At 39.9% G+C, this 288,358-nt stretch overlaps 3 protein-coding genes and 1 pseudogene across 6 annotated transcripts; all 4 read right to left on the bottom strand.

Moving 5' to 3' along the window:
- Nucleotides 1-18,958: 18,958 nt before the first annotated feature.
- LOC138378670 (zinc finger protein 131-like) lies at nt 18,959-21,346 on the bottom strand (annotated as a pseudogene).
- A 45,219-nt stretch (nt 21,347-66,565) lies between these two features.
- On the bottom strand, nt 66,566-158,786 carry PHF8 (PHD finger protein 8). 3 transcript variants are annotated; one of them, XM_069463203.1, is made up of 22 exons: nt 158,771-158,786; nt 156,877-157,066; nt 138,668-138,753; nt 137,866-137,974; nt 134,632-134,792; nt 133,887-134,028; nt 132,255-132,441; nt 129,861-130,023; nt 122,648-122,735; nt 122,185-122,291; nt 120,533-120,624; nt 116,594-116,683; nt 114,436-114,738; nt 113,574-113,677; nt 107,781-107,956; nt 107,400-107,485; nt 106,750-106,883; nt 105,878-106,188; nt 90,327-90,422; nt 73,740-73,849; nt 69,686-70,022; nt 66,566-68,770 (listed from the first exon to the last, which is right to left on the bottom strand). In XM_069463203.1, exons 1-22 carry the CDS (start codon nt 158,784-158,786, stop codon nt 68,682-68,684), a joined length of 3,177 nt encoding a protein of 1,058 aa, XP_069319304.1. In that variant the 3' UTR covers nt 66,566-68,681. The 3 variants fall into 3 exon arrangements, with proteins under 3 accessions (XP_069319304.1, XP_069319305.1, XP_069319306.1); XM_069463204.1 differs by lacking the exon at nt 158,771-158,786 and adding an exon at nt 157,969-158,432; XM_069463205.1 differs by lacking the exons at nt 114,436-114,738; nt 158,771-158,786 and adding an exon at nt 157,969-158,432.
- Nucleotides 158,787-178,199: 19,413 nt separating this feature from the next.
- Nucleotides 178,200-180,175, bottom strand: LOC138378995 (N-myc proto-oncogene protein-like). The gene is made up of 4 exons (XM_069464278.1): nt 179,689-180,175; nt 179,362-179,526; nt 178,456-179,187; nt 178,200-178,348 (listed from the first exon to the last, which is right to left on the bottom strand). Exons 1-4 carry the CDS (start codon nt 180,173-180,175, stop codon nt 178,200-178,202), a joined length of 1,533 nt encoding a protein of 510 aa, XP_069320379.1.
- Nucleotides 180,176-185,551: 5,376 nt separating this feature from the next.
- FAM120C (family with sequence similarity 120 member C) lies at nt 185,552-275,634 on the bottom strand. 2 transcript variants are annotated; one of them, XM_069462945.1, is made up of 16 exons: nt 274,831-275,634; nt 252,223-252,469; nt 250,856-250,938; nt 246,441-246,569; nt 230,203-230,302; nt 229,548-229,624; nt 228,822-229,102; nt 227,746-228,019; nt 226,292-226,463; nt 214,843-215,092; nt 196,177-196,291; nt 193,679-193,888; nt 192,262-192,463; nt 190,230-190,368; nt 189,783-189,840; nt 185,552-186,387 (listed from the first exon to the last, which is right to left on the bottom strand). In XM_069462945.1, the coding sequence occupies exons 1-16, from the start codon at nt 275,527-275,529 to the stop codon at nt 186,133-186,135; spliced, it is 3,291 nt and encodes a 1,096-aa protein (XP_069319046.1). In that variant the 5' UTR covers nt 275,530-275,634; the 3' UTR covers nt 185,552-186,132. The 2 variants fall into 2 exon arrangements, with proteins under 2 accessions (XP_069319046.1, XP_069319047.1); XM_069462946.1 differs by lacking the exons at nt 185,552-186,387; nt 189,783-189,840; nt 190,230-190,368; ... (10 more) ...; nt 250,856-250,938; nt 252,223-252,469 and adding an exon at nt 266,280-266,622.
- Nucleotides 275,635-288,358: the final 12,724 nt, after the last annotated feature.

The following is a 288,358-nucleotide window of genomic DNA, read 5'->3' as shown; positions in this document are numbered from 1 at the left end:
AACCCTCAACCGGTTCATGACAGAAGGATAAATAGAATAGGATAAATGTGATAACATGTTATAAATGTGATAAAATATTGACATTTGCGGGATCTGGGTGAAGAGTATACAGGAGTTCTTTGTGCTATTCTTGGAACTTTTGAGTAGGCCTGGCATTTTCAAAATAAAAATATAAAAAGAAATATGAGGAAGTGATAACAGTGGTGATCCCCAGTGGAGAACTGGGGAACTGAAGGTGAAGGGTGAGAAAGAAATTTAGTTTTCACTGCATACTTTCTTATGTCATTTCAAGGTTTTATCTTATGTATGTATTACATACTCCAAAGTTCCCCTCAAATATTATTGCTTCCCAAAAGGCTACCTATTTTTCCTAACCTCTTTCAAACAACAATCTTTCTTTACATTGTCTCCCAAAATAAGACACAGAGAAAATCAAACCTAAAACATGGTCAAATAAATTTAAAGAAAAAAAGAAAAGAAAAGCCAAAAACCACACAGAAAGGAATTCCATAAGCATATCTATTCAATGGAATATTTTCCAGCCATTTAGATGTTTGTAAAATTTTAATGGAAAAATGTTTACGTGAAAATTGCAGCATATAATTGACCATACAGCATGATCCCAATTATGTTCTGTTTATTTTTTATGGCCTAAAATACAGACTAAATACACGAGATGCTAACACTGGTTGTGTCTGAGTGGTAGGTAGGATGCGAGTTATTTTTGCCAAATTTTCTTTTTCTTAAAATTTTAAGTCAGCTAATTCATTCAGTCATTTATCCATTCTTTTTTTTTTCTTTTTGAGACAGAGTCTTGCTCTCTCACCTGGGCTCGAGTGCAGTGGTGTCAGCCTAGCTCACAGCAACCTCAAACTCCTGGGCTCAAGTGATCCTCCTGCCTCAGCCTCCAGAGTAGCTGGGACTACAGGCATGTACCACCATGCCCAGCTAATTTTTTCTGTATATATTTTTAGTTGGCCAGATAATTTCTTTTTATTTTTAGTAGAGACAGGATCTTGCTCTTGCTCAGGCTGGTCTCGAACTCCTGACCTTGAGCCATCTTCCCACCTCGGCCTCCTGAAGTGCTAGGATTACAGGCGTGAGCCACCGCGCCATCCCTCATTGTGGTTTTGATTTGCAGTTCCCTGATTATTAGTGATGTTAAGCTTTTTTTCATATATCTGTTGGCTATTTGTATGTCTTCTTTTGATAAATGTATATTCAGATCCTTTGCCCATTTTTAAAATTTGGCTTCTTTCTTTTTTCTTTTTTATTTGCTATTGAGTTGTAGGAGTTCCTTATATTGTATGAATATTAAACTTTTATTAGATACATGGTTTCCATTCAAAACTCTGGGAGAATCAAGATGGCAGATGAGAAAAACCGCCAGCCAGAGTGTCTCTGCAAGAAAGACAGATTTTAGAAGAAAGTGAAAAAAAAATAATCAGGCAGATGAATGTAGATCAGACGAGGGTCAGAAGGAAGAGTGCCTGAAACTACAGGAGACTCCACATGAAGAAGCTGCGGAGGAGAACTGGAAGGAGAAAGGCCTCCAAGAGGCTTGGAGACCAGCAACAAGAGTAGGTGGAGCAGCTACATTTCCCCTCCCTTGCGTTGTGGACTGTGGGTGGGCTCCTGAGCCCAGAGACCTGCCCACACCAGTGTGATGAGGCGCAGTAATCACTATAGCTTTATGAGCCTGAGTGAAGCCATCTTGTGTACAGGCTAGTGAAGCCATCTTGTGTACAGGCTAGTGAAGCCATCTTGTGCACAGGCTAGTGAAGCCATCTTGTGCACAGGCTAGTGAAGCCATCTTGTGTATAGGCTAGTGAAGCCATCTTGTGTACAGACTCACTGCTGTGTGATTCATAAGCCCGTGACCTATGAGCTGAGGGAAAAATACATGCAGAACAGGAAAAAATAAAGTGATTAACTTGTAATTGATTGTTTAAAATCATTGGGTGTGTATAGTTAAATTTTACTATGCTTGAGAAATGTTCCTTGACTTAACTGATGCTATCTGCTTCTGTAAGGTCACTTGCTTATAGACTGTAATCATAACAGGCGGTCTGAGGCAGGTCCCAGATCCCCAGGTGATGGGAAAATTATTGCAACATATTCTGAGCTGTATGCATAGTGTCACACATGTAGTGAAGGTATATAACCCCTGCACACTTTAAGATCGGGGCCATTCTCTGTGTCTGGACTTTCCCAGAACAGGGGTGGTCGCTTGCCAGCTAATAAAGACTCACTAATTTGATAAGCAAAGCAATTATTCACATATGAAGGAGAGATAAGGTCTTTCCCAACCAAAAGCTAAAAGAATTCACCAACACAAGACCTGTCTTACAAGAAATGCTAGAGAGAGTTCTTCAATCTTAAAGAAAAAAACCCCACTAATATTTAGAAAGAAACCATTTGAAGATATAAAACCCACTGGTAAAATTAAGTACAAAGACAAACTCAGAATATTGCAATATTGTAATTGTGGTGTGCAATCCACTCATAACTCTAGTATGAAGCACAAAAGATAAATCTATCAAAAACAATAATAACTACAGTAACCTGTTAAGAGATAGCCAATATAAAAATATGTAAATTGAGACAAATGAAAGGCAAAATGTGCAGGACATAGAGTCAAAGTGTAGAGTTTTTCTTAGTTTTCTCTTTGTTTTTATTCGTTATTGTGACTTCAGATAAGTTGTTATCTCTTTAAAATAACTTGTTATATCTATAAGATTATTTTTGTAAGTCACATGGTAACCACAATGCAAAAGCCTATAATAGATACACTAAAAATAAAAAGCAACTAATTAAATTATACTACTTAACTGCAAAGGATGACAGTAAGAAAGGAAGAAAGAAAGAGAGGTGTCATAAAACAATCAGAACAAAAGTAACAAAATGGCAGTAAAACTTATCAAAAGTAACACGGAGTGTAAATGGACTCAATTCTCCAATTAATAGACCTAGAGTGGCTGAATGGATAAAGAAATAAGAACCAACTATATGCTCCCTAGAGGAAACCCACTTTTTCTACAAAGACACATGTAGACTGAAAGTGAAGGGATGGAAAAAGATATTCCACGCAAGTGGAAACCAAAAAAGAGCAGGATTACCTATACATAGATCAGATAAAATAGGCTATAAGTCAAAGACTGTAAAAAGAGACAAAGAAGGTCATTATATAATTATAAAGGGGTCAATTCAGCAAGAGGATATAGCAATTATAAATATCTATGTACCCAACACCAGAGCTCCCAAGTATATAAAACAAACAGTAATAGATCTAAATGGAGAGAGAGATTGCAACACCACACTCTCAGTAAAGGACAGATCATCCAGACAGAAAATCAACAAGAAACATCAAAGTTAAACTATACACTAGACCAAGTAATCTTAACAGACATTTACAGAACATTTTATCCAACTGCTGAAGAATACAGATTCTTTTCATCAGCCTATGGAACATGCTCCAGAATAGACCATATTTTAGGTCACAAAACAAGTCTCAACAAATTCCTTCTTTTCCCATTTTTTGAAAATTTCAGAATATTATGGAGGTACAAACACTTTGGTAATATAAATTGCCTTTGAACCACCCAAATCAGAGCTACAAGCATGCCCATCCCCCAGACAGTGTGTACCACATCTGTTAGGTGTGAATTAACCCATCCCCTCCCCCCACCTCCCACCTGCACGACACCCTATAAATATTATTTCCCATATGTGCACATTAGTGCTGATCAATTAGTACCAATTTAATGGTGAATACATGTGGTGCTTGTTTTTACATTCTTGTGATACTTAGAAGAATGAGCTCCAGCTCCATTCAGGATAATACAATAGGTACTTCATCGTATCTTTTATGGCTGAATAGTACTCCATGGTATACATATACCACATTTTATTAATCCACTCGTGTATTGATGAACACTTGGGTTTTTTCCACATCTTTGCAATTGTGAACTGTGCTGGTATCAACATTTGAGTGCAGATGTCCTTTTTCCCTTTGGGTAGATACCAAGCAGTGGGATTGTTGGAGCAAATGGTAATTCTACTTTTAGTTTTTTGCAGTATCACCATACTACTTTTCATAGAGGTTGTGCTAGTTTGCAGTCCCACCAGCAGTGTATAGATGTTCATATCTCACCACATCCATGCCAACATTTGTTCCTTTGGGACTTTTTGATAAAAGCCATTCTCACTAGAGTTAAGTGATATCTCATTGTGGTATTGATTTGCATTTCCCTGATGATTAGAGATGTTGAGCAATTTTTCATATGTTTGTTGGTCATAAGTCTATCTTCTTTTGAAGTTTCTGTTCATGTCCCTTGCTTACTTTTTAATGGGGTTGTTTGATTTTTTCTTGCTGACTTTCCTGAGTTCTATATAGATGCTAGCTATTAGCCCTTTATAAGATGTATAGCATGCAAATATTTTCTCCCATTCTGTAGGTTGTCTTTTTACTCTAATGGTAGTTTTCCTGGCGGTATAGAAGCTTTTTAATTTGCTCAGCTCTCATACTTATTTTTGTTGTTACTGTGATTGCTTTTGGGGTCCTCTTCATAAATTCTTTACCTAGGCCAATGTCTATAAGAGTTTTTCCGTTTTCCTCTAGAATTCTTATAGTTTCATACCTTAGGTTTAAGTCTGTTATCCATCGTGAGTTGATTTTTGTGAAAGGTGATAGTCACAAATCCTGTTTCAGTCTTCTACATGTGGCTATCCAGTTTTCCCAACTGTTTATTGTATAGAGATTCTTTTCCCCAGTATTTGTTTTTGTCTGCTTTGTCAAAGATCAGATGGCTATATGAGGATGATTTTATATCTGGGTTCTCAATCCTGTTCCATTGGTCTATGTCTCTGTTCTTGTGCCAGTACCATGATGTATTGGTTACTATAGCCTTGCAGTATAGCTTAAGTCTGGTAAATGGATGCCTTCCAATTTGTTCTTTTTGCTTAAGATTGCTTCTGCTATACAGGGTCTTCTCTGGTTCCATAAAAAGCATAGAGTTATTTTTTCTAGATCTGTGAAAAATGATCTTGGTGTTTTAATAGGGATTGCTTTAAACTTGTAGATCACTTTGGGTAATATAGGCATTTTAACAATGTTGATTCTGCCGATCCATGAGCATGGTGTGGTTTTCCATCTGTTTATGTCCTCTGCTATTTCCTTCTTCAGTGTTTCATAGTTCTACCTGGAGAGGTCTTTCACCTCCTTACTTAAATATATTCATAGGTATTTTATTTTCTTTGTTGCTATTGAGAAAGGTATTGAGTCTTTGATTTGGTTTTCAGTTTGACTGTTGTTGGCGTATATGAATGCTACTAATTTGTGTACATTGATTTTGTCACCTGAGATTGCTGAATTAACTTATCAACTCCAGGAGTCTCTAGGCAGAATCTTTGGGGTTTTCTAGATATAAGATCATATCATCAGAAAAGAGCAATAATTTGGCCTCTTCTTCCCGCACTTGGATGTCCTTGATTTCTTTCTCTTGTCTGATTGCTCTGGCTAGGACTTCCAGCAGTATGTTGAATAGAAGTGGTAATAGAGGGCAACCTTGTCTGGTTCCAGTTCTAAGCAGGAATGCTTTCAATTTTTTTCCCATTCACTATGATGTAGGCTGTGGGTTTGTTATATATGGCATTTATCATTGTGAGGTAAGTCTCATCTATGCATATTGTGTTAAGCATTCATATCATAAAAGATGTTGAATTTTGCCGAATGCTTTTTCTGTGTCTATTGAGAAGATCATATGGTCTTTGTTTTTACTTCTATTTATGTGGTGAATTACATTTATAGATTTACGTATATTGAACCATCCCTGCATCTCTGGAATGAAGCGTACTTGGTGTGATGGATTATTTTTTTGATGACCAGCTAAATTTGATTTGCTATGATTGTATTGAGAATTTTTACATCTATATTCATAAAGGATATTGGTCTGTAGTTTTCTTTTTTTGTTGAGTCCTTTCCTGGCTTTGGTATCAGGGTGATGTTGGCTTCATAAAATGTCTTGGAGAGGATTCCTTCCTTCTCAATGTTGCAGAATAATTTCTGCAGGATAGGCATTAGTTCTTTTTAGGTCTCATAAAATTCAGGTGTGAATATGTCTGGTTGGAACTTTTTTTTAGGAAGGTTTTTTTTTTTTATTGCTGCTTCAATTTTGGTACTTGATATTGGTTTGTTCAGGAATTATATTTATTCCTGATTATGCCTAGGGAGGCTGTGTGTTTCTAAGAATTTGTCTATTTCCTCCACATTTTCAAATTTATGTGCACAGTGATTTTTTATAGTATTCAGAGATGATATTTTGTATTTCCCTGGTATCAGTTGTAATTTATCCTTTTTCATTCCTGAATGAGCTTATTAGAGTCCTTTCTTTTCTGCTTCTGGTTAATCTAGTGAGAGATGTGTCAATTTTGTTTATCTTTTTGAAAAAACAACTTTTTCCTTTATTCATTTTGTTATCATTTTCATTTAGTTCTGCTCTGATCGTGGGTATTTCTTTACTGCTGCTGGGTTTGGGATTGGTTTGCTCATGCTTTTCCAGTTCTTTGTGATGATTCATTAGATTGTTGATTTGTGATCTTTATTTCTTTTGGATTTAGGCATTTATGGCTGCAAATTTTCCTCTCAGGACTTCTTTTGCTGTGTTCCACTGATTTTGATAACTTGTGTCCCCTTTATCATTCAAACAATCTTTTGATTTCCATCTTTATTTCCTCTTTGACCTGAATCTAATTCAGCAGTAGGTTGTTTGGTTTCTATGACTTTTGTGGAGATGATTGTTTCTGTTGGAGTTGATTTGTAATTTTATTCCACTGTGGTCTGAGAAGATGAGTGCTATAATTTCTATTTTTTAAAATTTGTTAGAGACATAGTTTGTGGCCTAGGATGTGATCAATCTTAGAGAATATCCCATGAGCTGAGGAGAAGAATGCATATTCAGTGGTTTTGGGGTAGAATGTTCTGTAAATATCTGTTAGGCCCATTTGTTCTAGAGTTCTGTTTAAGTCCATTGTTTCTTTGTATATTTTCTGTATAGAGGATCTGTCCATTTCTGTCAGAGGGGTTTTGAAGTCCATGGCTATTACAGTGTTGCTATCTATCATTTTGTTTAGATTAAGTAGGATCTGCTTTATGAATGTGGGCACACCTGTGTTCGGTGCGTAAATATTTAAGATTGTTATGTCTTCTTGTTGAATTGTTCCCTTCACCATTATATAATGACCATTTTTGTCTTTTGTTACTTTTGTTGATTTGAAGACTAAGTTATCTGATATGAGAACTGCTATACCAGCTTTCTTTGTTTTCCATTTGTGTGGAATATTGTTTTCCCTCCTTTCACCTTGAGTCTGAAATGAGTCCTTGTGTGTTAGATGTGTTTCCTGAGGACAGAAGATATTTGGCTTATGTATATAGTTATCCATTCAGCCAGCCTATGTCTCTTCAGTGGGCAGTTCAAGCCATTCACATTTATTGAAAGAATTGATAAGTGGGGTAGATTTCTGTTCATCCTATTAAGTAGAACTTTGTTGCTTTATTTTAGCTCTTGAGCCATTTTGGTATCTGGCCTTTGACCTTTAGCTTTTAGGTGATTTTATACTGGTGAGTGTCCATTGTGCTAATTCATGAATAATGCAGTTCTGAGTACTTCCTGCAGGGCAGTTCTTGTCTTGGCGAATTCCCTCAGTGTTTGCTTGTCTGAGAAAGATTTTATTTCCCTCTCATAAATGAAACTTAGTTTTGCAGGATACCAAATTCTAGGCTGGGGATGATTCTGTTTGTGAAGACAGAATGGGCCCCAACCCCTTCTGGCTTATAAGGTCTCAGTTGAGAATTCTGCAGTTAGTCAGATGGTTTTTCCTTTGTAAATTACGTGCTGCTTTCACTTTATAGCTCTTAGGAGTGCCTCTTTCATGTTATTTTGGCCAGTCTGATGACTATGGGTCATGGTGTATTCCTCTTTGTGATGACTCTCCCAGGAATCCTATGAGCTTCTTGTACCTGGATATCTAGCAAGGCCAGGGAAATTTTCCTCAATTATTCCCTCAAATAAATTATCCAACCCTTGTGTATTTTCTTCTTCACCCTCAGGGTTGCCTATGATTCTTATGTTACGCCTCTTTACATAATCTGATATTTCTTGTAGGCTTTGCTCATTTCTATTATTTCTCTGCTCTATCTCTATGACTGACTTTTTAAATTGAAAGGTGTTGTCTTCAAGCTCTGAGATTCTGTCTTCTGACTGATCTAACCTGTTCTTAAGGCTTTCCACTGTGTTTTGTAATTCTTGAATGAATTTTCACTTCTAGAAGTTTTGTTTGATTTTTCTCTAATAATTCGATTTCTTTAGTGAATTTTTCATTCATTTCCTGCATTGTTTTTGTGGTTTTATTGTGTTTGATTTCCATTTTATCTTGCATTTCATTGAGCTTCCTTACAATCCATGCTTGACATTCTTCATTTGTCATTTCAATATTCTGATTTTGGTTAGTATCCATTGCTGGAGAGCTGGCTCTCCCTTTTGGGGGTATCCTTTTGCTTTGATTCTTCATACTTCCAGAGTTCTTTCACTGATTTCTTCTCATCTGGAGCAGCTGTTGTTTCTTACCTTTGGATTTTCTTTTGTTTAGATAATGACATGCCCAGTTTAGTCTCTGAGCCAGTAGGTGGTGCTTGTGGATGAGAATTAACCATACCCTGTATGATTAGTCAGTAAATGCTGTAATGGGCATGCAAATTGACCTCCCTGTCAGTAGGTGTCACTTGCCAGAAGGAACAAGCTGCCGTTTTGGTTTTTGGTCCTGTCACCAGCTCTAGTTCCTCAGGAGAAGCACTCTAATGCCTCAGGTATTGAGTGGGGCCCTGGGACTTCTAGGAGTGTCCTTATTCTCCACTTCAGCAGGGGCAGGTTGTGGAGACAGGCTGGGCAGGGCTGGGTTGGGTGAGCCTGCCCTCAAGCTCCACAAATGCTTTTATCAGGGGTCAAAGGTCTGTTCCCCACCTCTGGGAAAAGTTTCCAGGGAGAGGCTAAAGTGGCCCCACTCAACCAGAAAGTCTGTGTGTGGAGGTGGGGCTGTGTGAGACCCTCAATCAGGCAGTCTGGAGCCGGCCTTGCTCCTTTTCACCCTCCCCTATTTTGCAGTTTCTCCCAGGCTTCTGCCGACAGGCAGGACCTCAAGCCAGCCGAGCTTCCTCATGACTGTAATGTGGGCTGGGATGTTCCCTGCCCAGGATCCTGGCCTGAGCTGGGAGCACAGCCCTCCTGTGGGTGGAGGGGTGCCCCAAGAGTGCACTATAGCTAGGACCTGCACAGTGCTCTCCCCCTGATCTGCCACGGCAGGCACCCACACCTTGCAAAACTAATTCACAAATATCCCCTGTGTGCCCCCCAGGCAATATGATTGAGACCTAGTTGTATGGGGTCTCACCTGTAGGCCTATCCTCCAGGCTCTGGAGATCAACACCTGACCATGCCAGGGAGAAGGATGCTGATCCGAATTCACCCACAGGGTGCCCAAGCTTGTTCAATGTCCCTCCACCTCGGGGTTTGCTCCACTCTGCTGGAGTTGCTGGACAAGCAGCACCAGGAGGGCCGGTGGGCAGGAAGTTCACAGTCCAAGCACCCCTAGTCTGCTGCAAGACTCTAAAAGGAAAAGTCTGAGCCCTATTCCCTGTGGAAGCCTCTATGTTGTGGCTCAATTGTCTCTCTTGGCAGCCATAGGTGGGGAAAGGGAAGGGGAGAATAAGAGTCTAGGTGGAGGAAAGTCTGCACAGTGGTCATCTCTGACCTTCTCTCCAGGAGGCAGTCTACCCAGAATAATCAGGTTCTGGAGTCATGCAGATAACCCAGGACCCACTGGACCCCTGTGGCTCCTGCAGTCTGTGGAGAGTTGGGAAATGTCTGTGTGGGGCTGAGCAAGACAGAACGAGGGGTTGAGTCCCCCTGGGGAGGACAAAGGTGCCCAGTGAGTAGAGAAGCAATATGGCACCTGCTGTCTGGCTTCGGTCTGTGGGAGGAGGTTCCCCAGGAGGGGAGCTGGGAGCTTGATGCCCTGTCTGCAAGAAGCTCTCTGCCTGTTGGCAGAAGGTCTCTCCAGCAGCTTGGGAGCCCTCCAACAGTCTGAGATGTGAGGGAGGGGGATGTCAACTGCTTCACCTACCCTTCTTGCTGGTCTCCAAGGCTCTCAGGGCTTAATCCCTGCTGATGCCTTTCTCTATCCAGTTCTGCTCTGTGATCTCTTCCTGTGGAGTCTCCTGTTGGTTCAGGCACCCTTCTTTCATACCCTCATCTGATCTATGTTTGTCTCTCTGTTTTTTCTCTTTCATCTAAAACTTCTCCTTCTTATAGAGACACTCTGGCTGGTGGTGTCTGTGTTCCACCATCTTGCTCTGGATCTGAACAAATTTCAAAAAAGTAGAAATCATATCAAGTATCTTTTCTGGCCACAAAAGAATAAAACTAGAAATGAATAAGTGGAACCTCAGAAATGATACAAGCACATGAACATTAAACAACATGCTCCTGAAATGACCAATGTGTCAATGAATGAATTAAGAAAGAAATTTAAAAGTTTCTTTACAAATGAAAATAGAAACATAACATACCAAAACCAATGGGTTACAGAAAAAGCAGTACTAAGAGGGAAGTTTGTAGCAGTAACTGCCTGCATGAAAAGGTAGAAAGCCTTCAAATAACCTAATGATGCATCTCAAGGAATTAGAAAAGGAAGAAAAAAACAGATCCAAAATTAGTAGAAGGAAAGAAATAAAGATAGAACAGAAATAAATGAAATTGAGACCAAAAAAATACAGAAGGCCAATGAAGCAAAAACGTGGTTTTTGAAAAGATGAACAAAATGGGCAAACCTTTAGCTAGGCTAAGAAAAAAAGAGATCCAAATAAATAAAATTAGAAACAAAAAAGGAGATATGAACTGAGACCACAGAAATACAAAGACTCATCAGAGACTACTATGAACAACTATATGCCAACAAATTGGAAAACCTCGAATAAATGATAAGTTCCTAGACACATACAACCTACCAAGATTGAACCATGAAGAAATAGAAAACTTCAACAAACCAATCATGAATGACAAGATTGAAACTGTTATAAGAAGTATCCTATCAACAAAGAAACAAACAAACAAACATAAAAACCCAGGCCCTGATGGCTACATTGTTGAATTCTACCAAACATTTAAAGAAGAATTAATGCCAATTTCACTCAAACTCTTCAAAAAAATTGAAGAGGAGGTAATACTTCCACATTCATGCTATGATCCCAGCATTACCCTGATACCAAAACCAGATAAGGACACAACAATAAAAGAAATCTACAAGCCAGTATCACTGATGAATGTAGATGCAAAAATCCTCGACAAAATACTAGCAAACCAAAATCAACAACACATTAAAAAGATCATTCACCAGGATCAAGTGGGATTCATCCCAAGGACGCAAGAATGGTTCACCATATTTAGATCAATAAACATGATACAACACATTGACAGTACCAATAATAGAAACCATATGATGATTTCACTAGATGATGAGAAAGCATTTTATAAAACTCAACATCCCTTTATGATAAAAACCCTCAACAAACTGGATATAGAAGGAACATATTTGAAAACGGTAAAGGCCATATATGACAAACCCACAGCCAACATCATACTGAGCAGGGAAATACCGAAAGCCTTTTCTCCAAGAAATGGAACAAGACAAGGATGCCTACTTTACCCACTTTTATTCAACATAATACTGGAGGTCCTGGCCAGAGCAATAAGGCAAGAGAAAAAGTAAAAGATATTCAAATTGGAAAGGAAGAAGTCAAATTAGTCTCTTTTTTTGTCAAATTAGTCTTGTTCACAGATGACATGATCTTATATTTAGATAAACCTAAAGACTCCATCAAAAGAAATGTAAGAACTGATAAACGAATTCAGGAAAGTTGCAGGATTCAAAATCAACATACAGGCTGGGTATGGTGGCTCATGCCTGTAATCCTAGCACTCTGGGAGGCCAAGGGGGAGCCTCACTTGAGCTCAGGAGTTTGAGACCAGCCTGAGCAAGAGTGAGACCCCATCTCTACTAAAAATAGAAAAATTAGCTGGGTGTTGTGGCGTGTGCCTGTAGTCCCAGCTACTTAGGAGGCTGAGGCAGGAGGATCCCTTGAGCACAGGAGTTTGAGGTTGCTGTGAGCTAGGCTGATGCCATGGCACTCTACTCAGGGCAACAGGTGAGACTATGTCGCAAAAAAACAAAAAACAAAACAAAACAAAACCCCAAAATTAACATACAAAAATCAGTAGCATTAATATATGCCAATATCAAATGATCTGAAGAAGAAATCAAGAAAACAATCCCATTTACAATAGCTAAAAATAATATACAATACCTAGGTATCAATTTAAGCAAAGATATGAAAGACTTATACAAGGAAAACTATAAAACACTGATGAACGAAATTGAAGAGGACACAAAAAATAGAAGGATATTCCCTGCTCCTGGATTGGAAGAATTAAAATTGTTAAAAAAAAAAAAATACTAGCCAAAGGTATTTATAGATTCAATGCAGTCCCTATCAAAATACCAATGACATTCATCACAGAAATAGAAAAAATAATCCTAAAATTTATAAGGAACCACACAGAACCCTAAATAGCCAAAGCAATCTTCAGCAAAGAGAACAAAGCTAGAGGCATCACACTACCTGACTTTGAAATATACTACAAAGCTCTAGTGACCAAATCAGCATGGCACTGGTATAAAAACAGACACATAGACCAGTGGAAAAATAGATGACCCAGATATAACACATTTATAGCCAACTCATTTTTCGACAAAGGCACCACAAATTTGCAATGGGGTAAAGACAGTTTCTTCAATAAATCATGCTGGGGAAACTGGTTAACCATATGCAGAAGAATGAAACTAGACCGCTATCTCTAACCATATATAGAAATAAAACCAAAATGTATTAAAACTTAAATTCCAGACCTGAAACTATGAAACTACTAGATGAAAACATTAGGGAAATGCTCCAGGACATTGTTCGAGGCAAAGATTTTTTGTGTGAGACCTCCAATGTGCCAGCAACAAAAGTAAAAATAGACAAATGGGGTTACGTCAAGCCAGAAAGCTTTTGCACAGCGAAAGAAACAATCAACAAAGTGAAGAGATAACCCCCAAAATGGGATAAAATATTTGCAAACTATTTGAAGGAATTAGTAACAAGAATATATAAAATCAAGTAACTCAATAGGATTAAAACAAATAATCTGATTTAAAAACAGGCAAAAGAATGGAATAGATAGTTCTCAAAAGGAGCTGCACAGATGGCCAACAGGTATATAAAGAAAAATGCTCAACATTACTGGTCATCACAGAAATGCAAAATCAAAACCACAATGAGATATCTCACCCCCGCTAGAATGGCTTTTATGAAAAAGACAGGGAATAATGGATGCTGGCTAGAATGCAGAGGAAGGAGATCACTCATACACTACTGGTAGGAATGTAAATTAGTACAGCCAGTTTGGAAAACATTATGGATGTTCCTCAAAAAGCTAAAAATAGAACTACCATATGATCCAGCAATTCCACTACTGGGCATATATTGAAAAGAAAGGAAATATATATATTGAAGTGATATCTGCACTCCCATGTTTATCACAGCACTATTCCTAATAGCTAAAATATGGAATCAACGTAAGTATCCACCAAAGGATGAATAGATTAAAAAAAAAGTGGTATATATACACAATGGGATATTATTCAGCCATAAAAAGAATGAAATCCTGTCATCTTCTGCAACATGGACAGAACTGGAGGTCATTATATTAAGTGAAATAACCAAAACACAGAAAGACAAATATTGGATGTTCTCACTCATATGTGGAAGCCAGAAAGGTGGATCTCATGATGATAAAGAGTAGATTGGTGGTTACCAGAGGCTGGGAAGGGGGAGAGATGAAGGAAGATCGATTAACAGGTACAAATATACACTTAGATAGGAGAATTAAGACCAGGTGTTTGATAGATCAGTAGGGTGACTATAGTTAATTTAATCAATTGTACATTTCAAAATAGCTAGGAGAGAATAATTCAAATGTTTCTAGAATAAATACGAGATAATTATTTAAGGCATTGGATATCCCAATTACCCTGATTTGAAAAACAGGTAAAATCAGGCAAAAATATGAACAGATATTATGTATCAACAAAAAAAGGTGAAACCTTCAGGGAGTGATTAAGTTATAAAAGTCATAAGGGCAGAGCCCTGGTGAATGGGATTAAGGCCTTTATAAAAGAGGCTTTACACAACCTTCAGTACTTTTTTGTACCTCCACCCTCTTCCATGTGAGGATGCCACTGATGGAGCAGGTCCTCACCAGATACTTTTGCTTGGGGCCTGGATCTTGGAATTCCCAGCCTCCAGAACTATTAGAAAATACATTTTTGTTCTTTATAAATTACCCATTCTCTGATATTTTGTTACAGCAGCTCAAAAGGACTAAGATAATGTCTAAGGGAGAAAACCCTATGATAAAATAATTTTGAGTTATTAATAATATTTTTAAATAAAGACACAGTGAACATTTGGTCTGTGGCTGAAAACAAGTACTACGTTTGTTGATTCTCATGAGTTTTGGCATGGTGTGTTTCCATTTTCATTTGTCTAAATATTTCAAAAAATTTTTCTTTTGAATTCTTCTTTGACATTTTGCTTGTTAAGGAGTATGTTGTTTAATTTCCACCTATTTTTTAACGTTTTGAAATTTCCTCTCTTGTTGATTTCTAGTTTCTTACCATTGTGGTTGGAAAAGATGCTTTATATAATTTCAATATTATTAAATTTGTTAAGCCTTGTTTTGGGGCCTAACTTGGGATCTATTCTGGAGGATGTTCCATGTGTGCTTCATAAGAATGTGTATTCTGGGGCCAGGCATGGTGGCTCATGCCTGTAATCCTAGCACTCTGAGAGGCCGAGGCGGGTGGATCGCTTTGAGGCCAGGAGTTCGAGACCAGCCTGAGCAAGAGCAAGACCCTGTCTCTACTAAAAATAGAAAGAAATGATCTGGCCAACTAAAAATATATATAGAAAAAATTAGCCGGGCATGGTGGCACATGCCTGTAGTCCCAGCTACTTGGGAGGCTGAGGCAGTAGGATTGCTTAAGCCCAGGAGTTTGAGGTTGCTGTGAGCTAGGCTGACGCCACGGCACTCACTCTATCCCAGTCAATAGAACAAAACTCTGTCTCAAAAAAAAAATAAATAAAAAATAAGAATGTGTATTCTGCTACTGTTGGATGGAATATTTTGTGTATGTCTGTTAGTCCATTTGTTCTAAAATATAATCTTAGTTCAATGTTTCCTCATTGATTTTCTGTTTGAATGATCTGTTTGTTGTTGAAAGCAAGATATTAAAGTTCTCTGGTATTTTAGTATTGGTATCTATTTTTCCCCTTAAATATGCTAATATTTGTTTTATGTGTTTAGGTGCTTTATGTGTTGAGTGAATATGTTTACTTACAATTATTATATCCTCCTGCTGAATTGATCCTGTTATCATTATATAATGACTTTGTCTCTTTGTATAGTTTTTGACCATTAAGTCTATTTGTCTGCTGTAAGTATGGCTATTCCTGCTCTCTTTTGGTTTTCATTTGCATGGAATATCTTTTTTCCATTCTTTCACTTTGAGTCTATGTATGTCCTAAAGGTTGAAGTGAGTCTATTGTAGACAGTATATAATTGGGTTATGTTTTTTATCCATTTAGCCACTGTATGTCTTTTGATTGGAGAACTTAATCCATTTACATTCAAGGTAATTATTGATAAGTAAGTAAGTACTTACTACTGCCATTTTGTTACCTGTTTTCTGGTTGTTTTGTAGATCCTTCATTCCTTTTTCCTTCTCTTGCTGTCTTTCTTTGTGATTAGATGATTTTTCGTAGTGGTATGCTTTGTAGTGGTATACTTTTCACCTTTTTTGTATCTACTATAGGTTTTTCCTTTGTCATTACTACAAGACTTACATAAAATACCATTATAACAAGGCAGTTTAATCTGGTAACGACTTAACTTTTTTGACATTTTTTTATTTCAGCATATTATGGAAGTGCAAATGTTTAGGTTACATATATTGCCCTTGTCCCCTTTCCCCCCCGAGTCAGAGCTTCAAGCGTGTCCATCCCCCAGATGGTGCACATCTCACTCGTCATGTATGTATATACCCATCCTCTCCTCACCACTCCCATCGGCCTGATGCCCGACAAATATTATCCCTATATGTGCACTTAGGTGTTGATCTGTGAAACCAATTTGTTGGTGAGTACATGTGGTGCTTATTTTTCCATTCTTGGGATACTTCACTTAGTAGAATGGGCTCCAGCTCTATCCAGGATAACACAAGAGGTGCTATATCACCATTGTTTCTTATAGCTGAATAGTACTCCATGGTATCCATATACCATATTTTATTAATCCATTCATGTATTGATGGGCACTTGGGTTGTTTCCACATCTTTGCAATTGTGAATTGTGCTGCTATAAACATTCAAGTGCAGATGGGTTTTTTTATAGAATGTCTTTTGTTCTTTTGGGTAGATGCCCAGTAATGGGATCGCTGGATCAAATGGTAGGTCTACTTGTATCTCTTTAAGGTGTCTCCATATTGCTTTCCACAGAGGTTGCACTAGTTTGCAGTCCCACCAGCAGTGTATGAGTGAGTGTTCCTATCTCTCCACATCAACACCAACATTTATTGTTTTGAGACTTTTTGATAAAGGCCATTCTCACTGGAGATGAGTGATTTCTCATTGTGGTATTGATTTACATTTCCCTGATGATTAGAGATGTTGTGCATTTTTTCGTGTTTGTTAGCCATTGTTCTGTCTTCTTTTGAAAGGTTTCTGTTCATGTCCTTTGCCCACTTTTTGGTAGGGTTGTTTGATTTTTTCTTGGTCATCTTCCTGAGTTCTAAATAGATTCTGGTTATCAGCCCTTTATCGATGTGTAGCATGCTAATATTTTCTCCCATTCTGTAGATTGTTTGCTCTCATGATAGTTTCTTTGGCTGTGCAGAAGCTTTTTAATTTGATCAGGTCCCATTTATTTATTTTTGTTATTGCTGTGATTGCCTTTGGGGTCTTCTTCATAAATTCTTTGCCCAGGCCAATGTCTAGAAGAGTATTTCCAACATTTTCCTCTAGAATTCTTATAGTTTCATGTTTTAGGTTTAAGTCTGTTATCCACTGTGAGTTGATTTTTGTGAGAGGTGAAAGGTGCACATCCTGTTTCAGTCTTCTACATGTGGCTATCCAGTTTTCCCAGTACCGTTTATTGAATAAGGATTTTTTCCCCAGTGTATGTTTTTGTCTGCTTTGTCAAAGATTAGATGGCTATATAAGGCTGATTTTATATCTGGGTTCTCATGTCCCTGTTCTTGTGCCAGTACCATACTCTTTTAATTACTATAGCCTTGTAGCATAGTTTGAAGTCTGGTAAATTGATGCCTCCCAGTTTATTCTTTTTGCCTAGGGTTGCTTTTGCTATAAAGGGTCTTCTCTGGTTCCATACGAAGCATAAAATTATTTTTTTCTATATCTGTGGAAAACGAGGTTGGTATTTTAATATGGATTGCATTGAACCTGTAGATCACTTTGGGTAGTATAGACATTTTAACAATGTTGATTCTGCTGACCCATGAGCATGGTATGGTTTTCCACCTGTTTACATCCTCTGCTATTTCATTCCTCAGTGTTTTATAGTTCTCCCTATAGAGGTCTTTTACCTCCTTAGATAAATATATTCCTAGGTACTTTATTTTCTTTGTTGGTGTTGTGAAGGGTATCGAGTCTTTGATTTGGTTCTCAGTTTGACTGTTATTGGCATATATGAATGCCTCTAATTTGTGTGTATTGATTTTGTGTCCTGAGACTTTACTGAATTCATTTATCAATTCCAGGAATGTCTTGGTTGAATCCTTAGGGTTTTCTAGATATAATATCATATCATCAGCAAAGAGTGAGAATTTGATCTCTTCTTCACCCACTTGGACGCCCTTAATTCCCCTCTGTTGTCTAATTGCTCTAGCAAGGACTTCCAGCCCTATGTTGAATAGAAATGGAGATGGCAACCTTGTCTGGTTCCAGTTCTAAGTGGGAATGCTTTCAATTTTTCCCCATTCAGTATGATAACAACTTAACTTTGATTGCATAAAACTATACTTTTACTCCATCCTTTCCCCCACATCACCTACATTTCTCCTTACAACACAACTTTGAAAAAACCAGAAATGCTTTACAGAATTTTAGTTGGCTTTGATAGGGTACATGGGTATAGATTTTTTGGTTTTTATACTCTAGAAATTTTTCCACCACTACTCTTTCTGTTGCAGAGATGGCATCTGTGACTACTGGGATAGGCAAGAATATTAATTCAAACAAATAAATCCAGAAGCCAAAATTTAACTGCACAGTAACAATGCACTTTTATTCAGGTAGCTTGTATTTCCTATATGTTCAATTTTCTAACATGCATGAAAACACATAAACTTGTATTCTAATGATTTTATGTTTGATTTTAAATATGGAAAAAAATTGAGGAAAGGCATAACCTGAATGAGAGAAAAGGAGAACCTTTACCACAATGAAAATAAATAAATTTATACCCAATTATATAATAGGAATGTAATCCATTTAAGTTTGCAGAAATATACTTTTCTAAGATCCCCTTCATTTATGGGAAAGATCCCTCCTCTATGGCATTAAGTGGGGGAATGAAATCAGTTTATTTCAATAGAAACAGTTCAGCACAACAGGAAAACAGGAAATAGTTTAATGTTGGTCCACTTGTCTGTTAGCTTAAGGACAGTCTCACTACCCATAATCAGTTCAAAAACACATGTAAATTTAAAAATATATTCATTTGCTATTTTATTTTAAAACTGGCATAGCTGTTCTATCCTCATTCCCTGTCTTTTCAGCTTGGGAATCCTATGTTGGTTTGGTCTGTAAACCCTCATCATCTTTGTGATCTTCCCTGGCATCTTCCCGAGTGGCATCTGTTTTGCTAGGTTCTCAATCCTCTTGGTTCACGATTTCAGGGGTCACATGATCCAAGTCTCCTTCTAGAAGCTCAGTTTGTACTTCTATTGGCATCTGATTTACCCACACAACATGCACCTCCTCTTACATGCAATTCAGTACCATCTTCAGTCTGAATTTGATCCACTTCTAGATAACTCACCTGGACCTCCTCTGGAAGTGTACTCATGTAAATTGTGCTCTTGGCTATCCTAGAGCAGATCTGGATGGACTTGTTCCACAGTCACTTGTGCTGAATGCACCTAGCCCCAAAGCAATGGTAGCATGTGCACCTTCCCAACTTGTTTTATAATAGGCATTGATGTCACAGGTTCAGTTTGCACATGTTTCTGCTGAAAGAAATTCTTTGGTCACTAGATGCCCTGAAATATTGTGACTATCACAGAGATGCTTCCTTAATTCATTTCCTTGCATAAACCACAAGTCACATAAAGTACAATGATTGAGTTTATCTCCAGTGTGTATTACCAAGTGATATTTAAACTGATGTCAGTTGTTAAACTCACCATTACAGACCTGGCATTCATAAAGTTTCTTTTGTCCCTTTTTTGCCCTCACTCTAGTTTGGCATGCAGTGAGGTGACATTTGAGAGTGATGTTTCTAGAAAATTGTTCATGACAATTTGGTCATCCAAAAAGTTTTTTACCTGTTATGTTTTCTAAGATGCTCCATAAAATGTCCAAAATGGGTCAAACTGTTTCTCATAGTATTGACATGTATAAATTTTTTTCCCCAGTTCTTTGCTTCCTACTGACTCCACGTTCTTTGAGATGGTAACATTTTGGTGCTGTTTCCATGACATGAAACCCTCAGTATAGTGTGATTTCATATGTTTCTTAAAATGGTAAAATAATTTAAATGAATAATTGCATTTCTCACAATGGAGTAAGACCTTCACACGTAATAGCTGAAGTTCCACAATTTCAATAACTTCCACCTGCTTGCTTGTAGGTTCAGATGCACAGCCATCTTCTTCTTTAATTTACCCTTTTCTGTCACCTTGATGATACCTGCTGTAATATCCACCAACAGTGCTTGAGTGGAATTATCAGAGGAACCTGTGCCCTGTATGTATTGGACTGTTTGGCAGAAGCCACTTCATCTTCTACTTTGTGCCTTCAGCAATCTCCACCTCAATTTCAACAGGTTCTGACTGTGCAAATGGCATTGATTTGGTGATAACATTTGAAGTTTCTGCAGTCTTCCTTTTTTGCCTCACTTTTTACTGTGGTATTTTCTTCTAATGGAGTTGAGTTTTTTTTTTTTTATTTCATCTTATTGTTATGGGGGATACAGAATTGCAGGTTACATACGTTGCCCATGTACCGCCTTTCCCCCCAAGTCAGAGCTCCAGGCGTGTCTGTTCCCCAGGTAGTGCGTGTTGCACCCATCATGTAGGTATATGTCCCTCCCCCTCCACCCCCCCTTCCCGAGTCCGCACCTTCAAGTGTTACCATTCCCCAAACGGTGTGCAATGCACTCATTGTGTAGGCATACCCCCATCCCCTCCCCCACCCCCCACCTCAGTCTGATATCCGATTGGTGTCGTTCCTAGATGTGTATTTAGGTGATGTTCAGGGAAACCAATTTTCTGGTGAGTACATGTGATGCTTGTTTTTCCATTCTTGGGATACTTCACTTAATATAATGGGTTCCAACTCTCTCCAGGAGAACCATAGAGATGTCGTATCTTCATTATTCCTTATAGCTGAGTAATATTCCATGGTATACATATACCACAGCTTACTAATCCAATCATGTATTGATGGGCATTTGGGTTGTTTCCACATCTTTGCGATTGTGAATTGTGCTGCTATAAACATTCGGGTATGGAGTTGAGTTTTCTTTTTTCCTGACTTCAAGGATTTTCATATCTTTTAGCATTTGTACAACCTCTGCTGCTTTACATATATCATTGGCTGCTTCTCCTTGTATCATTAATTTTGCTGTGTATGTAAGTGCAATTAAATGACAAAAAGTCATTTTACTAACACCTTTGATTTCCACAAAAGGTTCCAGAGTAAACTTCTAAAAGAATTAGTAGAAGAACTTACGGTAGGTAGCTAAAACAGCCTCATAGGCCTTAAAATGGTGTTCTTCAACAATTAGGATGATGTCAGTAAGCAGGTCTTGCTCTCACTGTTCAATTGGTCTAGGGTCATCTTATTAAGTTCAGAGAACTCCTGAAGGCATTCCATTGTTTCTTCAGCTTCCATGGCCATCGGGTTGCTTCAGGGAAGTAGGAGCAGCCCCTACATCTTTCAATATTGTATATCCCTTAACAAATTATTGTAACTTTTATTATTTTAGTAGTTTTGTCTTTTAACCTTTCTGCTAAAGATATAAGTGATTTACATAACCCCTTTACAGTATTTGAGTATTCTGAATTTGACTATATACTTACTTTTCCATAGTGCCTTATACTTTCATATGCTCATGTTACTATTTAGCATCATTTTCTCTCAGCTTGAAGAACTCCCTTTAACATTTCCTGTAAGGCAGTCTGGTGGTGGTGAACTCCCTCATCTTTTGTTGTCTAGGAAAGTCTTTATCTCTCATTCATTTTGAATTACAGATTTGCCAGATAAAGTATTCTTAGTTGGCATATTTTTTGTCCCTTCAGCACTTTGAATATATGACCCTACTCTCTCCTGGCCCATAAGGTTTCTTCTGAGAAACTCGCTGATAGGCTTATGAAGCTTCCCTTTTATGTAACAAGCCTGTTTTTTTTTCCTGCTTTAAAAAGTTTCTCTTTATGATTTTTAATATTTTGTTTATAATGTGTCTTGGTGTAGTCTTCTTTGAACTGTAATTGGGGATATTTGAACTTCATGTACCTAGATATCCATATCTCTCCTTAGGTTTGGGAAGTTTTTCAGCCATTATTTCTTTAAGTATGCTTTCTGCTCCTTTTTTCTCTCTTCTACTTCTTGAACTTCCATAATGCAGATATTAGCTCTTTTAATTTTAATTATTTTTTTTGAGACAGAGTCTCACTCTGTTGCCCAGGCTAGAGTGCTGTGGTGTCAGCCTAGGTCACAGCAACCTCGAACTCCTGGCTCAAGCAATCCTCCTGCCTCAGCCTCCCAAGTAGCTGGGACTATAGGCATGCACCACCATGCCTAGCTAATGTTTTCTATATATATATGTTTAGTTGTCCAGCTGATTTCTTTCTATTTTTAGTAGAGACAGGGTATTGCTCTTGCTCAGGCTGGTCTCGAACTCCTGAGCTCAAACAATCCACCCACCTCGGCCTCCCAGAGTGCTAGGATTATAGGCGTGAGCCACTGCACCCAGCCTTAGCTCTCTTTTTGGTGTCCCATAACTTTTGTAGGCTTCCTTCATTCCTTTTCATTCTTTTTTCCCCTTTGACATGATAATTTCAAATGACTTATTTTGAGTTCACAGATTCATGCTTCTGCTTGGTTATGTCTGCTGCCAAAACTCTATATTGCATTTTTCATTTCATTTATTGTATTATTCAGCTCCAGAATCTCTGTTTGGTTCTTTTTATGATTTCTATCACTTTAGTGAACTTCCTGTCTTGTTCAGGCATTGTTTTGTGCTATTGTTGAATTGTCTGTTTGTGTTCTCCTGTAGTAGAATTCTTGAAATAATTATTTTGAATTATTTTTTGGGCAATTCATAGATCTCCATTTCTTTGGGGTTGGTTACTGGAATACTATTGTGCTCCTTTAGTTGTGTAATATTTCCTTGATTCCCCTCCCCTCATTCTTTGAAGCCTTGCATTGCTGTATTCACAGTCTCTAGACTTTACTGACTGGCTTTGGGAAGGAAATGCCTTCATTAGTCCATCTGGCTAGGAATTCTTAAGCTCTCTCAGGTCTTTGCTTTGGATGTGCCTGCTCCACACTTCTTGTTCCCTCTTGGGGGGTAATTCTTAAGATATGCCTTCACTGGATCCTGAAACATGGCCAAGTGCTGAGAGTCTCCTCTTTATTTTCCCTAGCATGGTGCCCTGAAATGCTCAAGTTTACATGTCTTCCCTCAATCCTGCAGAGTCCAGTTGTCTGTCCGTGTGAGACACTTGCACTTGCCATCCATGGGATAGTGCTTGGAGAGCTGACTTTGGAGGGGGAGGTGATGCACATGGATCATTTGGGATTCTCATGGCCAGTTTGGGGTGTCTGCAAGTGAGGTGTCCCAAGAGGCTCATGGTTGTGCTTCCTGATGAAGTCCAAGGAGTTGTTAGTAAGGTCAGTGGCCTCTCTTCTCTCCTCATAACCTCTCCCAAGCATTCATCTCTATGATCACCTTAGTAATGTGGGTAAGATGAGAAAGAAGTGGGACTCTTGATCAGCATCCTGCGCAGCTGGGAGAGCCAGACAATCTCATCCACTGTGTTCTTACTTCCCCTGATGGGAGAGATTATAGACCAAGAGGGTCACTCTTGCACTGAGTTTTGCTACCTTAGGAAAAGGGTGACATGGATAAAGTGATATTGTTCTTCTTACTCTCTTCAATGCATCTATTCTTAGATCTTTTGCTCCAGTTGGGTGCTGGAACTTCTCCACTATACTCCTGGATTCCCACAAAGGTATTCTCATCTGTAGGTAGTTGTCAAAATCAATGCTTCTGTGGAAGGATGATGGTAGAAAGCTCCTATTCTGCCATCTTACTGACATCACTCCTCTTTCCCAAATATTCATCAACCAACATGCATTACTTTTGGGATCAAGGGGGCATTTATTTTGTCATTTGGGCACTTCTGGGCAGAGGGTGAGGTTACTCATGCTCCTTAGATTAGGCGTATAATAATCATTAGTTTATTGAAAACTCTTCTCTTGATTTCTGTATTTCTTCATTTTATTTATTAATATTTATTCTCCATAATTGCCATACCCTACTCCCATTCCCCCTCCCTCCAAAGATAAACATTTTAATATACTTAATGAGTCATACTATTAGCATCAGAAGTTTTTGTCTATATATAGACAAAATATTATTATTATTATTATTTTCAGTAGAAAGTGCCTTCTCTGGGCTTGGACTTCTAGCTCTGGGCCATCCACCGCCAAACTATATCCTTTCTTTCCAAACAAAGCCTCCACTGGTCCCTCCTGTCAGCCTCGCCACTTTTGACTTGGCCACTCTTGTCCCAACTCCTTGCAGAAGCCATGTTCCCATTTTCTTCTGAGTTTTTTATCTTCCCCTTCCAGTGTGGAGCCTGATATACCTATTAAAGTCTTACCCTTCCTGCTTATTGGGTGCCTAAACTTATAACTTATAAACTTCCTCTCTATTAGCCTCAATTTTTTCAGAGGTGAAATGGGATATTAATAATTTCCACATAAAAGGGCTGCTCTGAGTGTTAGGAGGTCATGTAGAGGGAAAACTAAGCAGGTAATAGAAGCTCAAAAATGTTCAACATTCATCTCTGCCCCCCCATTCCTCTTGGTACCCCACAGCACAAGGTCACAATAGGTGATGGGAATATGATTTTTTCTCTCTCTTCTACCTTCATAATTATTTCTCTAAGACTTGGGTTGGAGACACAACTCTAATTAACTATTGAAATTCTATTGTTCAAAGGGAATGTTGTGAGAGGCCAGGAATATGTAGAAAGTGACTTGGAGTTGATCAGAGTTGGAGTTCAACCACACCCATACCTAGCTGTGTGGCTTTGGCTTAAGTCTCCAGAGTTTCCCTGGGCCTCAGTTTCCTTACCTATAAGGGGGAGGGGAAATAATAGCACCTACCTCAGAAGGCCCCTCAATTTCCATCCTGCTTACCTTTTGGTCCACCACACCTCATTGCTCAAGATCTGGTTGATTTGGACTGCGGGTCACATCACCCTGCATCAGCTGACCCAAGCCACTCTCTCTCCTAGAGAATTCACATCCTGTGACAGAAGGGAGACTGTCACGCAACAAATGATATCACATAGGCCCTCTTAAGCAAGACTGCACAATCACAGAGCTGAATCCCAATTTCATTCATCATTCAACCATTTATACACCTGAATTCATGTGATGAGTGGCTACTCTGGAAGCAGGCGGGTAGTGAGTAAACTTGAGGTTGTTTGTGTCAGGGATGTTGAGACTGGAGCAAGTTAGTGGCAGAGCATGAGGAAAGAAGGTAGATTTGACAGACAGAAAGAAGAAAATCAACTGAACTTGGTGAGGGATCAGCTATGAGGAGACAGGAGAAGTTTAGGCTGCACGTAGGGGCAGAGAACAGAGAGGAAACATATTGCACGCATTTAAAGGGGTCATTAAGACAAAGATAAGTGCTGGAAGAACTTTGAGGGCTGCGAAATCAGTGTGTGATAGAATGGGCAGAACCATCTTTCTGGCGGAGAAGGGATTCAGGTTGACTCACTATGTGACTTTGGGTCAGTCACATCTTTGGCCCTCTAGGTTTCCACCTAAACTGGGAGACAGAGAATAATAATTGGGAGGATTGAATTACATAAGAGAATGTTAAAGAAGTGCCTACCCCTGTGGGTGATAGGGATGGGGAGGCATGTGGCAGGTGTGTTTGGTCCAGGGTGGGGGTGGGGCCTAGCTGCCATTTGTGCAACAGCGATGTGGCAGGCAGGAGGACACACATACATACATATAAAGTGGGGTATGGGAGGAGGGGAAATGCGACCTGAACACATACATGTTGGATTCAAGGGCTCAAAGGCCAAGACAGTCAAATCAATCTTATGCTGGGAAACCCTCCTATCTTGGCAGTCAGCAGAAAGGGGCTTCTCTGAACTGTGAATCCTAGACTGCCACTTCCTCAGGAAGTACCCAGGCCTGGGAGGCCCAAGGCATCTGGGTTCTGATCTCCAGTCAGCACCGTAATTTCTTTGTGACCCTGAGTTAATTCTAAAGCACTCTGGGTCCCAGGTTTCTCATATGAATAAGAACAACAAGAAGGGCATATGTGCATTGATGGGGAGGTGTATGAAGTATTTCCCAAGGTTATCTCCAGGTTTATTTATGCTTCAATTCCGTGACCCTGAGTCGTTTTTATTTTTAAAAAGTCTGATCCTGTCTCTGTCCCTGATTTTCTGTGTGGCCTTGAGCCGAGGTCCCTCTCTCGGCTTATTTTCACATCTTAAGTATCTCTAATCTCCTGATTGGACAAAAGAGTCTCCAACGTCCAATAATTCTCCCTGAAGGACTCTCACCCTCGTCTCAAGCTAAAAGCTTCAGACAAATCAAAAAAGTGAGATGCTGGTCACAGATGACCCCCCCCCTCCAAATTTTCCATCTTCTCTCACTGCCCTCCACTCCACACTGTCAGGAGCTTTCAACACTGGCTCGATTGCCAAACTTGTTGCTATGACAACGGTTACAAATAACTCAGATGCAGACAAAGATTTTAACCCAAGAGCTGCTGGTCCAAGGGCTTCTTGCTCCCTTCCCAGACCAGACTGAGGGAACAAGCCAACAAATTATTTGGGATCACATTACTCTCTGGCTCAGAAGCCTGTCAAGTCTCCTAAATGTCAACAAGAATAAATTCTGGCATTCAAGCTCCCCCCCAAAACCTGACTTGAATCTTTCCAATCACATTTCCCACTTGCTCCTATTAAAAAGTGTTCACTACTAGGGATTAGGGGGTTGGGGGTCGGTAAACTCACAACTAATGGATGCAATGAGCATTGTAGGGGGGAAAAGGTCCACCCCAAATCATGGTTTGGCTGTTGCAAAGTCATAACATGTATCCAAAATGTTGGTACCCCCATAATATCCTGAAATAAATAAATCAAAAACCAAATGGTAACCCAACCACAGCGAGTCCACTTGCTCAAGGTTTCTTAGCATGGCTCGGGGTCATGGTCCTCAAATTTGGCTCAGAATAAATCTCTTTAAAATTAAAAAAAATAAAAATAAATAAATAAAAAGTGTTCACTACTATTTTTTGAAACCTACTGTATGCCAAGCCTTGTGTTGGATGCTTTATCTATAGTATCAAGGAAAATTTTCCCACAACTCTGTCAAGTAGACATTATTATTCCCACTTCACAAAGGAGAAGATTGAGGCTTATGGATATAAGCGAGTTGAGTAAGGATGTCAGAGAGTCAGAATTCAAACTCAAGCCTGTAAGATTCCCAAACCCAGTGGTTCACAGATGTTGTTCTGCCTACTTGGCATATCCAGATAATCTCTGGCAGATTTGGATTTCCATTCAAGAATATTGAATACATTTGTCTCCTCTGAGTCCTAAGACCCTAAGAAACAAGAGTAAAGGAATCAAGCATAGAAACTCACAACTCCAAATAAAACTGGTGGAGTTTCCATCAATGGGAGAGATTTCAACATCTTTCTGGCAAGCAGAAAGGGGCTGGAGGTGTGGTAACAGAGAAAGCAGGGAAAGGTATGGGCATAGTGCATACATGGGAAGGGATCCACCAGGAAAGAGCTAATCTACCTTGCAAACTCTGAAGAGGTGCAGAAAAGGTATCCTAACAGTGGGACTGAGGTGTAGAGTCTCAAACAGGAAATAATTGGAAGTGTGTGTTGGAACAGTTTATCTCCCCCTACTTGCCCTTTACCTGCCCCATGCTTGTGGGTAGAAATCACAAGAGCCAAGCATCTATACTCCAGCAAAGTACCAGAGGGTTCTCCAAAGAAATCAAATAGTCCCAGAGCAAAGGCCTCTACTTTTTGAACTTAGAAGTCCTTGCAGATTGTGCAGGTCCCCACCCAATCACTTCAAGGGGAAGTCTAATAGTGGACTTGACCAACCCCTGCCCCTTACACAGAGCTTCCCAGTCAACTTTATATTGTGTTCTTCTTAAATCAATAGCTCACAGGTTAATTTTTAGGGATGAGGTCTCACTCTTTGGCACAACTGGAGTGCAGTGGTGTGATCATAGCTCACTAAAGCCTCAAACTCCTGGACTCATAGTATCCACTATGAATAAAATGTTAAATGTTTTGTGTATTGACATAATCCGCATGTACTTTAATAGTATTATTATGCTTCCGTTGACTTAATTTTTTATACAAACATGGATTTGGAATGCACTGTCACTGAAAATTATTATTTGTCCTTGAGAAATGTGTGCTCATATTTTTCCAAAGCTTTTGCTCACAAAATATTGTTGGGACCACATCAGGAGACATGAAGGTTTAAATTACTGTTGACTCCTCTTGGAGGAAATGCTGTAAAAATGGATGAGACTGAATTGCTGGTCCCACTACAAATATTGTTATTTAACTTGAAAAACAATACATTCTGTGAAATATACTTCTGACTATTGTGATGGCCTTGTGTGGGCCATGGAGACCAGGTCACCATTTTGAGGCAGGTGTTAGAATGTCCCAGAATGAAAATGGGTATGGGGAGTGTTATGCTGTAGCAGGAAATACAGTTGGCCTAGGACTAGGGAACAGAGTAATGACTTCCTTTCTCTGATGCCAAGGTGAGAGCTGGAGATCTGGACTGCAAGTAGGAAGTACATGGCCAAAACCATACAGTGGATAGTAGATAATCTTGCCCACACATGATGTCAGGCTGGAGGATAAGGAGAGAAACATTGAGTAGGCATCCTACTTAATGGTGACATTCTATAGAAGAGGTACTATATGTTATTCACTTAAAATTTTCCTTTCTGGCCTGGTAAATTATCTTTTGTTATCTCTAAAACTCCAGTAAAATTCTCTTACACACAGAAGGAAGATATTGCACCCATATAAGAAACAAAGAAAAGGATGCTATGAAAAAGGCACCTTTCAAAGAGAGTGACATCAGCAAGATGGTGGAGTAGGAAGCCCTGGACCCTCCATTTACTATACAAACACACCAATTAAGCAACAATTCATGGGAAAATTCCCTTTGTAAGCAATCCATATACTAATTGAAGGCTCTTGTATCCTGAGTGAATGTGAAACCAGAAGCTTTTTAATTTGATCAGGTCCCATTTATTTATTTTTGTTGTTGCTGTGATTGCCTTTGGGGTCTTCTTCATAAATTCTTTGCCTAGGCCAATGTCTATAAGAGTTTTTCCCACATTTTCTTCTAGAGTTCTAATATTTTCACACCTTAAGTTTAAGTCTGTTATCCACCGTGAGTTGATTTTTGTGAGAGATGAAAGGTGCAGATCCTGTTTTAGTCTTCTACATGTGGCTATCCAATTTTCCCAGTGGCATTTATTGAATAAGGATTCTTTTCCCCAGGGTGTGTTTTTGTCTGCTTTGTCAAAGATTAGGTGGCTATATGAGGATGGTTTTATATCTCAGTTCTCAGTTCTGTTCCATTGGTCTATAGATCTCTGTTCCTGTGCCAGTACCATGCTATTTTAGTTACTGTAGCCTTGTAGTATAGCTTGAAGTCTGGTAAATTGATACCTCCCAATTTGTTCTTTTTGCTTAAGATTGCTTTTGCTATACAGGGTCTTCTCTGGTTCCATACAAAGCATAAAATTATTTTTTTTAGATCTGCAAGAAATGATGTTGGTATTTTAATAGGGATTGCATCGAATCTGTAGATCACTTTGGGTAGTATAGACATTTTAACAATGTTGATTCTGCCGAACCATGAGCATGGTATGGTTTTCCACCTGTTTATGTCCTCTGCTATTTCCTTCCTCAGTGTTTCATAGTTCTCCCTGTAGAGGTCTTTTACCTCCTTAGTTAAATATATTCCTAAGTATTTTATTTTCTTTGTTGCTATTGTGAAGGGTATTTAGTCTTTGATTTGGTTCTTAGTTTGACTGTTGTTGGCATATAGGAATGCTACTGAGTTCTGCACATTGATTTTGTAACCTGAGACTTTGCTGAATTTGTTTATCAATCCCAGTAATCTCATGGCAGAATCTTTGGGGTTTTCTAGCAGATATACATCTATACATTTAAAACCAACTCATTTTTGACAAGGGCACTAAGAATATACAATAGAAAGGACAGTCTCTTCAGCAAATGATTTTGGGAAAACTGGATATCCATATGCAGATGAATGAAACTAGACCCGTATCTCTCATCATGTATAAAAATCAAACTAAAATGTATTAAATAATTAAATCTAAGACTTGAAACTATGAAACTACTGGAAGAAAACATTGGGGAAATGTTCTGGAACATTGGTCTAGGCAAAGAATTTTTGTGTGAGACCTCAAAAGTGCCAGTGACAAAAGCAAAAATAGATAATTGGGATTACATCAAGCTAAAAAGCTTCTGCACAGCAAAGGTAAAAATCAACAAAGTGAAGAGACAACCCACAAAATAGGAGAAAAAATTGCAAACTATCCATCTGCCAAGGATTAATAACCAGAATATATGAGGAAATCAAACAACTTTTTAGAAAATAACCAAATAACCCAATTTAAAAATGGTTAAAAGAGTAAAATAGACATTTCTCAAAAGAAGACATACAAATGGCCAACAGGTATGTGAAAAATGGTCAACATCACTGGTCATCAGAGGAATGAAAATCAAAACCACAATGAGATATCATCTCACCCCAGTTAAAATGGCTTTTATCAAAAAGACAGGAAATAATGAATGCTGGTGAGGATGTGGAGAAAGGGGAACCCTAGTACACTGTTGGTGGGACTGTAAATTAGTATAACCACCATGGAAAATTGTATGGAGTTTCCTCTAAAACACTAAAAATAGAACTACCATATAATCCAGCAATTCAACTACTCGGTATATATGTAAAAGAAAGATAAACAATCTATCCAAGAGATATCTGCACTTCCATGTTTATTAAAGCACTATGCACAGGAGCCCAGATACGGAATCAACCTAAATGTCCATCAGTGAATGAATAAAGAAAATGTGGTATATGTATACACAGTGGAATATTATTCAGCCACAAAAAAGAATGAAATTCTGTCATTTGCAGCAGCATCATGAATGGAACTGGAGGTCATTATGTTAAATGAAATTAGCCAAACACAGAAAGACAAATATTGCATGTTCTCCCTCATATGTGGGAGCTAAAAAAGCAGGTCTCATGAAGATACAGAATGGATTGGTGGTTACTAGAGGCTGGGAAGAGTAGTGGGAACAGGGGGATGAAAAGAAGTTGATTAATGGGTACAAATATACGGCTAGATAGAAGAAATACGGCCTAGTGTCTGATAGATCAGTAGGGTGACTATAGTTTACAAGAATCTATCGTACACTTCGAAATAGCTAGAAAAGAATAATTTGAACATTTCTAGCATAAAGAAAAGACAAATATTGAAGGTGATAGATATCTCAATTACCCTGATTTGATCTTTACACATTATATAAGTGTATTAAATTGTCACATTTGCCCCTAAAATATATATGTCTATTATGTATCAATTTTAAACGTTTTAAAAATTAGTCAGTGCAATCCAGCATATCAATGGGATAAAGAAGGATAGTTATCCTATTGATATGCTAGATTAGCACATCAATTGACACAGAAAAAGGATTTGACAAAATTCAACATCCTTTCATTATTACAAGAAGAAAAAACTCTCACAACACTAGGAATAGATGGTAACTTCTTCAATTTGAAATGAATATCTTCAAAGAAAAAACCTACAGGTAACACCATACTTGATGGTATAAGATTGAATGCTCTCCCACTAAGATAGAGAGCAAGGCAAGTATATCCACTCTCATCATAGTACTGGGAGATTTAACTACTGCAACAAGGCAAGATAAAGAAAGAAAAGTCATATGAATTAGAAAGGAAGAAATAAAACTCTGTATTTATAGACAGCATCATTGTCTATGTAGAAAAGGAATTTACAAAGAAACCTCTAGACTAATAAGTGAGTCACATAATACGAGATCAACACATAAAAATCACTTGCATTTCTATACATTGACTATGAACAAATGGAAAATAAAATTTTAAAAGGTAATACTATTAACAATCGCTCCATAGGAAATAAAATACTTATGTATAAATCTAACAAAAAGTGTACAGGATTTGTACGATGACAATTATACATTGCTGATGAAAAAAAATCAAAGAAGACCTAAATATCAAGGCCAGTAGTCCAGGCCAACTATCTCACTAACATTCAACTAACAGGAAGGAGTAAGGCTCAAACCCATGTAGCCCCTCTCCTACATATTAAAAGAGCACACTATGTACTAGACAATATCGACCCAGAGAGACCAACATCAAGACATATTCTAGCAAAATTACTGGACCTTTTTTTTAAGGGAAAATACTTGGGGCATTTAGGGAAAAAAGAATTTGTGGTTTACAAGGGTAAAAAATTTAGATTACCCTTAGACTTTTCAACAAAAACATTTTATACCAGAAGAAAACAAGGTCACATATTTAATACAGTTAAAGAAAGAAAGTGTGAGCTTAGGATTTTATATCTAGAAAAACTGACTTTCAAGTATAAATGACACAGAAAAACTCATCAATATGCAAAAACTCAGAGAATATTGTTCCCACGGGCCCTTCCTGAAGAATCTATCAGAGAACCAGGCCCAGATAACCTGCTAAAGATAACCAGATGTGTATCTATAATCAGCATAGGACTTGTTGTCAGCATTAAATGTATGATTATTGTAGAACTAAGAATCAACATGGGTTAAGAGGGAGACAGTATATTATGTAAGCTATGTGCTCTGACAGTATAAGTATTGTATGATTATTTTTAACAATTGGTAGTGAAGAAGAATGGAGAATGGGAAGATCATATGTCAAAAAATGTTTTAATGTCCCCAGTAACTATACTGGTAGTATTATTAGTATAAATTATAAATGGTCAAAAAGTAAAAAAGATGAAGGCAGAATCTATAGATTTGTGGGCAATATTCAACTATCGTGTCGAGGGTTTCACACTGGGGTAATAAAACTACAAAAAATTACAAGGAATTAATTAGCATAAAAGTCAGGATAGTAGTTACTTATTAGAGGCAGGGGAATCTGTGATTGGGATGTGGCACATAGAAGGAGCTTCCTGGGTGACCGGCAAAGTTTTATTTCATACTCTCGTTTTCACATTTTAATAATTCCTTGAGGCCGAGCGCGGTGGCTCACGCCTGTAATCCTAGCACTCTGGGAGGCCAAGGCAGGAGGATCACTTGAGGTCAGGAATTCTAGACCAGCCTGAGCAAGAGAGAGACCCCATCTCTACTAAAAATAGAAAGAAATTATCTGCCAACTAAAAATATATATAGAAAAAATTAGCCGGGCATGGTGGCACATGCCTGTAGTCTCAGCTACTTGGGAGGCTGAGGCAGGAGGATTGCTTGAGCCCAGGAGTTTGAGGTTGCTGTGAGCTAGGCTGACGCCATGGCACTCTAGCCTGGGCAACAGAGTGAGACTCTGTCTGAAAAAAAAAATTTTTTTCTTGAGCCACACATTTGATCCATGTGGTTTTCTGTATCTATGTTTTATTTTATAATAAAAAGATTGTTTTTAAAAAGAGAGTTTCAGAAATAGATGTAGCTGTCCTCTTCCTTCTGTAACTACAGAGAGTTACCATTCTTCTTCTCAAACTATTTAAAAGAATCTGATTTGTTAAAGTGTTAGGTTGAAAACATTCACAGAAGATATAAATTTTTTTCCTCTGTGCAAAATAGACTTCTGTGTATTGAGTAGTTGTTATCAGTTGTTACATTCTTTCTTCATATAAATCTAGCCTTGGGAATATCATTTGCACAACAGGATCTTGTAAGATTCCAAAAACTAGAGAAATTGTTGCCATGTCCTGTGAAAGTAGCCTCCAAAAGAAACCTAAAATACTGATTGGCTGTCTTATTTGATAAATGTTTGCCCTGGTAATAATGTTGCAATTGCTATCTCCATGTTACTAAAGAATTTAAATAATTACTTGTAAGGTTGCTCTATCAAATCAAAACTCAATGGTTGCCAGTTCTTCCATATCAATGACTTTTAAAAGCCGTTACTTGGAAAAATGTCTCTTTTTAACTACAATAAAAAAATGCATTACGAGAGGGAAAACTCCATAGCAATGACAATAAATCAACTACTGTAGACACAACTGGGATAAATTTCACAACATAAAATTAAAAACAGGCAAAATTCATTAAAAATGTTTAAAGTCTAAAGCTGAGCACAGTGGCACATGCCTGTAGTCCCAGCTACTTGAGAGGCTGAAGCAGGAGGATCGCTTGAGCCCAGGAGTTTGAATCTAGCCTGGGCAACACAGCAAGACATCATCTCTTAAAAAGAAAGGAAGGCCGGCGCGGTGGCTCACGCCTGTAATCCTAGCACTCTGGGAGGCCGAGGTGGGCGGATCGTTTGAGCTCAGGAGTTCGAGACCAGCCTGAGCAAGAGCGAGACCCCATCTCTACTAAAAAAAATAGAAAGAAATTATATGGACAGCTAAAATATATATATATATATATATATATAGAAAAAATTAGCCGGGCATGGTGGTGCATGCCTGTAGTCCCAGCAACTCGGGAGGCTGAGGCAAGAGGATTGCTTGAGCTCAGGAGTTTGAGGTTGCTGTGAGCTAGGCTGATGCTATGGCACTCACTCTAGCCTGGGCAACAGAGTGAGACTCTGTCTCAAAAAAAAAAAATAAGTAAAAATAAAAAAAAAAAAAAAAAGGAAGATGAAGAAAGAAGAAAGCAAAGAAGGAGGAGGAGAAGGAGAGAGAGAGAGAGAGGAAAAGGGGGGATGGGGGAAAGGAGGAGAGAGGGAAGGGAAGAGGGGAAGGGAAAGAAAAGAAGGAAGGGAGGGAAGAGAAGGAAGGGAGAAGAAAGAAAGAAGAAAGAAAGAGAGAGAGAAAGAAAGAAGGAAGGAAGGAAAGAGAGAGAAAGAAAGAGAAAGAAAGAAAAGTCTAGGATACTGGCCAACATTTGGGGAGACTTAGTGTTAGTGGCCAGGAGGAAGCCTGAGAGGTGGCTTTAAAAGGAGAAATAACTATGAAATACTGCAAGGTAGGACTGAGATCCTGCCATCACAGGAGTAGATGCTATCAAGCCAGCAGGCATTTGGAATTGTATCTTATTTTTCACTTATCATTTCCCCTGCATGTATCTCTTCATTTAGAACCTTATAGGGAGTGGTGACAGTGCACTGGGGAAAGATGCCAGTATCCTTGGGTCCTCTGATAATCATGCCATTTTAATACCGTAAAAATTATACCAAAATAAACCAGATTCCTGGGAGATAAACTCAGAAGATTGATCCATCAAAATGGTAGAAGAAAAACAATGCAACCACAACAAAACTTCAATTTTAAAAAAGGAAGGAAGCAAGGGAGGGAGGGAGGGGGAGAGAGAGAGAAAGAGAGAGGAAGGAAGGAAGGAAGGGAGGGAGGGAGGAAGGCAGGCAGGCTGCCTTTAGTTCAGTATCACCTGGTCAGTGTATATATTGTATCTTGCAGGACACATAAGTGACAAGCCAGTGAATCAAATGGTCATCATTTGCTGGATTACATCCTTGGGAGAAAAACAAGTCTCTTGTTAGCAAACAAACACCAGGCTGGGCACATAACCCAGGACCAAGAGAATTAGTTTTTGGTTATAGAGATCAGCAAGCATACATGACCTAGGATGACTCAGCCAGACTGAAGAGAATTGGCGTTTGTTTGATGGCTGCTGAGAGAGGTGTCCACATTCTCTCTTCTGGGTTGCTTGAGGAAGCACATAGCTCTTGTGGCTACCGGCAGTCACCTTACACCCACAAGGGAATCCTGAAATTAAAAGCAGGTAAAAGGGGACTTGAGCTTTGAGGAACTATGCTTGCAGGTCATTCTACTGCTGAACTTTCTAATAAGTTGAGCCAATTAATTCCCATGATTTCTTGAGGCAACTTGAGTTGGGGTTTCTGTTGCTTGAATCTGAAGGCAGTTTAGCTGATACAGGAGCGGTTTGACATAGATGAAAGGAAGGACTTTCAATAAGGTCTTTTCCTTGAGGAGACAGAAGGAGCCAAAGGATTCATGGGGGGGCACTAGTATGAGTCACTATTAACATGAGGGAAAAAGGAAAGATCCATGTAATTCCAAGGAATCTTACATTATCTACACAGATGTTCTACATTGTAGATATTATTATATCCTTCACCATGAGACAATGCAAAGTTGTCAAATAACTTGCAGTATAATGTAGTGAAAAAGCACAGACCTCAGAATTAAAGGGGAATGGATTTCAGAGTGATGACAGAAAGATGGCAGAATAAAAGTTTCCAACCCTCAAATGCCCAGAAAAACACCAATTTTAACAACCCCTCACAAATGAGAATACCTTTACAGAAGCTGAGAAGTCCAGGTGAGTGGTCCCAGCACCCTGGTGGAGCAAAAAAATATCTGACAATAGACACATTGAAGAAGGTAAGAAGAACAGTCTCACTTTACCTACCTCATCCCTTCCCCAAGGTGGCACAGCTCAGTGCCAAGAGAGACCCTCTTGGCCCATGATTTCTCCAATGGGATAAAGTGAGAGCCAAGTGAGTGCCCAGCTTTCCCAGCCTTGCAGGATGCTACCCAAGAAGCCCACTTCTGTCTTGCTTTGCTTGTATTCAGCAATACAAAAATAGTGGTAGATTCTAATACTCCACTTGTGATAATGAATAGATCATCCAGACAGAAAATCAATATGGAAACATTGGACCTGAACAACATTTTAGACCAGATGGACCTAACAGACATATGCAGAAATTTCTACCTAACAGCAGCACAATACACATACTTCACAAGAGCACATGGAACATTCTCCAGGGTAGATCACATGTAGGTCCTAAAATAAGTCTTAACAAATATCAAGCACCTTTTCAACCAAAATGGTATAAAACTAGAATTCAGTAACAGGAGGAAAACTCAGAAATATGTGGAAATTAAACAACACGCTCCTGAACAACCAATGGATCAAAGAAGAAATCAAAAGGGAAGTCAAAAGCTATCTAGAGACAAACAAAAATGGACAAACAAAACATACAGAGACTTACGGGATGCAGCAAAAGCAGTACTAAGAGGAAAGTTTATAGCAATAAACGCCTACATTAAGAAAAAATAAAGATGTCAAACAAACAACCTACCATTACACCTCAAAGAACTAGACAAATAAGCATGAACTAAGCCTGGAATTAGCAGAAGGAAGGAAATAACAAAGATCAAAGCAGAAATAAATGAAATAGAGACTAGAAAAACAACAGAGAAAGTCAACAAAATTAACAATTGTTTTTTTGAAAAGATAAAACAATTTTGACAAACCCTAAGTAAGCTAGAATAACTAGGGGAAAAAAGACTCAAATAAATAGAATCAGAAATGAAAGAGGAGGCATTACAGCCAGTACCACAGAAATACAAAGGATCATAAGCAACTGCTATGAACAATTATAAGCCAACAAATTGGATACCTAGAAGAAATGCACAAATTTCTAGAAACATACAACCTACTAAGACTGAATCATGAAGAAATATAAAGCCTGAACAGAACAACATTATGAGTTAGGAAGAAAAAATTTCCCAAAATAGAAAAGCCCAGGACCAGATGACTTCACTGGTAAATTCTACCAAACATTTAAAGAACTAACACCAATCCTTCTCAAGTCCTTTAAAAAAAAATTGAAGAGGAAGGAATACTACCAAACTCATTATACGAGGCCAGCATTACCCTTATGCCAAGGCCAGACAAGGGTGCTACAAGAAAAGGAAACTACAGGCCAATATTCCTGATGAACATAAAGGCAAAATTCCTCAACAAACTACCAGCAAACTGAATTCAACAGCACGTTAAAAGGATCATGCACCATCATCAAGTGGAATCTGTCCCTGGGAAACAAGGATGCTTCAGTGTGTGCAAATCAATCAATGTGATACACCACATTAATAAAATGACAGATAAAAAAATCATTTGATCATCTCAATAGATGCAGAAAAAGCATTTGACAAAACTCAACATCAGTTCAACAAATTATGTATAATAAGAATGGACCTCAACATAATAAATGTCATATATGAATATGACAAGCCCACAGCAAACATCATACTCAACGGTGCAAAGCTGAAAGCTTTTCCTCTAAGATCAGGAGCAAGACAAGGATGCCCAATCTTATCACTTCTATTCAACACAGTACTGGAAGTCCTAGCCAGAATAATTATGCAAGAAAAAGAAATAAAAGGCAACCTAATTGGGAAGGAAGAAGTAAAATTGTCTCTATTTGCAGACAACATGATCTTGGATATAGAAAACTCTAAAGACTCTACAAAAAAAAAACCTGTTAGAACTAATAAATAAATATCATAAAGTTGCAGGATACAAAGTCAACATACAAAAGTCAGTTACATTTTTATACAAGGACAGTGTGAACAATCTGAAAAAAAAAAAAAGATCAAGAAAGCAATCGCGTTTACAATAGCACCAAAAAAAGAAAAAGAAAAGAAAATCTTAGGAATGAAATTGAACAAAGCAGGCAACAAAATCAAAGGTAAACAAGCAGGATCACATCATATAAAAAGCTTCTGCACAGCAAAGGAAACAATCAACAACAGCAAAAACGGCAACCCACAGAATAGGAGAAAATATTTGCAAACTATATATCTGACAAGGAACAGGAGAAAATATTTGCAAACTATATATCTGACAAGGGGGTAAGACCCAAAATACATAAAAAAACTCAATAGGAAAAAAAGAAGTAACCCAAATAAAAAATGAGAAAAGGACCAGAAAACACATTTCTCAAAAGAAGATATACAAATGGCTAACAGTTATGGAAAAGGTGCTCAACATCACTAATCATAAGGAAATGCAAATCAAAACCACAGTGGGATATCACCTCATACCTGTCAGAATGACTATTACTGAAAAAGCAAAAGATAATAAGTGTTGGCAAGGATGTGGTGAAAAGGGAACCCTGGTGCACTGGTGGTGGGAATGTAAGTTGGTGCAGGCGTTATGGAAAACAGTATGCAGGTTACTCAAAAAATTAAAAATAGAACTACCATAGGATCCAGCAACCTCACTTCTGGGCATGTATCCAAAGGGATTGAATCGGGATTACAAAGAGATACCTGCACTCTTCGTGTTCATTGCAGCATGATTCACAATAACCAAAATATGAAAACAGCCTAAATGTCCATTGACAGATGAATGGATAAAGAAAATGTGGTATATATTAATACACACTATGGAATATTATTCAACCTTAAAAGTGAAGGAAATCCTGCCATTTGCGACACCATGGATGGACCTAGAAGGCATTATGCTAAGTGAAATGAGCCAGACACAGAAAGAAAAATACTATGTGATCGTGCTTATAAGTGGAATCCAAAATAGTCAAATCCATAGAAGTGTGTGCAATGGTGGTCGCCAAGAGCTTGGTGGCGGGAAGGGTAGATGAGAAGATGAAGGTCAAAGGGTACAAAGTTTCAGTTATGCAAGGCAAATAAGTTCTGGAGCTCTACTATACAGCATAGTGCCTATAGCTAACAATACTGTATTGTATACTTAAAATTTGCTAAGAGGATAGTTCTTATGTTAAATGTTCTCACCACAAGAAACAATTATAATAATGAAGGGGGCAGGGAGGTGATGAATATGTCTATGGCCTTGATGGTGGGGATGGTTTCATGGGTGTATACTTATCCCTAATCTCATCGAGTTGTATATATTAAATATGTACAGCTTTTTACATGTCAGTCATACCTCAATAAAGTGGTGAAGAAAGAAAGAAGGAAAGAAGGAAGGAAGACAGAAAAGAAAGAAAAAGGATGGATTTGAGTCCCAGCTGTGATACTTAATGCTTGACTTTGGGATAATTAATTTACCTTTCTGGGCATTACTTGTCTCATCATAAAAAGAGACAACAATACTACCCTTACATCACTGTTCTTTTCCTAAATTCAGAAGGGGTGTGTGAGTGTGTGTGTGTAATATGTTTTTCCTACTGTTGTCTGGAAATTTTTACTAAAGGCTCAAAGGTGAAACAAGTGTCTGACAAGAAGTTCCACATTCTAAAGAGGAGCTGCCAGACACACCCTTGCTCATATTTTAGTAGTGGATGGAGACAACAAACCAAATAAATGTTAAAAATATGTTGAAGAGTCAATGATGGTCAGTGCTGTAGAAAAAAATAAAGCAGGGAAGCTTCAATCAGGAGTGCTGGTGTGGGTGGGTTGCAGTGTTAAATATAGGATGGTGAGGGCATGCCTCACTGAGAAGGTGACATTTGAATAAAGGGAAGGAGCTGAGGGAATGAGTCAGGCAGGTAAGAGGGGAAAGAGCTTTCTGGGCATAGGGAAGCATGGATGCAAAGGGTCTGAGGCAGGAGCATGCCTGTCCTGTTCAAGGCCCAGCAATTGGCCAGTGTAGCAGGAGCAGAGAGTGTGTGGAGCAGAGACCGTGAGGAGGGAGGCCAGAGGGATCAGTGTATGTAAGAGAAAACTGCGGATTCCTTGAAAGAAAATTATATGAAGGGAATTTGTAGGCATAGTGAGCAATTTGCCCCCATCCCACCTTAAACCTAGCGTGGGCTGCCCCAGGAGAAACACTCACAGATTGGAGTTTTCGGTCAGAAGGAATGACGGGCAGTGCTCTCCCCGAGCTGCAGAAACATGGAGGCCTGTGGCATGTTTCTTCCAAAGCCAAAGATGAGAGAATTCTTGACACGTGATCTCAGGATTTGGGGGTGTACGTAAAGAAAGGGACTGGGACCTTCGTGAAGAATTGCCTGGGAAACATGGCAGTCCAGGAGGTAGCTGAACATGGAGCCCTTTGGAAAGGACCTCACCCAAGAGGGCAGCCTGCCAGGGTGATGGGGAACCAGAAGAAAAAGGCAGTGTGAATTGTAAGGAGAGAAGGAACCAGAAGGTGGGTGGGGTGAGGAGACAACAGTTGGAGAGGCTATCACTTGCTTCAGGGAATGGATGGAGCTAGTGCAGAAGTTGACTCTGAGGAACCCTAAAATGCAGCATGAAGAATGAGCTAGCATCTGGACTCCTGTGCAGCCCAGGGTGCTAATGATCAGGATAAACAGAGATAGTAAGACTTTGTCCTTTTTCCACTAATAACTCCCCCCGACCCCTACCTCTGGAAGAGACAGTGGGGTTTGAGGGGAGAGAGTGGAGATGTTAAACGACAGACCACACCTTCTGCAAGGCCTGGAGCTAGGGACCTGGAGGCTGAACTGACTGGCAGAAAAGAAGAGACGCTTTAAATTGATGAGAATTTGAAGCCGTTACTTAGAATGGAAGAAGCTTCTAAAGAAATTCTGAGTAGTTTGTGTGGATTTTTCAAATACTGTATCTGAAAATGAGACCGTTCTTTTTTATGGAAGTGATAGGAAACTGTGGGATCAGCATGAGATGCTGCCAAGGGGTGGAGACGGTATATATTGTAGAATGTGTTTAAAGGCAAAAGCAGGGAAAATGTAAAAGCATTTTTCACTATGCCCCCACTGAATTCATCCATTCAATAAACTAATTACATGTGTAACGTACCTGGAATCTAGGTAGTATTTGCTATTATTTCGTCAAAGCACTAATAGCCAGAGGCTGGATCTGTGAGCTACAGTATTCTTGCAATAAATTCCTTTCGTGTTCTAATTAGCTAGCATCGGGTCTTGTTGCTTGGCACCAAGAAGCCTGAGTCCTCACAGCATTTTAATCCCTGGCTCTATTGTTCTTGAGACCCCCGAAAGCATCTCTGCATTTTCTGTAATTTGATTGTTCGCAGATTTCGCTGAGCCAATAAATCTTTTTTTTTTTTCCTTAAGCAAGTTCAAGCTGGTTTTCTGTCACTTTGCAACTAAAGAATCCAGTCTAATCATCTTGATGAGAGAAGGTGAAGGTCCAGCTCCAGGCAGGCCGGTGGAAAAGAGGAGAAAGCACGAGGTTTCCAGCTAATCATCTGAAACCATGGCCTACAGGTGCCTTCTGGCCCCTGGTCCCACCTGACATATCCAATATCTGTTGCCCCAATTCCCCAGGAACTTCCCACACTCCGTTTCCACACTATACCCAGCCCTCAACTGATCCATTTCCTTTCTGCCTCTGAATTTTTAGTCTGGTACCCCGCCCCCAACTCCCTTCAACTTTCTTTTGACTGTTAGTAACAAAAGCAACTCAAGATAATTTAAGGACAAAGGGAAATGTATTGAGAAGATCGGGAGACTTACAAAAGATTCCAAAGGAGAGTTAAGCAACCAGATTCCAGGAAAGGCAAGGACCAGGTAAATGCTAAGCAGCTCAACAGGGAAAATCTGTGGACGTTTTCTTCAGAACTCCACTAGTAATATGACTTACCTTTCAACTGTCAAGTCTCATCTCTCCAGTACAAAATTCTAAGCTCTGAAGAAGAGAGAATCTGATTTTCTCAAGTTGAGCTGCGAATCCAACCCTGGACCAATTACTTGGGTGCAGCGGGCAGTGTCACCCAACAGGTGTACCCCTGCTGTTGTACCCTCTCTACTGTGGGTAAATAGGGAGCCATTCTTGGAGAAGAGCAGCTAGCTGTCCCCCTAACTTCTACTCCTTTGTTGCCCAGGACACGCCCTTCACACCATTCTTCCAGTATATTAGAAGACGCTCCAGCCTGTAATGCATCCAACTGAAAATACACACTAGTTTTTTCAACAGGAGACAAACCAAACTCGGGTTCAGGTACCTCATCCAGAGTCACCCAGAAGCAGGTTGCTACTTCCTCACATCCACAATCTCAGAAACATCCATTCTTCTCACTGAGCTTGATTCCAGTCCTGACATTACATTTTGCAAATAATAAATTTAGACAACACCAACAATAGTGGGAAAATGGAAGAGTAAAGAATAAAAAAATAGGCCAGGCGTGGTGGCTCACGCCTGTAATCCTAGCACTCTGGGAGGTCGAGGCGGGTGGATAGCTCGAGGTCAGGAGTTCGAGACCAGCCTGAGCAAGAGCGAGACCCCGTCTCTACTAAAAAAAAATAGAAAGAAATTATCTGGCCAACTAAAATATATAGAAAAAATTAGCCGGGCGTGGTGGCGCATGCCTGTAGTCCCAGCTACCGGGAGGCTGAGGCAGTAGGATCGCTTAAGCCCAGGAGTTTGAGGTTGCTGTGAGCTAGGCTGACTCCACGGCACTCACTCTAGCCTGGGCAACAGAGCGAGACTCTGTATCAAAAAAAAAAAAAAAAGAAAGAAAGAAAGAATAAAAAAATCACGGTAACTCCTCTTTTTTATTTTCATTTTTTTGAGGTTTTCAGCAATATTTTAATGACACCAAATCCTTAGCACATTTCTGTGCCTCAGTTTTCTCATGTGTAAAATGGGGGTGACACCAATGCTGCAGTTGTTGTGAGGATTACAGACGATGTCTGTAAGGTATATGGCCTGGCTCAATAAACAGCAGTTATTATTATACAATTGGTTCCAATACTTTGGTGATTAAAAATAAATGTTTTGGATCAGAATTGTAATTCGTAGTCTAATGGCTAAGGCATATAGAAGAGGTTGTTACCATCATCACCAGACAACTCCTATTTTTAAAAGGGGAAAGAAGAAAGGGGAAATAGTGAATAATTATTCAAAGTTAGACTCTTCAGCAGAAAACGTGAAAATACACATGTAGACTAAGTCATGGTGTGGGCAAGCAGCTGGCAGAATGTAGCCGGAATTTATGGATTCTCCCTTCCATTGTCCATTCTACGTTTACCTTTCCTCCCACCAGCGTATCAGCTGGTCAGGGTCTGTTATCTGATATATCAGTTAGGATCAGGTTCAGATGCATAACACACACACACACACACACACACACACACACATTTTAGAAAACAGAAGCTGACTTCTATCTCATGTAAAAGAAATCTGGAGGTGGCCGAGCGCGGTGGCTCACGCCTGTAATCCTAGCACTCTGGGAGGCCGAGGCGGGTGGATCGTTTGAGCTCAGGAGTTCGAGACCAGCCTGAGCAAGAGCGAGACCCCGTCTCTACTAAAACTAGAAAGAAATTATATGGACAACTAAAAATATATACAGAAAAAAATAGCCGGGCATGGTGGCGCATGCCTGTAGTCCCAGCTACTCGGGAGGCTGAGGCAGGAGGATCGCTTGAGCCCAGGAGTTTGAGGTTGCTGTGAGCGAGGCTGATGCCACGGCACTCTAGCCTGGGCAACAGAGTGAGACGCTGTCTCAAAAAAAAGAAAAAAAAAAAAAAAGAAATCTGGAGGTGACCAGTCCAGGATGGTGTTGAGGCTCCGTGAACTCATCAGTGACCAGCTCCCCTCTGGCTCTTGGCTCTGTCATCCCCACAGTGTGGCTCTCTTCCTCATGCTCAACATGGCACCCGGAGCTCACCATCTCACCAACATTCAACTAGCAGGAATGAGGAAGGTAGAACTGTGTGGTCCCTCCCTTTAAAATCCCTTCCTAGACGTGTTACATCCTTCTTGAGCTCATGTGTCAGAACTTAGTCACATGTATACAATGTGCTGTGACAGAAGTTGAAGTATGTAGGTACTCTGTGACATTTTCCACATGGACGTTTGTAGAAGGACCCCTTGAGATTTTAGTACCCCAGCATTTTTAGTGACTGACATGATGTAAATTCTGACTAGGCCCTTGCTTGCTTGCACATGAAAACCGCTCGCTTCCTGCCAAACACCCCTTGTTCTCACAGTGATTATTAAATGCTAGTGTACTGTTGTTTTGGCAAGCAGGAGGAGACAACTTCAAGGTCGCAAGAAAATTTTATGAGTTTGTTTTACATAAGGAGGGAATGCCCTTAAAGAAAGTTGTGACCAGCTGCTGACACACAGAAGTATGGTTGCTCAAGATGTTATCTGGGGCCAGGTGCGGTGGTTCACGCCTGTAATCCTAGCACTCTGGGAGGCCGAGGTGGGCAGATCGTTTGAGCTCAAGAGTTCGAGACCAGCCTGAGCAAGAGCGAGACCCCATCTCTACTAAAAATAGAAAGAAATTATATGGACAGCTAAAAATATATATATAAAAAATTAGCCGGGCATGGTGGTGCATGCCTGTAGTCCCAACTACTCGGGAGGCTGAGACAGGAGGATCCCTTGAGCTCAGGAGTTTGAGGTTGCTGTGAGCTAGGCTGACGCCATGGCACTCACTCTAGCCTGGGCAACAAAGTGAGACTCTGTCTCAAAAAAAAAAAAAAAAAGATGTTATCTGGGACTGAAGCAACACAGACTTCTCCCCTAAGTTCCCCGAAACTCCCCCTCCCTTACTCCCCAGCCACACAACGACTCCCTACTTCATCTCTTTGTTAAGATGGATCGATTTGAGAGATCTTGCTCTTCCGTCTTCTCACTTTGGCCAAATCAAATCAACCTTCCTTTCTCTATCACCAAGCACTGGTGTCACAGTGTTTGGCTTCAGCTGCATGTTGGTACATGAGCCTGGATTTGGGGGTTCAACAACACTTTCACATACCTCTTGCCCAGATCTCCTTGTCTTAACTCTTTTTCCTTCCATGTCCTTGACAAACTGACCAAACCATCAGTGGCTACTTACTTACTTACTTAATGCAGATCTCACCTTCAGTTATCTCACCTTCTAGGAAAAATAGACAATCAGATATAACAGTCAAAAGTTTTGCCCCTTGAGAGGAATTTCTCTCTCAAGTGTCTTTCAGAACCACCCCTAAGTGGGACTATTATACTGCGGTCACCTGCTTCCTGCTGGTCAAATCACATGCTCAATCCCAGGTCTATAGACCAGCAAGTGAAGTTATGAGAAAAGGAAAGATTGAAGAGTCATCAACACCAAAAGCAGTGTGTTCACTGGACTCTTCCTGAAATTACAAAGTCAGTGCTTCCCTCTCTCCTTGTTTCACTTAATTTCTTCCCATTCTCAAGCCTTGTCCACTCTTTTCTTGTTGATTCCTTGAGATGCACCAGCACTGCCCCCCAAGACTGCTACCACATACTAATACTTTCAATAAACTGCCTTTCACTTGAGTTGGGCAGACTCAGTTTGTGTCGATTGTATTCAACAACCCTGGATGACACAAGAAATGGTATCAGGAAGTAGGATTGAGATGATGACTCCCCAGGAAATTCTGGATATCTTATCTGGTTGAGATGGGACAGGGGACAGTGAAGCTCTTACTCGTATTTCTGGATAGGAGTATAGTGGGGAAATAGTTAAGTTATTGCTTCTGAGCACCTAGAATAAAGTGTCCACTGGAAACAACCTTTGACTGACCACATAACTTCTGCCAGACAATGTGAAGAAGGTATGAGGAATTCAAGTACCATAGGTCATGGTGGTTGCATCTGACCTCACTAATTAACTTCAGGAAAGAAAGTGATGAACTCCCTCAATCATCCTCACAAAATATGGATTAAAATTCAAGTACTTTCTGTGATTATGCTAAAGGATCTCACATTGCTTGGTTCCCGGGGCTAACTGTACCAAACCTAATTGTACAGTTTGACTGAGTATACCGGTTGAATTCACAGGCTCCCGGGGGGTCTTATGTGAAAATCAGAGCGTTAATTGGGAAATAGTGAAACCTTGGCAATTGGAATGGGCATCTCTTGGGGGATTTGTGGAGAACCCTAAACCACTCGGGGACAAAAGTAGAGAGAAAAGTGAAAAGAAGGCCAACACAATCTGAAGAGCATTTATAGGAATGAGTTTTGAGAGTACTAGACTAGGTAGGGGAACACGACTTTAGTTTGAGCCGAATTGTCAATGTGGATGCACTTCACAGAATTTGAACTGTGTGAGATCCCTTGGCATGTTGTAGAGAAAGTAATTTAAAACTGTGGGGAAAGCTGGAGGGGAACTATCATGTATGCCCCCCTATCCCCTGACTATGTCACCTGGGTGGGACTGTAGAGTCTCTCTCCACAATTTTGAGACTACGCTGGTGAAGAAAATGCCAGTATATTTTACGAATTCTTCATCAGCTGTTCCCAAGGCCATGAAATGCTGGTGGGGAACACTGCAGCCAAATTGGAACCCCTGATTTTGGTGAGGATGTGTATCCTAAGTGGCAGGGGCCAGGCAATTGCACTCAGCCATCACAGGGAATATGGGTGTGGTGACCATAATGGGCAGCGAGGTCAGGGTGACAGTCAGAGTCGCCTGATGTTAGAGATCACTCATTGTAGTCAATTAATCATGCAGTCTGCAGGAATGAAATTGATGGACAACTCACTAGGGTCCCACGGGGTTTGGGAAATTCTTTGAGATGGTCACATCCCCTGGAAGCAGAACAAGGTTGACGTGGTGAGATGGAGTGAGGCAGATAGCTTGGAGTGCTGATCCTGGCCCATTTCTACATTCTCAAAGCTGCAGTGGCTGAGGGAAAGTTCATTAATTCAAAAATATTTATTTTATTGATCAACAAGTACGTGCTAGGTGCCATGGAGACACAGAGGAAGCAGTCACGAGCCAAGATACCTGCTGCCACAGGCTGAAAGGAAGGTAGATATGTTGATAGGAAATAGTTTAATAGTGCCCTAGTGGGAGAAATACAGGGGCTACAGGAGCACAGACGTGGCAGGGATGGTCAAAAAACTTTATGGAGGAACTGACTGCTGAACTTAAATCTGAAGCATGAGAAGGAGTTACCCAGGCAAAGAGGGGAAAGGTATGTTCCTCCTCGAGGAAATAGCAAGTCTGCAGGAGAGAGAGAGAGAGAGAGAGAGAGAGAGCGCGAGAGAGCATGTTCAAGTAATTTAAAGAATGATTGTGTCTAGAAACATAGAAGACTATATATCCTGATTTACCATCTCCTCCTCTCCCATGTACTACAAAACTCTTAGACATGTTAGATAAAATGGAACAACAATTCTTTTAAATGTATGGCCTAAGTCACCAAAAGGTTAAAGGAAATGCACAGGGGCCAAGAATGAAGAGGAAGCCGAAACACGATGCTGTAAGTACATAAGCTGATACCATGTCTTCTCTGAGGTAGGTTACTGGCCTTGGTAACATGGCATTTGGGTTTTAATGACCATGTGAGGATGCGAGACAAGGCCTTAGAGCCATTGTTGGCAGGGAGTTGGAAACGAAGATTAACCTGTATCTCATAAGATTTTTTGTTAGAATTTATACTATCTTCACAGTCCAGGACCCTTCAGCCTGATAAATTAACATTAAATGTGCTCCCAGGCTGGTGAGGCCTTGCGCTGTCTGCCTGGCAGAAGCAAACACAGCATTTCTCTGGAGGGACACTCTCCACAGGACTCCCACAATGCCATGCCAAACCGGAGCTCAAATTCCAAAATCACAAAACACAGGAAGAAACAATCTCCCATGAGCAAGAGTCAGCAGAAACAACAAACAGCATAATTACACCCCTAGAAATTTCAGTTAATAGAATTATCATATAGAGACTAAGAGGTAGTATGTTTAAGAAAGAGACATGAAAGAAGATATGCAAAAATAAGAAGAAGAGCAAGATAGTATTTTTCAAAGTTGGACATGAAAAGAGTCAAAGAAAGCTTCCAGAATTGAAAAATGTAGTCATTGAAGACAAACACCTAATATACAGGTTCAACAGAACATTAACCTGAAGAGAGGCATAATGATACAGAAGACAGAGCTGATGTGATTATCCATAATGCAGCACCAAGCGATATAAAGATGGAAACTATGAAAGAGAGCTTAAGAGGCATGGAGGAGAGACCCAAAAGGACCAGCATATGTCTAACATATGCTACAGGAGGAGAGTCTAAAGAGAATATTTTTAAATTTAATGGCTGAGATTATTTCAGAATTGCTGAAAGACGTGAATACTCAGATTCAGAAAGAACAAGTCCTGGGCAGGATAAAAAAATGAAAAAGAAATCTATAACTAGGCACATCATAGTAAAACTACAGAACACCAAATAAAAATCAGGCAGAGAAATAATGCAGATTACCACCATTGAATGGAAATTAAACTGACTGAAGACTTCACAAGGAATAAAAGAAGTCGGAAAACAGTCTGGAATTACATACCCAGCTACCCTATCATGCAAGAGCCATATAAAAATAATTTTCAGACAAACATGAGCTGAAAGAACTTTTTTTTTTTTATTTCATCTTGTTATGGGGGATACAGAATTGCAGGTTACATACGTTGCTCCTGTACCGCCTTTCCCCCCAAGTCAGAGCTCCAGGCGTGTCTGTTCCCCAGGTCGTGCACATTGCACCCATCATGAGGTATATATGAAAGAACTTTTTTTTTTTTTTTTTTTTTTTTGAGACAGAGTCTCACTCTGTTGCCCAGGCTAGAGTGAGTGCCGTGGCGTCAGCCTAGCTCACAGCAACCTCAAACTCCTGAGCTCAAGTGATCCTCCTGTCTCAGCCTCCCGAGTAGCTGGGACTACAGGCATGCACCACCATGCCCGGCTAATTTTTTATATATATATTTTTAGCTGTCCATATAATTTCTTTCTATTTTTAGTAGAGATGGGGTCTCGCTCTTGCTCAGGCTGGTCTCGAACTCCTGAGCTCAAACGATCCGCCCACCTCGGCCTCCCAGAGTGCTAGGATTACAGGCGTGAGCCACCGCGCCCGGCCTGAAAGAACTTTTAAACAGGCATCTCAAGAGGAAGAAAATTGGGCCCAGAAGAGCTGAGATGCAGGAACAAATGGTAATCAAAGAAACTGACTGAAATAAAACTCATTGCGAACCGGTATATTTTATTGTTGTAAATACAACAATTTCAAAAACCCTGGAGGTCTGTTGACAGAAGAGTCATTTGAACCACCATCCACTGAATTTCAGTCCCTGACTTGAATCAATTCATAGACCCAGAGCCCCTTAAGTGAAGAGAAAGTCAGGGAACAAACATAAATTTATAATGTGAACCTTCATTCTACTATTTCTTCAAGGAACTTGTGGCCAGTTGGTTAAGTATATCTGCACTGCAGAAAGGGAAACACCCAAACCTTTGGCGGTTATTGGCGATTGACTCTAATGCCTTGGAATGCAGAATGCCACCATGGCCCATCAGTCAGAGGGAGGCTTATCAGGGTCAGATGATGGATGAAATTTTGAAGAAAGTTCATCTCATGGTTGTTTCTCTAGTTCCTGAAGATATTTGTGGACTACAAACACACACATGCGCACGCATGCACACGCGCACAACACTTATTCAGAAACTGGAAGAATCTCCATGTTGCCTTGCTAACCCATGGAGTAAGAGCTATTGTGCTAAGGAGGGCTAAGAAGTGGCTAGATGTTCTTCTCCTTCCTTCCTACCAAGATACTAAACCTATTGTGATAGCAATATCACACGCCTGTGGAAATGTCAGAAATTTCACGCCACCACCAAAATACTAAAAGATGCAGAGGTAGTAATGCATATCTCTTCCCCATCCCAATTTTAGCCAGTGCAAGAGATGAATGGACCTCAGAACATGAATGTGGATTATCATAAATACAACCAGGTGCTGGAGGATCACTGGAGCTCAGGAGTTTGAGGTTGCAGTGAGCTTATATCATGCCATTGCACTCTAGCCTGGGTGACAGAGCAAGACCTTTATATTATGTTTAAAATAGGCAAATGTGAGTTCTCCAATTTAGATTATTTCAAGATTGATTTGGCCATTTGGGGTGTCTTGCAATTTCATATGAATTTTAGGATGAGCTTTTCTATTTCTGCACCAGAAAAAAAAAAAAAGGCCATTGGGATACTTCAGGTACTTCTGACAATGTAAAACAGGGCTAACAGTATTAATAGAAGGATTGCACAAAAGCCTGTTTAAGAAGCACTTAGATTTCCAGATCCCCTTCTCACTCTGTTAACTGGATGATTTATCTCCTGTGACCTGGAAGAAGACTCAAGAATTATTCTTAGGAGAGAGTAAAATAGAGGGTCTCTAGAATGAGGTACTCAAGACACAACTGAGTTTAGGAATCCCATATTGCAACAGGGGGTTAAGTGAACATATTCAAACAGATTATCAGACATTTGAGGAAAGTCTCTAACATGAAAGATAGAGAAGGATAGGAAGAAACTTGAAAGAAACCGTGCAGCAAAAGGAAATCTTTTTTATAAAGCTATTAACCATTCCTTAAAGGTAAGAGAAAATAATATAACCATGAAACAAGAACAGGATACTTTTTTAAAAGAGACAGGGTCTCACTGTATTGCCTAGGCTGGAGTGCAGTGGTTATTCACAGGCACAATCATAGCACACTACAGCCTTGAACTTCTGGTCTCAAGTAATCAGCCTGCTTCAGCTTCCCAAGTAGCTGGGACTATAGGCACAGGCCACTGCACCTGGCTTAGGATACTATTTTTTTTTTTTTTTTGAGACAGAGTCTCACTCTGTTGCATGGGCTAGAGTGCCATGGCATCAGCCTAGCTCACAGCAACCTCCAACTCCTGGGCTCAAGCGATCCTTCTGCCTCAGCCTCCCGAGTAGCTGGGACTACAGCCATGTGCCACCATGCCCGGCTAAATTTTTCTATATATATTTTTAGCTGTCCATATAATTTTTTTCTATTTTTAGTAGAGACAGGGTCTCGCTCTTGCTCAGGCTGGTCTCGAACTCCTGAGCTCAAACGATCCGCCCGCCTCGGCCTCCCAGAGTGCTAGGATTACAGGCGTGAGCCACCGAGCCTGGCCTAGGATACTATTTTTAAAACAAAAAAGTGTGCACTTGGAAATTAAAAATGTATTATCAGAAATGAAAAACTTGTTTAGAAGAGTTGGATGATACTCATATGTTTGAAGAAATCTTTCAGAGAGTAAAGCTAAATAACTAATAAGTAGAGATAGATAGATATAAAATAGGAGAGAAAAGAGAAATAAGATGTCTAGACCAGAAGATCTAACTTCCAAATAGTAGGGTTCCAAAAAGAATAAGAGAAAACAGATAGAAAAAAACAATCAACAATTCAAGAAAAATCTCCAAAACTGAGTGTCATAAATGTCCAGCTAGAGCAAGAGCCTAAGGCAGGAGAATCCCTGGTACTTCCAAGGAACAGCAAGGAGGCCAATGTGACTAGAATAGAGTGAGTGAAGGGGAGAGTGGAAGAAAGGGAGATCAGAAAGTTGGCAGGGCTGACAGGTAAGTCCCGACAAAATAAGGCTTCTGGGCTTTTACTATGAGGAGAGTGAGGAATCCTTGCAGTTATTTTGAGTGAAGGAGTGATATAATTTGACTTATATTTTTAAACTTTTAATTTTGAAATTATACATTCACAGGAAGTTTCAAAGAGAGTTCAGAGAGGTCCCATGTTCACCCATTTTTTCCTAATGGATGATTTTACATAATTATATCACAATATAAAATGAAGAATTTTACATTTTTACAGTCATGTATTATTCTATGTCATTTTATCATATATGTAAATTTATGTAACTACCACAATCAAGATAAACCATTCCATCACCACAAATATCTTCTTTGTACTTCCCCTTTATAGTTACACACTCCACTTCCCCCACAACCATCTCTAACTCCTGCCAACCAATAATCTTTTTCGCATCTCTATAATTTTGTCATTTCCAGAATATTGTATAAATGGAATTATACACTGTATCATATTTTGAGATTGGCTCTTCTTTTCATTCAGCATTATGACCCTGAGACCCATCAATAGAATCAAACTCTTGACACCCATGTACTGATAGTTTACTCTTTTTGGTTACTAACTAGTATTTAAGGATATGGAAATACGGCTAAAAGTGGTCTTTGTTGCAGGCAGCTTGATGGATGTTCATGGGACAGAAGAGTATATCTGAAGGATATATGATGGCAAACAAGCACATGAAAAGATGTTCAATGTCATCATCCATTAGGAAAATCAAATTGTGACTATGATGAGATATCTCTATACACCTATTAGAACAGCTAAAATTAAAAATAATGACAATATCAAATGCTGCCAATACTAAGGAGAAACTGGATCTGTTGTACATTACTGGTAGGAACATAAAATAGTACACCCACCCTGGAAAACAGTTTCCTAAAAAACCAAACATGTATTTACTATATGACCCAGCAATCCCACTCCTGAGCATTAACCCTAAAGAAATGAAAATACATGTCTTCACAAAAGCCTGTAACACAAATGTTCACAGCAGTTTTATTCATAGTAGTTAAAAACTGAAAATAACCAAAAATTGTGAAGACGTATACGGTATGAGGTCTAGGTCAAGGTTCAGTTTTTACCTATAGATATCCAATTACTCCAGAACCTTTTCTCTGAAAAGACCATCCTTCTTCCATTAAATTGCTTTTGCAACTTTGTCAAAAATAGGTTGGCTGGGTTCTCTATCTGTTCCATTGATCTATGCGTCTGTCTCTTCCCTAATACCACAAAGTCTTGATCACTGTGGCCCCAGGTGTTCCTTGCCCTGTGGCTGCATAACTTCAATATCTGCCTCCATCTTCACATGGCCTTTTCCTTTGTATCTGTGTCTTCTCTGCTTCTGTCTCTTATAAGGCCAATTTGTCATTGGATTTAGAGCTCACTCAGATAATCGAAGATGATCTCATCTCAAGATCCTTAACTTAATCACATTTGCAAAGATAATTTTACTGAATAAAGTCCCATTCAAAGGTTTCAGGGGTTTGGATGTGGACATACTTTTCTGGGGCCCAATTTTCAACCCACTACAGCTATTCTAGTCCCTGTGCCTTTCCATATAAACATTAGAATAATCATATATATATGTGTGTGTGTGTCTGTGTGTGGTCTATGTATATACATATATGTGTGTGTGTATATATATATATATATATATATATATACACACATATATATAAAAGGTAGGGAGTTTTGACACTTCTCAGCCTCCAGTACTGTGAAAAACAAATGTCTATTGTTTAAGCCACTCAGTCTATAGTATTTTATTATAGAAGCTTGACCTAAGACAGTTCTCCTCTATTCGTAGTTTTTTGAGTTTTTATCAGGAATAGGTGTTGAATTTTATCAAATGCTATTTTCTGCATCAATTTACATGATAATGCAATTTTTCATTTTCACCTGATTTTATGGTGGATTACATTGGTTGATTTTCAATTATTGAACCAATCTTGCATCCTTGGAATAAACCCCACTTGGGCATGATATGTTATTCTTTCAATATATCACTGAATTCTATTTGCTAATATTTTGCAAAGAATTTTTGGATCTATATTCATGAGGGCTATTGGCTTCCTTGCACTGTCTGATTTTGGTATCAGTGTAATACTGGCGGCACAGAATGAGTTGAAAGAGATTGTGTAGAATTGTTACTTCTTGAAATCTTTGTTAGAATTATCTAGTGAAACCATCTGTGCCTGAAGATTTTGGGGAGTTTTAAATAAGATTCAATTTCCCTAATAGTTATAGGGCTATTAATGATAGCAAGAGAACTAGAATTATCTATTTCATGTTGGGTGAATAGTGGTAGTTTATATTTTTTGAGGAATTGGTCCATTGTTCTAAGTTGTTGATGAGTGTAAAGTTGTTTGTAGTACAGGCATATTTCATTTTATTGTGCTTCACTTTATTGCGCTTTGCAGATATTGTATTTTTTTTTTTTTTTTTTTACAAATTCAAGGTTTGTAGCAACCCTGCATTGAGCAAGTCTATTGGCATCATTTTTTTTACAGCATGTGCTCATTTCATGTCTCTGTGTCACATTTTGGTAATTCACACAATATTTCAAACTTTTTCATTATTATATTTGCTGTGGTTATCTGTGATCAGTGATCTCTGATGTTACTATTGTAATTTTGTGTGTGTGTGTGGGGGGGGGCCAGGAACCACGCCCGTATAAGATGGTGAATTTAATCAATAAGCATTGTGTATGTTCTTACTGCCCCACCAAAGGAAGGACATAATATAGCAAAATGCAAATGAAAGTTGAGAAACTTGATTTTTTCTGATCTGAAATATAAAATGAAGTTTCTTCAGAAAAAAAAGGTTTATATAAAATTTGCCTTACTTTATGGCTTATGCTATAAGAGTAAATTTTATAAAAATCAGTAACCAGGCTTTTTTATATTTAAGTTGAAATAGACATGATAAATATAAATGAATAAATTTCATTTATGTAGTAGCAAAAAGAGTTAATAATTCTTTTAAGAAAGAAACTATTTCATTTCACCCCTTAGATTCATCATAAATGCAATCCATAAATGATATTAGAACCTGTAGGGTCTCCCAATTATTTCTTTCTGTGTCCTGACTGAAAATCCAAGTCCTTTGAGCCCTCTGTGGACCCAACCAGCGGCAGGTTTTTCCCAGTAGGCTTGAACCCAAACTGAGGCTTTGAATATTCCCAGGCACTAATAAAGGAATCTAGGTTGTTGCCTGAAAACACTGAAAGAAACTGGCCTCAGCCCTAAATTTTCCATTTAGTTCTTCTTTATTTCTTCTGTTGCTTTGCTGAGACTTTTAATTCTTTCATTTGTTTCAAGTGGGTTTATAATTGCTTCTTGAGACATTTTTATACAGCTCCTTTACACTTCTCACATGATTCTATCATCTGTGTACAGTTGACCCTTGAACAATGCAGGGGTTAGGGGCACCAACCCCCTGTGCAGTGGAAAATTCTCGTATAACTTTTGACTCCCCCAAAATGTAACTACCAATAGCCTACTGTTGACTGCAAGCTTGACTGATAACATAAACAGTCAATTAACACATATTTTGTATGCTATATGTATATATACTGTTATTATACACTGTATTCTTACAATAAAGTAAGCAAGAGAAAATATTAAGAAAATCATAAGGAAGAGAAAATATATATACTATTCATTAAGTGGAAGTGGATCATCGTAGAGGTCTTCATCCTTGTCATCTTCACATTGAGTAGGCTGAGGAGGAGGAGAAAGAGGAGGGGTTGGTCTTGCTGTCTCATAGGTGGCAGAGGTGGAAGAAAAACCACATATAAATGGACTTGCACAGTTCAAACCCATGTCGTTCAAGGGTCAACTGTATCTTGGTGTTTGCGTTTGTTGATTGTCTTTTCTTGTTCAGTTTGAGATATTCCTGGTTTTTAAAAAATTTTTTTATTTCAGCATATTACAGGGGTACAAATGTTTAGGTTACATATATTGCCCTTGCCCCACCTGAGTCAGAGCTTCAAGCGTGTCCATCCCCCCAACTGTGTGCACTGCACCCATTAGGTGTGTATATACCCATCCCCACCTTCCCACTCCCATCTGCCCGACACCCAATGAATGTTATTACTATATGTGCACTTAAGTGTTGATCAGTTAATACCAATTTGATGGTGAGTACATGTGGTGCTTGTTTTTCCATTCTTGTGGTACTTCACTTAGTAGAATGGGTTTCTGATCAAATTAAAAAGCTTCTGCACAGCCAAGGATCTTCCTGGTTCTTGATATGAGTAATTTTTTATTGAAACCTGGATACTTTGGGTATTATGCTATGAGACTCTGGAGCTCTGTTAAATCTTCTAAGTTGGCCTCAGAGAAGACTCTGACAAGGGAAGGTGTGGTGCCAGATGGAGGTGGAAGTTTCTTCCTGTTCTCTCCTTCCTGTACTTGGCTTTCTTTGACACCACCCCAGTGGTGAGTGGAGGGAGGTTAAAGTACTTCATCACAGCCTGGGAAGAGTCTAAGCTTTTCACTCAGTGAGGGTGGGGTGGAGCCAGAGTTTTTCTGCTGTGTTTGGCTAGAGTAGAATGGTCATTATCTAAATTTTCTGTGTTGCTAGTCTGCCCCTTTCTTGGGTCTTTAGCTACAGAAAGGCTTTTCTTGGGGAGGGGGCTTTTCTTGTCTGCACCTGTGGTGTCTGTGGGTTGCCAGTTTCTCCAGTATCCAATCTAGGATGTGTGAGGCAAAAAGAAAACCAAGGAACTCATCACTGCGTTGTTCCTCAGGTCCAGATGAGCCTAATCTGCCTTCTCGCCACCTTTTAAAGTCTTACATTTGCTTTATATATAATAACTAGGGATTTTTGTTTTACTTAGTGGGCAGAATAGGGAAAAATATGTCTACTCCATCCATCTTTTCACAAGTGGAAGTTTCTAACTTATGTTTTTAGAAAGATCTCTCTTGATATTGTGTTGAGATTAGACTGTAGGGAAGCAATGGAGGAAACAGCAAGACAGGAGGTTATAGTAATTTTTTAAGTGAGAGATGACAGTTCTGGCCAAGGTAGTAGCAGTGGAGATGGTGAAAAGTGGTCAGATTCTGAAAATATTTTTAAGGAAGTCCAACAGAATTTGCTTATAGCTTGGATATGGGGTGTGAGAAAAAGAGATGAATCAAGGACTATCCAAGGTTTTTGGCTTGAGTGACTGGAAGGATGAAGTTGCCACCTACTAATATGAGGGAAGCTGGGAGAGAAGCAGGTTTGGAGAGAGATGACCAGGAGTTAAGTTTTGGATATACTTCCAAGTGAAAATGTTGGGTAGGCAGTTGTATATTACTTCTCCCACCTTTTCCTCTATTTATGCCTTCAGCTACTCCAATTACTCGTTTGTGAACCCTTCTCATTCTATCCTCCACAAGTCCTAGCTGCCTATCATTTCTCTTTAATTCTCTCTGTGCTATTTGCTGAGTAATTTCCTAAGATCTATCTTCCAGTTAAATGATCTCTTCAATAGCATCTAATTTCTGTTTAACTTACTGTGTTTTTCATTTTAATTACTGTGTTTTTCATTTCTAGAAGTCTGCTTTGGTTCTTTTTTCAAATCTGCCTGTCATTTTTATTTTCAATAGTGTTTTCTTCTTTTTTGATTTTCTTATGTACTTAATCATTTTTAACATACTTCCTTTATTATCTCTATTAGCTACTTCTGTTTTATGAAGTTCACGGAAGTTAAATCCTACTGTTTGTTGTGTTTCCTGACTCTTGCTTACTGTGGATTATTTCATTCATGTTCAACTGGGGTTTATCTATTAGACTCCTGTTCAGCCTAGTTTGCAGGCATGTCCATACTGAGAAGTTTTGTATTTGCTTTTGCCAGGTGCCCCAGAGATATCAATTTATCTGTAAATTTCACAGGTTATAGGTTCTGGGACCATATATGTAGGTTAGATTTCAAGCAAAAACCCATCTGAAGCTCAGTTCCACGGTTAAGAATTCATAGAGGGCTGGGTGTGGTGGCTCACACCTGTAATCTTAGCACTCTGGGAGGCCAAGGCGGGAGGATCACTTGAGGTCAGGAGTTTGAGACCAGCCTGAGCAAGAGTGAGACCCTGTCTCTACTAAAAAAGATAGAAAGAAATTAGCCAGGCAACTAAAAATAGAAAAAATTAGCCTGGCATGGTGATGTAAGCCTGTAGTCCCAGCTACTCGGGAGGCTGAGGCAGGAGGATTGCTTGAGTTGAGGAGTTTGAGGTTGCTGTGAGCTGGGCTGATGCCACGGCACTCTAGCCTGGGCAACAGAGTGAGACTCTGTCTCAAAAAAAAAAAAAAAAAGAGAGGCCGGGCGGGGTGGCTCACGCCTGTAATCCTAGCACTCTGGGAGGCCGAGGCGGGTGGATCGCTGGAGGTCAGGAGTTCGAGACCAGCCTGAGCAAGAGCGAGACCCCATCTCTACTAAAAATAGAAAGAAATTATATGGACAACTAAAATATATATATACAAAAAATTAGCCGGGCATGGTGGCGCATGCCTGTAGTCCCAGCTACTCGGGAGGCTGAAGCAGTAGGATCGCTTAAGCCCAGGAGTTTGAGGTTGCTGTGAGCTAGGCTGACGCCACGGCACTCACTCTAGCCCGGGCAACAGAGTGAGACTCTGTCTCAAAAAAAAAAAAAAAAAAAAAGAGAGAGAATTCATAGAGAAGGAAAAAATTTCCCCCATCCAAAGCCCAGGCCAAGACAGACAAACTACCTTCTTGTGTCCCTATGCCAGTAGGAAGGCTATTTTCTAGTCTCTTTCCTTAAGGGTAAAACTCTTTTGAGGGCCTCCTCATCTCAAGTGGGTCCAAGAGCTCTCTCCTATTCCTTTGGTGGTAAGACTAATTCCCCTAGGTGCTACTTATATTTCTTAATCTGGGTGATGATTATAAAGATGCATTTACTTTGTGACAATTCATCAATCTGTACATTTAGAGCTTGTGCCCTTCTCCATATGTTGATTATACTTCAATTAAAAAGTATATAAAATCAAAAAATATTTTAAACCCTCCACAGCATGTCTATTATATCTAAATTGATCTATAGGTTTAATACAATTCCTTACAAAATACCAGCAAAATATGTATAGTACAGAAAAGCTTATTCTAAAATTTGTATGAAAAGGCACAGGCCCTAGAATAACCAAACAATCTTAAAAAAGCAGAAGAAGAAAGTGGGAAGAATAACTGTACCTGATATTAAGGATTACTGTATAGCTACAGTAAGAAAAACAGTGTGGTATTGATGGAGAGATACAAAGAACAATGGAATAGAATGAAGATTGTAGAAATAGATCCATGCAATTATGGCTGCCTGATTTTTGGCAAAGGCAATTCTATAGAAAAGGATAGATTTTTTCAACAAATGGTGTTGGTACAATTGGACATTTCATAGGCCAAAAAAAAAAAAAAAAAAAGAACCTTGACCTAAACCTCTTATGATATACTAAAATTGTCTCAAAATGGATTATAAACCTAAATGTAAAAGATAAAACTATTAAACTTTTAGAAAATAACATAGGAGAAAATTTTCATGACCTAAGGTTAGGCAAAGAATACTTAAGCAGGGCAATCTATAAAATAAATGAAATCAATAAATTAGTATTTATCAAAATTTAAAACTTTTGTTCTGTCAAAAACACTGATAAGAGAATGAAAAGACAAGCTACAGACTGGGAAAAGATATTTGCAAATCACTTACCTAACAAAGGATTTGTATCCTAAATAAATAAAAAGCTCTCAAAACTTAAGTGTAAGAAAACCACCCAATTAAAAATATGAAAAGATTTGAACAGGCACTCCACCAAAGAAGATATATATAGAAGGCAAATAAGCACAAGTGGAAGCATTGTATGGAAGTCATGTGGTTTATGTGGGATGACTTCACTCCCAGCTCCAGGGGGACCTTTTCTCACAATGATTTCACCACATAATCCATCGGCCAGTCAATGTATGGCATTCCTGGGCCACAGGGATTGAGTCAGGGATAGTTCAACTGGCACAAAACTCAGGCCTTTCGAAAAATGATTGTGGGAGGTGACTATATCCCTATTTGTTGCAGGCAGCCATCTTGTGACCATGAAGTATCCTGAAAACAAAGCTAACTCACACAAAAGAGGGCAGCACTGAAATCATCAGAACCAAAGCTCTGATCAAACTGTGCCTAAAACTCACATACCTCTAGACTTTTCAGTTACATGAGCCAATGTCCTACGCTTGACTTGCATTTTATGTTATCTGCAACTGACACATCCTTATGTCTACCACACTTATTACCAAAGTATACATCCTTCAAGACTTAACTCCTCTCACTTCCAGGAAATTTTTCATGGCTGCTAATTGTTCTTCTCCCATTTCCTCTGAGCTCCCACAGTCCTAAGAGTCTGGGACATCCACCTTATCACTTCTCTCTCTCTCTCTCTCAGACATACACATACACTCTGAAGCCCTGTGGCACTTTTGTCTTGCTTTATCTTACTTTCCATCCTTCTCTTGGTTACAGCACTGACCCTGGTACAATATAACATTCAACATTTGTTTTTTGGGCCGGGCGCGGTGGCTCACGCCTGTAATCCTAGCACTCTGGGAGGCCGAGGTGGGCGGATCGTTTGAGCTCAGGAGTTCGAGACCAGCCTGAGCAAGAGCGAGACCCCATCTCTACTAAAAATAGAAAGAAATTATATGGACAGCTAAAAACATATATAGAAAAAATTAGCCGGGCATGGTGGTGCATGCCTGTAGTCCCAGCTACTCGGGAGGCTGAGACAGGAGGATCCTTTGAGCTCAGGAGTTTGAGGTTGCTGTGAGCTAGGCTGACGCCACGGCACTCACTCTAGCCTGGGCAACAGAGTGAGACTCTGTCTCAAAAAAAAAAAAAAATTTGTTTTTTGTTTTTTTTGAGACAGAGTCTTGCTCTGTTGCCCAGGCTAGAGTGCTGTGGCATCAGCCTAGCTCACAGCAACCTCAAACTCCTGGGCTCAAGCAATCCTCCTGCCTCAGCCTCCCGAGTAGCTGGGACTATAGGCATGTGCCACCACGCCCGGCTAATGTTTTCTACATATATTTTTAGTTGGCCAGATAATTTCTTTCTATTTTTAGTAGAGATGGTGTCTCACTCTTGCTCAGGCTGGTCTCAAACTCCTGAGCTCAAACGATCCACCTGCCTTGGCCTCCCAGAGTGCTAGGATTACAGGCGTGAGCCACCGTGCCCGGCCTCAACATTTGTTATGCTGAATTGTGACTGTGTTTCTCTCTACCCCAAGACTGTTAGCTCCTAAGGGCCTGACAATCCCTTGACTCAACTCCTCACTGCTTTACCGTTTCATGCTTTGACCTGTAAATTTGGGTGGGAAGCTAAAGGGCATCCACCCAACCTATACTAATGTTTGTGTATTCCTCCCTAGTTAACTGCCTGCATGCCTTTGCTGAAGAGGGAGCCACCTAAGTTCCCTCTTCCTGGAATGTCTATTTCAAAATTCCAAATCCTACCCTTTCCAACTCAAGGCCTACTGTAGAAAGAGGAAGGGCTGTGACTGACTAGGAAAAGGCATGTGGGAACCTTCTGGGTTGGTAATAATGTTCTGTATCTTTATAGGGGTGTGGATTACGCAGATATATACATTTGTTAAAACATGAAGGCAGGCGCAGTGGCTCATGCCTGTAATCCTAGCAGTCTGGGAGGCTGAGGCGGATCACTTGTGCTCAGGAGTTCGAGACCAGCCTGAGCAAGAGTGAGACTCTGTCTCTACTAAAAGTAGAAAAAAATTAGCCTGGTGTGGTGGCGCATGCCTGTAGTCCCAGCTACTCGGGAGGCTGAGGCAGGAGGATCACCTGAGCCCAGGCGTCTGAGGTTGCTGTGAGCTAGGCTGATGCCATGGCACTCTAGCCTGGGCAACAGAGCAAGAAAATAAATAAATAAATAAATAATCAATCAATCAATCACATGTAATTATGCTCCTAAGGTATGCATTTTCATTGTATGGATATTTTGCCTTAAAAAGAATCACAATATCGAACTCTAGTAAATGGCATGCATGATGAAGTGTTTAAGGGGATGTATACACATGTCCATAAATTTGAAATGGATTTTAAAAAGATGGGTTGATACATGGATAGATATATGTGATAAAGCCAAGTGTAGTAAAATGCTAATTGTAGAATCTGGGTGGTTGACATATGGGTGTTCACAGTATAATTACCTTAACTTTCTGAATATTTGAAAATGTTCATGGTAAAATATTAGGGGAAAAAAATAAGGGGTGTGTGTTAACATTTCTGGTATCTTCACAGCCACTGCCCTGGTTTAGACCCCACTGCATCTTAACTGGAATCTTGTAACCACCTTGACACTGGCCTCCATGCCAGCCCACTTCAGTCTCTCCCCACCCCAACAATCACCAGAGAGAACATTCTGAAACATGAATCAGACCTCCGTGATCCCATCCCTGTCAACCTCCTCAGCTTCATCCCTGACACCTGACACCCTACTGCAGCCTGTACTCCAGCTCAACTCAAGGGCTTGTAGTTCCACTCATACACCAGGCTACCTTAGGACTTTCTACTTTTGCTTATGCTGTCCCCTTTGCTTGGAATGCTCTATTCCAATCATCCTTCTGCCTTCCCTTGCCTGATTTATCAAAACTCAATCAGGCATCACTTCTTCCCAGAAGCCTTTCCTGCTTCTCAGACTGGGTTGGGTCTTCTTTTCATGTAACATACTTCTTTTCATGTACTTATTTGTAACATAGTAGTTATTCTAGTACGCTATACGTGGATTTACATGTCTGTATACTAAACTACCTCTTCGTTGAAGATCAAGCCCTCCAATAGCATGCACAGGGCCTGACCCAAAAGAGGTTTTGATAAACTACTGTAGAACTTAACAACTTAACAATTGATATTGAACTGGTATGGATGACACATTGGCACCTTCCAACAACTTTGTGTCATAGACTTGGTTATATTTCCTCTATGAGAGTTTAAAGTCTACCACCCCTATTGACTCAGCCATCTCCCTGTGGCCTTCAAACACCACAATCCTCAGGAAGCCAATTCAGTTTCCTGCCCCAGTTTGAAATAATCTCTCCATTCCTTTAAAGGCTTACTTTCTCTGTATTTCTTTTTATGAGATTATAGGCCTTGTTGGGCGAATTTTGACTGGGAAAAATTAAACTACATTCACTAATCACCTGAGTGCCAGACATTGAATTAAATCTTTAAAGACACTAGCTACCAGAATTCCTCCTGACAACTCTGTGGGGTAAGGATTGTATCTTCATTTTACAGATGGCAAAACTGAGGCAAGGAAATATGAAACAACCAGTTTAAGATTACATAGATGACGGAGCCAGATTGAATCACTGGTCATCTTAACTCCCAGGCACATCTTCTTTCCACCACAGCCCATTGTCTCCAGCTTGGGCCAGGTTGTGGAAAGCCTTGAGAACCAGAGGGTATAAAAAACAGTGTGAAGTCATGGAATGTTCTTAAGCAGGAGGGGATGATGAAAATATTATAGAACTTTGGGGAGATACTCCTGAAAGGTTGTATATGACAGAGTGGAATGGAATGTGGGGAAGGCTGCTGGACTCCTGACAAGGAAAATGCAAAATGAGTGTTGTATCTTTATCACATTCATTAGTGAGTGCTGACCTTATGATGTGGTCCCATGGAAAAGGAGATGACCTGAGAAGGTAAACTTATTTTATAAGAGTTAAAAAGCTGAAAGGGGGATAGAGGAGTCCATCTTCTGTCTCTTGGGTTGTGTGAGTGGCTGACCCCATGGTCGTTCTCCTGGGAAGTCCTGGGATTTCCACCCTTCATGGGATGTAGAAGTCTAGGAAAATGTCAGAGTTGACTGCACAGCTGCATGAAGGCTTCCTTAGAGAAGTGGCATTTGATGGGACATTAGATGAGATAGTGCCTTCCCCTTCTCTCCTGTAGTAACTTCCTCATGGGCCTCCCTGGCTTCAGTCTCTCTCCCCTCCTAAGCCACCCCCAAAGGGATTCTTTCTAAAAGCAACTTGGACCATGCCATTTTATGCTTAAAACCCTTTAATAGTTCTCTGTCACTCATGGAATAAGGTCACATCTTTTGACAACCATCAGAATTACATTATCTTCCATATCAGGGGTTTTAAAATAAATATTATGCCTAAAAACTAATCAATTATGATGAAATACCTCCTCAAACTATACATTCCCTCTTGGAGATTCTGCCTATGTCCTCCCAGGTGAAAGTCACAGCTGCAGTTACACTAAGTTGCTTGCCCTTAACGATACACAGGTTTTTCCTCCCCCATCTGTTTTTATTCATGCTATTGCCTTGGCTTGGAATACTCTTCCCACTGTTCTCTGCCTGACTGGTTAATTACTTTCCATCCTTCAGCTCAGGCATCACTGGACAGGAAGGCTTTCCCTGAACTCCCTGCTTCCCTAGGATGGAGTGCCTGCTCAATATCCCCTGCTCATCTGTCAATACACTGTACTATATGATGCTCTTCTTCTCCATTTAACTTATTGGAGGGCAAGTGCCATTTCAGTCAATCTGGTGTGAATAGAGTCCTGGTGGAGAGGGCTGTGTAAGTTGAGGTAGCGGACACAACATGAGCAAGCAGAAATGGAGATCTGTATTCTGTACAATGCTAGAGGTTCAGTTGGGGAATCAAAAGCATCCAGAAAGTTTAGGGACACTTCTAGACGGCTTCATAGTTGAGATAATTCCACCCGGCAAATGTAGAAACTGAGACCCAGACAAGAAATTTTCCCAAAATTACTTGGTTAGTCATTGAGAAGGAGGGCTCTTAGTGACAAGTCCCGTGCACTTTTCCACTCCATACTGGAAAAAGGGAAGACTGAAGTTGGGTGCCTTATTTTCCTCCCAGTTTTAAGAGAGGAGCCTCTGATCTGCTGGCACCTCCTGCCTGAAATGAGGAGTAAGAAGACGAAGACTCTAGGTTATCCTGTAACCTGAGGCTGGTGACAGTGCTTTGTCCCTTCGCTGAGGAAGATGGGGTGGGAATTGGTGACAAAAAGAACCCAGCCTGCACTCCTGTAAAGGCTCAGAAATCCCTCCTCTTTCCTGTTTCCTTTCTACAATTCCCCATGCCCCAGACATAAGCTTTCTCTTTCCAAACCCCGCCTAATACTGAGACGCAGATTGTGAAAACTGGAGATCATTTAGCCAGCAGGTGCCAAACCCAGACAGCCTCACCCCTGACCCACAGCAGAATCTCCAGGAGATCTTGATTGGGTTCAAAATCCTTTTACAGGTGACCCACAGAGAATAAGCAGCCCTGGGTCACAGAGTCAGGGTGGTTGTGAATTTGGAACTGAGGTTCCTAACATCACTCTGGAGGCTCTCCTCAGGACACAACTCTCAATGCTGCATCTTACACACAACAGGTAATAAAGACCTGTTAAGTGATTGAGCCTGCAAGGATTTTCTAATATGAAGGGGAAAGAACATGAGTTTTGGAATCAGGCAGATCCTGCTGTGGAAGACCACTGGCAAGTTTCAGTCTCTTTAACTATAAAATTCAGCTAATTACTTCATAGGGTTGTCAGTGGGGATTAGATAAGATATCCTAAGTAAACTCTCTAGCCCAATGCCTAGCACCCAAAAGGCACTTAATAAATGGTAGTGGTTATCAGTGAGAGGTGGTAGAACAGACTGACTAGGTTGGTCCCAGAACGTACTGTATGTGTGATAGAAGGTTACACTGTTTCCTCATCAGTAGGATGAGGATGTTGGTGAGAACAAACCAAGTCAATATATATAAAGCACTAACAGCAGTGCCTGGCACAAGGAAACAAGCGAGATGTATTAGCTTTGATAATTATATTCTATCCCTTGCACTGGCTCTAAGCACAGTAATCAAGTCCAGAATGTACCACAAGTGTCTGGAGATGTTAGAGAAAGGGAAAAATATCCCACATTCACAGGGAGGACACAAGTGTAGCTAGTAAAAACAGCACGTGGAAGCTCTGGAAAGCCTTCCCATCGAACTTGTCAGGCCCCTTTGAATTGCTGCACCCTTTCTTTTATGTTCACTCTACTTATGATTGTCTGCTTCAGATGTGTGAAGTGTATCCCTCCTGAGAGCAGGGAGCCTTGTCCCCTTCCCACCTCAGGTGTAAGGCTGGGCACCAGGGGAAGTGCCCACTGACAACTTGCTGAGGGAGAGACAAAGAGTACAAAGACAAGGCAGCACTCCTGGACCCCATACCACACCACCACCGCCACCATCACCACCACAAAAAGAACGCCAAGCAAAGCAATTGCCAAGATAAATCACTTTTATCTCTATAGGAAAGGGAGGATCTAAAAAAAATATAAATTACATTAGTAACACAACATAAGAAAAAACAAAAGGGGAAAAAAAAACCAACAGAGAAGTCTGGATGATGCTACTCTAACCTATTTATAAAAAGGCCCTGCATCAGAAATTCACAATCCTACCCACTTCTAAAAATATATTTAGACATGTACAGAAGCAGTGGGCTTGTTTTTAAATTGTTTGTTTTTTTGTAAAAATATATTAAAGGTGAATAGAAATCCTCTCTCCCTGCCCCCTATCCAAACCCACAGCTCTCTGCTGGGGATTGGAGATCAGAGGTAACTATCTCACCACGTTCTAAACCTTGGTTACTACCACTCCCAACCCCTCCCCAACTCACTTCACTTAAACCTGAAACATTAAGAAAACAAAAACATTAGCCTCTTTGGAAAAGCATTAACTCCAAGGGTAAACTTGCTTTTCATTGGAAACAACACAAAACAAACAGGAGGCTCCAAGAATCCAACAAAACTAAATGAAACCCAGTCAAATGGAGGCTGGGTTTTAGTTCCACAGAAACTTCTAACAAAGAAACAGAGGCGAAAGAGGCCGGGAATCAGGGGGATTTGCTAGCAATTAGCTGCCTTTGAAAGATCAAGAGGGGCTGTTAATGGACAAAAGGGCTGGGGACCTGGTCTTGGTTACAGCAGTCAGCGCCTAGTCAGGCAATTGCCTACACAGGGACAGAGGCTTCTCCTGCTCTCTCCTCACTACCCTCTGCTGCCTTGAAATCCCCAAAATAAGCAAAGCTGGGTAGAAACAGAGAGGAGAGGAGTAGGGACCTCATGTGCTAGGAGGGAGGTAGCCAGGCTTTTTGCCTTTGGTGTGACTAGATGGAGAACTGCTTGGCCCCTGGGGTCCCCAAAGTAGAAAAAGCAAATAGGCTACAGGAACCCCTGATTCCAAGGAAGGGGTACAGGCGGGGCTATGAAGAAAAGAAAAACAAACTGCAGACACAGAGATGACAAAGGAAGCCTCACAAATTCCCTGTGGCCTGCATGGTAGCTGTGGAATTCCCCAGAAGCACTGGGCAAGCTGGGGTGAGGTTGGAGTGGGTGGTAGAGGGCAAAGAAACACTCTACTTGGGCAGTGCCAAATGGAGGAGGGCCATTCTCCATCAAGTCCAGATTGCCAGTGAGGCAAGACAGGTGGGGGCACTATCTGGACAGTGGAGACGATCCACAAAGGAAAAAGAGGGGGAGGGAGGATCAGATTTCTGCTCCTTCACAGATGGGCATCTCTTCTCCTAGGCTTGGGCTCTGAGTGACCTGTCATCTGGAAGTGCAAAGGCCAAGACCTCAGTGGAGAAAGAAGCATAGAGATTCCCAATGGAGGACCCAGGGATAGGCTGTCCTGCCGCACCCCCTCCAGAAGGTCCAGGCTGTGCTCTGTGGTATAGGTACAGGAAGCAGGCTGTTGAACCAGGGTTATCTGCTTCAGTGGCAGGTACTCTCAGATTTCTGGGAGATGTTTTTCACCTGTTGGAGCCCAGCCACAGCCAGGTGGATAATGTTCTGTAGGACCTCAAAATCCAGACAAATCCCTGGAGCTCACCCTGGGACAAGGGACTTAATGTGTAGCCAGCCAAAACTAGCCTCCTCCAATGGGCTACAAAATCATGGTCAAAGGCTTGGGTGTCTGTCCTCTCTCCATCTTGAAAAGTGACAGGAATCTCTTTTCTTCTCAAGGAGAAGTTTGGTCAGCCTTTCTAGGCCACCTCCGGAAATGGCCCACAGTGGGGCAGTAAGGAGACACTGGGCCCTCCTCTTTATTTCCATGAAGCATTTGGCAAGAGGGGGCGGGGACCACAGCTTTCTCCCAGGAATGAGCCTGGAGGTGGGGCACATCCACTGGACTGGGGGGACGTAGGGGAAGGACGAAGGTGGGAAGGCTCCTGGAGACAGGGCTGGAGTTGCAGAGTGTCAAGCCTTGGGCTTCCCACTTTGTGGCCAGAGAAATATCAAAGTGCTCAGGCTCTCCTCATCCTGCCTTCCAGCTCTAGGGAGGGACAGGAATAAAGGACAGACAAGGCAGGTGAAAGGGAAATGGGCTGGAAGAGTAAAAAAAAGAGGGTACTAGTCAGCTGGAAACCTCTCCATTTACCTGCTATTCAGAGGAATGGAGACAGAAGGCAGGATGCTCAAACGAAATTGGGGAAGGAGTTGGGGGAGTTGGCGGAGGGGTCCATGGGGGAGTCCGTGCCTTTGGTCAGTCCCAAGAAAGCAGGACAAAGTGCCTCAGTATCTCGTCTGGGGCAGATAGGATCCAGGAGCGCCCCGAGAGTTGACAACAGAGAAGGCAATGGGGGTGAAGGGGTGGGGAGTGGGACACAAGAGGGCTCACAGAAGTAGTTTGCCATTTCTGTGGATTTTCAGGATGCGGCCGAGTCTCTGCTTTGCTGTGGCCAGGCCCTTTTTGGGACGCTTTCCTGTGGGGAAAGGGAAAAGTAAGCAAGGGCTATGGCAAAAGCTTCAGAAGTAACTCTGGCACCAACTGCCCTCAGGCCATCTCTCCTCCTCTATTTCTCTGCCCACAAAGCTTCCCCATCCTCAGGCCATATCGGGCGAGAAGCCCTCCTTAACTACTTTCGTTCAACACCACCTTGACTCTTCCTCCTACAACCTCCTGCAGCAGCTACAGAATCTCTTGGTTACAGTTTGTCTGGTTCTTTTTCCCCAACGAATTCTTTGATCCCAATCATTTTCCTTCCAAAATTCTGAAGGGAGGTGAATATGCTTCCACACCCTCTCATCCTGCCTACCACGATTGGACAAGTGGCTGGTTAGTGATTATAGCTCAGTGTCCCTGCAAATGCCACTCCCAGAGCCTTTTTTCAGTAGAAACTTCTACCCTCATCAACCTTCAATGTCACACCAACCTTAGCACCCTTGAGCTACATACTCTAGGGACTGGACTTTAAGGGCTTAAGTGAGGGAAAGGCGGGCTTGAGTCTCCTAACTCTCTCTTACCTCTTTCTCTCTCCCCACATCAAATCACCTCGCACATCCTACTTGACTGCCTTCATATTTAATCAATTTACCCCTTCCCTCTCCATTCCCGCTGTCAGAGCCTTAGCCTCTTTTTATTCCTGCCTGAACTTACACATGTATCTTCTTTCTAGAGTTCTCACTCTGGCCACCAGAAGGATCTTTCTAAACTCAAACCTAATTCTTGTCTCTACTTAAAATCAGACAACGTCTCTTCACGGCCCATAAGATCAAGTCCAAGTACCTTAGTTTGGCCTTCAGTGTCCCTTCCTAGTATTCTCATCTACTGGAGCACTTAGAATGTGGACCAGGTGGCCCTAAGATCCCCCAGTTCTACAACCATATGGCTATTGTACCTTGTCCTGCCTGATTGCTCTGGGAGCCAACTGAAGGGCGCCTCTGGGTCAAGAAGACACCAGGGGCCATAGGTGTGGTGCTCCGGTTTGCCTGGGCCATGCCAAAGGCATTGGGACGAGCAGTATATTCGTGGTCAGCAAGACTTCCTGACAGGGCCTCTTGTTTAGGCTCAGGAGGAGGAAGGGGTGAGGAGGAGGTGAGAAGCTGTGGTGTAGTGGCCAGAGTTGGGGCTGGTACTGTCACACTGAAATTGGAGTCTTGAGGGCGAGGCTGTTCCACCTCCTTCAGTAAAGGCTTCTTCTTGATATATTTCTTCTTTTGGGCCTTCTGAAGCTCCTAAAACACAAACCAAGTGGAAGGAGAGATTCAGGAGTAGAGAAAAGAAGAAAATCTCCCAAAAAAGGAACTAGACAATGGTCACTATGGTTCTACAACCCACCAACCCCTCTCTACCCCCACCAAGTCTAGCCTGGATATACACACAACACATAGCCTTCCAATACCTGAGGTCATTTCTCTGGTACCATCCATCCTTAAGCCATCACTGCCACTTGTTAGTGCAATGGCAGGAGAACTGTAAATGAGTTTGGAGACCAGGGTTTTGGCCTAGCATTGCCACTAATGAGGTGGACCATGGACACCTCTAATAATAATAACTAAATTTACAATAGCAGTAAAGGCACTTTATATACTTTATCTCATTTAATCCTCATAACAGCCCTAAGAAGGAAAAACCCTTATTTTACAGATGAGAAAACTGAGATGCAGGGATATTAAGCAACTTGAACCCAAAGCCTCACAGCTGAAAAGTAGTTAAGTCTAGTATTTAACCAGGTGTATCTGAAGACACACTCTGCAAACTTCTCAAAACAGAACATCTTAGAATAGAAAGATTATTAGCTTTGGAGTGAAATACCAGGGTTCAAATTCAGGCTTGTGCTCTCTAAATTGAATGATTTTAGTCACAGTTACTAACCTTTCTCAATCTCATCTGCCTCATCTATAAAATGGATTTTTAAAAAGTCTGCTTTCAGGGTTGTTGGAAAGATTAAATAAAATAATGATGTAAAAATAGCACATAGTAGGTACTCAGCAAGTGGTAAATTATTATTCTATCTTCATCTCTTATAATGGCTTCTCTTCTTCTTGCTGGTCTTTTTCTTTCAGCAGAGGACGTAACAATCCTCTAGGTCCCACCAGGTCTAAAAACTTTAATTTTGGATGGGACAGACAAGTAAGGAGTTGGGTCACTTCTAACAATACCTTGAATTTCAGTCATCCATTGCTCTACAGATCTACTATCCACTGCATAGTGGGTACCTGTATGGTGGGCATCTGGAGCCCTGAGAACCTGGAAAGGTGGAACTGAGAGCATGTGAACAACTTCACCTTCTGAAATGCTACACAGCCACACAGACCAACTCAGTGATTACATTTCTTTGCCTTCTCTTGTAACACAGGCCTACTCTTGCCTTCGGAAGAGATCTGACAGGCTGTGGCTACCATAGGAATTTCTGGTGGATAAGAATAATAGTATTAGTAATACATGCCAGGTACTCTTCTATGGTTACTCATTTAATACTAATAAGAACCTAAGTAAGAATTATAATCCCATTTTGAGGATGAAGAAACTGTGGCACAGAGAGGGTAAGTCATTTTTCCTAAAGTTACAGGATCAATAAGTGGCCAAGCTGGGATTCAGATCCAAGTCATTTGGCTTCAGAATCTCTTCCCTCAGCCACACTGCTACTCCACCCATATCAACAACTACATTTCTATCCCCTATTTCTCTCATCTGACTCCACAAATTACCTCTTTATATCTAGGATCACTTAGCCTAAATTTTCCTACCTTTGTCGCCAATCTCTTTCACATATAATTTATCCAGACACCCCCATAGATGACTAGACTGTCTTAAGACAGGACCACTTTCACCTTGCCAATTCCCTTCTCTAAAATCTGTTAGCAGGTCCCCACTCACATTCAAATTCCCTGGCCTGACATTCATGGTCTTCCACAATCTGGCTGCTTACACCCAGCCAACCCATAATGATAATAATGAAAAGCTAACATGCCTATATTACTTACTCTGCACCAAGTGCCATTCTAAGAGCTTATACATATATTACCTCATTTAATCCTAAGGCAAAGTCTATGAGGAAACTACGGCAAAGAGAAATTAAGTAACTTGCCCAAGTGGTAGAGCTAGGATTCAAACCTAGGCAGGCTGGCTCCAGAATCCATTCTTTTAACCAATATTTATTTTACCCTACCCTCCAGCATGAATTCTCCATTCCAGAAAGATCTGTTCATTCATTCATATACTCACTCACCCCAACACTGACTGAACATGTATGTTTACCATAGTGGGGATTTCAACTTAAATATAGCCCCACTCTTGAAGCATTCATAGTTTAATAAGGGACAAAGAAAAATACACTTATGATTGTAAGTACCATGAGAAAATGCTATGGAAGCAAAGAAGGCAGCCACTGAAATAAAGTGTTGGTAGGTGGTGTAAAGGGCTGTTAAGTAAGGCATCTGAGAGGGTATGATTCCCAATGGGCAGAAGGAACAGCTTATGCAAAGGCACAAAGGCATGAGACAATCTGATAACACTGTGTGAACTATGAGTACTGTAGTACAGTGTGGCTGGTATAAGAGTATGCATGAAGGGCTGGCAGGAGGTTAGGGAGGAGAGGTGACTAGAGACCAGATCAAGAGGGCCTCGTATACCGTACCAAGGAGTTCCCTTCTGGAATGCCTCCGTCTCCATCCAAAAGTTTAGCCTATAAAACCCCTCCCCAATTTCAAAACCTCTTCTTTGAGGTTACCCCTGATAAACCCAAACAGAATCGATCTCCTTAAAAGGTACTAAGAGTAGTTTTCACACTTTTAAGTAATTTATCCATTTATTTAAAGGAGTAGAACCCCTTTTTATTAAAGTACATCTTACATGGCACTGGGATATACATAACAGAGAAGTTCTGGCCAAAGAAGGACCACCTGGCCTACTTGGTCTGTTGGCTCCCAACAACAGCCTCCAAGACATTTCTAAGCAACTCCAGAGCTCCATAGAACATCATATAAAAAACATCATTCTATTAAATTTTATTTAAATAGGATTTAATTACTTAATTATATAAACATTTAACTATTTCACTTTATTTAAATAGCAAATAACATAAAATTTGAAGTTAAAAGATATGAGTTTGAATCTTGTCTCCTCCATTTATTGGCTGTATTATCCTGGACTAGTCACTTAAAGAGAGCCTCATTTTCTTCACCTGTAAAATGATGAAAATATCACCTATTGAACAGAGCTACTGGGAAGATTACATGAGACATTGTACATGGAAGTACCTACCATAAAGCAGATGCTCAGTATTACTCTAAGCTGTAGGATGTGGCATGAGGAACTAAGGAGATGTTGATAAGGAGAGAACCAGAAGATTCACCTCCAAATGCTCCTGGAGTTGCTTACCACAATACACACATTAAAGAATTTTATAAACTGTAATGCTAGGAGGTGAACTTGATTTTAGTGAAGATGACCCTTTAGTACAAAAAATAGTGGGTGAAGTTTTCTTGAAAAGCAAGGGATGAAGATCAAGATAATAGTATTTGGTAAAGAAGATAAGAAAAACCTCTAATAGAGCAAATTCCAATACTGCTGGGTGGCTGAAAACTTGAGTGTACCCAGCTAAATTGCTTCCTCAGGACTTTATCTGAGGGGAAAGGATGGACCTGATTCTTCCCATCTGAAAGGTTTTTATACACCAAGAAAGGCAAGTGGTATCTGCAAGGGTTTTTCTCTAGCCTCATATTTTCTTTCATCCCAAATCTTGTGAATTGTGTGATGTGTAGCTTGTCACTGAGTTGGGATGTAGATATAGATGGGAGGCTGGGATACTGTCAAGGATAAAGATTAAAGGTCACCCAATCCCCACTAAGACAATGGTGGGATCCTACCAGCCTGAAGGTCAGAGTTTTGAGGCTCTAAGTCAAACTGCAATCAGTTGCAGGACCATTGCCTAGGGTGCCAACACCCACCTGCTGGGCCAGTTTTGCAGCTGCTGCAGCCAAGCCTGTCTCAATGGAAGCTACCCGGGTCCCCTCACGTACAGGACGATCCTGCTTCGGTAGAGTTGGGATCACACGGGCTGCGGGGGAAACAGAATGAGAAAGTGTCACTCTCTTAAGACATTTATCGGAGTGCCAACCATATTCCCCCTCTCCAAGCTCCCCAAAGGTGGTCTCATTAGTCTTCCTGCTTCTAGCTTTTTATAAAGCCAGATTTTGCTTCCTATCAGGTAAGAAGCTAATTCACAAATGCCCAAAGGACACACTGATTAAAGGATAAAAATTTAACCTCCCTGAATTGGCATTTAAGGTTGTCCACGTTCTGCTCCTGGCCTACCTACCTCCCTAACCTTATTTCCACATCCATATTCTCAGCTTCTCCAAATGGCTTCTTCTTATACCTCCAGAACATGTACAACTCATCTTCTCTCCCTGTGCCTTCATTCTCACTATCTACACAGTCTAGAGTACCCTCTTCCTTTTTGTCTGCCTATTTAAAACCTGCCCATCAAATCAACCTCCTAGGCAAAACCTCTAGGACCTCTATGGTCCCATTGAACTCTCTTTCCTCTGAACTTATGATCCATACAAATTACTTGATACATAGCACATACTACCTTGTCTCATTCTCTAATTTTGATGTGTGTTAGTTTGTCTACCAAACAGGCTATGAGTTCCCAAAGAAGACCATCTTCTTGCATAACTCTTATAGTGCCTTACCAACCTTGAATCAAAAAATACTCATCCCACCTTTCAAAAGAAGTGTATTTCAGGATAACCAAACAGCCCCAGATGGTGAAAAGATAGATCTTCTTTACAGAAAATGCCAGCTAATAAATGTGGAAGGAATGACAGAATTAGAAAATCACAAGTGTGCAAGTCCTAATGAAACAACTAATTCTAGGGAATTGGATATTCACACAGTACCAATGTATTACCTCACAGATTACTTGCTAGTACCAAGAAGAAAAACCTTAAAATAATGAGATCAAGAGATCACTACCATAGCTAAGTATTAACTTTAGTGTCATTAAAGACAGCACAACTTCAAGCACCTTCTGATACAACACAATAGGAAATACACAGCATCACCTGAGAAGTAGGTTTATTAAAGAGCTAAAAAAAAATCAAGCAAGCCATTCATATTACTCCCAGCGTTTAGGAAACACAGGGATAGAAAAACAAGTTAAATGACACCATTAGAAAACAAGCAGACATTCTACAAAGTAACTGGCTTAGTCTCTTAAAAAAGACAATGTCACAAGGAGGCAAGCAGACAAGTCTAGAAGGTGGGACACACTACAGGGCAATGATAACAGTTTCTACAACAAATCAATAGCATAAAGCAAAGAGGGGACTGCTCTAGATTGAGAGACATAAAAGACATGACAGTCAAATGCCATGTGGACCCTGTTTGGATCCTGATTTAAACAAATCCATTTTATTTTATTTTTGAGACAGAGTGTCATTCTGCTGCCTGGGCTAGAGTGTCGTGTCATCAGCCTCGCTCACAGCAACCTCAAACTCCTGGGCTCAAGCGATCCTTCTGCCTCAGCTTCCCGAGTAGCTGGGACTACAGGCATGCACCACCATGCCCGGCTAAGTTTTCTATATATATTTTTAGCTATCCATATAATTTCTTTCTATTTTTAGTAGAGACAGCGTCTCGCTCTTGCTCAGGCTGGTCTCGAACTCCTGAGCTCAAACGATCCGCCCGCCTCCGCCTCCCAGAGTGCTAGGATTACAGGCGTGAGCCACGGCGCCCAGCCAACAAATCCATTTTAAAAATACCTTTTGTGGTTAGACAATTTAGGAACTTTGGTTAAGGACTTGGAATTAGGTAACATCAAATAATTATTGAATTATCATTAATTTTGTTATGTATAACAGGATTGTGGTTATGTGAAAAATGTCCATATTTTTTAGAAATACACACTGAAATACATCAGGGTAATGACATAATATCTGGGGTTTGCTTTAAAGCAAAAAAAATTTAAAGAAAAAAGAAGTGATAGATGAAGCAAATATAGAAAAATCTTGATAATTGTTCATTCTCACTGGTGGATATATGGGATTTCACTATACTATTCTATTTTAAAGAAAAAAGCTAATGTCACAGAAAAAAAGGTGCGGTGGTAGTGCTGACCTAGATTTAAAAACTCGGTTAGCTATTGTATTATAAAGGAAAATTTCTGGATAAGCAGTACGCAGAGTCTAGAATAGGCAACTCAGGAGGCTGAAGTTCTTTCTTCAAAAGTAAAATTTTATTTTTTTAAAATATGATCCAAAGTAAATCTAACAAAGTGTCTGTGCATAATTTTGGGTCATGGATACTTGGATATCTTTTATACTGTTCTCTATAGTTTTATATGTGCGGTGGTTTTAAAACATGGCCCCAAATTCTTTGACATCTTTCCTACTGATGGGTGGGGTCTGTGCCCCCTTCTTGAATCGAAGGTATAAGTGATACTGTGTGACTTCTGAGGCTAGGTCAGGAAAGGCAATTTCAGTTCCCACTTGCTGGAATACTCACGCTTGGAGACCCAAGCCACCATGTAAAATGTTTTATTGCCTTGACTGCCTCACTAGGCAGTGAGGAAGCTAGTTACACGGAGAGGCCACATGTTGGCACTTTTAGTCTTTGAGTCCTCCCAGGCCAGGCACCAGACATGTAAGTGAATGAGACTTCAGATGACTCAAACTCTTGGCAACCAAGTCACCCCTCACCTTCATAGTTTTCCAGCTGAGACCCCAGACATCATGGAGTCGAGACAAGTTGTCCCCATTGTGCCTTTTCCAAATTCCTGGCCCAGGGAATAAACGAATGTGAGAAAGTGGTGGTTGTTTAAAGCTGGAGGGAGGGAGGACCCTCCTTGGGTTTATTTTTTGTGGAGGGGGAGCTATAAAAAAATATTTTTAGGGAATAGTTGGGGAAATTTGGTTATGGACTGGGTATTAGAAGATCTTAGGGAATTATTAACTTTGTTAAGCATAAAAAACATAGTGTGGTTAAACAGGAGGAGGGTGTCATTCTTAGGAGATGTTGAAGTACTACAGGGTAAAATATGTTATGATGGCTGCACATTACTTTGAAGTGGCTCAGCAAAAACTACAGACAGATAGATAAATGAAGGAACTACAACAAAATATTACAATTATAGAACCTAGCTACTGAGAATATAGGTGTTCATGTATTATCCTACTTTTATGTATGTTTGAAATTTATCATAATAAATTTTAAATGAACAAGACTAAGAGATCATAATAAAAAAATGTAATATGTAGTCATTGAATGGATCTTAGTTTGAAAAAGCTAATTATAAAAGATACTTTTGGTAAAACTGGGGGAAATTTGAATTATTTGGCATTCAAATTGAAGTATTTGATATCAGATGATATTAAGAAATAAATGTTACTTTGCTTAGGTGTCATATAATAGTACTGTAGTTATGGAAGAAAATGTCATTTTTAAAATAGATGCATACTGCAATATTTAGGATGAGATGTCATGATGGGTGACATCAATAAAAATGGCTACATAAGGACTTCCAAAAACTCAATCCTCAATAAAAACAAAGAAAAACTAGCAAAAATTGTCAGAATAATTTTTTTCAATAACTCTGGAAATTAACCAAGGGCTTGTAGCAACTTGAATCTCAGTAAGAATAATGAGCTTTGTGGCATTTTAACTTGCCCTACACACATCCACCTTTCCTCAGCTCAGTGGTAGTCTTGAAAAATATCAGACCACATTCCAAGTAATATACTAAGCAGAAAGGAGCTGGGACTTTCTTTCAAAGCATAGTGCTAAAAGCTTCTCACTCCCTGGGAGGGAATTTATAAAAAATGTTGAAAGGCAAGTGTTTATGTCACAGATGCTTAAGATGAGGGATAACAGTTGTAGCCAACAATTTATTAACCCAAATGCTTAAAACAAAGCTGAAGAATAACATGTCCATAGAGTATTCAAAAAGCTCCCACACATTTCTGGGAATCTAGAAAGCCACATGCAGTGTAGAGGCTATAAAACTTGAGAAGGCCCCAGGCACTCACCTCTGCCTGACTTTGAGAAGTCAAAGTCTGCAGAAGCAGGAAGTGAAAGCTAAGGCAGAGCTGTAAATTGCCTAGCTGAGTGTTAAAGGCATGTCCCAATACGCACATAGAGCTACTTAGCATGTACTAGATTCATTGGTTCCAGACATTTAAGGAAATCTCTGTTCAGTCATTAGATGTCTACTAAGCTAAATAAGTAGAGACACCAGTGGCCAGAAACAAAAGGTATACAGACTTTACAGAATTAGTTCAGAAAAATCACTTAAGAAACAACAACTACAATACACAGCAACAACAATGAACCCTGAGGAGTGGAGTGGGGAAAATCTGATTTCCGGACTTGCTACCATATTTAAAATGTTCAGTTTTCATCAAAAAAAAAAAATCATAAGACATACAAAGAAATAAAGCATAGCCATACACAAGAAAAAAGCAATCAGCAGAAACTGTCCTTGACTTCCTAAAGTTGGACTTACCAGACAAGGACTTTAAATCAGCTATTTTAAATGCTTTCAAAGGCTAAAAGAGACCATGTCTAAAGAACTATAGGAAAGTATGAGAATGAGGTCTTACCAAATAGAGAATACCAATAGAGACAGAAATTATAAAAAGAAACCAAATAGTTAAAAAAATAAAATAACGTGCACACTGACAAAGAACCATGAAATAAAAGTAAAATAACTGAAATGAAAACTTTACTACAGGGCTTCAACAGAAGATTTGAGCAGGTAGAAGGAAGAATTAGTGACCTTGAAAAGATATGTCAACTGAGATTATTCAGTCTGTGAGCAGAAAGAAAAAAAGAACGAAGAAACATGAACAGAGCCAAAAGGACCTGAAGAACATCATCACATTTATCAACATATGCATATGGTGGTCCCAGAAGAACAGAGAAAAGGGGGCAGAAAGACTATTTGAAGAAATAATGGCTAAAACCTTTCCAAATTTGAAAAAAAAAAAAAAAACAATCTATACATTCAAGGGCTCAACAAGCTCCAAGCTGTACAAACTCAAAGAGGTTACACGTCATAAACAAAACCAAAGACAAAGACAGAATCTTCAAAGCAGCAAGACAGAAGCAACTCATAGGCCGGGTGCAGTGGCTCACGCCTGTAATCGTAGCACTCTGGGAGGCCAAGACGGGAGGATCGCTTGAGGTCAGGAGTTCGAGATTAGCCTGAGCAAGAGCAAGACCCCGTCTCTACTAAACAATAGAAAGAAATTAACCAGACAACTAAAAATACATAGAAAAAATTAGCCGGGCATGGTGGCACATGCCTGTAGTCCCAGCTACTCGGGAGGCTGAGATAGTAGGATCACTTGAGTCCAGGTGTTTGCGGTTGCTGTGAGCTAGGCTGATGCCACAGCACTCTAGCCCAGGGAACAGAGTGAGACTCTGTCTCAAAAAAAAAAAAAAAAAAAAAGGCAGCAGCAGCAGCGACTCATAACATAAAAGGGATTCTCAATAGAACTCACAGTTTATTTATCATCAAAAACCATGGAGGCTACAAGGCATGGAGGCTACAAGGCAGTGAGATGACATATTCAAAGTGCTAAAAGAAAAACACTATCAACCAAGAATACTAAATCCAGAAAAACTATCCTTCAAAGAAAGAAATCAAGACATTCCTAGATGAGCAAAATCAAAGAGTGTGTTGCTAGTAGATCTGCCCTATAAGAAATGCCAAAGGGCAACCTTCAGGATGCAATGAAAAGACACAATACAGTAAACTGAATCCACATGAAGAAATAAAGAACACTGGTAAAGGTAACAAGACAGGTAAAATTAAAAGTATGAATGTATTTTTGTTTGTAACCTTTTTTCTATCTGGCCTAACAGACAACTGCATAAAGTAATAATTATAATTCTATGTTCATGAACACAATGTATAAAGATGTAATTTGTGACAGTAAAAACATAAAGAAGAAGAATAATGGAGCTATATAGGATCAAAGTTTTTGTTTAGTATTGAAATTAAATTGATATTAATGTGAATTAGAATGGTATAAATTAACATGTTATTCACCAGGACAACCAATAGGAAAATAATTCAAATATATATAGAAATTGGCTGGGCATGGTGGCTCACTCTTGTAATCCTAGCACTCTGGAAGGCCGAGACCAAATGATTGCTTGAGCTCAGGAGTTTGAGACCAGCCTGAGCAAGAGTAAGACCACATCTCTACTAAAAATGGAAAAATTAGCCAGGCGTGGTGGTGTGCACCTGTAGTCCCAGCCTCTTGGGAGACTGATGCAGGAGGATCGCTTGAGCCCTGGAGTTTGAGGTTGCAGTGAGCTACGATGACGCCACTGCACTCTAGCTGGGCAACAGAGCAAGACTCTGTTTCAAATAGACAAATATACATAGAAAAAAGAGACTTAAAATGGGATACTCTATGGAAAACAGTATCAAGACTTCTCAAAGAACTAAAAGTAGACCTACCATTCCATCTAGTAATCTCACTACTGGATATCTTCCCAAAGGAAAAGAAGTCGTTTTACGAAAAAGACACCTGCACTCGAATGGTTTTTGCAGCACAAGTCACACTTGCAAAGACGTGGAATCAACCTAAGTGTCCAACAATTCATGAGTGGATAAGGGAAATGTGGTATGTATGTATATGTATACACACACACACACACACACACACACACCATGGAGTACTACTCAGCCATAAAAAGAAATGAATTAATGTCTTCTGCAGCAATCTGGATGGAACTGGAGACCATTATTCTAAGAGACGTACCTCAAGAATAGAAGAACACCACATGTACTCTCTAATAATCTGGAACTAACTGATGGGCACACATGGGCACAGAAAGAAGTAAAAATTGTTGGAAATCAAGAAGTGGGGAGAGGGGAGGAAGGGAAGAGTTAAAACTTATCTAACAAGTACAATGAACACTATTTGGGTGATGGGCACGCTTGTAGCCCTGAGAAAAGTATTATAAAAGCTATCCATGTAACAAAAAACTTTGTACCCCCTTAATATAAAAAAATTTAATACATAAAGTGAGACACTATAAAATAGCTACTAAACACAAAAGAAGGCAGTCATAGAGGAACTGATGAACAAAAAAGGAATAAGACACACAGAGAACAAACAGCAAAATAGACAATGTAAATCCTACTTCATCAGTTATTAATAGACTGAACTCTCCAAGTGAAAGGCAGATATTGGGAGACTATATAAAACAAACATGATCCTACTATATGCTATCTATCAGACCCACAACTTTAGACTGGCAGACATAAAGAAACTGAAGATGAAAATATGGAAAAAGAGACAACCACGAAAATTGTACCCCAATAAAAACTGGAATGGCTATAGTAATATCAGACAAAACACTCCTTTAAGACAAAAATTGTTACCAGAGACAAAGAAGGGCATTTTATAATGATAAAAGGGCCAATCCATCAAGAAGGTGCAACAATTACAAATATATATGTACCTAACAACAAAACTGACTGAAGTGAAGGGAGAAATATATAATCCAACAATAATATCTTTGGATCCTTCAATACCTCATCTTTAGTAATGGATGAAACAATCAGAAGATCATCCAGGAACTAGAGATGCCATGATGTCTGAAATTTTGCTTAAAATGCTTCAAAAAAAAAAAAAAAGAAAGAAAGAAAGAAAGAATAAAGCAAATACAGCAAAATGGTCATTATTAATTCTGGGTGACATTTATATAGGTGTTCACGGTACTACCATGTCTAATTATCTCTATGTTTGAAAATTTTCATAAGAAAAATTTTTTAAGAAAGGAAAATTAGACTGGGCATGGTGGCTCACACCTGTAATTCTAGCATTCTGGGAGGCCAAGGCAGGAGGATCCCTTGAGCTCAGGAATTTAAGACCAGCCTGAGTAATAACAAGATCCTGTCTCTATGAAATATAGAAAAATCAGCCAGGCATTGTGGCGTGCCCCTGTAGTCATAGCTACTTTGGATGCTGAGGCAGGAGGATCGTGTAAGTCCAGGAATTTGAGGTTGCAGCGAGCTATGATGACACCACAGCACTGTAGCCCGGGTGACAGAGCAAGACCCTTTCTCAAAAACAACAACAAAAATAAAGGAAAAATATTTACTGATTATTCTTGTGATTGTGATTATTGTAGCATATAGTATATTTAAATATCTAAAAAGGTTAATTTCTTTTTTATTTACTTTTCCTACCCAATATGCTTTAAGCTAATCATATCTATTTACTTCTTAAATTATTTTTAGAATGAGTTCCCCATGAAACTCCTTTTTTTTTTTTTTTTGGTTTAGGTTTTGATTTAGGATACTGTTAAATGTATAAATTAATATGGAAAGAAATGACCCTTTAAAACACTTAGTCTTTATAACCAGGCACATGGTACACCTCTATTTATTCAGGTTTTATGTTCTTCAGTAAAGTTTTGAAGTTTTCTTAACTAAGGAGGTAAAGGACCTCTACAGGGAGAACTATGAAACACTAAGAAAGGAAACAGAAAAGGATGTAAACAGATGGAAAACCATACCATGCTCATGGATTGGCAGAATCAACATTGTTAAAATGTCTATACTATCCAAAGTGATCTACAGATTCCATGCAATCTCTATTAAAATAGCAACGTCATTTTTTACAGATCTAGAAAAAATAATTCTATGCTTCATATAGAACCAGAGAACACCCAGTATAGCTAAAGCAACCTTCAGCAAAAAGAACAAATTGGGAGGCATTAATTTACCAGACTTCAAGCTACACTACAAGGCTATAATAACCAAAATGGCATGGCACTGGCACAAGAGCAGAGATACAGACCAATGGAACAGGACTGAGAACTCAGATATAAAACCATCCTCATATAGCCATCTGATCTTTGACAAAGCAGACAAAAACATACACTGGGGAAAAGAATCCCTATACAATAAATGGTGCTGGGAAAACTGGATAGCCACATGTAGAGACTCAAACAGGATTTGTACCTCTCATCTTTCACAAAAATCAACTCACAAGGGATAACAGACTTAAACCTAAGGTATGAAACCATAAGAATTCTAGAAGAAAATGTTAGAAAAACTCTTATAGACATCAGCCTAGGCAAAGAATTTAAGACCCCAAAAGCAATCACAGTATCAACAAAAATAAGTGGGACCTGATCAAATTAAAAAGCTCTGCACAGCCAAAAAAACTATCACTAGAGCAAACAACCTACAGAATGGGAGAAAATATTTGCATGCCACATCCAATAAAGGGCTAATAACTAGAATCTGTATAGAACTGAGACAAATCAGTGAGAAAAAAATCAAACAACCCCATTAAAAAGTGGGCAAATGACATGAACAGAAACTTTTCAAAAGAAGATAGACTAATGGCCAAGAAACATATGAAAAAATGCTCAACATCTAATCATCAGGGAAATGCAAATAAAAACCACAATGAGATATCACTTAACTCCAATGAGAACGGCTTTATCAAAAAGTCTCAAAACAACAAATGTTGACATGGATGTGGAGAGACAAGAACACTCACACACTGCTGGTGGGACTACAAACTAGTACAACCTCTATGGAAAGTAGTATGGAGATACCTCAAAAAACTAAAAGTAGAACTACCATTTGATCCACCAATCCCACTACTGGGTATTTACCCAAAAGAAAAAAAAGACGTTCTATTAAAAAAAGACATCTGTATTCAAAAGTTTAGAGCAGCACAATTCACAGCTGCAAAGATGTGGAAACAATCCAGTGCCCATCAATACATGAGTAGATTAATGAAATGTGGTATACGTATACCATGGAGTACTACTCAGCCATAAAAACAAAATGATGAACCACCTATTATATTATCCTGGATAGATCTGGAACCCATTCTTCTAAGTGAAGTATCACAAGAATGGAAAAACAAACACCACATGTACTCACCATTAAATTGGTACTAATTGATCAACACAAATGTGCACATATGGAAAGTAACATTCATAGGGTGTCAGGCAGGTAGGAGGGGTAAATCCACATCTAACAGATGCAGTGCATGCTGTCTGAGATATGGACATACTTGTCGGGTGGTGCAAAGGCAATTTATGTAACCAAAGCGTTTGTATCCCTGTAATACTCTGAAATAAAAATAATTTTTTTTTTTTAAGACAGAGTCTCACTTTGTTGCCCAGGCTAGAGTGAGTGCCGTGGCGTCAGCTTAGCTCACAGCAACCTCAGACTCCTCGGCTTAGGCGATCCTACTGTCTCAGCCTCCCGAGTAGCTGGGACTACAGGCATGCACCACTATGCCGGCTAATTTTTTCTATATAGATTTTTAGTTGTCCATATAATTTCTTTCTATTTTTAGTAGAGACTGGGTCTCGCTCTTGCTCAGGCTGGTCTCGAACTCCTGACCTCGAGCGATCCACCCGCCTCGGCCTCCCAGAGTGCTAGGATTACAGGCGTGAGCCACCGCACCCGGCCAAAAATAATTTTTTTAAAAAAGTTTTCTTCATGTAGGTTCTACACATACCCTCTTAAGATTATTCCTGTATATTTCATATATTAATATTTATTGCTATCATCAATATGATTTTTTTCCTCAGTATACTATGTTTATTACTGAATATGGCAACTTTTGATATTTGGATATCTGGTTTATACACAGTGATTACCCAATTTATTGAATTCTCTTATTAGTTCTAATAGTTTTGAGTTGATTCTCTTGCATTTGCTAATATATTACATAATTATATCATATCATAGTTTTCTATATTTATTATAAAATCATCTTTTCTTTCACATATCAAGATTACTTATTAAATATCTCTAACATGCCAGGCATGATGCATGGTGCTACAAATACAATGATGGCTAAAAATGAACAGGATTCCCACCCTGACAGCTAAAATTATGATGACTTGGTCTCTTAATTTCTCATAGTTACAGTTCTTATTTCTGCTTCATTTCTAATGACACTGGCTAGAACTTTTCTAGAATACTAAAAAATAGCGGTGTTAGTGGGCACATTTTTCTTATTACTGATTTTAATGGGAATACCTTTAGTAGAATGTCTCAATCTTTTTTTGGTTAAGAATTCACTTTGAAAATGTGATAAAAGTTATTAAAGAAATATACATACATATACATACATTTACATAAAATTTGAATACAATTTTAGGAGATTCAAAATTCTAAAGGTCCATGAACACCAACTAAAGTAGCTCTGCTCTATAGTTTCATCCTATTGGTTTAAGCTAGATATTCTTCTTCATATTAAGGGAGTACCTTTTCATTGTTAGTTAATGAATGAAAAGTCCCCCTTTTTTTTTTCTTTGAGACAAGGTCTTACTCTGTTGCCCAGGCTGTAGTACAGTAGTGTCATCATAGCTCACTGCAGCCTTGAACTCCTGGGTTCAAGTGATCCTCCTGCCTCAGCCTCCCAAGTACCTAGGATTAGAGGCACGTACCACTATGCTGGCTAATTTTTAAATTTTTTGTAGAGACGAGATCTTGCTATGTTGCCTAGGCTGGTCTCAAACTCCTGGCTGCAAATGATCCTCTCATCTCGGCTTCCCAGAGTGCTAGGATTACACATGTCAACCACTGTGCCTGGCCTAAGTCACTTTTTTGAAGTTTGGGGATTTTTAAGAGAACAAACAGGCACTGAATAAGTGAGATACCAGCACAAGAACAGACAGAAGATTGATGGTACAAAACAGATGTTTCTCAAACAGCCTATGATATGTATGAGTCAGTAGACCCGGCAAAGAAAGCAATTAAGCTATGTGGGAATATGATTCTAGCATCAATAGTTACCTATCGGGGGAGAAACCAATTTAGATTCTCTGACAACACCATATGCTAAATAATTCTAGATAGATTAAAACATAAGATGTTTAAAAAGAATCATGCTTAAAAAATACAGGGGTGTTAATTATCTATTCTCTGAATAAGGAAACAATAGAAAAGATCAACGTTTGATATAGAAATATTCAGATTTTTCAGGTAGAATGAGGAAAAAGTACCATGAGCAAATTATATTAATATAACATATATTATATATATGTCTGTATATGAAACAAAAGATGACTATTCCCTCACTACATAAAAAGGGCAATTTGAAAAGCTTGAAGACCCATATGGATAAACGGACAAAAGAAAAAAAATATACAAAAGAAAAAATTCTAATGCTAATATAAATATATTAAAAATGCTTAATCAAAGAAATGCAAATGAAATCACTGACATGCTGTTGTTTGCCTGTGAATTACCAAGATCAAAAACTTATGGTAGATATGCATGTATTGAGGTAAAAAAAAAAAAAAACCCACAACAAAAAAACAAAACTAAACTTATGGTAGAGACTTCCCATTCTCAAACACGTATCTATTCTCCCTTTCCCGCTCGCATACTAACAAAATCCCTGATTTTGTGGGACAGCAATATACCTAGCTAAAAACTACACATCCTGGCCTCTCTGACCTATAGTCTTGGCCATGTGACACAACTGTAACCAAAGAGATGTTTTTAAAAAATGGAACTTAAAACTCCTGGGGAGAGAGGGTACTCAGAAGGCCTGTTCATTTTTCCTTTTGCTTTTCCCTTCTTCCTGACTGCAACCCAGACTCCCAATGCTGGAGGTGAAGTAGCCATCTTGTGACCCTGAGGAAATAAGCGCTCACTAAGGATGCTTGAGAGGTTCCTATTACTCACAGGCAAACACTATTCCTAACTGATATGTTCAATACCTCAAGGATTTCATAAACAAGCACTCACACATGGCTGGAGGAAGTGTAAATTGGTACCTTTCTGGAAAACACTTTGGCAATACGTATCAAGAGCTTTTAAAACATTCATATTAACAAAGCGTGTTGGCAATGGTGTAGGAAACAAGCAATCTTATGCACTGCTTGTGGGCATGTAAACAATCTCCAAGATGCATTATTAAGAAAAGCAGGCTGGGGGAGGTGGCTCACGCCTATAATCCTAGCACTCTGGGAGGTCGAGGCAGGAGGATGGCTCGAGGTCAGGAATTCGAGACGAGCCTGAGCAAGAGCGAGACCCTGTCTCTACTAAAAATAGAAAGAAATGATCTCGACAGCTAAAATTATATATATAGAAAAAAAATTAGCCGGGCATGGTGGCGCATGCTTGTAGTCCCAGCTACTTGGGAGGCTGAGGCAGGAGGATCGCCTGAGCCCAAGAGTTTGAGGTTGTTGTGAGCGAGGCTGACACCACGGCACTCTAGCCCAGGCAACAGAGCGAGACTCTGTCTCAAAAAAAAAAAAAAAAAGAAAGAAAGAAAAATAAAGCACATAAAGGTGTATAAAGTATGTTTCCAATTGAGTAAAAAAAAAAATGGAGTGAAGGATAATACATACATATATTTGCTTGTATATGCATAAACTATCTCTGAAATGATAAATAAGAAAGTGATAACACTGGTTGACTCCAGGTGGGGAATTAGAAGACTGTGGAACAGGGGTGGGAGGGAGACTTTTCACTGTATATACTTTGGCCCTTCTGAGGTTTTTGTGGGGAATCCATCCTAAGCAAATAATCAGAATACAAACATTTACATATAAAGATGTTCATCCCAAATGTTATCACTAACTGTGAAAACTTGGCAATAGCCTGTCTCATATTAAAAGAGAAGTTAGATAAATTAGTTATATCTATGGAATAGATATTTTGTAGCCATTAAAAAAAATAAACAGGCCGGGCGCGGTGGTTCACGCCTGTAATCCTAGCACTCTGGGAAGCCGAGGTGGACGGATCATTTGAGCTCAGGAGTTCGAGACCAGCCTGAGCAAGAGCGAGACCCCATCTCTACTAAAAATAGAAAGAAATTATATGGACAGCTAAAAAATATATATAGAAAAAATTAGCCGGGCATGGTGGTGCATGCCTGTAGTCCCAGCTACTCGGGAGGCTGAGACAGGAGGATCCCTTGAGCTCAGGAGTTTGAGGTTGCTGTGAGCTAGGCTGACGCCACGGCACTCACTCTAGCCTGGGCAACAGAGTGAGACTCTGTCTCAAAAAATTAAAAAAATAGGCCGGGCGTGGTGGCTCACGCCTGTAATCCTAGCACTCTGGGAGGCCGAGGTGGGCGGATCCTTTGAGCTCAGGAGTTCGAGACCAGCCTGAGCAAGAGCGAGACCCCATCTCTACTAAAAATAGAAAGAAATTATATGGACAGCTAAAAATATATATAGAAAAAATTAGCCGGGCATAGTGGCGCATGCCTATAGTCCCAGCTACTCGGGAGGCTGAGACAGGAGGATCGCTTGAGCTCAGGAGTTTGAGGTTGCTGTGAGCTAGGCTGATGCCACGGCACTCACTCTAGCCTGGGCAACAGAGAGAGACTCTGTCTCAAAAAAAAAAAAAACAAAAAAACAAAAAAACACAAAATAAATAAATAAATAAATAAACAAACAACAGCATAGGATCATGCTTACGAGATAATATTAAGGCAAAACGGCCAAATGTATTTATTGGTTTCAATTCTTACAGTCAATTTCTAGTCAAGGTAGAGTATTAATCACAAGACAATGTATATGTTAACATCCTTAATAGCATAAACAAAAAAGTATGGTTCAAAGAAGGATGAAGGAGGGAAGAAAAAGTAGGGGCACTAATATCACATCTTACAAAGTCAGTAATCAAGAGATTTTGACAGAAGTTGATGAAAGGAGAAATAGAGTTGATAAATCAAGAAATAGTGGTATAAACTCTATTATCTTGAGTTTTGGAGGTATCTACCAGGAAATGAAAACTATGAGGCTGCCTCTCAGGCAAGGGATCAAAGGTGGGGAAAGTAGGGGCATAACAACATTGCTTTTCATCCTAAATTCCTCCATACTATTTGATTTGCTACATATACTACTTTGATTAAAAGGCAAAAAAAAAAATTTAAAGTAGGGTATATGATTTTATACAGTGTGATTTCAACCATAAAAAGAAAAAGCAGCATAGAAAAAAAAACTAGAAGGAAATATGACAAAATGTTAACAGTGGTTGCTTCTGGGTGGCAGAATCATGGGTGCTTTCTTCTTTATAATTCCCTCTATTTTCAATACTTTCCAAATTTTCTATTATGTTAATCAGAAAACTTCGACAGGAGAAAATAATAGAAACTATAGGATAAAATAAAACCACACAATAGGCCTGAATTTTTTTTAAATTCAAACATTTGTTGATTGACTCACTAAGAGAATCTTGGGAATGCCCTGCTCCCCCACTCTCCCAACCTCAAGCAAACACCAGAAAGGCTAAATAGGGCTGGGTGGGAACAGCAGGCCCTTTATCTCCTGGTGAACCACACTTACTGAGACCCCAGTGCCCTCTATGGCAGACTGTTGCAGTAATGGCCCTCAGTTTGCTCATACCTCCTTGTATGCATGACCTTTGCAATGTGACCTTGCAGCTCTCCTCTCAAGAGGTACAATCTATGTTTCCACCTATGGCTGTGGTCCCCAACCCCTGGACAGGTTAGGAACCAGGCCACACAGCAGGAGGTGAGCAGCAGGTGCACAAGCAAAGCTTCATCTGTATTTACAACTGCTCCCTATCACTCTTCATCCTCTCCACACCCCCACCAGCCCATGGAAAAATAGTCTTTCATTAAACTGTTTCCTGGTGCCAAAAAGGTTGGGAGCCGTGGACTACAGAATCAAGGCTTGGCCATGTAATTTGCTTTGATATAGCAAAAATGACACAAGCAAAGGCTTGAAAAGTACTTGCACATTGAGGCTTATCCTCTCTTGCTGCTAGAAACCTGTCTCCCACCTTGTAAAAAAGCCTGGGCTGCTCTTCAGGTGGAAGAAAGACCATGTGGAGAGAAGCCCTAGTGATCTAAGTTAAGTCCTAGATCTTTTAAGACCATCCAGCCCTTGTCAAGCTGGCCCAGACTAGAAGAATAGCTCAGCCAATCTACAGAATCATGAGAAATGATTAATTGTTGTTTTAAGCCACTAAGTTTTGGGCAGTTTGTTAAGCAGCAAAAGCTAACTTGATGCGCCCTCAATGTGAAAACCATCCAGCCAAGGAAATGAAGAAAATTCTTTTATCATCCTCTAAATTCCATGTTCACTCAATGGCCATTCTTCCTTCCTTCCTCAGAGACGGCCTCTCAGTTGAGTCTTAGGCCTTGTAGAGCTAAACATAGTCAGCAGAATGTCCCTTCTTGACAACGTAATTACCAGAGGGCTGGGATGATGCCATCAGAATGTTCCCAGAAGCCTTAGAATGCTTGCTGACATCTGTTCAAGGTCTTCTTCCTTTCACCTCAAGCCATATAACACCAAAAGCAACACACTCCATTGCCTCTAGCTTTGCTGGACTAATTACATAAATTGTGTCTTATCCATCATTTTGGCTCCAGCACCTAACATGGTGCATGACACACAGCAAACACTCAACAAATATTTGCTGAATAACAAATAAATGACTAAGTCAGGTCTTCTGATATTAAATATCCCTCCTATCCCCAGCCTATTTTTTCCTCTGACCACCTTTACAAAGTTTAAGGAACAGAATACTGGATCACCTTTAGGACTCCATGGAGCATCATCTGAATTCTTCTTTTTCTTGGGTCGAGATTTCAAAGCAGGGTCATCATCATCAGACTCCAGGGAAGGGTAGACTGCAGGGAGAGGGGAAAGCAGGGTAAACTGAGATTTCATCCAAAGGGGTGAAGACAGAATGATAGCTACTTCAGTTCCTCCCACTCGCTTACAAGTATACCCTTTACTTAATCCATACTCTATTAAGAGCCCCTGAATGTGACACATACATTTCATGCTTTTCTACTTTGCACCCTTGCTGCAAATGTCCTTCTCCCAGATTCACCTAATTTTGATTCATTCACCCAACATCCATTTAGACTGTACTTAATTCATTTATGAATTCCAGGAGTCTCTTGGTTGAATCCTCAGGATTTTCTAGACATAATAGCATATCATCTGCAAGGAGTGAAAGTTTGACCTTTTCTGCCCCCATTTGGACACCCTTAATTCTCCTCTTTTGTCTGACTGCTCTGGCAAGGACTTCCAAGCACTATGTTGAATAGAAGTGGAGATAGTGGGCAACCTTGTCTAATTCCTGTTCTAAGTAGGAATGCTTTCAGTTTTCCCCCATTCAGTATGATACTGGCTGTCAATTTATCATATATGGCCTTAATAATCTTAGGAATGCCCCATCTATGCCTATTTTGTTAAGGTTTTTATCATAAAAGTGTGCTGGCTTTTGTCAAATGCTATAGTAACCAAAACAGCATGGTACTGTCACAAGAACAGAGATATAGACCTTTGGAATAGGACAGAGATCCCAGATATAAAACCATCCTCATATTGTCATCTAATCTTCGACAAAGCAGGCAAAAATATACACTGGGGAAAAGAATCTCTATTCAATAAGTGGTACTGGAAAAACTAGATATCCACATGCAGAAGATTGAAACTAGATCCCCACCTCTCACCTCTCACAAAAATCAACCCACAATGGATAACAGACTTAAACCTAAGGCATGAACCCATAAGAATTCTGGAAGAAAATGTCAGGAGGACTTAGACATCAGCCTAGGCAAAGAATTTATGAAGAAGACCCCCAAAGCAATCAGAGCAGCAACAAAAATAAACAAAGGAGGCCTGATCAAATTAAAAAGCTTCTGCACAGCCAAGGAAACTATCATTAGAGCGAATAGACAACCTACAGAATGGGAGAAAATATTTGCTTTCTACACATCTGACAAAGGGCTGATAACAAGAATCTATATAAAACTTAGGAAAATCAACAAGAAAAAATGAAACAACCCCATCAATAAATGGGAAAAGGACATGAACAGAAACTAATGGCCAGCAAAAATACAAAAAAGTGCTCAACATCTCTAATCATTGGGGAAATGCAAATCAAAACTATGATGAGGTATCACCTAACTCCTGTGAGAATGGCCCTTATCAAAAAGTCCCAAAACAACAAATGCTAGCGTGGATGTGGAGAGATTGGAACACTCTTATACTGCTGGTAGGACTGCAAATTAGTGCAACCCCTTTGGAAAGCAATTTAGAGATATCTCAAAGTGCTAAAAGTAGAAATACCATTTGATCCAGCAATCCCACTACTAGGCATCTATCCAAAGGAAAAAAAAGACAGTCTATAATAAAGACATCTGCACTCGAATGTTTATAGCAGCACAATTCACAACTGCAAAGATGTGGAAACAACCCAAGTGCCCATCAATACATGAGTAGATTAATAAAATGTGGTATATGTATACCATGGAATACTCAACTACAAAAAACAATGGTGATCTAGCACTTCTTATATTATCCTGGATAGAGATTGAGCCCATCCTTCGAAGTGAGGTATCACAGGATGGAAAAACATGCACCACACGTACTCGCCATCAAATTGGTACTAACTGACCAACACTAAGGTGTTCACATGGTAGTAACACTCACTGGGTGCCGGCTAGGGTGGGGTGGGGGGATAAACCCACAACTAATGCAAGCAGAATGCATTGTATGGGGGAGGGACATGCTTGTAGCCCTGGCTTGGGCAGGGCAAACAGCATTACATGTAACCAAAATGTTTTTACCCCCTTAATATCCTGAATACATAAAAAATATATATACCTTCCCTTTAAGATATGCTAAAGAAAGTCCTTCAGACTAAAATGAAAGGACAGTAGAGAGTAACTGAAAGCCAAACAAAGAAATAAAGAACACTAATAAAGGTAACTACAGAGGCACATATAAAAGCCAGTTTTGGCCGGGCGCGGTGGCTCACGCCTGTAATCCTAGCACTCTGGGAGGCCGAGGTGGGCGGATCGTTTGAGCTCAGGAGTTGGAGACCAGCCTGAGCAAGAGCGAGACCCTGTCTCTACTAAAAAAAATAGAAAGAAATTAGCTGGACAACTAAAAATATATAGAAAAAACTTAGCCGGGCATGGTGGCGTATGCCTGTAGTCCCAGCTACTCGGGAGGCTGAGACAGAAGGATCACTTGAGCCCAGGAGTTTGAGGTTGCTGTGAGCTAGGCTGATGCCATGGCACTCTAGCCTGGGCAAGAAAGCAAGATTCTGTCTCAAAAAAAATAAAAAATAAAAGCCAGTTTTATTGTATTTATGGTTCCTAACTCTTACTTTTTGTTTCCTACATGATTAAAAAGATGCATAAAACAATAAACCTATGTCAATAAAAACAATGCATGAAGATAAAATTGGTAATGAATGTAACACTGGAGGGGGGTGGAGTTGTATAGGAACAGAGTTCTTGCATGCTATAGAAGCTACATGGTATCAATCAAACTAGACCATTATAAAGTTAGGGTGTTAATTGTAATCCTCAGGGAAATCACTATGAAAATAACTAAAAAATATATACAAAAGGAAGTGAGGAGTGAATCAAATTGGTACACTTCGAAAAAATCCTTTAAACACAAAAGAAAACAGTAATGGAGGACTGAGGAACCAAAAAGATGTAAGACATGGAAAACAAATACCAAAATAGCAAAGAATGTCCTTCCTTATCAGTAATCACTATAAATGTAATTAAATTAAATTCACCAATTAAAAGGCAGAGATTGGCAGAATGCATTAAAAACATGATCCAACCATATGCTGTCTATGAGAAACACATACCAGATCCATAACAAACAACTAAGTTTAAAGCGAAAGGCTGGAAAAAGATATTCCATGCAAACAGTAACCAAACAGAGAGTTGGGAGGGCTATGTTAATATATGACAAAATAGACTTTAGGTCAAAAATTGTTACAGAAGGCAAAGAAGGGTATTACATATTAATAAAATGGTCAATCCATAAAGAATATAACAAATACAAATATATATGCACCCAGAAAAGCCTCAGAATACATGAAACAAATATTGACAGAATCAAAGGGAAAAACAGACAGCTCTATAATAGTTGGAGAGTTTAAAAAATTAAAATTAAAAAACTTACTACAAAGCTACAGTAATCAAAACATTACAGTACTGGTATAAAGACAGACATATATATCAATGGAATAGAATTGAAAGTCCTGAAAGAAATCTATACATCTATAGTTAACTGATTTTTGACAAGGGTGCCAGAACCATTTAATGGGGAAAGAATGGTCTCTTCAAGAACTGGTATATACAGATAAAAACAGTAAACAAAAAACTCAATTGGTAAATTAAAATGGAATACTAAAAATTATTCAAATAATCAAAAAAGCAGCAGGAAATAAGAAAGATGAACAAAAGGCAGTATAACAAACAGAAAACAAATAATGAAATGGTAAACCTTCATCTAAACATATTAACAATTACATTAAAAGGTCTAAAAATACCAATTAAAAGACAAATTATCAATGCTGTCTATAAGAAACCCCCTTAGGTGTAATCATATAGGTAGATTAAAAACAAAAGGGTAGAAGAAAAAGACATACCCTACACCACCACTAATTTTAAAAAGCTGGACTGGCTATATTATCAAAGTAACTTCAGACCAAGGAAAATTACCAGGGATAAAAAGAAATATAACATAATGACAAAAGGGTGAATTCACAAAACACAATAATCTTAAATATGGATACACCTAACAGTAGAGCTTCCAAATAGATGAAACAATAACTGATGGGACTGAAAGGGATGATAGACAGACCCTCAATTATACTTGGAGACTTCAACACATCTCTTTTCAGTAATCAACAAACCAAGTAGACAGAAAATCAGCAAGGATGCAGAAAAGTGTCAATGATCAACTTAATCTAATTAAAATTTAAAGAACATTCAACTGAACAATAGCAGAATACTCACTGTTCTCCAGTTCATGATGAAAATTTACCAAGATAGAGTAACCCCTGGTTAATAAAACATATCGTAATAAAATTTAAAAACTGAAATCATGCCAAGTATATTCTCTGACCATAGTTGAACTGGACTAGAAATAAATAACAGAAAGATAACCAGAATATCTTCAACACTTGAAAATCAAACATACAGGTGGTCCTTGGGTTACAGACGGGATACATTCCTGAGAATATCTTTAGGTCAGATTTGTTTGTAACTTGGATCCCTAATAAATAGTGCATACACAGTAATAATAACAATAACAACAATACTATAATGGCTCCTATGTAGTAATAATAATACAGTGTAATAGTGTAATAATACCCCCATACTGTAATTATAATGTACAGAAACTATTGTGTTCTTTCTTTTAATTCAAACAAACAGAACATAAAAACAAACTCATACAAAAAGTTTAGATACAAGAAATACAAAAAAATATTAAAGGTTAATACTCATCTAATGTTGCATCAACACTAGGCCAATAAGAATGTTACATTTATTTTGATCTTCGAACCAAATCAATAATAACCTTTCTATTTCAATAATTAATGCACTATGCTGCTTTGTAATAATTGCTGCTTTCATCGGAGTACTGCCTTTCACATGTTCTGTTATTCTCACTTTAGCCTTTATAATTGTTCTGATAGTCAAGCAACTGAAGCCTAATGCTTTCTCAATCAATCATGGCATCTGGCCTTTCTCAGAATGCTTGATTTTTTCTACTTTCACTTCCATCGTAATCACCTTTCTTTTTGCTGCAGGCTCACCTGGATTTGCAGTGGACTTTCACTTTGGAGGCATGGTCATAAAGGTAAACACAGACTCACAAAATCAGATAAAAAAGTTAAAAGTGATGCTGTGTGACTGTATAAACAATGAAATTAGCCGCTGGTGTAAAAATGCTGTGCCAACAAACTGCTTATGCCATGCAGGTTTGTTTACATGCACAGAAGAAATTAGTTACTGAATTATTAGTTTAATTATTTAATTATAAATTATCCTTATGGAAGCCTGTCCATAAGTATGGAATGTCGTAAGTCACATTGTCCGTAACCCCAGGACTGCCTGTACTTTCAAATAATCTATGAGTCTAAACGGAGACCACAAAGGAAAAGAGAAAATATTTTAATTGAATGAAAATGAAAATGTGACATATAAAATTGGGGGATGCAACAAAAACACTGCTTAGAGGGAAAATTAGCATTAAATGTTTACATTAGAAATGTCTCACAAAAAAGAAACATTGCAACTAATACCACAAAAATACAAAGAATCATTAGAGACTACTATGATTAACTATACACCAACAAATTGGAAAGCCTAGAGGAAATGGATAAATTCCTGGGCACATACAACCTACCAGAGTTGAATGAAGAAACAGAAAACTTAAGCAGACCAATAATGAGTAATAAGACTGAAGAAGTAATAAAAAATTTCCCATCAAAGAAAAGCACAGGACCTGAGGACTCACTGATGAATTCTATCAAACATTTAAAGAACACCAATTCTACTCAAACTATTTCAAAAAAATTGAAGAAGGGGGAATACTTCTACCAAACTCATTCTTCGAGGCCAGTATTACCCTGATACCAAAATCAAACAATGACAAGGCAAACATAACTATAGGCCAAAATCCCTGATGAACACAGATGCAAAGATCCTCAACAAAATACTAGCAAACAGGCCAGGCACGGTGGCCCACGCCTATAATCCTAGCAATCTGGGAGGCTGAGGCGGGAGGATCCCTTGAGCTAAGGAGTTCGACACCAGCCTGAGCAAGAGCAATCCCATCTCTACTAAAAATAGAAAACTTAGCTGGGCATGGTGGCCCATGACTGTAGTCCCAGCTATGCAGGAGGCTGAAGCAAGAGGATCGCTTGAGCCCAGGAGTTTGAGGTTGCTGTGAGCTAGGCTGACACCACAGCACTCTAGCCTGGACAACACAGAGAGAGGCTGTCTCAAAAAAACAAAAAAAAAATACTAGTAAACAATTAAATAACACATTAAAAAGATCATTCACCATGATCCAGTAGGATTCATCTCAGACACAAGGATGGTACAACATACAAAAAATTCAATAAATGTGATACATTACATCAACAGAATCAAGGACAAAAACCATATGATCATTTCAATAAATTCTGAAAAGCATTTGATAAAATTCAACATCCTTCAGGAGAAAAACCCTCAACAAATTGAGTATAGAAAGAACATACCTTAACATGATAAAGGCCATATATGACAAGTCTATAGCTAACATCATACAGAACGGGGAAAAGTTGAAAGTCTTTCCACTAAGATCTGGAAGAAGACAAAGATGCTCAATTTTACCACTATTATTCAGCATAGTACTGGAAGTCCTACCCAGAGGAATTAGGCAAGAGAAAGAAAGAAAGGGCACCCAAATCACAAAGAAGTTAAATTATCCTTGTTTGCAGAGGACATGATCTTATTATTTAGAAAAACCTAAAGACTGCACACACACACACACACCCTCTCTTAGAATTGATAAATTTAGCAAAGTTGCAGGACACAAAATTAACATATAAAAATCAAGAGCATTTATAAACACCAACAGCAAACAATCTGAAAAAGAAATCAAGAAAGTAGTTCCATGTATAATAGCTACACAAAATTAAAACAGAAAGCACCCTGAAAGCATTCTGAGTGCTACTTTATTTAAAAAAAAATTGAAGGCCGGGCGCGGTGGCTCACGCCTGTAATCCTAGCACTCTGGGAGGCCGAGGCGGGTGGATTGCTCAAGGTCAGGAGTTCGAGACCAGCCTGAGCGAGACCCCGTCTCTACTAAAAACAGAAAGACATTATATGGACAACTAAAAATCTATATAGAAAAAATTAGCCGGGCATTGTGGCGCATGCCTGTAGTCCCAGCTACTTGGGAGGCTGAGGCAGTAGGATCGCTTAAGCCCAGGAGTCTGAGGTTGCTGTGAGCTAAGCTGACGCCACGGCACTCACTCTAGCCTGGGCAACAAAGTGAGACTCTGTCTCAACAAAAAAAAAAAAAAAAAAAAAAAATTGAAATATCTAGGAATAAATTTAACCAAAGAACTAAAAGATCTCTACAAGGAAAAATATAAAACACTAATGAAAGAAATTACAGAGGACACAAAAAACTAGAATAATATCCCATGCTCATGGAATGGAAGAATTAATAATGCTAAATTTTCTATACTACCCAAAGAAATCTATAGATTCAATGCAATCCATGTAAAAATACCAACAACATTCTTCACAGAAATAGAAAAATAATCCTAAAATTTATATGGAACCACAAAAGACTTCAAATCGCTAAAAAAATCCTGAACAAAAAGAACAAAGCTGGAGGCATCACACTATCTGATTTCAAATTATCCTACAAAGCTATAGTAACCAAAACAGCATAGTACTGGCATAAAAACAAATACATAGACCAACTGAACAGAATGGCAAACTCAGAAAAAAAATCCACACACTTATGGTCAACTCATTTTCAACAAAGGCACCAAGACTATACACTGGGGAAAGGACACTTTAATTAAAAAATGGTTCTGGGAAAACTGGATATCCACACACAGAAGAAGGAAACTAGATTTCCATCTTTCAACATATGTAAAAATCAACTAAAAATGGTTTAAAGACTTAAGTGTAAGGCCTTAAACTATGAAACTACTAGAAGAAAATATTGGGGAAATGCTAAAGGACATTGGTCTGGGCAAAGATTTTTTGGGTAAGACTTCAAAAGCACAGGAAACAAATGCAAAAATAGACAGATGGGATTACATCAAGCTAAAAACCTTCTGCACAGCAAGTAAACAAAGTAAACAAACAACCTACAGAATGGGGCAAAATATTTATGAACTATCCATCCAACAAAGGATTAATAACCAGAACATATAAGGAAGTCAAGTAACTTGATAGCAAAAAAACAAATCATCCCATGAAATAAATTGGCAAAAGACTGGAATAGATGCCTTTGGGAGGCCAAAGTGGGAGGATTGCTTGAGCCCAGGAGTTTGAAACCAGCCTGGGCAACACAGCGAGACTCCATCTCTAAGAAAAAACAATAATAATAATAACAAATCTGGTGAGGATACAATGAACAGGGAACACCTGAACACCATTGGTGGGAATATAAAGTAGTACAGCAATTATGGAAAAGAGTATGGGGGTTCCTCAAAAAACTAAAAATAGAACTAACATATGATCCAGCAATCCCACTGATAGCTATACATCCAAAAGAAAGGAAATGAGCATATTGAAAAGATGTCTAAACTCCCATGTTTATTGCAGCACTACTCACAATAGCAAACATATGGAATCAATCTAAGTATCCATCAACAGATGAATGAAGAAAATGATGTGGTATACATACACAACGGAATATCATTCAGCCATAAAAATGAATGAAATTGCAATGACCTTCTTTGAGTGCAAGAAGAAAAAAAAAATGAATGAAATCCTGTCATTTACAGCAACATGAATGGAACCGAAGGTCATTATCTTAAGTGAAATAAGCCAGGCACAGAAAGATAAATGTCACATGTTCTCACTCATATGTGGGGGCTAAAATAGTGGATCTCATGGAGGTAGGGAGTAAAATGGTGGTTACCAGACGCTGGGAAGGGAAGGAGGGAGGGGGGAGGAAGAGAAGTTGGTTAATGGGTACAAAACTACAGTTAGAAGGAATAAGTTCTAGTATTTGAAAGTATAGTACGGAAATTACAGTTAAGGATAATTTATTGTGTATTTCAAAATAGCTGGAAAAGGCCGGGCGCGGTGGCTCACGCCTGTAATCCTAGCACTCTGGGAGGCCGAGGCGGGTGGATCGCTCGAGGTCAGGAGTTCGAGACCAGCCTGAGCAAGAGCGAGACCCCGTCTCTACTAAAAATAGAAAGAAATTATATGGACAACTAAAATATATATATACAAAAAAAATTAGCCGGGCATGGTGGCGCATGCCTGTAGTCCCAGCTACTTGGGAGGCTGAGGGAGAAGGATCGCTTGAGCCCAGGAGTTTGAGGTTGCTGTGAGCTAGACTGACGCCACGGCACTCACTCTAGCCCGGGCAACAGAGCGAGACTCTGTCTCAAAAAAAAAAAAAAAAAAAAAAAAAAAAAAAAAAAAAAATAGCTGGAAAAGAAGAATTGTAATGTTCCCAACACAAAGATAAATGTTTGATGACAAATATCCCAATTATCCTGATTTGATCATTACACACTGTATACATGTATCAAAATATCACCTGTACCCCTAAAAATGTACAACTATATCAATTTTAAAAATGCCAATTAAAAATTACAAAAAAACAACTGAAAAAAGGTTTCAAATAAATAATCTAAACTTTTAATTTCAAAACTAGAAGAAGAAGAGCAAAATAAACCCACAGCAAGCAGGCCAAAAATAAATTTGAATAGCAGAAATTAATGAAGTTGACAAAGAAAATATAGAAAATGAAACCAAAAGGTTTGAAAAGATTACATTGAAAAATGCCAGCAAGAATGACAAAAAAGAGAGAGAAGACACAAATTACTAATAACAAGAATGAAAAAGATTATCATTAAAGACCTCACAGATGTAATAGGGGGATTCTATAAACAACTCTATACCCACAGATTCTAAAATTTAGACGAAATGGACTAATTCCTTGAAAGACACATACTATAAAAACTCACCCAAACACTCTTTCCTCCTTCTCACTACTGCACTTGACTAATCTTAAAATAAATGAATGAATGAATAGTAAAAAGTAAACTCGCCCATGATGAAATAATGTGAAAACTGTACATATACTAAAAAAAAAAAAATCCATAGTTAAATCCTGAAAAAGAAATCTTAGTAAGTCATTCAAAATGTCTGTTTAAAGATACTTCAAAAAAAGAGGATATATGAATGGCAAACACATGGAAAGTTGTTCAGTAGCATTAGGCATTAGATGTGCCATTAAATGAGATATCACTATACACTTATTAGGATGACTAATAAATGTACTGACAATACCAAGTGCTGCCAAGTATGCAGAGCAACCGGAACTCTCACACATTGCTAATGGGAATGTAAAATGGTACAATCTCTCTGGCAAACAGTTGGCAGTTTCTTATAAAATAAAAACATTCACTGTCTGTACTATCCAGGAAACCCATTCCTAGGTATTTTCCCTAGAGAAATGAAAACTCATGTTCAGACAAAAACCTATACATGAATATTCACAGCAGCTCTATTCATAACTGTCTCAAACTGGAAATAACCCAAGTGTCCCTTGTATCTATACACTGGAATACTACTCAGCAATAAAAAGGAACAAGCTATTGATATACAACAACATAATGTATTTTAAAGGCATTATGCTGAGTAAAAGATGTCAGGGTCAAAATATTACATACTGCATAATTCCACTTATATGACATTCTAGCAAAGGCAAAACCACAGTGATGGAGAGGAGACCAGTGGCTGCCAGGGGTGAGGAGTAGAGGGAGAGCATGACTACAAAAAGGTAATAACATAAAGGAGTTTAGGGGGTGATCAAAGTGTTCTACATCCTGATTATGGTGGTTGCAAGAATCTAAACATGTGTATACAAAAAAAGTCAATTCACTTTACATTAATTTTAAAAATAAAAGCAATCCTTTATCAAAAAGTAGATTGAAAATAAATCAGCAGAGCTTTTAACTCAAGATGTCAAAGAATATTAAACAAGGGAATAAAATAATATCAGAAATCAAGAAAATAATAAACAAATACCAGAGATTATCAATAAAACCAAAAACTAGCTTTTGAAAAGATTAGCAATCAAATTAACTAGACAAACAATTATTATTATTATTTTTTTTTTGAGACAGAGTCTCACTCTGTTGCCCGGGCTAGAGGGCCATGGCATCAGCCTAGCTCACAGCAACCTCACACTCCTGGGCTCAAGTGATCCTTCTGCCTCAGCCTCCAGAGTAGCTGGGACTACAGGCAGGTGCCACCATGCCCAGCTAATTTTTTCTATATATTTTTAGTTGTCCAGCTAATTTCTTTCTATTTTTAGTAGAGACGGGGTCTCGCTCTTGCTCAGGCTGGTCTCCAACTCCTGAGCTCAAATGATCTGCCCGCCTCCGCCTCCCAGAGTGCTAGGATTACAGGCGTAAACCACCGCGCCCAGCCCAAAAAATTGTTAAATACCATAATCAAGTACACCTAATCTCAAAAAAATGTCAATTTAAAATCAGTAATTCTAATCATATTAAATTATTAATAGCATAGAAAAACTATGTATTTGCATCAAAATGCCAAAAGATGCCAAAAAACTACCTGATAAAACCTAATACCACTCTTAATTTTAAAACAAAAAACTTTTGGAACTAGAGATAGAGGCTCCTGAAATTTATGAGAATAGCCTATCAGAAACCTACAAAGACCCACCTATTGAGTGGAGAAACATTGGCAACATTACCTTTAAAGTCTGAAACAGCATAAGGATGCCCCCTATCATCACTATGACTCAACATTGTAATGAAACTGGAAAAAGCTAGAGGTATGAATACTGGAAAGAAAATAGATGTTATGGGCTGAACTGTGTCCCGCTCCCCTCAAATTCCTACCTTGAAGCCCTAACCCATAGTATTCAGAATGTGACTATATTTAGATACATGGCCTTTAAAGAAGTCATTAAGTTAAAATGAAATCATTAGGGTGGGTCCTAATCCTATCTGATTGGTGACCTTCTAAGAGGAGGCAATTAGGAGACAGAGGGAGACATTAGAGGCATGTGTGCAACAGGGAAGCCATCTGCAAGCTAGGGAGAGAGCCCTCAGGAGAAACAAATCCTGCCAGCATCTTCATCTTGGACATTCAGCCTCGAGAAGTGTGAAAAAATAAATTTCTGTTGTTTAAGCCCCCCAGTCTGTGGTATTTTATTATGGTAGCTCTACTAAACTAATATAGGACACATAGATCAGCTCAAGAACTCAAGATGACAATTAACTGAAAAACTAATAGAACTAAAAAGAGTATGGTAAAGCAGTCCAACACAGGATCAACACAGAGAAATCAACTATTTTCCTCCATATTAACAATAGCCAATTAGAAAATGTAACACATAAAAAGATGCCACTTTTCATAGGAATCAAAATAAAATACATAAGAATAAAGAAGAAATAAGCCAAAGAAGAGATATACAAGAAAACATGAATAAATGGAGAGAGAGAGACTGTGTTTGAAGACAGAAAAACAAGATGGCCTGTTTTATGACTACTCATACCCGAAAGATAAATAGGGAAATGATGTCGATGCTGTCCAGAAGGTGTTCAAAAATTTGCCCTGGCATATTGTTTTTAACCATGGTAGACTTTCTCACAACTACAGAGAAAACCTTAGCAACACATAAAGATGTACAGACAAAAGCTAAAAATCCTACAATAGTGTCTCTTATCAGAGAAAAAGTAAATGGTTGCACTGTTTTCTACAAAATTAAGTTCTGGTGACAGGAGGCTAGCTGAGAGAGCAGAAGTTGCAAAGACATTTCCTTATGTGTTCTTAAAAAAGAAAAATCGATAGAGACTAGGCCTTGGATCAGATTTTAATTTGATAAAGCTGGTATCTATTTTAAGCAAATGTCCTCAAGAAACAACATCTGGAAAAAGGAAACCTGAGTCCAGGGCTTAACATTATAGAAGATCCACGGACTGTGATGCTGAGTACAAATGCCAATGGGCTCTAACCGGGCAAGGATTATTATTAGGACTACTATTATCTGGGTCAATGTTATGGCTTCAAAATCACACAGATTTTGAGAGCTATGGTCCCAATCTCTTGTTCTTATATGCCCTACTGTTTTTAGTGTACAAATTTTCAAGACACAAGGTTTTTCAGGAATGCACATATTCAATTATAGCAGAAAGGCCTCTGATGAAAGATGTCGGTCTCCATAAATTAATCTACAAATGCCATGCAATCCTAATAAAATGGAATTTGACAAGCTCATTCTAAAGTTCATCTGGAACAGAAAAAGCTCAATAGCAGCCTCAAAATTCTGGAAAAATAAGAAGTAGTGAGCTCATTCCTTGTTAAATTGCCTTTCCAGTGTTGCCGGGCAAAGCAGGGAGGGGAAGAGCTAGCAGAGGCTAAGTGAGCTGTTTCTTCTGCAAAGGCTAATTAAACGAAGTCCAGATGTCTTGACTGTAGGTCAATGGGACTGACTGCTAAAGGTAGGGTGGGTGGCCAAGGGAACTTGGCAAGTCTCTAAGATCAATCACAGCTTAGCTCAGACATGAGAGGCTTGCTGAGCATCTGTGCTCTCCTCAGGTCCAAACAAGGTCTGCAGAGGAGATTTGCTCTACCAGAAACAAGGCCTGTAGCAACTAACCTACATGGTACTGTAGGTGAACAAACTGATTTTATGGAATGGAACAATATTACTAATATATAACATGTAGTAATTACCATGTACTAGGCAATGTTTTAAGTGCTTTATATATATTTATTTAACCCTCCCAACAACCTATGAGGTAGGTACTACTATCACAGAGACGCACAGTAAGGTTAACTAGCTTGCGCAAGGTCACATAGCTATTTAGACACAGAACTAGGACTAAAGTAGAAAAATAAATCCACATATATATGGGAATTTAGTTTATGACAAAGGTGAAACTTTGAATCAGGGGGATAATGATGAACTAGTCAATAAACGGTATTGGGGCAAATAGACTATTCATGTGGAAAAAAAATAAATTCAGATTCTTAACCTCCCACAATTCACAAAACTTAATTCCAGATAAAGAGCTAAAACTTTAACTCCTATACAGTTTTAGGTGAAAATAAGAAGGCCCTCTTACTCAAAATATAAAATACAAAAAACTATTAAAAATTCATAAAGATAACTACATAAAAATTGAAATATTATACATGCTAAGAGGCACCATAAATAAAATTAAAATATAATAGTCTGAAAGAAAATATTTTCCAAAAATATCCAGAATATACAAAAACATTCCAACAAATCTAGAATATATAAAGAACTCCTACAAATCAATAAGAAAAACAAACATCCCAATAGAAAAATCGGTGAAAGATTTAATAGATAATTCACAGAAAAGGAATAAAGAAGAGTCAATAAACACACAAAACAAATAAACAGAGACGCCATCTTTTGCCATGGGATTGGCAAAAATTTAAAAAGCTGATAGTATCCACCACTGGTAAGGCTGTAGGGAAATAGGTATTTCTCAAACACTGCTCAGATACTGGCCCTTTTAGAGGGAAATCTGGCAATATTTACTAATATTTGCTTGCCCATACCCTTCAACCCAATAGGTCTATCTATTCTAGAGAAATATTAACTAGCATACAGGCACAAAAGGTTACTTACAAGAGTTTTCACTGTAGCACTGTTAGTAAAAATAGACAACCTAAATGTCAGTCAGTAGCAAATGATTAAACATATTATATACATTTATGTTATAGAATACTATGCAGCAGGTAGATCTCTATGTATTGAAGAAGTAGATCTCTATGAACTGATGTTGAAAGATACCTAAGCAAGCTGCAGAGCCACAAACATTAAAGAAAACTGTACCTCTATCTACATATGTCTCCATATGGATGTAAACACAACAAAATGAAAGGTATACATCAAACTGATAACAAAGGTTATCTTTGGGCTCAAAGAGGGAAGACTGTTAGTCAAAAGGAATTTTTCCTTTCTCTGCCTTGCTCTAATTTGGGTCAATGAGCATTAACCATATTTGTGTAATTTTTGAAAATAATATTAAAATTAAAATCCACATTAGTCACCTTATTACACAAAAAAGTGCTTTGCAGTACTCAATAAATAGTGGTTAAAAAAATAAGTCATCTTTTAAATGTAAAAAGCCCACTGAAAGTTCATTAAATAACTTTGCAAGGGATAAACTGGCTGACACAGAACACAAACAATACAGGTGATGGAAGTAAAATAGGCAAGAGGAAAAAAAAGAGTCACCATCAGTGAAGGTTGGACAACACTGAAAATAGATGATAGCTAATTATAATAGTTACCATTTTTTGAGGGCTTCCCATGAACAAGAAACTGTGCCAGATGCTCTGTGCAAGCATAATCTCTAATTCTTACATCAACCTGTGAGATATCTCCATTTTACAAATGAGGAAAACATGGCTCAGAGAAACTAAGTATCAGGTGTAAGGCCAGGCCTTTGCTGACTACAGGCTGTTCTTTATTGTTACTGGGATTGAGACTGGGACTAAGGGAACCCCTTCTGGCCTGGGCCCACATGCTTAGCTGCCCTTACTATACTCTGCATCCTTGAAGCATGCTCCCAAGCTGTCCTGTTCATCCAGACTGGCGTTCTCCTCCTCCTCGCTCTCAGTTCTCCAGTATGCTGGCCGCTTGATGGGCCGCTTCCCTGGGGTGCGCTGGGAAGCAGGACTGTTAGACACTGTGCCCAGCCCACTGCTGGAGCTCCCACTGCTTCGGTCCTGCCCCCCGGTCCACCAGGCCTGCAGGCTGGAGGTAGCCGGTGAGGACGATGATGACTGCAGGTTGGCCATGCATAGCATGCCCTGGATGGCCTCCTGAGTGCTGGGAGAGGCTGGGGCCTCGCTGCAAGGGACAGAGGAAAAATGCTGAGGGAGTTTCTCTAGACGTCAGAAGAAACCAGCCATCAAAATACTCAGGGAGAAGGGGCAACAGCTGTGGGGATCAGGGTGCGAGGAAGAAGGGGAGAACCATTCAAAGTGAAAAATCAGAAATCATGCTAAAGGATCAGGATAGTATCAGATTGTTTTCATGAAAAGCCAGTCTTTCTTGCCTTAAAAGTCTCTCTACAGACAGCAGGCAAGGTGGCAAAAAGGGGGCACACCTCCCTCTCTGTTTACCCATGCTTCATTTTTTTTAACAGTTCGCCAAGAGTCTTGCAGCCCCTCTTAGAACTTCCAAAGTGTCCAAAACTGATTCCCCTTGAAGTCTACACATCCTATCACTGTCAAATCTTAAGTTCCCTAGGACAGGTTTAATGCCTACTTTATTCTTTCAGCCCAAATGCCCTGGATAATTCTTTGTCCCTTTAAATGGCTCAATAAATATCTGACTGGCTAACCTAGCCCCTTGGGTGGGAGGTGGGTGCTGTCTGAATGAAAAGGGGAGACCAAAGCCAATACTCACGTGAGGGCAGCATAGTCAGGTCCCCCCACCTGCCTGCTGGCCTTGAGCAGATCAAGAATTCCACCAGCTCCACTCCCATTCCCAAGCTTGCCTTCAACCCCTTCCGCCATGTCCTCATCTGTTGTATAGTCCTCCTGTTGGAGAGAGAGTATATCACCTCAACTGCCCAGGGTTCATTCGGTACGGCCCTAATACAGAGGTGATAGTCTGACTCCTGATACTAATCTTCTGAGCACCAAGTATAGACCAAGTATTAAGCAGAATATTCATTCTTTCATCTTAATCTCCACAGCGTCTTAGTGAAGTAGGTATTATATAACTCCCATTTTACAGATAAGAAAACTAAGGTTCAGTGAAGTTAAATAATTCATGTAAGGTCACATCAGATACTCCAAATCAGATGTTCTTTCTGCTACATCACACTGCCTTTTATTCTACTCTATACTAAGGGACTTTTAAAATATTTCAACTAAATTATAATCTTCCATTTATATGCTCAGCAGCACTTAACATACAATCTTTCACTTAATAAATATTTTGAGAATTGAAGGCATAGGTTGTCTTCCCCCTTCCCCCAACTAGAATGACAATCTATCTTCTGTCTCTGTGACCAGAATGAGAAGACGACTAGATACAGCACAGGCTCCCACCTCAATGTCAAACTCAACTTCTCCTGGTTCGCGAACTCGGTTGGGGTCAGAGCAAGGTTTCGCACGGGGTAATTTCCGGGGAAAGTCTAGAAAACAATGGAATGCACTTGTTATGAAGCTAAGATTAGCATTTGAACCAAATACCCAGAGAAAGGAAAATAAGATTAATTTTACTGGAAGTAATGACCACAGATGACTAATTTAGAGAGTTTAGGAATCAGCTGACAAACAAATCTCTAGAACAAAGGAAACAATGGAGGCCTATAGAGCTTAGTAAAACAGAATGTCCACAAACTCAGGCATAAGGTCTTAAGTCTATCACAGGGGTCAAAAACTAATGAAAAATGGGCAGGGAAGGAAAGAGAAAGAACAGAGACATACTTGGTCTTATTATCAGGGTCGTCTTCTTTCCCAATCTTTCATCAATCTGCAGCTCATCATCTGAATCCAAGTCAAATTCGTCCTCCATCGCCTGTCCTGTCACCAGCCTAGCCTTCTCTGCCTTCTTTGCAATCTTGGCTCGCCGAGACTTGGATAGGCTCTTCATCCTCTTGGTACTAGAGAAAAAGGGAAAGAGAACATAAAAACAAACAGTCATACATATTATTAAAAGATGGCAATTTTCCCCAAATTGATCTATAGAGTCAATGCAATCCCAATCCAAATCAAAATCCAGCCAGCTTTTTTTGTAAAAATTGACAAGCTGATAATAAAAGGTACATGGACATGCAAAAGACCTAACACAGCCAAAACAATTTTGAAAAAGAACAAAGGTAGAGGATTTATACTATTCAATTTAAAAACTTACTCTAAATCCATGGTAATCAAGGCAGTGTGACATTGGCATATGGACAGACATACACATCAGGGACACAGAACTATGAGTCCTGAATACACCCTTAAATTTATGATCAACAGATTTTTGACAGAGAGGCCAAAGCAATTCAGTGGAGGAAACGATGGTCCTTTCAACGAATGGTACTGAGACGACTGGATATCCATACACAAAGAAATGAATGTGGACCCTTAGCTCACATCATACACAAAAATTAACTCAAAATGCATCATAGATCTAAAAGTAAAAGCTAAAATGATAAAATTTCTACAAGAAAATACAGAAAAATATCTTTACGATCTGGGATTAGGTAAAATTTTAAGCTTTTATACTTCAAAAGAAACCATTAAGAAAAGGAAAAGAAAAGCCACAGACTGGGAGAAAATATTTGCAAACCATTTATCTAGCAAAGGTTTTATATCCAGAATATTTCAAGAACTCTTAGAAGTCAATGCTAAAATAAGCCAATTTAAAAACAAGCAACAAGGCCAGGCACAGTGGTTCATGCCTACAATCCTAGCACTTTGGGAGGCCAAGGTGGGAGGATTGCTTGAGGCCAAGAGTTCAAGACAAGCCTGAGCAAGAGCAAGATCCCATCTCTACAAAAAATAGAAAAATTAGCCAGGCATTGTGGTGCCCCCCTGTAGTCTCAGCTACTCAGGAGGTTAAAGGAGGAAGACTGCTTGAGTCCAGGAGTTTACAGTTGCAGCAAGCTACGATGATGCCATTGCACTCTAGCCCAGATGACAGACGGAGACCCTGTCTCAAAAAAAAAAAAAAAAAAAAAAAAACGGGCAAAGGGTCTCAACAGACATTTCTCCAAAGATGATATACAAATGGCCAATAATCACACAAAAAGAAGCTCAACGAGGCCAGGCGTGGTAGCTCATGCCTATAATCCTAGCTCTCTGGGAGGCCGAGGCGGGCAGATCGTTTGAGTTCAGGAGTTCAAGACCAGCCTGAGCAAGAGCGAGACCCCGTCTCTACTGAAAAAAATAGAAAGAAATGATCTGGACACCTGAAAATATATATAGAAAAAACTTAGCCGGGCATGGTGGCGTATGCCTGTAGTCCCAGCTACTTGGGACGCTGAGGCAGAAGGATTGCTTGAGCCCAGGAGTTTGAGGTTGCTGTGAGCTAGGCTGACACCATGGCACTCTAGCCTGGGCAACAGAGCGAGACTCTGTCTCAGAAAAAAAAAAATACTGTATTGTATACTTGAAATTTCCTAAGAGAGTAGATCTACATATTCTCACGACACACAAAAAATGGTAACTATGTGAGATGATGGAAATGTTAATTAGCTTGACTGTAGTAATCATTTCACAGTGTAGCTATATATCAAATATCACATTGTACACCTTGAATGTATACAATTTTTATTTTTAAAAAACACACAAAAGAGATACCACTTTACATCCACCACAATGGCTATAATCAAAAAGACAAAGAATAACAAGTGTTGGCCAGTATATGGAAAAACTTATGATTGCTGGTTGAAATGTAAAATGGTACAGACACTTTGGAATAATGCTTGGAAGTTTCTTAAAAAGCTAAACATAGAGTTACCATATGACCCAACAATTTTACTTGTAGGTAACAAATGAAAACGTATGTCCACACAAAAACTTGTACACAAATGCTCAGAGCAACATTATTCATAATAGCCAAAAAGTAGAAGCAATCCAAATGACCATCAATTAGTGAATGAGTAAACAAAATATGGTATATTAATACAATGGAATACTGTTCAACATTAAAAAGGAATCAACTAATGATATATGATACATCATGGATGAATCTCAAAAACATTATGGCTAAGTGAAAAAAGCCAGACACAAAAAGCCACGTATTGTATGATTCCATTTATATGGAATGTCCAGAAAAAGCAAATACATAGAGACAGAAAGTAGATTAGGGCTTGCATGGACCTGGGGATGAGAATAAGGACTGACTGCAAATGGGCACAAAGGATCTTTTTGGGAAGACAGAAATATCCTAAAACTGGATAATGGCAATGGTTGCACAATTATGTAAATTTACTAAAATTCATTTAATTGTATACTTAATGCAAGTTAATTTTATAGTACATAAATTATACCTAAAGAAATTGGTTAAAAACATATAAAGCAAATGGAAAAACCTCAAAAGTGGCTTATACAATCCTGTTACATATGGTAAACAATAATAAACAGTATAAACTGCTAGAATAAACATCATAAACAAACAAGTTCTTAGTAAATCGGTATACTTTTTTACAATCAGCAGTCATTTTATTGAATTGCCTTTTAGTGAATTCACTGTCATTAAATTGACCTATTTTCTACATCATAGGGTTGTTGGGACAATTAAATGAGCTAATGCAGAGCCTGACACATGGCAAGTGCTCAATGTAGCTAATATTACAACAAAGTTCTCTGGGTCTCAGTTTTCACGTTGGTAAATGGGAATAACAATACTTATTTTGGGGGCTGTGATGACTACATAAAATAATGTATGTAAACAGCTAAGAAACCTGGACACAGAGCAGATACTCAATAAATGATAACTATTTATACCTTGGTCTTTTATTAACTTCTAATTATAAAAAATTTCAAACATTTACAAAAATATAAAAGTATAATGAACTCCCATGTACCTGTCACTCAAGTAAGTTTCTGCAATTAACACATATCCAGTCTTGTTTCATCTATACCTCACTCCCCACAAAACACTGAATTTGGAGAAAAGCCCAGAGATAAAAATCACATCATCTGTAAATATTTCTATACCTTGACTCTCAAGGTTCACTTAACAGCAGCTTCTGGCAGTTGTGGCAGGTAATAAGAAGAAGCACAAGAAGGACTGGTGGGGGAGGGGAAAATGTCTCAAAATATCTTAGGACTCTCAATTTTCTCCGCCCCAGGAAACCTACCACGAGATCTGAACAAAGGGAATGATCAACAGCCTCTTTAATCTTACTCTTTAGTAACTGGGTTCTCAAACCCTAAGAATAGTTCTGCTTTCAAAATCCGCCCTGCTCTTACTTCCTTTTCCCTTATTTTCCATCCAAGTGGACCTATTACACTCTCCCATGGGATCTGAAGACAACCTTTCCCTAGAAAGAGGCTATTAAGGTATCTTTGTTGTTTGTGTTCCTACATTGTTCATACTTGGTACTTGGCTCTTTATATATATATATATTTTTTTTTTTTTTTTTTTGGAGACCGAGTCTCACTCTGTTGCCCGGGCTAGAGTGCCATGGCGTCAGCCTAGCTCACAGCAACCCCAAACTCCTGGGCTCAAGAAATCCTCCTGCCTCAGCCTCCCGAGTAGCTGGGACTATAGGCATACGCCACCATGCCCGGCTAAGTTTTTTCTATATATATATTTTTAGGTGTCCAGATCATTTCTTTCTATTTTTTTCAGTAGAGACGGGGTCTCGCTCTTGCTCAGGCTGGTCTCCAACTCCTGAGTTCAAACAATCCGCCTGCCTCAGCCTCCCAGAGTGCTAGGATTACAGGCGTGAGCCACTGCGCCCGGCCTGGTACTTGGCTCTTGATTGCTGCTGTATAGTGTTCTGAGTATCTAGATGATAATCTGTAATGCTTTCCCCTGCCTCAGCCTCCCTACATATTTCACCATTTCTGGCCATACCCACATCACCATCATTATCATCATCATCATCATCATCACCATTTACCTCCATCTTCATCATCACATTTATAAGAGCTACCAATTCATTAAACATTTACTATGTGCCAGGCCCTGTGATTAGCACTTTACTTACATTATCTCTTTTAATCCACCAACAACCCTAAGATAAGTTTTAGCTATAGAATAGATATAATGAGGACACATGCTCAGAGAGGTTAATTTGTCAAGGTCACACAGCAAATATGTGTCACAGCTGGGATTTGAACTCAGAATCATCTGATTCCCAAATCCATGATTTTGTTATTTTATTCTTGTAGAAAGTGTTCTTTAAAAATTATTTTAAGAAAAGTAATACATGGTTATTGTACAAATTCCAATGCTACTAAAGTGAAAACCTGCTCTCACACCTCCCCTATCCTACCTTCCAGAGATAACCGCTGTTAAAAATTTGATGTAACAAGTATAAAATATATAACAAATATATTTATTTGCCTAAGTTTGTACAAATATCTCTGGATGGAAAACACTGACACTGGCTGTCCATGGGAGGGAAACAGGGGAAGAAAGATGGGTATGAGATTTTTTTCACTGTGCGCTCTTTCACATTTTTTGATTTTTAAACCTTATAAATTATATTTTTAAACCTCTTCAAAAAATTAAAATAAATAGAAACAAAAAAGTCTGTATATTGCTTTGTCACACCTGCATACACATATGTGTGTGCACACGTTTTTAAAAATAAAAAGGGGGCCAGGCATGGTGGCTTCACGCCTGTAATCCTAGCACTCCGGGAGGCTGAGGCAGGAGGATCACTTGAGGTCAGGAGTTTGACACCAGCCTGAAAAAGAGCAAGACCCCAAATCTACCAAAAATAAAAAAAATTAGTCAGGTGTGGCAGCGTGCACCTGTAATCCCAGCTATTAGGGAGGTTGAGTGAGGCAAGAGGATCGTTTGAGCCCAGGAGTTTGAGGTTGCAGTGAGCCATGATGATGCCACTGCATACTACCCGGGGAGACAGAGCGAGACACTGTCTCAAAAAAAATAAATAAGTAAAAATAAAAATGGAACTATTCCTACATATTATTTTGTAACCTGATTTTTTCACTTCAAAACATATCTTGGACATCTTTCTGTGTCAACAGACATTAGGCTGTCTCATTATTTTTAACAGCTACATGGTATTCCATTCTATAGATATGTACCACAATTTACTTATCCAGCCCTTATAGATGAACATTTGGATGTTTCCAATTACTTACTATTACAAACAATGATGCAGTGAACATTGAACATTCTCTCTTTACACACCTTGTGCAAGGATTTCTGTAAATTAAATTCCTAAAAGTCGAATTGCAAGTCAAAAGGTATATAAAAAACTAATGCTTTTAACAGTATGCTATACTACTCCTTATTTCTATGAGTGGTTCTGACCCAATGACTTGCTGAAATTTCTATAACATTATATAAGTGCTTTCTCAAGATAAGATTGCCAATTAGATTCCAGACCTCCCCCCTACCCACCCACCAACACCATCATGGTTCTTTGAACTAAGCAATGATATCTGATAATAGCTAGGTATTGCCCTGAATACAGCCCCTCCCGGTCCGTGTCCCAACCCCTAGGTCCCAATTCCATGCCCTGTCTCAGTGGCATATTGCCACTGATAGTCCCAACATGTCTGTGCTCCTTCTTCCCACCTCACCTGCCATTAGACATCAATAGGGCCAGCGGGCTCTCATTCCCATCGAGGTCCAAGTCTGGCGAGTCATCATCTGAGTCATTCAAACAGGTACCAGTGATGTTGAACTGTGGAAGGAGGAGGCTCAGTTGTCACCTGCCTGGGACTCCCACATGAATCAGGATGGCCAGTTCCCTCTGGTTTCACTGGTTGAGTTCACTGTCAAAACCACCTGAACCAAGGCCTTGTGCCATACTGCCCCCCGCCCCCACTCACAGGAGTAGGAGGTTGAGAATGTGTGGCTGGCTCAGGGGAAACCTATCAATTTTGTGAAATATATTCCCTTAAGAAGCAGGGGGGACATCAGATGCCCATGGAGGGCACCACAATCTTGAGGCAAGGTAGAGCCCTAGGGGAGGGCTTTTCTCAAGGACCTATTCAAGACTCCAACGTGACACTCATACACAATGTTCTCAAATCTCATTTTCAGCCCAGCATTTGAAACTTTAGCTCAAGTGTCATCTTTTCTGAAAAGAGTTCCTGACCATCTTCCCTACCCAGATGGAATCAACCCTCCACTATGTCTCAAGGTCCCACATACACCTTTGATTGTGGCAGCTACAATACTTCACTGCACTCATTTGTTTGTATGTCTGTCTTTCTCACTAGCCTGTTAGCCTCTTGAGAGTTACATCCACAGCACCTATCACAGTGCCCAGCATAGAAAGGGTCTCAATAAATGCCTGTTAAATGAGTGGGACTGGTAGCCAAACACCAGGGGCCCTAAGGGAGGTGGCAGCAGAACAGGATAGCCTGTCCTTTTGAAACCCTGCTCTTCCAAGGGACACCCAAAAGGGTTGGGCTGAACCCATGGGCCAGCACCCACCTTTGCTTTCTGAGAGGAGCCTGTCTTCTGTGCCTGATGATTGTGTATGTCCATGAGATTATAGCTCAATTGGCCAGCAGGCCCCAAGGCTGAACTCTCCTTGCCCTTTCGCTCTGCCTTCTTGAAGAATTCCTTGGGCTTCAGGCCTTTCTTCTTTGAACCACTTTTGGAGGGCAGTGACAGCCTGGGCATGGACATTGAAGTGGAATGGGCTGGCCTGGTTAAGGGAATGGAGCCAGCTGGGAAGATCCTCTGCAGCCCAAAGATATTGCTCGTCTTCCCAACGTTCTGTTGGAAGATATCCTATAAGAGTGTTAGTACACGAGGGGGGTTAGAGCTTACTCAAGGGTTCTCTCAACACTAACAGCAGAGGTCTGTTCCTGGCACAGATGGTACTGCCATGGAAGTGGCTTACAGATGCTCCACATATGCACACCCTCGATTTTGCAAAATGAGTCATCAAGAATTTATTGGGTGGCATTTCTTTGCCCAGCCATTGATGAGTAAGGAGAAGACGAGCAAAGGAAAAGCCCAGCACTACTATCAAAATTGGAGAGAAAAGACTCCAAGAGGAACTGACATGAGACAGAAAATAGTCAAGTACTAATCTGTGTGGTTCAAATTCTAAGGACTACAGGATTTGAGAGAAGGAGAGAGGTTCTAGTCCTAATTCTGCTACTAGCTAGCTCTCTAACCTCAGGAAAGTTATCTGACCACTCTGAGGTTCTTTTTGCTCCGCTGTAAAATTTAAGAGCTACACTGGAAAGGTGGTTTTTGAAGATATTTTGTGGCTTCTTTGAGCTTCTTGGGAGGAGCCCTGGGGACTGGAGGTAAGTGGAAGGCAGATGAGAGGAACAAGTGGAGCCCCAAGTCTCCTACCTTCATCCTATTCAAAGCAGCTATGCTTTGATTTGTTGTATATATTGGGCTTCCACATAAGATCTCACTTTTTAAAAAAGGATTCCACTGCTTTAAAACATTGGAACGCCAGTGGACCCGATAGGATCTATCTCTAAGTCTTCTTCCAACCAGCCCAAAGTTGTGTGTGTACAAAATTGGTTTAAATGGGAAGAGCTGGAGAAAAGGTGGGCCTTTAACTAAATCCTGAAGGATTCTGACAGATAAGAGTAGAGGAAAATGAGGTAGGAGGTGGACACTGTAAGCTATGGTGTAGGCAGTGAAACATGCTACAAGCAGTGAGTCTGGAAGCCCAACTTCCCAGTAGCTCAATCTGACCACCCTTCAGCATGGATGTATATCCTGGACACTAAATGGAACTTTACAGCTTCTGAGCTAAAGGAAAGTTTAAACATTCCCAAGTCTAATTCTCCTCTGGTGCCTCTGCTACTTTACCATCCCACACCGAGTTCTCTCTTTGCTGCAAAGTCTATTAACAACAATAGCTCACATTTATTGAGTACTTACTCTGCCAGGCACTGTGCTCTACATACATTAGCTATTAATCCTAACAAAACTCTGAAAGGTTGGTGTTATCCCCACTTTACAGATGAGGAAACTGAGGCTCTGAAAGGCTTGCAAGTGACAGAGCAGGAACCAGAACCCAGGTTTCTCTGAGTCTCTTACCACTATACCTTACTGCCTCGTGGTATATGCCACCTGTTGAAACATGCCTTTGTAATCATCTTCAATCTGAGAGAACTGTCATTTTGCAGAATGCAGAGACTGAGTCAAAATATTAATAACAACAACAACTATAACCACCACCACCACCCACCACCACAACCCAGAATCAGAATTTATTGAGTACCTAGTGTGTGCCAAGCACTATACTTAGTGCTCAACCCACATTACCTTATTTAATGCTTTTAGCAATCCTTGGGTAGGTACAATTATCCCCATTTCAGAGATGAGGAAACTGAGACTTTGGTTAACTTTGCTCATGGTCCTCTAGTAGACTGTGAGTTCTTTGTGGGCAAGCACTGTATTATGTATTATAAGACACCAGCCCAATGTGTGGCACACTCAAAGCACATAATAATTATTTGAATGAATGAATGACTGAATAAATAGGATCCTTGGTGGGGTGTTCCCAACCCCTCCCTTGGGCTCTCATGCCAAGTGCAGAGGCCTAACCTGCCATTGCCATGGAGCCTCAAGCCCTTCCCAAACACCTTCTCTCCCTTCCTATGCGTCTTACTTCCACCAGGCGGATCTCCCTGGCCAAATCTTTAATGAGCTGTACAGTCCGCACTGTCTCCGGGATCTCATCCTCATGGTCTGGCAGAGCCTGTCAAACAAGAAGCATGAGGAATAAACTCACACAACAACGGATAACTGATGTTTGACAAAATGTGCCAAGGCAATCCAGTGGAGAAAGGGTAGTCTTTTCAACAAATGGTCCTGGACCAACTGGATATCCATATGAAAAAAAAGACAGAACCTCAATCCCTATCTTATACCACACACACACACACACACACACACACACACACCCTCAAAATAGATCACAGACCTAAATGTAAAACCTAAAACAATAAACCCTTTAGACAGAGGAGAAACTCTGTGGCCTTCAGTTAGGCAAAGATTTCCCATCAATACATGAGTGGATTAATAAAATGTGGTATATGTATACCATGGAATACTACTCAACTACAAAAAACAATGGTGATCTAGCACCTCTTATATTATCCTGGATAGAGATTGAGCCCATCCTTCGAAGTGAGGTATCATAAGGATGGAAAAACATGCACCACATGTACTCCCCATCAAATTGGTACTGACCAACACTAAGTTGTTCACATGGTAGTAACACTCACTGGGTGCCAGTCGGAGTTGTGCGGGGGGGAAAATTCACAACTAATGGAAGTGGAATGCACTGTATGGGGGAGGGACACATTTGTAGCCCTGGCTTGGGTGGGGCAAACAGCATTACATGTAACCAAAATGTTTGTACCCCCATAATATCCTGAATAATAAAAAAAGATTTCTTAGGATACAAAAAGCATGAACCAGAAAAGAAAAACAGATAAATTGGACTTAACCAAAAATAAAAACTTCTCTTTGAAAACCTCTGCTACTTCACCACTTCTGCTACTTCAAGACAAGCCACACGCTGCGAGAATATTTGCAAAACATACACCTGATAAATGACAGTATCAAGAGGTGTGAGGAACTCAGTTGTGGGCTTGGGCCACACCCCTCAAAAAGTCAAGGACCTCAGGGAGATCAATGGGGACAAACTGGCCTCCCTACTTGTGAGGACAAAACTCAGTGCTGAGCAGCTACAGGCCCATAGCTAACTCAACAGCAACCTTTCAGTTGGTTCTCTTTTATCTGCCATCTTTTTGAGTAACGAGATTTACATTTTTATGTAGATCTCAAGCTTTTCTACTGTGATTTTCCCCACTCATTTTCTATTCACTTCTGTATCCAGAGGGCTGATAAAAATTCCTCAGCATTTCCTTCTTGTTTCTCATGGTTTAATTCTTCTTTCCTTTAACTCTTTTAATTTATCTGGAATTTATTTTGGTGGCTGGGAGGGGAACCGAGAACCGATGTGACCCTTCTGTATAACCTTAATGGCTCCCTCCCTCCCACAACAGGGTCTCTGGAAAGGTGAGGGAGCAAGTGCCTCCCACGCAAGTTGTCTGCACTTCACAAAAGACATCTTCCACGAGCATGGGCTCCTCAGAACTGTGTTCTATTGTCCTCCAGCTCCCTTTGGCCATGCTGTCTGGGGCTATTCCTCAGTCCTTGGGTCCATCCTGACCCAGGACATGAGTGCTTAGGCCCCATCCACCTCCATTTTGGTGTTCTGGGACACAGTCACTCTGAAGTTCACTTCATGGGAGGTATCAGAGATGAAACTTAAGGTAGCCACACTTAAGAGGTGTAGAGAAACAGAATTACAGGATAAGGTCCAGGTGTAGGTGAGCCCAGGGAGCAAGGGAAGACCCAAAACATGAAGTCCAAGAATATCTGAGGGGAAGGCTGGCAACAGGAAATGGGGAGATTGCACAAGTTAAGCCTGCAGTGGCTGAAAGGTCTCCTTTGGTCACTATATGCAGGAGGAGTATCTGAAATATAAGAGTATATATTGCTATTTCTTCTATTTTTTTTTTTTAGCATTTTGTGGTTGTTTCTAAAAAAACTCAATATTTTGAAAAGATACAATCCATTTATAAGGGTCAAAATCAAACTATATAAAAAGATACATACTGAAAAGCCTCACTCCTACCCCGTCCCTGCCATCAACCTTACCATCCCATCCCCAGAAGTAACCACTTTCACTAGTTTCTGCATCCTCCAGATTGTATCTTCAGGCAAATACAAGCATATACAAATAAAATTATTTTCCCCCTTTTCACATATATAAGGTAGTATACATACGAATCTGCACCTTTACTTGACAAATTCTGGAGATCTTTCCAAATCACTACACAGAGAGCTTTCTTACTCTCTTTTATAACTGTTTAGTATTTGGTTGGATAGATAGATATTGGTACATTTCTAAAAAACTATTTTGGGCCAGGCACGGTGGTTCACGCCTGTAATCCTAGCACTCTGGGAGGCCAAGGTGGGCGGATCGCTTGAGGTCAGGAGCTCGAGACCAGCCTGAGCAAGAGTGAGACCCCGTCTCTACTAAAAATAGAAAGATATGATCTGGGCAGCTAAAATACATACATAGAAAAAAATTAGCCAGGCATGGTGGTGCATGCCTGTAGTCCCAGCTACTCAGGAGGTTGAGGCAGAAGGATTGCTTGAACCCAGGAGTTTGAGGTTGCTATGAGCTAGGCTGACGCCATGGCACTCTAGCCTGGGCAACAGAGCGAGACTCTGTCTCAAAAAAAAAAAAAAAAAACCACCACAAAACCAAACAAACACTATTTTGGCAGTATACATCAAGAGCCTTACATTTTTTCAGATACTTTGATCCAGTAATTGGTCTTCCAGGAATCTATCCTCAAGAAACAATCAAAAGATGAGGGACAGAGACTGATGCATACAGATATTTACTGTATGATTCTCTATAACTACCCCCCCAAAAAAATAATTAATTAAAAGGAAATAATAAGCAAGTGGGTTAGGTATTCCCTGCAAAAGAATATCAAGTAACTATTATTAAATGTGTGTGGATAAATTTGGTGACCCAGGATAATTAAGATAAGCCAATAGACTCAGACACAAAATTGGATATACAGTTGACCTTTGAACAACACGGGTTTGAACTGCACAGGTCCACTTACACACAGATTTTCTTCTACCTCTGCCACCCCTGAGACAGCAAGACCAACCCCTCATTTTCCTTCTATGAAGACAAGGATGAAAACCTTTATGATGATCCACTTCCACTTTATGAATAGCAAACGTATTTTCTCTTCCTTTTATGACTTTCTTAATAACATTTTCTTTTCTCTAGCTTACTTTATAGTAAGAACACAGTATATAACACATAATATAACATACAAAGTATGTGTCAATCACTATTTATGTTATTGGTAAGGCTGCTGATCAACAGTAGGCTATTCGTAGTTAAGTTTTTGGGGAGTCAAAAGTTATAGGCAGATTTTCAACTGCATGGGGAGGGGTCTGAGCCTCTAATCTCCACATTGTTTAAGGGTCAACCACACAGTATGATAGTAATTATGTTTTAAAATGCATATTAAAAATATCAGAAGGAAACATACTCAAATTTTAATGGTAGTTCCCTTTGAGTATTAAAATTACAGGTGATTTTTTCCTTCTTTATACTCTTCTATATTTTTTCTTTTTAAGAGACAGGGTCTTGCTATGTCACCCAGGCTGGAGTACAATGATGCAATCATAGCTCACTATAACCTCAAACTCCTGGGCTCAAGCAATTCTCCTGCCTCGGCCTCTCAAAGTGCTGGGATTACAGACTAGAGTCACCGCATCCAGTCTCTTCTGTATTTTTCTAATTCTCAGTGTAAGTATGTATTGCTTTTTATAATCAGAAAGAAGGCTTAAATTGTTATCCAAGGAATGTAGCCCAGTCCTCCACTCTACACCCAGGAGCCCACAAGCTTCTCTGGTCTGTGTCTCTAATGCATCTACCAAATACCAATCCCTATGGAGGGCAGAACTCTAGAAGAGATAGAGAAATAGGCATATTTACTTCTTTCTTTGTCCAAGCTCTAAAAGCCAAGTTCAGGGCTTTGCCACCATGGACCAGGTAGGAGGCAGGGTGCCTCCTGTTCTCTCGCAAACCTAAGGGGAGAAAGAGCAAGCAGAGTGTCAAAGAAGCCATGTAGAGAAGTAAAGGACTTGTTACCTTTGTTAGGCAACCAGAGAAAATGCTCAGGGTTCTGAGCATAAGTTTAGATGTTAGTTCTTCTAATAGTGTTCATTTACTAAGTACCTACTAAGTGGTAGGCATTTGACATTTATTATCTTATTTAATCCTAACATCCATCCTATGAGCCAGACAATATTATCTTCATTTTACAGTGCAGGAAACTGAGGCTCAGAGAGGCAAAGAGACTTGACCAAGTGCACACACCTAGTAAGTACCAGAGCCAACATTTAGGAATAACATTAATCGGGTGTCGGGCAGATAGGGGGGAGGGGATGGGTGTATACGTACATAATGAGTGCAATGCGCACCATCTAGGAGATGGACACGCTTGAAGCTCTGACTTGGGGGGTGGGGGGCATGGGCAATATACATAACCTAAACTTTTGTACCCCCATAATATGCTGAAATAAAAAAACAAAACAAACAAAAAAAAAAGTACCAGAGCCAAGACTGAGACCATGTCTTCTTGAATCTGAGGCCTGTGTTTCTTCCATTACATTACTCCCTCTTGGGTTTCGCAATGAGAACACTCAAGAGGACCATAATTGCTATCTACTCAGATTTGAAGGGCCATTAATATAGAAGATTGATTAGCTATGTTCTGCCTTATTTCAGGGGGATGCTATTACAAATAGGCAGATTTAGGCTCTATAAAGGCTTTTCTACTGAACTGAGCTGTTCAGAACAGGTAATGAGCAGTTAGTTATCCATCATCTGATTGAACACATAACTGACAGTCTGTCTAGGTGGCAGAATAAGGGCATGAGGTATCAGATAGGAAACCGTACTTATTGGTCTCTGAGGTTCTTTGTAACTCTGAGGTACTGATTCTTCCTGGCCAAGTCACCTTGAAGAATCTCAGGCCGGAGCAATGAACCTGCTCTATTTCAGAGCAGACCAGGAAAGAAGAAACCCAGCAAGCAAGGAGGCTTTCACCTGGGCTGATACCTAGGATTCAACAGGGTGTCAGAATGGTCAGGATTGGGCCTTATCCCCACGGGAATCATCACATCCAGGAAATGCTTAGACTATTCAGATTGAGTTTCTTATCTTAACTAGCGGGAAATAGGGATAATTGCACTGTGATCCAATTTTCTCAGCCACCCGTGCTAAATAAAAAGGTTAAAATCCATGCCCTGCCATGAGTTATGCTGAGTAAAAAATTAATCTGAAAAGGTCACATATTATACGATTCCATTTATGTAATGCCCTTGAAATGACAAAATTATAGAGATGTAAAACAGATTGGTGGTTTCCAGGACTTATGGATGGTGCAGGAAAAGAGAGTGGGTGAAACTATAAAGGAGTAGCACTAAGGAGATTTTCTTAAAGCAGTAATTATCACTTTTTATTGTATATATTTAAAGTGTACAACATGTTTTGATCTACATAGTGAGGAGATCTTTGTGGTGACAGAACACACACACTCAGGAAAGCAGAGCAAAAGGGACAGTTGGCAAAGGGCTTCATACCTCGGAAGATGTCCAGGATGTGCTTTCCCACATACCAACAAATGGTCTCAAAGTTGGGGAACTTGAAGAGGTCTGCTGTGCTCAGCCGCTTCTCAATCTCGTAGGCTCTGGAAGGAGGCGGCATAACAATAAAAACAAGGATCCATTTTCTGAGTGCCTACTATGTATCAGGTATTATTCTGGATGCTTTGTATCTCTAATCTTCACAATGACCCTATAGGACCCTATTTTATACATTAGAAAACTTTGGGCTCAAAGGTTATGTAACTTGCCCAAAGTCACATAACTACTAAGTGAGGAAAAGGTGTTAATCCTCAAACTGAACATCATCAGGAAACAGGATTCATCCTTTTCTGATTGTCTCCCCTCCTTCTACACGGCACTCCTCACTCCAAGGGAGAGCCCAAGGACTCTTAGCAGACAGGAATCGCCAACTTGGGATCACCACAGCTTCAGGACTCACTTGAGCTGCATTTCAATGTTAAGGCTGTGTAAGAAGTTCCCTCCAAAGGCAAGGCAGTCCACAGGAGTCAGCACAGCATGGATCCATCCTGCAGTGTAACAAGGCAAAAATCAAAGCTGGCAGAGGACCTTTCTTCCTCCAGACACCTCCACTGCCCACTCAGCTCAACCCCAACTCCTAAGAGCAGTTAGCCTGTCAGTGACTCAGAACATTCTGAGATCTTCCACTATCCCAACACTCAACCTGGTCTAGTAGTCTGCCATCATTATAACCCTGAACTGGACCAACCTATGGAGTTAATAACTACTACTTCTCTCCTCTCTACTTCAAAATCTTTCTGTTGCATTACTCATCCTCTCTCTTATCTCTAAGAAGGGCTTCACCTCCTTGCCATAACTACTCCTTCTAACTCTACCCTGGGTAAAACAAAAAGACCTTCTGTATTGGATTGGACCTGGGTTCAAATGCTGCCATTTCCTAGCTAAACAGCTGTTTTGCAGGTTGATTGTGAAGCATGCACCCAACTGGAACTCAATTATTACCCTTGCCCTTGACCCTGTATCACCTTCTGGGACCTTCTGGTTTTTCTTCTTAAATTTCTCTCATGTTCATCTCCCTTTCTCCATCCATCCAAGCAATGCTTTGGTTCAGAACCCTCATTATCTCTCATCTAGCCTACTGCAACAGCCTCTAAACTGGCTCTTCTACACCAGCTGTTCTCAAGGTGTGATCCAGGGAACCTTCAGGCTCCCTGAGACTCTTTCAGGCCAAAACTATGTTCATGATCATATTAAGGTGTTCTTTGCTTTTTCCACCCTTATTCTCTCGTGGGTGTACAGTGGAGTTTTCCAGACGATACATGCCGTGATATCAAACAGACTGAAAGCAAAAGCAGATCTGAGAATCTATTTTCTATTAACCCAGACATTAAAGAGATTTGCAAAAATGTAAAACAACATCACTCTTCTCACTAAATGTTTTTGGTTTACAAATAAAATTATTTGTGCTAACATGTAATGGGCTTATAATATTTCAATGAATTAATAAATATTTTTAAATTGTTTTAATTTATATGGTAAATATTGATAAATATAAACCAAATAAAAACCCTTTTGGGTCCTTAATAACTTTTTGAGAGTATAAAGGAGTACAAAGTGTTTGCAAATTGCTACTCTATGACAATCTCAAATCTATCCTCCACATCCAATCCTAAGTGATATATCTAAAATAAAGATTTGCCCATATCACCCTTTACTTGAAACTCTTCAAAGAAATGTCTATCCATGGGAAAATGGATAAATTGTCATATACTCATACAATGGAATATCTTAAAGCAAGTAAAATGCACAAACTACAGCTACATTTATCAACATGGATCTTACAATCCTAATGTTTGGTGGGGGGAGGAGGGGATGGGTATATACGTACATAATGAGTGCGATGCGCACCATCTGGGGGATGGACATGCTTGAAGCTCTGACGGGGGGGGGAAGGGCAATATACGTAACCTAAACATTTGTACCCCCATAATATGTTGAAATAAAAAAAAAGAATACATCCAATATGCTTCCATTTGCATAACATTCAAAAACATGTAAAACAATAATATATATTGTTTAGTGAGGCATATCTATGTGTAATAGAAGGATAAAATTCATGAGAATCATAAATACCAACTTCTGGACAATGGTTAGCTCTGAGAGGGAAGAATGGGCACGTAAATGAGGAGAGGTATTACTTGAGGCTTCAAATATATCTGTAATATTTATATCTTTTTAAGTGAGTTATGAACACCTATTTATTATATTATTCTTTATATCTTTTGCCACACCTGAAATGAAATATTTCTTTAGAAACTAAATAAATAGGCCGAGTGTAGTAGCTCATGTCTGTAATCCCAGCACTTTGGGAAGCCAAGGCAGGAGGATCACTGGAGGTTCAAGACCAGCCTGGGCAACACAGTGAGATCCTGTCTCCACAAAAAAAGTTTTTTTAAATTAGCTGGGTGTGGTGTGTGTGCCTATAGTCCCAGCTACTTGAGAGGCTGAGGTGAGAGGATCATTTGAGACCATCCTGAGCAATATAGCAAGACCCTGTCTCTATGAAAAATAGAAAACTTAGCCGGGTGTGGTGGCACACACCTGTAGTCCCAGCTACTTCAGAGGCTGAGGCAGAAAGATTGCTTGAGCCCAGGAGTTTGAGATTGCAGTGAGCTATGATGATGCCACTGCACTGTAGCCCAGGCAACAGAGCGAGACCCTATCACCAAAAAAAAAAAAAAGGAAAGATACAAAATAAACCTTCATTGACCTATTTTTCAGCTTCATTCATCCCCCACCCCCAGCCCTTGTTCTTTAGATTCTAGTATCCATAAGCTACTTCACACAGCCTCAGTTTGCTTATGCCTTTCTCTATGTCTGAAATGCCTCTCCTGCGTTTCCTTCCTTGGTCAATCCCTACTCACCATTCAAGTGTTACTCTTCTGAGAAGATTTTCACAAACCTCTGGCTAGACTAAGTACTCTTCTCTAAAACTTCTGGCAAAGTTTTAGAGAAATTTTTCTCCAAAACTTTTGGTGAATACCTCTATTGGTGCTATCATGGCTATTTAAACATTATATGCTAAAAAGGCTTATTGATTGTTTGTCCTTAGCACCTAGCCCAATGCTGGGGCACACAACAGACACTTGACACTTGTGGAGGAACTACGTAAATGTACCCAGTGTGTGGGCATTTCTGTCAAGATGTAAATTAATCTAACTCAAACCTCTAGTAGGCAAATTCAGTTCACCAAACAGTTATTAAGTGCCCAGTATAGAAAAGGCATTATGTTAGACCTGGCATAGGATTCAAAGGTGGGTGAACTAATGCCTGGGAATAGAAAACTATAAAAGAGAAAAGCAGATGGCGGTTAGGGGTTCAGGTGGGAGTGGATGACTTGTCTCAAAATATATTCACCATTCTAGAAAACTAATGTAATCAAATCAATGATATTGATACATGAAAAGACAGACCTGTGAAACAGAACAGAAAATCCAAAATTATAAAATATAATGTTAGAAAGAGATGTTAGCATCATATAACAAGAATTTTAAAGGAACCATCATAAAAATGCTTTAATGAGCATTAGAAACAAACCTGAAACAAAAAAATGGCTAAAAACTTAACAAATTTGGCAAAAAACATAAACCTACACATTCAAGAAGCTCAGTGAACATATTCAGTTATAAACCCAAAGAAATCTGTGCCAAAACACAACATTGCCAAACTGCAGAAAACTAAAGAAAAATATCCTTCAGGAATGAAAGGGAAAATTAAGACATTTACTGATGAAGGACAAGTAAGCAAATCTGTTGCCAGCAGATCTACCCTGAAGCTCTAAACAGAAAAAAATGATAAAAGGAAGAATCTTGGAACACCAGGGGAAAAAAACAATAGATGAGTAAAAATATGGGTAAATACAATAGAATTTCCTCCTCTTGAGTTTTCTAAATTGTGTTTGAACAGGTGAAGCAAAAATTCTAACATTGTGTGATGTGGCTCTCAATGTATGCAGAAGAAATATTTAAGAAAAATATATGTGAAATGTCAGAAAATTTAAGAAAATGGGAAGGATAGAGGGACATAAAAAGAGGTTTCAACCCCGATCTTCAAATTGGTAAAACGTAAATATCAGTAGACTGTGATATGTATAATGTAACAACTAGAGTAACCACTAAAAAATCTATATAAAAGCTGAACCAAAAAATTCATATGAAAATTCAAGGGGCCGAGAATAGCCAAAATAACCTTGAAAAAGTTGGAGGCCTGACACTTCCCAACTTGAAAACTTACTATAAATGTATAACAATTGAGATAGTGTGATACTGTAATAAAGACAGACATATAGATCAATGGAATAGAATTCAAGGTCCAAAAGTAAACCCATACATCTTTGGTCAGTTGATTTTCAACAAAGGAATCAAGACAATTCAATGGGGAAAGAATAGTCTTTTCAAAGGGTGCTGGGACAACTGGATAATTACATGCAAAAGAATGAAACTAGACCCTTACCTCACACTATGTACAAAAATTAACTCAAAATGGATGAAAGATCAAAATGTAAGAACCAAAACTATAAAATGCTTAGAAGAAAACATAGGCATAAATCTTTATGACCTTGAATTAGGTAAGTCTCTTAGACACCAAAAGCATAAGCAAAGAAAAAAATAGGTAAATTAGACATCAAAATTCATAACTTTTGGGCTTCATAGGACACTATCAAGAAAGTGAAAAGACAACCCCAAGAAAGAGAGAAAATATCTGCAAATCATGTATCTGACAGAGGTCTAGTATTCAAAATATACAAAGGACGGGCACGGTGGCTCACGCCTGTAATCCTAGCACTCTGGGAGGCCAAGGCGGACAGATCGTTTGAGCTCAGGAGTTTAAGACCACCCTGAGCAAGAGCGAGACCCTGTCTCTACTAAAAAAAAAAAAAAAAAAATAGAAAGAAATTAGCCAGACAACTAAAAATATATAGATAAAAATTAGCCTGGCGTGGTGGCACATGCCTATAGTCCCAGCTACTCGGGACACTGAGGCAGAAGGATCGCTTGAGCCCAGGAGTTTGAGGTTGCTGTGAGCTAGGCTGACACCACGGCACTCTAGCCCGGGCAACAGAGTGAGAGACTCTGTCTCAAACAAACAAACAAACAACAACAACAAAAACAATAAAAAGGCAACCTAATTAAAGAATTGGCAAAAGACTCAATAGACATTTCTCACCAAAAAAAAAAAAAAAAGATATACAAATGTCCAGTAAGTATGGGGGAAAATGCTCAACATCGACAGTTATTAGGGAAACATAAATCAAAACTTCAATGAGATACCACTTTACATCCACTAGATGGCGATAATCATAAAGACAGACAATAACAAGTGCTGGAAAGGCTTTCACCTCTCACAAAAATCAAACCACAGTGGATAACAGACTTAAACCTTAGGTGTGAAACTATTAGAATTCTAGAAGAAAATGTAGGAAAGACTCTTACAGACATTGGCCTAGGGAAAGAATTTATGAAGAAGACCCCTAAGGCAATCACAGCAACAACAAAAATAAATAAATGGGACCTGATTAAATTAAAAAACTTCTGCACAGCCAAAGAAACAGTCACGAGAGTAAACAGACAACCTACAGAATGGGAAAAAATTTTTGCATACTACACATCAGATAAAGGACTGATAACAAGAATCTACTTAGAACTCAGGAAAATCAGTAAGAAAAAAATCGAACAACCCTATCAAAAAGTGGGAAAAAGACATGAATAGAAATTTTTCAAAAGAAGATATAAAAATGGCTAACAAACATAAGAAAAAATGTTCAACATCTCTAATCATCAGGGAAATGCAAATCAAAACCACAATGAGATATCACTTAACTCCAGTGAGAATGGCCTTTACCAAAAAGTCCCAAAACAATACATGTTGGCAAGGATGCGGAGAGACAGGAACACTCATACACTACTGGTGGGACTGTAAACTAGTGCAACCCCTGTGGAAAGCAATATGGAGATACCTTAAACAGATTCAAGTAGACCTACCATTCGATCCAGCAATGCCATTATTGGGCATCTACCCAGAAGAACAAAAGTCATTCTATAAAAAAGACATCTGCACCTGAATGCTTATAGCAGCACAATTCACAATTGCAAAGATGTGGAAACAACCCAAATGCCCATCAATTCATGAATGGATTAGCAAAATGTGGTATATGTATACCATGGAATATTACTCAGCTGTAAGAAATAACGGTGATATGACATCTCTTTGGTTCTCCTGGAGAGAGTTGGAACCCATTCTATTAAGTTAAGTATCCCAAGAATGGAAAAATAAGCACCACATGTACTCACCAGCAAACTGGTTTCCCTGATCATCACCTAAGTGCACATTTGGGAATAACACCAATTGGGTATTGGACAGAGGTGGGTGCTGGGGGGAAGGGATGGGTGTATACTTACTTGATGAGTGCGATGCGCACTGTCTGGGGAATGGACACACTTGAAGTTCTGACTGGGGGGGATGGGGTGGGGGGAGGTGATGGGTGCATACCTATGATGGAATATTACTCAGCCATTAAAAAGAATGAAGTACTGATAAATGTTGTAACATGGATGAACCTTGAAAAGACTATGTTTGGTGAAAGAAACTAGACACAAAAGACAACATACTACATGAAAAATAAAAGCAGCAACCAATAAAATTGAAAACAGAAAGACAACAGAGAAAAATCAATGAAACAAAATGTGGTTCTTTAAAAAGATCAATAAAATTAACCAACCTCTAGCAAGACTGACACGAAAGAGAAGGCAAAAATAACTAAGGATTGATATCAGGAATGATACAGAGGGTATCACTAGAGACTTGGAAGGCATCAAAAGGATAATAAGGAAATACTATGGACTCTACAAACACAACTTTAACAATTTAGATAAAAATAGACCAATTCCTTGAAAAGCACAGGCTACCACAACCCATCTAATATGAAAGATAATTTGAACAGCCTTGTGAAGATTAAGGAATTGAATGTTAATTAAAATCTTCCCCAAAAACAAATCTCCAGGTCCATGTGATTTCACTAGAGAATTCTACCAAACATTTTAAGATAATTTAACATGAATTCTGATTAAAGAAATCAAAGAAAATCTAAATAAAAAGGCATACTGTGTTCATGGAAAACCCAATCAAGTAAAGATGTCAACTCTCCCCAAATTGAGACAAGTGGACTTTTCCAAAATACACATACTTAGACCCCACCCCAGACCTAAGAACTCCTAATTGTAGGGATAAAACTCTAGGCATGTATTGTTTAGGAAAAAAAGCCCATCATCACCCCAAATCATTCTGATTTATAGCCTAGAATGCCAGCCTCCCAGTCACTATCCTAGAGTCTTGGCTCAGAGTCCTGTCGTTCAACTACCCAAGTTGACATCAATCCAGCACAAAAGTCTATCAGCCTCCTCCTGGACCCCCTTCACCGGCAGGCTGCCAAGCAACCATGCTGCCCATTGGTCACCACATGAATTTTATTGAGGCCAGTTCTGAGCCTTCAGCTCATATGAAAGAGGTATCCCACATAATCAGATCAATATATTATGAGAAAGGGTTGGTTATGGTGCCACAAGCTTCCTTCTTTCTGCCCTCCCTGAACCCTCCCAGAGGGGCCCAGGGAAGACCTGTAGGAATGAAAAGTGTCTGTCCTTGCTTCACAGAACACTTGTAGCACTTGTCCACCTGGTCCCCAAAGAACATCTCATTCTGATTAGAAGAACTGCTCCAGCACTCAAAAAGAGTCAAATTGGCATTTGTTGGGCGGATCAGGTAGAAGATCTTCTCACCCTGAAACAAAAAGAGGTTGAAGTGCCAAAAATACCAAGGATTGGCCAGGCGTAGTGGCTCATGTCTGTAATTCTAGCACTCTGGGAGGCCGAGGCGGGTGGATTGTTTGAGCTCAGGAGTTCGAGACCAGCCTGAACAAGAGTGAGACCCCTCTACTAAAAATAGAAAGAAATTTGCTGGACAACTAAAAATATATATAGAAAAAATTAGCCAGGCATGGTGGCGCATGCCTGTAGTCCCAGCTACTCGGGAGGCTGAGGCAAGAGGATTGCTTGAGCCCTGGGGAGGTTGCTGTGAGCTAGGCTGATGCCACGGCACTCTAGCCCAGGCAACAGAGTGAGACTCTGTCTCAAAAAAAAAAAAAAAATACCAAGGGTTCCCAGAAAAGTCCTTCAAGGGTACTCCAAAGGGCTATTCTCTCTTCCATGCTCCAAAACCATGGCAGTATGCCAGAATTCTTTCCCAAACTCATCCAAGAATCATTTTTATGTGGATTTAGAAAATTTCAAAAAGGTCTTTTTGCTTTTTGTACTTTTAAGTTTCTAAAACTTGATAAAAACAATTTGAAAAGGACATTTCAAACAAAATTGTTCAAGTTAGGACAAATGTACACCAAGTGTTCCTATTTTAGATGCAATGCCAAATGAAAAATGACCTCTGTAGATGAGCAGATCAATACTGCTAGCCTTAGGAGAATTTAAGGCCCCATTACTTATGAGAAGAAAATTGAATGTGCCTTTAAATGCCATTTACAGAGTGTTCCTTCTCACATCTACAATCAAAGCTAATAAAAGTTTAAAAGTTTAGTAATCGCCCAAGGACTTCTGAAAGATTATATGTTAGGTGATTATCTGTTGGAAGAACATTTTATTTCCTAATTATATTTTGCCTGGATAATCACCTGGCAGATAATTTGGCAAAAAAGAAACAAAACCCCACTAGCACAAAAATATCCTCAAAGCTTAACTGGTTTAACCAATATTTCACAACAAATTTTCAGTGTAGAAAAGCAGTAACACAAAAAATATCTATTGTACAACTGGAGAAATGGTAATCAAATCTGTGGATTAGTTAATATATTAATGTTAATTTCCTGATTTTGATAACTATAGTGATTATATAAGAAAATGCCTTTGTTTTTAAGAACTACACACTGAATTATTAAGATAAAGGAACACTATTATCTGTAACTACCCTCAAATGTTTCAGAAAAAAATATATATGTAACAATTTTATTATGTTTGCTTTAGAGAAAGAAAATATAATAAAACAGTAACACTTGAGGAATCTGGGTGAAGGACACACAAGGGTTCTTCCCATTATTTCTTCACCTTTTCCATAAAAATGAAATTATTTGAAAATAAAAAAGTTAAATCTAATATTTGCTTAATAGCACTTTCATTTAAATACTCCAATTTCTCCAGGATAAATCAATGGAACAACTAGTTAAGGATTTGAGATCATTTGGACAAGAGCCACGATTCAAGTTTTCTGTTGTTCCCTTGGCATTTCTGATAATAAAACTAAATAGTATAAACAATGGTGAAAAAATAACAAAAATAAAAATAAAAAACAAACAATGTTGAAAATCAAAACTATTTGTTTTCCAGACCTCAAAAATCCTTTATAGTCACTGACAATGAATACACTAATTACAAAATTATAACAACCACTAAAATGGAAACAATCTATAGGAATCCTGACTTTAAAAAGACTTCTCATATATCCTGTGTTAGCAGTTAAACAACTATATACAATGGTCAAAACTCATCAAACTGTACAATTAAAATGGATGAATTTTATGGTATATAAATTACACCTCAATAAAGTTGGGGGGAACTTTCTCATGTTATCAGGAATTTCTGAAGTAAATATGAACATATTCATACATGTTGGTAGGATTATAAATTGGCTCAATTAAGAAGGTAACACCATTTGGAAGGGGTTGTTAAAAAAAAAAAAAAGAAGGTAACACCTGGAAAAACCCAAGGCATCTGTTATTCAAAAAATTTTTTGATTAAGCATCAAAAATGTAAAGTACAGACAGACCATCATTAGTATATATGGTACATCTACCAAGTACTCAACCCTGATAGAGTAGTTATGTGGAAATATCACCCAAATAGAATCCAGGAGGCAGGCGGGCCTCAACAGCCTGTTTTGTGCTGCCACCTGACACATAAAGGGAGGCCCAAGGCCTGGCTGCCTCCAGAAGCCATATGCATTCCTACCTTGAGTACATGGTACCAGACTGAGGTGCCACCAAAGTCAATGTGAAAGTCTGTATAGCTATCCCGCACACTCATAAGGCAATACTTCTGCACATTAGGTCTCTCAAAGACACACTCCTCCGGCCACAAGTTCTCGACCCATGACAGCTTTCGAACAATCTTGGGTGTTTCCACAAGGTTAGAAAGCCTAGCAAGGAAGGAGTAGAAAGCAGGTGTCAGCTGATTGGAAATTGAAGGTTGAAGCCTGAATAAAATACCCTACATTTCAGTGAGAGTCAGATAAGACGGAGAACATGTTCCCTCCACAAAATCTCCAAAGGAACATACGGAACTTATTTCTGAAAGACTGGTCAATATCCTCATTCTCCGCAGCTGCAGAAGCCCCAAGTCCCAGCTTCACAGCCTTCCCCAGTTGAAGGTGCTTATTTCCTCCACTAAATGCTCAAACTCTCCCATCCTATCCCAGCCTGCTCACTTGGCACTTGGTTTATAAAAGTTATCATACTGTCCCCATCTCAGTGTCTTCTTTATGAGAAACCACTAGAGAAAGCTCTCAGGGCTCAAATCCAGGCAAAGCAGTGTTTCTCTGAAACATCTGGTTGTTTTTATCCCATGTAAAGCCACAAATCTTATAACATTGTACTTCACTCTTTGTTCTGACCTTCAAGAAATTCAGTGAAAACTCTACAGTCCATCTCCACCAACTGGGGGTCCAGACATTCATACATTCATTTTATATGCAGAGTACTCACCAGATGCATCCTACTTTGCCACTTTTATTCTCCTGTTGCTCCAATTTTCTTTTTTTTTCCCCTCTCTGTATCTCTGTAAGCTACCTCAAATAGTCTTTCAGGATGAAGTGAGGTATTAATAAATATAGCTTTTTTACTTGCCCATACAATATTTGGATAACAAATATAGTTTTTAAAACACCCCCAGGTTTAACCTTGCATCTTAAAAACAGCAGCCAAGGGTCTTAATATTGTACTATAATTATGTAAAATGTTACCATTGGGGGAAAATGGCTGAAGAGTACACAGGACCTTCCTGTACACTCTTTTCTAACTTCCTGTGAGTCTATAAATTAAAAGTTAAAAATGTAAATAATCAGACAGTAAGCTTCCTAAGGGTAAAAAGCTACATTATGATTTCTTGGTATTTCCCACACTTCTGAGCACAGAGGACTATGTATCTATTGAGTTTGAGTCAAGACAGAACCATTTAAAGGTTATAATATAGCTTTCTTTTTCGATCTAAGAAAACTTATCCTTAGAGAAACTACTTGGGGGTAATTTTAGTAAATCTATTTCTAGGAACAGAGAAATTATCCTGGTAGTTAGACAGTGACCATGCCACAATCTAAATACCAGAAAAAGGTCAAAAATGCTAGCCTAAGGTCTTGAAGGAGACAAAAATTAATTAAAATTAATTAAAACAGCTATTGTGTAATTTATCCAAGGCTAGAAAATGTGGAGGAAAACTATGACTCGGTTGTTAGCTACCCTAGAAAGTGTAACTCAGCTCTCCATCCCAAAGGAAGAAACCACCAGAAAGAAGGGAAAGCATATACACTCAGTATATCACAAGTTCCTGGCACTTTGTCAGGCTTTTTTTAACCCCTGCCCCTCTTACCTGGTATCTGAGAATTCCAAACTAATGACATTGAGGACTTTCTCCCTCTTCCCACTGTAATAATATTTCACAAAATCACCAAGTTTCATCTTGCAGTCAGCCTGGCGGGTCACGTCAATCACATCAATCTCTTTCTCAGAACCTGGAGCAAAGAGATAGGTTGTGCGCCAAGTAGTCCAGGGACTGGGGAAGACTCATCCCCTCACCAGTCCCTCTAGTGGCCTTACACTCAAAGCTTCTCTCCTCAGACACTATAAGTATATGGTGTGTGTTTGGGGGGCGGGGATAGGAATCCACCACACTCTCCCTTAAACCTATGTGCTGGGTCTGGACCTACTAGGGCTACAGAAGTACCTGACACACAGTACAGTCTACAATCTGGGCCCTGCTTCTCCACTCTATCTCTTCTGCTCCCTAAAAACTCATGATTAGAACACAAGTGGCATGTGAGTGCACCAGTCAAAGGCTTTCTTATCTCAACAGAAGACAGAGATACCATGATCCCTAGAATTTTCCAGGTGAAAAAATGGGGCTCAATATAGGATTATGTGGTCTATTAAAAGGAAAAGGAAGAGGAGACTAGGATTTTGGCTCTAGCTTTGCCAAATGACTTTGGCAAGACACTTAATCTGATTCCTAAGACAGCTATAAATGAAATATAAAAGGTAGACTACTAAAGGGGAAGCGATATAGATCTTGAAGAGAGTGAACAATGTCACTGTTAAGAGGGGCTGTGGTGTCTTACCAACATAGTGTTCCACATCCCTCACAGTGAATGATGGTGAGGGCAGCGTCATTCCCAACCCATCCTTCTTCAAGACCAGGATGGGCACACTGAAGCTATTCTCTTCCAGAAATTCCACAGTCAGCTGACTTCCAGTGGGCTTCAGAATCACTTCATCTGAGCTGTAGGCAGCAGGAGAGAAAGCCTGAGCCTAAGGCCCTGCCTACTAAAGGCCTTACTGGATGCTGCCACTCACTCAAGAGGTGGGGTCTTCCTTAAGGGACCTAATGTGGGCTGGCAACTAAAGGCATAAACCTCATGTGCCAGAGAAGAAATGACCTGTCCAAGGCCAGAGGTCAGGTTACTGGCAGAGGTAGGAAAGATCCTGTCAATGATATGCTCTTTTTTGGATGACAAAGGAATAAATCAGTCAACAGCCTGCCCACGAAGAAAAGATAGGTCTTTTCTGATAAGTTTAGTGAATTTGTTCTTACTCAGAGCAGCATCACCCAGCTGAAAACACTGGCAAAAAAAGGTGGGCCAGGTGCAGTGGCTGGTGCCTGCAATCCCAGCACTTTGGGAAGTTGAGGCAGGAGGATTGCTGAAGGCCAGAAGTTTGAGACCAGCCTGAGCAACACAGTGAGATCCCTTCTCAAAAAAAAAAAAAAAAAAGGAGCCTGAAGTGGGAGGATCGCCTGAGCCCATGAGTTTGAGATTACAGTGAACTATGATCGTACCACTGCACTCTAGCCTGGGCAACAGAGTGAGATCCTGTCTCTAAAAAAACAAACAAATAAAAAACACATTGGCAAAGGAAAAGACTGACGTAAAACACCCAGAAGACAATTTTTACAATCACTTTCTCAACACACATGCTTAGTTAACTAGAAACAGGAGTTTTTTTTTTCTTTTTTTACAAAATCATGTTAGAGAAAAGATAGATTATTTAACAAGGTGTGTTGAGACAAACATATTAAGCTCACTGTCTATTCTACTCTTTACATAATTCTAGATGGTCTGAGGATTAAACTGTAAAAAATAAAGCCATAAGAGCAGTAGAAAAACATGGGAGAGACAAGGCCCATGTCATTTAACTACATAAAAATTAAAACTTTGGCCAGGCGTGATGGCTCCTATAATCCCAGCACTTTGGGAGGCCAAGGCAGGAGGATTACTTGAGGCCAGGAGTTCTTTCTATTTTTTTTTTTTTTTGAGACAGAGTCTCGCTCTGTTGCTCAGGCTTAGTGCCGTGGAGTCAGCCTAGCTCACAGCAACCTCAAACTCCTGGGCTTAAGCAATCCTCCTGCCTCAGCCTCCCGAGTAGCTGGGACTACAGGCATGCACCACCATGCCCAGCTAATTTTTTCTATATATATTTTTAGTTGGCCAGATAATTTCTATTTTTAGTAGAGACGGGGTCTCACTCTTGCTCAGGCTAGTCTCGAATTCCTGACCTCTAGCGATCCACCCGCCTTGGCCTCCCAGAGTGCTACGATTACAGGCATGAGCCACCGGGCCCAGCCAAGGCCAGGAGTTCAAGACCAGCCTGGGCAACATAGTGAGACTCCATCTCTAAAAAAAAATAAAATAAAAATGTAGCCAGGCATAATGGCGTATGCCTGTATTCCCAGCTACTTGAGAGGCTGAGGCAGGAGGATCACTTAAGCCCAGCAGTTTGAGGTTACAATGAGCTACGATCGTACTACTGCACTCCAGCCTGAGTGACAGAGTGAGACCCTGTCTCTTAAAAAATTAAAATTTTCTGCAAGAAAGCTATTGAAAACCAGTAAGAAACAGTAACACTGTAGAACAATTATCAATAAAAATAGGTAGGCATGGTAGCGCAAACCTGGAGCCCCAGCTACTTGAGAGGCTGAGGCAGGAGGATCGCTTGAGCCCAGGAGTCTGAGGTTGCAGTGAGCTATGATGATGCCACTGCACTCAGGCCCAAACAACAGAGTGAGATCCTGTCTCCAAAAAAACAAACAGAAAAAAAAGAGAGTAACAACAACAACAAAGAAAAATTATCAATACAAGCGGGCAGAGAAAAAAAAAGATGGTTTACAAATGTGCAAAAATCTACTTATCCCCTCCATAATTAAAGAAATGTAACTGGAAACAAGATATTTCACTTATCATCTTACCAGAAAGTCAAAAAAAGTTTGATAATAAACAATGCTGGCCAGGATACAGGGAAATTAGCATGCTCATAAATTGTCTGTGGGAGTGTAAAATGGTATAGCCACTTTGGAAACAATTGGCAATATTTATAAATATTTTTAAAGCACATACTCTTTGATCTAACAATTTCACTTCTAGATAGTAAATCTACATACATACTCAACACGTGCAAAAACTTAAATACAAAAATATTCACTATAGCATTTTTTTCTAAAAATACTGAAATCTACTTAAATGTCCATCAATAGAGGACTGGTTAAATAAATTGTACACCAAGCAATGTAATACTAAACAGCCATGAAAAAGACTAATATCTGTATGTGCTGTTATGGATTGATCTCCAAGACACATAATTTAGGTTTTCAAAAAAAGCAAGATGCAGAACAATATAGTATTTCCATTTATGTCAAAAAAAGAAAAAGAGGGATACACAAACACATATATGTTTGTATACGCAAAAACTATTTCTGAAAGAAAGCACAAGCAATTTGTTGACTTTAGAGAAGGAACCTGAGAGGTATGGGGTAGAGAGGAGACTCACTGCCTTTAAATAAACACAAAAAACATTAAGTTGGAAAAACACTTAATCCAAATAACACTTAGGTTACAGAAAATCTGAAAATGGACCAATGAATTAAAAACCAAACAAAAGAGTGTTTTATTAATTTTAACTCATATTTTGTTTAATTCAAATAATTAATTTTTAACAAGACCAGCTTAATAAAAAAAGAAGAAACCTCTTTTTGACTGTAAAACCACTCAAATTATTTCTATTTTAAAAAAGAGAATTAAACTTTCTGATCTTTAAGAGTCCTTCTAGTTCTAGCATTCCTTGGGTGCATTTAAGTATCTTCTCCTGACTTAGGAGAACACTGCCTCCCAACTACCAAAAGTTTCTCAGAAACTGACCAAACCAGAAGTTCCTTCCCCAGAGGGAATTCACAGAGCCCTGAAGATACTCACAAAACTGGGGGAGGGACCTAATGGGACAGCCAACGGGAAAGCTGGGAAGAAAGGGGTCCCAGCCTCCCAGAGCCCTGGCCTTCACAATCCCTTGGGGACAGGAGTCCTCACCTGTCAAAAGTCCTACTCCGGAGCTCTCGAATGAACGTAGGGCTCCCAGTCTTCACTGGTTTCCCCTTGTGTGTATCATGCCCTTTTGAAGATCCACGGCGCTTTTTCACTAAGTCAGAAAAAGACATGAGATCATGAGTCAGAATGACCATGGGCTATTATTCTAAGAAGAAGCCTCAGCAAATCCTTCTTCTTATCGAATCTAACAACCCCTCGGAGCATCTAGAGTGAACGAGACCCTCACAGATTCAGGAAAATTCCTGGTGAAGATGGGTGCTGCCTCTAGACAATCCTTAGGAAGAGAGGGACTAGCACTCTGGGAGGCCGAGACAGGAGGATCGCTCGAGGTCAGGAGTTCGAGACCAGCCTGAGCAAGAGCAAGACCCCATCTCTACTAAATATAGAAATGATCTGGACAGCTAAAAATATATGTAGAAAAAATTAGCCGGGCATGGTGGCACATGCCTGTAGTCCCAGCTACACGGGAGGCTGAGGCAGAAGGATTGCTTGAGCCCAGGAGTTTGAGGTTGCTATGAGCGAGGCTGACACCACAGCACTCTAGCCCAGGCAACAGAGTGAGACTGTCTCAAAAAAAAAAAAAGTGGGGGGTGGAGGGAAGTGAAGTTATGCACTTCTGCCCTCTCAGTGGGGTAGCTTCTGGCCTGCCAGGTCTGCATAAGCTTCTGCTATTTCCTGAGAAAGAATCTGAAGCACTCAGGCAAAGGCAATCGCCCTCCCAAGCCTCCTTTGCTTTGTCTTTCCTCTAGACTGTCTTCTCTGGGAAACCCTAAGATCTACTTACTAATGGAGGGCCCATGTAAAACCTCGCAGTTGGGGCAGTGGTAGAGGTCAATGTCAGCAGCCTTTTCCTCTTCAACACCAACACAACTGGAAAAGAGAAAACCAGTTAGGGTTTATGGAAATTTTATTTTTTTTATAAAGTCTAGAACAGTGCTGTCCAGTACAGTAGCTATTAAGTACATGTGGCTACTTATACTTAAATTCATTAAAATCAAGTAAAATTTAAAATGAAAGTCCTCCATCACACTGGCTACAACCAAGTGCTCAGCAACCACATGTGGTTAGGGGTTACCGTATTAGGCAGATTTTAAAACATTTTCATAAATGCAAAACTTCTATGGGACTACACTGGTCTAAAACAACTATGACAGTGCTAAATGTACACACAGTAAAGTTTCATTAAGAGTGAGAATGGTCTGGAAGAGACTCTAGAGAGGCACCATCCAACAGAAATAGAATGTGAGCCAAGTATCTAATTTTAAATGTGCTAATAACTATATTAAAAAGGTAAAAAAAATAAGTGAAATTAATTTTAATAGTTTTATTTAACTTAGTATATCCAAAATATAACTCAAATTTTAAACTTTATTGAGATACTTTATTAGATGACGAGGACTAAAAATAATATTTTATAATCAACAGCAGCTCTGAGTAAAGGATTATAGGTAATCATTTTTCTCTTTCTTATCTGTATTTTGCGGGGAGTTAGCTACGCTCCCAGCAAAAGTTCGGGTCCCTCAGACAGGGGTCGTCGCAAAGGATGAAAAATAGTAGGAAACAGAAATAAAAATAATACACAGAGCCAAAGATATAGTTTATAAAGTAAAGATTTATGAAGATAGATAAAGCAGGGATAAAGATAAAGCATCTCTTCCCGTGGAAATGCAACCCAGACTGGTTTTACACAGATAGGGGTTTTCGGTTGCCAAGGGCAACGAGATTTACATAATAATAGGTAGTTTGGTTTAGGGTCAAAGCCTTCTAAAAGGGTACCACAGATCCTTTAACTAACTCTATCTAGGTGAACAACGAGTGATAAAATCTTCTTAGGGCAAACTTCTAAGTTTTATGATAAGACTATTACTTTAGCAAAAACAGAGACATGGCTCTGGTAATTGTGTCTTTAGAACAGAGATTTTAGAAGTCAACATGAGCTGTGCCTTATGCTATTTACTTTAACCGCATGGTTCCGTCTGGGCTCGGGCAGCATATCTTATGATCAGCTGGCATCTCCATCAGCCTGTCTCTGTTGATCAGCCCCAAATATATGGGGCATTTCTATAAATCAATATTTCTTAGGCTCAACAGTATTTATAATTTTCTACAATGAACTTGTATTATTTATTTCATATTTTAAAGACTTAAAAAATTTAATTCTGAAAACTTGAGTTTGCATGTATGTGAGGTGGTAATCTCACAAAATTAAACTCTTCTCCCACCAAGAAAGGCATCAGCAACCCTTCAAATAACTTCTGGCTAAGATTAAATTCCTAAAATCTTTGGTCGGCCACACATAGCAGGGAGCATAAAAATAGGGCAGAGCTCAAATTGTTTCAGCCAAGACCATGCTCATAAACTGACTTCCTGGGATTAGGACCCTACCATCTTCTCCACTAATAATCCTATGTAAACCTGTAGCATATCAATAAACAGGGGATATCACCATCGACTTTGTAGGGCTTTTCTGTAAGGACTCAACCAAATAATGCATATAAAGTATGTAGCACAGTGAGCACAGTCTGGTACACAGTAATCAATAAGTGATAGCTAATGTTATTTTTTTTATCCAATCTAGACCTTACCCTGCACCTGCCTAAACCACTCTGCAGCATTAACTCACTTCCCTGAGCTGCATGCTTTATCTCACAACTCTGTTCCCCTTAGACAGTGCTCAAGAAGGAAGCCCTTCCAGTCATCTCTCTCTCCTGAACTTTCACCCCATATGGGTATGTGCTTTCTCTACCCCAAACACTCACTGCCCATCTCCTTTCCCAACTTTTCTGTCATAACCTCAGCAATCCCATCCCTTGGTAAACTGCTCTACATATGTATGCCTTTCAACAAACCCTCCTTCACTGAGAAAACCATTTTCTCTATACCAGTGCCACTCAAAGTGTGTTCCACGGACTAATGCTGCCCATGAACTGTTTACTACAGGTCTGTGATGAGTACAGAAAGGAAGAATATGCATCACTTTTATGTAAAAGCTTTTATGGCAATTTGGCAGAGTAATTTTATATCCATTCAATTTAATAATAAAAATTGGGGGCTTGCATTTTGTATGGCTTTTTTGTTCATACCATTTTTCTCATAATTCATTTTTTATTTCATAAAAAAATGGTCTGTTATAAACTGGAAATAAAAATACCCTGATCGCTCGCCACAGAAAGTCTAAGCAGCCGTATGCTACAGACCTATATATCTGTACATTCTCCCAGATCCTCATAACTCAGGGCTGGGTTGTCAGTAGATATCCCCTTTCCAGTGAGACTTCAAAATCATCTCTCTTCTACTCTTGTGTTAAGAGCTCCCACTACTCTTGAGTTTTATACCACCAGCCATACCACTTCCTACTCCTCCTCATCATTGCCAGATACCCATCTCCACAACATGTCTCTTTACTCACTGAAGCACCTGCTCACAGATTCCTTTCCAAGTCCTGCCAACATCCTACATAAGATCAGTATCAACGTGGAGGTCCAACATCCCAGGTACTTAATTCTTTGACCTTCTCATCTTCAGAGACTGTTACCTCCACTCCCATCTCAACTATCAACTCTCATGACTACCCTTAAGACCCTGTCAACAGCAACAACTGCTTCACCTCTGGAATATGAAATTTACACATCACCCTCTCTGACCACAAGTGTATCCATCTAGCTCTCACTCATTTACACTTGGTTCTTTGCCCTCAAAATCCCTTGATCCTCCTACTCATCACTTATTCACCAATTCTTGACTTCATCTTTCCCTATCTAGCTGAGATTCCAGTATTCCTCATTTCGAGCATTTTCTTACAGATATCCTCACAGGCCCCACTGACTTTCACCCCCACATGCAAACCCTAACCCTGGCTCAATCCAATTACATAACACTGGACCACTGGACATGGCTGGAGAGAAATCACCCATTGGATTGGTGCCACAATAAATTCACACTGTCCGAAGTATCTGGATCCTGCTGCCTGACAATCCTCCTATAATTCCCTGTTCAGCTCTCTTTCCCATTATCCATAGTGGCTATTTCATATCTCTGACCCCACTACCTCCCTCTTCTCTCTCAGCAAATGATCTTGCTTCCTACTTCTTAGAGAAAATGAAATAATCAGATAGAACTACCTCAACTTCCCACCACCAAATCTATCTTCTCCTGCACCCATCCTTTCTTCCTGTTACAACAAAAGTACTATCTTTCCTTCTTTCTAAAGCCATCTTTTCCACCTGGGTCACATCTTTTCATACCTTCTTAATCAATTATCCCTTCTTTCCACAGTATCTTCAACCTCTCTCTCTCTACCTTCTCCTCACAGTAACATTTAAACAAGCACACTGATCTTTACAAATGAAAAAGACAAGACTCACTCACCCCCCTTCCCTCCTGTCTGTCCCTTCACAGCCAAACATCTTTGTTTAAACCTACGCAGCTTCATAATGACCTTTTTAATGAATAGGTAATAGTTGTATATTGCACAAAACTGAAAGGGTACAGAAGTGTATACAGTGAGAAGTTTCCCCTAGGGGCCCAGCAGTATCCAGAGGTGTTCTATCAGAGGTAAACCTATAAAAAGAACTTCTTAAGAGTTGCTATGTGTACTTTCTCATCCTCTGCTACAGTGTAAATTTAGTTGCCGCCTTCTTTAAAACAGATATTACTGAAGTCCTGACCCCCTTGTTGATATATACAATAGGTACTTCTCTCCTTTATCTCGACCTTTTAGCAGCATTTTCACACTGCTGACCCTGTGCTCTCTCCACTTGAGGTGCTCTCTTCACTTGATAACCTCTCTACCCTTGACTTCCCTAACACTCCATTTGCCTGGTATCCTTTCTTCAGCTGACATTTAATGAGCTAACATTTAATGAGCATCTGCCAGGCTGTGATCTAGATGCTGGTGAGACAAAGACACAAAACAAAGCATACAAAAATCCCTGCTCTCATACAGCTGAAGTTCTAGTGAGGGTGTCAGAGAAGAAACAAGATAAATCAATGTAATCAGTGTAATACATTGTATGTTAGATAGTGAGAAGAGTTAAGAGGAAAAAAATAAAGCAGGAAGGGGAATATACATGTGTGTATATATAACACACATACCACAATACCACATACACACACAGGGGGCCAGGAAGAATGGTAGTGGTGGTAAAGTATCAGGTAGGGAAGCCAGGGAAGAACTGACAACATGACTATTGAATAAAGAACTGAAGGGAGTAAGGGAGCAAGCCATATGGCTATGAGAGAAGAGCATCCCAATTTGAGAGAACAGCATGTACAAAAGCTCTGTGGCAAGAACATGCCTAGACTTAAAGGAACAAAGAGGAGGAGAGTGTTCTGAAGTAGAGAGCTAGGAGGACAGTAACAGGTCAGAAAGGTAATGGGCTCATGTAGTACGGTCTTGTAGGGTACCGTAAAGGACTCTGGCTTTTCTTAGGGGAAGACTAGGGAGCCACAGGAGGATTATGAGGAAGGATATGACGTGACCTTAATTGTATCTCTGGATGCTCCTCCTGTTTCCCAATTAACTCTTTTTCTCCTGCCCAGTCCTTAAATGTTGAAGTTTCTTAGGTCCCCTTGCCTGGGCATTCTTCTCTCCTCACTCTCCCTCATTGATTTCACTCACTCCCAGAGTTCCATGTGCTCTCTATGTATTCATGACTCCAAGCCAGATCTTTCCACTGAACTTTAGACCCTTCCTTCCAAATGTCTCCTGGGGAAGACATTTCTACTGGATAGCCCACTTACATACTTCAAATTCAACATGTCCAAACTCAATTTCTCCCCCTGCAACCTCTCTAAGGTTTGCTACTTAAGCAAATGACTGCATAACCTCACCAGGCATTCAAGCCAGAAACCTGGCTTCCATCTTTGATTCACCCCTCCCCCATACCCTGAAGTAGGCATTCTACCATCTACTTAAGTACACAGACTTTACGGCCAGACTGTCATGGGTTTGCATCCTGGCTATGCCACTTACTTGCTTGTGGGATACTGGACAAGTTACTTAACCTTTTTGTGCCTGAGTTTCCTCATCTGTAAGATGGACATAAAAACTATACCTACTTCATTAACTTGTTATCAAAAGTAAATGAATTAATTTATATAAAGTATTTAGAACAGTGCCTGGCACATAGTAAGTGCTCCATGTATGTTTATTATTATTATTCAAGTTATCACCATGTCCTACCAACTCTATCTCCTAATTAGCTATCAATTATGCCCTTCTGTCACCCTTTAGTCCCTGCCCTAATCCAGCCCTCCTAACTGGGTTCCTGGCCACTGTTCTGTCCCCACCCAACTGGTCCTCCACACTACAGCCAAAGTGATCATTTAAAAACACAAACTTGGCCGGGCGTGGTGGCTCACGCCTGTAATCCTAGCACTCTGGGAGGCCGAGGCGGCTGGATCGCTCGAGGTCAGGAGTTCAAGACCAGCCTGAGCAAGAGTGAGACCCCGTCTCTACTAAAAATAGAAAGAAATTATATGGACAACTAAAATATATATATACAAAAAATTAGCCGGGCATGGTGGCGCATGCCTGTAGTCCCAGCTACTCGGGAGGCTGAGGCAGTAGGATCACTTAAGCCCAGGAGTTTGAGGTTGCTGTGAGCTAGGATGATGCCACGGCACTCACTCTAGCCCGGGCAACAGAGTGAGACTCTGTCTCAAAAAAAATAAATAAATAAATAAATAAAAACACAAACTTGTTCCATCAACCCATGCTTAAAACGCCTCACAGGCACCCTATGTTTCCTAAGGTAAAGCATAAAATGCCTTGCCTCTCTGGCTGAGCTCACCTCTTACCCCTCCCATATAGCATCAGCTACACAATTTGCGGGGCCTAGTACAAATGAAAAGTGGGAGCCCCTTGTTCAAAAAACAGAAAAAAAATCTTTTTCCTTCCTTCCATGGCCTCTCTCTTTCAACTTACCACGGGACTTTTATATGCTATTTACTGTCACGCTCCCTTGGGTATGGGAATACTCAAGGAACAAGTACAGACCCTCTTAGATGCCCTGGGGTGACACGGTGATTCAGTGTGCAGGGTGCATGCACCCATCCCTGACTCTCTCCACACCTGCACCTAGGCCCAGAGCCCCAGGCAGCCAGGCAACCAGCCAAGAACCTGTTTGGGGAGGCAAGAAGGCAGCAGGAGGTAAAACCACACACGACCCAAGGCTCAAAGTCCCCAGCACACATTGTCCCATCACATAAAAAACACAAATTCAAAGGTAAGAAGTTCAAGACAACCACCATAGAGCATTAAACCTCAAGCACGGGGCCCCATGTAACTATAGTGGTTGCACGCCCATGAAGGCAGCGCTGCTCTAAAAAGCCAGTTGGGTTCTCAGTGCCATGCTCTTTCTAGCTTTGGCCTCTGAGTTCATTAGACATGGCTCCCTCTGCCTGGAACATTCCTGCTCTTCCTCTTCCCTGCTGCTGTGGCACCCCACACACACACTATCCCTATTTCAGCTCTCACCATGCTTACTTGCAATTGCTCACCTCCTTGCTGTTTGTCCCCACCACATTTGGCAGACAATACATCAAAAGTCCTCACCTTTTCCATTTCCCAGTCTTGCTTTACTTATTATTCAACCCAAGTCAACAAACATTCATTGGGCTAGATAACTCCTCATATTAAGGAGGCAGACAGACGAAAATCAGGTTTCTGGCTGTACTGTCTCAGTACTTATCACCTGAGACCAAGGGTGGTAAATGCTGATTTGCTCTGAGTGGCTTCCTTAGTGAAGAAGACAACTTTTATAGCACCAGTTCTCAAGATTAAGATGAATTAGTCCCAATGTGTACTGCAGAGCCTAGCACATAGTAGGCACTCAATTAATATTTATTAAGCATATGAGTGCATAAATTCAACAAATATTGACTGGGCATGGACACTTCCCTCATGGAGTAAACACCCTAGAGGAGAAGACAGAAAGGCACCATCAGAGGAGTTTCATGGGTGCTATTAAGTAAAAAAAAAGCAGGTAAAGATGGTGAGTGTATGACTGAATTTGAAGCCTACATAAAAGGAATTGTGAAAAAAACTAAGCTACAAACTTTACATGTATTATCACATTTAATCTACACAAGTCAGGGCATTCTATACAGTATTCAGAGACACTAAAGCATAGAGGTTAAAAGTACAGACTTGGGGCCAGGTGTAGTAGTTCATGCCTTTAATTCTAGCACTTTGGGAGGCCAAGGCAGGAGGACAGCTTGAGGCCAGGAGTTCAAGACCAGCCTGGGCAACATAGCGAGACCCTATCCCTATAAAAAATAGAAAAATCAGCCAGCCATGGTGGTGCACACCTGTAGTCCCAGCTACTTGCGAGGCTGAGGAAGGAGGATTACTTGTGCCCAGGAGTTTGAGGTTGCAGTGAGCTATGATGATGCCACTGCACTCTAGCCTGGGGAACAGAGCAAGACCCTGTCTCAAAAAAAAAAAAAGTATAGACTTGGGAGCCAAACTGCCTGGGTTTGAATCTCACCTCTTCTGCTAACTAGCTATATGAACTCAGGCAATTTACTTAACCTCTCTGTGCCTTGGTTTCAGCATCTGTGAGATGGAAGTATTAAGAGTACTCACTTTATATGGTGGTTATGAGTATTAAATGAGCTAAAATAGGTAAAATAAAGTACCTGGAATATGATAAATAGTAGCTATCAACACCATCCTTAATGTCATTCTAATTTAACAGATGAGAAATCTGAGTCTGAGTGATTAAGTAAATTGTTGGCAATTACAAAACTAAGAAGCAGCAGAGCAGGATAAAAATTCAAGTCTTCATGACTCCACTATACCACTACACTATATAGCCAGAATATAATATGCAGTAATTAGCAGAGTCAAGTCCTATGAAAACATAAAAGTAGGCACTCAATTCTTCCAGGGCTGTGGAACTGAGTGGGAGCTGAGGGCTGGAGAAGCCTGAGAGGTGATGAGGCTACTCAAGATCCTGTCTGGTTTCTTATCTGTTCAACTTCTGCTCTCTGAGGTTGCCCAAGGAGCCAGGTACTGTCACCACCTGTGCCCCGGGGAAAGCCAATATCTTCATTCACAAATAAAGAGGAAAAAGCATATTTCACCTTCCTTTGTTCAAAAAATATCAGAAAAATTCAAGTCAATTTCTGATTTCTTGTAACAGCCTTGACCAGACAAGCACAATCTATAAAACCAGAAGCTGAGGCATCTACCATTCCCATCAGTCTGTTCCCCTATTGAGGGTTAGGGTCGAGACATGAGGACCCCAGGAATGGGACAAGACTTTGCCAAAGAGCAACCTGTGGACATGTCAGTTCACTGAGCAAAAGCTGCTGGACCTTGAGGGGGACATTCCACTGATCAGGGAGGGATGTCTGCAAACTGACCCCACCTTGAAGCCTGAGGGCTACAGCCTGGATGTCTGCAAAGGGCCCCAGGCTTGTAATCCGAAGGTGGCTTTGTAATCCAAAAGTGGAGAGAATGATCAAAGGATGTCAACCCAGCAGATAAGAGCAGTTTGCTATTCTATGCCTGAGGCAATGTTCCTATCCCACTCCTGGGGTTCCTCATGTCTTGACCCCTAGCCCTCAACATTCCCCTACCTACCCCCTACTCCAGGTACAGGACACGTGGAGGGGTACAAAGGACACTGAGCAAGTTCCAGTACACCTGGGAAGTTTCTCCTTTGTCTACCCAGTCCCTGGCACAAGTCTGTCATATAGCAGGCTTCACTAAACTTTGGATGCACCAACAGAACCACTTCATATGCACTTACATGCACACAAATAGGCTTTTATCTCTAGCTCCAAAAACAAAAAACAAAAAAAACCCTCAGTCATTGCCCTATTAGTCTGTTCCCCTTTATACTAAACTCCTCAAAAAGGAGTCATTCTTGAGTCCTTTCTTTCATAACCCCAATCCAATCTATTAGCAAATCCTTTATCAATACATATTCAAAGATTCAAAGTCCAACCTCTTATCACCAATGACTCTGGTCCAAGGCACCATTGCCTAACTAGATCAGTGTTTCTCAAATTTTAGGGATCATCAGAAATACCTGGAGGGCTTGTTAAGACATGGATTCCTGGGCCCAATCCCCAGAGATCCTGACTCAGTACGTCTGTGGTGGGCTTATGAATGTGTATTTCTAACAAGTTCCCAGGTGATGTTGATGCTGCTGGTCCAGGGACCACACTTTAAGGAATAATGATCTATAGTAGCCCCCAAATTCTCCCTGCTTCCATTTTGTTCCTCACTTTGAGTCTGTCTTCACAACAGCCAAAACTAAATCAGATCACAACTCTCCTTTGCTCAAACCCTTCTGTGGGACCTATCCAGAGTAAAAACCAAGTCTTTACAATGGCCTATAGGGCCGTATAACTGTGGTTGGTTCTCAAACTTTAGCATGCATTAGAATCATCTGAAGGGCTGTTAAACCATAGATTCCTGGGACCCATCTCCAGAGTTTTTGATTTAGTAAGTCTAGGGTAGGATCCAAGAATTGGCCTAACCAGTTCCCAGATGATGCTGGTCCTGCTGGTCCACAGACCACATTTGGAGAATCACTGCGTTACATGATCTGTGCCCCACAACCCTTAAACTCAGCTTCTACTATTCTCCCCTCACTCACTCTGTTCCAATAACACTGGCCTCCTTGCTGTTACTGAAATGGTAACATGCCAGGCCTATTCCCCACTCCGGCCCTTTATTTCCTCTACCTGGAACACTCTTCCCCCACTTACCAGTATGGTTCCCTCCCCTTACTTTCCTTGGGTTCCTATGTAGCCTATTTGTAATCACCTTATATAAAATAATCATGCCTCCAACCCTGGGAGTGACACTCCTTCTCTGGCTCACCCTGCTTTACTTTTCTCTAGATCATTTATTATTATTTGGCACACTGTACAACTATTAGTTTAGTGTCTCATGTTCCCAGTAGCTCCACTCCCCCCCCCACCGGTCCAGAACTGGCACATAGCATGTATCTGTTGAATAAGTGAGTGTATACATGAATGAATCCATCTTATTTTCTAGTCTAAGATTATCTAGAAGTCACAGCCTGTGTCTTACTCATCTCTATCTCCCACAGTTCTTAGCTTACTCCTTGGCAAACAGTAACTATTCAATATTTATTGCATGAATGTTCTAGATGACAGCCAGATATGAGTTATCTACTGTGCCAGGGACTAAGCTGATGCTTTACAGATACTTCTTAAGCCTCACAACAACCATATGAAATAAGGATTATCTGTATTTTAAAGCTGAGAAAAATGGAAGCTTAAGAGAGGTGAAATGACCTGCCCAAGGTCACAGAGCTAGTAAATGGAAGAGCTAGGATTCCAGGCCAGGTTTCCCTGACTCCAAGGCCTTGCTTTCACCACTGTGCATCACTGTCTCTGTTTCCAAAACAAACTTTCATTTAGCTGCCATAAGTCAGTGATGGACATCATGCCTACAGACCTTCCATTGTCTCCTGAATTTCCATGGTACTCCTCTCAAGGACACTGACCACCTATGCTTTGGTACATATTTGCCATCCCGAACTCGTTTCAGATGGGCTGGTGCAAAAATTATGCTACCCCAGTGGTGAAGGAACAGTTCAGTACCTTGACTATGGGGATTACATGAATCTACAAATGCGATAAAAGTATAGAGAACTAAATACACATTCACACACACAAATGAGTGCATATAAAACCGGTATAAGATTAGTAGATTGTGCCAATGTCAGTTTCCTGATTTTCACATTGTAGTATAGTTATACAAGATGTTACCATGGTGGAAACTGGGTGAAGGGTACACAAGACACCCCTTCCCAACATATTTTTTGCAGCTTCCTATGACCCTATAATCATTTAAAAATAAAAAGTTATTTTAAAAAATTATGCTACTCCAAAGAGACATCCTATGAATCCTTACAGAGCACCCTGTCCTTCTGACCCTTCTAATTCCACAAAACCTTCTCCAGGGTAGCAATTCTGTAGCCCAAACACTGTATCTAGAAGGCCCTGAATATGAATGCTGAGACTCCTCTTCCCTTTGCCACACACTCCCAAAGCTATGGGTTACCCTTTTGCTGCATCAAAAACAATGGTGTTCACTTTAACCTGATTTCACTTGGAACAAAAATGTGGAGCATGTATGAATTTATAAACACTGACTTTCCCTATCATCCACAATTTCTAACAATTTAATCTAAGTGCTTTATACTGTCTATAGTTCTGTATTCTTTAGCAAGAATCCAAGAGACCCAGATTTGACTTGTGGTCCAGCAGTTAACCAGATATGTAGCTTTGGGAAAGTTATTTAACCTAATGGGGGAAAACAGTAGCTCCAAAGAGCTATTGTAAGGATTAACTAGTCACTTCTGGTTCCGGAACAATAAGGAGTAGACACACTTTTGCCCTATTTCTCCCATTAAGTACACTAAAAACCTTGGACATTATATATGAAACAAAGTAAGAAGACTGAAAGGTGGAAAGATGGTAGACGAACTAGGGACAGCAGGATCCACCCACCTAGCAGGTGTGGGTGTCACTAGAAACCAAGTGGGGAACCTGTACTTCCTCCCCCACCTGGTAGTAATAAAGTAATATCCCTTTCCTGCCACTGGGGTGCAGTATCTGAAGAGGCCTGCAAAAACAGAAGTTTTAAATAAAATACAGAGTCTCATAACATAATGTCTGAAATGTCCAGAATATAATTAAAATAATCACTCATGATATCAAGAACAAGGAAAATCACAACTTGAAGAAAAAAAGAAAATCTATAGATGTCAACACTGAGATGACACAGATGTTGGAATTATCTGACAGGGATTTTAAAGAAGCAATCATAAAAATGCTTCAGTGAGCAATTATGAACATGCCTGAAACAACATAGCAAGCCCCCGTCTCTACAAAAAAATTTTAAAAATTAGCTAGGCGTGGTGATGCACGCCTGTAGTCCTAGCTACTTGGGAGGCTGAGGCAGGAAGATCCCTTGATCCCAGGAGTTCAAGGTTACAATGAGCTAAGATTTTTGCCAACAAAAAATAGAAAGTCTCTTCAAAGAAATGGAAGATATAGAAAAGAACCCAATGGAACTTTTACAACTGAAAAATACAGTAACTTAAATGAAAACTCATTAGACAAGCTCAACAGTAGAATGAAGACAATAGAGCAAAGAATCAGTAAATTTGAAGATAGAATAGAAATTACCCAATCTGAACACAAAGAAAATATATTGAAAAAAAAATGAACACAGCCTCAGCAACTTATAGGACTACAACAAAAGAGAAATCCAAAGAAATCCACACTGATAAACTAATCAAACTACTGAAAGCAGTGAGAGAGAAATGACACACTACCTAAAGGAGAACACCAATCCAAATGACAAAGAATCTCTCAACAGAAACCATGGAGGCAAAAAGGAAGTAGCAAAACAGTTTTCAAGTGCTGAAAGAACTGGAAACCCAGAATTTGATATCAAGCGAAAAGATTCTCTAGGAAATCAAGACATTCCCAGATGAAGGAAAACTAAAAGTATTATTGCCAACAGACCTATACAAAAAGAATGGGCAAAGGAAGCTATCTAAACAGAAAGGAAATGATAAAAGGAGGAATCTTGAAACATCAGGAAAGGAGAAAAAGGGAAAGAGTAAAACTATGGGTCAACAGAATATACTTTCCTTCTCTTGAGTTTTCTAAATCATTTTTGATGGTTGAATCAAAAATTAAAACATTGTCTGATGTGGTTCTCAATGTATGTAGAATATTTAAGATTAATTACATTATAAACAAAGTAGCATAAAAGCATGTAAAGAAAAGTAAAAGTTTCTACTCTTCAAAGTGGTAAAATGTCAACCCCAGTTGATTGTGGTAAATTGTATGTATAATGTAATACCTAGAAAAAGTACTGGAAAACTATACAAAGAGATACACTCAAAAACACTATAGATAAATCAAAATGGAATTCTTAAAAAAGGTATAAGTAACCTACATGAGGGCAGGAAAAAGAAAACAGAGCCACAAAGAACAGAGGTAACAAAAAGGAGAGAAAAAAAAAAAAAGACAGGCTGGACATAGTGGCTCATGAGTGCAATCCCAGCACTTTGGGAGCCTTAGGTGGGAGGATCACTTGAGGCCAGGATTTTGAGATCAGCCAAGGCAACATAGCAAGACCCGTCTCTACAAAAAGAGGAGCAAAATTAGCCCAAAGAAGGAAGGAAATAATAAAGTGCAGAAATCAATGAAATTGAAAACAGAAAGACAGTAGAGAAAGTCAATGAAACAAAAAGCTTGTTCTTCGGGAAAAAACAATCAATAAAACTGACAGACTTCTACCAAGTCTGACAAATAAAAAGACACAAGTTTTTAATATCAGAAATGAAACGAGATATTACTACAGAGCCTGCAGATATCAAAAGGATAATAAAGGGAATACAATGAACAATTCCACAAACATAAATTTGACAACTTAGATTAAATGGATCAATTCCTTGGAAAATACAAACTATAACACAGCCAATATAAAATAGATAATTTGAATAGTCTTATAACTCCTAAATAGAATTCATAATTTTTAAAACTCCCAAAAAGATTAAATAAAGATAATTAGGCAAAGTGCTTAGCATAATGACTGTTACATTAGCTAGTGCTCAACAAATGACAGCTATAACAATTTTATTTAAATCATCATAACCTCTCAGGGAAACTGAGGCTTCAGAGATGAAATCCTTCGCTAATAAGTAATAGAACCAGAATTTGAACCCAGATCTGAAACCAGTGCATTTTCCTCTAGAGTTTAGAATCCACACCACAGCCACCCCCCCCCCCTTGGGGATGTGTCAACCAATACTTCTTTCAAAAACAGGAAAACTGTAAAGGAGTGAGGTTTTTTCCATCAAAACCCCAGACCAATAAATGTTTGCCGACTAGTTTTCCCCAATGTATGGCAATGATTCTCAAATGTTAGGGTACATCAGAATTACCTGTTTAAAATATAGACTGCTGAGTCCTAGCCCAAGAATTTGAACTTTTAACAAATTCCTAGTTGATGAACCACACTTTGAGAATGACTAGTATACAGTAATGATATGTTAGCCCATCTGTCCCCCAATATCAGAAGCTATCACACTCCAAAGCAGGGGAAGGAATCGAGACAGGATAATATTCTAAATCAGTGATACTGGAGTGTGGGCCCTGCTCACCTACTGAATCAAACGCTGTGGCTGGGGCCGACCTATCTTGTGTTTTAACAGGTCTTCCAAGCGATTCTGATGCACACTAAAGTTTAAGAACCACTGTTCTACAAATCAAAGTGTTTTTGTAAAACCTAGCTTCTTACAGGAGGAATGAAGCTATACCATAGTTTTTCCACTTTTGAGAATCTGGGCTCTCGGATCAGATAATTCAAAGTTGAAATCTACCCTCAGAAAGTCACTTAACTTCCATGAGTTCCAGATTCTCATCAGAAAAATGGAATAGTTGCCTCCCTTCCTATGACCTTTCCAGGAAGTAACTTGGCATTACATCCATAATCCCTAATTGGACTTCAAGAAATCTATACTATGGAAGTCACTAGAGATGTGAACAGATAGATTTCTATCACCTCTAGACATGTGTGAATTTAAAATTTATAAGCTTAACTACCATAAGCATGACAAAAACTATCAAAGCAATCTTTAGTAATTTCCTTTTTTTTTTTTTTTTGATGAGACAGGGTCTTGCTCTGACACCCAGACTGAAGTGCTGTAGCATGATCATAGCTCACGGCAACCTCCAACTCTCAGGCTCCAGTGATCCTCCTGGCTCAGCTTCCCAGGTAGCTGGGACTACAGGTGTGCACCACCATGCTGGGCTATTTTTGTTGTTGTTGTTGTAGAGACAGGGTCTCGCTGTTTTGCCCAGCCTGATCTTGAACTCCTAGCCTCAAGTGATCCTCCTGCCATGGCCTCCCAAAGTGCTAGGATTACAGGAGTGAGCCACTGTGCCTGGCAATATTTAGTCATTTTCAATTGTGCGGAAGTACAAACTGAAATGGAGCACTGTGAGCCTGTTGTGCAGTGTGTTTGTGTGTGTGTGTGTGTGTGTGTGTGTGTGTGAGAGAGAGAGAGAGAGAGCGCGCGCAATGCACTGAGTAAGCAAGAGTACCCACCCACCAAGGACCTGATTCTCAGCTAGCTTTCTTGTTCCGTGGCAGCCCATAAAGAGAAGCATGACAAGAGATAAAAAAAAAATTAAAGCAGTTAACTTGTTTCAGAGTGTGCACAGAAACACAGGACTCACTGCAGAAATGTGATTAAAGAGGGGCCTACCCATAAGCCCAATTCTATATTTGTAGGTTTGGAATTCTTAAGAACCTCAGTGGTGCTCCTTGTAAATGTCAAGTATCTACTGTGCAAAGATGTTCACTATGATGTTTTTCTTTTTGTCTTAGCCAGCACTCATATCAAGATGCAAAATATTTCCAGAACCCCCAAAGTTTCCTCACATTATTTATAATATAAAAAGTACAAATAATGTAAATGTCCAACCATAAAAGAAATGACCAAATAACCAGTGACACATATATATGGTAGGATATCAGAAATCAGGTTTAGCTGAATCTTTGACAACCCGGCAAATACTCACATTATAATGGTAAGTAGGAATAAAAAAAATAGGTTACAAAATGGTATTTATAATACAATCCCATTTTGTGAAAATGTTTATAAGTCAAGAGTTAATGCAACAAAAAATTTAACAGTGGATTGTGCCAGGTAGTAGACTCACAGGTGACTTTTATTTCCTTCTTTATTCTTTTTCTGTATTTTCTATAATGAGCATGTCTCACCTAAATAACCAGGGGAAGTTAACATCTTTTAAAAGAAAAATAACAGCCAGGTGTGGTGGCTCATGCCTGTAATCCCAGCACTCTAGGAGGCCAAGGCAGGAGGATCACTTGAGGTCAGGAATTCTAGACCAGCCTAAGCAAGAATGAGACCCCATCTCTACTAAAAATAGAAAAATTAGCTGGGCACGGTGATGGCACACACCTGTAGTCCCAGCTACTTGGGAGGTTGAAGCAGGAGGATCACTTGAGCCAAGGAGTTTGAGGCTGCAGTGAGCTATGATGATCCACTGCACTCTACCCCGGGCAACAGAGAATGTCAATCAATCAATCAAAGAAAAATATTTAACTGTCAGGCTTGAATATAAATTAAATAACTTATGCAAAGTCTCTGTCATGGGGTCTGGCACACATAAGCACTCAGGAAACATTCATTCCTATTCCTTGTTCCCAGAGTAAGGAGTTACGGTATATATATTGTGGGCAGGAGCCCATTTTCCAGGTCTAAACCTACCTATACATTTCCTATACAATCCAAAGTGAAGGCCATAGGCAATAGATTTTTTTCATGAAGACTCATTCATTCATTCAAAAATATACTCAGCATCTATTATATGTTTAGCTAGGTTCTGGGGACAGCAAAACTGAAAAGATGACATGACATCTCTGCCCTCGGGGAGCTCTGGCTCATAAGTGACACAGACATATTTATAACTATGGTATGATGAAATAATTACTTTTTAATAAGGATGCACACAAAGTGCAATGGGAACCCAGAGGAAGGAGAGCTTTCACAGAGGCGGTATTCTGTTAGTTGTAAAAGAGAGAACATTAATGGGAATAGCATGTGCAGAGACAAAAAGGCATAAAGCAGTATAAAATTTTCCCAGAACTATAGGTAGTTCAGGCTTGCTAGGACATAAAGAACAAGAGGGAAGAGTGGTAGGAAATGAGACTGAACAAGTAGATCACAAAAGGTCTTGTCTGTCACATAAAGGAGACTGAATTTTATCCCATAGGGGAACCACTGAAAGAATTTTAAGCTGAGAAGTGACTTGATAGGCACTAGCAAAGATGGCAGGAATCCTGAAAGACATCTTAATCCCCTACGTATTTTCAGGGCAAAGGAGAAGGCCCCACCCTCTAGGTTTGTCCCCTCTTAAATAACATGAGGCAGTAACCAGAACTTTGTGCCTGGCACACAGTAAATATTCAATAATGATTGGTTAAATATGAATTTGGATGCACTGCATGGGGGTGGTCCCTGCTGAGGGCAGGATTTTGGCAGCATCAGCACCTTTAGTTTATCTTGGGCATAACAGGAACAGCTTCTCTGGAGGAGACCAGTAACAACTGAAAATTCTAGAATCTAACATACAACAGGAGAAGGGCACCATATACTATTTTGTTGTACTCCAGCGTACAAAGCCCTCTTAAGGTTCTTTCCATAGCTGGGATTTAAATCCCAATAATGGGATATTATAGTTGTATTCCACACACTAACGCCTCTGGAATCCTGGGTGACAGGTGCTCACGTGCGCACATGGTTAACTGAAGGGAATTTTTAGTGGTTTCATTCATGCTGCTTTACCCAATATCTATTAAATAAAAATACTGTTATCTATTAAATAAAAATACTATTGCCTTTCTGAGTTCATTTATCGAGTGCATGCAAATTGCTTTACACAGTCAGGAAGGATGAATTTGATATATTTTATAGGTGAAGACAATGAAGCTCACACAGGCAAAGCAACTTGCCCAAGGTCACTCTGATAGTAAGTTGCAAAGCCACAACTGAAATCCATGTTTGTTGCACTTGAACATCTCAAAAATGCAGTACTGTCTCCCCCAAAGCCAGTGTCTGAGGCAAAACACAATTGCCACTTTCTTTGTGGCTGGAAAGGAAGGGGCTTATAAATCTAAAATTATATATATTCAAAAGAAGGATGCAAAGAAGAAATACGGAGGGGAAAACAGAGAAAGAGGAGAAACCAGAGGCCAATGTTAGCTAGGCCCTGGTCTGCAAGGAGGGATGGAAGAACCTGGATCTGGGAGTGGGGCTGGAATTAATTCTTTGGGGGTGAGGGTGGGGGGTGGGGGTGGGGAGGCAGTTCCTGACCTAGAAGCTAAAAAGAGCTGAGAAAAGGAGAGAGTGAGTGAACACACCTGACCACTGCATCCCCTCCAACCCTTACCTGCCATGAAACCAGTCCTGGCACATGTCACACTCGATCATGAAGCGGGTCACATCATAAGGCAGCCGGCAGAGGCAGTACACCGGCACCGAGGCCATCTTCGCCCGGCCTTGGAGGGTTCCGTGGCGGGCCAGGTTCGTGGTGTGAAGAGGGGCGGGAGGCAGCGGCACGCGTCCTCTCTGGATGACAGCTGGGCACAAACAACACTTTTTACAGAGTGAATCAGGCCCCCACCCGGGCACCAACCCTCAGTTCTCGAATGGGGAGTTAGTGCTGCTGGGATGCAACACAGCTGGTGCGGCTGTAGGGGGCAACCGGAGAAAGTCCACCGGCCTTCAGGATTTCTTTCACACGTAGAGAACCCAGAGCTGTCGAGGCTTCCCCCACCCCCTACACACACCCACCTTCTTCAGCCCCGGAGTCAGAGATAACTTCTTTCCGGGTTTCAGGGAAATATCTGAAGGGTTTTCGGGAAGCTTCTTTAATCCCTCACTGAACCCTCTCCTCTGTCTCTCAGGGCTCCCTTTATGACGCAAATCACAGCTGAAGAATGAGGCTGGGGGTACCTCAAGAAAACACCCACCTCTCACCCCCCAAAATAGGGATAACCAGAGAGAGATGAGAGATCCTTGAAAGTCTGCTCAGGTTATTCGAAAATTACCTCAAAGCCCTCAGAAACAAGGCAGAAAAGACTAGGTGCCCAACTCAAATCACAGTTCTGGGGTCGTGTTCTGAGAGTTTAAATGATCCTTTCCTTCACTCTCAATAATATCGTTCCTTCCTCGACCATCAGGAGTCTAACCACCCACAAAACTGAAATAAATCTCAATTTCAAAACTGATCAGCTCCTCCTCTACTTCAAAATGACAGGGTTCTCGATGCATCCCTAAAACTAAAAAGGATATCTTCAAAACCCCTAAAACTGATTAGAATTTCTTCACACTCCGGAAACTAAGCAAAGATTTTTTTTTTCACCGCTCAAAAACTGGCAGGCATCTCCTCGCAGCCCCCTTAAACTGATGAGGGCTCCCCAGTCCCCCCAAATTAGATCCTGAAGCTGACAGGAATATCCTTGCAGCCCCCGAAACTTACGAGAATCTCTTCACGCCTCCCCAACTGACAGGAACCTCCTCACACCCCAAACCTGACAAGAATGTCTTCGGTCCCGAATCCTACTGGCACCTCCTCCTGCCCAGAGCTGCAGGGACTCCTCACACCCGCGGAGCTCAGTCCCAGCGACAAGCCGGCGGCCGGGCTGGCTCCGGGGTAGCGCTGCGCCTTGCTCAGCGGAGGCTTGCCGGGCAGTTCCGGCCCCAGAGGCGGCGCGCGCCGAATTCTGGGATCGTCACTCTTAACGCTGCGAACCTAGCTTGCCTTCCCCTAGAACCATACGCTGAGTCGAGCGGCGCCAGCCGGCCGGCGGTGCTTCAGGGCAGGTTTCTCCACAACACCCCCCACCCCGAGCCTGGCCGCTCGGGCCTAGTCCAGTGGCCGCCTGGCGAACGAGCAAGTGGCGTCGTTGCTGGGCTGTCAGGAGATAGCCGCAAGCAAACCAACGAGGAAGGAGATGAACTGGCCGCCAGATCCGAGAAAGACGGCCCGAAAAGTCACTGGGAGAAGCCCGGGGGCGGTGGTAGGCAATTTAGAGTAGTTAATAAAGTTTATTCAAAACAACGAGGAAGTTGAGGCGGAGAGGGGAGGAGAACTATGGGGTAAACAGCCACCATATTGAGAGTGGCGCCACTGCTACGAAGAGCCGAGGCGACCTCCATTTTATGAGGGCCGGGCACGCGAGGTAAGCGCGGCGGAGGCTGCGAATCGCGAGCCGCCGGCTCCCCGTGTCGTCATCAGGGGCGGGGCGCCACCTTGAGAAAGGAGGGCGGTGCTCAGCTGCCTTTGGACTTGCTCATCTCTTCAAGGTGCCCAATTGCCGCTGAAGACCTTGAGCCGAGAGGCGGGGAAGCCGCCATCTTAGGCGAGGCAGAGGCTTGGCTCCATTTTGAGTGGGGCCAGAAACTTCCTAGCCTTCCCCCTTCTCGGATCAAACAGGGAGTTAAGCAACACTCACACGCACACTCCTCCTCCCCAGCCTTCTCCTCCTATGAGAGGAGGTGAACTCTGTGACTCCATACTGCAAAATTAATAGGTGGTGGCGGGGGCGGGCTTTAGTCGGGTAGCTGCGGAGTACTTACTGCGACTCCCGTCCGTTGAACACCTTCAGCCGGCTAGGCTCTTTGCCACGGTTTCCGGGTCTTTTATTCTTCACCCTGTAAGGGAAGCTCTGTGATTATTAACAAATGAGGACAACGGGCTTAGAGAAGCCAAGTGATTTGAGTTTCGAAGCAGGGAAGTTGAACCTCGCGCCCCGTACACAATCCCTCAGCGTAGTTCCTCGATAAAGATTCTGCCAACCCCTCAGCTCCCCCTGAACTAGCTCTTTGACCCTACTGTTTTATTTCAGTTTATACACAGTTCAAGGATGTCCATGCACCTGTTCCTCAGTTTTCTGACTACAGCCTGAGGGTGGGGTGGGAGGAGAAATTGACTGAGTGGAGCTGACACAGGTGCTTCAAGATGGCGCTGATTTTTCTCAAACGTTCTAGAAATTTCTCTAGGAGTTCTCTTTATTTCACTTTTTTCAAGGGTTCCAGTGCTTTCAAAAAGAAAACGTGTGGGCGCACACAGATTTCCTAATCAGTGATGGTAGGTTATGCCCTGGAGATACAATGATAAAAAGAGGGCCTCTGCAGTGGGAAATCACCACCAGCCAGTGGCTGGGGATAAATTGCAAGTAAACATTTGGAACACAAGACCTAATTAGCACATAAATACCTCCTGCCAAATTACCTTTGCAAAGCGCAAAGTGAAACTAAGAAAAAGCCTCCTCGGAAGCTGTAAGGAAGACTTCAGAGAGACTTGGAGGCTATATAAAAGTTCACTAAAACAAGCAAGAATATTGTACACGAAAGGATTGGCATGTACAAATGCGTGGAGGCACATGGGAAAACATTTAGTAAAAGAACTTGAATTTTGTTGAAAGAGAAAGAACAAGAGTTGGGTAGGAGGTTAAACTGAGTGAGGGGTCAGATCATGAAAGATTGCAAAATGCAAGAGTTCAGATTTTATCCTGTAAGCAATAAGAAACCACTGACGTTTTTTGAGCAGGACTAACTGAATCACATTTGTTTCTTAGCCAGAGGAAGGTCCAGGTTTAGTAGGACCTGAACCTTATACAGTTTGGAGGAGGAGCAGTGAGACTTCTTTTAGACTTAAAAATACAAAATTTAGCAGTAAGAGTATTTCCAGAAGTAATTCTTACACCTAGGTAATAACTATGAATAGAAGTGATACAAGCTACTTATAAATGTCCCATGAAACCCAAACTAAATGTATCCCCTAAATCAACTTCCCCTTAGGTGGATCTCAAAAATGTCTGAGGCAGCTCCAACACCATCTAATGCAAGGGAAGGAATGACCAGGCTCTCAGTGGAAAGGGACAGCAGTTTGAACCACTTGTGGTTTGAATATATTTTGTGAACTTTATAAAACGTATGACCGTGTGACCACATAGCAAGTGACAGGTCCTGCAGCTTAAGCTTTCCTAGCTTCACAAGGAGGCAGGAGTGAGGAGGCTGTTTCACTAGTCTGGATAAAAACATGAGGCCTGAACCAGGATATCTGCAGAAGGGGTAGAAAAAAAGCAGATAATTTGGGTATTTTGGAGGTTGAATAGGTGGGCTTGGAGACTAATTGAAAATAGTGGATGAATGAGTGAAAGGGGTGTGAGTTCACTTCTGGGTTGAGTGTCAGAGTGGACAGGTGCCACTGACTGAGCCTGGGTACAAGAAGGAAAAGCAGGTTTGGTGGGGAAGAAGAGAGTAAGTTTAATTTGGAATATGTTGACTTTGCGTGTGTGTGTAGAACATTAGTTCACTCACAACAATTGTTTATTGAACTACTATTCACCAGGCACTGCTGTGCTAGGTGCTGAGGATGTTAAGGTTCTCCAGGTAAGGTGCTGGCCTTCATGGAGCTGACATTCTACTGCAGGAATCAGTCAATAAATAAAATTTCATTCACATATTTTTTGAGCACCTACTATTAGGCACTAGGGATGTAGGGGTAAACAAAACAGACAAGGTCCCTGCCTTCCTGTGACGCATTCCAGCAAGGGAGACAGACAATAAAATGAGGCAAATAAGAGAATTTCTGATTGCAGTGAATGCTATCAGGAAAATAAGACAAGTTATGAGATAGAATAATTTGGAGGGAAAATAGTCTATTTTAGATAGGGTAGTCAAAGAAGGCCTCTCCGAGAAGGTGACACGTGAGCTGAGGACTGAATAACCAGAGCAAGGCAGAAACTAGGTCAGAAGGAATCAAAAGCCCAAAGGCTCTAAGATGGTAGTGGGAGGACTGCACAGGTTACCGGTGGTGGTTGGGGTGGAGTCTCCAAACATGAAAAAGAGATCCTGTACGTACCCTTAGGGAATATACACTCTAATAAATTAACAATAACAAGGCTGGGAAAGGTCAAACCTAAATGCTACCTAGAGGTACCAACAACCTGTGTGGGAACAAAGAAGGAGCCACAATTAATTCAAACATATTCAGTGAGTGTGTCAGGAAAGGGTTCACAGGAGGTAGCATTTGATCTAGATGTAGTGGTAACGACCCCCACTCCTAAAAGTTCCTCCCCAGTATCCTTGAGAGGTGGGGGGTGAGAAGCTAAAGAATACTGGGAAAGGCAAAGGTGCCAGGGTGCTGAGGCCCAGGCAGTCACACTTGCAAACAAAGGACGTCTCATGGCTTTCAAGGGTGGGAAGCAGCCAGCTGCCAGAACTGGCCACCATAGCTCCAGGCTGCCCTGGAAACTTTAATCCCCTACCCCATCTTCTACTTTAACTGGAAACTTACAAATGTTTCCTGTTGTAAACATTTTTTAATTACACACATAATGGTAAACGCATTCCCCATTGTAAGCATTCAAAAAAACGCTAGCTTGAACTTCCCCCTGACCCCACTCAATCCCTGCTTATCTCCCTAGAGGTAACCTCAGGGGGATCTTTTCCAATTCCTTTATCTGCATATAATGTACACATATAGCTATTGAGATGAAAAGTGTGCAGGCTAAAGTGAACAATAAAATACGTGAAGAGAAACGGGGGACAAATGGGAGGAAAATTACATGAGGAAGAACAGGCTTGCTCCAAAAGTATAAGTATTAGTGGGAAAAAAAAGACAAAATAATGACAACATTATCTGAGAATTTACTGTGTGCTAAACACTGTTATAAGCTCTTTACCTGCATTAACTCAATCCAATTAACAGCAACCATATGAGGTAGGTACCCATATTATCCTGATTGTATGAATGACATAGCTGAGTATAGAGACTTTAATTCACTTGCTCAAGGTCACATAGTCAGTATGTATACAAGCTGGGGTTCCTAATGATGCAGGTCCAGAGTCCAGGCTCTTAACCATTCCATTATACCACTGGTGTGGATTTAAGAACAATTGGTGTATAGATATAATGGGGGAAGGTAATCAGTTCTTTGCATAATTTGAATCACAAAAGCAAAATATGGTTTGCACACCCTTGAAATAAAAACTAGCAGAATGATGCACACTAACCCACACCTCCCAAACCAGCTTCATAGGTGTGCCACCAGCACAGAGCTCTGCTCCCAGAAGGAGCCTTGGGCTTCATTTGAAGTTGTCTTGAAATTCTTAATAATTTTATCTTCGAACTTGTGTTTTATAAGTGTAGTCCAATGTGACAATGGACCATGCACATGAGCAGAAGAGATATACTAAGTGGTAGCACACACAGCCTTTGGGCACTGCAGACAATGTGCGTGCTGAGCAGTTGGCCAGGCCACTTGGTATGCATAAGCACATCTGGGACACTCCAGGGCACCACAGGGCCTAGAAGGAGACATCAGGCCAGCAACAAAGGTAGCAGAAGCAGCAGTGGAGGTAGCAGTGCCCATAACCTTGGGAGAAAGAAAGGCCTCTGCATAGGGACAATGAGGGGACCTGTAGTGAGAGGCAAGATTGTCCTACTTTCACCACAGCCTGTCCCTGCAGGAGCTACAAAAAGATTAACTTTTTGGCCTGCACACTGGAGGCAGGAACTGCTGGCACTAAGGCAGTAAACTTTGGCAGGAAATTATTACAAAATAAAAGCATACCCGTGGACATTGCAGAATTCTTTTAAGAGTTTAGAATTTCTGGTTTTGAAAACTGGTGCAACGCTGCAAAGCAAATATCCAAAGGCTTAGAAATAGAAATTAAAATTAGAGATTTTGGCTGGGCACGGTGGCTCACGCCTGTAATCCTAGCACTCTGGGAGGCCGAGGCGGGAGGATCGCTCGAGGTCAGGAGTTCGAGACCAGCCTGAGCAAGAGCAAGACCCCCGTCTCTACTAAAAAAAATAGAAAGAAATTAGCCGGACAACTAAAAATATATATAGAAAAAATTAGCCGGGCATGGTGGTGCATGCCTGTAGTCCCAGCTACTCAGGAGGCTGAGGCAGTAGGATCGCTTGAGCCCAGGAGTTTGAGGCTGCTGTGAGCTAGGCTGACCCCACGGCACTCTAGCCTGGGCAACAGAGCTGTAAAGGCCCACTTAAAACTTATGCTTGCTCGCTAGATGACCGATGTCTGCTTGACCTAAGTCTATAATTTAAACCTATGTTTGCTCGCTAGATGACCTATGTTCAGCTTGACCTATGTCTATAACTGGAAAGATGTACCCTGCAGAGATAAAACAAAGCAATTAACTTATAACTGATTGTTTAAACTTTCCAACTGCCTGTCATAAAATTTGTTGTGCTTGCTTAACGCCTCAAAGAACGCTCCTTAATTGGTGCTGTTTCTGTAAACCTGCTCACTTAAAGATTTTAACTGAAACGGGGGTCCGAGGCTGGTCCCAGACCCCACAGCTGTGGAAAAGTTGATACAATGTTGTTTCTACCACCATGCCTAAAGTCACGTAGCTCTAACTTGGGATAGTATAAAACCTCCCTGCTTTTTGGGCTCAGCACCATTCTCTGTACCTGTACCCTAACAGGGCAGGGGGTGGTCACTGGCCAGCTAATAAAGACTCATAATTCGGCTCAATTCGGTCTCTAGGTGGTCATTTCTCATACTCCGCACTATAACAAGAGCGAGACTCTGTCTCAAAAAAAAAAAAATTTTTGTATTTTGAAACAACTTATCAGAAATTTATCACAATGTTCTCACAGCCTACAAAATACTTTCAACAGCACTAGTAACAGTTGTATCAGCATAAAAATCCTTTTCAAAATGAAAAACTGTTAAATATTATTGTTATTTTGTGACTGATGTTGTTTTCAATTGTATCAGTTAAAAATGAAGTTGCTAAAAATTTCGATGACCAAATAATTGAAGTTGCAGAAAAGCAAGCCAGAAATATCTTTTTTTTTTTTTTTTCCTAAAACAGGGTTTCACTGTATTGCCCAGGCTGAAGTGCAGTGGTGCCATTTTAGCTCACTGTAATCTCTAACTCCTGGGCTCAAGCGATCCTCTCGCCTCAGCCTCCCAAGTAGCTGGGACTACAGGTGCGCAGTGCGCACCACCACACCGGGCTGATTTTTAAAAAATGTTTTGTAGAGAAGGAGTCTCAGTATGTTGCCCAGGCAGATCTGAAACTCCTGGCCACAAATAATCTTCCACCTTGGCCTCCCAAAGCACTGGGATTACAGATATGAGCCACCGCACCTGGCCCAGAAAAATCTTATGATCAAGATACCACATTAGGCCGGGCGCGGTGGCTCACACCTGTAATCCCAGCACTCTGGGAGGCCAAGGTGGGAGGATTGCTTGAGCTCAGGTGTTCGAGATCAGCCTGAGCAAGAGCGAGACCCCCATCTCTACTATAAATAGAAAGAAATTAGCTGGACAACTAAAAATATATATAGAAAAAATTAGCCGGGCATGGTGGCACGTGCCTGTAGTCCCAGCTACCTGTGAGGCTGAGGCAGGAGAATCACTTGAGCCCAGGAGTTTGAGGTTGCTGTGAGCTAGGCTGACGCCACACCACTCTAGCCCAGGCAAGAGAGTGAGACTCTCTCAAAAAAAAATGATATCACATTAATAACATATTATTTTTTATTGTATTACATAAAAGTATGACCAAAATATTCTTGTTCTGCAATTCATAAGTTTATATCATTATTCATGCATCAATATTTCCCCTAATATAATTTATTAGTAATTTTTTTGTTGTTGTTGTTGAGACAGAGTCTCACTTTGTTGCCCAGGCTAGAGTGAGTGCTGTGGCGTCAGCTTAGCTCACAGCAACCTCAAACTCCTGGGCTTAAGTGATCCTACTGCCTCAGCCTCCCAAGTAGCTGGGACTACAGGCATGCGCCACTATGCCCGGCTAATTTTTTTTTTTTTATATAGATTTTTAGTTGTCCATATAATGTCTTTCTATTTTTAGTAGAGACGGGGGTCTCGCTCAGGCTGGTCTCGAACTCCTGACCTTGAGCGATCCACCCGCCTCGGCCTCCCAGAGTGCTAGGATTACAGGCGTGAGCCACCGCGCCCGGCCAATAATATTTTTTTCTTTTTTTTTTTATTTCATCTTATTGTTATGGGGGATACAGAATTGCAGGTTACATACGTTGCCCATGTACCGCCTTTCCCCCCAAGTCAGAGCTCCAGGCGTGTCCGTTCCCCAGGTAGTGCGTGTTGCACCCATCATGTAGGTATATATCCCTCCCCCCCACCCCCCTTCCTCCAACGGTGCGCAATGCACTCATTGTGTAGGCATACCCCCATCCCCTCCCCCACCCCCCACCTCAGTCTGATATCCGATTGGTGTCGTTCCCAGATGTGTATTTAGGTGATGTTCAGGGAAACCAATTTTCTGGTGAGTACATGTGATGCTTGTTTTTCCATTCTTGGGATACTTCACTTAATATAATGGGTTCCAACTCTCTCCCGGAGAACCATAGAGATGTCGTATCTTCATTATTCCTTATAGCTGAGTAATATTCCATGGTATACATATACCACAGCTTAGTAATATTTTTAAAGGAAAAAATTTTATATTTCAAGATCTTTAATTGCACTTTCCGCTTCTCCCCTGCTTTTTTTTTTTTTAAGGAAGCAGGGAGGAAGGGAAGGAAGGAAGTCCCCTGCTTTTTGAACAAGGGGCCCTCCATTTTCATTTTGTACTGGGCCCCCCAAATTACATAGCCGGCTCCCACTTCTGCTTGGTGGTAATTGAGAGGTGAACTGTGATTGCAGCCACTCAAACAGCCTCAGTGCTCTTACCAAAATCATCTCCACTGGGAGTGGGGGTGGGGTGGGTAGAGGCAGGATAATAACATAGAAATATGGAAGTTAGTATGGATATTTGTCATTCTCACATGAACAAGATCATACTATTCAATCATAATATGTGGCCAATTGCTTTCTTCATTGGACAGTGTGTCTTGGAGATCTTTCTACCAAAAGAAAAAATCAACCTTCTTTTTAACTGCTGCAGGGAATTCCATCACTGGGGAAGGAGAGGTTCTTAATTTATTTCTCCACTCTCCTGATGGATATTTAAAATGATCTTCATTTGGCCATGCCAGGTGGCTCACTCCTGTAATCCCAGCACTCTGGGAGGCTGAGGCTGAAGGATCGCTTGAGCTCAGGAGTTCAAGACCATCCTGAACAAGAGGCAGACCCTGTATCTACTAAAAATAGAAAAAATTAGCTGGGTGTGGTGATGCATGTCTGTAGTCCCAGATACCCGGGAGGCTGAGGCAGGAGGATCACTTGAGCCCAGGAGTTTGAGGTTGCTGTGAGCTAGGTTAATGCCACAGCACTCTAGCCTGTCCAACAGAGCAAGACTCTGTCTAAAAAAAAAAAAAAAGATAAAATGGTCTTAATTTTTCACTATTACAGGGCTGCAGGGAACATCATGGTAGGGGCCTCCTTGTGACCATGCATGTCTCTCTAGGTTCCCACTCAAAAGTGGGTTACTGAGTCATGGAGTATGGATATTTACAATTCTAATACATACTGCCGAATTGCCCTTCAAAAGCACTATGCCAACTTTCACTCCCATCAGCAGTGTATCTTCACATTTCCTAAGACTCTCTCCTTTAAATTGTTTGCCAATCTGATTGATGAAAAATGATAACCTGTGTTCATTTGTTTTTTAATTTGCATTCCTCCATCACTAGTGAAGTTGAGCATCTTTTCATATGATGTTTATTGGCCCATCTTCTGTGAACTGTTTATTTGTAACCTTTGCCTATTTTTTCTTTTCTTTTCTTTTCCTCTTCTTTTTTTTTTTTCTTTGACACAGAGTCTCGCTCTGTCATCCAGGCTAGAGTGCCGTGGCGTCAGCCTCGCTCACAGCAACCTCAGAGTCCTGGGCTCAAGCGATCCTCCTGCCTCAGCCTCCCGAGTAGCTGGGACTACAGGCACTCGCCACCATACTCAGCTAATGTTTTCTATTTTTAGTAGAGACAGGGTCTCCCTCTTGCTCAGGCTGGTCTAGAACTCTTGAGCTCAAGCAATCCTCCCACCTCGGCCTCCCAGAGTGCTAGGATTACAGGCGTGAGCCACCATACCTGGCCATAAGGCAAAAATTATAACACTGTATTGTGTAGCGTATAATGTATGTAGATGTAATATATATAACAATTATAGCTTAAAGCCTGGAAGAAATTAATAATTGAGTACCATAAACTGAGTGGCTTAAAACAACAGAAATTTATCACCTCATAGTTCTGGAGGCTAGAAGTCCAAAATCAAAATGTTGGCAGGGCCATGCTTTTTCTGAAGGCCCTAGGGGAGTAACCTTCCTTGACTCTTTCTAGCTCCTGGTGGTTGTAATCCTTGACGTTCCTTGGCTTGTAGACGCATCATCACTGAGCCTCCATCATCACATGGTGTACTCACTCCTGTGTGTGTGAATTTCTCTCTTCTTATTAGGATTCCAGTCATTGGATTAGGTGTGACCCTGATATAGTATGATCTCATTTGAATGTGATTACACCTGCAAAGACCCTATTTCCAAACAAGGTCACAATCACAGGTTCTGGGTGAACACAAATGTTGGGAGGATGCTATTCAACCCAGTACAGAGTGTCATATTTTAAAAATCTTCTTGACTGTGTCTGGAGTAGAGGCCCAGCATTCCTAATTCTAAAAATCCTCGCTGACTTGACAAATGATATCAATGTTCACCTGAAAAAGTAATAACTAGAACATTTCTAAAAAAAAAAAAAAGGAAAGTGATATAAAACTAGTTCTGTCAGATATTTAAAATACTACAAAGCTAAAATGATTAAAATAGTTTAGTATAAGTAAAAATTAAATCAATAGAATAGATTCCATAAGTAGACCCAAATATATAAAGCAATTTCATTTATGATAAAGGTAGCAGTTGAAATCAGTGGGGAAACGAGGGCTTATTCCACAAATGGCGCTTAGATAACTGGCTATTTGGTGGTGGTGGGGTGGGGGGAAGTATCCTCATCTCACTCCTTATACCAAAATATAATTTTAGATGTATCAGAAGTGGAAATAGAAAAAAAGTGAAAATATAAAAATTTTCGAAGAAAATATGGATGTACTTATTTGTACTCTAGAAATAGGGAAGGCCCCTTTAAAGCAGAATCCCAAACCCAGATACTATAAAGGAAAAGATTGATGGATTTGACTGAATAAAAGTGAAAAGATTTGTGAGGCAAAAAAACACCATAAACAAATCAAAAGACTGGGCCGGATACAGTGGCTCATGCCTGTATTCTCAGCACTGTGGGAGGCCGAGTCGAGAGAATTGCTTAAGGCCAGAAGTTCTAGACCAGCCTGGGCAAAATAGCCAGACACTATCTCTACAAAAAATGAGAAAAATTAGCCAGGTGTTGTGGTATGAGCCTGTAGTCCCAGCTACTTGGGAGGCCAAGGTGAGAAGATCACTTGAGTCCAGGAGTTTGAGGCTACAGTGAGCTATGATAGCACCATTGCACTATAGCCAGGGCGACAGAGTGAGATCCTGTCTCAAAAAAAGAAAAAAAATTCACCAGAACTGGGAAAACGTATTTGCAACATATGTGACAAAGGGCTAATTTCTTTAATTTACAAAGAGTTCAGAAAAATCAATATGAAACAGGCAAAACCCAATAGTAAATCAGCTAGGGAATAAGCAAGTAGTTTATAGAGAAAGACATACACATATCAACAGAGATTTGAGATGTCCACCCTCATCCATGATTGAATGGAAATCAAAACAATAAAATACCATCTTTGCCTGTCAGATTGTATGATTATATGCAGAGCTAGTGAGAGTATGAGGAAACAGATACTTTCACACACTGCTGCTGGTAGGACTGTAAGCAAGTGCAACGTTTTGAGGGTACAATTTGGCAATATATATCAAAATCGAACACACACATATTCCTTAACTAAATGTTGCAGGCTTTGCTAGTGCCTTCCTAGCAATCATTCCCACTTTTTCCTTCCTAACAACTCGTATATTTTTATTTGTGTATTCATTCTTTCCACTCATAGCCCATGTATTTTGGGGTAAACTGATCCTAATCCCAGTTCTTCTAGTCACAGACATTATTACTTCAGGGGAGGACTTGTGACCTATACAAGCCAATTAGGGTGAGCCCTGGGAGTCCTGCTTGGAATGCTTGGTCAGAAGTTTTCTGTTTCCTGCTGGACTTAAAGGAAGAGACTCAGCCTTCATTGCCATTGGCAGCCATCTTATGGCCACCTTGGCTACAACATGGTTTTCGACCTTAAGCATGCATCAGAATGACCTAGTTTGTTGAAACACAGATTGCTGGTCTCCACCCCCGGAGTTTCAGATTCTGTAGCTCTGAGGTAGGAACTGATAATTTGCATTTCTAAGAAGTTGTGAGGTGATGGTGATGGTGAAGGTGATACTGCTGGTTCAGGAATGAAGACAGAGTGATGGGTCTACATTTAGAAAACCACTTGGAAAAAATATGGACTGCAGAGCAGAAAGACTGAAAGAAACTGAGTAGCTCTAGCTCATCCTACTGCTGGAATTGTGTTTTGTTACTTGCAACCAAAAGCATCCTAACCAATACACTGGGCAATCTTGCCACTAAAAATGTGCCCTGTGGATATCTTTGTAGAAGTTCACCAAAATTATATGTACATGGATGATTACAGCAGCATTGTTTGTAATAGCTAAAACTGGAAACAATCAAACCACTGGGAATTAATCCCATCTAATGGAATAGTATCTAGTGTTAAATATTAAATAGTTTGTATATGCTATTAGAGAAATATCTCTAAGATAAGTATAAAAAATCATGATGACAAAATTTTATGCTTTTTTAAAAAATAGATAAATATATGCATGTTTATGTTTAATTATTTCCTAAGAGGAAATCATGATTTAAAATGGTAATATTTGGGGGTTTGGGATTGAGGTGGTGCTATAGGTTTTTTAGTCTTCACTGTGTGCATTTCTGTTCTGTTTGAAATGTCTAACTTTAGGTAAGTTTTCCTTTTTAAAAAAAGAAAATATCATTTGGAGCTATCTGGGCAAGACATAAGCCAATTTTAATTTCCTTCTTTGTATTTCTATATTGAAAAACAACTAACAAATGTAATAAATCATGATAAGATGAATGGAAAAGTAAAGACTTCTCAGGTATTCTGATATGCAGCCAGGCTTGGGTGGCACTGACATGGGGTATAGGTTATAAGCTGGTGAAGACTTTCTGCATTTCTAATAGGCTCCTAGGTAATGCTAATGATGTTGAACCACTGATCAGACTTTGAATGGGAAGAAAAAAGAAGGAGAAGAGGAAGTAGGAAGAGGGCAACAGGGCCATGAAGATGAAAAAGGAACAGATATGAGACACTGCAGAAGTATAATGATTGGGCATGTAGGATAAGGAAAGAATCTGGGATGACTGAGATTTTTGTCCTGGGTGACTATGAGAATGATGGTGACATTAACCAGAGATAGAGGAAGAAAGCTGGAGAAGGAGAAGGTACAGGAAACAATAGAGGAGTGGGAGTAAGACTTCATATTTAAACATATTAACTTGTGATTTATCTAGGAGAGTATTATGTGGATTTTTCCAGCAGTCCATTTGTGCCCTCCATCTGGAGCTCAGTAGAATTCAGTTAGAGGTTGATTTGGGAATCATCTGTATAGAGGTAAGAGTTGAAGCCATAGCTCAGGATGAAACTGACCAGGGAGAAAATGGCTGAGAGAACAGAAATTTTGGGAAATGTTAGTTAATTTTTTTTTTAAGAGACAGGATCTTGTTTTGTCCCCAGGCTGGAGTGCAGTGGTGCAATCGTAGCTCACTGTAACCTTGAACTCCTGGGCTCAAGCAATCCTGCCTCAGCCTCTCAAGTAGCTTGGAATACAGGCATGTGCCACCACGCTCAGCTAATTTTTTAAATTTTTTGTAGTTTCTCAGGCTGGTCTCCAACTCTTGGCCTCAAGCAATCCTCCACCTCGGCCCCCTGAAGTGCTGGGATGACCAGGCCTGGCCCAGAAATGGTAATCTTAAGAGACAAGCTAAGGAAGGAAATGAAGAAGTAGTCAGGGAGATACTAGATACTCTGAAGGGTCCTCCAACTACAGGGCAACTAGATACTGCAGAAAACATAACTTTTATTGCATTGCTGGATATGCGAATTAACAATTGCTATATCATAAACCATCCCCAAACTCTGTGACTTGAAATCATTTATCATTGCTCATGAGTCCATGGGTTGGCTAAATAGCTCTGCTAATCTGGATTAGGCTTAGCTGATCTTGCATGGATTCACTAATGTATCTGTGGTCTTCTGGTGAGTTGGCTGGGGGCTCACAGATCTAGGGTGGTCTTGGCTGCAATAGCTGGATAACTGGGCTTCTCATCTTCCAGAAGGATAGCCCAGGTTCACTCACATGGTAGTTCCAGGGGTCCAAGAGAATGAGTAGAAGCACGCAAAGCTTCTTGTGGCCTAGGCTTAGACCTCACATAATAACACTTCTGCCACAGTCTGTTGACCAAAGGAAAACACAAGACTAGTCCACATTCAGAGAGTGGAGAAATAGATACCATCTCTTAATGGGAGGAGCTGCAAAGGGTGTAGATACAGGGAGATGTAAACAATTATGGCGATTTTTATAATCAGTCTATCTATCAATAATCTATCCATCAAGTCTATTTACTAGAAGTAAAAGGAATCTTCAAGAAGCAAACAAAACAAAACAAGCAAACAAACAAAAGCCATGACAACAACAAACCCCAGTGAGCTGGTTGGAATGAGCAGGGCACTTGATGACACTTCCAAAACTAAGATAGGGGTATTTCCTTGGAAAACTGAGGTGCTCTTACTGGAAGAAATGAGGAAAGGCCACTGGTCATGTAGGAAAACAGCCGCCTCCGAATCCAAAATTCATTTGAAAATTCTAGAAATACTTTAAGATGAAAAAGTCTTTGTCTTTCTGGTTTGTGAAACCAGTATGCATATGGGGCAACATTTAGGAGTTTGACCTGGGACTCAAAACCAGTATGTCATCCATCTCTTCCTAATGTATTGAAAATGTTTTCACATCCACTAGCTGTGTTATTCTCAAAACTACCTGTAAGAGAGGTAAGGTAGTCATTATTATTCCTATTTGATATGACTTTTTAAAACAATATTTTCACTATCTCATAAAGGTGAACATTAGCATGCCTGACCAGCAGGAGACATGTATAAAACCATTCATTTCAATGTAAATGGGAACAACACATATTTCCATTGGACAGAAAAAATGGGTAGACAAATTGTGGCATTTTCACACAATGGAATACTATACAGAAGTGAAAATGAATTAACTACAGCTACATGCAACACATCTGAGTCTTAGAGAAATCAAGTTAAGTGAAAAAAGGAAGTTACATAAAACTACATAAAATAACATTTTATAAAATTAAAAAGGAAGTAAAATAATATATAGTTCAGGTTTAATTACATATGTCATAAAAATATTTAAAAAGAAAATAAAGGGCTGGGTGCGGTGGCTCACGCCTATAATCCTAGCACTCTGGGAGGCCGAGGCGGGAGGATCATTTGAGCTCAGGAGTTCGAGATCAGCCTGAGCAAGAGCGAGACCCCCATCTCTACTAAAAATAGAAAGAAATTATATGGACAGCTAAAAATATATATAGGAAAATTAGCTGGGCATGGTGGCACATGCCTGTATTCCCAGTTACTCGGGAGGCTGAGGCAGGAGGATCGCTTGAGCCCAGGAGTTTGAGGTTGCTGTGAGCTAGGCTGATGCCACGGCACTCTAGCCCGGGCAACAGAGTGAGACTCTGTCTCAAAAAAAAAAAAAAAAAAAAGAAAGAAAGAAAGAAAAGAAAGGAATAAAAACTAAAATACAAGATACTGGTCACCCCTGGGGATGATGTGGAAAGAAGGGTGATGGGATAGTTCTTAGATTGGGCAGTGAGTTCATGAATGTTCATTTTATTATTGAATTTCATAACATATATTATATATCCTTTTGCATTTATCAAATATTATATAAATAATTTTTAGGTAGTCAAAAAAGGAAAGAGAAATAGGAGAGAAAGTTCAGGGAAGCCAGAGAGTTTCAGTAAATGGGTTGTGTTTCAGCGTCAAACACCATGGAAGTCCTCAGCAAGATGAGGCCTGTATGGAAACCCTGGACTTGGAGACTGGGAGCACACTGCTCATCTTTGGAAGCAGCCAAATTCATTCAAATGGGGAGGGCTGATGCCAGATTATAGGATGGGAAGGAATGTGTTATGGGAGGGTACACAAATCTTTTATCTACTATCTCCTCCCAAACCCACAACAGCTAACATTTATCAAGGCTGTATTATATGTCAGTCCTTTTGCATATACTATGTCATTTAATCCTCACAACCCCCTCCACAGGGTGGGCTAGGGGAACTAAACTCAATGCTTGTGTTACTACCAGATCATATTCACTTCTGACCACGTGCAGAGAACCCCTATGATACTGGAATGGGAATGAATGCTTCACTATTCCATTCTAAATTTTAGGTACAAGGACTCAAATGGTCAGGTAATGGCAACCAACCAAAAGGTGATGAATCATGTCTATCCAGAAACAGATCACATACCCCCCATCCCCATGCTGGGGGAAATGAAGCCACATGACTGACAGTCAACCCACCTCTACTACAAGATAGGGAGGGGCAGTTCCCCAAAGGAAAAACCTGAGTTTAATTGCCAGAATAAGGAAGGAATGCTGGCCAGGCAGAAATGAGAGTTATCTACCAAACCAAAATCAACTTAGATTTAGAACCCTGGTTTTATTACTTATTAGCTGTGTGTGTGAATTTGGGCACCACTGAATCGGTTTGCTTATCTGTAAAGTGGGGATGGTACTTACTTTGAAGAGTTGTTTGAGTATTAGAAATAATGTACAAGAGTTTAGTACTATGCCTGGTACCAAAAAAGCCTACAATAGATGGTAACTTTTAAAAGCCAAATGCTAGATTTCCTACTATTAAATTCTCTGAGTCCCAACACTCAAAGATCAAAGGTTAGGAAAAGACATCTGTAGCTATAATGAACCTATATAAAACAAAGTATGTTATAAACAGTAAGTTTTCATTTAAGGATAGTGTTTACAAGCTTCAGCAGACTTCTATTGCTAACCTTTATTTTTTTTATTTATGTATTTTATATGTATACATTTTTGAGACAGAGTCTCACTTTGTTTCCCGGGCTAGAGTACTGTGGCATCAGCCTAGCTCACAGCAACCTCAAACTCCTGGGCTCAAGCAATCCTTCTGCCTCAGCCTCTCGAGTAACTAAGACTACAGGCATGTGCCACCATGCCCAGCTAGTTTTTTCTATATATATTTTTAGATGTCCATATAATTTCTTTCTATTTTTAGTAGAGATGGGGGTCTCGCTTTTGCTCTGTCTGGTCTTGAACTCCTGAGCTCAAACGATCCACCCGCCTCGGCCTCCCAGAGTGCTAGGATGACGCGTGAGCCACTGCACTGGGCCCTATTGCTCACCTTTAGGTTCAGCTGTTTCCTTTTATAATCTGTACACACAAGGCACAGAGTGGTTGGGGAGGCCAAGCCCAGCTAGCATCATTCAGCAGAAGCAGTAAGAAGAAATGCCCTAGTACTGGCTTCAGATTCTATTCCAAGTATCCCTCTATTGCTCAAAGGTTACTCAGAGCTCATTTTTTTTTTTCAGAACCCAATTTTGAGAGACATTTACATGAATACCATTTAAAGGTGAACCTTTATACTCAATCTTCCTGTGTTTTTGTCACCAGTATATCCTCTGCCTTGAAAGTCCGCAATCTGTTTTGTACCAAGGGACATTGGCAAAGGTGTTTTAGCTGTCCTTGATTTATTCATCAAACATTTACTAAGTACATGCTGTGCAACAGGTGCCAAGAATACAGAGATGGTCAAGCACAGTCACTACTCACAGTTTAATCTAGGGGCACACATTCAGCAAAGTGCTATAGGTATAGAGGATGACTGTGTTGAGTCTATACATGGATCTCTAGTTGAAGATCAGGAAAAGAATTATAAAGACATGAGCTGAATCTTACAGGAAAAATCAAAACTGCACCAGAGACAAAGGGAAAGAGGCATTCTAGGCAATGGTACAAGCAAATAAGAAGATATGAACAGCTTAATGTGTATGGGATGCATTTTATTATTGCTGGAGTTGGGTAGGGGAGGTAGGAAATGAGGCTAGAGAAGTGGTCAGGGGCTAGATCATAAAAGGACGATGGAAGTTGGAGAGCAGTGTGTTAGAAGGACAAATTTACTCTGGCAGTTGATAAACATGGTGGATTAAAGCAACGGTTCTAACTTTCTCTTGTGTCATAAATTCCTTTAAGAACCTGAAAAAAGGTAGGAGCCCTTTCACTGGAAAAAGGTACACACACATAAACACAAAGTGTTGCTTAAAATTGCCTGGGTAAATTGCTGAGTAAGACAGGGGAGCAACCACAACAGTTCAGGTGAGGCATGATGAGGCCTGAACTAAGCCACAGGAGTTCAGACAGAAAAGAGGAGCCAGATGTGAGAAATAGAAACATGGTTGCGTGTGATCAACAGATCTTGTCACCAACTGGATTTGAGAAATGAGGGAAAGGCACTAGTTTAATTTTTTTTTTTTTTTTGAGACAGAGTCTCGCTCTGTTGTCCAGGCTGGAGTGCCATGGGGTCAGCCTAGCTCACAGCAACCTCAGACTCCTGGGCTCAACGAGCCTCCTGCCTCAGCCCCCCAAGTAGCTGGGACTACAGGTGCTTGCCACTATGCCCAGCTAATTTTTTCTATTTTTAGTTGCCCGGCTAATTTTTTTTCTATCTTTTAGTAGAGATGGGGGTCTTGTTCTTGCTCAGGCTGGTCTCGAACTCCTGAGCTCAAGCAATTCTTCTACCTTAGCCTCCCAGAGTGCTAGGATTACAGGGGTGAACCACAGCACCCGGCCAGTTTAAGATAATTAACTTGAAGGTTGATTTGTGATTTAGACAACTGAGTAGAAGGTAATGTCATCATGGAAAGGAGCATACTTCAGAAGAAAGGATGGGGCTGGGTTCAGTGGCTCATGCCTGTAATCCTAGCAGTCTGGGAAGCCGAGGTGGGAGGATTGCTTTGGGGTCAGGAGTTCGAGACCAGCCTGAGCAAGAGAGAAACCCCTCCCCCACCACCATTTCTACTAAAAATAGAAAAAATTAGCTGGGCATGGTGGCACGGGTCTGTAGTCCCAGCTTCTCAGGAGGCTGAGCCAGGAGAATCACAGGATATAACCTGTGATCTAATGATTCCATTTCTAGTAAACTATCCTAAGGGAATGAATGATCAGATATAAGCAAGATTTAATATGTGACTATCTTTGTAGTATTATTTATTTATTTTCATTTAATTGCTATTTATTTTCATAAACATGAGGTATTTCAACGTGCTAAGATGCAGCACTAAATATATACATTCTGAAGAAATTAAACACAGAACTTTGCATTTACCTAGTTCTATGCACCAAACATGAACAAATTTCTAGTAAACTATCCTAAGGGAATGAATGATCAGATATAGGCAAGATTTAATATGTGACTATCTTTGTAGTATTTATTTTCATTTAACTGCTATTTATTTTCATAAACATGAGGTATTTCAATGTGCTATAAGATGCAGCACTAAATATATACATTCTGAAGAAATTAAACACAGAATTTTCCATTTACCCAGTTCTATGCACCAAACATGAACAAATACATTAACAGGAAGAAACAGGCTAGGAAAAAGGCATATATATATATATATATATATAGTAAATTTCTTTACAAAAGTTTCTTAGTTCAAAAAGTGATACTTTAATATCTGCTCAAAACTTTCACAACTTATTTTCATACGAAAATATAAGTATCAAATTTAGTTATGTATCAGCATCATATTAAAGTATACAGGCAGCGTAAGAATTAGTACAGTACATAACAGAGATTAACAATATATTTGTATACAAAACATGCTCCTGAAACATTGAGGTATTATTACAGTACTTAGGTATGAACTTCAAGTCTAATACTGGCCGCAAAAGCCACCTCCCATAACTCAGGACTTATACGAAAGGCGGGTGTGTCAATGGTATTTACAGAAATGTTCCCCAGGGGTATCAAATGGCAAACCCCTTACATGGCATCTGCTGGAACCTAAGCACCATTTTATTTATTTATTTTTTTTAGTCTGTGCAAGCATCCTTTAATGTTTACAGCTGCAAATATCAAACACATCTTCCAGCTTAGCACTCTCTCTTTGGCAAAATTGTGTGATGTCAGGCTCTGACTTTCAGTTGCATATCTCCACAGATACAGTTAACCCACAACATATCTACTTTAGCTTATTTATGACAAACAAAATAAAGAAAAAATCCACAGGGTTCTCATTCACAATATCTTTAAAAAAGCACATACGCCCCCGTCCCCTCTCCCCACCCCCATCCCCACCAGTCAGAACATGACGAGTGCGATGTGCACTGTCTAGGGAATGAACACACTTGAAGCTCAGACTCGGGGGGATGGGGAGGCATGGGCAATATATATAACCTGAACTTTTGTACCCCCATAATGAACTGAAATAATAATAAAAAAAAGCACATACGTTGTAAAACTGCTATTTCTAAAGAGAAATAAACAAGTTAAGAAATTTTTAAAATATGCAAAACAAAAACAACATGTGCAAGGTCTACGTAGTAATACTGCTGGCCATAAGCACCATTTTAAAAGAAGGAATGACTTTCTGTTGTTTATAACTTGGAACAAACAAGGTGAATTCAACAGCCCCAGAGGCTCCCAACTGTAATGAACTCCCATCCCTGTCCCGGAGGTGAGGTGGAGGAGACGCAGGCTCTCCAGGTCCTGGCAGAACCCCACTTGGGTGGTCCTGCTTCCCACCCAGGGCCAAACTCGACAGGGGACCGATCTGAAAGTAAACCAACATTCTTAATGTCAACACAATGTTTGTTAAAAAGAAAAATCAAAATGTGCAAAGTGGCAGTGATTGTCCAGTTTTGAGAAGCATTGAGCAACTCCACTCAATTTTCCTTAGCAACTGCTGCTGTCTTGCCTGCAATTTTTCCTTTTTCCGCAAAAGCTCCTGCTTTTCGACCTGAAGGGAATGGACATACTCAGTGGCCTTATTCAAAATGACCGCCTTGGAGGCCTTCTCGTTGTTCACCAACTCCGGCACGTGGTCCCTGAGCGTGAGGAAGCTGGACCGCAGGTGGTCGCGGCGCTTGCGCTCCAGGATGCTGTGGTAGAGGCGACGTTTGTTTTCCTCCGAGTCAGAGTTGAGGGGACTCGAGCTCATACCTTCTGGGAGGATGATGCTCTTGCGGCGACGACTTTGGGACACCTTATTCTTAATCTTCTTTTGGGGCGGTGCATCCTCGCTCTCCTCATCGGGCGACGGGGCGGCATAGTTGTGCTGCCGCTGGTGGATGGGCAGGCATCGTTTCCGGATTAGTTTTCTGGACTGAGCCCCCCCAGGGCCCAACGCTGCATTCTCGGGACGCGTGGTGACAGCCTCGCTGTTGGAGGACGAGCGCCGCTTCTCCACGGTGACCACATCAATTTCCTCCGTTTCGTCTTCCTCTTCGTCATCTTCATCATCTGAGCCGCTCAGACTGTCCTCTCCGGAAGTGCTGAGGGCCTTATGGTCGCTGCCGCTGGCCGGGCGGCCGCCTGCGCGTGGAGGGGCGGCCACTGGGGCCCCGGCTGGGGCGGCCGCACTCGCCCCCAAGGCGACCGCAGCGCCCGCGGCTGGGGCGGCCGCACTCGCCCCCAAGGCGACCGCAGCGCCCGCGGCTGGGGCGGCCGCACTCGCCCCCAAGGCGACCGCAGCGCCCGCGGCTGGGGCGGCCGCACTCGCCCCCAAGGCGACCGCAGCGCCCGCGGCTGGGGCGGCCGCACTCGCCCCCAAGGCGACCGCAGCGCCCGCCGCCGGGGCACTGGCCGGGGCGGCGGGTGCGGGCTCCCGCTTGTTCACCGGGAAGGGGAAGACCTTGGCGGGATCCACGCATTGGGCTGCCGGGTGGGCCAGCTCGGCGGGCAGGGCAGCCCCGGGGCGGCCGGCTCCCGCAGCCCCGCGGTGCCCGCGACCTGCAGGGCTGGCGGCGCCCGTTCCCGGGGTCGGGGCGGCGGGCGCGGGCGCCGGCTCCCGCTTGTTCACCGGGAAGGGGAAGACCACGGCGGGAAACACGTATTCGGCGGGCAGGGCGGCCCCGGGGCGGCCGGCTCCCGCAGCCCCGCGGTGCCCGCGACCTGCAGGGCTGGCGGCGCCCGCTCCCGGGGTCGGGGCGGCGGAGCCGGCAGAGCCGGTGGCCGGCGGCCCGCGGCCGTGCTGCAGCTTCTCGCTCACCGTGAGCCCCAGCTTGTCGCGGGCTGAGAAGCCGCTCCACATGCAGTCCTGGAGGATGACTGGGTTGGGGGTGAGGCCGCCCAGTCCCCCCAAGCCGAATGCGTCCTCCTCGGCTGGGCTGCCCCACATGTCCTGATCGGTCAGCACCATCTTGGTGGTCCAGTATGAGGATTGTGGGCTGGGCTCCATGAAGCAGCGGCCGGGCGACAGCGGAGGCGTGGGCAGCAGCTCAAACTTCTTCCAGATGTCCTTCCCTAGGTGGGTCGAGTCGGGGCCGCCAAAGTAGAAGTCGTCTTCGTCCGGGTAGAAGCAGGGCTGCAGGGAAGCAAACTCGAGGTCTGGGTTCTTGCAGGTCATCCCCGGCATGGTGGACGCAGAGCAGCTCGGCATCAGCTCGCCTCCTGGCTGGCGATTGCAAACTTCTTTCCGCTCGGCTCGTTTTAATACTGGGGGCGCTTCCTTCCCGTGGGGGGCGTGGAAGGCGGGGGCCGGCGTCAACCTCCAACACTCCCGCCCACTGTTAGGATTCCAGAGGCGATTCTGCTCGGGTATCTCCGGGTGGCCCTGGGGGCGGGGGGCGGGGGGTGGGGGGTGGGAGGGCCTCAGGTGGCTGCAGTCTGTGTGCGCTTGCTTGCGCCTGGCTAGTGCTCGCTGGGCTCCAACCCAGTTCCCAGGAGCCCCCCGCCCCCGCATCCACCCAGCGCGTCCAGACAGATGACTGTCACAGGCTCTATCTTTGTAGTATTATTTATGATAAAAGAAAAAGTATAAATAGTAAATTACAGGAATGTTTAAATAAATTGATATATCCACATAATGAACATGCAGTCATTAAAAATCATGTTTTTGGGCCGGGCATGGTGGCTCACATCTGTAATCCTAGCACTCTGGGAGGCCAAGGTGGGAGGATCGCTTGAGCTCAGGAGTCTGAGACCAGCCTGAGCGAGAGGGAGACCCCATCTCTACTAAAAATAGAAAAATTAGCTGGGCGTGGTAGCACATGCCTGTAGTCCCAGCTACTTGGGAGGCTGAGGCAGGAGGCTCGCTTGAGTCCAGGAGTTTGAGGTTGCTGTGAGATAGGCTGACGCCACGGCACTCTAACCTGGGTGACAGAGTGAGACTCTGTCTCAAAAAAAAGAAAGGATGGGTTCAGTTTGGGAAATGCCAAGACAAGACAAAAGTGCCTTTAAAACATCCAAATAGGCCGGGCGTGGTGGCTCACGCCTGTAATCCTAGCACTCTGGGAGACCGAGGCGGGTGGATTGCTCGAGGTCAGGAGTTCGAGACCAGCCTGAGCAAGAGCGAGACCCCGTCTCTACTAAAAATAGAAAGAAATTATATGGACAACTAAAAACATATATAGAAAAAATTAGCCGGGCATGGTGGCGCATGCCTGTAGTCCCAGCTACTCGGGAGGCTGAGGCAGTAGGATCGCTTAAGCCCAGGAGTTTGAGGTTGCTGTGAGCTAGGCTGACACCACGGCACTCACTCTAGCCCGGGCAACAGAGCGAGACTCTGACTCAAAAAAAAAAAAAAACAAAAAACAAAAAAAAACCACATCCAAATAAAGATGTTAACCAGGAAGCTAAATATGTTCTTCCTTTTGATGATTCTTGTACTGGGTCTCTTGTCCTGATATTCTACAAATGAACTTCGAAATCTATGTGTAACACTCTGGATTAAGACAAGTATATCCCTCATTTGCAGAAAGGGATCCAGAGATGGGAGAAGAAATCAAACTTTACACACCCAAAATTATTTCACAATTTTTTTTTACTAAAAGAATAGATTTTTATTAAGCACTGTAAGTTTCTTTCCATCAGCATTAACAGAACAACAGACCAATTTCCATCACAGAACAACTCCTGAAACATTCTCATTCCTTTCTGAAACACTTCCATTAACTCCTGCAGTTTCCCCAAAGAAGCATCCATTCAAACTTACATTAATAAACTATGGAGCTTTTGTGGTGAGGTGGGCCAAAAAGGCAGGGTATTTGGAATCTGGGAGTGGGAAAGAGAAATACATATTATCCATCCACTAAACACACTGTCAAGAGCACAGGAGAGAAGATAGTAACACAGGAAAAAACAATGAAAGAATTTCTTACTTTTGTCATTAACATTATCAGGGAGCACTAAAAATCACTGATTCCTTGCAGTTAAAGTTTCTTTACCTAGTGTGTTATTCTAAAAATAGAACAGAATAGAATAAAAGGTAGGAGGGGAAGTGCCTTCTGGGAAGTAATTAAAATAAAAAGTCATCAGATTTGGCAGGGTTATGAGAGATTAATAAAATGAAATATTTAATTTGCTTCATTTACATGAAAATTCACTAGTCATTAGTTACTACCAACATAGACAAAAAAAGCATCTATAATGGGCAATGTCAAAAGCTGAAATGGGCACCCTAGCACAGGGGATGTTTTACTATTTTTAACTTGGAAAAGATGATTTTGTAAAAAATTACATTATTTTCTTAGAACATCAAAATAACCTCTGACAATATTGAAGATAATTAGCAGTAATAGGGGAGTAGGCACACTGAGCTCTCTACCTGCACCAGCAGGCTACTGCAATAAGCCAAAGGAAAAGAAAATAGAAAGTCAAAGAAGATGCCAAAGTCACAGGAGGAAGAAAAATACAGGGTGACACACAATGGAACAGTGAAAACTCACGCCCCAACCCCAAACCCCAAGCATATTTAGCAAATATGCACCAGGAAGTGAACAAGTATAATGATTAAACCTTAGTAGAATTATACTAACTACTTTAAACTGTGGTCTACTTGTATTGTCATTTCAAAGGGGGAGGGGTCTTAGAAGCTGAAATGGTAGCATTTACATGCCCACAGGAGCCTTCTAAGGTTCCAAAGGACTGAATCACCACAGCCAAACAGCTACCCCCACTTTCTTTCTACCCTACATAAGCATTCCTGCCCCCCACCCTCCACCTTAACTACCCTCCCTAATACCTTGTGGGCTGTTTTTCTTAGTGATCAAAAAAAGTTAGTGTGACTTGGCCAAAAATGTCAGAAAATCAAGATGGAGACAAAAATCAAATGTCACTAGCCAAAGCAAGTACCACTTCTTGGGCTTTTAAGTCTATCCGAAGTCCTACTGGCTCAGAATGAAAATGATACGAGTGAGCATAAGTTTCTCAGGCCTGGTCCAGACCAGACTGGCCACTGAATAAGGATAAGGAGTTATAACCCCAAGACACATCAGCAGAAATCAAGAACTGCGAGTCCTTGGGGATCAGTGGCTATACACAACCAGGGTGTTTTTGCTTGTGGCCCTATAAGGTAAAGGGGTCATTTTTGGGGGTTCCCATATGACTTTGTTCAAGAGAGGCCACATCACTGTCAGAAATGGAACCTCACGTGAAAGATGACAGTCTCTTGAAGTGACACAATAAAGATCAGACCCCACCTTCCCCAATTTGTCTTACAACTAGAAAAAAGTTCATCTCCCAGTAATGAACCTTAACGTTTTCTGGCTTTTAAGTTGTATATTTTGTCAGATAAATTAAAATCTAGGAATATGGCCATTTATAGTTCTTTCTTGTAAGTTTCCAAACCCAAAATGCTGAATCCAAATAAAAGTCAAGATTGGAGGTGAACCACTTGTTTCACCCTGGGCCAGGCTAGGGGAAAGTAAAGGTGTGTAGAAGGGAGAAAAGCAAGGTGGAATCATCCAGCTTTAGTAAACTGGAATCATCCCTGTTAAAGCAGCAATTTTACTTCTCACAGTAAATTCCTACAAAATAAGAAATCTTCTTAATGCTGTGAGAGTTAACAATACTGTCATCTGATTGTGTCAGATAAAGATGCACAGAAACAGCAACTGAAAAAAATACCTTACCAATTAACTCCAAGTACTTCCTACTAGAAAACGGATATATATATCTCGCAGCTCAGTGACTCTGGTTACTTTCAGAGCTCCAAAGGATTCATCCCTCTGTGGCTCCATAAAGAAAATTCCAAGCCATGTAAATTTACTACTAATTCCCTCTTTTACTGGATATAGAATCCTAACCTTCAAGATGTTATGAAAGGTTGGGTAGATCCAAGAGAAGAAGGGGGACCAAATTAGGGGAGCTGATTCCAAAGAGGAAGTTTCTGTATACTTTGTTTTTGTTTGTATCTATCTAGGTATACACTCTTGTCATCCTTTGGTTTATGTAAGAAGTATCTAGCCAGGGAGCAAGGCATTCCAGGGCTCCCTCTCCCTGTAAATTGTGGGTTCTCTTAAACTGGGCCAGACTAGGATTAAATAGTCTGAGACTGATTTCAATTTCCCATGATAAGGTCATTATAGGCGGCCAGTGAGCAAACAGCCTCCTGGTTGTCTGGGAAAAAATCACCAAGGACCTGCAGTGGATTAAGGTGTATGGGGTTTTTCAGAAAGAGAGAACCCTGCTAGAAGTTTAGTCAGTTGTATTCTAGTAGAAATGGTACTTCTTGGGCAAGAATATCACAAAGCCCAACAGGAGGTGGGTGAGGCTAGAAACCTCAATTCCTGAATGAAGACACCATGCTAATTTGTTGCAAACCATGTTTCCATCCTTCATATTTAGGCTGCCCAAGGAAGGAAACTGGAAACGCAAGGTTGTCTCAAGATTAACTCCAGCAAGGAGGAACAGCCTCTTTATCCTGGGCAGATACTGGCCACACAGGGGGCTGAGAATCTTTTACAGAATATGTCTCAAGGCCCAGGCCAGAGTCCTCTGAAGTCTTCCTTGCAAAGCAAATGAAAAGATCCGGTAGTCAGAATGTCAATGAACAAATGAAACAATCTAGGCATGTAAAATCAAATTGTCAATTTCCTCACATTTCCCTATCCCATCTTTCCAATTCTAGTCCTCTCCCCTTCAGGGATTCATGTCAATTAGTTCTATCTTGAAACCAATTTGACCCTGGAGTTCCAGAAGAGATTTCCTCCAAACTGGCTGAAAGCCCTTTCAAATAAATGGTAGTAACCTCCCATTCCCCCTTTTCTCTCCAAACCTTCATAAGGAAATGCCCAACTCTTCCCAATCCCATTCCAACCTCCTGTTTTCACCATATGGGATGTGAGGGTTCTGTTCGAGATTATGCTTATAACAACCTAAGTGTTTGTTGTTCTGAACAGGCGATCTCTGGAAAGTACTTTTTGTCTGATTTAGAGTAGCCCGTCTTCTTATAATTGTGATGGGCTGTGACTTAGTAAGGATTTCAGATTTAAAGTGTGGTCTTTTGAAACCCACCACTCCATAGCAGTGGAAGCATTTCTGGGAAATTCAGTAAATCCTCTGGGACATCACCATGTATGTATGTATGTATGTATGTGTATACATATACATATGTACACACACACACACATACATACACATATATATATATAAAATATGTATAGATAAATAGATCTGTCTCTTTATATAAAGGGTATGTGTATGCATATAGAGAGATTCACATATTCATATATACACCCACACACACACCCATAAACATACACACGCACATACATACACACACACAGTCTTTTGAGTCCCTTTCGTACTTCAATTTCACTACATTGATTCCAACCCTTTCAGGGTGTGGGCAGTAAGGAGTAGGAGAACCGCACCACATCTTCTATTTTACAAACAATGACTGGTTGAGAGGCAGGAAAAATCTGCCTAGTACTTTTCTGACTCACTTGAATCCCCCAGTACAAAGGCCATTGGTAGTTTCTTAAGTGTATAAAATAATAAAATAAAATAAAATAACCAATACTACCTTACTTTCCTGAAAACATCTACCTATCTGATTGTCAGGCCAGAGCTAGAGGTGGTGGTACAAAATCCTGGGGTAGGTGGGCTGGGAGAAAGAGTGAGGAGGAGGTGGATACTGATGATATATCATGGCCCTACCACTTCATAGAGAAAAAAACAAGTCAGGAAGCCACAGACAGCTGTCCCCACAATCCCGAAGGTTCATCACGTAAATATGCAAATGAATATGGTGATAAATACTCAGAAAACCAAAGCTGGAACTTTTCTATGAGACCTTACGTGATGACATCCAATTTCTGACAGTTACTACCTTACTAGGCTCCCAGGGGAGATAAAGAGAATATCTTGAATTTGAGAATAGGAGCTAGTCTTGTTGCCATTGATCTTTGACCAGAACTTCCCCATAAGCAGACCACAAAGTCTGGAAGCCCAGAAAAAGATAGGGAAGGGGAAAGGATGGATACAATAAGATATCCCATCCAAATACTGGATAAATCTAGGGTGAGCGGTTATATTCTCCTCTAACTTGGGCCTAGAATCAGAAAAGTACAGGTTTTCCCATCTTCCTGATCTGGTGAAGCCATCTTCAGTGTGTCATTCCTCTTTCCGTTGTGCCACAGTTTCTAGCTTTTGCTCCTGTAAGCGGTTCTTCTCCCCATTCTTCATAGGGAGGTAGCGGTTACCATTATTACACACGTTGCTGTCTCTGGATAAGGCACATTGTGATGGGACTGGAAGACGATGATCACTCTTCTCTTCCTTGATCAATGTGCCATTGTTTCCGTTTACCTGTGAGCGAGATCGACCTTGATGAAGCTCCAGGGATTTAGAGACTCCATCTGAAGAGCTCTGTCAAAAACAGAGATACTCAGTGGAAATGGTAATTTCAAACTGGCTGATCCTTCCTAAGCATGTTCATAAGCCAGCCTGAGGAAGCTGCTTCAGTTCTTCAAAAACACCAGAAAACCTAAAGCTTGTTGATACCTAGTCTATTCTGATACTGTCCTGAGAATTTATGGTGACAGCAGATGGACCCAACTATAATTCAATGGCAATGACACAGCTACCGTTCACAAAGCTTTACGTTTTTCTAATACTTATAGGGACCCTAAATGGTAGATCTTATGATGCCCCATTCACAGATGAGGAAACTGAAGCTCAGAAAGATTAAAGTAACTTGCTCAAGGGCACCTAAATAGAAAGTCATAGGGCTAGGATTCCATTCCTGGTGGGTCAGCCTCTAAAGTCCGATGTAGGTGTATAAGTGAAAGGAAAGAAACATAAGAGATCTATGTGCAACATTGCACAGAATCCTTCATAACTAAAAATAATCACCTGTTTTTCTTTTTTGTTGTTGTTTTGGTTTGGTTTTTAATTTTTTTTTTTTTTTTAGAGACATGGTCCACTCTGCTGCCCAGGCTGTAGTGCCGTGGTGTGATCATAACTCACTGCAGCCTCAAGCTCCTGGGCTCAAGCGATCCTCCTGCCTCAGCCTCCTGAGTAGCTGGGACTACAGGCATGCGCCACCACCACATCCAGCTTGTTTTTCTTTTAATACCAAGAATGTGACTGCTAGTGCTAATGATATGAACTCTATAACTCTACAGTGTAGTACTGGCTCTCAATGAATGTTGTTAGGAATAATAATAGCTTTTGACTACTAAGTCGTTGGACATGCTACATCCTCTGTTGTTCCTTTTACAGATAAGACAACTGAGGCTCAAAGAAGTAAAATGACTTTAATTTAATCCTCACAACAACCCTGCAAGGTAGATACCAATTTCTCTAATTTTAAGGATGAGGAAACTAGGGCACAGAGAGGCTAGGTAATTTGCCCAAGGTCACTGAACTGGTAAGTGGCAGAGCCAGATTCAAAGCTAGATCATTTGGCTCCAAAGTCTGTACAACACGGGGGCTACTATGAAGTGTTGCCCAAGAACCTGGAAACAAGATGAAGCAAGAAAACATTCACACAATGGATAGAATTAGCCACCTGAAGGAGTCAATAAAGAAATCAAAACACTACAAATAAGTGACTTAAGAATTTAAGAACATATAAAACTCTAATGGCCTAGGAATAAGCCCAGGAAGACAGGACTACAATGTAAGCAGATATAATAAACTGGAACAATTAATTTTCTCATACTCTGAAAAAGGGTGACTAAATAGAAAAAGGAAAGTCAACAAGGAAGTCAGCAGTATCTCTGTCCAGGGAAGATGCCTTAGCTAAAATCAAAGTCAACATGAGGATTTCCTTGGCCAGGTTACCCATAGAGTAGACAATAGCATCAGCAGCAATCTCAGCTAAGAGAAATTTAATATCACCTACCACTCCTTGTTTTCTGTTTCTTTCCTCATCTGTAAAATAGAGAGAATAAGAGTATCTACTATACTACATAGGTTCCGGTAAGAATTCAAGTGAGACGGTCCATGTAGAACACTTAGAACATGTTGTGTTTGGCACACTGTAAGAACTCAATACATGCTAGCTAGTATCATTGTTCTGATTCCATGCCCCCAAGCAAACTTCTGATACTATGGCATCTCTTACAGCTTGCCCTTAGAGAAAGAAAGTTCCAGCAGTAATGGTTTAGAGTACGTGCAAAAAGTCAGCCAGACTTGAGTCTGATTCTTGCCTCTAACAATTAGAGACGTTAAACTGTATTGCAATCAGCACAACACAGGGCTTTGGAACCAGTTAGCTCTGGTTAGAATGTCAACTCTGATAATGACTTGACGGATAATTTGGGGCAAGATGCTTCATTCTTCTGAGCCTCAGTTTCCTCCTGTTTAAAATAGGGAATAATAAATACCTCACAAGGTATTTATGTGGTTTCAATGAACTCATACATAGAGGTTGGTTTGAAGGTAGTTATCTCAGTTGATTGTTCACAGTCAGTTACAGATAGAACTTATTCTACTCTTTCCCCCCTTCTCACTACTGCACTTGACTAGTAAAAAAAAAAATGATTGGAGAAGAATAAGTGTACAATATATTACAGTGATTATTTCTTCTTAATTTCTTCTTATCATAAATCAGTACTTTTTCTCTTACTCCCTTCCTCTCCCCTCCCCCTTAGCCATATCCACATAGCTATTTCTGTGATCTTGATTAGTGTGAGTCAGTCACTGAGATGGATCTACTCTTATTGTACCAGAAATATCAGGTTTTTCAGACTGTATGCCTGATGATCAGACCCTGAATCTATTGAGCCATGAATTCACCAAGGCTGTACCATTTTATGGGAAACTACCTGGGTGGACTAACTTTCCTCCTAGGTGCAATCCTTTTTACCCTTACTGAGCAGCTTCTAGAAAAAGCTGAGAAGCTTTGAAAAAAGGACAAAGGCACTGCCCTCTAGCTTTGGAGTGCATTATAAAATGCTTTGTGTGGGGGACTTACCATTATAGTTCCATTTTTGGCTTAAAATACCATTAGAGCAAATTTATCTTCTTTGAGAAAACATTAGATAATGGTGGGTAACATAGATACAGTGAGGACTGGCTGTATACAGGAGAGCAAATTTAAGATTGAGAGCTGATGACAAAATTGCCTAGGATTAGAGACTGCATGTAAAATGCCTAGAGGGTGCTTGGTAGAAAGTAGGTACTCAAGAAATGGTTGTTGCTATACTATGAGCCCAGTGGTTTGAGTGCAGTATAAGAATGTGGATCACTACAAGACTAGGTCCACATAGTCTGTATTTGGGGTGGGGACAGGGGGTGTGTCTAATGAGGACCAGTGGGAACCGTAATATAATTCAAGGCATAGATTATAAGAAAATTTAAGACCTTTCCGAGTCACGAAGAATAAGCAGAATGGTGATGCTCCCCCCGCTCATATTGAGCAAAGGCAAAAGCCCAATTTTCCAAGCGTCTCTGGTGGCTCCTCAGAAACTCAGGCAGGCTGTAGGCAATCTCACTGTTAGTTTCACTCTGGCTCCTTCCTGGCTGCATGTAGCACATACTATGCTAGGTATAGGTCTTCAGGACACAGCACCTGGTTTCTATCTTGTAGCCTCACTCAGGGAAAAGGATAAAACTGCAGCCCTGTGGGAACAGCTCTGGGCAGGCTAACCGTCACTAGACCATTAGGGAGTGGGAGAACGAAGTCAAATGCCTGGAGAAGCAGTGAAGCTCCCCTGAGCAGCTCAAGTTTCCATGCCTGATCTGATCTCTTGCAATGTAGCTGAAAAGGCAAGAGGCTTCAAACAGAAGTGAGATAATCTCAAAAGAGTACTTACTTGTTTATTTCCTTTTTTGTGTCCTTTGGATCCTCTGCCAGTCTGTTCTTTTCCATGCCTTTAAGCAAGTGGGAGAAAAAGTGACCATGAGAAACATATAAAGCCTACATCCTCATTTTCACTTGGTTAGCTATTCATCTCCTCTAGAAAGTTTGACCCTCTTAAGTTAGATGTCCTTCCTCTGTTATCACTGTAACCTTCTATCTCTGCCATTTCTACATGATACTGAACTGAATTGTTCTGTGTCCCATGTCCTCCTCTAGGGCAGAAATTCTTTTATCAAGGCAGGGCATTTTTTTTACGTTTGCTAAACTAAACTGAAAACTGGCTTTAAAAAGGGAAAGTTAGTTAATGCCTATTACCTTAATAGAAGGATTCAATGGCTGGGCATTTTCCCAAGGGCACCTTGATTGATACTAGTTCATACCAACCTATTTGAATACATACCCCTTTCCTGGCCCACCGACAGAAACCACTTGCATGCCAAAGGATCCTCGGCCCCTAGACGATCTGCTGCCCGCCCACTGGCCCACAACCATCCCAGCAATTTCTAGTTTTCCTCCTTGAGGTGGGATTGGATGGAGACCTGGCAAGAGAGGAAGAATATCAGTAATGAATGGTAAGTACAAGGTAGGACAAGAGGTGGAACAAAAGATCCTACAGCCTACCTATTCTTCTTATTTTCATTTCTCTCTGAGAAAAGATTCTGTGATAACAATAAGGGGTTATGATTGAAGTGAATTTAGGGGGAGGAGTTTGAAGATCTGTACATACCTACTTTAGTAAATGGGGTGTGGGTGATTAATTTTTTAACTACCGACTCTGGCATATAGTAGAAATTCAGTATTTGTCAAGATAATAAATGTCTTAAAATCTAGTTATGGGAAATTATAGGCCAAAACCACTTTTGATACAAATATGCATCACTATACACTGTATGACTAGCCAAACAATCAAATTAAACAAAAAATAATGAAACTAATAGTAATTTATAATTAAAAAGCAAGAACAGGTAGAAACCAGAACCAATTCAAGACAAGATGGCATGATGGTTCCTTAAAACAGAGGAAATTCCAACTATGTGTGTAAGCCTACAAACACAGTCGAGTTTTGTAATTAAGCACAAAAATAAGCGTTCATAGAATAAGGAGTCCTAGTAGGCCTTTAGTTTTAGTTTATGGAAAGAAACCAAATGTTAATAATCCTTAACTCATTTAGCGGGTTGTTAGCAAAGAACTCTTTGCTTATATAAAAATTTAGAGTCCAAGGAACTGGGGTGATAGCCATTCCTAAGAGGGACAAGAAACACTTGCATTTGGGGATCCTTCTGTGGCCTTTCAGAAGGCAGAGGCTCCTCATGAACCACTGGTAACTGGAGACAAAGCATCACTGGTAGCTGACGCATTGGTGACCTCTCGAGAACTTGGCCTTGATTAAGGCTGTCTTCTGAGATTTACATAATAGAATCAACACACAAAGAATCACAGAAGGGATCTATAAAGTCATCTGAAAGGGATGAAATGGCTCGCTCCCTGGATGTAAGACTTGATCATTACCTGACTGAACAGGGAGTTACCAGAGCAGACTTTCATGCTGCTAGTCTAAGCCCAGCCTTGAGCTAAACACCCATAGTGAATTTTATGACACTAAAAAACTAACTTCAACTTCCAGCTTTATTATTTTTAAAGCAAAGAGCAATAGACAACAGACCTTCAACCACAGAAATGACACCCTTACCCAATCACAGAATCTTGCTATTTCATGTTAAAATGTCCCCATTAAAATATCCTGTTTCACCAGGGACACGTTTGAATTATCAGGATAAGTGTCTGAGCTACCTAAGCATGACTATCTATTCATGGTTAAGTGGTAGCTCAGGTGTCCCCACAATTTATACATATGTATGTATGTATGTATTTATGTATGTGTTTGTGTGTATTTGTTTTCCTCACTAAACTGCAATCCTTTGGGGGCATGGTCAGTGACTTATTTCTCTCCATGCTTCTAGAGCTGAAGGAAGGGAAATGTGTCAGGTCTACCCCCAGAGTGGAAATGGGTACATCAAGCTATCGTCATTTGCCAACACGGGCCGTTTACTCCCATTGCTCTTTCTGCAAGCTCCTATGTGCATCTGCCTATAGCAGAAGCAATGAGCTAACAGCAATCATGAAGATTCAGTTCATATGAGTTATAGTTCTCAAAAGTAATAAAGTAGCTTCTGGTTTCCCCATCAATCACTTCATGAGTTTGGTTGGTGAGAGTCAAATCCCTAAGGACCAACCACCTCTATGGAGAGTGGTCTGGGAAGTCAAAATGTATATAATCTGCTCTTCACACTACCACTACACAGCACAGAAAGTATTAATAAATGATTATAAGATATATGTGACACTGTTGCTTCTGTATCTGGCAATAATTTCTGGATGGGTTGTTATGAAATAAATCGAGGATGGCAAATACCTCATTCTTAGGTACTGACCTGCAAAGCCCCGGCTCCTTCCTTGAGGAGGAGGTGGCATGGAGCCCATGGCTCGGGAATAAAGTGAAACAGGGTAGAGAGAGGGCACCATGGGAGGCACAAAAGTAGGTGATGGAAGTAGAGCAGAAGGCGGTGGATGATTCATGTTGACTCCTTCAAGGATACTCTGTCTCATCTTTTCCACTTTGGTTGCCAGGTCAGCCTTCAAATGAGGAGCAGAATAATAATAGCAGCTGCCACTTTTTGAACTTCTCCCATGTTTCAGGCAAAGTATTGTACTGAGCAATCTAGGTACAGTCTCACAATTCTATTTCCATTAAGGAATTGAGGCCTATAGTTAAATGGTTTAAGGCTACACACTCAGGAAGCCTATCTGGCGCTAAAACGCCCACTCTCCACATGACATCATGTTAGCTCTGACCAAGGCTTGTGAGGTACATTGACTAAGTCAAGGAAGATAAATATAACAATAAGGATTTACTAATGGTCTATTACATGGCCAGCATTGGGCTGGGACATTTTTTTAAAGGAGAGGTAACAGAATTACGTAAAACAGAGAACAAAAATCTCACAAATACAAAGTCTTTTAGCTTTCTCCCCCATACTCAGGATCGGAGACCCTGAGCTCTGTCCAGGATAAGCCCATACCTCTAGTCTAGAGGTCAGCAAACTCCTGAAAAGGGACAGACAGTAAATAGTTTAGGCTTTGTAGGCCATAATGTCTGTCACACTTACTCCACTCTGCCATCGTAGCATGAACGTAGTCACAGAGAGTATGTGTGAATGAATGTGGCTGTGTTCCAATAAAATGTTATTTACAAAAACAGGGGGTGCACTGTATCACGAAAAACAGGAGGTAGGCTGGGTAGTTTGCTGACCTCTGTTCTAGTCCCTCAGTTCATTCCCCAGAAAATGGATAAAGGAGTAAGATTTCCTTTCCCTTGCCTTCTCTCATCTTTCCCAAGGTTTCATTTTAAAAAGTCCTCTGCTTCTACTCTGTCATCTACTTTACTGTCCTCTTCTAGTTCCAAATATAGTCCTTTACAAAAAATATCATCATTTGTAAAAGGGACTTACAGGTTTTGTAAATAAAGGAAATGAATTCCTTTACTCTTAAGTTAGAGGAAAGGCATATAGTATACCTGAGTATTCCATGGGGAAGAAATACTTGGAGTAAGAAAAGGGATAAGAAAATTTCAAGCTCATAAAAAAACTTTCTAACATATGATTTTATAACATGTACATACCAGACTATGGGCCTTTGGGACCACTGTCGACTAAGTTAAGTTCAGGTCAGACACATTCTCCTACTTTTACTCCCTCCCTCCCCAATGTCTCTGCTCTTTTCCCCTCCTTGCTCATTCATCTCCACAGCAAATCAGAGCTGGCCCTTAGCAGCTACCCAACATGCTGGTACCTGGCCATCACAGAGCTCAACCAGGGATACTCGTTCTCGGCCTGCTTTAATTAGCTTGCTCTGAAACAGCTTGCCATCGAAGTAAATCCAGGGGCAGCAGTGCTCCCAAGGGACTGGCTGGCCACAGGCATCATTAGCGAACAGAGCTGTGTCGACCCCACTCATGAAGAGGGCAGCAAGCTGGATCCCTCGGGCATCCAGTTTCTCAATCTGAAATCATCACAGAGGAAAAATTACTACTAAGAAACTACTGTTAATAACATTTACTCTTATTCCTGTCATGCTGATTCTTCCAGTTAAATTTGAACATGTTGCCCTTCAATATAGACATTTGAGTGCACAAGCAGCTTTTATCCATGTCTTTCCATGAGATGATTTGAAAGGTACTCATCACAATATTAAAAAGATACCTGCTTGAGATACCTTTAATTTTTGCCTATCAAATTAGAAAAAATTAAAAAAGTAAAGACTGAAAGAATACTCAATGCTGATGCAGATGCAGTGAAATAAACAGGAGCTCATATAAATCTGGTGAGGAATGTATATTACAATTAAACAATATGTGTCAAGAACCTTGAAAATGTTCAGATTTGTTGACTCAGAATTTCTACTTTTAAGAATTTATTCTAGGCCGGGCGCGGTGGCTCACGCCTGTAATCCTAGCACTCTGGGAGGCCGAGGCGGGTGGATCACTCGAGGTCAGGAGTTCAAGACCAGCCTGAGCAAGAGCCAGACCCTGTCTCTACTAAAAATAGAAAGAAATGATTTGGACAGCTAAAAATCTATACAGAAAAAACTAGCCAGGCATGGTGGCGCATGCCTGTAGTCCCAGCTACTTGGGAGGCTGAGGCAGTAGGATCGCTTAAGCCCAGGAGTTTGAGGTTGCTGTGAGCTAGGCTGACGCCACGGCACTCACTCTAGCCCGGGCAACAGAGTGAGACTCTGTCTCAAAAAAAAAAAAAAAAAAAAAAAAAAAAGAATTTATTCTATAGAAATAGAGATATGAATAAAGCTCTATGCATAAAGATGTTAATTATAACATTATGCATAATAGGGAAAACTGAAAATAATCTAAATCACCAACATTATAATAATTAAATAATATATCCATATGATAAAGTATTATTTACTAAAATTTTTTTTTTTTTGAGACAGAGTCTCGCTCTGTTGCCCAGGCTAGAGTGCTGTGGCGTCAGCCTACCTCACAGCAACCTCAAACTCCTGGGCTCAAGAAATCATCCTGCCTCAGCCTCCCAAGGAGCTGGGACTACAGGCACTCACCACCATGCCTGGCTAATTTTTTGTTTCTATTTTTAGTTGGCTGGCTAATTTTTTCTATTTTTAGTAGAGACGGGGTCTCGCTCTTGCTCAGGCTGATCTCAAACTCCTAACCACAAGAGATCCTCTTGCCTCAGCCTCCCAGAATGCTAGGATTACAGGCGTGAGCACCGTGCCTGGCCTACTAAAATTTGTTAAGACATAGAAAACATGTGCTATGTTAAATGAAAAAACATAATATACAATTACATAAATAATATCGCAACTACATAAAAGTGCATGATAAAGACTGGAAGAAAATTTCCACAGTGGTTATTTCAAGTTGGTGTGTTAGAAGATGGCTTTAACAGGAAAAGTGGAACTATTTGCACCTCTCCTAGGTGTGTACTAGCATTAGCAGCTGCTCTAGGACCAAGCGATACTACATTTACTGCAAATAGGAACCACTCACTGTCTTATACTCTTTCATCTTTCCCTTAGTTGACCTCATTTAAATTAAAATTTTGCAAGTCTTATTGAACTTGGTCTTCTCCTTTACCTTAAGGCCTCAAAAGAGCATGGGTAGTGAAGTCAGGGGAGGGGTGTTCTGCACTAATAGCTATATTTATTGAGTACTGGGTACTTAAAATAAGTCAGAAACTGTTCTTTTTTTACAGATTATTTTGCTTAACATCCTCATAATCCTACAAGTAAGGAAACTGAAGCTAGACAAGTAACCTGCCCAAGGTCACATAGCTAGGAGGTAATGAAGCCAGGATTCAAACTTAAGGCAGCCTAGCTTCAGAAGCTATCTTATATACTACTATGTTCTACTGCCTTCAGTGGGTGGATTTTCTTCCTTACGTTTTTCTATACTTCCTCCTAATTTCCAATACCTATTATTAAAAGGGGGAGTAGACATTTACTCAGACAAGCAGAGGATACCAGGATAAGTTCCCTGTACTGTATCTTGTAGGAGTTAGAAACCTTACCATGGTCTATGGGCCATGATTTATTTGCCTTGCACAGCATCTATCTTTTCTGTCCATTCCCATGTATCAGTATGGGAGCAATGTAGCAGGCACCTCGTGGTTTTAATAATAGACATAAATATTTGGTTAAATTAAATCAAACACTTACATGCAGAACTTACTCTTCTCCCCAGCTCCAGGAAAAAAAGGCCTAAAGTAGAGCTATAAGCTCATAAAAGAAATAATTTAAATGAGGGTGGTTCAAATCACCTTGAGTTCTTGGAGTTGATCTGGTTCGTAAAGCTGGGTAGACACTGCCTGTGCAAGGAAGGTGTCTAGCTCATGGCGGTGCAGGATTCGGCCACCAGGCCACTGAACCATGTACCTAGAAAAATAAAAGCATTGATTAGGCCACAAAAGTACATTTATTCACATCAAAAACACTTACTAGCTAAGAACCTATTATGAGCCACACTCTAGTCTAGGTTTTGGCAATTCCAACGGAATGAAATAAAAAGAATCTCTGCTTTGGTTACCTGCGGTCTGAGTGGTAGAGGAGACAGGCATGTACATCAACAATGACAGGACAATATGTTAAGTACCAAGATAGAAGAACACACAGGGTGCTATGAGAGCACAGAAGAGGGCCACGACTATAAGGGTGAGTGAGCACATCCTGAAAGAAGTCAGCGGGAGCTCAGTTTCAGATGGCTCATAGACTTTAGTGGGACAAAAGATGAGGAAAGGATATTCTAGGTTAAGGGAAGAGTATGTGTGAAGGAATGGAGCTATGGTTCAGCGTGATGATTCCTATATTGCTGAAGCTAAGCATGTTTGGAGCGACAGGAGGTGAGATCAGAAAGTAGGCCAGATCCTGAAAAGTCTCAAACCCAGGATTAAAGCATTTGGACCTTCACACTGCATTGTAGGAAAACATTTAACCAGCAGAGTGATATTGATTGGCTCAGAGGGGAAGAGACAAGGCATGGATATCATTTGGGAGGTGACTACAGCAATCTGTGGCCAAAGAAGAACTGAACAAAGGCTGAGGGGATGGAGGAGAACAGGGGACAAAGATGAGAGCTATTAAGGAGATAAATCCATAGGACCTGGTCGTGGAATTTATGGGAAGAGAGTGAAGAAAAGGAAAGAGTCTAAGACTTAGAATTCTGGCTTGGGCATATGGCTAGATGACATTGATGAATACTTGAATTGAATTGACTATGCCTTACTGTTCTAGATACTGAGAATGCAGAAAGAGGAAGGGGGAGGAGATGGGGGGCAGGGGAGAGAGGGAGAGAGAAAGATTAAAAAAATACATCAGTACAAAGTCTATGTCCTTAGCTCTCTGAAGGCCCACAAGACAATGAGCCCTTTGCCCATTCTTTCATTTTTAACCTTTCCATCTTATTTTGTTGGCAAAATATAAAGCAAAAATAGAAGAAGAAAACAAATGCAATTAGAGTGGGAGACTTTAATATACCACTGTCAAGCTATGACATGTAAAATATACCTAAAATAAGTTTGAAGCCACAGAAGATTCGAATAATATTAATATAATAAATAAGGTTTAAATGCTTGATTGACTTTGTACAAAGAAAATATTTAATATATTCTTTTTTTTTTACTTTTTTTTTATTTAATATATTCTTTTCAAGTGCCCATGTGAATTCCCATGAGGTCTAGGACCTTACTTGTTTCCCCTTGTTTGTCGTCATTATTTCTTATTTATTATTGTGGGGAGTTAGCTACGCTCCCAGCAAAAGTTCGGGTCCCTCAGACAGGGGTCGTCGCAAAGGATGAAAAAATAGTAGGAAACAGAAAAAAATAATACACACAGCCAAAGATATAGTCTATAAAGATTTATGAAGATAGATAAAGCAAGGATAAAGATAAAGAAAGCATCTCTTCCCACGGAAATGCAACCCAGATTGAAGTTTTACATGGATATTTACAGCACAGGTACAGGTTTTTGGTTGCCAAGGGCAACAAGATTTACATAATAAGAGGTAGTTTGGTTTAGGGTCAAAGCCTTCTAAAAGGCTATTACAGATCCTTTAACTCTATCTAGGTGAACAATGAATGATAAAATCTTCTTAGGGCAAACTTCTAAGTTTTATGATAAGGCTATTACTTTAGCAAAAATAGACACATCCTAGCTCTGGTAATTGTGTATTAGAACAGAGATTTTAGAAGTGAATATGAGCTGTGCCTTATGCTATTTACTTTAACCCCATGGTTCCGTCTGGGCCCCCCTCGGGCAAGGCTCGGGCAGCATATCTTAAGATCAGCTCTCAGCATATCTGTTTGATCAGCTCTCATCTCCCATGTCTTTGTCTTTCAAAACAGGTGAGAGCTATAACCAGATTACTACTGACCATTGAGACGCCCTCCTCAGGCGAGGCAGCTTTTGATATGTGAACTAACGTTTACATTTTCTTTTAGGGCAAAGCCTTTCCAGACTTCTTAAAGCATTTCTGTCTCTAAAAATATATGGGGCATTTCTATAAATCAATATTTCTTAGGCTCAACATATTATGAACTATCTAGAGTAGTACCTGGCATAGAATAGATATCAGCAAATACTTATTGGAGGAGTGATTGGATGCATCAATCAGGTCATGTCAAACAAAAAACAAAACAAAACTCAACAAAAACACATCCTCCAAAGCAGAATTGTACCAGTCAAATTCTGACCACTGTGCAAGAAAACCTGACCTAAAGGAGCTCTTAAAAGAGTCAAGTGTGGGATACAGGCAAGCTACAGAAAGACTAATACAACACAAGGGTGTGATTTTATGAGTTTGAACAGATTGTTATGGGTGCTCTGAGAGAGCGACTGAATTTACCTGGGAGAATCACAATAGGCTCCACAGAAGAGGGGACATTTAATTTCCTAGGGATTGGAGATTTTTGTATGGTTTATACTTTAATGTTAATTTGTAATTTTAAATGTCACCCTTATCTTAATATAGTGTGTGGGAGAGTGAGTGCTCAATAAATGTTTGCTAAACAAATGCGCCAAAGTCAGGACATTCGAAAGGAAATATTAGCTCCATTTTTGGACCAGCACTGCTATTCAACTAGTCTTGAATGAATTATGAGACTGAGTGTATGGTCCAATGAGTCAGAGGAGTAATAGGCTCAGAAATGGGGCAGCAGAAAATAATAATAATTACTAAATCAACCAATATTTAGTGATGCTTATCATGTGTGATTTTTGGAATTATATAACTCCAGTGTGGATTTTCTCTGGAAAAACTATAGTGTTACTTATTTCCCAAGGAACTTCCTCAATCTCAATGACAATATAACATTTTTATTATTAGTAGCAGTTATATTATTATAATACTATATATGAGCATTATATATTCTAATATATGCAGCAAACTATAAGTTATGCACATGAAGAACATTTACTAAAGGCCTCTGATATTTTAGACACCTTGCTAGGAACTTTATATACGTAGAATGTAGTGACAAAGAATACAAACTTGGAGGCTGACATCCTTGGTTCTAATCTAGGTTCCACTACTCCTTTTCTATGTGACTCTGGGCAATTGCTTTAACCTCTAGGGGATTTAGTTTGCTCATATCTAGAATGGGGATGATACTACCTACATCTCAAAAGGCAAGTAAAATAAGTAAAGAAGAGAAACACATAAAAGCACTCAGCAGGCACTCTTCGTTACCATTTGAAACTGAACCAATTACAGTATAATCCTTCCTTTAAGATTTGGTGAAGTCCTCCTTTCATCATGTATTAAATTCTCATACATACAAAGGTCTGTTTCTACCCTATTTTCCTATGTTTATTTCTCACACCAGTACCATACTGATTTAAATTTTAAATATGCTTTAATATTTTTGGTAGTCTCCCTTTTATTCCACATCTTTTAAGTAACATTTATAAATTTATGCTACATATGAAAGTATATTACAAAAGTTCAAGTTCATTCTTATTCATAAAAATGTCAAAAAAGCAAAAAAGTGTAAAGAAAATGAAAAATAAAAAACGAAATAATTCATAATCTTACTATTCAGATAGAACCACTGTAAATGTTGTTATGATTTTGGCTTCTTCCTAACATCTCAATTCTCAATTTTCTCTTTCATATACAGGGCATTGTGACTTGCTTTTCTTTCTTTTTTCTTCTTTTTTTTTTTCTTTTCTTTTGAGACAGGGTCTCACTCTGTCGCTTGGGCTAGATAGAGTGCAGTGGCATCATCATAGCTCACCGCAACCTCAAACTCCTGGGCTCAAGCAATTTGTCCTCCCTCAGCCTCCTGAGTAGGAGGGACCATAGGCACGTGCCACCATGCCTGGCTAATTTTCTCTATTTTGGGTAGAGACAAGGTCTCCCTCTTGCTCAGGCTCATCTCAAACTCCTGACCAACCTCAAGCGATCCTTCTGCCTCAGTCTACCAGAGTGCTAGGATTATAGGTGTGAGCCACTGTGCCCAGCCCAAAAACATGATTTTTAATGACTGCATGTTCACTATGTGGATATATATTAATTTACTTAAACATTCCTATAATTTACTATTTATACTTTTTCTTTCATTATAAATAATACTACAAAGATAGTCACATATTAAATCTTGTCTATATCTGATCATTCATTCCCTTAGGATAGATTCCTATTAGTGGAATCATTAGGTCATAGGTTATGTCCATTTTGAAGGTCCTTAATACATATAGCAAAAGTGTTTTACAGACTAGTTTCCAGACCCAATTTATACCCTATTTCCCAGCAGTATGTCAGCATGGATTGTTATTGTTAATATTTGATGATTTAATGGACAAAAATAAGTCCCTCATATTTAAATGTTTCTTTTTCTTTCTTTCTTTCTTTCTTTTTTTTTTTTTTTTTTTTTTGAGATGGGATCTCACTCTGTTGCTTGGGCTAGAGTGCAGTGGCATCATCATAGCTCAAACCCCTGGTCTCAAGCAATCTTTCTGCCTCAGACTTTCAAGTAGCTGGGACTACAGGCATGCACCACCATGCCCCACTAATTTTTCTATTTTTTTTTTTTTTTTGCAGAGATGGAGTCTTGCTATGTTGCTCAGGCTGGTCTCAAACTCCTGGCCTGAAGCAATCCTCCCACCTCAGCTTCCCAGAGTGCTAGTATTACAAGCGTGACCTATCACATGCCAGGCCTAAATTTGTTTCTTTGATTGCTAAGGGTGAAGATGCGTATTTTTCCAAACACTCACTTACTTCTATGACTAGTCTATGTCTATCATAGACACATTAGTTAATTTGTCTGTTCTGTCTATACCTCTTTCTCAGATAATGTAAAGCCATATCTTTATAGTACTGACAGCTATTTAGACAAGTGATGGACAGCCCAAGTCAAACCAATCCATGGCTTGCCAATCCACGTTTTGAGAATGTGAGCTAAGAGATGCAGACACCAATCAAACATGTACGGAAAGAGCTACCTACGCAGGCCCACGAGAGAGTGGGAAGTGTCTGTTTCTGCCTTTCCAGGACCATTCCCTATGTGTACCACTTTTTTTGTCCTTGCACGACTAGGAGACTACCTATTATATATTTAATATAACTAGAGTGGCCTCTGTTTCTTATAAGCAAATGGGTCTGAAGAGAATGTCATTTACCCATTTGGAGTTCTGGTATTTAAGATTTTATGTATTGAGAACATTAACACAGTGTCCTAACTGTTGCAAATATTTCTCCACTTTGTGATTTTTTTTTTAAATTTCATGTATTTTGGCACAAAAATATAGTCAGTTATTGATCTTCACCTTTTTATTAATAATCTTCACTTTTTTGAGGTAGGGCTATCTTCATTTTTTTCTTTAACACTACTCACTTTTAAAATAAACTTTTTATTTTGGAATAATTTTTTCTAATTGTATTTTATTTGGGTCTCACTCTTGCTCAGGCTGGTCTCGAACTCCTGGTCTCAAGCAGTCCTCCTGCCTCAGCCTCCCAAAGTGCTACAATTACAGGCGTGAGCCACCACGCCTGGCCTACTTAGAATAATTTTATAATACACAGAAACTTATCCTAAAAAGCTTTACTGAGGTCTAATTTACATACCATAAAATTCATCCATTATAAATCTATCACAATTCAATAATTTTTAGCAAATTTACAGAGTTGTACAACTATCACTACAATTGAGTTTTTAGAACATTTGCACTGCTCCCAAAAGATCTCTCATGACCACGTGCAGTCATTTGTCATTCCCACCTAAGGCAATCACTAACCTACTTTCTATCTCTATAGATTTGTCTGTTCTGGACATTTCATATAAATGGAATAATAAAATACGTGGTCTTTTCTGTCTGGCTTCTTTCCTTAGCATAATTTTTGTTTTAATTAAACTTTTTTATTTTGATATTATTGTAGATTCACATGCAGTTGTAAGGAAATAAAAGGGAGATCCCTTGAATACTTTACCAAGTTTTCCTAATGGTAATATCTTGCACAACTGTAGTACAATATCACAGCCAGGATACTGACATTGATCCAGTCAAGATATAGAACAGTCCCATCACTACGAGGATCCATCAAGTTACTTTTTGGGGGGGAGGCGGGGAGGAAGGAAAGAAACATTTTATTACTTTGCCAGCAAAGGAGGTGAATGTAGACTCCTGTCTGAAATGCCATCATCCTCCCAATAAGCAGAAATACAGAGTTTTTAATCCAGTGACCTCCCCCCAGGACCTCCCTTTACCAGGCTAGGGTTGAGCCATCTCCTTTAGCACAAATAACAAAAGACTTACCCTGCCCCTCCCAACCACTGCCCCAGGCAGGGATGCAGGATTTAGTTCTCAAAAAGGAGTGTGGGATGTGTTAAAGAGACAGAAAATATTTTTGCTGGTTTTTTTTTTTTTTCAGGCCATTCCTTCTGTCACCTATTTCCCACTCTCAATATTTCCCTTCCCTATCTATGGGAGGAGGGGTGACTACTCTGTTTACTACATATCCCCCCTCCCCTGTCAATTTTACCCTTCCCTATCTATGGGAGGAGGGGCGAGTAGTCATCAGAGCTACTTCCCTCTGAGACATCAAGTTATCTTTTGTAATCACATCCATCTCCTTACCCCACTCCACTCACATTCCTAATCCCTCGCAACCACTAATTTGTTCTCCATTTCCATAATTTTGCTATTTTAACAATGTCATATAAATGGAATCACATAGTATATAATCTTTTAAGATTGGGGTTTTTTTTTTTTTTTTACTTAGCATAATTCCCATGAGATTCATTCATTGTTTTTAATCAATAGTTTGCTGTTTTTTTATTGCTGAGTAGAATTCCATGGTATGTACAACAGATGAACCATTCATCCACTGAAAAACATCTGGGTTGTTTCCAGTTTGGCACTATTAAGAATAAAGGTGCTATGAACCTTCATTAACAGTTTTCTGTGGGGACATAAATTTTCATTTCTCTGGTGTAAATGCCCAAGAGTACAATTGCTGGGTTGTATGATAGTTTTTAAAGAAACTGCTAAATTGTTTTCCAAAGTGGCTATCCTATTTTACGTTCCTATCACTAATGTATGGGTGATCCAGTTTCTCTACATACTCCCTAGCACTGGGTTTTATCACTGTTTCTTATATTAGCCATCCTGAAAGGTGTGTAGTGATAAGTCTTTGTGGTTTTAATTTGCATTTCCCTAATGGCTAATGATTTTCAACATCTTCTCATGCATTTATTTGCTGTTGTATATCCTTTTCAGTAAAATGTCTGTTTATGTCTTTTGCCCATTTACCATTTTCTAATTGGATTATTGGGGCTTTTTCTTACTGTTGAGTTTTGACAGTTCCTTATATATTTTAGATACTAGTCCTTTATTGGACATTTGGTTTGCAAACATTTTTTCCCAGTTTGTAGCATACCTTCTTATCTTCTTTACATGGGGTTTTCTTTTTCTTTCTTTCTTTTTTTTTTTTTTTTTTTTTTTTGAGATAGAGTCTTGCTCTGTTGCCCGGGCTAGAGTGCTGTGGTGTCAGCCTAGCTCACAGCAACCTCAAACTCCTGGGCTCAAGTGATCCTTCTGCCTCAGCCTCCCGAGTAGCTGGGACCACAGGCATGCGCCACCATGCCAGGCTAATTTTTTTCTCTATATATTTTTAGCTGTCCAAATCATTTCTTTCTATTTTTTTCAGTAGAGACAGGATCTCTCTCTCGTTCAGGCTGGTCTCGAACTCCTGACCTCCAGCGATCCTCCCGCCTTGGCCTCCCAAAGTGCTAGGATTACAGGTGTGAGCCACCATGCCCAGCCTTACATGGGGTTTTCAAGGGCAAATATTTTTAATTCTGATGAGGTCCAATTTATCAATTTCCCATTTTATGCACTGTGTGTTTGGTGACAAGTCTAAGAACACTTTGCCAAGCCCTAGATCTTGAAGATTTACTATGATTTTTTTCCCCTTAAAAGTTGTATAGTTTTGTATTTTGAGTTAATTTTCTATATAGTGTCTGAGGTTTAGGTCAACGTTCATTTTTTTGCCCATAGATGTCCAATTGCTCCAGCACCATTTGTTGAAAAGGCTACCCTTTGTCTAGTGAATTGTTCCTGCATCTTTGTCAAAAATCAGTTGAACATTGGGAGGCTGAGGCGGGTGGATCGTTTGAGCTCAGGAGTTCGAGACCAGCCTGAGAAAGAATGAGATCCGACCTCTACTAAAAATAGAAAGAAATTAGCTGGACAACTAAAAATATATAGAAAAAATTAGCCAGGCATGGTGGCACATGCCTGTAGTCCCAGCTACTCGAGAGGCTGAGGCAGAAGGATTGCTTGAGCCTCGGAGTTTGAGGTTGCTGGGAGCTAGGTCGACACCACGGCACTGTAGCCCGGGCAACAGAGTGAGACTCTGTCTCAAAAAAACAAAAATCAGTTGAACATATTTGTGTAGTTCTATTTCTGGGTATTTTATTTTGTTCCACTGATCTATGTGTTTATTCCTTTCCTTAGCAAATATATTACTGTCTCTAATACTTTAGCTACATAGTAAGCCTCAATATTGGGTAGAGTGATTCTTCCACTTTTATTTTAGCTATTGTAAGAGTTTGTGCTTTTTGATATACAATAAGTTCATCTAAAGCAAAAAATCTTGCATTAAACCTTTAGATAAATTTGGAGAGAAATGACATGTTTACTATAGTGAGTCTTCTAGTCCATAAACTCTCCATTTATTTAGGCCTTTTGGATTTCTTTCATCAACATTTAGCATGATTTTGAGGTTGATTCATGCTCTGGCCTATAAGAGTAGTTTGATTTTATTGTTAAATAATATTCCATTGATGGACATACCACATTATGTTTATCCATTTACCAATTGATAGATATTTGAGTTATTTCCATTTTTTGGCTATTATGATAATGCTTCTGTGAACATTCATGTACAAGTCTTTAAATTGTCTTGGATAGATACCTAGGACTGAAATAAATGAGTCATATGATACATTTATGTTTAATCTTTTAAGTAAATACCAAACTAATCTCTAAAGTAATTATGTCACTTCAAGTTCCCATAATCAGTATAAGAGAATTCTAGTCTTTCCACATCCTTGCCAAGATTTGTTATTGTCTTTTTTATTATAATCATTCTAGCTGAGTGAAGTGGTATTTCACTGTGGTTTAAATTTGCATTTCCCTAATGATTACTGAAGTTGAACATTTTTTCATGTTTATGCTCCAATCCTGTATCTTCCTTGGTGAAATGTCTATTCACACCTTTTACTCATTTTTTAATTATGCTGTTTGTTTTCTTATCATTGATTTGTAAGAGATTTATATATTTTCTGGATACAAGTCCTTTATCAGATTTATAATTTGTAAATATTACTCCAGTCTGTGGCTTGTCTTTTTCAGTTTCTTAATGGTGGCTTTTGAAATGCAAGAAAGTTTTATATTTTGATCAAATCACACACACATATATATATATATATATATATATATACACACATATATATGTATATTTTCTAAGAAATCTTTGCCCAGCCCAAAGTTACTGAAAATTTTCTGTTTTCTTCTATAAGTTTTGTAGTTTTAACTATTACCTTTGGTCTATGATCCATTTTGAGTAATTATAGTGTGAAGTAAGGGTCTAAGTTCATCACTCAACAATTGTCACTGATCATCATTCTCAATTCAATGACAATGGAGGATTGTCATCAGGGGTACATATGTTTATAATTATTATATCTTCCTGATGAATTGACCCTTTTATCACTGTAAAATGTTATTTGTCTATAGTAACATTACTTGTCTTAAAGAAAGTCTATTTTGTCTCATATTAGTACAAACATTATAATTTTCATATGGTTATTGTCTCATGGTATACATTTTCTCGTTTTTTTTTTTTTTTTTTTTTGAGACAGAGTCTTGCTCTGTCACCCTGGCTAAAGTGCAGTGGTGTCATCATAGTTCACTGCAACCTCAAACTCCTGGGCTCAAGCGATCGTCCTGCCTCAGCCCCCCAAGTAGCTGAGACCACAGGCATGCACCACCATGCCTGGCTAATTTTTACTATTTTTAGTAGAGAAGGGGGTCTCCATCTTATGATCTTACCCAGGTTGTTCTTGAACTCCTGACCTCAAGCGATCCTCCTACCTTGTCCACCCAGAGTGCTAGGATTATAGGTGTGAGCCACCATCCCTAGCCCTCATGTTATGTTTTTTCTATTCTTTTTATTTCAATCTATTTATGTTTTTGAGTCTAAAGTATATCTCTTGTAGACAGCATATTCACGCTTTTTATCCAGTCTAGCAATCTCTTCCTTTTGACTGGAGTTTTCAATCCATTTATATTTGATGTGATTGTGAATATGGTTAGATTTTTTTTTTTTTTTTTTTGAGACAGAGTCTCACTCTGTTGCCCAGGCTAGAGTGAGTGCCGTGGCATCAGCCTAGCTCACAGCAACCTCAAACTCCTGAGCTCGAGCGATCCTCCTGTCTCAGCCTCCCGAGTAGCTGGGACTACAGGCATGCACCACCATGCCCGGCTAATTTTTTCTATATATATTTTTAGCTGTCCATATAATTTCTTTCTATTTTTAGTAGAGATGGGGTCTCGCTCTTGCTCAAGCTGGTCTCGAACTCCTGAGCTCAAACGATCCGCCCACCTCGGCCTCCCAGAGTGCTAGGATTACAGGCGTGAGCCACCGCGCCCGGCCAATATGGTTAGATTTAAAGGTCTCATACCTTTTTTGCTTGTTCCTGTTTTATTGTCTTCTTTGGTATTCAACAGATATTCTCTAGTGTAGTATTTTAATTCTTATGTTGGTTTTTTACTATATTTTAGTTATTTTCATAGTGGTTGCTCTGTGGATCACAATATACATTTTATCAGACACTTCAAATTAATACTAATTTCGGTATATTTAAGTATGTAGAAACTTTGCTCCAATACAGTTCTCTTTACTCCTTCCATTGTGCTATTATTGTCACTTACAGTATACCATTATTGTAAAACTAACATACAATTTTATAATTATTGATTAATGCAGTAGTCTTTTAAATCACTTAAGTGAATAAATGAGAAAAAATATATTTATACTACTTTATATATATCTATGTAATTATCTTTATAGGTAGTCATTTATTCATTTGGTGTCATTTCCTTTCAGTTTGAAGGACATCAGTTAATACTTTAAGGTGAATTGGTAGCAATAAATTCTCTTAGTCTTTGGTTATCTGGAAATCTATTTCACTTTTTTATTTTATAACTTTATTGAAATAAAATTAACATGCTATACAATTTATCTATTAAAAGTGTACAATTCAACATTTTTTAGTATATTCATGGGGTTGTATAACCATCACCACTATCTAATTCCACAACATTTAAATTACCTCCAAAGGAAATCCCCTATCCATTAGCAATCATTCTACGTTTGCTCCTCCCCCAGGCCCCTGGCTACCAGTAATCACTATATCTATGGATTTCCTATTCTGAACAGTTCACATAAATAGAATCATATAACATATGGCCTTTTGTGACTAGTGCCTTTCACTTAACCTAATGTTGTCAAGGTTCATCCATGCTGTAGCATGAATCACTAGTGAACTCCTTTTTATAACTGAATGATATTCTGTTGTATAGTCTGGGCATGGTGGCTCATCCCTGTAATCCTAGCACTTTGGGAGGCCAAGGTAGGAGGATTGCTTGAGGCCAGGAGTTGGAGACCAGCCTGGATAACATACCTAGACTCTGTTTCTACAAAAAAAATTTCTATTGTATGGATATACAATATTTTGTTTACCCATTCACCAGTTGATGGACATTAAGTTTGTTTCCACTTTTTTGGCTATTATCAATAATTTTATATTAACATTTACGAACATGTTTTTTGTGTGGACATGTGTCATTTTATGTTCCCACTAGCAATGTATGAGGGTTCCAATTTCTCCATATCCCCTTCAACAGTGATTTGCATTTCCCTAATGACTAATAACATTGATCGTCTTTTCATTTGCTTGTTGGACATTTGCATATCTTCTCTGGAGAAATGTGTATTCAAATCTTTTGTCATTTAAAAAATTGACTTAATGTTTGTCTTTTATTGCTTGAGTTGTAAGAATACTTTATATATTCTGGACACTTAGCCCTTAACAGATATATGATGCACAAATATTTTCTCCCATTCTGTGGGTTGTGTTTTCACTTTATTTGTGGCATTGTTTCTGGCATACAAACTTTAAATTTTGTTCTACTCTAACCTATTTTTCTTTTTGTCAACTTAAGCTTCTGGCATCATACTGAAGAAATCATTGCCTAATCTGATGGCACAAGAGTTATACCTGTTGTCTTCTAAGAGTTTTATAGTTTTAGCTTTTATATCTGGTATATTTTGAGTTCATTTCTGTATATAGAATGAGGTAGAGGTTTAAATTCATTCTTTTACATGTGGATATCCAGTTGTCCCAGAACCATTTGTTGTAAGGTCTATCTTTCCTCCATTGAATTGTCTTGGTACCCTTGCCAAAATCAATTGACCATAAATGGCAGTTTATTTCTGGACACTCAAATATACTCCATTAATTTATGTCTATCCTTATTCCAGTACACCACGGTCTTGATTACTGTAGTTTTGTAGTAAATTTTGAAACTGTACAGTGTGAATCTGTAACTTTTTTCTTTTTTCAACATTATTTTGGCTATTTTAGGTCTGTATTAGTCCATTTTCTGTTATTTAGAATACCTGAAAACTGGGTAATTTATAAAGAAAAGGAACTTAATTCTTACAGTTATGGAGGCTGAGAAGTCCAAGGTTGAGGGGCTGCATCTGGGGAGAGCCTTCTTGCTGGTCACATGGTGATTGTGCTCACATACCATCTCAGGTCTCTTTTCTTCTTATAAAGCCACTAGTTCCCCTCCCATAACTCATTAATTCATTAACCCATTAATCCATGAATGGATTAATCCATTCATTAGGGCAGAACCCTCATGATCCAAGCACCTCTTAGGGGCCTCACCTGCCAATACTGTCACACTGGGGATTAAGTTTCCATATGAGTTTTAGAGGGGACATTGAAACTACAGCAGCGTTCCTTACATTTACACATTAATTTTAGCATGAGTTTGTTAATTTCTATAAATAAGACAGCTGGGATTTTGGATTCCATTGCATATATAGATCAATTTAGGGAGTACTGCCATCTTAATAATAATTTATCGTATTCATGAACATGGGATACCTTTCTATTTATTTAATTTCTTTTTTTTTTTTTTTTTTTTTTTTTAAGACAGAGTCTCACTCTGTTGCCCAGGCTAGAGTGAGTGCCGTGGCGTCAGCCTAGCTCACAGCAACCTCAGACTCCTCGGCTTAAGCGATCTTACTGCCTCAGCCTCCCGAGTAGCTGGGACTACAGGCATGCACCACCATGCCCGGCTAATTTTTTCTATACATATTTTTAGCTGTCCATATAATTTCTTTCTATTTTTAGTAGAGATGGGGTCTCGCTCTTGCTCAGGCTGGTCTTGAACTCCTGAGCTCAAACGATCCGCCCACCTCGGCCTCCCAGAGTGCTAGGATTACAGGCGTGAGCCACCGCGCCCGGCCTATTTATTTAATTTCTATAATTTCTTTCAACAGTGTTTCGTATTTTCAGTGTACAAATCTTGTACTTCTTTTGTTAAATTATACCTAAGTATTTCATTCTTTTTGATGTTATCATAAAAGGATTGTTTTCTTAATTTTATTTTTGGAATAATAATCACTAGTGTACTAAAATACAATTGATATTTGTAGTTGATCTTATATCCTGTGATCATTTATTGGTTCTAATTGTCCTTCAGTGGATTCCTTAGAATTATCTCTATGTAAGATCATATCTTTTTATATGTAATCTCTATGAGTCACTGCTCTTTGAGTCTATTTTCTCATTTGTGAGTGGAGATAAATGATACCTACTTTTCAGCATATTATGAAGATCGGAAGCATCGTACACAAAGGGCTGACTTAGCACACTGCCAGGTACATATATGTACTATTATAGTAGCTCTTGATGATTTTATAAACACTGGGTTACTGATTTATATAGGGCAATTTCACCCTACACTAAATGACTCCAGATATTGCCTCTTTTTTTTTTTTGAGTCTTTTAAAAAAGCAATCTTTTGGCCAGGTGCGGTAGCTCACACCTGTAATCCCAGAACTTTAGGGAGGCCAAGGTGGGAGGATCACTTGAGGACAGGAGTTCAAGACCAGCCCAGGCAACATAGCCAGACCCCGTCTCAAAAAAAAAAAATTACCCAGCTGTGATGGTATTTGCCTGTAGTCCAAGCTACCAGGGAGGCTGAGGCAGGAAGATGGCTTGAGCCCAGGAGTTTAAGGCTGCAGTGAGCTGTGATTGAACCACTGCACTCCAGCCTGGATGAAAGTGAGACCTTGTCTCTAAAATACATAAATAAATAAATAAATAAATAAATATAAAAAGAAGTAATCCTTCATAAGATATTTGGCTATTTAGATACCAGAAAAAGAAAGTTTTTTTTTTTTTTTGAGACAGAGTCTCACTCTGTTGCCTGGGCTAGAGTGAGTGCCATGGGGTCAGCCTAGCTCACAGCAGCCTCAGACTCCTGGGCTCAAGCAATCCTCCTGCCTCAGCCTCCCGAGTAGCTGGGACTACAGGCACGCGCCACCATGCCCAGCTAATTTTTTCTATATATATTTTTAGTTGGCCAGATAATTTCTTTCTATTTTTAGTAGAGACGGGGGTCTCGCTCTTGCTCAGGCTGGTCTCGAACTCCTGACCTCGAGCGATCCACCCGCCTCGGCCTCCCAGAGTGCTAGGATTATAGGCGTGAGCCACCACGCCCGGCCGAAAGTAGTCTTTCTATCCTTTCCCCTGTATTTGGGCAGTAGGTTATCACTTATCACTGCTGTCAGTGGGGCTAGTTCTGAGAGTAGCTCCTATTCCCTGTCTTGCCTCCCTTACAATTTACTGCTTCTGATCTATTGTACACTAGAAAATCAGATGACCAAATTGTCAGAAATGTGTCTAAATTATGAATAAATATACCAGGCATGGTAGCTCAGGCCTGTAATCCTAGCACTTTGGGAGGCTGAGGCAGGAGGATTGCTTGAGGCCAGGAGTTCGAGACCAGCCTGGGCAACAAAGTGAAACCCCCCATCTCTACAAAATAATAAAAAAAAATTTTAAACAACAAAAAATTAAGAATAAGTAGGTAGAGCAGGAAGCTAAGAGATTCTCTTTGCGGAAATATATAGAACCTATTAGACTATTAGAGCATAGTCTTTGTGATAGTTCTTATAACAGCTGTTCATAAGCCATTTTTAGTGATTTTTATGTTCCTGGATATATTCCATATAACCCAGAGCACCAAATAAATGGGAAAATGAGCAATTACTATACATTTTAGAAAGAAGATAAACAAAATATGCAATTCCAGAGTTAATATGGGACAATGCAGAGCTGTGGCCTAGGAACATGTCAGGAAGTAGGAAGAATAAATCCTTATCCTTTTACCCATAATTAGCAGAAGAAATTGAGGAGTTTAGACTCCTAGTACTTAAAAGGCTAAAAAAGTTCATTGTTCCTACCCAGTATTTACTTGATATTGCTGGAAAATGCAGTATCTAAAAGTTAATATTCATTTAAAATTTAATTCTAAATTTCCAACCAGATTTTATACTATGTAACTTTTGAACAATTATTATTATTGGGAAAACTTTATAAGTCATTGATCTTAATGTCAAGTAGTTAGAGAATTAACATATATTGGGCACCTATTATGTGGTAGGGCCCGTGCATGCATTTTTCAATGTTCAAACAGCTCTGAGAAGAATTATTATACCCATTTATAGTGAGAAAACAGATGCTCAGAAAAGCTAAACTGATTTATCCAAGCTGAAAAATGCCAGAACCAGAATTCAAACTAAGGTCTTCCCGGTTTCAAAGCTTAGTGCTTGGCTGGGGGCGGCTCATGCCTGTAGTCCTAGCCCTCTGGGAGGCCGAGGCGGGTGGATCGCTGGAGCTCAGGAGTTTGAGACCAGCCTGAGGAACAGTGAGACCCCATCTCTACTAAAAAATAGAAAAATTAGCTGGGCATGGTGGTGCGCACCTGTAGTCCCAGCTACTCAGGAGGCTGAGGCAGGAGGATCGCTTGAGCCCAGGAGTCTGAGGTTGCTGTGAGCTAGGCTGATGCCATGGCACTCTAGCCGGGGCAAAACAAACAAACAAATAAACAAGCAAAAACACCTTAGTGCTCTATAACTCTCTGGTGACTCACAGGGCCTGGCCTCCCCTTTAAACATCAGCAAATAAACAATGAGAAAGTATAATAGAAACAAGTATCATCCATAATCACAACAATATATATTAAATGCCTAGTAATTAATTTTAAATACAGGAGACCTGTATGGAAAACAATTAACTCTACTAAGACATAAAGGAAGACTTGAGCAAATGGGAAAGATAAATTATTATCTTTGGATGGGGAGACTGAACATTATAAAGATGTCAATGTTCCCCAAATTAATCTATAAGCTTAACTCAATGACAAAAATAATCCCAACAAGATTTTGTAGACTGATTCCAAATTATATATGGAAGAATAAAGATTCATAAGGTACAGAAATAGCTAGTACAATTCTAAAAGAAGAAAAGCAAAGAGCAAAGATTTTCCCCACCTGATATTAAGGCAAATTGTAAACCATTAATAATTGAAATGATGTGATATTGATGATGGATCAAATAGGCAATGGAACAAAATAGAATCCAGGAATGAACTCATGTATATATAGGAAGTTGATACATAGGAAAGGTGGTAATACAAATCAGTGAGGAAAGAAGAGATCATGTAATGAATGGAGCTGGGAAACTGGCTTAGCATGTATAGAAAAGAAAGTTATATCCTTTCTCACACCATGTAAAAAATAAATACCCACTATATTAAAGATCTGAAACAGAAGACAACCCTATAAAACCATAAAAAAATGTAGAAAAATATCTTTATGACCCAGGAGTAAGGGATAATTTATTTTAAAAGACACCAAAGCATATACCATAAAGGTATTTAAGGGTTGGACAAAACCAAAATAAATACTTCTTGTTGAAGGGAGAAGTACGCTGACATCTACAATTTCCTCAGAAAAGCATTAAAAAGAATGAATGGATGACTAGAGATGAATACACAGTTAGTTATATAGAATAAGGCAAGTATAGCAAAATATTAATTGCAGAATCTTGGTGGTAGTTATATAAGTGTTCACTGTACTAGCCTTCCAATTTTTCTGTATATGTGAAATTATAATAATAAAAGGTTGGTAAAAATGAAATACTTCTGTTCAACAAAGGATATTGTACATAAAGTTTAAACAAATTGTGGCTGACTGGAAAAGATATTTGATACACAGACACATGCACATACATACAAATATAAAAAAGATATCTCCTATATATGTGTCTGTGTACACACACACATATGTGATAAAAAAAACTTCTGTAATCAGCAAGAAAAAGACAAGTAACCGAATAGCCAATTTGAAAGATAAATAAGCACTTCAGAGAATGAGAAAACTCAAATGGCTAATAACCATAAAAACAGAAGACTAACCTCATCTGTAAGCAAATAAGTGCAAATTAAAACACACTACTTGAAATCCACTGGATTGGCAAAAATTAAGAAGTTGTATAATATTAGCACTGGCAATAATATGAGCGAATAGAAACACTTATGCATTGTTCATAGGAATATAAATTAGTACAGCTATAACCTAGAGCAATTTGGCAATATCTAGTGAAAAATCTACATGCATATTTTACAGGATCCAGGAATTCTACTCCTGGGCTTCAGATAAACTGACACAGGAACACAGAGAGACAGAAGCATCTATGAAGATATTCCCTACAGCACTGTTTGTAATATCAAAGTACTGGAAATAACTATCCATCAATCAGTAAAATACTGTGATATTAGTATTTGATGAAACATAATCCAGCAGTCAAAAGGAATGAACCATATATGAATATTGATAGATCTCAAAAATAACATTGAGTGAAAAAAAGTAAGAAACAAAGTGAGGTATACAGCACAATACCTTTCATGTCAAAACAGGAAAAAATATCTACACATACAAAAAGTAGTAGAGACTGTGCATGGGTGCACATGTCTAAATAAATACATGGAAGATGGCTTAGAAGGATACACATCAAAACCTAAGAGTGGATGACTATGGGTGGAAAGAAGGGAACTGGATCAGGAATGAGGAGTGAAGTAGACAAAAACTAAAGTAAAACCAAACATAAAAGATCAAAACTGAGGAGACTATCCTAACAATCATTTTCAGTGTTTCTGAAGTCTAAGATGAACATAAAACAAAAATATTCCCACCCTGAAATACCATAAAAACACTTGCTTAAAGGAAATGTCAAAAAAGTAAAAGAGAAAAGAACTGGCTGCCTCTCTGTCACACGCCTTACCGGAGTACACAGCACATGAGCAGCAGATGGGTGGGGACATTGGCTGGATTGAGCATACTGGGTGTGTCTGACTTCATACAAGCTAGGAAGGCCCGCATCCTTCTGTTCTTGTCCTCAACTGCTTTGCCTAGCCAGAGCTTCTTGAGGTTTGGGCAAGTCCATTCTCGAAATGTCAGTGCAGACACCAGCTCAGGGGTTTGAGGTGACTTCCCTTTATAGGCAGACCACTCTTTAAGGATCACTGAAGGAACTAGAAAACAGAAATTGAGGGAAAATAGGCTCTAGAGCATTTCTACAGCCATCCACAATTTTCAAGATCCATCGCATTTCAACAACTTTTAATTTTTTTGTTACTATAATTTTTATTATTAGCAGCAGTAACAGCAGGAATAGCAAGCATTTATTAGGTGCTTGATGTGTTAAGTACTTTACATATATTAACTCATTTAATTCTCATAAAAATCTTGAGAGAGAACTATTATGACTACATTATCACAAAACAGTGGTCATTTTTTAGATAAAGAAATCAAAGAAACCAATGTCACACAGTTTTGAATTACTTTGAAACTTATTTCTTAAGTTGATGTTCCAGGCTAGGCAAGGAAAGAAGTCCAACGAAAAATTATTTGACTATCTGGCTTCATAATAGACAATAGGACAACCCAAAAGACTTTAAGAAATTTCACAAAATTCTCAAAAAACCAACATCTTTTAGATTTACAAAGGTGTAGCATACCAGGAAAACATGGCTTCTATACACTTCTAATACATCTCAGCCTCCTAAGCTATGGCCTCTTTTATTTGTGACATCTAGCATCTACTCAATCACCCAAGCTAGAGACTTGAGAGTCATCCTAGAGTCCTCTCTCCTCTCCACCTCCTACACAGCTGGATATCACCGACACCCTGCTGATTCTACCTCCTTATCATCCCTTCTATCTGTTCCCTTTTCTCCAGCACAACAAATACTCTAGTGGCTCGAATATCATCTTTCACCTGACAAGAGTCTCCAGACTATTTGTTCCTACTTTCATCCTGTTTGGTCCGCCTCAGACCCATGCTCCACAACCACTAGAATGTTGTTGTTTTTTTAAAAAAAACTTTTTAGTTTGAAATAATTATAAATTCATAGGGAGTTGCAAAGATAGTAGAGAGAGGTCCTGTGTACACTTCACCCAATTTCTCCAATGGTTATACCTTATCAAAGCCAGGAAACTGATATGGTTACAATGTGTGTTTATAGTTCTATGTTGTGTAGGTTCATGTAACCAGCACTGCAATGAAGATACAGAACTGATTCATAACCACAAAGATTTCCATTGTGCCAAGCCTTTATCGTCACACCCAATGCCTTCCAGCACCATCCCTAACTCACGCAAACTACCATGAAAATCTGTTCTCCATCTCTACAGTTTTGTCATTTTTGAGAATGTTATATAAATAGAATCATACAGTATGCTACCTTTTGAGATTGGCGTTTTCATTCAGCATAATGCCCTTGAGATCCATCCATGTTGTCGCATGTATCAATAGTTCATTATCCTCTTGCTGAGTAGTATTGCATGGTATGGATATACCACAGTTTAACCATTCACCCATTGAAAGACATCTAGGTTGTTTGGAGCTATTAAGAATAAAGCTGCACTGTGGGCCAGGTGCGGTGGCTCACGCCCATAATACTAGCACTCTGGGAGGCCGAGGTGGGCGGATTGTTTAAGCTCAGGAGTTCGAGACCAGCCTGAGCAAGAGCGAGACCCTGTCTCTACTAAAAATAGAAAGAAATTATATGGACAGCTAAATATATATAGAGAAAAAATTAGCTGGGCATGGTGGTGCATGCCTGTAGTCCCAGCTACTTGGGAGGCTGAGGCAGGAGGATCACTTGAGCCCAGGAGTTTGAGGTTGCTGTGAGCTAGGCTGACGCCATGGCACTCTACCCCGGGCAACAAACAAACAAACAAACAAACAAACAAAAAAAAAAACTGCACTGTGAACAACTTCCTGCATGAAAATAAGTCTTTATTTCTCTAGTATAAATGCCCACGAATATAACTGTTGACCTATAAGTTGAGTCTAGTTTTAGTTTACTTTAGGTTTTTTTTTTTTTTTTTTTTTTTTTGAGACAGGTCTTGCTCTGTTGCCTGGGCATGAGGGTAGTGGCATCATCCTAACTCACTGCACTTCAAACTCCTGGGCTCAGATGAACCTCTGCCTCAGCCTCCAGAGTAGCTGAGGCTATAGGCACACACTGCGACACCCAGCTAATTTTTATTTTTTGTAGATACGGGGTCTTGCTATGTTGCTCAGGCTAGTCTCCAACTCCTGACCTCAAACAATCCTCCCACCTCGGCCTCCCAAAGTGCTAGGATTACAGGCGTGAGCCACTGCACCTGGCCAGTCTATTTTTAGTTTTGAAAAAAAAAATTACAAATTCTCTTCCAGACTGGCAGCACCGTTTTTGTCATGTTCAGTTTTGAGAGTTCTTTACATATTTTAGATACTAGTATAGATATGTGGTAAGTGTTCACCTATGGATGTCCAGGTGATCCAGCACCATTTTTGAAAACTACTGTCCTTCCTCCAATGAAGTGCTTTTGCAGCTTTGTCAAAAATCAGTTGGCTGTTCTTATGTGGGACTATTTCTGGATGCCCTATTGTGTTCCATTTCTACCAGCAACTCATAAGTGATCCAGTTTCCTTTCATCCTCTCTGGTATGTAGTATTATCACCATTATACATCTTAGTCATTTTGATAGTTATATAGTGATACTTCATTGAGGTTTTAATTTGCACTTCTCTAATGGCTAATGATGTTGAACATCTTTTCATGTCTTTATTTGCCATATGTATATCTTCTTCAGTGAAATGTCTGTGTGTCTTTTGTCAATTTTCATTTGGATTGTTTTTGTAATGTTCAGTTTTGAGAGTTCTTTACATATTGTAGATACTAATACACATATGTGAGATATTTGTTTACCTATGGATGTCCAGTTGATCCAGCACCATTTTTGAAAAATACTACCTATCCTTCCTCCAATGAAGTGTTTTTGCAGCTTTGTCAAAAATCAGTTGGCTGTTCTTGTGTGGGACTATTTCTGGATGCCCTATTGTGTTTCATTGATCTATGTGTCAATACTTCTGCCAATATCACGCAGTCTTAATTATTTTAGCTACATAACAAGTCTTTTTTTTTTTTTTTTGAGACAGAGTCTCGCTCTCTTGCCTGGACTAGAGTGCCGTGGCGTCAGCCTAGCTCACAGCAACCTCAGACTCCTGGGCTCAAGCAGTCCTCCTGCCTCAGCCTCCCAAGTAGCTGGGACTACAGGCATGTGCCACCATGCCCGGCTAATTTTTTCTATATATATGTTTAGTTGTACAGCCAATTTCTTTCTATTTTTAGTAGAGACGGGATCTCGCTCTTGCTCAGGCTGGTCTCGAACTCCTGACCTCGAGCGATCCTCCCGCCTCGGCCTCCCAGAGTGCTAGGATTACAGGCGTGAGCCACAGTGCCCGGCCTATTTTAGCTACATAATAAGTCTTGCAGTTAGGTTCAGCAGTTGCTCCCAATTTATTCTTCCTTTTCCAAATAGTTTTAGCTAGTCTAATTCCTTTATCTTTCCTATATACATTAGAATAATCTTGTCTATATCTACAAAGAATCTTGCTGGGATTTGGATAGGAATTGCATTAAACCTGTATATCAATTTAGGGAGAACTGACATTTTTACTATGCTGAGTCTTCTAATTCATGAACATCTATGTCTCTCCATTTATTTAGGTCGTCTTTGATTTCTTTCATCAGCATTTTATAATTTTCAGCATACAGATCTTGAACACCTTTTGTTAAATTTATAACTAATTTTCTTTGAAGGGACTGTAAATGGTATTATATTTTAAAAATTCAATTCCACATATTCATTGTTAGTATACAGAAATACAATCAATTTTTATGTTTTTATTTTGTATCCTGGTGTAATGGTCTGAGACGTGAGAAAATGACCACTTGAAAGTCAAATTGAGTTAAATTAGTGAGTTTTTATTAGTTGGCCAGTGACTATTTTTGTTTTTGGGAAAGTTTAGACATAGAGAATTAGATCTTAAAGTGGGCAGGGGTTATATACCTTTACCACTAACAATAATAACCATATACATACAGCTCAGTACAATAATTTATAAGTAAGTGACTTTACAGAAGCAGATAGCATTAGTTAAATCAAGGAACAAATTTTTAAGGAATATCTAAGGAACATTTCTCCAAGGAACTGCCAAGTGTAGTACAATGTAACTATATATATCTAATGATTTTAAATAATCATTTACAAGTTAATTGCTGTATAAATTTTTTGTTCTGTTATTTATATATTCTTCTCTCTACTTCACACAACAATAAGTCCATACACAAAATAACTGTACTAGGCTATATACAAGATGACTTCCCTTAAGTTCATAAAACTATAGTAAATACTGCGCCTCATCACACCTGGAACCTTAATAAACTCATTTATTAGTTCCAGGAGTTTTGTTGTAGATTTCTTGTGATTCTCTACATAGACTATAAGTCATCTGCAATTATAGATAGTTTTATTTCTTCCTTTTTGATCTGCATGCCTTCTATTTCATTTTCTTATCTTATTATTCTAAAACTTCTAGTACTATGTTAAGAGAACTGGAAAGAGCTGACATCCTAGTAGTGTTTCTGATTCTTGAAGAAAAACATTCAGTCTTTCACCATTAAGTATAGCTGACCCTTAAACACCATGGGTTTAAACTGTGTGCGTCCACTTACATGTGGATTTTTTCCAACCAAACGCAGATCAGAAACAGCATTCACAGGAAACACACTATTCAATGTGAAACCCACATATACATATATACATAGGGCCAACTTTTTGTATATGCGAGTTGGTTGCTTCCTGGTTTGCAGATGGTTGTCTTCTCATTGTATCCTCATATGATGGAAAACAGAGAAAGCTCTCCGGTCCCATTTCATATTGGCACTAATCCCATTCATGAAGACTCCACCCTCATGACCTAATTACCTCCCAAAGGCCCCACCTCCTGATTCCATCACATTGGGGGGTAGTATTTCAACATATGAATTTGAGGGGGACATATGGATTCAGTCCATAACATATATTGATAGAGGATACTGGTCTGAAATGTTCTTTTTATGTACTACTGTTTTCATCTGGTTTTATTATCAGGGCAATAATATCATAGCTTCATATGATAGAATGAGAAAGTGTTCTCTCCTCTTCTATTTTCTGGAAAAGATTATGTAGAATTGTAATTCTTTGTTAAACATTTGGTAAAATCCTCCAGTGAAACCGTCTAAGCTAGATTTTTTTTTTGGAAAGTTCTTAATTAAATTTCATTAATATTTATAGGCCTATTCAAATTATCTATTTTATGTTGGGTGAGATGGTGATTTAGATATCTTTAGAAATTGGTCTATTTCATTTAAGTTATCAAATTTATGTGTTTAGAATTATTTATATTATTCTCATATAATTCTCTTAATGTCTGTAGGTTCTGTGGTGATATCCTGCTTCATTCTCCCATTCATTTAAATTTGGGTCTTCTGTCTTTTTCTTTGCAGTCTTGCTAGAAGTTTCTCAATTGTATTGTTCTTTTCAAAGAACAAGGTTTTTGTTTAATTGATTTTCTTTACTGTTTTTCTGTTTTCAATTTCATTCATTTCTGCTCTTATATTTATCATTTCCTCCCTTTGGTTTGCTTTGGATTTAGTTTTCTCCTCCTCCTCTTGTTTCTTGAGCTGAAAGTTTAGACTATTATTTATTTATTTATTTTTTTATTTTTTTTGAGACAGAGTCTCACTCTGTTGCCCAGGCTAGAGTGAGTGCCGTGGCGTCAGCCTCGCTAACAGCAACCTCAAACTCCTGGGCTCAAGCGATCCTCCTGCCTCAGCCTCCCGAGTAGCTGGGACTACAGGCATGCACCACCATGCCCAGCTAATTTTTTCTATATATTTTTAGTTGTCCAGTGTAAGGTTTCTTTGAAGTAGCAGGCGCCAGAGAAATAAAGACGAGCAGAGTTGAAAGGGATAAGCAAAGAGGCTTTATTGGGGCGCTCCCGGGTGGGGGTAACGAGTCCCTGAGAGAGGGACCCGGGCGAGCCTCACGGGACCCACAGGACCCAGAGAAGCTGCGCTGCCCAGAAGTCTGAGTGGGTTTATATAGGTTCTTAGGGCTGGGGGATGGGAGCTTCTTTGGCCAGGAGATGTCGGTGCGAGGAGTGAGGAATTTCTTTGTTTCAACTTTGGGGCGGGTATTGAGGGATAGGAGGGACTTCTTCTTTTTTCATTAGGGAAAGGAGGGGTACCTGCCACCAGCCTTACATCCAGATAATTGCTTTCTATTTTTTTAGTAGAGACGCAGTCTTGCTCTTGCTCAGGCTGGTCTCGAACTCCTGAACTCAAACAATCCACCCACCTCGGCCTCCAGGAGTGCTAGGATTACAGGCGTGAGCTACCAAGCCCAGCCTGAAAGTTTAGATTATTGATTAGAGACTTCTTTTCTACTGTGAGCATTTAGTACTATAAATTTCTCTCTCGGCAATGATTTAGCTCCATCCCACAAATTTTAATATCTTTCTATTTCCATTTAGTTCAATATATTTCTTTCTTTCCCTTGAGACTTCATCCTGGACCCATGATTTATATAGATATGCTTTGCTATTTTCCAAGTATTTCTAGATTTTCTTGTTATCTTTCTGTTATTGATTTCTAGTTTGATTCCATACTGGAATGAAAATATACCCTGTATGATTCAAATTCTTTAAATTTTTTAAAGTTTTTCATTGAGATGGGGTCTTGGTCATTGCCCAGGCGGGTCTCAAACTCCTGGGCTCAAGTGACTCTCCCTATTCAGCGTCCTGAGTAGCTAAGATTACAGGCACACACCAACCACCACAGCTGACCCAATTCTTTTAAATTTACTGAGGTTTGTTTTATGGCCAAGGATATGATCTATCATAGTATATGCTCTGTGAATGCATGAAAAGAATATGTATTGTCCTGTTCTATAAGAGTCAATTTGATCCTGTTCACTGGTGGCGTTGAGTTCCTCTATATCCTTACCTTCTGTCTAGTTGTTTTACTCATTATTAATAAGGAGGTTGAAGTCTCTAACTATAATTTTGCATTTGTCTATTTATCCTTTCAGTTCTGTTAGTTATTGAATCACATATTTTGTGGCTGTTATTTGGTGATACATACTTAGGATTGCTATATCTTTTTGGTGGATTCACCTTTTTATCACTGTATAATGTCCTTCTCTGTCCCTGGCAATTTTCCTTGCTCAGAATTGCAGCTTTCTTTTGATTAATGTTTGCATGGTATATTATCCTCCATCCTCTTCCTTTCAACTTACCTATATCCTTCATATTTGAAGTAAGTTTTTGTAGACAGCACATAGATGCCTTATGTTTTTATCTAGTCTGCCAATCTCTACATTTTAATTTGGTGTAGTTATACCTCTTACATTTATACAATTATTGATATGTTATGAATTAAGTCTGTCATTTTATTTTTGTTTCTGTTAGTTCTCTCTGCTTTTCATTACTCTGCTTTCTAGTTCTTTCCTTCCTATGATTACTTGAATTAATTTTTCCTTTTTTTTTTTTTGAGATAGTCTCTCACTCTGTCACCCTGGGCTAGAGTGAGTGCCGTGGCGTCAGCCTAGCTCACAGCAACCTCAAACTCTTGGGCTCCAGCAATCCTCCTGCCTCAGCCTCCCGAGTAGCTGGGACCACAGGCATGTGCCACCATGCCTAGCTAATTCTTCTATTTTTAGTAGAGACAGGGTCTCACTCTTGCTCAGGCTGATCTCGAACTCCTGAGCTCAAGCAATCCTCCTGCCTTGGCTTCCCAGGGTGCTAGGATTATAGGCGTGTGCCACTGAACCTGGCCGAACTAATTTTTGAATTGCATTTTGATTTATTTAGAGGGTTTTTGAGTATATCTCTCTGTGTATTTTTTTCAGTGCCCGTTCTAGGTATTAAATCATATATACATAGCTTATCACAGTCTACTCGTGTTGACATTTTATCAAGTGAAGTGTAGAAACATGACCTATGCGCTGTGACTTTACACTCCTCCACTTACAATTGTCTTTAAATATTTTCACTACATACATAGAGAACCACATTAACCAGTGTTATAATTTTTGCTTCAATGTGAAATATAATCTAGAAAATTCAAGAGAAAAAGGCAAGTCTATAATATTTATCCATACTTTTGTTCTTTCCACTGTTTTTTCTTCCCTCCTAATGTTCCAAGATTCCCTCTTTTATCATTTCCTTTCTGTGTAGAGAACTACCTTTAGCCATTCTTTTAAAGGTAAGTCTCCTTGTGAAAAATTATCTTGGTTTTTCTTCAGCTGAAAAGGTCTGGATGTCCCCGTCATTACTGGAGGATACTTTTGTTTGGTATAGAATTCTGAGTTTACAATTCTTTTCCTTTACCACTTAAAAATTCATGCTACTTCCTTCTGAACTCCATGGCTTTTGATGAAACATCAGATGTTATTTCTATTATTTTCCCCTTACAGGTAATGCATCATTTCTGTCTGGCTGCTTTCAATAAATCTTTTTTATCATTACATTTGGAAAGTTTAATCATGATGTATCCTGCCATAGATTTCTTTGGGTTTACAATTTACTCAGCTTCTTGAATCTGTAGATGTATATTTTTGTCAAATTTGAGGATATTTCAGCCATTATTTTTTAGAATACTTTTGCAGCTCTACCCTCTGTTTCCTCGCTTTCTGAGATTCTGATGATACAAACATTAGGTCTTTTGTTATAGTCCCACAGATCTCTGTTCATTTGCTTTTCTAGTTTATTTTCTCTGTTATTCAGACTAGGTATTTCTACTGTTCTGCCTTCAAGTTCACTGATTCTTTCCACTACTGTCTCCATTCTGCCATTTAACCCATCCATTGAGAATATTATTTTGGTTATTATAATTTTTAGTTCTTAATTTCCATTTGATTTCGCTTTATATATTCTACATCTTTGCTGCAACTTTCTATTTTTAATTCTTTCAAGCATGTTTGCAATTATTTGTCAAAGCATCTTTATGATGGCTGTTTTGAAATTCTTGTCAGATAATTCAAACTTCTGTCATGTTTGTGTTCATTTTATTTCCTCAGTCAGTTTGAGATCTAAATTTGAAATCTTTCTGGTTCTTGGTATGATAAGGGATTTTTAATTGAAACCTGGATATTTGGGGTATTACTTTAAAAGACTCTGGATCTCATTTAAATTTTGTGTTTTAGCAGGCCTTTTCTGACATCACTCTAGGAGATGAAGGGGACACTGTTTCATTACTGCTAGGTGGGAGTAGAAGTCTTGGCTCCCCACTTGACCTTGTCTGACACCTCTCCAGCAGGAATAGGTGAGATACCTCCTTACAGCCTAGTAAGAGTGGAAGTGTAGGTTCTTCATTTGGTCTTTGTTGGTGGGGATGGGTTAGAACATAGTGTTTCTATGGTCTTTGGCTAGAGTGCAGCGGTTATTACCTAAAAATGTTCTGTGTTGCTAGGTTGCTCCATTTTGGTCCTTTGGCCAGAGAAAGCTGGCTTTTGGTGGGGGTGGGGGAAGGCTCCTATTGGTGTGCTGCTGTTGGCAATTCTGGGCTTGTCTCACATCCAATATGGGATATGTGAGACAAAAGAAAACCCAGGTAACTCACCACTGTATCAGTGTGTCATTCCTTGGGTCCCAAGATCCTCAGCCAGTCTGTCTTCTAGAGTGTCTTGTATTGTTTAATATATAAGTCATGGGCTTTTAGTTGTACTTGGCGGGAGGAATAGGGAAAAGTACATCTAATCTACTCTACTCCATCTTCTCAGAAACAGAAATCTAGAGCATTCTTTTGAACACACTAATTTGACCACATCACTCTGCAGCTTAAAACACCTCAATGGCTCCAACTACATGCAGAAGTCCTCAACCTCTTCGGTGCCAGGGACCGGTTTCATGGAAGATAATTTTTCCACAGACGTGGGGGAGGGGCAGGGGAAGTGGAGCTCAGGTAGTGATGCAAGCAATGGGGAGAGGCTATAAATACAGATGAAACTTCATTTGCTCACCTGCAGCTCACCTATTGCTGTGTGCCTCCCCCCACCTTCCTAAATTTCACGGAAGATAATTTTTCCATGGACTGGGCAGGCAGTGAGGGGGGTGCATGGCGTAGCCGCAGGGAACTCTGCTGCCGGGTCCTTAACAGGCCGTGGACCGGTACCGGGGGTGGGGAACTATAGGATCAAATCCCAAAACAAAAACCTCATGAAGGGCCAGGTGTGGTGGCTCACGCCTGTAATCCTAGCACTCTGGGAGGCCTAGGCGGGAGGATCGGTTGAGCTCAGGAGTTCGAGACCAGCCTGAGCAAGAGTGAGACCCTGTCTCTACTAAAAAAAAATAGAAAGAAATTAGCTGGGCCAGGCGCAGTGGCTCACGGCTGTAATCCCAGCACTCTGGGAGGCCGAGGCGGGTGGATCACTCGAGGTCAGGAGTTCGAGACCAGCCTGAGCAAGAGCGAGACCCCGTCTCTACTAAAAATAAAAAGAAATTATCTGGCCAACTAAAATATATATAGAAAAAAAATTAGCCGGGCATGGTGGTGCATGCCTATAGTCCCAGCTACTCGGGAGGCTGAGGCAGTAGGATCGCTTGAGCCCAGGAGTTTGAGGTTGCTGTGAGCTAGGCTGACACCACACACTCTAGCCTGGGCAATAGAGTGAGACTCTGTCTCAATATCAACAAAGAAACAAACAAAAAACCTTATGAAGGATAAGAGACTGTGGAAGATACACCTCTATATTCCCAAAGCCCAGTATGGTTATTATAAGTGATAGTCACTCTCAATGCTTGGTAAGTGCAGAATTGGGGCTTAAGTTAATGTATTTCCCATACCAGTATGTATTCCGGTGAATGATACATTTTCTTTTTCTTTTCTTTTTTTTTTCTTTTTTCTTTTTTTTTTTTTTTGTGAGACAGTCTCACTTTGTTGCCCAGGCTAGAGTGAGTGCCGTGGCGTCAGCCTAGCTCACAGCAACCTCAAACTCCTGGGCTCAAGCAATCCTTCTGCCTCAGCCTCCCGAGTAGCTGGGACTACAGGCATACGCCACCATGTCCGGCTATTTTTTTTCTATATATATTTTTAGTTGGCCAGATAATTTCTTTCTATTTTTAGTAGAGACGAGGTCTCGCTCTTTCTCAGGCTGGTCTCGAACTCCTGACCTTGAGCAATCCACCTGCCTCGGCCTCCTAGAGTGCTAGGATTACAGGCGTGAGCCACCGCGCCCGGCCAATGATGCATTTTCTTAAAGACTGTTCCATAGCCAAAAAGTATAATGTGTTTACACAGACATTTTTGCTCTGTGTCAAGTGTTGACAGAACTGTCAAATCTAGAAGTACACTTACCTTCTACAGGCAGCCGCCGCCGTATGGCCATGCGTTCCATTTTCCGCTGTGTCTCTGCCAGACTAAAAAGGACTCCATATACATATTGACGAGCTGACCGGAACAAGAGAGCAGCTGGAGGCAGCTCCATGTTACACTCATCCTCAATACATACAGGGATCTTAATTTCACCCTAACAAAAGAACAGTCCAGGGGAAAGGAGAAAATGAATTATCTCAAGGTTTCAAACTGAGATGAGAAGAACCAGTAATAAACTGTAGCCTAGCTACTAAATTTTCTATTTGTATTTAGACAGAGTTTCAGGCTAAAAAGAAAGTGTAATGAGCCCAGCTGATCATAGCCAATTTATAAGCTATATTCCATTTTTAAAGTCTCAACTAGGCCAGGTGTGGTGGCTCACGCCTGTAATTCTAGCAGTCTTGGAGGCCGAGGCGGAAGGATCGCTTGATCTCAGGAGTTGGAGACCAGCCTGGGCAAGAGTGAGACTGCCATCTCTACTAAAAATAGAAAAATCAGGCCGGGCGCGGTGGCTCACGCCTGTAATCCTAGCACTCTGGGAGGCCGAGGCGGGTGGATCGCTCGAGGTCAGGAGTTCGAGACCAGCCTGAGCAAAAGCGAGACCCCGTCTCTACTAAAAATAGAAAGAAATTATCTGGCCAACTAAAAATCTATATAGAAAAAATTAGCCGGGCATAGTGGCACATGCCTGTAGTCCCAGCTACCCGGGAGGCTGAGGCAGTAGGGTCGCTTAAGCCGAGGAGTCTGAGGTTGCTGTGAGGTAAGCTGACGCCACGGCACTCACTCTAGCCTGGGCAACAAAGTGAGACTCTGTCTCAACAAAAAAAAAAAAAAAGAAAAATCAGCCTGGCATGGTGGCATGTACTTGGGAGGCTAAGGCAGGAGAATTGCTTGAGCCCAGGAGTTTGAGGTTGATGTGGGCTCGGCTGAGGCCAAGGCATTCTAGCCCAGGTGACAGAGAGAGACTCTAACTCCAAATACAATAAAATAAAATATAAAAAGTCTCAACTAGGACTGACTAATGGGAAAAGTCCATCTTAGATATTTTGCTGGGGGATGGATTTGTATGGTAAAACTGGAGGAGAGAGGAACCGTTCTGTAGAAGTAGAGGAAGAGATAAGGAACAAGGGCATAAAGCCTTTTCTTAGACTGTGTTCATCCGTAGAACCAGAGTCTAACAATTTGGTACATTATCTACTTCAAAATCTCACAATTACACTTCTCTTCAAGAGGCCTCATTTACTGCACAGTCCCATCTCCTGCTGGTCTCATCTAACCTGAGGCCCTTAATACAATTAGGGGTCCCAGCATACTTGTTCTCCTTTTATTTCCCTTCAGAAACTAATGATCAAAATTTTCTCTGGTAACTTACAGTCTTAGTAAGCATCAAGTACAGTGTTAAGGGCAGGGAGGTAGGTGCTGATGGGCTGCCTCACCTTAGTGAGGACGTGATAGATATATGGGTACATAAGACCCCTCCGGTGTCTGTGTTCAGCAACCCGTAAGACTTCTGGAGCTACTGGAGGTAAGGGTGGAATGGTGATGTCCATGTGGTTCCTCGTAGACATAGACAGCAGAGATGGGATGTGGGGCTCACCATCACCTAGGCTGGCTTCTGAAACTCCAGCATCAACGGGCTGTACCCAAGAACCTCTGTCACCATTGGGATCTTCCCATTCAGGCTGCTGCTGAAGTCCTTCTGTAATATGACTAAAAAATTTAGAAAGACAGTGTAGAAGAGAAAAGGGAGGTTGATAAAGGTATTTCAACTCAGGGTGTCCATTCTGGGCCCAAGAAATCTCGTAAACCCTCTGAAGGTCAGGACACTGGGTTAGCACTGGACCTGTTACCTTTCATCTCAGAGGCCATCACTACCCTCCTGGCTTCTTTCACCTGACACAAACCAAAGCAATCAAAAGTCATGAGAATCACTTTGGATCCTTTACACCTTGGAAGAGGCCATGTTTAGAGTCTGCTTATGTATTAAGAAAATATTTCCAGTTACAACCTCAAAGCAGCTCTGTTTCCCAGGAATAATATGCTTGGAGGCATAATCTACGAACAAATGAGCTAGTATAAAATTCTACTGTTTTAATCCTCAGAACTCTGTCTTAGTTACTAAGTAATGTAACTGCCTACTCAACTGTTCCAATATTTCTACTCTATAAACGCTGTTCTTTTTTTTTCTTTTACATTCAACCTACCCCCTCACAAACTAAGAAATGGTAGCCATGATATGGAGCACATCCATACCAGGGCTTCCCTCACCAGCTGTTACGCTGTCCTTTACCTCAGTGGCCTGGATATCTGAAAATTACCACCTGCACAGGGCCAAATAAGCATGAAGCAGGCAAGCACAGAGAAAGTTTTCCTACTTTGCTTTCCTGAAAGCAAAGAGCTACAGAAGAAAGCCAGGAATGTATCATTCCCCATAACCCCTACCCAGGTTATCAGCAAAGGAATACAGATGCCTCAGAAGTCTGTTCCCGTAGGTGTCTATCGAGATACTTACTCGGAGCTGGCTCCATTTGGTTCATCACCATCAGAGGAAGAGGAGTGGGAAGAGTCTGGTCCCAAAGGAGGTGAGGCTTTAGAAGTCAGGTAATTGGGAAACCGAGATGCAGAGGAGTCATAAGAGACAGCCCAGTTGGCAAAGGGGCTGTCCTGTAGCATGGGATCCTCAGAAAAAGCATGGGATTCCCCCAATGCATTGGGCGAGAAGAGAAGAGATGAGTTGGGTCCCATTGGGAATGGTGGTGGATATTTCATTTTCTGGGGTACTTGGTGAGAAAACTAAAGAACAAAACAGACAGAAAAGCTATTTAATATTTTACCAGGCTCCAAGAAGTTTCCCTCAAAAGTTGTGACACAGTAGATGATGCCAGTAGCAGGGACTGTTGAGACACACAGTACCTACTGAGAATAGTGAGAAATAATTCTAATAGTGATATATGAACAGAATCCTCCACAGGCAGGACAGTGGACCAGTCCAGGTCTCCTAGGACCATTCTCTGACTTTAGTTAATCTACCTTCACAGTGCCCTGGTGGTTTCTGATTTGGATGTTTTTTTTTACATAGTCTGCCAGCCTCAAGTTGAAAATGTGATGTACGTATATACAGCCTTGACAGTCTGCTAGCACTGAATCAGCCTAACTCCTTAACTTGGGTTATAAAAATCAGGAAGCAACCCAAGACTAATGCTAACAAATAGTCTCAGAAGTCTTAAAGGATGCTTACCATTGGCTTGCCAGCAGAAATGGTGCCCATTTGATGTCGTGGAAGGGGAGGATTTCCAAGCCTATTATTCCGAAAACCTGAAGCCAAGAGAAAGGGCTATACTTCAGTCAATCCTACTAATGCCATCATGTTATATTCTCCTCACCCCGTATCACCTAAAAATTATTAATACATAAGTTACAATTTATTGAATAGTTACTATGTGCCATGCCAGGAGCCTTACATAAATTATTTTATCTGATAACAATCCTATAAAGTTGGTATCATGAGCCACATTTCATACAAATGTAACTTGCCAAGGTCACACAGTTGGTAGGCAGCAGAGGTGGAATTCACACTTTGGCCTGACCCCAAAGACACGGCTATTTTATATATATCAGGCCAGAATGGAAGTTAGCACCAGAAGAAGCCCAAGTTAACGAAATGGCATTGCACCCCATCTGTTACCTATTTATCTATATAAATTTGAGAAAGCAGGGACCTTCTTATGTCACCTCTTCTATGACATGAAAATGAAAAGGAGAATGTCTATCAAACAGGACTGACTTCTAGGAGGACACAACATAAGTGATTCCACTCTGGCCCTAGAGTTCCTGAGGAACCAACTCAGATTCCCCTATGAATAGAGCAGCTTGGGGTCAGATGGAAGCCTTACCTAGAAAGGAGGGACCCACTGGCAGCGAAGAGAGTTTGGTTGTCACTGAATAGTACTCAACTGCTTTCTTGAATCGCTCTATTTTATCTTCTGTCCTGGACTGGAAATTGGAATATCGGATTTTCAGAAGAAGAAACAACATGAGAGTATCTTTTTCATATAACTTATAATTTGGGAGTCAAAATAATATCAGAAATCAAATATTTAAAGAAACCCAAGAGAACAAATTTTCACTTTGCAGAAAAGATTAGGTAGGGGAAAAGCATTATGGAACACAAAATACGGAATACTTAAAAAAATAAAATTTACTTACATTTCATGCTATTCTAAAATGATCACATGATCATTAGAAAAAAATATATAGGCATAAGGAAAAAAACCCCACATAGTACCACCATCCAAAGATATTTTGGAATTTCCCTTACAGTATTCTTTTTTTTTTTTTTTTTTTTTTGAGGCAGAGTCCTGCTCTGTCACCCTGGCTAGAGTGCTGTGGCATTAGCCTAGATCACAGCAACCTCAGACTCCTGGGCTCAAGCCATCCTCCTGCCTCAGCCTCCCGAGTAGCTGGGACTACAGGCATGTGCCACCACGCCCAGCTAATTTTTTCTACATATATTTTTAGCTGTCCATATAATTTATTTCTATTTTTAGTAAAGACGGGGTCTTGCTCTTGCTCAGGCTGGTCTCGAACTCCTGAGCTCAAACAATTCTCCCGCCTCGGCCTCCCAGAGTGCTAAGATTACAGGTGTGAGCCACTGCGCCCAGCCCCTTACAGTATTATTTTAAATAATTTTTGTTGTTGAAGTATAGCTGGTCTATTTTCATACACATATTTTTCCATAGTTGACACCATGCTCTATGTACAATTTTGTATCCTCCTTTTATTATACTAATCTGATCTATCTAAATAATTTTGAATGGCTGCATATTTTATCACTATGAATGTATCATAAATTATGTAATCATTTTCTTAATATCCAGTTAGGTTATTTCTCATATTTGGCAATTATAAGTTATACAGTAAAGTGTATATATTGTCATATAAGCTTTTCTGGATTTTCAGACTATGGTCTTAGGAAAATATCATAAAAATTAAACTATTGGTTCAAAAGATTTGAATGTTAAAACCAAAAGCACTTAAATATATATAAAACCACAATGTGACACCACTATGTGTCCACCAGAATGGCTAAAATAAAAGACTATCAATATCAAACACTGGCAAGGATATGGAGTACATAGAACCCCAGTACACTGCTGGTGGGAGTACACATTGGTACAGTTTGGAAAACAGTTTGGCAGCTTGTTTTCTTTTCTTTTTGTTTTTTTTTTTTTGAGACAGAGTCTCACTCTGTTGCCCGGACTAGAGTGCCGTGGCGTCAGCCTCGCTCACAGCGACCTCCAACTCCTGGGCTCAAGCGATCCTCCTGCCTCAGCCTCCCGAGTAGCTGGGACTACAGGCATGTGCCACCACACCCAGCTAATTTTTTCTACATATATTTTTAGCTGTCCATATAATTTATTTCTATTTTTAGTAAAGACGGGGTCTTGCTCTTGCACAGGCTGGTCTCGAACTCCTGAGCTCAAACAATTCGCCCGCCTCGGCCTCCCAGAGTGCTAGGATTACAGGCGTGAGCCACTGCGCCCGGCCTGGCAGTTTCTTATAAAATTAAACATACACTCACCATATGGTACAGAAATCCTACTCCTAAGTATTTACCCAAGAGAAATGAGTGCATATATCCACCAAAAGATATGAACAAGAATGTTAACAACAGCTTTATTCATAATAGCCCCACACTGGAAACAACTCAAATATATATCAACAGAAGAATGGATACATTGCAGTATATTCATACAATGGATTACTATATAGTAATTAAAAAGAACAAAGAACAGCTATATCACAATGATATGTATAAATCTCAAAGATATTATGCTGAGTGAAGAAGGGGGACACAAAAGATTACATGTAAAGTTCAGGTAGAGGCAGAACTAATCTATGGCAATAGAAATAAAAAATAAAAATTAGTGGGTTTTTTTTTTTTTTTTGAGGCAGAGTCTCACTCTGTTGCCCGGGCTAGAGTGCCGTGGCATCAGCCTAGTTCACAGCAACCTCATACTTGTGGGCTCAAGCGATCCTTCTGCCTCAGCCTCCCGAGTAGCTGGGACTACAGGCATGCGCTACCATGCCCGGCTAATTTTTTATATGTGTATTTTTAGTTGTCCAGCTAATTTCTTTCTATTTTTTTTTTAGTAGAGACGGGGTCTCACTCTTGCTCAGGCTGGTCTCGAACTCCTGAGCTCAAATGATCCTCCTGCCTAGGCCTCCCAGAGAGCTACGATTATAGGCGTGAGCCACCGCACCCGGCCAAAAATTAGTGTTTATCTCGGTGGGGAAAGGGCTGAGTGAGAAGGGGCTTTTTCACTTATCAAGCCTTTTCCAATGTTATTTAAGAATCTTCTTGAATATAATCTTAAGACCATCATAATAGTTCATCAAATGGAATGTAAGATATTAAAGTCATTTCCAATTTCTCATTATAAATAATACTCTCATAAGCATATTTTTACATAAGTTATTTCATGGGGCAAAATCTTAGAAGTGTAATTACTAGGTCAAAGGATATGATCATTTTCACAGACTCTTGACACATGGTAATAAATCTCTTTTCAAAACAGAGGGCTCAAGTTATACTCCCATCATCAATGTATGAGTGTCTAATTCACCATACAGCCCCAGTGTTGAGTATTTTCTACAAAACAACATTACTAACAAACAATATTTGTCTTTTATTAAAAATGAGAATATATAATAAAACAGAAAATCTTAAAATATTTATAATGATCTCCCAAAGATTGTGATTGTTAACACCCCAGGACCTATATAGCATTGCATACCTCTTTATTTGCGTGCGTGCACGTACACAAACACAGGAATCGAGATCTTCAGGTCCTCCAGTCTAACTTAAAAACAAAATCGCTCTGCTTTCTCCAAAAAATTGGATTTGATACAACTGTTTGAAAAAAAGGTTCCAAATCTAAAGAATATCTGCAAATTACTGACTTAGAGAATGACATCTATGTGGTTGAATAACATTCCATTGTATCAATGTTCTATTTATTTATTCATTATTATCTCCTTATTATATTTAGTAACACACATAATTGAAAATAATCATCTAAAAAACACAAACCATAAATGGAGTCTCTCTTAATATCTCTGTCTATGCACCCACTGTCCTCCCCAGAAGTGACTAATGTTACCAGTTTGGTAGATGTTCTTTCATAAATTTTGTTATGTGTTTATACACATATATATGGACACCAATATGGTTTTGTTTTCTCACATATGTGGAATCATATAATTACATTTTTCTTTGTCTTGCTTTTTGCACTTAACAATATGTTTGGTAGATTATTTTATGCCAGTAAGTAGAGATCTATGCCCCAATCCCCTGAAATACTGAATTACATAAACCTCCCTCAATGTACCCCTCTGTCCTATGCCCTGACAGGCAAACACTTACTCTTCCTTCAAGGGGCACTACTTCTGTGAAACCTTTCCTGACCACCCTTTTGTGCTTGATCCTCTGTGTTTTTTTTTTTATTGTAATTATTTGCTTCTGCCTCCCCATTTAATCTCAAGTTCTGTGAGGAAAGAGAATGGTTTATTCACATTTATATCCTAGTGCCTACCACAGGACCTTGCAAATAGAAATTCATTCAGTATTTGTTCTACTAGGGTATTTAATTAAGTCCTACCCTTTCTTTCAGAGATTCATAGAGGCCTCAGGTAGCAGAATAGAACCCCTCACTTGGACACTATTAACTAACAGTTCTTCTATGTTTTCTTGGGAGAGCTCTCCTCATAATTCCACAGCTGTCAAAAATAATTTAATTCTATTCTTCATTAAATCATTTTTTTTTGGACAGAGTCTCACTCTGTTGCCCAGGCTAGAGTGCCATGGCCTCAGCCTAGCTCACAGCAACCTGAAACTCCTGGGCTCAAGCAATCCTCCTGCCTCAGCCTCCAGGGTAGCTGGGCCTACAGGCATGTGCCACCATACCGGGCTAATTTTTTCTCTCTATATATTTTTTTTTAGTCATCCAGCTAATTTCTTTCTATTTTTTAGTAGAGACAGGGTCTTGCTCTTGCTCAGGCTGGTCTCAAACTCCTGACCTCGAGCGATCCTCCCACCTCGGCCTCCCAGAGCGCTAGGATTACAGGCGTGAGCCACAGTGCCCGGCCTATGAAATTGTTTTTAATGAAGAATTAATTCTATTCTTCATTAATGTATTTTTAAAAATGTATTTGTGACAAGCATACAGAGGGATTATGAAATTTACATGTTACCTCTGCCTGTGGATGAATTACCTATATAGAGGGAATTACCTTTACATATACAAAGAGAAAGTAGAATAATTTATACCTCAACAGGTTTACTTTCTTACCAAGTGCCTTAGATATAACAACAATCAATAACTCCAGCCTGTTTTTAAAACTTCTTACCTTTCCCATTTACCCTACTTTTCACTAAAACTCTGCATTTTCTTTCATTAGTCCCCATACTCTTATTCTTTTTCTTAAACTCTGTCAAAATACATAAAGCCACTAAATGCTTAGTAGAAAAAAATAAAAAGAAAAAAAGTACATACATCCCTATATTTTATGATTTATATGCAGCATCATAAGTGTAAAAAAAAGCAGAATTATAAAGTGAATACATTTTTCAATGAAATTATTAAATTCAGGTATGATCCTGGATAGGGATAGATGATGGTTACTAATAAATTATAAAAATCAGTTTCGTTACTATGTATTGAGTAACTAACCTCTCTCATTTAAAATCAGTGTTATCAACTCAGTTTGCACCAACCACAGCTTAAAGACAAAATTAAAGATCTATAAATAATAACAATATAGTAAAATCTCATGGAAAAGTCAAGGTTGGGACAAACATGAAGAAATTTCTTTACATTGAGGGACTCAGGGATGACTATTTGAGAAATAAGTGTACAGTCCATAGTGGTCTTGCAATTGAACCTGAATTCAACTAGCTCAAGGATTTTATTTTATTTATTTATTTTTTGGAATGTTAATCACCTTGATCTAATCATTCCACATTGTATACATATATCAAAACATCACATTGTACCCCATAATGTATACAATTATGATTTCTCAATCAAAAATAATAAATTGTTTAAATACTCTTGCAAGTAAAAAATGATTTAATGACGATTATACAGCAGTAATGAAAAATGGTTTATGACACAATGTTAAGTGAAAACAGCAGGTTAAAATTTTTTACACTGAGATGGTTACCTCATCAAAACATACATAAAGAAGGATAGAATTAGGAGTGATATCTCTATTTGCCAGTTTTGGGGGGTTTCTTTCATGAAAAAGGGATCCTTATAATTAAGAATAATCACTATCCAAATTCCAAAATTTATAAAGCTACAAAGGGAAGCAAAAGCTAAAAAATATTCACCACTTGACTAAGCACTTATAAAATTTAGTCTTCCTTTAAACAGTGCCCCATACTTAACACTAACATCTCTTCCTACCAAACAGATTGATTTCCTTCTTTGTGGGTCAGTCCCTTCCTAACTGTCTGATGCAAACAGCTGAAAGGACGATGCAAATCAACAAAGTAAATAAGAAAATCTGTCATAAGGGTCAGGATTTTCTAAAGTCAAGGAAAATGATGGAGGACTGCTTACATCATCCTAGAAGCCATGGACACATGAGGATCTGGTGCAGTTCAACAACAGTGGAAGAGAGAATCAAGAAAAATGATGGCAAGAAAGAAACTTGAGCTGGGCGTGGTGGTTCACGCCTGTAATCCTAGCACTCTGGCAGGCCGAGACAGGAGGATCCCTTGAGCTCAGGAGTTCAAGACCAGTCTGAACAACAGTGAGACCCTGTCTCTACTAAAAAATAGAAAGAAATTTGGCTAGGCAACTAAAGTTATATATAAAAAAAATGAGCTGGGCGTACTGGCGCATGCCTGTAGTCCCAGCTACTTGGGAGGCTGAGGCAGAAGGATTACTTGAGCCCAGGCGTTTGAGGTTGCTGTGAGCTAGGCTGACACCACGGCACTCTAGCCTAGGCAACAGAGTGAGACCCTGTCTCAAAAAAAAAAAAAGATAGATATTTGAAAAAAGAATGATTTGAATATCAAAAGAATGTAAGCCCTTGGGGAAAATGAAGTCTGAGTATAGTTTCTATAAAAAACAGCCTTCTCTATTATTACACTAGCAAGTTAAACTGATAAGAACAGATACTATTCTTGATCTTAGCCAAAACGCCAAGCAATACTACTAGCAAGTTAAATGTGAAGTAACAGATGTTAGATTGTGCCATCATAAAATTTTGTTGATAAAATTATATCCCCAAACCAAATACTTGATTTCATTTTTTATTCATTTAAAAAATCCATAGAGGTTTCAGTTCTGGATAAAATGGACTAAGCACAGTCCATCTGTTCCTACTGAAGGTAGTTATAAAAACCAGGGGTAGCTATTTGAGGATGCTAAAAAGTAAACATAGCACTTTGGGAGGCTGAGGCAGGAGGACTGCTTGAGGCTAGGAGTTCGAGACCAGCCTGGGCAATATAGTGAGGTATGGTGATGCACCCCTGTAGTCCCAGCTACTCTGGAGGCTGAGGCAGGAGGATTCCTTGAGCCTAGGAGTTTGAGGTTGCAGTGAGCTATGATGATGCCTCGGCATCACAGTGAGATCCAGTCTCAAAAAAAAGTAAACAGTAGCAGGCAGATTAGGGAAGACCGGGACTCAAAGTACCACTGAACTAATTAATGACTTTAGCAATTCTTTTTCATCTACTATGCATTGGAGTGGACACAATGTAGCCTGAAATCTGGAAGTGACCATTGACTAGGACACAAGGAGCTCTAGAAGAAACCCTACTCTTATTCTGGCCCAAGGATTAGGAAAGGGGTTTCTGAAAACTCAGAGAATGTATATAGAAATCCCCTGTTTTTCTTTCTTTTTCTTTTTTCTGTTGTGTGTGTGGTAGCTCAAGGCAAGCCTTTGGTGGCAGCAGTGGCAATGGGAAAGTAGCCGGAAACTAAAACTCTGAATGATGATAACCTTCCTCTCCAATCAGTGGAAAAGTGGTTTCAAGAGGGTGAGGTGAGCCTCCAGTGCTTTTTTTTCTGTCTTCCTGCTGCTTGGCCCCAGCTATGGGCACAGTCAAAAAAAGTACACAGCAGAGCTGGGTAATTAAAGCCCTGACTTTAAGGCATGAGGACTGAAAAGGGGGTAGTCCAATAAACCAAGAAGTACTGAACAGATCACAGAGAGGGAGCAGCTCAAGAAGTGATACCATAGGCCGGGTGCGGTGGCTCACGCCTGTAATCCTAGCACTCTGGGAGGCCGAGGCGGGTGGATCGCTCAAGGTCAGGAGTTCGAGACCAGCCTGAGCAAGAGTGAGACCCCGTCTCTACTAAAAAAAATAGAAAGAAATTATATGGACAACTAAAATATATATAGAAAAAATTAGCCAGGCATGGTGGCACGTGCCTGTAGTCCCAGCTACTCGGTAGGCTTAGGCAGGAGGATCGCTTGAGCCCAGGAGTTTGAGGTTGCTGTGAGCTAGGCTGACGCCATGGCACTCACTCTAGCCCGGGCAACAAAGTGAGACTCTGTCTCAAAAAAAAAAAAAAAAAAAAAAAAAAAAAGAAGTGATACCATAAAGTTGTTTATGAACTCCTTTGATTACTCCTGAGCTGCACATGCAAGGATCTGACACTAAATAGTGGACCACAGACTCTGAGAACTAAATTAAGACATAGACCATGGCCCAAGTCCCAGACTGGCCACTAGGTAATACACACACAGGACTGATCCAAATACGTTTACAAAGGCTTTGAAAACTGCACTGACGTTGAAACCACAGCCCACAGAAGGATGGTGAGAACCAGTGGCCAAAAACCCGAATGGGTTGATTGTCTCCTAAAATAAAACTACAGGTTGAATAGCCCTAATCCAAAAACCTAAAATCAGACATGCTCCAAAATTTGAAACTTTGTGAGCATCAACATGACACTGATAGAAAATGCTCAATGGAGTATTTTGAATTTTGGATTTTCAGATTAGGTAAGTGTAATGCAAATATTCCAAAATGCAAAATCCGAAATACTTTTCATCCTAAGCATTTCAGATAAGGGATACTAAACCTGTATCAACATTCCTCATAATATGAAACAAGACCAAGAGTCTCATAACATAATATTCAAAATGTCCTAGATACAATCCAAAATTACTCAGTAAGGGCAGAACCAGGAAAATTTTAACTCCCATGGAAAAAGACCACCAACAGATGCCAATGCCAAGATGACACACTTGTTGGAATTACCTGACAAAGACTTTAAAGAAGCTATTATAAAAATGTCAGGAGAACACTTTTGGAACAAATGGAAAGATAGGAAGTCTAAGCGAAGAAAGAAAATATATAAAAAATAATCAAATTGAAATTTTAGAACTTATATAATAACCAATTTTTTTTTTTTAAAACTCAGTGGATGGACTCTATAGCAGAATAGAGATGACAGAGGAAAAAGTCAGTGACGCTGATGATAGATCAATAGCAATTATCTACTGTGTAAAACAGAGAAAAATAATTAACAACAAAAAAGAATAGAGTATCAAGGATAATACAAAAAGGTCTAACAATGGTGTCATTGAAGTCAAAAAAGGAAAAGAGAGAGAATGTGGGGCAGAAAATCTATTTGAACAAATAATAGCTGAAAAGTTCCCAAATTTAATGAAAGGCAAGCTTAGAGATTCAAGAAGTTCAGCAAACTCAAAACAGGATAAATTCAAAGAAATCCATGCTAGACACATCACTGACAAATCCTACCAAACAATTAAAGAAGAAATACCACCATTTCTGCACAATCTCTTCCAAAAACAAAAAAGGAACACTTTCCAAATCATTTTATGAGCCCAGCATTACCTTGATAACAAAACCAGACCAAGACAGCACAAAAAAAGTACAGACCAATATCCCTCATGAAAATAAATACAAAAGTACTCAATGAAATACCAGTAATTCAAATCCAGCAATACAAAAAAGGAATAATACACCATTACCATGTCATGGGCATATAAGGATGGTTCAATATTCAAAAAGCAATTCAAAATAAGAATAAAGAATAAAATAAAGAAGAAAAATAACATGATCCTATCAACAGACATAGAAATACACCATCCATTCATTATAAAAACTCTCAGCAAACTAGGAATAGAAGAGAACTTCCTGAACTTGATAATGTATACAAAAACTACAGCTCATATCATACTTAATGATAACTGTGTTGAGCACATTGGAGTAGTTGCCAAAAAGAAAAATCTTGAGGAATTGTTTCATTTAATTTCCAAACACTGTGATTGGTTCCCACCTCCGGGTGAGTTCAAGCTGCAGCAATGGCAATTGGCGCTAAAAACATTACGAAAAGCACTCCGTAAAGGAAAAAAGATTCCTCTATGCATTTGAAAACTCTGCTCTTTAATTTCTCAAGGTCTACAACTATTTCATTCTAACTCAGAATTCTCTTTTAGCGAGATGGAGGATTTCTGTCCTAAAAGAAGCTTAGTGAAAGATCCGGAGCCTGTTTTTAGCAGAAAAGAGGAGGTCAATTGGAACCTTTCCTCTGCATTGGGCCAGGATAAGACAGAGCCAGTAGAAATTGCTACCGACCCTCTTCTCGGGTCTATAGAAAATATTTAAAAAAAAAAATTCTAAAGATGAACTTTCAGTTAAAGCAAGAGCTCTCTGTCCGGCTCAAGTCGGCCGCTTTAAGCTTGGGAACCACTGCTTTCTAATGCAAATGGTTCCCAGAAGCATGATCCGCCCTTGAGAAATGCTGTTAGAAAAACTTATTTTTTTTTTTAAATTTCAGCTCATTATGGGGGTACAAAAGATCAGGTTATATATATTGCCCATCTCCCCCCACCCCCCCGAGTCTGAGCTTCAAGCGTGTCCATTCCCTAGACAGTGCACATCGCACTCATCACGTAGGTATGCACCCATCCCCTCCTCCCACCCCCATCCCCCCCAGTCAGAGCTTCAATAGAAAAACTTTTAAAGAACAAACTAAAATCTTAGAAAAGATATCAGGGAAGCACAATTAAATGAGAATTTAGAAGCATATCTTTATCCTGTTGCTATAATACAGCCAAGCTCAAATTCTGATAATCAGGACGGGGCGGGGCAAACACCTCAGAGCCCCCGCTATATACATGAGCCTATTCCATTTAAAACTCTCAAAAAACTTGCTTAAAAGATTGGCTCAAACAGAAAGATTAATTCCTTGGGATTGGAAATCTCTGGCGCGGACAGTTTTGTCTCCGTCTAAATTTTTACAGTTCACTACCTGGTGGAGAGATAAGGCTCACCAGCAAGGCTGGCTAAACCAATCTCGCCATCCGCCGTTAAAAATTTCGGAGGCACAAATTAATTACAGGACAAGGAAACTGGTTTGACATAAATGTTCAATTAATATATGAAGATCAAATTATTGCTCAAATTCAACAGTGCTGTATCAGAGCATAAGAAAAGACAGCTTCTGCTAAACAGTCTGTGCTTTCTTGTGTAAAGTGTTAAATGTTAATGAAACCTATATAGATTTTATTGCTAGATTGCAAGATGTTGTGCAAAAAATGGTTAGTCTGCCTGACTTAAAAAATTTGATGTTACATATATTGGCTTTTAATAATGCCAATTCAAAGTGTTATTGGCTTTTACATCCGCCACTCAAAAAATTTTTTAAAAAAATTTTGCCAAAAAGTCGAGTCAAACGCTTTTGAAATGCAAATGTTGGCTGAGGCTAGTGGCAGGAAAAGCAATCCCGGAAAACAAAAAACTGTCGTAAAATGTCTCAATTATGGCCGTAAAGGACATTTAAGAAAAGATTGTAAACAACTTTCCAGAGCTTTTATCAATGATCAGAGCTCTCTTACATTAAAAGGAATTTCAGTACATTTGAGTGTAGTTGATTCAGATTATTTAGGAGAAATATCAGTTATGATGAGTTCCAATTTTGATTATCCTATTCAGGCTGGAGACAGTAGTGCACAACTTCTATTTTTACCTTATATGCAGATTGGAGAATCTGATGTTCTAAGGCAAGGAGGTTTTGGAAGTACTGAAACTAAAGTATATTGGCAAACTTTTATTAATGACCAGAGACCTCCATTAGAAATTAAGTTAAATAGCAAATCTTTTGTTGGACTTATAGATACTGGAGCTTATGTTACAATTATTTCTAAAAGTTTTTGGCCAAAGGCTTGGCCTTTACAACAAGTTCCTACTGTTCTCACTGGAATTGGAACTATGACTGATATATTTCAAAGTCAACAAATTTTAAATTGTTCTGGCCCTGATAAATGGACAGCCACTTTAAAACCTTACGTGGCTAACATCGCTATTAATCTATGAAAAAGAGATTTGTTACAACAATGGGGAGCATACATCAGTATACCTAATATATCTGCTCCTGCTAACACATTATTGGCATTCCTTATAATCCTCAAAAACAAGGTATTATAGAACATACTCATCAAACTTTAAAGAACATGTTATTAAAACAAAAAGGGGGAACTAGACAGTCTCCCAGAGATAGAATAAATCAAGCCTTATTTACTTTAAATTTTTTGAATATTTGTAAGGAAGACAAGTTAACAGCAATAGAGAAGCACTGGAATGGGAGTCGACAATTAGACTCTTTCCCTCACCAGCCTATCTGGTGAAAAGATGATATAGAAAATAAATGGAAAGAAGGATGGGCATAGGTGTGGGGCAAGTTTTTGCTTGTGTTTTGACAGATGATGGACAGTCTGGATTCCAAGCAGAAGAATCAAGCCCAAAGTGGAAGACACGTCAGGCACAGACCGTGACGTGGGGACAGCTGAAGAGAACATACGAAGAAGCAGACAGGATATTGGACCGGACATCTGTACCTAAAACGTCTGTAAACCTTTTTCTTGCCATGATCTGCGTGGTGAGCATGGCGGTAAGAGTGTCTGGCAACCAGATACATCACTATTGGGCCTATATTCCTAATCCACCTTTAAATAAGATTGTCAATTGGGCTGACATGCCTTTCTTAGTATTTGTTAATGATTCTAATTGGCTACCAGGGCCTTATGATTATCGTGGTCCAATGAAACCCAATGAAGAGGGCACCAGAATTAATAAATATGAAGTTGGGACAGAAGGCCCTCCTATATGTATTGGTAAAGGTATTCATTGTTTAAAACCTGCTACCCAAACCTGGTTAGTCACCAGCAATTCAACTGGTGATAAAACTGAAGCCCAGTTATTCCTTCTGACTGTCTCTTCTTTTTCTCCTTTTGGGCATTCTAAAATTGCACCCACAGATGTACCCATTTGTAAGAAAGTAATAATTTCTGACCCTAAAACCTGGGTACAATGGGAAAATTGTAGAGCTCACATGGGGTGCATTCTTGCTGGGTCCACATCTTATGGTTTTGTTCTAGACTGGAGTCCCTATGGAGATCCTGCCTCCTCTCACAATCTTAAAAAGCTTCATTGGAATAAAACTGCCACCTCGAAGTCTATAAGAGACACTGACCTTAAAAGTCATATCACATGGTTCAATAACGGTATGAGCTCTCCAGCCCTTCATATTTTAGATGGCCCTATTCATGATCAATTGTGGAAATTATCAGCTGCTTTGCACTCTTTGCAGGCCTGGATTAGCATACACACTTTGGATACAAACAATAGCCGAGAATGGACTTTTAATTTAAATTCTACTCATTATATCCAAGTTTGTGTTAGACTGCCACCTACACAAAATATCCCAAGATATCTACCAAAAAACTCTAAGAACTAATAAGTGAGCTTAGAAAGGTCACAGGATATAAGGTCAACACATAAAAATCAATCACATTTCTATATATTAGCAATGAACAATTAGAAATTGAAATGAAGAAAACAATATTCTTTATAATAAGCACCTCAAATCTGAAATACTTAAGTATAATATTAAAAAAATGTGTACCGGACTTGCATGCTAAAAACTATAAAACTTTTAGCTGATGAAAGAAATAAAAAAAGACCCCAAATAAATAGGCATATTACAGGGCCGGGCGTGGTGGCTCATGTCTGTAATCCTAGCACTTTGGGAGGCTGAGACGGGAGGATCGCTTGAGGGCAGGAGTTTGAGACCAGCCTAAGCAAGAGTGAGACCCCATCTCTATTAAAAATAGAAAAAATTAGCTGGGTGGGGTGGCGCATGCCTGTAGTCCCACCTACTTAGGAGACTAAGGAAGGAGGATTGCTTGAGCCCAGGAGTTTGAGGTTGCTGTGAGCTAGGCTGACGCCACTGCACTCTACCCTGGACAACAGAGCCACACTCTGTCTCAAAAAAAAAAAAAAAAAAAAAAAAACCCGCATATTATATCCATGAGTTCAAACACCAAATTCATCTATGTATTTAACACAATTCCAATCACAATCCCAGCAGGATTTCTTTTCTTTTTTTTTTTTTGTATATATAGGCAAGATTATTTTAACATTTATATGGAAAGGCAAAGGAACAAAACTAGACAAAATAATATCTAAAAAGAATAAAATTGGAGGAATCACTACCCAATTTTAAGATTTACAATAAAGCTACAGTAATCAAGTCAGTGTGCTATTGGTATTGGTGAAAGGACAGACACATAGATCAACTGAATAAAATAAAGTCCACAAATAGACCCACACAAATATGGCCAATTGGTTTTTGACAAAAGTGCAAGGGAATTCGATGAAGATCATCTTTTCAACAAATTATGTGGGAATAATTGGACATCCATATGAAAAACAAACAAAACTCCTCACACTTTATATAGAAATGAACTAAAAATGGAAATTTTTATAAGAAAACAGGAGAAAATTGTCACACCTGTAGTTAGGCAATGAGTTCTTAGATGTCACACCAAAAAAGCATGACTCATAAAAGATAAATACTAATGGAAATTAAAAACTTGTTCTGCAAAAGATGCTGTTAAACTAATTAAAATACAAACTACAAACTGGGAGAAAGTATTTGCAAACCAGATATCTGACAAAGGACTGGTATGCAGAATATATAAACTCTCAGAACTCAACAGTAAGTAAAAGAACAAAGTAATTTTAAAAAGAGGCAAAAGACTGTGAACAGACCATTCACCAAAGAGGATATATGGATGGAATAAGCATAAGAAAAAAATGTTCATAATTCATCACTGGGCAATGCAAATTACAACTATGATGAGCTACCACTATGCATTATTAGAATGGCTATTAAAAATATTGATAATCTATTGTACAACATGGTGACTATAGTTAATAACAATGTATTGTATTCTTGAAAATTACTAAAAGAGTATATTTTAAGTGTTCTCGCCAGAAAAAAAAGAAAAGTATGTGACGTTATGCATATGTTAATTAGCTCAATTTAGCCATTCCACAATGTATACATATTTGAAAACAACATCTTATGCATGATAAATATATATAATTTGTATTTGTCAATTTACTTTCTGTTTTCTTTCTTTCTTTCCTTTTTTTTTTTTTTGGTAGATACAGGGGTCTCATTATGTTGCCCAGGCTGGTCTCAAACTCCTGGCCTCAAGTGATCCTGCCTCAGGTTCCCAAAGTGCTGGGATTACAAATGTGAGCCACCACACCCAGCTGTATTTGTCAATTGAAAAAAATAAATTAAAAAAAATACTGACAATACCAAACGCTGGTAAGGAATGGAACAGCTACTCTGGAAAATGGCTTGGCAAGGTCTTATAAATTTAAATATACACTTACCATATCACCCAGAAATCCCACTCCTAGGTATTTATTTATACTATGGAAATGAAAACTTATGTTCATATAAAAACTTGTATACAAATGTTCATAGGAGTTCTATTCATAACACCAAAAATTGGAATCAACCTAAATTTCCTTTAAGTGGTAAATGGATAAACAAACTGTGGTATATCCATATAGTAAATATTACTCAGTAATAAAAAGGAATGAATTATTGACACATGTAATATGTAACAACTTAGAAGACTCTCAAAGGCATTATGTTGAATGAAAGAAGCCATTCTCAGGCTGGGTATGGTGGCGCATGCCTGTAGTCCCAGCTACTCGGGAGGCTGAGGCAGGAGGATAGTTTGAGCCCAGGAGTTTGAAGTTGCAGTGAGCTACAATGACACCACTGCACTCTAGCCAGGGCAACAGAGTAAGACTGTCTAAAAAAAAAAAAACCCAAAAAACAAAGGAAAAACACAGTTTAAGTATAAATCAAATTGTTAAAAATAAAACATATTTTCATAATTTTTAGTTTCATTTTGTAAGGTAAAATCCCAGGTGAGCCTTTTTTCCATAATTAACAATGAAATTTTGATTCTTATTTTATATAGACTCACTTTAAGTAGTCTTCCTCATTGCCCATTATCCTCTACTGAGCAAGACCATTTTTATGTTAAAATATACAGATGCTTCTTGACTAACAATGGGGTTACATCCTGATAAACCCATTGTAAATTGAAAATATCATAAGTTGAAAATGCATTTAATATTCCTAACCTACCAAACATCATAGCTTATGTCTGGCCTACCTTAAACATGCTCAGAATGCTTATGTTAGCTAAAGTTGGGCAAAATCATCTAACACAAAGCCTATGTTATGATAGTGTTGCATATCTCATGTAATTTATCGAATACTATACTGAAAGTGAAAAACAGAATGAGTGCATGGGTACTCAAAAGCCATTTTCTACTGAATGTGTATTGCTTTTGCACCAGTGTAAAGCTCAGAAATCTTAAGTTGAACCACCATAAGTGGTGGCCTGTGTATACATTGAAACAAAAAAAGTTTAGAGGGACACATGCCTGAGTGGTAACTGTAGCAAGTTGTTTCTGGGTAATGAGATTTTAAGTGACTTGTTTTCTTTATTTTCTAAGTTTTTCAGAACAGCCTTGCATTACTTTAATCATCAGTAGAAAAAAGGTAAAAAACCCTTTCAATTCATATCTATTAATTTTTCTAAAGGAAATTCTGGGGCTCTGGTCTGTAAGCATGGAGAAGACATGCAGGTATGAGGAAAGAGATTAAGTATCATGGGAAAGATCAGGAGACATGAGACCTGCTGGTGTTGTAGGAGAAAGTAAGAAAACTGGCGGCTCTTAGGAAGGGGAAGCCCAGCTCACCTGAGACTGTTTGAAAACATCCTTCCCAACCACATCCAGGTTTGAGGGGTCTTTGATGGAACTAACGTACTCAGAAACAGCCTTGATCACCACATCACAGGGAGGAAGAACCAGCTGATGAGCCCGGACCTAGAAAAGGCACAATAAACATAGGACACTGACATCAAAGGTGGATCAGTAAGAAAAAGGGTGAGGTGAGGGAGGAGATGGGGTATGCAAATTCAGTAAATCTAAATACACTGAGAGTTAAAATTATTTTCTTTAAAAATAATTTCCCCCCCTAATTCTCAGTACAGAATACTTGGAAAAGATCAAAAAGTATACAGAGATAAAAGCCTATCATTCATAATTCTCCTACAGAGATAACTACTGTTTTATGACACTGTCATAATTAATCAGTTTCCTTTCATTAGATGTTTTGACTGCTTCCAATTTTTTTTTTAGATAGGCTCTTGTTCTGTTGCTTGAGCTAGAGTACAGTGATGTCTTCTTAGTTCACTGCAGCCTCAAACTCCTGGGCTCAGGTGATCCTCCTGGCTCAGCCTCCCACATAGCTGGAACCACAGGTGCATGCCACCATGCCCAGCTATTTTTTTTATTTTTTGTAGAGCCAGGGTCTCACTATGTTGCCCAAGCTGGTCTCGAACTCCTGGCCTCAAGCAATCCTCCCACCTTGGCCTCCTCAAATCGTAGCATTATAGGTGTGAGCCACTGCACTAGGCCCCTGCTTCCAATTTTTAGCTACAAAAAGTAATGTTGTAATGTGTAGACCATGTTTTTGCATCCTGATTTGAACTACAAAAAGGCCTTTTTCAGATAATCAGGAAAATCTGGAAATGGACTAGCTATTAAGATGATACCAAAAAATTAGCATTAATTTTGTTAGCAGTAATAATGGCATTGTGCTTAAGAAAATACCCAAGTGTTTTAGAGATGCATACTGAAGAATGTGGGAGTGAAATGACTTGAAGTTTGGCATTTGCTTTAAAATACATTAGCAACAACAAAACCCAGCAAGTGTAGGAAAATCTTGATAACTGTTGGATCTGAAAGATATTACAATTGCAATTAACTATATTATTATGTTGTTTTCTCTACTTTTGTGATGCTTGATAATTTTAAAATGAAAAATTTTTAATGCTATCATGATATGTGGGTATGATTTGTTGCCCACTTTCCAATTATTTAATTACAAGCTTTCTCAAACTATAATTACTGGGTCAAAGGGTATAAACTTAAAGGCCTCTGATATAAATTGTTTTGCCAAAAGGCTGTACCATTCATTCCTTTAACAAATATTTACTGCCTACTATGTGCCAGACACTGTCCTAGGCACCGAGGACACAGCAGGAAACAAGACAGACAAAAATCCTTGCCCTCATGGGAGCTTAAATTCTATTGTAGGTGTGTTAGGATGGGGTGATAGAAATTAAAAAAAATAAATAAGTAAAATTTATAGTGTGCTAGCTGTAGATAAGTATTATGGACAAAATATTAGTAGAGAAGGGGCTAGAGAGTGCAAGTGTGTATGTGCATGCATGTGCATATAATAGCATGATCACGAAAGGCCTCACTGAGATAAAGACAACTGAGAAAACCTCTAGGAGTGAGGAAATAGCTATGTGGGAAGAAAAAGCATTCCAAGTAGAGGGAATGGTAAGTGCAAAGGTTCTAAGAGCAAAAGAAAAGAAAAATGAAATCAGAGATATAATGGGGGCCAGACAACACAGGGCTCTATAGGCCATGGTAAGGACTGGGTGAGTGACATAATGAGCCTCAGGAGAATTTTGAATAGACAAGTGACATGATCTTAGTTTTTTTAAAAGGATCACTCTGCTATTATATTGAGAATAAGGCCGGGCGCAGTGGCTCACACCTGTAATCCTAGCACTCTGGGAGGCTGAGGCAGGAGGATCGATCGCTTGAGCTCAGGAGTTCGAGACCAGCCTGAGCAAGAGCAAGACCCCATCTCTACTAAAAATAGAAAAATTAGCTGGGCATGGTGGCACATGCCTGTAGTCCCAGCTACTCAGGAGGATGAGGCAGTAGGATCGCTTGAGCCCAGGAGTTTGAGGTTGCTGTGAGCTAGGCTGATGCCACGGCACTCTAGCCTGGACAACAGAGTGAGACTCTGTTTCAGGGGGGGAAAAAAAAAAGAGAGAATAAATGGGGGTAGGGGGAGGGGTATAAGCACAACACCAACAGTTACTAAGCTATCATATAATAGTAATGAGGCCAGAAATAATGGTGGCTTGACCAGGGTAGTAGCAGTGCAAATAGTGAGAAGTAGATATATTTTGAAGGGAGAGCTGATGGTATTTGCTGACAAATGAGATATGGGGTGTGAGAAGAAGAAAGAGAAATCAGGATGACCCCAAGATTTTTAGCCTAATGAACTGGAAGGATGAAGTTGCCATCAACAAAAATAAGGAAGACTGTGGGAGGAGCAGGTTTAGGGGAAACATCAGGAGTTTCTATTTGGACATATTACTTTCAGATGCCTATTAGATAAGTAAATGAAGATGTTTAATAGGCAGTTAGATATTAGAATCTGGGGTGTAAGGGAGAGGTCAGAGCTGGCGACATAAACTTAAGAGTCATCAATGGACAGACGGTATATTTAAAGTCATGAGACAGGATATGATCAATCCAGTGTAGACAGAAAAGAGAAGGGAAACAGGATGGAACCCTGGGGACACTCTACAGGTAAGAAGTAGAGAAGAAGACAAGGGAACAGCAAAAGAGACTGAGGAGAAGCAGCAGTCAGTGAGGCAGGGAGGAAACCAGAAGAAAGTAGTGTCCTTAAAGCCAAGTGAAAAAAGTGTTCTAAGGAACGAGGAGTGAGAAACTGTGTCAAATACTGCCAAATGGTCAAGTAAGGTGAAAACTAAGAGCTGGCCACTGGGTTTATTAACTTGGAGATTATTGGTGACCTTGTCAAACAAAGGCAATTTCAGCAAATCAGACTGAAGAGAGAACAGGGGAAGGAGATAATATGCAGCTCAAGTATAGACAACTCTTTAGAGGAGCCAGTTATAAAAAGAAATATGGGGTAGTAGCATGGGCATGGGAAGTGAGGTCAAGAGCGGGTTTTTGTTTTATTTTTTAAGATGGATGCATGCTTATACATCCAATAGAAAAGAGCCAATAAAGAGAGGGAAACTAGGCCAGGTGCGGTGGCTCACACCTGTAATCCTAACACTCTGGGAGGCCGGGGCGGGAGGATTGCTTGAGGTCAGGAGTTCGAGACCAGCCTGAGCAAGAGCGAGACCCCATCTCTACTAAAAATAGAAAGAAATTATCTGGACAGCTAAAAATATATATAGAAAAAAAAATTAGCTGGGCATGGTGGCACATGCCTGTAGTCCCAGCTACTTGGGAGGCTGAGGCAGAAGGATTGCTTAAGCCCAAGAGTTTGAGGTTGCTGCAAGCTTGATGCCATGGCACTCTAGCCCAGGCAACAGAGCGAGACTCTGTCTCAAGAAAAAAAAAAAAAAAAGAGAGAGGAAAACTGATGATGCAGAAGAAGGGGGAGAACTGACACCCTTAAGTTGGCAAAAGGAGATGGGATCTGGGCGAGGTGGTGCATGCCTACAATTCCAGCTACTGGGGAGGCTGAGGCAGGAGGATGGCTTGAGCCCACAAGTATGAGGTTGCTGTGAACTAGGCTGATGCCACGGCACTCTAGCCCGGGCAACAGAGCGAGACTCTGTCTCCAAAAAAATAATTAAAATAAATAAATAAAAGAAAATGGGAGTTAGTATAAGTGTAGGAGTCAGCCACAGAGGCAGGCAGAACATGTGGGCACAGAGATCCATGTAGGTGAGATGAAGAGGGGTTGGGAGCTTATAGAAATTCTCTTACCATTGCTTTTATTTTCTCAGTAAAATTGGAAGGTCATGAACTGAGAGTGAGGAGATGAGGAGGAAGTATTGGAGGCTTAAGGAGGGAGGAGAAGCTATGAAATAGTTATCTAGGAGAGGGAAAGAACTAGGGAAATAGGATATAATCGCCAGTTTACACTACCACTGAAGTATATGAGGGTATCAGTCTTGCCACAGCCTTGATAGGAGTGGGTACACTCATTTTTCAATATTTGCTAAACTGTTCAGTTAAAAAAATCACAATGTTCATTTAATTTACATGTCTGATCACTAGTGAGGTTGATCATTTAGTCACTGTCTTTACTCTTTCGTGAATTTTCTGCTTCTGTCCTTTGTTCATTATTTCCTTATTGGGGAATTAGCATTTTCTTCATAGATTTGTATGGATTCTTGAAATATTAAGGGTATTGATAATAACTAATTTATCTATATGTGAAATATTTTAAATCTAAGAAGATAATTATTCCATTAAATCTCCTATCAAAACCAGATGTATCCTAATCCGTACATGCAGGAAATGGGGAACATTACCTTAAGTGATGCAAGAGGATGTTCTGGTCCCAAGAGGCTCCAGTGAAAAGCGGCCAGGTCCTCATCTGGGAGAATGTGGTTACCTATAAAGTACATTTGTCATTTATTGACTACACAAAAGTTTTCTTAGAATTTCCAGGCCATGAAAGAGGTCCTGAGAGAGAAAATGATCAAATAATTCATATAAGTCTATATTTTTAATGTAATAATTATAGTAGCTATGTGTTGATTATCTATTATATATTGTGTGCAGTGTATGCATCATCTTTAAAATGACCGTGCATGGTAGTATTATTATCCCCATTTTACAGATAAGGAAACTGAGATTTGGACAAGTTTGGTGACTTGTCCCAATGTGGTCCGGCCAGTTAAGTACACACACCAGGATAAGAAGCTAAGACTGTCTGACTCCAAAGTCCATGCCGTTACCTATCACCTAGTCATGATGCCTTTTAGAATAGCAGTCACCAATTACTAACTGCCTAATAAGTGCTGAGCATTTGGTATACCTCATTTCATTTAACCTTACCAATAACACCATGAGGTATTATTGTTCCCATTTCACAGATGAGGAAACTGAAAACAGGGAGCTGTGACTTCCATGAGTTGCCTAAGGCCTAATTCCAAAATTTGTGCTGACTTTATTATATTATCCAAACTCATGCCCTTTGGGATTACAGAGCAGAGGTCACACATGAGACAGGATATTTACCTTCATGCTGTTAGTACTTGGAAAACCAATTTAAAACATAACTCTCTGTAATTTACTTTGAAATACATCTTAAAAAGATAGATAGATGGATGGATAGAAGAATGGATATATGATAAAGCAGGTATAGTAAAACATTAATGGCAGAATACAAGTGGTGGAAATAGGGTTTTCACTGTAAAATTCTTTCAATTTTGCTATATGTTTCGAAATTTTCATAATAAAATATTAGCAGAAAAGAAAGAAAGAAAAAAACATAATCAACAATTTGTGTTTCTGATCTAAATTTAGACAATGGGGAAGAAATGTTGATGCTATGAGTGGGAAACCAAAGTTGTCTAGGGCTAGTAAAATATTTGGCTTCAGATATTACTCAGCATAAAACAGTTATGAAATGTAACAAAAGAAAAAGTTTTACAAGAATCAAAATAATGTTCTGGAATGTCCTGTAGCAATCCATAAGACAAATATGCTGAGTTTTAGTGAAGTCTACCAAGTAGCCCAAAAGTCTGCTGGGTTTTCCCCAGCACAGTGTTTGGCATGAGGACTTTAAAAATACAAATCCAATGATGACAGGCTAAATCATTCTAGTCTTCAGCTCTTAACATTGGAAGAGGAAACTACCAATCACTGGAGTCTCTTCCTTTGGTCTACCTACCTAGCAGTGCAGCAAATATGGGAAAACTCATTCGCTTCAAGCCCAGCTGCTTGGCCACCTCCTGCATCAGGAACTGGTTGGTAGTAAGGTTCTTCCCATTCCAGCTCAGCTTCAGAGCATGGGAACTATAGTAAGAGGGAATATTGTAGAGAGCATACTCGGAGTCATGGGCAAGAAGGCCATGGAAGCCATTTTCCCTGAAAAAAGCCACCACTTCCAAATGGTGGTCTTCAAGGCTCTGAAAGACCTAGGAGGGAAGAAAAGAACATGTCATGCCACAGAAGCTGATTTGTATTTTGTTAGAAGTCAGCAAGGTTAATAACTATTAAAGTTTGATGAAATTTAGGATTATATGTAGCTGAATAGAATACTCGAAAAAACAAAACGTAACAAAACAAAAACCCTCTCCCAGGCTGCAACCTGATTATTCTTGTAGATGTAGCACAGACAGCATTATACATGTGTTCATTCAAACGTCCAATCTTTTTTGACTCCTTTCATAAACTTGGGTTTAGGCCATTCAAATTAGAATACTGAAATTAACACAGTATCTATTACTTAAGTTTTTACTTCAAAACAATAACTGAAGAGGTTTTTGTTAGAAAGATAATAAGGCTATTATTTATTGCTTGGCATCTACTATGTGCTGCATGTATTTTACATATATTATCTCATTGTCAGAACAACCATGGCAAGGTACATACGGATGAAAAACTTAGATGTGGAAATAAATACAGAAATCTAAGTTTATCTAAGTCTTTTTTCTTAAAAGACCTTGCTTTTTTTCTTAGGAGCACCTTAGACCACAGGGCACCCAAATAGGGGTCTTCCAACAGACAGGAGTCACAAACTTCACCCTATTTTAGAAATGGGAAACTAAGGCTGCAAGAGGTTGGTTGCCCTCAGTGTTACATACATTACGAGTGAATGGTAGACAGGATTCAAACCCAGGCTAATCTGACTCCAGAATGCACACTTCTGTTGTACCAGGCTTCTTCCTGGAGAATATTATTTTTTATGTAACAGAGGCAGACTGTTAAGTACTCTTCCTACACATGCTTCTATTGCTACACTTGAAACATACAGAAATCATCTGTATACTGGCTCCATCAGACTAAGTTCCTTGACTGCAGAGAGTTTACCTCTGTATTCCTGGCTCCCACATAAGACCTGGTACATAGTAGTATTTTTTTTTTTTTTTTTTGAGACAGAGTCTCACTTTGTTGCCCAGGCTAGAGTGAGTGCCGTGGCGTCAGCCTAGCTCACAGCAACCTCAAACTCCTGGGCTCAAGCGATCCTCCTGTCTCAGCCTCCCGAGTAGCTGGGACTACAGGCATGCGCCACTATGCCCGGCTAATTTTTCTATATATATACTTTTAGTTGTCCATATAATTTCTTTCTATTTTTAGTAGAGACGGGGTCTCGCTCTTGCTCAGGCTGGTCTCGAACTCCTGACCTTGAGTGATCCACCCGCCTCGGCCTCCCAGAGTGCTAGGATTACAGGCGTGAGCCACCGCGCCCGGCCTAGTATTAATAATAATGGAAAACAGATAATGAATATGTACTGTGTGCTAAGCAATGTTCCAAGTACTTAACATGCATTAATTCATTTAATACAACCTTATGAGGCCATAACTATTAGTATCCCCATTTTACATTATCATCCCCAAGGTCATTTGGCTAGAAGAAGCAAAGCCCAGGTTTTGACTCTAGAGCCCATGGACCTTGATAATTTTGTTCAATTCATAACCTATTTTTCATTTAAGTTGTAAAGGAATGGTAGTTTTCTGGAGTCTAACAGGAATTTCAATGCATTAAACTTTTGCCAGGCTACGGAAAAAGACTCTAGTCACAGTTGATAGTCATGTCATACACAAGGGGAGGGACATTAGTAAGCAGACAGTGAAACAAGGTTTGTACTTGTTTGACATCCAGCCAAAGGAACAAAAAAGCATTGCAACATATTTACACCTAGAGATATGATTAACTCCAGCTGTGTCAGGGTAGGAGTATAGTTTTACGCTGTCCTCTGCCGATAGTTTCTTCTGGCCTACCTCTCATACAAGTCACTGGCCGAGCATCCATTTACCTTGTACCAGGCATAGTTGCCAAGTGTGATTATCTCATCATAACAACCTGACCATATAGACGTTATATGCCCCATTTTACAGATGAGGAAATTGAGGCTCAGAGAAGTGAGGTGCCATGTTAGGAGCTATAGAGCTGGAAAGTAGCAACCTGGGTCAGACTGACATCAACGTCTATGCTCTTTCTGTTACAACATATAATCTTTAGCTGGGTCTGAGGCTGATTATGCCACCATCTAAGTGATTTCAACTCCAGAAAGCGAAGGACTACTGATTTTTAACTAATCTGGTGGCTCTTAAAATATGAAGAATGTAAATCACGATCACCTGGAGAGCTTTTTCAAGCTATAAAAACGTCCTCACCTCAGATTTGCTGAAACAATTTCCTGAGTGTGATCCAAACAGCTATATTTCTTAATATTGCAGAGTGAATAACTAAAAAAAAAAAAGAAGAAAAAAAACCAAACAGCTATATTTCAAAATAGCTTTCAGTAGGTTCTCATGAATACCCCCAATTAAGATCCATTGAACTAATTCAATTATTCATTTTATTGCTTAGGCAACTGAGGCCTGGAAAAGATGAATGATTAACATGATTACCTAGCTAATTTGCAGCAGAACCAAGACTAAAACAAGTCTCATGATTCCAGGTAGAGGACATCTTTCACTGTATCTTCTGGAGTAGGTAATAGAAAATAATAGAGTAAGAATTTCACAAATCTCTCTCACAATTCCCCAATATCCCACTCCTACCAGGCTAATTTCCTAACTACCTGTTTCCAAAATTACTCCTGTTTCCTGTCTTTGCTCACTTGGTCTCCCTGCCTAGAATGCTTTATTATGTCTCTTTCCCAATGCTCCAGTTTCCGTAGGCCTGCCACCTTTTAGACAAATTATTTGGTAATTTCCCTCCTCTTCACTCTTACAGCACTGAGACAGATGACATAGTCACAGATCTAATTTGGCAATACCACCATCAATTTTAAGATCATAGGTTCTATTTTACTCTTGTGTGCATTCTCCACGGTCCTATGTCCTTCCAACTAGGAAGGACAGAGAGCAGGAGTTGACAGGTACAGAATAGTAAAGAAAGTAAAGAAACCTACTGAGGTTGGGAAAAAGGCAAACAGCCCTGGCAAATGAGAGTGTACTCTCATATCAGCATTTGACTTCTACAGCAGATACACTGAAGTCACTGGGAAAAGTGTACCTGGATTGCAAGCTACCTACAGCTCAAGTAGCAAAGTATCAATTAAGTACCTACTATGTACCAGGCACTGTTCCAAACCCACCTTATGTCCACTAATCTTGCAATAACATCATGGGGATTATCTCCATTTTACAGACGAGCAAGCAATGAGGCTCAGAGGTTAGAGAACTTGACCAAAGTCACATAGCTAAATAGGTAAGATAGCCAATAAGCACATGAAAAGATGCTCATCATTAGTTATTACAGAAATTCTAGTGAAAACCACAATGAGAAACCAGTTCACTCTCACTAGGATGACTGTAATTTAAAAAATGGAGGCTGGGTGCGGTGGCTTATACCTATAATCCTTGCACTCTGGGAGGCCGAGGCGGGTGGATAGCTCGAGATCAGGAGTTCAAGACCAGCCTGAGCAAGAGCAAGACCCTGTCTCTACTAAAAATAGAAAGAAATTAGCTGGACAACTAAAAATATATAGAAAAAATTAGCTGGGTGTGGTGGCACATGCCTGTAGTCCCAGCTACTTGGGAGGCTGAGGCAGGAGGATCGCTTGAGCCCAGGAGTTTGAGGTTGCTGCGAGCTGGGCTGACACCATGGCACTCTAGCCCCGGCAACAGAGTGAGACTGTCTCAAAAATAAATAAATAAATAAAATAAAAAATGGAAAATAATGAGTGCTGTCAAGGATATAGAAAAATTGAAATCCTCATGCATTGCTGGTGGGAATATAAAATGGTGCAGTCACTTTGGAAAACAGTCTGGTAGGTACTCAAATGATTAAACATAGAGCTATCATATGATCCAGCAATTCCACTCCTAGGTATACACCCAAGAGAATTAAAAAAAACTAGGTTCACACAAAAACTTGTACATGCATGTTCATAGCTGCCTTATTCATAAAAGTCAAAAAGTAGAAACAACTCAAATGTCTATCAACTGATGAATGGATAAGCAAACCATACAAAGAAACATTATTCATCCATAAAAAGGAACGAAGTACTGATTCATGCTACAATGTGAATGAACCTTGGAAACATTATGCTAAGTGACATAAGCCAGACACAAAAAGCCACATATGATTTCTTTTATATGAAATGTCTAGAATAGGCAAACCCATATAGATGAATTAGTGGCAACAGTAGCACAACTCTGTGAATATACTAAACACCACTAAATTGTACACTTTAAAATGGTGAATTTTATGGTATATGAATTATATCTTGATTTTTAGAAAGTGGAGCTAGGATTCAAATCCAGCTCTGTTCACAAAGCCCAAGCTCCCTAACCCTCACTTTAAGAACTTTTTATTATGGAAAAATTTAAACATACAAAGGTAAAGAGAATAGCATAATGAACCCCCATGAAAGCATTACCCAGTATCAACTATTATCAATATTAAATCATTCTTGTTTCATCTACCTTGTCCCCCTCCTTTTATGGCATTTTTAATATATTTTTTACTGTGATTAAAAAACACATAAAATTTATCATCCTAACCATTTTCAAGTGTACATTCAGTTGTGTTAAGGATATTCACATTGTTGTACAACATATCTCCAGAACTTTTTCATCTTGCAAATCTGAGACTCTATACCTGTCAAACAACTCCTCTTTTCCTCTCCTCTAGCTCCTGGCAACCACCATTCTACTTTCTGTTTCTATGAATGACTACTTTAGATACCTCATATAAGCGGAATCATACAGTATTTGTCCTTTTGTGACTGGCTTATTTCACTTAGCATAACATCCTTGAGGTTCATCTATGTTGTGGCATGTGACAGGATTTCTTTCCTTTTTAGGGCTGAATATTACATTGCATGCATATACCACATTTTGTTTGTCCATTCATCATTTGATAGACATTGGGGTTGCTTTCAATTCTTGGCTATTATGAACAGTGTTGCTAGGAACATAGATATCAAATATCTCTTTGAGATCCTGCTTTCAATTCCTTTAGATATATATCCAGAAGTGGAATTGCTACTCCAATTTTTAAATTTTGAGAAACCTCCATGCTGTTTTGCACAGAGGTTACATCATTTTACAATCTCACCAATAATGCATAAAGGTTCCGATTTCTCCACATCCTTCTCAACACTTACTTTATGTGTGTGTTTGGTTTTTTTTTTATAGTAGCCATCCTAGTGGGTGTGAGATGATATCTTACTGTGGTTTTCATTTTCATTTTCTGATGATTAGTGATATTGAATATCTTTTCATATACTATTAGCCATTCTGGCACATTTTGAAACACATTCCAGACATCAAATCACTTCACCCATAAAATACTTCATTGTTTAATTCTCTTAAATAAGGATTTAAAGAATGATATAACCACAATCCTATTATTACACCCAGCAAAATTAACAATTTCTTAATATCATAATATCCAGTCCCTATTCTATTTTCCATGATTGCCCCCAAAATGTCTTTTGATAGTTGGTTTGTTCAAATTAGGATCCAAATAGAATCCACATGGTATATTTGGTTGATATGGCTCCCGAAAGGGGCAGCCTCGCTAAAATAACAGGAAAATATCTAATCCTGCAATTTCCTAACATCTAGCTAAAGATGAGTCATGAGCTCTTTCCTGGCTTTCTCTCCCTAGATGGCAGGCAAACTGTTTCCATAAACACCTGAAAGGAGCCAAAAGACAGAAAGGAAATGTAAATCTTTCTCTTACATTCACCAGTTCACAGCCTTTAGAATTTGTTTTATGCCCTCAAAGGTGTTCCTTAAGAAGCCCCAGAATGGACAGCAAGGGAGCAAACACCCGCCAGGCCTGTTTCCTGCCCTAAAGCATATGCAAAATCACATCCCCCATCACTGTGATAAGCCTGACTACATTTTGGAGATAACTGAGTCCCAGGAACAGAAAAACAGAAGAAAGACAGACAACCTGACATCTTGCAGCTGCCTGCTAATTACTCCACAGCTGCTTCTGTTTCATCTGACAACAATCACTTTTTTTCTTTCTCTTTGTCCCCATAAAATCAGTAAGCCATTTAGCCTCACTGCTGACACCCCTTTCTCTTTCTTTGGGATGTCAAGCCGTCTCCCTGCTGTCTTTCTCCCCCTCTCTTTCAGTCTCTCACTCTCTTTCTCTCCTTTAAGAGGATAAAATAAACGTTTTTACTCATATATATCCTAATCTCTGCGTGAGAAATCTTTCTCCACCCGCGCCATGAACACCTACTAGGATTTCCACCCTAACAGCTCCTAAGTATTTTAATTTATAGCAGTTCCCCTTCCCTTTATTTAAAGTCCAGTAACACAAAAGAAAACAATCAATACTTTTACTACATAAAAATCAAACATTTCCATAGTATAAATGCAAATATGTTTGGCTGATGAGTAAGAAAAAATATTGGGAAAAGTCGATATAAGTATACTCAAAAGACAAATGGCAAACTGGAAAAATTTTGCAACTCATAGCACAGAGGGCTAATTTCCTTAATAGAGGAGGGGGGAAAAACCCTAACAATCCAAGGGAACATTTCACAAAAAAGTAAACACAAATAGATCTTAAGTATATAAAAAGATGATCACAAACTCACTCATGACAAGAGAAGTGAAAATTAAAAGAATACTGAAACATGGTATTTCACCTATGAGCAAATAAACTACTGGAGAGAGAAACAGGCACTTGCAAACGTTACTGGTAGGGGTGTAAATGGCACAACCCCTAGGGAGAGCAATTTGGCAAGATCTTTCAAAATTACAAACGCAGCAATTACTGACCCAGCAATTCTGCTTCCAGTGATTTCTCTTTTAGATATGTAAAGCACTCAGACAACAATGCAACCGCTTGCTTAAGTGTGAGCGACTACTTTGCAAATGTACAAAATATTCCCTGCAGCATTATTTGTAATAAGTGAAGACTGGAAAAGACCTAATTAATTGCCTATCTATAAGGAACTAAACTATAATATATGCATACAATGGAATAGTGTGAAACCATAAAAAATAACCAAAAAACTCTGTGTACACGTAGGAAAATTACAAAGATACATTAAATGATAAAAGCAAGGTGTAGAACATTATGTACAGTATGCTGTTTTTTAAAAGGCATTTTTTGTGTAAAATATGTATGTATGTGTAATGTGCACATATATAATATGTATTTATATGTATAGTTACAAGTATTTGCTTTTATATGTATAGTATCTCTGGAAGAATACACAAAAGTTGATAATACTGGTTGCCTCAGGGGAGGAGAACCTAGTGGTTGGGGACAGGAGTTGAATGAAGTTTTTTTCACCATATATCCTTTTGTACCATAAATTGTAATACTTATTCAAAAGATAAACTACAGCTGAATAAAAGCAGGACACAGTGCAAAAAAAAAAAATCAAACAACATAGGAGAGTGTACAGTGAAAAAAGTTAAGTCGTTTTACCCCCATTTCCTAGAGGTAACTGCTGTTCTAGCCCCTCCCCTGAAGAGTCTGATCCAGTAGGTCTAGGGTCAGACTGGGAATCTATTTTTTTTATTTTAAAATATTAAGGGGTTACAAATGTTTTTGTTACATGGATAGCTTTTGTAATGCTTGAGTCAGGGTATAGGTGTGCCTGTCACCTGAACAGTGTTCACTGTACCTGTTAGGTAGGTTTTTGCCCCTCTCCCTCCTTGCCCCTCTCCCTTCTACCCCCTCCCCCAGTAATCTATTTTTTTTTTTTTTTAGGAAACTTTGGTAATCTATTTTTAACAAGAATCCTAAATGAGTCTCATGATGAGCTAAGTTTAAGAAACAGCTCTCTAGTGGAAACAACCCAAATGCCCATCAATACATGATTGGATTAGTAAGCTGTGGTATATGTATACCATGGAATATTACTCAGCTATAAGAAATAATGAAGATACGACATCTCTATGGTTCTCCTTGAGAGAGTTGGAACCCATTATATTAAGTGAAGTATCCCAAGAATGGAAAAACAAGCATCACATGTACTCACCAGAAAATTGGTTTCCCTGATCATCACCTAAATACACATCTGGGAACGACACCAATCGGATATCAGACTGAGGTGGGGGGTGGGGGAGGGGATGGGTGTATGCCTACACAATGAGTGCATTGCGCACCGTGGGGGAATGGTAACGCTTGAAGGTGCTGACTCTGGAAGGGGGGGTGGGGAAGGGAGGGATATATACCTACATGATGGGTGCAACGTGCACTACCTGGGGAACAGACACGCCTGGAGCTCTGATTTGGGGGGAAAGGCGGTACATGGGCAACGTATGTAACCTGCAATTCTGTATCCCACATAACAATAAGATGAAATTAAAAAAGAAAATAAATAAATAACAACAACAACAAAAAAAAAGAAACAGCTCTCTAGTCAGATCACATAGCATGGCAATTTACTCCTAGCAAAATACAACCTAGAGTGACTGATGGCCATTCAATCCTGACCAGGGCCAAGAGAAATAGGCTTCCAGCCACAATGACCCTCAGAACAGTGAGCACTCTGGCTCCCTTTACACATTTATGATGACTGCTACCACCTACAATCACAAGGACTTCCAGTGCCTGGCCAAAACTGGTCTGGTTTAGTTATTAACCTTGCAATTTTCCAGGAGGGTAAAATGATTTAGGGGAGATCAAACCATAACATACCCAAATAACTAATCAGAAAAGCAGCACACTTGAGTTTTAAAGAAAATGAGAATTGAGATTCTGAACAACTCTCTATAGCTTTTCATTGCTGGTTCACTGTTCAGTTCAATGAATATGGATTGAGGGCCTACTAAGTGTCAGGATGCAGATAGCACAGAGCAAGACATTTATAATATGTGTGAGAGGTTATGAGCACAGGGTGCCATGGGAACACAGAGGGAAGGCACCTAGCCAGTCATGGGGCTAACGCTTTTAGAGGAAGCAAGACCTATTTATAAAACTCAGGGGAAAACAGCTGAGAAAAGGTTAATGTCTCATTTCCAACCATAAGTTGTCTAAAGCAGTGGCTTTCAAACTGTGCTTCCCCAAACCAGGATTTGGGTAGGTGGAGCTTGGACCAAATAACCAGAGTGGATCAGTGTTCCTACTTTCTCTTCAACCTGAGCTCACAATCCCCATTTTATATATATTTTGGCTCTTACAGAAATACATAATAGCAAAGTATTTAATAACAAAATATTCAATATTTAATAGAAAAATATTGCTATTAAAAACAACTAGGAATATTAATTACTAGAACATAAGCTTCAAGAAGGCTGGGATTTTTTTATCTGTTTTTTTTCACTTCTGTATCTCCAATACATAGAACACTGGCACAGAGTAGGCAGGCAATGAATCATTTCAACTTTCAATGAATATTTTCCTGAGCCAGGCACTGATATATGCCAGACACTGACCTAGGTGTGGACCCATAGCAGTGAACAAGAGACAAAAATCCCTGCCCTCATGGAGCTGACATTGTAGTGACTAATATTTCAAAACAAACACTGGGCTAAACATATCTTATTTATCCTTCTATCCCTATGAAATGGGTATCATTAACCCCTCTCCCCTCCTTTTTTTTTTTTTTTTTTTTTTTGAGACAGAGTCTCACTTTGTTGTCCAGGCTAGAGTGAGTGCCATGGCGTCAGCCTCGCTCACAGCAGCCTCAAACTCCTGGGCTCAAGCAATCCTCCTGCCTCAGCCTCCCGAGTAGCCACCATGCCCAGCTAATTTTTTCTTTTCTTTTCTTTTCTTTTTTTTTTTTTTTGAGACAGAGTCTCGCTTTGTTGCCCGGGCTAGAGTGAGTGCCGTGGCATCAGCCTAGCTCACAGCAACCTCAAACACCTGGGCTTAAGCGGTCCTACTGCCTCAGCCTCCCAGGTAGCTGGGACTACAGGCATGTGCCACCATGCCCGGCTAATTTTTTCTATATATATTTTAGTTATCCATATAATTTCTTTCTATTTTTTTAGTAGAGACGGGGTCTCGCTCTTGCTGAGGCTGGTCTCGAACTCCTGACCTTGAGCAATCCACCCGCCTCGGCCTCCCAGAGTGCTAGGATTACAGGCATGAGCCACCACGCTCGGCCCCCAGCTAATTTTTTCTACATATATTTTTAGCTGTCCATATAATTTCTTTCTTTCTATTTTTATTTGAGATGGGGTCTCGCTCTTGCTCAGGCTGGTCTTGAACTCCTAGAGGCTAGGATTATAGGCATGAGCCACCGCACCCGGCCCCCTTCCTTTTTTTAAACAGAGAAAACTAAAGCTTGGAAAACTTAAATAACTTGCCCCAAATCACACAGCTAACAATGTGGCAGAACTTGGATTAGAACTCACTTAGGTCTGACTTCAAAATAATGTTTTTTTTCCACCAAATATGTTCTCAGATAAAGGCAACTGGGAAAGTGGGCATAACTAATCTCAGATCAATTCATAAATAAGACAATAAACACAGGAACATAAAGAATAACTAGACTGTGAGTCCATTAGTAGCAGAATTATGTTACAGCCATCTGTGTCTCTAGCACCCCACCTGGACCACAGATAGAGCATAATAAATGCTTGCTATTTAAAGTAAGTTCATCCTAAGTGATTGTCTTTAGAAATTAAAAATAAATAAAACTTCAAACCAGAGGCAATACTGCTTTCTGCCATCTGGAATAGTTGACTTCCTCCAGCATGGCCTATATTCCATTGGGATACCAGCTTCACTCCTATGTATCATGTTACATACACCAAACTAGTGGCTGACTCAGGCAGGGTACTGTGGTCCACCCTCTCCACCTATTCTCAATGACAAGGCAAAAAGAAATCAGAGATAACAGAGAAGCATCATCTTATAAGAAAATTCGAGGAGGGGGTGGCCTGTGTACCTTGAAGTCTAACTACTGAATAATTACAGACTGCAGCTACTGTTGATGCAAATATGGATCACTGCACACTGTGGAGTTCAACAAATGACCATTAAGAGATAATCACAAAGCTAAAGAATAGTGTATAAAAAGAATAGCAGCAATCAGAAACCACAACCAATTCAAGGCAACATTGATAAAGTGGCCTTCCCTTCCAACTGTAGCAATTGCAATAATCTATGTGCACATAAAATGGTAGAGCCTTTGCCATGAAATATGGCAATCAAGCTGGAGGTAGCAGAATACTGATCCAGTGTTCAGCACACACTATTTAGGTGCTAATTTTAATGTGTGAGTACTCAATTTTAGTACCCTTAATTACTCTTAGGCTGCCAGGAGCCAGCCCATTTCTAGGTGAATCTTTCTGTCACATTTAAGAACCAAAGGAAAAAGATTTTTAAAAAAATATGTTGCAGTTCATCCATGGGTTGGAGACTACACTTTGAGACTAACTTTTGTAATCAGTGTATACACCAGGAGCTTTGGTATCAAATTTTGAAGTTGTGGGGACAAATCACAGGCAAGTCACCTAGCTTCTTCATCGGTAAAATGGATGAAGCTAATTAGCTAATTCTTACCCAGTTGTAAGACTTAGAAATTACTTATATAAAATACCTGGCACATAGGCTCTGAAATAGCTATGAAATAAATCATAGTCTGTTCTGCAGAAGTCTATGGTATGTACTATTGTCTGGAGGTCCTCATAAATCATTTGAGACAAGTAGATACCAGAATAGACACTTGTTCTGCCCAAAGGAAATACTGAAGATTGAAAAGTATCCTTAGGAATAAGAGAAGAACAAGAGTCCAAGGGAGTTCTGGGTTACCTGAGAAAGGACAGGAACTTCAGGGAAGGCAATGATAGCAAGAAATTTCCAAAAGTCTTTGAACCAGGGCTGCAAATACTTACAGGGGTGGGCGACTAACATGAATGATAAAGAGGGCTGAGTTAAGAAAAATTAACTTCCAGAAATGTAATTTTCTTTACTAAACTATGCTATAGGTATTAATATATACATGCAAGATATTGGAGTTTAGATTTTAAATTAAAAACACAAGTGAAAAATAGAAACTTCAGATAATATTTTTTAATAGTTTAGTCTCCTTTGACTTGGAACTAGAGGCCTGATTATGCCTTTGTGTACCAAGAGGTCAATGTTAGGTCTTATATTTTTGTGTTACAATGTGAAGTACAGAATTTAGCCTTGAATCCTTTTACTGGGAGTGATTAATTTGATCCTATTTTATAATGTAAAACACATGTTTAGAAATGTAGGCATTTCCAAACACAGACGTTTGGCATAGTTTTTTTTTTTTTATATGTATATTTAGGGTAACTACTCCCAAGATATTTGTAGAATTCCGGTATTTCAATGACACCATGCTTCATTTTCAGTACCATAGCATAGTAATTCAGTATCTTCACTGTAGCTTTTCTTTCACACTGTGAACATTGAGAAAGGCTAACTGAACAATATTAGTTCATTTTCATAAAATATGTCAGAGAACCTTTTCTGGAATTCCACAGACAACTCCACAATTGTGGGAATGTAATTCAGGCCATCACTTTCATTTCTTGGAAGCCAATTTCAGCAAAGAAAAGTCAGCCAGTTTCTCTCTTGCCAAATAAATTTCTCAAAGGCATAATTTTACTAGGAACAAGCAAATACAACCATACATTTGTGAAGGTACTTCTGAACAGCCCTGTTTTTATTCAGAGTGTCTAGATGAGTTGTAAAGTCAACAAAACAAATCAAATATTTTATTTCAATCTTTGCAGGTGCACTGAATGCCCTTTTGGATGCCAAACAGGTCATTTTTTTTTTCAGTATCTTGAGTACTGTGCCTCACCTAAGCCAATCAACCTCCATATAATAGGGCAGATTTCATAATATGCACCTAATAATTCACCAAGCAAAGCATCAACTGTGTTTGGCACAAACCACAATGCTAATTCATTTTAAACTTTTTAACACAAAGTGAATTAAAAGTTTCAAGATTTTTCTCAGCACACAAAATCCAGGTATCTCTAGATATACCTGTGACAGGCTACAAGAGTTAAGTCCAAAAGAGTTAGGTTACATCAAAATTCTTGATACATGAATTATATCTAGGTGCAGTGGTTCTCAAAATTTAGAGTGTATCAGAATCAGCTGGAGGGCTTGTTAAAATGGATTGACAAGACCCACTCCCAGTTTCTGATTCAGCGGGTCTTAGATAGGGCCTAAAAATTTGCATTTCCAACAAATTTCCAGGTGGTACAGTGCTGTTGGTCAGTGACCATAGTTTGAGAACCACTGGCTAGACATACAGCTAAATGTATAACTATGTGGGTGGTGTTTATACCTGTTCTAATTAGCTGCTATCTAAAACTTTACAAATAATTTAAATTCTTGATCCAATTTGTCCCCAAAATGGGAAACTAGTATTTTCTACCTTTGCAAATGCTTGTTTATGACATAATTTCTGCTGTACTGAACCAACACTCTTTTATAAGACCACCACATACAAAAGGCTTTCAAGCCCTGGCAATTTTTTCACTTAATACATAATTGCATTTCATGGCAGCATCACTTATTCTATCTGTATTCAAAAACACAGCCTGTTGAAATTTCCCAAGTCTTACTTTAAGTTCTTTTTGTTTCAGCAATCATCATTTCTGTATACTGGTCATATTTCTTACAATGATTTATTTTTAAATGGTAACTTAAATTGTAGTCTTTCAACAAATTTTATTTAGATATATAGGAAAATTCATCAATTCCACAAAGAAATAGGCTCTCTCCTGTTCTCCTTTAAATATGTGACCTTCTTGCATAAAAAAGATTTTTTTACTTTGTACAGATGTGAGTAAAATAAATATTTCATGTTCATCAAAATCACTATAAAAAAGTACAAGCACAACAATCAATGGTGTTTATCTATTTCTGTGTAATAAATTAGTTCAAAAACGTAGTGGCTTAAAACAACATTTATTATCTCATAGTATCTGTGGGCATGTCTTAGCTGGTTCCTTTGGCTCAGGGTCTCTCACAGGCTGCAGTCAGGGTGTCAGCCAGGGTTGTAGCCATCTCAAGACTCGACTGGGGAAGGATCCGCTTCCAAGCTCACTCATGTAGCTGTTGGCAGGATTCAGTTCCTCCTGGGTTGTTGGACTGAGGGTTTCAGTTCCTCACTGGCTGTTGGTCAGGGGCTGCCCTCAGTTTCTTGTCCTGTGGGCCTCTCCAAAGGGCAGCTCACAACATGGCAGCTTGCTTCATCAGAGTGACCAAGCAAGAAGAGCGAGCAAGAGAGATAGAGAGAGAGAGAAAGAAAGAAAGAGAGAGAGTGCACGAGCACAAACAAGATGGAAGTCGCAGTTGTTTATAACCTAACCTTGAAAGTGACATCCCATAGCTTTTGTTGTAGTCTGCTCATTAGAAGCAAGTCATTAGGTCCAGCCCACACAAAGGGGCGCAAGGAGATTATACAGGGTGTGAACACCAGGAGGCAGGAATCACTGGGAGCCATTGCAGAAGATGCCTACCAGGAACGACAAGTGGCACTTGGTCACTCTGCCAGGGAGACACCATGGAGTGATAGAGCCCAATAAACAAAGACCCATGTGGCTCACAAAAGGGGGCAATCAGTATTGCCAGAGGATTTGATATTTCAAGAGTAGTTGGAAAGTATCAGACTTTTTTGCAACATTTCACAATTTTTAAAAGTTGACAATAAATTCAAACTTGTTAAGAAATGTGTTCATATAATGCAAATTAAACGACAGCAGGAAACAAAAATCATTCAACTCATTCAACTAGATGACATCTTTTTTTTTTTTTTTTTTTTTTGAGACAGAGTCTCACTCTGTTGCCCAGGCTAGAGTGAGTGCCGTGGCGTCAGCCTAGCTCACAGCAACCTCAAACTCCTGAGCTCAAGTGATCCTCCTGTCTCAGCCTCCCGAGTAGCTGGGACTACAGGTATGCACCACCATGCCCGGCTAATTTTTTCTATATATATTTTTAGCTGTCCATATAATTTCTTTCTATTTTTTTTAGTAGAGATGGGGTCTCGCTCTTGCTCAGGCTGGTCTCGAACTCCTGAGCTCAAACGATCCGCCCACCTCGGCCTCCCAGAGTGCTAGGATTACAGGCGTGAGCCACCGCGCCCGGCCTAGATGACACCTTAATATTCAGTCCAAACACATTATTTGATTTCAGATCCTGGTGAACACTAGTGATCAATGAACATAAATGAAGTTCTTTCAAAAAGAAAAGAAAAAAAGAAATGTGTGGGCCAATGCAAAAATATATGCATGGGCCACATGTGGCCTAAGGGCTGCCAGTTTGCCATCTTTGCCATAATTTTTATAATTTCCTATATGTGGCAGATGAAAGGGCAAAAGTTTTGGTGTCTGGTATGCAAATCTTGGTTCTGCCACTTCTGTTGGTTATGTCCCTGGGCCAATGACAAGGGCTACAGAAATGATCCTCAGGGCTTTATAAGTAGTTTCTCACTTGTCTCCTCTACTATACTAGGAGCTCCTGGAGCAGTAGAGTACCATGCTTTGTATTCCTGACCTCAGCCGTCCTTCTCTACTTCACTTTTCTTCACAGCACTTACTATGCCACCTAAAATACCATGTATTTGTCTTCTTATCTTCTTTATTGTCTGTATTCCCCATTAGAATATAAGCCTCACGATGTCAGAAATCTGTTTTACTTACTGCTGTATCCTCACAATCTTGAACTTTGCCTGGCACACAGTAGCTGCCCAAATAAATACTGGTTGAATGAATGAATTCCATTGTTCATGGTACTTAGCAATTTCTGGCACAGAGTAGGTACTCAAAAATACTAATTGAACTGAAAAACACTTCTCATCCTGACACGAAAAATGGGGTGAAATGAGGCTAAAGAATGATAGGCAAACCATGAAGGACACCGCATGTCCATGCCATGCTAAGCTTAAAGCATGAGAGTGAGACGATCAGTGTCCAAGCTACTTGGCACACAAGATATTTTGGTCAAAATAATAGTAACTGGCATTTATATGTCATTTACAACGTGCCATATAATGTTCTAAGCACATTATATACATTAAATCATTTAACACTCACAACAAAAGCTATGATATAGGTATTCTCATCTTTCAGATGAGGAAACTGAAGCACAGAGAAGTTAACTTGGCCAAGCTTACATAACTAGTAGGTAGAAGGACGGGGATTTAATCCCAGTCTGGCTCCAAGGTCTGTGCAGTTAGCCATTATACCACACACAAACTAAATATAAGAAAGTGTTCTGGGGAAAGTTACTAAAATACAACTAGAAAAATGCAACTATACTGTTTAAAGATATGTTAAATATGGTACCAAATATATTTAGGTTCACATCTTGGTCCAACCACATTCCAGCAGTGCAACCTTGGGCCAATGACTATGCTGAGCCTGTTTCTACTTTAGCTATAAAAAAATAGAGATTAAACTCTATCCTGATGGGTGGTTGTGAGGATTAAATGACATAACGAATATATGGACAGTACCAAGCCCATGGAGTAGCTATTATTATTACCACTAAAGGGGAATATATTCTATAAATGCATTGCTAAGCAGCTGTAAACTTACTTCTGGGTAACAGAGTTTGACGAATCAATTTATATGCAATTAACATACAACATTGTAAAATACTAGTTCTAAATTCTTCGTTATCTGACCTTTAAAGCCCTCTTCAATCATTCAGTAAGTCAAGTCAATCAACCAATCTCTCTGTCAACAACCATTATTATTATATATAGTATGTCAAGTCCTAGAATAAATCCCTGTCCTCTGGAACTCATTTAAAATAAGAGTTATGTGATATGAAAATCCTAGGAGGGAAAAATGAGTGAGATAAGAACAGAGTACTCTGGTAGTGCAAGGGAAGGCATCATTCACCACCATAGCCAGCAGAAGCTGGCTGCGAAGGATTTTATAGTGATAACTTTTGAGCAGGAATAAACAGGAATTTGCAATGCAAGGGTGAAGGTAACATAAAAAAGCACTATGAGAGAGGACATAGTATGTCTAGGAAACTAAAAAAGTTCAGAATGGCTGGGACAGGCATGGAGAGAGGTGAGCACCAGGTAAGTCTGGAGAGAGTTTGGGATCAGACTGTGAAAGGCACTGCCTGCCACACTGAGAGAAGTTTGGACTTGGCAGGATAGGCAAAAAGCAACCCCATCTTTGGGCATACAACAGAATCAGCTTTGGTTTTCAGGATGGTATCTCTGGCAGCAGTGTAGCGGATGGAGTCCAGAGAGTGCTGTGGTAAAGGAACAAATTGAGGCTGTTTTCATGATTCAGATAAGAAATTTTGGCAGCCTGAACTAAAGCAATGGCAGGGGGCGGGGACAGAAAGAAGTAGCTGGACTCAGGAGACATATTTCAGGTAGAACTGAAAAGGATTTGATGACCAAGTGAATGTGGGAAGTGACAGGAGAGTGAAGAATCAAGGACTCCACAGTTTCCGGCTTGAAATGGATGAAAGACACCATTCATAGAAAAAGAGAATACGAGAAGTGGAACAAGTTTTCAGGAAAGATAATGAGTTCCATCTTGGATATTTTTTGGTTTCAGTGACCTAAGACATCGAGCAATAGACAGCTGAAAAGATGTGTTGAAAGTTCATGAGAGAGGTTGAGGGTAGAGCTTTAGGAATCAGGATGTAATTAATACTTAAAGCCATAATAATGGATGAGATTGCTCAGGAAACAAACATAGGAGAAGAAGATGACTAGGACAAAAGCCTTAAGAGTATCAACATTTAAGGAATCAGGCAGAGGAGGAGGAATAAGCAAAGGAGAAAGAAGTAGAGAGTTACAAGGAGAATCAGAAGTGAGTAGGATTATGAAATCCAATGAAGGTAGTTCAAGGATTGGAAGGATTGATTTAATTATCTCAAAGAAGACCAAGAAAGGGTAAGAATGGAAATAGATGTGGCAGCTTCAAAGTGGTGACATTAGATATAAAGTGGCACTAGACTAGGAAATGGGAAGTAATATAGTCTTTTTTTAAAGAATAATGGTGAAAAGGTAATCTGTCACAGGATTAGAGTTAAAAAAAATAATGGTGAAAAGGGAAGAAAGGGGATAAGGACAATGGTGCAAGGGAATTACAAAGTAAAGGCGAAGTTTTGTTTTTTAAAGATTATTTGTGCATGCTGTAACTGAAAGATGCCAGAGAGGGAGAGACTGAAAATGCAGAAAGGAAAGGGATTGCTACTTTTGAATTCCTATAACATCACTATATGAGTCACTCAGCACTTAGCTTACACATTTGCCTGTGTTGGCAGTACTGTACATCTAGATAGCAATGCTAGCACAAACCAAGTGCTCAATAAATCTACTTATTGTTTTTCTTCATGTGTCTATACCTATTATCCAGCCAATAAAAGTATATAATCTTACACAAGAATGTACAAAAAGAAGCATGGTGGTGGATTGTGGAAAGAGACTTTGTGCAATACACACCTAGAACGAGAATTTTTATCCACCACTTACTAGTGCCCAGATCAAAGAAAAATCCCTTTACCTCCTCAGTTATTCAGCTGTAAAATGGGAAGAATATTACGTTTCTTGCAAGCTTGTGAGGATTGAACGAGATATTTAAAAAGCACTTTATATACAATTTGTTGCTCAAGAAGTAGCAGTAATTACTATTATGATTATTTTTCCCAACTCGAGAACACCCAGAAGAGCCATTGACTTTTCAGGATATGTATAAGTAAATAATCAGGAGTCATATTAGCCACTGTTTTACTGTATTCCAGAGAACCAAAGCACAAAATGACACCAGCTCTTGGTTAGACTTCTCAAAGTCTGGTTATTCATGTACCCCCAACATGATTTCTGCCACAGCCAAGCAGTGCAACTTAATATTTTTCTTTACATCAATTCATTTTTCTTCAATTGGCCCCATTCTAAAAAATTACAGCTTTGAAATGGTGGGTTTGATGTGATGATTATCTTTTTTCTAATATACATTAACCATTAAAATAAAGCATTCATCCCCCTAATCACCCTGTATCATCTCCTGAATCGCAATCTAAAACTGCTTTAGGTTGGTCTCCTTCTGAGATCCTTAGGAAGAAATCAGGAAAGCAATTTGTGGGTTCATTTAATTTTTTCTGTACTGGTGATTACCATTTACAAAGGTTTGTAGAGCATATAAATGAAAACAACCAAATGATAAAATTCATTCCAACAATATACACTGAATCTTTTCATGGGAAGTCCTAAGTTGTCTAAAGCTAAACAGACAACCCAACAACTTAGCTATTATTTAATCCTTCCACCTTTACTTTCTCTATCACAAATGAAAATGAAACTGGGAATAAAGGCCCATCTTGTGGTTTAACCTGCAGAATAAAACTAAGGAGGGGAGAAATACAGTAGTGGGTTTTGTTCTGAAGCACTAACATTCAGTCAAAAGAAACGGTAGGCATGCAGATCATCCAAGTGAAAAATTGCCACCTTCAAGATACTGAAACACTCCCTCTGAAAAGGGAAACCACAATCATTTATTAATTAACACCTTTCAAGTCAGTGCTACAATCCAGGAAGTTCTTCATCACTCCAACAACAAAAGTCACTGACCAGAACCAGGAGAGAGAACTTTACTCACTGATAATATCCACAGACAGATATGCAATTTTAGAGCCAGTCTGAAATCCATTATATTACGAGCCACACTACATACTTTTTAAGTCATTCCTACGATCTCATTCTCTTAGGATCACTGAACTATTCATTTAGGGGAAAAATGTATCCTGTACCTGAAGTATACATGACATTATGGAGACTGAAAAGATCAAAGAGTTTGTTTATAATCTAGCATGGGGAATAAGATTTATATATTCCCAAAATGATGGTTCTAAGGACTGAAGAGAACTGCTGGGAAGTTTTTCCCCAACAAGTTGAAATAATTTTTCAGTGAACATTTGAATACACACCACTGAGATTCTACTATTTTCACTATACCCGATTTATCATATATCCAGCTGTCTACCCAGTCTATCTTATTTTTTGATCAACGGCTGGGATTTAAAAAATGAGACTTTGTGTGACGAAGTGTGACAAAAATATACTAAGGGCTGATTCTCAAAAGTTTTGACCAATGGGGTATTTGAACAAAAAAGTTTGGAAACCTCCAAGGTCCAGGTGGGGGTTAAAAAAAAATTTAGATACCACAAACCCATCTTGTGTTCAAATCTCTTGCCAACCTCCAGTCAAAATCTATTCAGAGCTCACAACTGGCTGTTTAGGTCTCCACACCCTTGTCCACTATCTGAACTATCCTCAGCCCTCTTCATGGCTTAGCACAAATTGGTGAAGCCTCCTTCATCTTTCATTTTCTCACCCAGAATTAACCATGACCCCTGTAGGGGCTACATTTTTCATCGTTGCAATCAGTACATAGCATCTAGTATGACTTTGTTTTCAATCTGTCTCTTTTACAAAACGCTGACCTCCTTGAGGTCAGGAACCCCCTTATTTACCTATGACTCCTCAGCAACCAGTTTAGTACTTAGCGAACAACAAGCACTCAGTAAAAGAATAAAAATGAATGTCCTGAACCAGTCTTTTCCCAGGAGCCAGAGAAGAGTTTAGCTGAAGTGTGGAAATGATCTATCACAGTGGAACTTCAGAAAGATTCATCTTAGAACACTGTTGTTAAGAGCATGAGCTATGGAGGCAGACGACATGTACTGCTGGGTAACTTTGGGCAAATGCCTAAACCTCCTGTGCCTCAGTTTCCTCGTTTAGAAAACAGGGATAACACTGCCTAAGTTATTGTGAGGATCAAATAATACTTTTCTGTTTTTAAAAAAAGCACATAGATTAGTACCTGGCACATAGTAAGCATTCCATCAATGCAGTCACTACTGCCAGAAACCAGGTTAATAATGACAATGAGGTAAACAGTCCTTAAAGTCTGGATGATAGCAATGAAAACAAAGTGGAAAGAATGGCTGTGAATGAAGAATCTACTTAAAAATGTTCAGTCAGGAAGGCAAGCAAATGGGTGTCTGTTATATTATTTTCTCTACTCTGAGATAGCTCCTGACTGGATTTTTTTTTTTATTAAAAATAGCTGTAATCTATCCAGCCTAGGCACAGATTTGATGCTGGGCACTAAGAGTCTAGCATGACTGGACTCTAGCCACAAGCTCTATAACCACTGCAAGCTTCTCTCTGTAGGTCCTGCAGTAACTCGGCTCAAATTTCTTTCTTCCTCATTACTCCACCAGGCACCACTTCTGTAGTTTGTGATTCCCACAACCCCCCACCTTGTCTGTGAGGACAACTCCAAGAACCTATGTTGGGGGAGTGGGTTTGCAGTTTCATGCTACCCAACCCTGTACTACTTTTTTTTTCTTCTTCCTGCCCACCTCCTTTACTTCTCAAGCCTTGCTATTCTCCACACGTAGGAACTTGAAACCTAAGAGTATGGGAAAGCAACAGAGCAATAGCAGTGGTGCCAAGAACTGGGGATGCTGCCAAGCTGTTCCCCAGGCCCCATATTCAGTGACCCAACAACATGCAGATTGGACTTAACTGCCCATGGGGCCTCACACACTTGATATTACTTTTTGCTTCTGCTCATTTTCTTTCTCCAACTTAAAGCAACCTCCTCCCAAACTTGTGACCCATTCAAATCCAACCCACCTTTGAAGACCCTGATGAAGTCCAACTTCTTCAGGGAAGCTTCCCCTGATCATTTTAGTCCACAGATATTCCCCCACGCATATACAAACAGGTACTGTACTTACTGTCGGTTCCATAAAGCATAATCACATCCACATTTAAATGGTTAAATGATTCATGTGTATATATTTGATTTCTTAAAGGCAGGAACCGTGTCTCATGTTTTTCAAACCCCTTCAGTGGGTTAGTACTTGTTGAACACTGACCGAATCGGTGGGATTTTGTTTGTTTAAGGCCAAGGCAGGAGATAGAATGTTGAAATGAAAAAGGTTGAATGGACAGATGGGTGAAAAAGAGGCACTGGGTAAAGATGGGGAAAAATGCAGAAGAAAGGTGTTCAACTAACATCTGTTTAATTGATTTGTTGTGAGATTGGAAAGAGACATAGGAGATGTTAACTGGAGAAAGTAGGGAAAGGCATTTCAGCTTGAGACAGAAGAAAGCAGGAATAAGGTGCAGCTACAGAGAAATTCTGCCTAAATTCTGCTAAAACCTAGAGATAAGCCAATTGGATAAGTTAAGGTGAAGGGAGCTATTGGGATGACATGAGATGTGACTAAGTAGGTGAGCAAATCCGTAGGGGGTGGTATGAAGGGGGCGTAGATGATAAAATGATCCAGGGTACTGATTGGGCGAGTGAGTGGGCAGATGGGAGACAGGTCAGTGGGTGGGTGGTTAGGTGTTTAGTTGGGAGGGAATAGGTGTGGGGCGTGTTATTTAAGATCCGGCCCCTCCCTCACCTTGACCCGGAAGCGGATGAGTGCTAGCCTCACGCAGTGGCTCAGGCAGGCCGGTGGCAGGAACCAGGCCCGTGGTGGAGGGGTGCCCTTGTTGCCCACGTGTCCCACGATCAGTTGCGCTGTCTGCCGCTCGGCCTGGCACCGACGGCCCCACTCGGCCAGCCGGTCCTTGCCCAGGCCCCCAGGGAACATGACCACGAGCTCCAGGCCGTCGCCGCCGGGATAGGCACAAGCCTGGCACAGCGCTGACAAGTAGCCCAGCATGGCGTTCCATTGGCCGCCACACACCCAATCCGTCTGGTAGCCGCCATACAGCCGTGGCAGCGCCGAGCCCGCATCCACCAGCACCCGAGCCCCCGGAGGCGGAGGGGGCGGCGGCGGCGGCAGCGGCGGGTGCAGCCCGGGCTGCGCCTGGCCGTGGTGGTGGAAGTGGTGAGCAGGGTGATGATGGCGAGTCGGCCCCGCGCCCCCGGAGTAGGCACCCAAGGCAGCAGGCGGGAGAGGCGGTTGCAGAGGCGCGGAGCCCCTGGCAGCGCGTGGAGCCCCAGGCGCTAGGGCTGCTGTCGGTGGCAGCTGGCGATGCAGGTGCTGCTGTTGCTGCTGGCGCGAGACCGTGCGCGCGAGTTTAAGGAGGTCCACGGGCACCACGGCCCCAGGACAGCGCTTCTCCAGGAACTCTTGGAAGCCCTGGACACCCATGCTTGGTCGGTGGGCAGAAGAGACAGCGGCTGCGCAAGCAAGCTAGGCGGCGATCTGGGCGCGAAGCTGGGGGCGAGCGCGTGCGCACTCCGCGGGGGGCGAGGGGGGCGGGAAAAGGATTCTCAGGGGGAGGGAGGAGGGAGCGAGGGAATGAGGGCGGGGCGGGGCGGGGTGGGGAGGAGACAACAAACTGGATTTGGGTGGAGAGGAGGGGTGAGGCAGACCGTACTCTGGAGAGGCTGGGAAGATAAAAGCGATGACGGTTCTAGTCACTTCTCCTTCTCCTCTCTGGCCGCTCGTCTTCACTGCTTCAGAAAGGGTGAAGACTCTTCCTTCCACCTCCAGGAGCCATGTTGCCTCGTCTTCTCTATGGTACACGCTTTCTAGCTGGAGGAAGGGGAGTGGGGCGGGGCGGAGGGGCATCCTGGGAGTTGTAGTCGTCTCCTTTATGGCCTCGGGAATGCAGTCAAGGAATAAGACTACCACACCTGTCGGCCGTTGTGCTCACAGGGTCACAAGAGGCGGGACGTGATGATCAGTGTTTAGGATTTGCACTCCAACTCCTTGCATCTCACTGAGTGGCTTCAGGCTATTTACTGCCTTTTCCAGGAAAAGGCGTTTTGTGGGAAGGAGTGACGCATCATGGGAAAGGAAGTAGGGTGGTTTGAACTCGGGTAAAGTGAGCTAAAATTCCCCGGGAAGGAGAATTTTCCCCTCAACGGAAAAAATAATATGCATAGCTTTCAATGAATGAGAAAGGACACATGAAACATGAAAATAACCACTAACATATGTGTAAGAATCCACTTTCATCTACTGTACTTTGAAGAGTTGTTGGCGCCGATTGGGAATGGCGAAATTTACGTTATTTGCTCAAGGCAATGCAGAGACAAAGAGAAATTGAATATCCTTCGCCCTCAGGATCTCCTTGGTCTGGGAGATAAGTACTAACACAAATTAAGCTACAAGTTGTATCTTTTTTTTTTTTTTTGAGACAGAGTCTTGCTTTGTTGCCCAGGCTAGAGTGAGTGCCGTGGCATCAGTCTAGCTCACAGCAACCTCAAACTCCTGGGTTTAAGTGATCCTCCTGCCTCAGCCTCCCGAGTAGCTGGGACTATAGGCATGAGCCACCATGCCCGGCTAATTTTTTCTACATATATTTTTAGTTGGCCAGATAGTTTCTTTCTATTTTTAGTAGAGATGGTGTCTTGCTCTTGCTCAGGCTGGTCTCAAACTCCTGATCCACCTGCCTCAGCCTCCCAGAGTGCTAGGATTACAGGCGTGAGCCACTGCGCCTGGCCAAGTTGTATCTTTTTGATACTCACTGATCTTCTGTGCCCTATGGTGAGGGCCTTTGGTTTCCAAACCTCATTGTGAATTAGTCTGGAGCTTTTCAAAATAGTTGCAAGGGCTCTAATTTCAGACGTACAGCATCATAATCTTTTTTTCCCCAAAGTTTTTTGAGGAAGGATAAGATAGGTTTACAGAGCAAGAGCAAGATAGAGGTTTACAAAGTAAGAGCAAACTACATTCACCACATAACTGCGAACGGGCCTCTTGTCATAACAAAAAGGCCTAGAATCTTAATCTTTTCAAAAGTCTATGTTCAGCATGCTCCTCAGATGAAACCAATATAGCACTTGTCTTCTTTCTGGCTTTTAGGGCCCACTCTTCGAGAGAATGGCCGGAAAAAAGGTAAAAATGTTTTCTGTTTCTTCAAAACCCCCTCACCCTTTTCCAGAACTAAAACCTACATCCCTGTCTCAGGTTAGTGGTGGGGACAGGCAGGAGAGTGTCCTTTGCTCTTTGCACCATAGGAGATGGCTCCAGGGAATTGCCCTGGGGGAGGTCACGAGATTGTTTTGGCAAAAGATGGGATTATGGGATTAATCAGAACCTTTAAAAGCTCTGTACTTCTGCTCACAGGGAGGATGCTGGTACTTTTGAGATGGGAGTCTGCCAGCCTCCCCATTTGCCAGCAAATTAATAAACCTCTCCTTCCATCTCCCCAAGCCACTTGTCTTCATTCTGATGTAGCCTTGGGGATAAGTGCTGTGCTTTCAGTAACACTCTTTCAGCAGAAATAGAGCAGAAAACAAGATCTGAAGTGAGTAGTAGTCTGATCTGGGTTGGAACTTACTGGAAGGTGGGAGATAATGCAGGCAGAATTAGAACACCAAAGTTCAGAGCCCAAGACTGATCAAGATGCATGAGGTCTGAGAACACTCTATTAGGATGCAAAACCAAAAAGCTTCAAGCTACATAAAGGAATTTATCATAAAAACAGTGAAGATAGAACAAGCCAGATTGGCAAAGAATGAGTAGATGGTAAGGCAGTTCACATAGGTAACTCTTTTTCTAGTATGATGGACACATATTGGATTGTCTGCCCAGCCTCCCTTTTCTAGGAATTGACCCTCCTCTTCCCCCATTTATAGAGTGACAGCAAAAACTGTTGTGTTTCTATAGCTACGGCTTATTGGGTCAGAGGTGGACCCCCTAATTCAATCTGGGATGATCAGAATCTCATTCCCTAGAAATCTGGAATTGGACCAGAGATACCAGCTCTTCTCTAAATGTAAAGCTTGGAAGCTGTCAGCAATCAATTTTCCTACCAGAGGAACAGAAGTAAAAGATGCTGGTTTACAGAAAGAGAAAAAAAAATGCAGACTCCCAGAGAAGAGCAAAGATGAGAGATAGGGAGTCTTCATTGTGTTCAAGTCCCAGGTTCCAGATCATTCTTGAGGCATTCCCATTCTTGGTTTCTCTGAGACAACCTCATATCCTTACTATTAATCTTTTTGTTTAAGATAGAGTTGGGTTAGAAATTACTTATGACCAAAAGAATGTTAACTAATTCAAGAACTGGTATCAGAAATGGGTGTGGCAAATTATAGACCCTAAAATGTGGAACTGACAAAGATCTGAGATCTCCTGCATCAGCTGATGGGAAGGAAGTTGGCATTCTGTGTTTATTTGGCAGTGAAGCAGTTGCTTATTGTTCTTGGTACTCAAAAAAGAACAGCGCCTCTGCTTGTATGAAGAGATCTACATTTGCTGAGGGACAGATAACTCATAGGCCTTGCTGACTTATAGCAGAACTCTCAGCCTCATTATGGAGGTTTCACTGATTAGGAAACTGGCATCTAGGCAATTGGAATGAAGTTATCTGATTATGCCTCCTAAGTATTCCTTGTTCTCCAACTCCCCCAAATGTGATGATGTCTCCTTCTCTGTATGCATTCAGAATGCAAGGGAGAAGGGGCAAGTGTGACATTCTCAGGGCAGATCAGAAAAGAAAAGATTCACAGCCTTAAACTCAGGTTTTTATTTCCTCTCAGAACTCTGAACCAGAGACCTTGAGCAAAATGCCTGGGAGAATGAGCCAAGTCCTTAGGTAGAGTGCTAAGAAATAGAAGCTGCAACAGGATGATCTAGGCTATTCCTTTTAGCAGATCTTAAGCTTCAAAGAGCATAACTGGATGAGATTCTTGGCACTTGTTATTAGTATTCTGAGTCCCCTGAAATGAAACTAACAAGCAGTCAAATAAAGATTTTAAGGAAGTTGTATCACTAGAAAATCTGGTGAATAAGGACCATAACTGATCACCCAGAGCAGTGATTCTCAAAAGTATATTCCTGGATCAGCACATCAGCATCACCTGCAAAGTGTTAGAACTGTAAATTCTCAGGCCTCACCCCCAGACTTCTAGGATAGGAAACTCTGGGTGTGGGGCCAGAAATCTTCAGTTTAACTAGTATCAAAGATAAAGCATTAGTTAAAGCAAACTGGTGAAGGCAGATTTTATTCAGTAACTACTGACAGTAGGTTAAAGAGCTGAGCTTTGTTCTGATTAGCACAGAGGTGACTGGGCATTTTAAAGGGAAAATGAGGGAGTAGAGGAAGGGGGCTCAGTAGAGTCTGGGAAGTGAAAAATTACAGAGGACTTGTCAGTATAAATACGATTAGGCCAACTTTGTCTGTTAGCTGACAATTACTGAAGCTAGATTTCTGTCCTCCCCAGGAACACACCTTCGTTTTATTCCAAAGGCTGGGTCTCCCCTAAAAAAATAAATTTCTGTCCTCCCATAGAGACTGGAAGATAGAGGCCCTATCCTTCCTGATGGTTACATTTCAAAGGATTGGCTTTCAGATCCTTGAGAAATACTACAGAGTATACATACATATGTATATACATATATATCTCAAAGGGACAGAGGAAGGATTCCTAATTCTAAGCCCTTTTTTTTTTCTTTTTTTCTTTCTTTTTTTTTTTTTGAGACAGAGTCTCACTCTGTTGCCCGGGCTAGATTGCCGTGGCGTCAGCCTAGCTCACAGCAACCTCAAACTCCTGGGCTCAAGCGATCCTCCTGCCTCAGCCTCCCGAGTAGCTGGGACTGCAGGCATGTGCCACCATGCCCAGCTAATTTTTCTATATATATTTTTAGCTGTCCATGTAATTTCTTTCTATTTTTAGTAGAGACGGGGTCTCACTCTTGCTCAGGCTGGTCTTGAACTCCTGAGCTCAAACAATCTGCCCGCCTCAGCCTCCCAGAGTGCTAGGATTACAGGCGTTAGCCACCCTGCCCGGCCTCTAAGCCCTTTTTAAGTAATTGCTCTAAGTAAGGGGGCCTATCCTGGGATGTTAGCTAGAATAAAGTGTAAATTATTTTGACAGCCCAAAGCTTGTCCTAACAGAAATTCAAAAGTGGGCTTGGTCTTCCCAGGGATTTGGTCTTAGGTTGCCAGAAGCCAAAGTTGGTCAAGTCTCTCAGTGCAGGGATTTGAATGGAATGTTCCTGCCAAGTTTTTGCAGGTCTCAATATCCCTCTAGGTGATTCTAACCAGCACTCCCAAGTTTGAGAATCACTGTTCTTCTAGAGTGTACCCTAGGTCCAAGTCCAGACTGGTTAAGCAAGGAGGTGCATCAATAAATTGACTCCCATGAGTTTTTCTATGCCTGTCCTATCCAGGTGGAAACAGACCTGGTGGCTGATAATGGTGTGACCGCTCCTTTCTGAAAGAGGAATTTTGATTGTGTTATCTAATTATTTCTCTACTATTGCATATTAGATCTATTGGTAGCAGTTAATTTTATCAGAGGTTGCAGGATCAAGAAGAGCCACATTTTGGGCTGTCACTGAACTAGAGGAGGAAGGGGTGTGTCCATGCCATGTCATTGCTTCTGGATGCAGTAGTTGCATATGACCTGCAGCTGTCCATAGCTGATATTAGGTGTGGGCATTTTTGGAATTGTAGATATGGGGAAAATGGCATGTGTGTTTATGGATCAGCCAAGAGGAGGACTATAGGTAAACATCTATTGGATTTTGTCTAAAGCACCCTTTTTCTACCACCTTCTCTACCTTATATTCATGGTTGCATCAGGAGCCATCTTTTATATACCTTCCCAGAGAATTTGGGATTGAGCTGGAGGAGAGATGAAAAATCCTGGCTGCATTCAAGCACCTGGTTCACTTGCTCCTAAGGCCCATCTACATTATACCTGGGTTTTTGAGGCACCCTATCTTTATAAATGCCTCTTTTTTTGCTTAAGCTTGTTCTAATTGGGTTTCTATTACTTCAAAAACAAGATTCCTAACATACATAGTATAGGAGAAACTTTATGCTGGATGTAGGCCAAAGAGAGGATAGAGACAACAGAAGCCAAAGCCCTGAATGCAGAAGGGATAGTAGATGTCATACAACAGTGGTTCAGATTGTGCTTTAGAGCCAAGATCTGGGTTCCAATACCAGTTCAACTCCTTATTAGCTGTATAACTTTAATAAGTTGCTTATCCTTTTGAACCCTTCCTCTATCTGTGAAATAGGGAATCATTAATTTATTAATTTATTTAATACCTACTGCATGCCAAGAATAAAGCTGGGCACAGGAAGATAGTTTTAAGCAGTTTTAAGATAGTCAAGGAGCTTAGAAGGGAGATAGTAATAATATCTCTGAAGCTTGTGAAGGTTAAATGACATTGTAGAGCACCAACATAACAACTGGCAGAATAAGCACCTAATAAATACTAACTCTTATGAAGGGTGGAGAGAAGCATAAAGTGGTTGTATGGGCCGGGAGGTGGGAGGACTGCTTGAGGTCAGGAGTTCAAGACAAGCCTGAGCAACACAGCAAGACCCCATCTCTAAAAAAATAGAAAAATTAGCCGGGTATGGTGGCACATGCCTGTAGTCCCAGCTACTCGGGAGGCTGAGGCAGGAGGATCGCTTGAGCCCAGGAGTTTGAGGTTGCTGTGAGCTAGGCTGACGCCACAGCACTCTAGTACAGGTGAGAGAGAGAGAGAGAGAGAGAGAGACCCTGTCTTAAAAAAAAAAAAAAAAAAAAGGCTGTATGGAGAGTTCACATTAAACTTAGTCTTCTGTCATCTTCCACGTAAGTAGTAACTATCTGTTCAGTTTCTGCAAGGGGCCCACTTAACTTTCTCTATTGCCCAAATCCTTGAGGCCTGTTTGAGAGGCTCTAAGCTCATAGGGTTGTAGGAAACAAATTCATCAGAAGGTCTAGTGAGGCTGCCACATTGCTTGTTTCTTGAATCAGTAACTGGCTGATGGCAGGGAGTTCATTTGATTAGTAAAGAAAACAATGACTGGTTCTCAGCCCTAGTCCACATTATTAGCATCACGTGGGGAGCTTTTAAAAACTATAGTGATTTTTAAATTTTATTTTTAATTGTAAAATACACATAAAATTTACCATCTTAACTATTTTTTTGTTTGTTTTTTTAAGACAGAGTCTCTATTGCCTGGGCTAGAGTGCCGTGGCGCCAAGCTCACAGCAACCTCAAACTCCTGGGCTTAAGCAATCCTGCCTCAGCCTCCCGAGTAGCTGGGACTAAAGGCATGTGCCACCATGCCTGGCTATTTTTTTCTATATATATTTTTAGTTGGTCATACCATTTCTTTCTATTTTTAGTAGAGACGGGGTCTCTCTCTTGCTCAGGCTTGTCTCAAACTCCTGAGCTCAAACGATCCTCCTGCCTCGGCCTCCCAGAGTGCTGGGATTACAGGCATGAGCCACCATGCCCAGCCCATCTTAACTATTTTTAAGTATATGGTTCAGTAGTATTAAGTATATTAATATTGTTGTGCAATCAAACACTAATTTTTTATTTTTTTTTTTTTAGAGATGGGGTCTTGCTATGTTGCCCAGGCTGGTCTCAAACTCCTGGCCTCAAGTGATCCTCCAGCCTCAGCCTCTCAAACTGCTGGGATTACAGGTGTGAGCCACCATACCCAGCCCAAAACACTAATTTTTAAAAACAGCTCCCCAGGTGATTCTAATATGCAGTCAGGTATGAGAACCACTGAGCTGGAATGGAGAAAGCATATAAATACCTGAGGCTATTTTCTAATTTGTAACATATATGTGAGCTAATCTTCCAATTCTAAAATTTTATGACAGCCTTCTCTCTATCTATCCCAAGGTCTTGCTCCTACCTGGGCCTTTTGCTATAGTTCTTCACTCCTGTCTTAAGCTCCGGTAATAAGACCCACCTCCTTCTTCCCTCTGCCCCCCCCCCACCACCAACTACTTCAGCTTCTTTCAAACTCTTTAATCACAGATGCAATTCTGTTATCTCCTTTTACCTAGTGGTGCTCATTAATGCTGACACATTTTAAATGGGTTGTATGTTGGTCTTATCCCCCAACTTAACCACCTTTCACCTCTGAACCTCACTTTAATACATCATCTTGCACCTTTTGGGCCAATAGCCAATTTCTCCCACCAATATGCCTTATGTTTACCCACAGGTTGGGTTCTCAGTTTTGTTACCTCCCTGTTTTCTCCTCTTTTAAAATAGTGAACTGTAAGGTCCCTTGAGTAGTCATTATTTGAGCAAACCTATTATGATACTAGGCACAGTGCTATGCCCTTTAAATGCTTTTTCATTCAGTCTTGAAACAACCCCACTGAGGCAATTATCCTTCTTTACAGATAAGGAAATTGAAGCTGAAAAGTCAAGCAGTTTTTGCAAGTTCACAAAATAGAATACAAATCCAGGTCCGCTGTACTCAAAAAGGTATCTGTATTAACTAGAAGAAGCAGCAGGGGCCCATTTCCAAACCAATTTGATTTCCCAAGTGCAAGTGTAGTGTAAATAATCACCAGTGATATCTACTAGGCACAATTAGCAAATTAGGGACAGGGGTAGCTGCCTTCACATATCTCATTTAACACAACCACCTCATTTTACAATTAAGAAAACGGAGGTTTGAGAGGTCTGTGAACCAAAATACCCATGCTTGTTCCACTGTGTACCTGTTGCCTCCCTTTAGGGATCACCTAAGATAGAATGACTCAAAGTCATTGGGCCAATAAATCAAAATCATTGATTTTTTTTTTTTTTTTTGGAGACAGAGTCTCTGTTGCCCAGGCTAGGGTGCTATGGCGTCAGCCTAGCTCACAGCAACCTCAAACTCCTGGGCTCAAGCGATCCTCCTGCCTCAGCCTCCCGAGTAGCTGGGACTACAGGCATGCGCCACCACGCCCGGCTAATTTTTTCTATATATTTTTAGTTGTCCAGCTAATTTCTTTCTATTTTTAGTCGAGATGGGGTGTGACTCTTGCTCAGGCTGGTCTCGAACTCCTGAGCTCAAATGATCCTCCCGCCTCGGCCTCCCAGAGTGGCAGGATTACAGGCATGAGCCACCATGCCTAGCCAAAATAATAGATTTTTAGAAACACTTTTAAATCCTCACTTAATCATGAATATTTCTGATAGGCCTATTACTCTTCCTCCAGGGCTCTTCTTTGCATAAACATAAGCATGTTTCTTCTACCTAAATTATCAAGTGACCCAGTTTCACAGTTGCCCAAGTCATGGTAGACTGGTGAATGAGAGGTGTAGTAGGGACATTCCCAAATGCATGTTTTTCTAAAAGTGGACCATAAACACTATCAATACAAAAGGAATTAACTTTCTTTTTTTTTAATTGCAAGGAGAAATAAGGAAATACTCTTTACTAAGTTTGTGCACAGGGTACACTTTGAATCCTTGCACCATAAACACATATTTCTACTTCTGAAATTATGAAACAAGCACTGGATACGACTTCATGAAAGACATGTAAAAAATATACATATGAATCCTAATAATTAGATAAAAACCTCTTCTAAATGTATCTGAATCATTATGCACACAGTAAATCTGAGAGTCAGCATGGCCTAAGGTTTTTCCCATGAGCCGTGGAGTCAGACAGACCTGGGTTTGGATCCAGGCTTCACCACTTACTAGCTATGTGACCCTGGTAAATTTTTTAATCTCTCTAACCCTCAAAATTCCTGTTAGTGGATAGAGTTAACAGGCCTTATCTTATAGGATTATGCGAAGTAAAAATATCACAGGTAAAAACCTAGCTAACACAGTGGGTATTCAGTAAATGATAGTGACATTGTAATTATGGCTCATTTACAAGTGTACAGCACCTACTAGGCTTTCCACCCTAACCAATTCAAAATTTGCTGGAACTGTAAATCAAGAGATAAAACATAGTTTGGTTAGTTTAGGCCAGCATAATCTACAGGATTAAATTTTCTAAATCTGCTAAGTTACATTTGGTAAATGAAGAATCAGTTTAAACCAGATGATTGCAGTGACTATGACAGCATTTTAATAAAATAACATACTCATTTAACACAGCCTTTATTTTCTGTTTCAAAACAAAGTTTTCCAGGAAACAAAATACTTACAATGGTTGAATACAAATAGAAATAAAAATCACAGTTTCAAAGAACCAAAATTAGACAACTGCTGAAAGGCAGATCACTTGGTTTACAAGAAAAAAAAAAGAAAAGAAAAGTTATGTCAAAAAAGAATAAAATTAAGTTTAACAACATTCTATATAATGCTACATTCCCCAATTAAGAAGGGAGAGTTCACATATACAACTAAATGTTAAATGTAGAGAAGTGCCTGAAATTCTGCATACTTCATAGTAAATTATGCAAGAAAGTTTACTAATTGCATAAACTTCCTGAGTGGCTCCCATGCTACTCTAGGTCTACATGCTTAATATTTATATCAAACAAATTACAGCTTTAGGTGATTGAGCATGACAGACCTTGGACAACTGCACTTTCCAATTAGTCACCATATCTGCTGAGGGTATGTTCTGTACCACAAACCTTAATCTCAAATCTTAAGTAACAGTGGAAAAGAAGTGCAACTTAAAAAAAAAATACAGGGTGACAAGCACGCATTTAGGAGTTTATTTTACACTGGCACATTTTTTTTCTCAGAGCCCAGTTTCTCTCTTCCCTTCTTGCTTGACTTTTAGCGCCTTTTTGCTTGAGTTTTTTTTTTAATTAAAAGAAAACCTTCCAGAATGGGAGCTCTTGGTTTGCATACTCTTCCAGCTATCTCAGTTGAAAATAACTTTAGTGTAACCTGGTTACTATCCCAGGCTCCTTCATATGTTGGCTGTCAAGGTCTCTGACCAATGTTTGTGTTCATCCTTCACATACAAAGACTATTTCCAGGGTGACCTGAAAGCATTTGGCTCCATAAAAATTTCATACTGATCTCACTTCAAAGGATTCTGCCAAGTTTGAGTGTCACCATTTTACAATCTGGATTGTTTTTTTTTCAAAAAAATTTCAATCCTAGAAATAACACTTATCAAATCAAAGGCCTTTTCTACACGCCCCCGCTTTCTGGTTCCTCTTCTAAACGAAGTGGGGGAAAACAAGTCCTCAATAAACTACAGATTCAAAAAAACAATCTATTCTAGAAAATGGCCTGTACACCACCTCAAATAGCTCAAGTTTTTCTGAACCAGAGATGAAATAACTGAATCCCAAAGTGACAGCAAATATACCTCAGGAATGTACTTATGCATGATGACTGAAATACAGTATTTATGAATATTAAATATGCTGTAGTATTACACAGTAAACATGTGAAACAAGGAACTTCTGGTTACAAACATCTGCTGAGTTTTCATGGGGAAAAAGGGAATGAATCATTTTCATCAGAAAAAACAGCAAAGAAGAAAGTCAATGCCTCCATAAACTTTAGAGATTAAACAGTTATATAAAGCCCTTGCCATCAACTACAATTCAACTAAATGCATTTGGCCATATTAAGGTAACAAAATATCACTGCAAATACCTAGCAGTATGCTAATATGTTGAATGACAGGCCATTGCTGAAGGATTTGTCAAATATTTTACTGTGGTAGTTAAAGCAATTTCAACCATAGCCCTTTAGGCACACAGATGAGAAATGCATCTCTATTAAAAATGCAAAATTATAGGCACTGGACTGTCTGATTCAGGTACTTTCTTACCATTTGTTTATTTTACAACTAACTCCTACAACTAAGTCCTATATTGCCACCAGTTGGATTTATTTCTCTGCTCCCCATCCCTAAATCCCCAAAGCTTATTTCACAGAGGCACATGGCTCTCATCACTTAAACACAGATTGGTGGCAGAGTGATGGTCCCTCTCATCTGAAACTCATGGTTAGCACTGGGACAAAGAGGCAGGCCAGATTTATAATCTGAAAGAATACTGAGAATCAAGGCAAAAAAGCAAGTTTCACAGGCAGTGTTTACTTCTGCACCCAAAACAGCACTGAAAACGAGGTAGATAAACAAAAGTAATTGGACTGGAATTAAATCTGGGGGTCTAAAATGATACATCCCATCATACTGTACATAACACTCCACACTCAATCAAAAAAATCACAGCAGAAAAGTGCCTTTTAAACTTTCACAGATAATTTTGCTGTCAAACCATTAGAATTCATGCTTGATATAAAACTGGCAAGGAAAGGATGAAAAACAGAATGGATATTTGTTATATTACAGCAAATTACCTTAAATAGAGATTCAAGACTGCTACAAATATACATAGGGTTATTTTCATTAGATTTACACCAATACTGGTTTCATATTCTTATGATGTTACACCCAACTTCACAGACATAGCAGCAGGAACTTCATGATGAAATGCTCACATTGCCACATATGGAGATACAGTACTATTCATCAGACTTGCACTTTGAGAAGTAAACATGGTGGCTGGACATACAGACTATCCCCCAAATAAACTTTACAAGCAGGATGGTTAAATACAACCTTTTTCTCCTTTACAAGAAGGAAAATGAAAAGGACAGGTTTGTGTGTGTTTTGGAAATGGGTAGAAGGCCCTTTTTATATAGTAGGCTCTTTGTTAAGTAAGAAGGGAATTTCTGAGCTTTACCTTAAGAGTTAATTATTTCTGGGGAGGAAAAGTACCTCAGGCAAGGATGAAAATAGCACTATTACATGATTTAGCAAAATTATGAAATAATGCAAAACCCCTAGATAGAAAACTAGCCAATATTTACAAAGTGACTATAATCTGAATCAAACATTTAAGTAATGGGAAAAAAATAATTAAAAAACCCACAGTGATGAGAATAACATTGTTTTCTTCATTTCTGCACAAACTCACTTTTTCTGTATTTTTAAACTTATACACGTTATATATACATAATGTATACATAACATATAGGTTAACCCAGCTACTGCAGTCAGCATGGAGACAGCAGTACACTATTCACCATCTTCAAACTTTAGAAGACTACTTTTCTTTCCAGCAAAAACCTGAAAAGATTGTAAATATTACAAGGCACTGCAAAAGTCTGCAGGCAAACAAGAATGATGAATTATATGTAAAACAGGTGATAGCAAAATGCAGGACATATGATATAGAGCAGCCATTAATAAATGTAATTGTACATGTTGTCCATGGAGCTTTTTTCATCCTGGGGTACACTGTTTAAAAAGATTGTGACTAGAGAAGAAAGGGTCTTA

The sequence above is a fragment of the Eulemur rufifrons genome, chromosome 30 (assembly GCF_041146395.1).
Source record: "Eulemur rufifrons isolate Redbay chromosome 30, OSU_ERuf_1, whole genome shotgun sequence".
Lineage (NCBI taxonomy): Eukaryota > Metazoa > Chordata > Mammalia > Primates > Lemuridae > Eulemur > Eulemur rufifrons.
The sequence above is the reverse complement of the archived record's forward strand: the minus strand, read 5'-3'. Positions and strand labels throughout refer to the sequence as shown.

Coding starts and splice junctions, on each gene's coding strand:
- PHF8 (XM_069463203.1), bottom strand. Junction 122,292..122,647: donor AACATTGAAATGCAGCTCAA/GTGAGTCCTGAA, acceptor GCCTCCTTCCAG/AGCCTACGAGATTGAGAAGC. Junction 114,739..116,593: donor GGGAGATCCGCCTGGTGGAA/GTAAGACGCATA, acceptor ACACTCTTATAG/GATATCTTCCAACAGAACGT.
- LOC138378995 (XM_069464278.1), bottom strand. CDS start 180,175: ATGCCGAGCTGCTCTGCGTCCACCATGCCGGGGATGACCTGCAAGAAC. Junction 179,527..179,688: donor GGGCGCCGCCAGCCCTGCAG/GTCGCGGGCACC, acceptor CCAGCCCTGCAG/GTCGCGGGCACCGCGGGGCT. Junction 178,349..178,455: donor GCTAAGGAAAATTGAGTGGA/GTTGCTCAATGC, acceptor GTTTACTTTCAG/ATCGGTCCCCTGTCGAGTTT.
- FAM120C (XM_069462945.1), bottom strand. CDS start 275,529: ATGGGTGTCCAGGGCTTCCAAGAGTTCCTGGAGAAGCGCTGTCCTGGG. Junction 252,470..274,830: donor TCATCCGCTTCCGGGTCAAG/GTGAGGGAGGGG, acceptor CTTCCCTCCTAG/GTCTTTCAGAGCCTTGAAGA. Junction 228,020..228,821: donor CCAAATGGAGCCAGCTCCGA/GTAAGTATCTCG, acceptor TAAATTTTTTAG/TCATATTACAGAAGGACTTC.